The sequence below is a fragment of the Bacidia gigantensis genome, assembly GCF_019456465.1.
Source record: "Bacidia gigantensis strain McMullin 20006 chromosome Unknown contig_49, whole genome shotgun sequence".
NCBI classification, from domain to species: Eukaryota; Fungi; Ascomycota; class Lecanoromycetes; order Lecanorales; family Ramalinaceae; genus Bacidia; species Bacidia gigantensis.
The window spans coordinates 1-272,884 of record NW_025408612.1 but is presented as its reverse complement, the minus strand read 5'-3'; the positions used below and the strand labels follow the sequence as shown (position 1 = coordinate 272,884).

Below are 272,884 nucleotides of genomic sequence, written 5' to 3'. Positions count from 1 at the left end.
GATGTGGGCAATAATTGCACTGCCATGATCTTGTATGCCTACAAAGAATACGAGGCGGATGGTAATTTCAGTGGAGCGCCCGATCAAGTGGATACATCAGATATCTATTCCCACACAACCATACGGACAAACCAAGAGTATCGCCGATACAGAATCAGATTGGGAAGAAGACATATCAGGCATACACTGAAAATTTTGCGTCCCTTCACATTTCTCATGCTGCTCATGAAAGATGGCCTAGGAACGAGAATGAAGCTCAAATCACGAGAGGTAGCGATGCAAGCCTTGAAAAGCCTTCATTATGACTCTTTTCGCCTCTGTCTCACGGAGATATTACCGTCATCTAGCGTGTTGCCCGTATCACAAAATCTCCACGCCAGAGCTCCAGATTGAAAACTCAACATACGATGAGAGCTGGATCCGTCTTTGGTATTAAAGCTTTGAACAATGAAGCCGAATCTCACTTTTCGGCCAGATTCCAGCTGGACACTTCGTCGCTAGCGGCCAGTGATTCCTTTGCTAGTACACAATTTGACAAGCCTAAGTGCCTCACCAGATTGTCTTTGTCATTCAAAAGACAAACTACCTTTGAACACCAACGCCGATGAAAATCACACTTTGCAATACTGCTTAGCCTGGTCATGAGAAGCCTCTGGCTTTATCCGAAAAGATAATCTAAATACGCAAATATTCGGGTGAAGTTTGTCAGAGGCAAACCGTATTGATAGCATGAAATTGACTGGCGAAGGTTTGCTATACCTTGGATTTCCTACATTGTGCCTGCTTGCTGTGCTCAGAAAGCCCGTGAATGGTCAGAGCAAGGGGAAAGACTAACAAGACCTAGCAACAAAATTATCATGCCTTTGAGCCATGTTTGCGGCGAAGGCATCCTCATTGCCCCTCATGAGCTACTCATCAGTAGTGGTTACCAGGTTGCCTTACAATACCTTCGATTTGGAGGTTTATAAAGTCCAGTTGTCCATCCTTCTATTCTGCTTCTTCTAACCACTTACATTCACACACTTTTGGACGAGTTCACTTGTTCGACCCTTTCAACGCCCTAGACCAGCTTCTCTGGTGTTCTCTTAATTTGACGATGCCGTAAGTCTCTAAAGTTCCAACGAAACAGCCAACGGTTACAAGCGATGCTGACGGTTCATAGTCATCGACGTCGCCATCAGAATCATGCATCATCCCGTGATCATCGCGAGCACTCTCAAGACCGGGATTATTCCAGGTCCAGACATCAGCCACCGGCACGTTTTGGGCGTAGGGACGACAATCAATCCGAGCCATACGGCAATCTTCGTCGCCCGCAACATACTTCAAACCGACACTTCTATCCTACGCCATTCGACACTTGGGCTAATGCAACTGATACGCACGAAAGATTTCGCGTAGGGGAAGGCGGGCCCACAATCGTCTTGACGAGATACTATGTGCCCGCAGAAACAGCTGGGAATCAATGGGAAGATGACCTGGTTAGAGAAATGGATAGGACCAGCTTGTACGGAACATCTTCAGGAAACAACTATGGCTCGTCAAGTGGAAGGCAATTGAGGAACGCGGATAGCAGGTTGGGGCCAAGGACGGATGGCCAAGCAAGAAGCAGGCACGCTGGGCGCGGATATGGAAACAGCACTTCGCCGGTCACGTATGGCAGTGTCGGTCAAAGACTCCATGGGCGTCAATCCAGAGATGAAGGCAGATCACCTTACATATCAAATAGCCGACACGATGGATCCCAACCTCATCGTCGTCGTCGCTAGTGCGTCTACGTCACTCCTTGCATTATGAGTAGGACTAGCTTGTCGATAGAAAAGGGGCTAGATCTAGGGCTTTTAATTTCTTGGCAGCACGCGTTCCTGCGCGGTGTGAGTTCCACTTTACACCACTCGTTCCAGAAACACGCTGCTCCTCATTGCTCTGTGTTTACCAATCCAACTTCCTCAATACGTGCACGTAACCCTAGTCCATTCTAATTGATTCGATCATGGGCGACCGAAGTACCAACCCGACTCAAGGCGGCGTCGACCCCGCCACAAACCCTCCTAAGGGCAAGGGCAAAGCAGACCCACAGGACGTGAGCATGGGCGAGGAGGAAGATAGCACCTCAGACGAGGAGACCGGCGCTGAAGATGATGTATGCTTACCTCCCCTATCCTATCATCTATCATCGATTATCCCTTCTTGAAGTCCATCGCATCTCGCCCCATGCCCCACTTCCCACTTTTCAAAATTCGTTGCTGACCCTGGTACTGGCGCGACATAGGCACCCGAACAGCGTGAGTTCTTCCTCGCATGATTATTGCTCAACGCACTTTATGCACCTTCTCTGTCGTCGCGTAGCAAAAAATCAATTCATGGCGAGCCCTCAATTCCCCCTCCAGCTACTTCCTCATGACCGAGTTTGTTGCATTGCAGCAGTCGCTAAATGATCAATCCGATCTTACAGTAGAAGAGGAAGATGACGACAACATGGAAGAGATCGACACGAGCAACATCCGCCCTTCTCGTACGCGAGGAAAACAGATCGATTGGCGCCAGGCAGCCGAGAAAAACAAGGACGATCTCGGAGACGAGGATGAGGACGAGGACGATGATGACTTCGAGGGAGGAGAGGAGGATGAGGAGATGGCTGGTTGATCGGGAAACAACAGCATCTAAGGCGAAGAATCGGGGAAGAAAGGGCGGCTATGTGTCACTGTGAATATGTTATGCGACGGTCTTGATACAGGCTCATGGGCACGGGAGGTGGTATGAAAAGTCAAATCTTGAAATGCATGCATCTTGTGCCACGGGGACAATTGGGAGGGTGTGGGATCCATTAGGGTAGAGAGCAGTACATCATCAATCTAACAAATTACGATCTGAGGAGGCAAGTATAGAACACTCTTACAGTCATAAAGACTTCATGACTTGGGTCTCGATCTCGTTCATTTGCTTACGCTGCCCTGCAACGAACCGTTGCTGACCAATTGGCACTAGCGTGGACTTGCCTCAATATTTTAAATCACCACCAGACTCGTGCTCCATCCCACCGCTAAAATAGCCTAACAAGAGATGTTCTTTCTCTTCCAAGATACCTTAACATACCATAATGCCGAGCGCACATTCGTTCGCTCACTTAACATAGTGACATCAAACTACGCTCTCAATGACAACAGAATCCACCCGAACACTTGTTTGCTCTCAAAGTCGCGACTTCCCACAAGTGCCAGCTTCTCCCACTTCCTCTTGATCTCTCAATCTCTGACCTGGCAGCAGGACGTTAAAAGGCTCCTCCTTCAGCTGCTGACGATTTGACTCAGACTTTCACTACGTGGGAAAATCTCGATACCTCAGACAACGCTTTTCCGGATGATTTCACACAATACTGTTGGGGTTTAAGCGAAGAAACACTGAATGACACCTTTCTGAAATGATCCTCGCGATTAGGCTCGAATTGTTGAGGAACAACCCCAAACTCAACCGGAGCTACAAAGAAACCCTGCGATATTTTGATTAAGCAGCGCCTGCTCCGCTTAAGTCTCGATATGGCCCACCACCTATTGATCTCCAGACCCACCGTTGGTCAGGTAGCGGAAAGCTGCTGGACTCCGTCCCTTAGTCCTTGGAATAGCCATGGTATGTTCCTCAGTTCCTTGCATGTATGAGCGTCTAACTTGACCTCCGGTCCGTAGGGTATACGATACAACGAAGACGAGCCTGTTGTACAGCCACAGAAAAGCTGGAAAGCCAGTCCAATGGGCTCTCGACAGCACCAAGCCGATCTCTATCACCACTCCAGGGCAAGACCAGAAGTAATTGTGACGGCGTTCTAAAGCTTTGAACACACAAGAGCCCTCGGTAAACCAACGAAATTGGTTCCAAGCTCAGAGAATGAAAGAAAACGGGATGGTGTTTGATAGGAATGCTCCAACGAAAGATGCTTAATTTGCCATGCTTGCCTAAGCTCAGTCAAGGTATACTCTAGGACTGCCAGAAATTTTGCCTCCTGACAAAGTGGTTCATGGTGGAACTCGGCTGCAATTCCGTGCATTGCACACAAATCGTGACCTTGAATACCTCGTTGACAAAATTGAAATGTGGAAGCAAGACGTTCTGCGCTCCCTTGGACCAAATGATGTGACGGCTCAAAAGTCTATTTCTATTCAACAATATACATAGAAGACAAAGTCTAGATACGACAACATCGCCAAACTCATCCCTCGCCCTCAGCACGTTCTCTTCTCGTACACCGATTCCCCCACCACAGTCGCCAAAGCTCTCCTCACCCATCCAGCGCCTTCCACGTCTCGCTTGGCGCAGATCTCATAATCACCACCACCTCTATTAGTTGCGGCTAGAAACAGACAATGTCAGCAATGCGTTCCCTCGTACATCAGCACAAACTCGATCTAACCCACCTACGAAGGGTTTCCCATTCTTATACGTGGTCTTCTCCTTTTCCTCGGGCGTTGACCCTGCTTGGGCTTGCTGCAGACTACTGCCGGGCGTGATATGATCTGGATCCTGAATATCTGTGGTGGAGCCGGTGGAGCCGGTGCGGTAAATTGATGAAGTGTCTGGGCCTGTGTCGGCTACGTTCGCACGAGCGAGGAGGGAGGCGGCCTTAGTGTCTGGGTTCGGCATCGGAATGGCGTGGGTGAGGAGGATGCTGAGGGATGTTGTAAGGATGATGGCTTTGATTTGGTTAGTATGTGCTTGTTGTCGTCGAGGGAGAGTACTGTGAAGGTCTGAGGGCTATACGTACCGAATTGCATGATGGCTAACCCGGAGTTTGTAGAGGAAGTATGTGTGTACTCAAAACTTTTGATCTTGAGAAGTGAGGATAGAGTGGGTTGAAAGTGGTGAAGATGATGATCATCATCAATGACGGTAATGTCTTTGCTAACTCTTCTGGAGGGGATTGTTCGATGAATGGATGCCGATCTCAACCAGTCACAACCACCTCTTATATACAGACTTCCGACGAATACGTTTCAGTGTTCATTCGCTCGCCAACCTCACCGTCTATCGCGTACGAAATCTCTGAGTTCACGTCATTTATCACTCAAGCTTATCGACCCTCCCACCACGGAGCCGCACTTGCGAGAGATTTTGCCACCTGACGAGGAAGCGTCAGCAGACGGCGAACTCTAAAGCCTCAACTTGTGGCGGGGGCGCCGGCAACGACCCTGGCGGCAAACCTACCTTGCTCTCTGAGAGGTATCTGATATGGCGGATTTCCTGTCTGGGCAAGGTGGGCATCAAACGAAACATGCGAATTGCCGAGATAGGGGAAGTGATATCATTAGTGTTTCAAGAACCATTCTCATCATCATCATCATCATTACTCCCCGGCTGCTCCTCAATTACTGGAACACAACGATCAAGACCACCAAGATATCTCCTCAATGACCTTTGGTCCCCGCTTCACGGGACGCCATTGGTGAAGTGACTGTCGTTCCCGAAGTTCGCACGCTCGAACGTCAATCCAAAGTACTCGTGGCAAATGGAGAATTCGGAATTGCGGGGACGGCTGAGGCGGAATCAAGCTTCATCACAAGCCAGAGGCAAAACGATAGATAAGGCGGGCCGCCCCTTTCCAGCCCTGTCCATGTTGTTTCACGGGCTCTAGGGGTAGGGATTGGGGATGAGATTGGTGCGGCTATAGAATGTCGGTGCGTTAGGGCTGGTGAGCGTGCCGTCTGATATGATAGCCGGGGAATTTGGATCCTTTGCCGGATGCGAAAATTTGTTTGAATCTGGAGTGTTGCGCGATGGGAGTCTGTCTTTGAGGTATTTGAGCATTGAGAGGGGGAGGGGGAGTAGGGTTTTCATGGGGTGGAAATCAGACGTGTGAGGTGGAGAGAAACTTCACACCTACCCGCGGGAAAATTCAACCACTCGAGTGACTGAAAACATCTTGTGCAATCTTAGAGAAGTAGTCAGGCTTGAGGATGAGATGTAGATATCTGGCTCGACATTGATATTTCTTGGAAGATCATGGTATGTATTCGTGAGAATATGTCTGTGTATGCATAAATTTCCAAGAAAATGCAATTCGACCATTGTTCTTCCAGATAAGCAACCAAAAACCTTTGATATCTCTATCGATCAACCTTGGTAGCCGTAGAGTATTTTGGAAGCTCCTGCCAAAAGCACGCATGCCCCCAGCTTCTGCCAATCCAGCGAACTTTGAGCCATAGGGAATATGCAAAGACGCGATGCTAAAGAATTTCTGCTACTATGGCTAGGTTTTCAGTCGTGTGGTAGAATGAGCATTTTACGTGCATTTTTCTGCGTGATGGGGAGACAAGGTGACATGTGCGAAAGAGTTGCGGCTTGAAAGGGTGAAGGAGAGGGTTGAGAAGATGCTCTTCTGATGAACGCATCTAGGAGATTGCGTAGGGAAGGGCTACCTCGTTCTTACTGAATCCTAGAGGCCGTGGACTTGTAGCCACCCATTACCTCAAACTCGGGACTCGCTTTGCATGAGACGCCAGCTGGGACTTACCACTACTCTCTGAAGAACCAGCCTCAATTCCTCTCAGCAGCAATTCTTTCCTCCGCCAGAGCTTCCCGCCTCGAGTTGCTTTCCGGATCCAAATACGGCCTCTCCCCCACCCCCACAACCCTATGCCCCCTGCGCTCCCCATACCCCTCATAATCCGGCGTAGCAGCATGATAAACACTCCTATTATCCCATATCGCCAAATCACCCACCTCCCTCCACTTATGCCGCACCTGCAAATCATGATTCTCCACCACCAGTCTCAAAAACCAGTCCAACAAGCCCTTGGACTCATCCGCAGTCAGCTCGTTGATGTGCGATACGTGGTGACCGACTGCGAACACGGATTTCCAGCCCGTGACGGGGTTCGTGCGGATGACGGGGTGCGTGGCCTCGAGGGATGTGCCGGTGTTGAGGGGGCTGCCCCGCGGGCCCGGGTGGAGGGAGAAGTTTTGCGTCGAGGCGGCTTTGTGGAAGAGTGGTTGGGCATAGGTGGCCGTTAGGCCTTCGAGGAATTTTTGGTATGGGGGGGAGATGCGGTCGAAGAGCTCGTAGCCGGATGCCCAGAGCGTGTCTGGAGGGATAGTCAGTGGGGTTTTTGGTTTGGTTGCAGGGCAAGGGGGCAAGGAGGGGAGAATGTGGACGTTACCTCCGCCAGTCTTGGGAAGCTCAGTCAAGCGGAGCGCGGAGAAATCGGAGGGGGCCTGCTCAAATGTGATGTCTGAATGCCATTGATCTTTGAGACTTTGTTTCCTGGTCCTCGGATCGAGCGCTGAGCCGGGGTATGTGGACTTGGCGGCCAGGGAGGAAATCACGCTGATTTCATCATCTTTCGAGCTGTGTTCACGACCAGAATTTGAGACCGGGTGGATGTGCAGGCCTGAGGTGCTTGGCTTGCCTGAGAGTTCTCCTAGACGCTGAATTAATTGCTTTTGGAGGTCGTCGGTCAGGTTATTTTGAGCGCGGAAAAAGACAACGCCGCGCTGGGATACTGTATAGATATGTTGGCGTGGAAATGCTATGGTTTTCCTCGTGGGGGTCGAGGGCCGGACCTACCGGTGATGGCCAGATCCCGTATCAAGTCGTCCGAATTCGGCGATTTGAGCCATGCGGTGATGTCCACGTCTTTGAATTCACGGCCAATCACGGGAGTCACATCAAAGTACTCAAAGTCTTCCAGAACTCCCTTGAACTTCAGAGGCTCCTTGGACTGAGTATGCTCGGATGGCACCCTTTGATTTCCCTCTGTCTCCTTCGTGGTGTGACCGTTGACCGCAGTTTTTGAGTTGTCGGCGATTGCTGCTCCAGACACGTACCCATTATCAAGTTGTGGTGCCATGATCTCGCGACAAGACTGTAGAAGAAGCTTCGTGAAGTAGAGACCCAAGGTGAGAGGAATTTATACGATTATTTGATAGTTTGTAGAGATCGAGCAATCAGCAAATTGGCAAAGCGTAGATTAATGGCGGACTTTCCTTCATAGTCTGTAGACTGGCGCGATACATTAGTGTATGGCGTGCTTTTTTCCTGGACCTGAACCTGGACCTAGTTGGAGGAACATGGTAGATCACGATGGTGGGGCATATTCACGTGTGCTTACTCAGCTACTGACCAGAGATCAGGCTGGCTTTGGGTACCAAATGGGATGATGAGAATTGCCATAGAGTAATTAGCCTACCTTGACTGATTGTTGAAGAGGGATTCTACCGCTGGATATGCCAACTGTCATCGGCTATTCTCCTTAAACGATTGACAAAGGAAGCATACCCATCATTAACATTCGTACTTCCCTGACAGGAAGATTGTGTTCAGCGTCCGTGTATCAAAGCGCTTTCTCATGAACCCGGCGAATTTATCTTGAGCATGCTTAGTCTACACATAGGATAGACTGGGTACGCAGGCAGTGCAGGTGTATCATTGTAACTTTGTAAATTTCGCTTTCAAGTATGGACGTCCGATATGCGAGTTTTACTGGTTTCCCCCGTATCTGACAGCTGTCTTGATATCGTCTGCTATCTTCTCTGCCAGTGCATCTGTGTTAAGTTCGTCAGCTTTGAATAATCCGAGTTCACGATTGAAATTATAAAGATTGGTGATGCGCAGGCCCCGTTTTTTCACGCGACTCCCACGAACTCCAACTCGCCATGTAGTATTTCTCCACGAACTGCGAGCGAATGTCGCTCCTCGCAGTAGAAAATGGGCAACTGAAGAAGAGAAGACTTACAAATAGTAGCCATAGGATGCCCTGGCGGCAAGAACGGAAATGCACTCGCGTCCACCACTCTCAATCCTCGCACACCCATTACCCTACACCTCGAATCTACCACCGCCATCTTATCACTCTCCTTCCCCATCTTATTCGTCGCACTAGCATGAAATACAGCCCCAAAACTCCTCCTCACCGTTTCCAGAATCTCCTCATCGCTTTCCCCACCAACGCCTGGCACCCCACCTCCGCCAACAGTCTTACCGGGAAACGCCTCGTCACCAATGACTATTTCCTGCATCACAGGAGTTGCAAAGGCGGCACGTGCACGCTTGTAGGCGGCGATGGCAACGGCTTGATCAGTCGGGTGAGTCAGCCAGTTGGGGTTTATGAGCGGCTGGTCAGCAGTGTCAGGGGAGGAGATGGAAACGTTGCCGCGGGAGAGGGGGGCGACTAGGGCGGCGGCTAGGGTGACATATTGATTCGTGTCATGAGGGGCGCCGGTCACGAAATTCTCCTGGAGGCCTAGTCGAGGGGGGTGTAAGTGGTATGTTCATCTAGAGTTGCAGAGAGGGAATATAAGTTCATATAACGAACCGAAATAAGCACCGATGGCTAAATATTCGAGCTCAGGCCAGTCATCTGGGAATTGAGATAGATCGGAGAGGGCAGACGCAGGGAGGGATGAGCGAGAAGATGGGGGCAATTTTTCCCATGCTAGAAAGTCGGAGCCGGGGTTTGAAAGGATGCCGGATTGTGTGGCAGCAAATTCTTTCATTGCTGCGTCTAAGTAAGAGGTTTGCCCGAGGGAGGAATCTGTGATGAGATTGACGGAGTAAGATGGTCCGAAGAGGACGTGATCCTACGACAGTCATCTATGTTTTAGAGGATATGGAATAGAGCCAACGAACCCACATGTTTTGACCGACTCCTGGACGGTCCGCAATGATAGGTATATCGAATTGATCTAAAATGGCTTTAGGGCCCACACCAGATACCATGAGTAATTGTGGTGACTGGAACACTCCTGCAGATAAAATGACCTCCTTCTTCGCTGACAAGGTGATAGTATCTGAGGTTTGGTTTCCGCCTGCGACTTGGATCCCTACTGCAGTTTTACCTTCGAAGACTACCTTCTTAGCCAGTGTGTGCGTATACACTACTAAGTTGGATCGACCCTTCGTAGGCTGAAGAAACGCTGTTTCCGACGATTCCCGTAGACCCGTGGTAGAATTGATCGTCGCCACATTGTAGGCTGAGCCAAGAAGCGAGCCACTCGTGAAGCCCTTGGTGGGCTTGATGCCAATAGCTTCTAGACCTTGCTGGATCCACGATGAGAATGAAACGGCGTAGCTAGGGAATGTGATGTCAAGGGGTTGCCCCCAGCTCCAAGAAAGGTATCATCGTAGTCTGGCGTTGCATTCAATCCTCGTTTCTCATTCTTTGGAGGGGTGAAATTGAGCGACTTTTCGAAGTATGGAAGAAGATTTTCGAAAGTATAGCTTGGATCGCCGACCTCCTCGGCCCAAGCTTGGTATGAAGAAATGGTACCTCGCTGGTAAGCCATGTAATTACGGGCGGTGCAGCCGCCTAGGGTCTTCCCTCTAGCATAATGGATGATTTCGTTATGGGCTCCCTATGTGCATTTAGTCATCCTCAAACACAGATTCAAGATCACATACAGCCTGTGGAACAGTGGTGAATCCCCAGTCAACGTTTGGATTGGTATCTTTTGGATCCTTGCCAGCCCATAGAATGGCATTTGCCGGAACCGAAAGCTGTGAACCACTGCCCACCGAGTCTTCGTAAAAGCCTCCAGCTTCTATGACGGCGACCCGAAATAGAGAGTTCTCAGAAAGTCTTGCGGCAAGTGTCAAGCCAGCATTTCCCCCACCAACTATAATGTAGTCAAAACTGGTATCGCTTCCATTGAGGCCTTTGCTGCCGTCTGTTACGGTCCTGCGCCGCAGCGACGCCGAGGAAAGGCAGGTTGAAATTGAAAGTAAGACCACCAAGGAGAAGACATGGCGAATCATGGAGCTCAAACACGAATTGAATTTCGAAAAGAACGGGGTTATGTTCCGCAATTGTCGCGGTCGTTAGAGGAGCGAGATGAAATGGACAGTGCAATGCACATTGAGGCTCCCGGATCCAGGTACATATTTCATTGCATTTCCCACGTGCAACTCGCATTCATGCAGGTTATGAACCCGCGAAACAGTGGGATGACGACAAGCGCTGACCTGCAGGCCTTAGGGTCTGTCACTGGGTCGCAAATGGGAACGAGCAAGCCAGTGAAGGGAAAGTTCCTCAGTGGCTAGATTACTGAATCATAGCAATTGCCAACCGGCGCGTGGGTTGGCGGTCAGTCCTGAATGCAAAGAGCCGCAAGAGGCATCGATCCCCCCAGTTAGCGAGTCACTAAAGAGTCACTAGACCTGTAGAGGAAGGGTGCTATCAGCTAGGTGTGGGCTCCATAGAGCCACCCTGATCCGGCGCGACGGTAGTTGAGCTTGTTATCCCAATGGTTGCACTGTTTGATGGAGGTATGCGCATGCGAGGTGGACCCTCGCATGATGTTCGATGTTTGAAGATGAAGATCAATGTTGACAGATAGCTTACATAACATGGCATAACATTGCATAAAATTGTGCAAGTGTACCTCGCCGTGGAGCGGCGCCTATTTCCACCGACATCTACATCGAGAGGCGATGAACATGTTAGACATCGATGCAACATGGCAGACGGGTCTAGTCCACCGTCAGGAATCTTCTGCAAGGTCTTAAATAACCTGGACTCTCGATTGCCAGGAGCATGAGGACGAACGCCTATCGGCGTTGCCTACTTTTTCTCGGCGACTACTTTTCTGGTACTTTCGGGTACATTCCAAGTCCCACAGTTTCTTACATAAGATGAAGATGCTTATGCGCCGCTAATGCAGTGACTATGGTCTGCATGAAGAAAGATCAAAAGGCTTAGGCACGGATCTCAGTACCTGAGGTCGCCTTCGAGTGTTCTGTGGCCCACGTTAGTCCAGTGGTTTGGGCGCTCCTTCCTTGACGAGCATGTGCTTCCTTCAGCGCTTCGTGAGAGCGCTTGAACGCATTTACTGCATTTAGTGCCTGTTTGTTCTTGCACTTTATCTCACTCCGTACCAATATCGGAAAAGTCGCAATGGAAGGCCTGAAACTAGAGTCTCTTACATCTAAGAGTGCCTTTGGCGGCCTCGCAATCGTTTGCTTGCTCATTTGGTACATCTCTCGTCTTCTCTATAATGTCTACTTCCATCCACTTGCCCACTTTCCTGGGCCAAAGTTGGCTGGCGCAACGCGGTGGTATGAAGCGTACTTTGACCTTTGCGTTGGCCCTGGTGGCCAGTACTGGAGGGAGATTGACCGAATGCATGAGAAATACGGTTGGCTTACCTTACGAAGCGGCTTTCTAGACAGACTCGCTGAGAGCCATACGTGAATAGGACCAGTTGTGCGCATCGCTCCCAATGAGCTGCACATCAAAGATGGTCAAGACATTGCCTAAGGAGCCGGCACAATGCTAACTGTTCTAGTCAACTTCCACGAGACTCTCTACGCAATGGGGGTCAAAAGAAACAAGGTGCCTTACATGATTGATATATTCGGGACAAACCTCGCCATATTCGGCACCGAGCAGCATGATCTGCATCGTACGAGGAGAGCTGCACTCAATCCGTTCTTCTCAAAACGATCCGTCGCCGGGCTCGAGTCTATCATTCAATCAAAAGTGCGTCGCATGTGTGATCTGCTCAGCGACTATGAGGCCAGTGGAAAGGTACTGAAGGTGCAGCACGCTCTTACGGCCACTATCGTCGACATCACAAGTGAATATTGTACGTTCGGCCTACAGAAACTCCGCGTCCCAGGTAATACTTCCTTTTCGAATATGATTTCTAACGGATACAGCATTTGGAAAATGCGCGGCTGCCCTCGATGAACCTGATTTTGGTCCGGACTGGGATCAGATGATGCGAGGAGTCTCAGAGGTAGTCCCACTTGCTCGCTCTTTTCCGGGCATTGTCCAAGTAGCCCAAGGAATACCGATTCGTCTTGTGGAGCTTGCGAATCCTGTGCTCGCAGCATATTCACGTTTTGAGCAGGTCAGTCTGGCCTCATCATAAAGCTTGTAGCATGTTCTCCCTCCTTTGTACTCAAACATTCGATACGATAGGCTCAAATTGACCTTGAATGTAGCTTGTTCGGGTCCAAGTTGTAGAAATTTTCAATCGATACCGGTTATCCGACGCTGAGTTCGACAACGTCTCCACGAATTCAACATCGCTAGAGAGCAGGGACAAAAAGCCTGATACTTCGACACGCTCCATCTTCCACGAAATCCTGAACTCATCCTTGCCAGAGCATGAAAAGACAGTCGATCGTATGACACAAGAAGCTCTGAGTGTTATCGCCGCTGCTAGCGAGACTACTTCTTCGGTCCTAAGTACGACTATCTTCCACATCCTCGCGAACCCCAACATCTACGCCCGCTTAAAGCAGGAACTCAAAGACGTCATCCCAGACGCAAAAGAACTCAGCGACTGGCGCACGTTAGAAGCTCTACCGTACCTAGTAAGCCCGCCTTCCGCCCCCCCTCCCCCCATTCAGTCAATCCAGCATCGCTCATGTTATCACAGACAGCAACAATAAAAGAAGGCCTCCGCATCACCGTCTCCATCTGCTCCCGGCTTCCCCTATCCTCTCCCGACAAGCCCCTCATGTACACCACCCCTTCCAGCTCCTCTTTTACAGCCACCTCACCAACCTCGCCCCAGAAAACCTACACAATCCCACCAGGCACCTACGTCGGCATGACGCCCACCGACCTCCTCCACAACCCCGACATCTACCCCTCGCCAAAAACATTCTGTCCAGACCGCTGGCTCGCCACAACCCCATCCCACCCTTCCCACCCACTGAGAACAAATCCTAAACTCATGGATGCAGCATTCCGGCCCTTCAACGCCGGGCCAAGGATGTGTATAGGGCTGAACCTTGCGTACGCGAATATGTACCATATCCTCGCCGCGCTGATGAGGAGGTGGGAGCTGGAGTTATATGAGACGGAGAGGGAGAGGGATGTCGATTTTGTGAGGGATCAGTTTGTGAGTAAACCTGGGAAGAATGGCAAGGGGGTCAGGGTGAGAGTTGTGGGGGAGAGGGCGTAGGGGTGGGGTGAGGGAGGAGGGGAGTGGGGATGGAGAGGACTGGGGAAGTAGAGGACTGGGGGAGGACGGGGGATACAAGCAGAACTTAGGCTGCCCTGTCCGAAAGGAGTGGTGTCTTTCTTACTCCCAGTTGCGACGCGAGTAGACTGAGACGATTACACGCGTGTCAGGAGTTCTGGAATCATTAAGAGTGGAAGCCGGCTCTTGTTTACCCCTATTTGAAAGTTTCTTGGGTAGCACTTTTGCCAGGAACCTCCAGATTTAACCAAAATAACTTTATTATCTGATCATTTACTGATTGACATGTGAGAAGATCTCTCTCTATTTCAATCACGTACCAATCACTCCTCAATCTCATCTTTAGAGCATGTTATCACGACTCAAATGAACGCCAAATCCACAGCGCCTCGCCAATCAGCAAAACCCAATTGACGCGCGAAGACCCAGTTGATATCAAAGCAAGACAGCCGCCGCTATGAAGCACAAACGATCCTCCATCACCATCATCCTCATGACTCTGCTACCACAGGATGCGAAGGCGACCTCCGTATTTGCACATCCTTCTGGACTCTTATCCCCGGCGAGCCCCTCAGCGCCTCCGTATCCTCCACCCCTAGGCTCATTTCCCTCTCATCCACCTCTTCATCAATAAGCGTCGGCGCCTGCTCCCCACCCCCAGCTTTCGACGCCGCCGTAGTATGATTCCCGTACACATTCTGCAACGGATACTCACTATCACTGATATTGCTGAACTGGCGCGGATTCTTCGGGTAGGAGAGGTATTGGCTGGAGGAGGAGGTGGTGGCTGTGGCCTTGGAGGATTTTATCGAGGACCGTACGCGGCCCAGGCAGCTGCTTATTGTCGGCCCGAGCGTGGGACCGCATGCTACCATCGCTGCCAAGCTGGGTTCGAGGACGGACCAGATCCAGCAGTCGACTGCGTCCCAGGTGTAGTCTTTGGTTGTGTTTAGTTGTACGAGGTAGATTATGCGGAGGATGGCGACTATGATGTCGCTGGGGGATGTTAGGGTGGGTCATTGGGATGGGATTTTGGTGGGGGAGGGGGGAAAGGGGAGACTCACAGGGTTCCCAAAGCGAAGACGAAACTCAGCCCGATCTTGTTTGTGGTACTGGTGTGTAATTTCCAGATCATGGGTAAGGGGAGACACATGATTGAGAAGTCGCCCACAATGTCGAGCGCAGCAATTGCGATGTAGGCTGGGATGCGATCACCGCAATGACCTTTCAGCATTGGATTCCAGTTCTTTGCAAAGGGGCGACACATGCATGCGCCGATGAGGATGGTCATTAGCATCCAGCAGACTTGGTAGCCTAGAACGATGCTGGCTGCGAGGCATGTCAGCATTCTTCTATGAGTGGAAGAGATTTTGGTAGTACCGCAGATCTTGAATCTTCTTGTGAAGAAGATCCGTATTAGCAGGAGGACGATCGATATCTTGATGAGTCCCAGTGATGTTCCGAATGAAAACTGAAGGGCCGAGAGAGTCTTGTATAAGTCCACGGCATTTTGTGGCTTTAGTGAAGCTTCGTGGTGCCCTACACCTCCGAGGTATACCGCTATCAAATGTGAGCACTTTGCTCTTTAGCTCTTTTCACGCGACATACAAGCTAGGATAATGGCAGTGTGTCCCCAAACGGGCAACTATTCAGATGGTCAGTGTGTGGTCAGGATCAACTCCTCGTCTGAATCATTACATACCAACGCCGCCAGGATGAACCAGTCATCAGCGCCATAAACGCTTTTGGTGAGCTTCCTCGAACCAAATCGAGCCGCTACAGCGAAGGTCGCAAGCACGGGGAAGATCCAGGACACTACGACAATCGCAGTCGAGCCAGTATTATTCGCCGGCACATAATCTCGTGAGACAAGCATCGCGCAGGTGTTGACATTGGCAGGTGAAGCACTTCATTCATCGCTGGAAGCACATACGAACTTCTCAGCTGAAGACACAAAGTCTCCGCGTTCTTTGCGACAACGCAATTAAGCATCATCTAGTCAGCACACCACGGCACTTCAGATGTAATAATGCGCGAAGCTTGTAGCGGCTGGTCGTGCTGCAGGATTACCACCGTGGGCCAAGAGATCGGAAAGCGGACCTAGGGAAGGTACATACCTTGTACCACCACCAGAGTAAGCGATCTGCAAGAGGTGGCCAGTGAGCATCAGCCAGGGCGGCACTATGCATCCGAATGCAGGAAGTAGCCGAGGACGGTGCATGATGTCTGGTCCTTCGGTGCTTGGCCGCACGCTAATGATGCGAGTAAGAATGGTGTGGAGAAGAGTGGTAGCCCGGCTGGCGTGTAAGGGACTTGCAGCTGCATGTCTTGTGTCTTGTTACAGCGCTGCATGGGCAGTGCTATTATTGAGGTGATTTTTGGACCGACGGAAAGACTTGCTGCCTATGGCACGCGGTCTCATCGCCATAGCAGCTGTCATACTCCATATACTCTGGCGTAAACTGTCAAAGCGGGATTCATGTCTTCGTGCCGCGCCCCATCCCATCCCATCCCTTTCCGGTGTCAGTCCGGTGTCAGAAGCAAGCCACATGTGGGATACCTAGCCTTCCTAGCTCGCCGCCTTTACCTTCTCCGTCTTACGCCGGGCCTGTTGCAGGTCATCTGTCGATCTTTGTATCTCATTGATTATTGCAGGAGACAACAGGGTCATGTCTAAATTTAGGACTGCCCCGCCATCGCCGATATTAGCTGCAGGTATTTTGAAGGCCGACGCTCTACGCGGTAGCCCTCTTCAGAACAGCCTGGGCATACTAAAACTCTGTTTAAATGCGCTGAAAAGATAATATGATCATTAGCTTTCTGATCAGGGTTTGAATGAGTAACAGACCTTGGGACGGGGGCCCCTCGGGCGCGCGTTGCTAAATGCCAAGCTTTTGCAGCTCGGGACGGAGAAACTTTTTTCCAACGATAGGAACCTGCGATTGACGGAGAAAGGTTTTCTCCGGACCGATGTGCAGGAAAGATAGACATTGAGCCATCGAGCTGTGGTTCACTATGCGCCTGATCAATACAAACTCGTTAGAGCTCGAAGAGTTCTTTGATAGCAAGATTCCCGAGTATGCAATATTGTCCCATCGATGGGGCCAGAAAGAGATATCGTTCAAGGAATTCCGAAAGGACAAGACACCAGATGACGCAGGTAAATCGAAAATCATCCGATGCTGTGCGTTGGCAAGGACGCGTTCGATCTCATGGGTCTGGATAGACACCTGTTGTATTGATAAGAGAAGCAGTGCTGAGCTGTCTGAGGCCATCAACTCTATGTATCGCTGGTATCAGAATGCGAAGGAGTGTTATATCTACCTTTCTGACGTTGTATTGCCTGGGAAGTGCCTACCGTCAAGCAATGATGCGTCGTATCAGCAATTCCACGAGTCGTTCAGACAGTCCCTATGGTTTACACGAGGCTGGACCCTTCAGGAGCTTTTGGCACCTCGCAAAAGCTTCTTTTTCGACTCTGATTGGGAAATCATCAGCAGTCAAGAGGATCTTGTCAGTGATATTGCCGAAGCGACGGGGATCTCTCGTGAGGATCTTGAATCCGCTGATCTCAAGAGTGCAAGTATTGCACGAAGAATGTACTGGGCCTCGAAAAGAGAAACGAGTAGGGCAGAAGACATGGCTTATTGCCTACTTGGTATCTTCGACATCAATATGCCACTATTGTACGGTGAAGGAATTGAGAAAGCCTTCAGGCGGCTTCAATTAGAGATCATCAAAGACTCGGATGACGAATCAATATTCGCTTGGTCAACAAAAACAAGGAATACAAGCATTCTCGCGCCTGACCCGGGCTGCTTCATCAATTCCAGGGACATTGTCTCATTTTCAAATTACAGGGCTAATATCGGCAGACCATTCTCAATGACGAACAGAGGGCTGGAAATGAACGTGCCAGTGGAATATCTTTGGGAACATCCTACATTATTCGGTAATGCGCTCTTCCTGAACTGCGGAAAGCTTCCTCCCAACGGCGTCACAGGAGAAACATTCCTTGTCAGCATCCGTATTATATTCGATAGTCAAGTTTTCTCCGGAAATAGTCTATGTTGTCGCCGAGCCAACTCGAACAATTTAGAATTTCAAAGCCCACCGGAAACAACGTTTGAACTTTTCCAGAAAAGAAAACACCTAACCATTTACGTGTGCGAACATTCAGGAAATTTCGATTATTTCTTGACGAACAAGGCAATACGCCAAATGGCAGAGGAACAGAAGTAGCGAGGACGAGAAACTATCCGAAACCTCCATTCGGATATTGACGTAACATCATCAGGTATGCAACAAACGATGCGGATCATGCGTGAACCCATGCCGCAGGTCATCTAACAAGCAGCAACGTGCATCGAGAAGCGAAGCCTCAGGCCATAACGAGTATGTCATTCCTTTCCGGTGTCACAAACAAGCCACCGGTGAAATATGTAGCTCGAGGCCTCATATCATTCGGGTCCAACTCGGCGTCTGTTGCAGGCCAACTGCAGATCGAGTGGATAATTATCTTCATATCTCTCTTGATTGATTGACTATGTTTCAAGGACATTTGGTCGAGTGAAACAACGGCAAGGTTATTTCGCTCGTTTTCAGCTCGCGTCTGAGAGTTGTTCGCAGAATGTGAGCTAGGGGGCCACGGTGCTAGGTTTGTCTCTATCATCACTTCTCCCTTCCGCTTCTTCTCTCGTCTACCTACAATTTGCTGCTTTCTTCTGCGACGATCACAGCCTCGAGCTTACATGAGTTGCAACGCCTCCAAAGCAGCTCTGCAGCCTCATCGCAGCGATTAACGGTACATGACGCAAAAGACTCACACGAGCCTTGATGACAAAGGAAGGGTATAGGTTGCAGCCAAAGCCATCCCCTCACTCGTACTTGGTTGAGAGCGGTTGGATGCTGGAGGTCCTGGCATGGATCTTAGCAGTAGCCGCCCTCGTAATACACTGGTCAACGTTTTGACCACAATCGCCATCGTCGCCCTTATCTTCCCGGTAGCCTCGAGTATCGCTCAAATGAGATAGATATGGCTAGCAAAAGGTCAAGCCCCTGTTACGGACATTGAAAGCTTTGATTCCAGGCCGATCGACAACTATGCAATGCTTTGGGGGCGTCCGACCATGTGAGTGCTATGTCGCACAAGTCAATCTTGGTTGCTGTTATTGACTCTCCTTGCGCTCCGTGCACATTTTGCAGCTCTCCATAAGTTTTGATCATATTTTTTTAGTCCCAATACTGAGGCAACTCTCGATTTGTCTGGGTCTGTTGCGATGACAACGGTATACAATTGCGACCCTATCAGGACAGCGCACCTGTACGTATCATACGTTTCACACCAAATGAATTGTCCTGACTTTCATGTCAGAATGTTAGCTCTCCACCCAAGAAGACCCAGAGTAGGTTCAGAAAACAGATGCCTCCAATGATTCAAATGCTTACCCCATGCAAGCGGCAATCACCTCTGCTATAACCGAAGCTCCTGTCGATCCTTCGGATGTGAAAGCGACTGTTCATCCGGTGACTGTACATTTCCAATTTGCGAATCGATGGGCATCTGCTCGAGAATAGACGACTTCACTTCAACGATCAAAATGGAACGTCATGACCAAGACATTGGTCGTGAAAATACAGGTTCATACTCCGTCGCTGACCACAAGAAAACCACTACCTGGCGCCTAGATAATCTTACGGAAGCAGGGAAGTTTTGTTTGTGGGTAGGTGCCAGTGACATGTTAATGGATGGACCCCATTGTCCTGATCTCATTTCATTGGACATATGTAATGCGATTAACATCCCGGATCTACAGGCCTTCACCTGGCTTGGTCCCCGACACAAGAACCACACCACAAAATTTGTAGAGACGAGTGGAGCGGCCGCTTTGACATGAAAAACAATGCAAAAGGACATTGGCGATAATCCAAGCTCGGCCATCTCGACTTTGCGTGGAGGAAAAGAGTACTAGATCAGCCAGCATTCTTTGACTGCATTTCTGACATGCTTTTCCCTAGAGATACTCCACGCAGACAGTCAAGTATTGACTTCGTAGACTCTCTAAATCTATAATGTGAATATGTGTCTCTCAGGTTCCCATCTGAATTTAGCTACCCCGCAGTCGTCACGACTAGCTGCATATGAATTTCGGAGGCCGACAATTCGCGGGGTAGCTTCCATTACTTTTTTGTCTCTTTCACACTTGCTTAAGAATTAGTCAAGGCATCACTAGAAGGCACACTACGTCTTCGCGACATGGCTGACTACCTCATCATCGGCGGTGGCCTAGCAGGCTGCGTACTCGCCTCACGACTCAAGGAATATGAGCCAGCTTTGAAGATTATCATTATTGAGACTGGTCCAGATGCAACGGAGAACCCGCTCATCACAGAGCCCATGGGCACGATGCAATTACATAACAGCCCATTTGAGTACAACTACAAGACCGTGCCACAGGAACATTATGATGGAAGGGAAGTCTTCCAAGCGGGCGGAAAGCTACTCAGCGGTTCTTCTGCTGTCAACTACGCTGCTTGGACTCGGGGCGATCGTGCTGACTACGATCTGTGGGCCAAACTTGTTCAAGACAAGCGGTGGAGCTACGATGGGCTCCTTCCATACTTCCGAAGGACAGAATCTCACCATGACTCCAACGTTGATCCACACCAACATGGCTTCTCAGGACCCATACACTCTACACCTGCACTAGACCGCACGTACCCTCTGACTGCTCAGTTGAAAGCTGCCTATGCTACTATCGGCGTCAAGCCAATACCAGACCACAACGGTGGAGACAATAAAGGCATGGCCCCACATATCGAGAATTGGTTCAAAGGCAAAAGGCAGCCAGCAGGAAAGGCCTACAATCTTAGCGGCATCGAAGTCCAAACAAACAAGACTGTCAAAAGAATCACCCTTTCACCTTCTTCAAACAACAGACCCAAAGCTACGTCTGTCGAGCTCGATAACGGCGAAACTCTTACCGCGTCCAAAGAGATCATCCTCTCATGCGGCGCCCTTCACACCCCTCAACTCCTCATGCTCTCAGGCATTGGTCCTTCCGACGAACTAGCCAAGCATAACATCTCTTGCCTCGTTTCTTCCCCTCATGTCGGCAAGAACCTCACGGACCACAGCTCCCTGACCCAATTCTACCGCATCAATCACCCAGAACGAGGTCTCTGCGCCCCAAATCCCGCGTTCAACCACCCCTCCTTCATCGAAGGATTTCCGACCGATTATATCATCGCCGAATCAACACCCACGCCCCTAATAAAAGCGGCCCTCGCCACCGACCTTAACGTTCCCGAGACCGAGATAAGCGACACCCATTCACACATCTCACCCCCTCGCTCGCATTACGAAATCCTCCCTATGTACGCACCAACCGAAGTGCCCCTCACAAACATGGGCATCCCCTTCGACGGCTCTATCATCAGCATTGGCATCCTCAACCTCCTCCCCACCTCTCGCGGCTCTATAACTCTTCCCCCTCCTTCCAACCCCGATGAAGCCCACGCAATCACGACCCCGCCTCTCATCGATCCAAATTACTATGCCACAGCCACCGATCGCGCAATACTTCGCTCCGCAATCCGCCGTAACATCTCCGCTTTCGAATTGTTGATGCAGGGCGATGATCCTGTGGTGGAGGCTGAGGTGCCGCCTCCAGGCTTTCCACAGCTGACTTCGAAGAGTACGGACGAGGAGATCGATGCAAGGGTTAGAAGGTGCGCGGGGACGTTCTACCATGTTAGTGGGAGCTGTAGTATGGGCAGCGGAGGGGGTGAAGGAGGAGGTGGAAGGGTGGAAGGGGTGGTGGACTCCGAATGTAGAGTCCTTGGGGTGGACGGGCTCAGGGTCGTGGATGCGAGCGTCATCCCGACCCCGATTAGCGCGCACTATATGGTGGCTGTATATGCCCTGGCGGAGCAGATGGCAGATATAATTGCTGGCAGAGCTTGATGTATATCCCAGAGGCGGCCATGGTGATGAAGAGTATGGATGGGAAAAGAGAAGAAATGCCTAGCTTTTGAGGGCAAGAGCGATTGATACAAGACTAAAGGGGATCAAGGGAGGACATAGCGAGGAGGGAGAAGATGCATGGGAAACTAGAGATATGCCTTGCTGGATATAGCAAGCTTTGACTCGGGGTAACGACGTTCTTCGGCCAGTAGATACGGCTAGCATCCAAGCTCTGATCTAGCAGAAGCACAATACAACTACTTGAAAGTAAGGACACGGATACCAATGATCGTTCATGTTCGGAGGCCCTCCACATTATCGGACGCTGTCGACCGCTAATTTCGAACTCGGTTTCTCTCTTAAAGCCAACATTCTTGGGACTGACTAATTAGAGTAATTAAAAACCTTACAGTCTCGGCTGGATCCATTCCGTTGCCCACAAGGCTGACGATGAGAGGAATCATGATGCTACTCGGGAGAGACCGGTAATCTTCCAGGGAGAAACCCTGACTGTAGATGCCCTATAGCTCAAGGACGCCTTGGATCTGATCAGAGATCTCTGCGTTCACCCGTAAGTCTTGGTCATGGCTCAGGATGAAGCACAGCGATCCCTCTGGAGGAGATCAGATCAGTGAGAAGATTGGATGATACTCCAGTTGCGATGGCAGCCTCGACATATGAGCACGCCACGGATATGAATCAACCTGCGAGTGCAGCAGACGTGACGGCTCAAGTCACGAACCAACAGACTAATTCGCCAGCTCCTAGCCCGCCAAAGTCGACACAATCTCTTCTAACTCGCGCGAGATCAGTCGTATGGCTTACTAATTTGAGCTTCGTGTTACTCGGTGTCCTCATCGCATACATTTATGGCAAAATTGCTCAACGACAGGGCGATAGAAGCTTGAAAGCTGTGCTATATGGTGATTGTATCGATCATGCTGTACGTCTTCTCCCTCTCATTAAAGGATAGACTGGAGCTTGGCTGCGCAGAGAATAGACCGTTGACAGCCTTATCAAGATATTCTGGGTAATACAACCACATGCAAAGAGCTTCTTGCTAAAGGCTTCGACTCTCTTCAACGACGTGATGTGTCTGGGCATCATAAAGAAGCCTTGAACACGAATCCAGGTGAAGATCCAGTCGAAATAATCTATATGATTGCTGAATCGATGAGAACAGCTTGGCACACCTTTCTCATCAAATGGGTTCATCGACCAACCGCCCGTTTTCTTGACCAATTAGTCAGATTATTGCATGTCGTGTCTAGTTGGTCATCGAGCACCTCTCTTCTTCAATCAAGTGCTGTTGTTAGTGGATCAGTGGCCATCCTGGCCAAGTTTACCTATCTACTCATTTTCACTACATATTTGGCTATTGCCACCACTTTCATGCTCTATATTATTACGATCTTAACCACTTCCCTCGTAGTGATATGGACTTATTGGTGTTAAGGGCTTAGCACATATCGCAATCTCTTATATATAAATGTAAATACGCTTTAAAAGGGGAGGATTAATATACAGCGTTGCTTACGAGCTATTAAAGAGTGTTTTCCTGCTAAGATAGAGTTTCTCTCCTATCTTTATTGTCTCCATCGCATGGGGCCTTAGATAGCTGCAAACTAAGTAGACTTCTGACACATACTTTAAGTTTACAGCACGGTCCTCAAGCTTGATGAAGGAAAGTTACCTTTATCAAATAGTGCTTTGCTACAATGTATCTCAAATGATCTGTCATAGGCAATATTTTACTAGTAATGCTTCAAAGCAGCATGAACTCAAGACAAACAAGACACTCATTCCTCGAACCTGCCTGACTCATCGTTTGGACCGCGATAGCGTTAACAGGAAGAGGGAATCGATCATTTGGGGTCAATGATCGAGAAGGTGTGACACAGCTGAGCGGTAACATCATGACCAAACGCCACACACCACGAAAGCGATGACGTGGAGTAATCCATGATCTGCAATATAATTGCGATTGCTGCAGTGGATTTAGATTACAACTGGCCGAAATTGTCTAGGTGAAGATCAAAGGTTTGGTAGTGAGTGCAATCGATGCACAAGAATTTGACACACTGTTATAGGTGAAGAACTTGCCCAGTGATTTGATATCGCCTATGCTCTGTGAGCAGCTCGACACCAGATAAGTGCCAGAAAAGAGGCCCGATGATAGATGCTATGGCCCGAATGACTTCTAAAGGATTCTCGTACGCCTTGATTTATAAACTTTGAATATTGCGAAAATCTCACTTTCAATGGGAATAGAGCACGAGACGTTGTTGAATGAAAAGAAGGCCTTCAACAGATTTGAGGCATTTTCCTTCCCACGTCAAGTTAAACCAGACGAAAAAGCCTCCAATGCATCGAAAGGCATCCCGCAAGTTCAAGTTCTGGGCCATCTTGCAAGTCAAGCAAGCACAGTCTGCCCTCAAGTAGTGAAGAGACTGGCCGAAACATACTGCGAGTGAGATGGTTCTAGCTCTCAAATCACGCCTGTATTTCTAATTTTGGTATTCCAGAGCTGGAACCAGAAACCGAGGTTAACCTAGCGAGGACTATTGCATTGATCGTATCGTGGATGTTGGTGGAGTAGGGCTGTTGACGAATTAGAGTCACTAACCCTGACTCAAGACGCCCCATCGACCATCTAGCCACCACGCCTAACTACTTCTGTCCCACCACCAAGCCACGTTCTGTATAACCTCGTGTCTTACCCGATAGAGCATAGATCCCACAAGTCACCAACCTTATAGTCCAGCCTTCAAAAGTCTAGATTAAGCCACAAATATCACCTTCACATACCACCCTTACAACAAAGCAATGCTACCTCGCCGTCCGTCCGTCCCTCGCCATCGCTCCCATATAACCCTCGCTCCTGCCCCCCATCCCCTCCTCCCCCTTTCCTTCCCTCCCACAACCACCACCTACCACTTTCCCCCATCGCCCCCAATTATCGTCCACACAAACGCAAACGCACACAACCTAAGAACAAAAAAATCCATGTCTCTCACACTCCTCCGCCTTACCCCGCTCCTCCTCTCAACCTCCACCCTCACATTCGGCCTAACGCACGACATCTTCTTCCGCGCCTTCACCTCCCCTTTCCCCTCCTCCCTCGCCTCCCCCTCCTCCCCCCACTCATCCACTATCACCACCCACATAAACACCATCCTACCCCCCTGGACCGCCATCTACATATCGCGCGCCGTCTGGTACATCTTCACAATCTACCCACTCACGCTCCTTTCCGCGATATTAAACATCTACTCCACCAACTCCACCAACTCCACCAACGAAGAAAGGAAGACGTTTTGGATCGGGGCGGCGTGCACATTAGGACATTTCGCGTTCGCGAAGAAGGCGGTGGGGCTGTTGGTGGCGATTAGGGACGGTGGGGAGGATGAGCGGAAGGGGGAGGGAATGCGAGGGAGGATTTGCGCAGTTGGGTCAGGTTGAATGTGTGGAGGACTTGCACGGTGGATTTGGTGGCGTGGGTGTGTTATTTGGTTGGTGCGCTGGGGGGGTGGTAGGGGGGAGGGAAAGGGGGTTGGAGGAATGGAAGGATGGAGGAAAAAGGGATGGGGCTTGAGAGTGGGAAAGGGGAAGTCGTTGTGTGGGCGAGGTCGGCTATTTTGGTATTGTGTTACAAATTGATTGATCGTTTGGTCTGTCCGTATTTTGAAGCTGGTGTGAACATTTCTGAGGGCTTGTGATGCTGTCTTGATTTCGAGTTGGGATTTATTGTGTTGAGTCATCCGGTTGTCTTACGCGTCTAGTGTTGGCTGATGTTAGCGTTTTCGCTTTGCCACTGTAACTTTATATTATATTTCTTTTTACTTATTAGGGGCTGACTCAATGTCTATCTACTCGGGTATCGATTCCAATCTACTGACTTCCTTCCATCTGCATTTGAAACTCAATGCTACTCTCTATCCTAATATCGCTTTGAACCGACTCAATAGCCGGTCATCATAGGCACTTCTCTCATACCCCAAATTTGTGTTTCATCGTAGCGTCTCCCGTGGAAACTATAAACAAGAGGAGGATACATGTAGGATTCATGTACTTCTTGTGGTGAAGCGGGATGAAAGGCACCATAACTATGAGATTGCGGACGTGGTTGGGAGTTCTGTACATCCTGTGATGGAGCGGGATGAAAGGCACCTGGCTGCTGTTCATTGAACTAGTATGTCAACAATGTCAACCGGAATTTCAGGTCAATTTGTCAATCTTACCGGGCCATATATATGTGACATGTTATTCAGAGTCCGTCTTTGCTCCTCTGTCGTAGTAGTCATACAGGGACTCACGTACTCTACCTGCGTTTTCCACTCCTGGCACTCCGAATAATATTCTTGGTTGAAGTATTGAGGACATGGTGCCGGGCGCATTTGTTCGTAGCTCGACGTAGGAGGGTCGCCAATGGTCTGCGGCCGCTCTCTGTCATTCGCAGCCGCATAGCCCGGCCATGAAGTATGCTGACTATTGACACATGGGGCTGTACATGGTATATATGGGTCAAATGGTGCAGATGACAGAGACAGTGTAGATGCTTGACATGGTGGGAATGTTGCAGGTTGAATAGATGGCGAGCATCTTGGAGATCGTGCGTGTTGCGGCTCACCTGGAAGTGAAGCCGATTGCGATCGACTGTTTCTGGATCGCAAATTCTTGGGCCGTACTGGCGGACTTGAAGCTGGATCCAACAGATATGACTGCCTTTCAGCAGATACGGGATCTGCGCCAGGGACGAATTGTGCTGTAGATGCTTTGCGCTCCTGGTGGACCTCCATATCTCCGCTGTGATATGGCTCTGTCACATCCATACTCTTCTCTTCAATCACTGTCTCTGATGTCGGGGATGAGCCAACGTTCGAGCTCCTCGAACGACTAGTTTTCTCAAGATCATTACTTTCCCCCTCTCGGGACCCAGATTCCTTCATGTCCAGAATCCGGGATGTTATCACCACGAGCGAAAGGAGGAGCAAGCAAAAGATGAGACTGAAATCAAGGACCAGGTCAAGAAGTGATGATACATCGTCTGTATTTCTAGTGAGTATCGGGTTGTGGCAGACGACCAGCCAGGTATACGAGACATATGCGGCGACAATGGAGAGTATTAGGAAGACCTTCGCCAAAAGATTGCTCCAGTCCATGTTGGAGACAGGGTACTCGGATCTAGTCAACTTTGATAATGTCGTCGAGGAGCTTCAAGGGAGATATTGGCCATGAGTGTGAAAGAGAAAATGAACGAATCAGAGCAAGAATTTAAATACAGAAGCAGTGTGTGAGTGGAGTTCTCGGGTCGAAGTTCCGAGAACTTTCTCGAATCATGAAAATAGAATTTGTGTAAGTTCTGGCTTGAGAGGCTGATCGCGTCACCTTCACATGAGAAGCCATTTCCAAGCGGCCTTGCCTGAATGTCTTGTTGATCTATTACAGATTTGAAAAATTACTTCCTTCGAGTGTATATGTCGGAGTCCTTGAATGGCCCTCTTTAGGAGAATAGAGGCAGAACTAGAAATGGAACGCACATCGTCCCACGAATAAATCTTGATAGTTGTGTCCAAGTACAACAAAGCCTATGACCCAATTGAACTCAATATGAAGTCATCTGCTCTTGTAGTCATTTGCATGCCACATTGCTTGAACAATTCGATGCTTTCAGAAAAGAACCAGGAACGTGGAAGGTGTAAAACCCCTTTTTTCAACACTGCCACACTTTAAAGACCTGGTAGCGCCACAACCTAATTCTTGTCTTTTAGCCACAGAACAAATTTCCAAGAAGTGTGCGCAAGCTCATATAGAGTTGGGTTTTATCATATAATAGATTGATTGTCTAGCAAGCTGTCTAGATACACAGCGTGGAAGCAGAGGGGGATGCCAAGCCGGTTAGGGCTGCGCTAGGCTCAATTGGGTGATCCGACTGATTGGAGCTCCTAGAGGCCATGCTAACAAGAAGTATCCTTTACTCAACGCAAGGCAGGGATTGATGTACCAAGCTCTACACCTCATGGAAGACCCCAAACACCAACAGCAATGATGAACGAATACACTACAGCGCCCTCATAACACCTCTCTCCCTGTCCTAACCAAGACAACCTCACCTCAACCGGTACAATGGCATCAAAGTAAACCTCCCCATCCCTTCCTCAAGAGCACAAAAGCAGCATCACTGACAGACACCTCCTCAACAGCCGCTTCGGCACCTCAACCCTCCACCAACGCGACCCCCGCTCCGCCCTCTTCGACTCCTACACCGGCGACCGCAACCGCACGACCAGCGCCTCACCAGCCGCACGCCCAGGCAGCGGAACAAGCTATGGCTACCAAGCGCAAGGCAGCGGGATGCAGAGTGGATCAGCGGGGATGGGAGGCTACAGGGCAGCTACGCCGAATTCGAAGTATGTGGTATCCCCCGCTCCCTTGGCTAAGAGGGGAGGCGCTTCTGTTCCTGCAAGACCCACACCGTCGCGGTTTGGCCAGGATCAAAGCCAAAGTATGCAAAGAGGAATTAAGCTGACACTATCATGGTGACGCAGAGGCCAATACTCCGACTCAACGCTCTCGTCGCTCGAAGACCAAAACGACGCCGAACTGGCGGGCATATCCGGCAAAGTGAAAATGCTGAAGGAACTCACGGTCGCGATCGGCGATGAGATCAAATCGTCCTCGTCGCTGGCGGATAGTATGAATGATCGATTTGATAATACGAGGGTGAGGTTGAAGGGGACGATGAATCGCATGTTGAGGATGGCGGATCGGACGGGGATTCCGTGGCGGTATTGGGCGCTGTTCTTTTTGGCGGTTGGGGGGTTTTTTTGTTGGGTCTGGTTGTTTTAGGGGGAAGGGGAGGGTGGATAGGGGGAGGAGGGGAAGAGTGAAGGGTGGGAAAAGGGACGGAAGGGAAGGGAAGGGGAGGGGTGGAATGGGAGTGGGAATGGGAAGATGATGACTTGCATAGCGGTATGGCGTTTTCGGAAGATGATAGAGTAATGGAAAGGATCTAAGGTCTGGTCACGTCTTTATCGAGAAGGTATAGAAGGTTTCAGGGAGGTACACATACATCGTGGCGCAAGAAAGGATTCAAGTCATTGACATGGCGAGCCGGTCGTTGCGTCTCCTAACAGCCATAGTAGGAGGACCATGCATGGGAACGCTTTGCAAAGAAGCAACACCGTATACGGGCATGGTTGCTGAGCATAGTGAGCCCAAGCATCAGGTACAGCCACATAGTTATCCTGATTCAAGTTCCCGGGGTATCATGCAATTCTCAACTTTCATAACTCATGTCCGCCTTCAAATACCTGCAGACACACCACTCAATTCTCCCTCCCCCGTCCTCGTCGCCCACTCCCTCTCCTCCGCCCTCCACTCCCCCTCACACCCACACTGCCTTCACTAACCACCCTCTCGACCCTCTCAACCGCCGCATCCCCCAACGGACTACTCCCAAAAACACTCTCCCCCAAAAAGCTCCCGCCACCCGTAGTAAAACTGGCACTCAGACTCCCCCGTCCCTGCAACACGTCATGCACCACGTTGCCAGCCTGCCCACTCGGTGTCCTGAACTGCGCCTGCTGTAGTCCCCTCAACCCGCCCCGTCCAGTCCCCGCTCTCTGCCCATTCGCACCCTGCCCCTGCGCGACCCAACTGACTTCCTCCTCGCTCTCATCCTCGAGCGACGTATCGGTGTGTTCGTAGCTCCCACTCTGTGCGTCTGGGACATCATCATCTAGATCGGCCCCAGCCCCTGCCTCTTCCGCTCCCCCAAACCCAGCCCCGACGCCATAACCTATGACCCCGGCCATAGCATCCCCTGCAGGTGTACCCATCGCTCCCGGCGTGCGCGGTGGTATCCTCATTCTCGGCCTTTGCGCCCCTTGTTGTCCTCCTAGCGTTATTACCCTCTGAGCACCACCCACGGCAGCCGCAGGCTGAGTAGCAACAGCATCAACAGCATCAACAGCATCAACAGCATAATCGCCCTCCCCCTCATCCCCACCAAAAATCTGCTCTCCAAACAACAACCCCCTCCCCTCTCACTATCAGTATCAGGTTCCAAATCGCTATCACTCCACAACCCCCTCTCGCTCCCCCTTCCCCATCCCCATCCCCGTCCTCCCCCTCGTCCTCATCACTAAGATCCCCATCCATCCCCAGCCCCACCCCGTCCCCCAATCCATCAGCATCCGCGTCCGGCACATCCTCATCCAAATCCCCCTCCATCCCATCCATCCCCTCCTCCCCATCTCCCTCAACAACTTCCAACCCCTCCATCATCCCCTCCTCCTCCATCGCCAACCGTGCCTCTTCGCGCGCGCGCAGCGCTTCAGCTTCTTCCCTCTCCATCCTCTCGTCTTCGAAGCCCTGCAGGGTTTTGCTCACGCCGGGCGGGCGCAGCCAGCCGGCGCCGAAACGGCGGATGTTTTGTTTGCGGAGGAGGAGGAGGCGCTCGTCGTGGTGGAGGGTTGGGTAGAGAGGGGGTTGGGAGGGAGGGGCGTGGTGGTGGTGGTGGTGGTGGTGGGGATGGGAGGGGTGAGAAGGGTGGGAAGGGTGATTGACGTGGGCGCCATGGTGGTGGTGAGGGTGAGAGGGGTGGCCGGTGTTGTTGGCGCCTTGGGTTGTGAATGCTGGCGTGTGGGAGAGAGGGTTTTGGTTGTGGGGGGTTGTGAAGGGGAGGGTGTGAGGCTGAAGAGGGTGGTTTAGTTAGGGAGAGGCGGGAAAGCGAATTGAAGGCTTACGAGAGGTGGCTGTAGGGTGGGTAGGGACAGCATTGTGATGGTGTGAAAAATCAGTCTCGGAAGAGAAGATGGTTGTCAGTTTCGACGCTGTTTCTGTTTACAATATCAATATTTGCTCCCTCGATGCCCGGCGGTCCAAAACCCCATTCACCCAAAAAGGGGCGAGTGATATTCATCAAGGGATTGAGACGCTACGAAGTGAGAATCGCCGTCCAGATCTGACGAGTCAGGCGTGTTAACCGAAATCCGGCAAATTGTATCTATAGCACCAAGTCATATACCCATATACACACAATCATCACGCTACATAAGCCCATTGTAGGATGTCGTGATCTCATGAGACTCCAGCCGCCCCGCCCTCCATCTATCAAAACAGCCCCGTACTATACCCCCTCCTCCCGATCCACAAGTCTGCGTACTGTAGCCCTCTCAAATTAGCACCACCGCAACCCTACCTAATCTTCCTCCTCTTCGGTGGACTCGCCACGCCCCCAACCCCTCCATCTCCATCATCATCCTCAACAGTAGCTACGGTATTCGGGCTCGTGGCATTACTACTTCCTACCTCATCGACCCTCAATCCGCTATCACCCTCCCCCTCCCCCTTCCCGTCTCCAACCCCATCACCAGCCTGAGGATCCGTCTGATCCCCAAACCCCTGATTCGAGAAGCCACCATCACCGCCTTGGCCGTTGAGATCGTCTCCGAAATTGAAATCGCCGAAATCGATGTTATCGCCACCATTGCCCTCTCCATTCTCATTCTGTCCGAAGTAGCTGTCGGTGTTGAAGATATTGTCGAGATCTAGCAGGTCCTGGTTTGGCGGGATAGAATAATCGCCCGGAGCGCCGGTATAGTCAATTCCGGGTATTGAGCCGCTCGGGCTTAGCGGAGTCAGTGTATTGGAGAGGGTGTTAATGTTGTTACCTTGTTCGCGGATGATCTGACCTAGCTGGTCGAGGTTGTTGCTCGTTTGGTCAAATTGGGCCTGCGAGGCCATAGGGGTGGAGGTTGTGGGGTAGGCGAGGGCGTTAGAATTTGGGGAATTGGATTCGTTGCCCATGAGTTGGAGCATGTCTAGTCTTCTGTCAGGGGAGAGTGGCGTGTTGCCTTGTGAGTTCTGGAGATGCGAGAGTGCTTCGGAGAAGTCCATTGGCGAGCTGGGGGAAAAGGCGTTGTTCTTCGCGTTAGCGTTGTTGAGCATTGACATGATGTCTGCTTGCGGTATTTGTTGCTGCTGTTGTTGATTGTTGTCGGACTGAGGTTTGATACGAGGGGATGAACTCCCAGAGCGGTCAGAGAGTTCTTGGACGGCGGGAGAATGGAGGGTTTGATCTTTCCTTGGGTAATCGTTGTAGGTCCGCATCTGTCGGTTGTACTGTTTCACCATGTCATCGACGCCCTTCTTGATCTTGCCGTCAGACGGAGTTTGTGCTGAGGCTTGCGGAGTTTTGCCATCCCCTAGAAGCAAAGGCGCTCTTCGAAATGGTCTTGGCGTACTGTTCTCCCCATGTTCTCGTACGTCACCCATATCAACGACATTGCCGCGATTCTGGTCATTAGAGGGTATTGAGCCTGGGAACATGTCGCCCAGCCCGCCCTGCTCTCCATTGAGATTCTTGCTGTAGACGGTCGCGAGGAAGGTCAGAATAGCATTGATAGAATTATCATGTTTCTCGTGTAGGTCATGAAAAGCTTTGGCCTGTCCGTACAAGGCTTGATGCTCTCTCCGAACGTCCAGAAGCATTTGCGATATTCGATTTTGGTTTGTCCGAATGGTCTGCAACTCCCTCTGAACACTTGCCAGCTGATCTTGGGGGAGGCCAGTAGGCTGATTCGATCCCATGGTTAACAAATTTTGCCTTCCGCCTCGAAGATCGTCAAAAGTGTCGAGGTTACCTGTAAAGGGACTGTGATCGCGTCCAAATGTCTCATCAATCTCTTCATCATATTCTTCGCTTCTTGACTTGTTCCCCTTTGTCCCTCCTTTCGGCCCTTGATTCTTGGGTTTCTGGATCAACCACAGCAGATTAGGCCGGCCTCGCTTGAAGTATGGATTTGAGTATTCACTCGGGTTCTTATTCTTCCTCTCGCTCGCCCTCATTGAATTGTCTGATAGTCCAACCTTCTTATGAAAGCCGTACATATTCAGCTGCCTAACGAATGAGGCATAATTGTTGTGTTTGAACATCTCGGGTATCATGACTCTTGCGAATTCGTCCTCATCTATTACTATGAAGGAGTCTCCACTTTCTGACCATCGAATGAGTTCGGTATTTCGTGACTCGTCCAGAAAGCTGTTAACATTAGAGGTGTAGTAGTCGGCAGAGGAGTGAATAATTACCTGCTCAATTTCTGAACGAATGGTGGGATTTGCTTTCGCTTTGACTCCGCATCCTTCTTCGCAGCAAGTGCTCTTTGGTCTAGGTCATCAGACTGCATCCCATTCATCTTTGTACCTTGCCCTGATTGCTCCGACACCTGCCATGACCCATTTCCCGCATTTGTGTAATTCGGTATTGGTATCACAGGTTGATTCGGTGTTCTTCGGGTAAGCTGATTTGTAGAGTTCGATGTCTGCATGGGTTGCATTTGAGTGTTGACTTCGGTACTCTGATTGTTGAAGTACTGGGGATCCGTGTAGGTGCCGTCTGTGGCATCCTGTCCTTGCCATCCATATGACAGATCTTGCACGGAAGGCACATTCAAGGACTGACTTTCTGGCTTTGGTTGCGGAGATGTACCTGGTGCTGGGCGTTTACGCGTCCGGACCTCCACCCCCATATTCTGGACGCCTTGTGAGAAGCAGCAATGCGCGATCGTCAGTGTCTTTCTCTTATTTCCAATCTGTTGAATGTAGCCCGGCAATTTCCCCACTCTTTTGATCAGAATGAAGGCGCTGGTAGCAGATGCACTCCAAGAGTCTAGTAATTTTATACTCCCTCCAAATTAGCTGCTTGCGAAAGGTTGTGTCGAGAAGGCAAGTGACGAGGCTGTCTGCGAAAGAATCAAGAAAAGGTCCTACGGCGGGGTATTTGCACAGCCGTGTTTGAGCCTCGAGAAGGGCTTGTTTTGAATAACTTGAGGCACCGATTGTTCACTGAGACAAGGTCCCGTGGGCGCCTGCATGAAAGCCCGGATGTTTGTGAGGTAGCTATTGATTGTGGTGCATGGGTTCGGGGTGACAGGGATGTTGGACCGCTGGGCTGTGCGGGCCGTTCCAATGCACTGTGAGTCGTGGGATCACTGTTTCTATATGGACCAGGGATTGAAGTTATATCGATCATCGAAGGGATCAGGCTTTCCAGTGGTGCCTGTGGAGAAGAGCTTGATAGTAGATATCATGGAAATTCAGCCCTACGTGCAAAGCTTGGCATTAGACACTAACTCCGAAGGTAGCAACTACAACTGCCACAGTGAGGTAAGGTCACTACCTTAGAGGCAACACAATATCAATCCTTGGCAACCTTTTCCCACTCCTACTTGATATACTCTGAGAGTGGCAGGAAGCCAATGAATATTCTAGGGGAGCTGTCCTCTACTTCAATGTCAAGATATCCATTAACCTTGCAGTACGTTGAATTCGTTGATTTTTCAATAGGATCAGTAACAGGACTAGATATCTTCCGTTCTTCTAGGCCCGATGGTCACTCCTTCACTCAAAAGTGGCCAATCTACCTTTCTTCTTCCATAGGAAATGAAGACATCTAGTGGAGTTTTCCCTATGTTAGACTTAGTATTTACGTCGTATCCACCCTCTAATAGCGCCGAGATCATAGTCGTATATCCCTTGACTGCTGCTTTGTGCAAGGCTGTTTCGCCTTTATTATCCTTCGCATCTGTATCGCATCCACCCTCAAGCAGCAAGCAGATGATGGTCTTATCTTTACCCCCAAAGCTGCTATATGTAAGGCTGTTTTGCCCTTCTTGTCCTTTGCATTTATATCACATCCACCCTCCAGCAGCAAGCGGATTCTGGTCTCATCTGTACCCCCACAAGCTGCTTCGTGTAAGGCTGTCTGGCCCCATTTGTCCTTTGCATTTATATCGCATCCACCCTCTAGCAGCGCCGAGATCATATTCGTATATCCTTTGGCTGCTGCTTTGTGCAAGGCAGTTTCGCCCCACTTGTTCTTTGCGTTCACATCAGCTCCGTTTTGTATTAGGACTCTGACGACACTATTCGACCCTGACAGAGCTGCACGGTATAATGCTGTCTCTCCGATGTAATCTTTAAAATCAATGTTTGCTCCATGTTTTAAAAGAAGCAGTACCATTGCTTCACTTCCCACCCATGACGCAGCCAGAAGGAGCGCCTCGTTTTTGGTATCTTTCTTAAAGTAACGAGCTTTTTCTAGTATGCATTGCATACTTTCTTTATTGCCCGTCCAAGCCGACATCTCTAACGCTGTCGACTCTACTCCTCCATCATTATTTATGATATTAATGTCTGCCCCCTTTTCAAGTAGCAATCGAATGATGTCTTGATGTCCTCCTCTTATCGCTAATCCTAGAGCTGTTCGGCCCTGTCCATCTTTTTTGTCGAGGTACAGTCGTTTCAGCTTTTCGGCGAGACTTTTTGGATAAAGTAACCTCTGTACTAATGGTGTAATACCGCACCAAGACGCAAAATGAAGTACTGTGCATGATTCTAGGGGCATGTCGAAAAAGGAAAAAGCAGGTGGGTCGTAAGTCCGAGCCCATGCCTCTCGCATTGGAGATCTCTTTTGATAAAAGGGGAGTGACATGTCAAAAATGCTCTCCGAGCTGGATAAAAACCTCGCGTGATCGGGATAGTGGCAAACAGCATATGAAAGGAATGGGAACTCCTTTCGTCGATCCTTGTCCATGTCGTTGTAGAGGGAAATAGGACCTTCTGCAAGAGCACCTTCTTGCGGGTAGTGAAAATATCTTCTCGCAACCTCAACGTTCGCGGCCTCTTTCTTCACCCGGAAAAATTCTAATTCGGGATTTGCATCGCAAGCTTCGCGTAACAGGTAGTCTTTGGCAGACTGGTGAATGAGACCAACTTTCTCTCCCTCAATCGTCAAGAAATATCCGCAGTATGATATCTGGTCCTTTATGAAGTCGTCACGATCGACGTAGGCTGAAGGCTTGGTCGGATAGTCGATTGCAGCCATTAGCTCGTACATAGTCAGCGGACGTACAGCCATAACAACCCAACGTAACATTTCAGCAACCATATCTCTTCTGCTGTTTTCGGTCTGAAGGAGGATCCGGGCGTATAGTTCATCAAGTTTTGATGGTATTTGGTTTAGAGCAGCCTCGACTTCGCTCGCTCTGTATCTCATCAATTCTCGTGCGACAATACCTACCCATAAGAATGTTCCTTGTGCGCGATTTCGAAAGACTTTCTTCACATAGGTAGTCAGGGTCTCCGAGTACCGCTTAAGTCTAGCGAGCTCGTTTATTTTCGCCTCGATGAATTGTTCAATATCTCCAGCAACTTCCTTTTCAGCGTCGGGATCTAAGCTTATACGAGGACGTTCTGACAGTATCTCGGGTATGATTCCTGGTAGATCTCGACTAACGAGGAAGAACTTGAAGTTGAAGATAGGTTGATCATCAATCATTTCAGAGCACAATGTCACAAAGCTTCGGAGAAGAGCTTCTACGGAGGTTACATCGCATTCATCGAGACCGTCTAAAATACAATATGTCGATCCAATAACAGGGTCAGAGATCATGTTTTTGAAAATTCTCCAAAGTGAATCAAATGCTGGGTTTGCAAATAAGGACTCTCTCTGTGTTTCGTAGCTCGGTAGGATATACTTAAAGAGTTTAGAGTTGGACTTCAACAACTGGAATATTAGGCCTCGAAGTACGGTAACGGCCGTTCTACGCTTTTCGTCCTTGTTATCGCAGAAATACTGAAGAAACATACTGTTGTCGAGAGATTCGGCCTTTCGTTCGAGCTCTTCCGCGAGGTAAATCGATAGCATTGTTTTGCCTTTCCCGGGGCCACCAGAGAGCCACAGCAGCTGAGAAGAGGTACGGAGCCAGGACGCATATAAGTTATGAGACTTGATCCATTCACACGTTCCTTTTACTCGTTTACCCTTCTCTCGGACAAGCTGGTCTCTATCGTATTGAGGATCGGTCAAGAAAAGGGCATTCATACAAGCGGCAGGTACGTCCTCCTTAGGGCCTGCCGAAACGTATGGTCAGTACAACGCGGGAATCAAAGGTTGAGAAGACCATTCTGTACAGACAACAGTGCGAGAAGCGCATAATGACGAATAATACAATATTTGAGATGTCGCTCAGTATGAAAATCTTTTTGGACGATGAATTAGTATATTTTAGTAGAGAGTTCAGCTGAGCACCCTCTCGACCTATTGCAAGCCTTGCAACAGGCAGCTTGTCCAACATCAGCACATCAAGTGATGAACTTCTGCTACTTTGTGGTTTGTGAAAGCAGTACAGACAGTATTGAAATCTGCGTAATTTGCAGCGTTGTGCGACAACGAAAGACTCAATCCGTACCAAAATGCATATCTCCGCTACCAGTGATATACTGCCGCGGATTTCCTTGGGCAATCTGTGTTCCTTGAGCATTATACTGGGTACCAGACCCACGGTTTATATTCACAAAACCCCTCTCTTCAAAGAGACTATCTGGGACGGAAGGAGGAGTTGGCGATATCTGTTGAATAGCCTCTGCAATGGCCTTCTGTTGGGATAACGTGGCGGTCTGTATACCTCGTTCGCAGACCAAGAGTTGTGTATCCTCCAGTATTCCCTTCATCAAGGTCTCCACCTCATTGCCTTTTCCATACGCTTTGACTGCCATGTAATATCTTTTCAGGTCCGGGGTCCCTTCCCTGGGTATGGCCTTTTGAAACAAGTTTCTCAGCCTTTCGGCCTTCTCTTCGCAAACTTTGGCGACATCTCTTACTCCTCGACAAGAATCTTCATCAACTTCATCGCTTCCAATGTTCTCTTTCACTGAGCTCAGAATGTTCTCGACAATCGGTAGCCGGCTTGCGACCTCGCGGAAGGCTTCGGGGAGGCCATGGGATTCCTTTGCGGTGCTGTAGATTTTCTGGGCTGCATCCACAATGGCAACGATAGATGAAACGACTCCGAGTACTGCGATGGCTTCCGCCCCCGACATTGTGTGGGTGGAAGAGGATGGAGGGGGCCTTGCGCATGGGGAGGTTTTGGAAACTCCGCAGCAGGGCTCTCACCACCACTGTAGCAACGGAGAGAGCACAGCGCTCACCCCGCGCTCGACTACATAGCGGCGATCGTCCTAAGCCTAGACAGAAAGGGTGTAGTGGGGATCCAGCTGTTGCAGCCTTGCAGGTAGGTATTTGGTGTCTTGGCATCGAGATCCCGACAGCTTCAAGACTAGATTCCTGGCCTTCTTGATGCCTGTTAACGTAAACGACCAGTAACAGAGATGTAAAATGGCAAGGGAATTTTCACGTTAGAGATAGGTGGCCAAATATTGCCCACATACATCCTTCCCATCCCCTCTCTACTTCTGATCCCAAGCCCTCCCTCCGCCTCCCATCCTAGCCATCTTCTTCGCCTTCATTTCCTCCTTGATCCCTTTCGATTTCTCTCGCGGATCTATTACCACCAGATCATCTTCCTGCTTCTTCTTCCAGCTTAAGTCCTTCCCCATTCGATCCTTTTCAAAGCTCAGCGCGTGCGACATCCACCCATCCCCTAAATCATCGTCCTCCGCGTCGCCGGAATGCTCGTCCCATGATTTGCAGGATTCGCAGTTGGCAATGAAGTGGAGGTCGCAGAGCGCTGCCTCCTCGGCGTTTTCACCGTCGGTATCTCTGCTGTTGGCTAATTTGGTGTCTGTATGCCCGTTGCTAGCGTTTGGAACGTCGTTGACCTCTGCATCAGCGCTTTCGAGCTTCGACCTGAAAGTAATCAGGAGATCCAGCGTCTGCTTCACCCCCTTGTCGCCCTGTTTTCGCTTTTTGCCGCGGACGGCGGTAGCGGGGATCATCTGCTCTAGCGCAGACTTCGGCTTCGCGTCATTCGTGGAAGCAGTCTGTACGTTACGCTTCATCGAGTTCTTCAGCTCTGCAATTTGCGCATTAGTCTTGTCGAGAAGGGTGGTCATCCGTTCCACTGCCTCGGGAGAGGTTGACACGGATCTTGATGGCTCTTCATCTTGAGGGAGCGGTAGCTGAACTTCGGGTTTTGCTTTCTTTGGTGGAGGTGGAGATGGCGAAGCTGATGACCGCCGTCTCTTTTTCTTTTCTGGCTTACGAGTTGTGCTGTTCAAGTGGCCATTTGATGCATCTTCAGCCCTCTCGTCCGCCTTCGATGTAGTCGTAGCTCCCTTGGCACCATCTTCTACATCAATCAGTCTCGGGTTCCCTTTCTCTTTCCTCACCATAACCTCTACCCCTCCCTCTTCGTCCCCAAAGCTCAGAAGTTGCTTTCCGCCCTTCTTCTTCGCCTTCTTTTTCTCGCCTTCTTTCCTCTCCTCCTTCGCGACCTCCACCCTTTTCACATCCCTCCGCACCATATCCTCAAATGGATTCACCAGTATCTCAGCCCCTGTGACCCTAGTCGGATACATAGGCCTCTCCAACCCCTCCTGCACCTCTGCCTCTGCCATCTTCAGTAAATTGAAAATAGTGTCCCCTACCAGTCTTCCGAACATCGTGTTTCGGCCTTCTAATTGCCTACATTCGTCTCCCAGACTCAGAAAGAAGTGGCTTCCATTTGTGTTTGGCCGCCCTTCGTTTGCCATACCCAGCAGTCCTCTCCTGTTCCATTTCAAGCGCGAGTGAAATTCATCTTCGAACCCTTTGCCCTTCTCGTAGATGCTTTCCCCACCTTCCCCTGTACCGGTAGGATCACCACCCTGAAGTATGAAGTTGGGTAAGAGTCGGTGGAAAATTGTGTCGTCGTAGTAACCATTGAGGCAATGTTGAAGGAAGTTTCGGGACGCGAGGGGGCATTGTTTCGCGAATAATTCGAGGAGGAGATCACCTGAGGTGGTGAGGAGGAGGACCTTGGCCGTTGGTGGCGGCTCAATGTTGTAGGTACTTGCCATGACGTGCGATAGATACCATAAAAGAGGGTGGAGAGGATGATAAAAGCTGGAGGAGTTGTGCAATGCCAAGAAAGCACAATTGTGCAGTATACTAGCGCCACCCTCTAGGGGCCATCATAGAAGGGTACGCCCCGGAGCGTACCCTATTCTATTCGAAGTAAGCCTTATCTCCGGCGCTGAGAATCAATAGCCATATATTTGCAGTGTTCTGTTCATGTCTTCGATGGCGAACAGTGTGAGATTAGAGAGACAACTTCAAGCAACCCGTTTCTTTGCTTAAAACTTCTCCTTCTACATTGGGCATATACGCGCAAAATTGAGACGGGGCGCCTAGGCAGTGAGGACTGTTACATGACCTGTTGGAGAATGGAAGACCATAATTCTCCAGACAGGTGGCAAAAGGCAAAGGAATCTCTGCACCTCGACAAAAATCGAAGGACGAGAATATTCTATGGGCGTTGTAGGTGACCTAGTCACAATTCAGTGGTGTCGTCCAGAAGCGATTATGACCTAAAAATTTGGGGGCTCTGGGAGCCTTAGCTACTGCATGATCTCAAGCTTTGGGTTTGAGAGGCGACCAGGAAGTCGCATTGTACGCCAAATCACTCAGAAGGAGGATTATCTAAAGGTCGTGCAAAATATCCCCCGCAAAGTCTTCGGCCTTTCGTAAGGATCATTGTTTTCAGTCGGTACTTCAGGAGCAGATCTACCAGGAAGCTTACCAGTCTGGGCAGAGATCATCGAATGCTGTTGTGGGGAGGCTCGGTGTGGCTGTTTCTCTGCAAGAACATTTGTAGATGGTGACCACCATCATGCAGACCCCGCTTCACTACTCAAGGTCTAGAGGAACACATTTGCCGCTTTATTGACTATCCACCACTTTCGGTATGCCTTTCTACCTTGGTATATTCAAAGCACGGCGGAAATGCTATGTTCGACCCTACATTCCTACGCTGATTGACTCACAGCGTCACAAATTACCTATCGCAGAAGCATGGACTCGAAATTCTCAGAAACAAGTGCCTCGAGGTTCCTCCCTTGGATTTTTGTAGCCTTTGTCGCCGCGTATATTTTGAACACCCTCTATCAAGCCTACGCAACACCACTACGAGACATACCAGGACCATGGCTTGCGAAATTAACTCGTTTCTGGCTCTTCAACGCCAACATCCAGCGTAATTTCCATTCGACGAATGTGAATCTGCACCGAACCTATGGGCCGATAGTCAGAATAGCGCCAAATGAGTACAGCGTAGATGATCCAGAAGCAGCACAGGTTCTTTACAGGTCGAGGGACACGCCTCCTAAGATGAGTTTCTACATCTGAATGTCTGGGCAACCTGCTGAATTGTTAGAACTCGCCATGGTATTTAGGATTTGCGAACCCCACAGCAGAACAACATGTGTTCACAATACAAGACGTCAAGCACCACGCCGCTAGGCTTCGGCAAGTCAAGAACCTCTTCCAGCTCGGGGCCTTGATGAAGTTCGAGAATCACGTAGATCGCATGATGAATGTATTTCTGAATCAATTGGAGACTTTCGCGAAGCAAGACCAGTCTTTCGACCTCGCTGAATGGTTTAATCTATTCTCATTTGATACGATTGGTGCCATGACGGTGATTGCTTTCCCAGAAGATCGTATCACCGGAGAATATCTGGCTGACACCCCTCAAGTTTGGCAAACCGTTTGGAGTACTCGAAGAAGGCGGCGACATTAACGATATTATTTCTAACATAGCTATGGTATCGCGCTACGGGGCTTCACTTGGAGTGTTTCATGAGTTCTACCCATTGATATATCGTGTCCTGCAACTCTTCGCACCCAAAAAGATCGTAGGGATAGCCTTCGTCGAACAATTCACAACCGAAGTCACCGAAGAATGGAAACAACAGTCAGAGAAGGATCGATTAATCCACGACGAAAACCAAACAGGCGAAGACTCCACCGTGATCGACATTCTTGGCTCCTTACTCGCGAAGCACAGCAAATCGCCAGAGACATTCAGCGTCGCTGACGCTCGATATCACGTCATTCCCAACATTCTCGCCGGCGGACACACTACGGCGATCTCTTTTGCTGCTACTATGCATTGTCTGATGAAAGATCCGAGGGTTTTGAGTAAGCTCCGGGAAGCTTTAGGGGATCTGACGAGAGACCAGGAGAGTGGCCACTACTCTTTGAAGCAGACACAGGACTGCACATATCTGCAGGCTGTCATTAAGGAGTCATTGAGGTTGTTCCCAGCTATTGGAAACCCTCTCGCCCGAATGGCTCCAAAAGGCGGATTGACTATCCTGGGCAGATATTTCCCGGAAGGCGTAAGTGATCCTCATTGATGGTAATTTCGAGAAAGAGGTATTAGTGCTAAAAATTCCAAGACAATCCTAGGCATCAATCCCTGGGTCGCTCACATCAACCCCTCGGTCTTCGGTGCCGACGCGCAGACCTTCCGACCAGAAAGATGGCTAGAGAGCCAGGAGAACGCCGACCATATGGAACAATACATGTTGACTGTGAGTAGTCCCTCCACCCCCCCACATCCCTTGCCCCCTTCCCCTCCCCAACCACTCCTTACCCATCCACCTTCCTAACCCACAACCAACCACCTCACCACCCCAAAAAGCCTACACCCGCTAACCCATCCCACCTCACCTCTAGTTCGGCAAAGGACCCCGCTCCTGCCTCGGCAGACACATCTCGCTGATGGAACTGTACAAGCTAGTAGCAGAAATGGTGATGCGGTTCGATTTCTCATTTGCAGATCCCGGACGCGATTGGACCGTGCATAGCGATTGGTTCGTTATACAGTCGGATTTCCAAGTTAAGGTGAGGGCGAGGAAGAGTGAATGAATGAATGTCGCGCTTGATGTTATGAGTTATGGATTTGAATGGAGTAGTCTGTTCGTGTTATGTGGTGCCGTGAGTGATGTCGGTCGAAGGGTTTGCAATTTATGGATTTGTAAATGTTGGGCGTGCAAAGATGAGCACCACCTTATCATTCGTTCTCCTGATCTACTCGAGGTCTGCATTCCTTGAATCATCAACGAGCTTAGATACATATACCTACTTACCACGTATAACAAGGCTATGCCTACCTGCTCCATCCATCCATTTTAACCGAGTCCCCCAGATGCGATGCCCGGCGCTCGGCGTTAGCGGAGCTAAATGAGGAAATGAGAGAGCGACTAAAGGTGCTCTGAGTGGTGGGAGTCAACGCTGTACATATTTCTGGCTGTATGCTAAGACAAAGATGGAAATCAAGGGCAGAATCCATATCGACGTTCGGCTATGAATTTTGCGATACAACACGCTAAATGGAACAAGCAAGAAGTGAAAGACGCAATCGAAGAAAGAGCAAGCACATGATTATGATATTGCATTCTTGTTGATGACTATCTAATTGTTTCGATCATTTGACGTGATTGCATAAACACGCCTCTATGCTCCATGAACCTGTAACGCTGTATCCGGCGCGGTAGCCTCTCTTTTGGTTCATGGTTCATAGATGTATCCTCATCATCTTGCGCACATATTGATGTAAAGCCATTCGTAGGCGAGTGCTAATCGGAAAAGTGGTTGCGAAGAAGGAAGCATTAGTGATTTAGTCAACTTCTTCAACAGTTGGGCCATCGTCGTGAGTAGCGCCACCAGGGGCACCACCGGGCATTCCACCGCCCATGCCACCGGGCATGCCACCCATTCCACCAGGCATACCAGGCATACCACCGGGCATACCGCCCTCACCACCTGCACCGCCGTACATCTTGACCATGATGGGGTTTGCCACACCCTCGAGAGTCTTCTGTTGTCCTTCGTATTCGTCAACGGTGGCAGTCTGGTTGTTATCAAGCCACTCGACAGTCTTGTCGATCTCAGACTTAAGAGTCTCCTTCTCCTCGGCTGACAGCTTCTCGTCAACCTTGGAATCGTTGATAGTGTTGCGTAGTGAGTAGGCGTATGACTCGAGACCGTTCTTGGCTGAGATACGCTTAGACTCTGCCTCATCTTCTTCCTTGTACTTCTCAGCCTCAGACAACATGCGCTCGATGTCCTCTTTTGAAAGGCGGCCCTTGTCGTTAGTGATAACGATCTTGTTGGTCTTGCCAGTGCCCTTCTCGAGAGCGGAGACGTTCATGATGCCATTGGCATCAAGATCGAAGGTGACCTCAATTTGTGGGACACCTCGAGGCGCAGGTGGGATGCCAGACAGCTCGAATTTGCCGAGCAGGTTGTTGTCCTTCGTACGAGCACGCTCGCCCTCAAAGACTTGAATGAGCACACCAGGTTGGTTGTCGGAGAATGTGGAGAAGACTTCTGACTTCTTAGTAGGGATTGTTGTGTTGCGCTTGATGAGAGCAGTCATGACACCGCCGGCAGTCTCAATACCGAGGGAAAGTGGCGAAACATCGAGGAGGAGGATCTCGTTAGTGGACTTGGATGATTGATCACCAGAGAGAATAGCAGCTTGTACGGCAGCACCGTAGGCGACGGCTTCGTCGGGATTGATTGATTTGTTGGGCTCCTTGCCATTAAAGAAGTCGGAGACGAGTTTTTGGATCTTGGGGATACGTGTGGAGCCACCGACCAATACAATCTCGTGTACGGAGGATTTGTCGACCTTGGCATCACGGAGAACACGCTCGACAGGGTCCATCGTAGATCGGAAGAGATCCTGGCAAAGCTCTTCGAAGCGAGCACGTGTGATGGATGTGTAGAAGTCAACACCTTCGTAGAGAGAGTCGATTTCGATAGAAGTTTGTGCGGATGAAGAGAGGGTACGCTTAGCACGTTCGCAAGCAGTTCGGAGACGTCGGAGAGCACGGTTGTTGGATGAGAGGTCTTTCTTGTGCTTGCGCTTGAATTCGTTGACGAAGTGGTTGACTAAGCGGTTGTCAAAGTCCTCCCCACCCAAATGTGTATCTCCTGCCGTGCTCTTGACCTCGAATATACCCTCTTCAATGGTGAGAAGCGAGACATCGAATGTACCACCTCCGAGATCGAAGATCAACACATTGCGTTCTCCCTCGGTCTTCTTGTCTAGGCCGTAGGCAATTGCAGCCGCTGTTGGTTCGTTGATGATACGAAGGACGTTCAATCCGGCGATCAAGCCGGCGTCTTTGGTAGCTTGGCGTTGCGAGTCATTGAAGTATGCTGGGACTGTGACGACAGCGTTGTTGACTGTACCACCAAGGTAGCTCTCAGCGGTTTCTCGCATCTTCGTCAGAATCATCGACGAGATCTCTTCTGGTGTGAAACTCTTCTCCTCGCCCTTGAATTCGACCTGGACGACGGGCTTTCCACCCTTGTCAATGATCTTAAATGGAAAATGCTTCATATCGGCCTGGACCTCTTGATCTGCGAATTTTCGTCCGATGAGGCGTTTGGCGTCGAAAACAGTGTTTGTAGGATTCATGGCGACTTGATTCTTTGCTGAGTCGCCTATCAGACGCTCGGTGTCTGTAAATGCGACGAATGATGGGGTTGTTCGGTTGCCTTGGTCATTGGCAATAATTTCCTTTGGAATGTTAGCATCCTGTCAAGATTTGGCGGAGGAGGTTCGAGTCACTCACAATTCGATCATCGCGAAAGATTCCAACGCACGAATAGGTCGTGCCCAAATCGATCCTACAAGCAATCAGTAATAGTTCAAAGGAGACTGGACCATTTTCACTCACCCGACTGCCTTGCTCATGATTGCGGTTGATTCGAGGCTTGCCGCTGCTCTGTATTAGATGGGATGAGAGTGACGTGCGACAAGTGTGCACAATTGATGGCAGAGAGAAAAGGGAGATAGAAGTTTGTGTGAGTTTGTTGAGTTACGAAAGAGGGAAGGAAGAGGAAGGGCGATCGACTTTTGAGTGTAAAAAATGTGGAGGAACAGAAGCTTCTCGAAAGCACCACAAGGCTCTGGTGGCCTTGGCGCCAAGACTGGTTGGGCGGCGACCAATAAGAAGAGAACTGACTGACGACACGCACTAGTCAAGCGAGCCATTAGACCAGCCTGCCGCATTCGATATTTGATGGTTTTGATTGAGTGTGTCAATCTTGACAAAGTGTGAAATCGTGCATCTCGGCACCCTGTTGCTCGTGATCTCCAGGGGATAGGTCTCATCTCCAAGTCGCGACAGCCATTGTACCATATGTCCCACGGCAGGATGCATTATCTTGGCGAGCGCAAAAGAAATCCCATTGGTTATACTTTATGGCATGACGCATGAAGACTTCTTCGCCATAGTGAGGAGATTGATCATTATGCTTGGGGGAGATTTAATGTAGCCTCATGAGGAAGTCTTGCGAAGACAGGGTGGTTCGAAATCAGATGATTCAATGCTGGACGAGCCTTTCTGGTCTCGCAGATACCGAAGTCTGGCCACCGCCATCTAAGGCGTATGTCGTGGTGATAATAACGTTGCCATCTCCAAACTTATTACGTGAGGTGAGGAAGTCAGTCCTCCAAGACACGAGACTGATCCAGCAGACGGTGGGATTTCCGGTGGAAGCTCGAAGAGCATGACTTTTGCGACGAAGTCTTCAAGAATAGGTAGGCATTTGATGAGCGGCTTTTTTTCTGAGAAGAATCAAGTGCGTTCTCTGTGACCCTCGTTCATGTGCACGAAAGATAGAGCCTTGAAATGATAGGGATGGATAGACGACTGGTCCGGCGAATGTCGTACGCCGTCAAGATCAGACTCTTCATGTCACATTTTTAATATCGAGATTGATGTCGAAGACATTTACTGACGTTAAAGCTGCCGACGAGGGCTTGTTACTAGGAAATCGTTTGGGGGGTTCGACGTGGCAGTGTTATACGAAAGTGCTTACTGCGCACGTAATCTCGCCGAACAAGGGTACCATATCACACAAGCAGATACAGTGAGAGAGTGAAAGGGGTGTACTTACGTGGAAGAATCGGAGGTAGTGATTGTGTTGATGAAAGCAGAGATGAAAACGGGCAGAATAACATTTTGAAACTCGGCAAGACAAACAGTAGCCAATGACACTTCCATTGCAATCTACTTTGTTACAAATAACAAACGAATGTACCTCATGTACCAATTATCATCCATCGATCGCAGTTTCAATTACAGGTCAGAATCATTGGCAGGAGCAATGATATGGGCTGCGACTCATAATGTGGAGGATGCCAGAGACAATCGATAGCTGGTACTGAAATTATCAATAACACCTCTCTTGCAACTGATTGACGTATACTGACAAGAGAAGGAGATGCAGGCTTTTAGAATAAGGCAGACTGCGGTTCGCCAAAGGGGGTTCGCCAAAGGGGGTTCGCCAAAGGGGGTTCGCCAAAGGGGTGACAAACCATCTTCACAACTGCTAGCCTTCGATACGACCAGCGACAAACATTACGATGGCTCGTTCCGATAGGCGTAATTACTCAAAGAGAAAAAGCCTGGCTAGGCGTCAGGGGAGAAAGAATCCTCAGAGGCGGCTGCGTGGTGACGCAGGTACGCTTGAGGCCATTGCTTACGAATTAATACATATTCCGAAGCAAGCAGAATGTAAGGCTCGTAGAAGAGGGCAGTTTCGAAATAGTCATTTGGTCGATGAGCCACATTCATCGACGCTAAGTCCTCGATACGAACGTCAATGAAGACTATGATGGTCGTTTCCGACAGGTGCAATTGCTGGAGAAGAGAACTTGACAACCAAACCTCTCATAGCAGACGGCGTCATCGGGATTATTCCTACTACTCCGAGTGAAGAGTCTTGGAGAAACTGTCATGCTACCCAGCCCAACTAACACTATGCGCCCTGAGATGCTATCAGTCACTTAAATCAACCCGTCCTAAAGAGCTGACCAGATACCACCAGATTTCCACCCTCTGCAGCCTAAGCTGGAGCCGTCACTCAACGACATCTCCTTCAGAGAATCAGGTACGAAACGCCCTGGCAGATCGACAGTCTATCTATCAAATTGAACGAAGGCTAGTAACTGGGCCACAGATATCTAACCGTTGAACATCGCTGCGATCATCATCGCGTCTGAACGCCGAAGAAGTACGGAATGTCAAAGAAAGGAGCATCAAGAAAAAAGCACCAGAACTCTCTCACCTCAAGAGCGATGTCAGTCAGCAAGGCCATACAAATCGGATGAAGTGCCCAACCTGCCCGCGCCTTCAATGATCTGGCAATGTTGTCGCTATTACTCTCTCTCCCCTTGCTCGCCTCCTCCACCTGGACCTTACTTGGGCATGCCCTTAGTAGTCAGGCTCTCACCCCGCCTCCCCGCCTCCTCGCCCCCCCCTGTCCCATCTCATCAATCGCGCGTTCACTCAGTCCCCACGGTCTTACGGGCTTGAAGCGGCAGTAATAACCCTCGTCCACCTCTAGCCTTCTTCTCGCACACACAAACTCTCTCTCTCCGTCTCCAACCCGGTTTGAAACATACATCATGACTTGACACAGCAGCAAAGGGGCTCTGGCGATGACAACGCACCTTTACCTTCCTATTGCAATTCTTCTTCTCCTTCTCCGCCATGGTGGCGGCGGCGGTACGGGCTCTTACTTCCTCTTCTGGGCAAAAGCAGGAGATACTCATGTAAGACTGGGGCCTGAAAAGTTACTATATCTACAAGCAGCGACAGCATACTCGCACTCTCAGCACACCTTGATAATAGTAATGACAAAGTAACACACCCCCATACTATTCCGAACACTATAAAGCTGCTATGCGAGCATTTGATTTTGCGCGTAACTAATCCACAGTCCGAATCGAAGATATCTATGCCCATGCCCATGCCCATGCCATCCCATCTCTCCATCCTCATCATGCACACCCATCCCCCCTGTTCATCATCTCTTGCCCAACAATACCTCGATCTCCTATAATCCGGGGGTATATCAACATCGACCCATATCAAAACCTCCATCCTTCATCCTTCCCCCCGCCCCAGCCCCAGCATCCCCTTTCGCCCCAACAGACGTCTCACCCTCCCCTTCCTCTCCCTCCCGTCCCTCTTTTCCCTCCCTCCCCTCTTCCACCATCCCACCCCCTGCCCCTCCACCTTCACCGCCCACAACGCGTCCAAAAACCTTAACAACGCCATCCCCGCCTCCACTAACGACCCACCGTCCATCCAAGCTCCAAACAACGGCACAAACGCCCTCACCGCGCATGAGACGATGGGTATTGACTTCCTGTGTGCAGGAGCGTTTCTCGAGACTCCAGAAGCGGATGGCGGCGTCGTGGCCGGCGGAGACGAGTTCGGTTGCGGAGGGGTTGAGGAAGAGGGAGGCGATTGGGGAGGGGTGCGCTAGCATTGTGTAGGTGCATTGGCCTGTGGTAGAGTAGGGTGTTAGCGGATGAGAAGGGAGAGGTGGGGGGGCGGAATCTAAAGGAAGGGAGAAAGATAGGGTGGGAAAGGGGGAGAGGGGGAAAGGGGAGGTGGGGACGACATACCGCTGTTAGCGTCAAAGAAGCTGATGTATCGGTCTTCATGACCACTGATGATTGTGCCCTCAGCGCCATTGCTACTGCTCCCTGTCGGACCAGGCGGCACGCTCTTGTCCTCGGACCTTTCGTGCGAGTCCATGCCCATTGTAGTCGTGGCAGCGATAGCGTTGACGCCCGATGCAGAAGTACCAGTATATGACTCCTGGCTTGCCATCCCAACGATCTCTTCTCCTGTTCTGGTGTCGTAGACAAGGACGGCAGCATCAGTGAATGAGGCGACGAAGGTTTCGCCAGTTGGTGAGAGGGGACATATACAGGTCGGAGCAGGGTTGTCGATTCGGGGTTCTATTCTGTGGACGAGAGAGTAGTGAAAGGGTTTTGATGCGGTGGAGGCGTTAGGTTGAGGTGATGAAGGGAAGTTGGATCCAGAAGAGACTGAGTTTGCTCGACGACTTCCGCCTGTGCCTCTTCGTGATCCAGTATGAGGTGAGGCGACGGTAGGTGGTGAACTGACGGCCCAGACGAGAATCGTGCCATCTGCAGCACCAGATGCTATGATAGTCCTGTCCATGCCGCCGTGATGGGCTGCTTGATCGCTACCTAGTATGGAGCCAGATGTGCCTGGTAATACACACATAGTCCAGACTGCGTCCGTATGACCATCGAGAGTGGCTTTTGGATCTACTCTCCCTCGTTCCCAAACACGGACTGTAGCATCTTGACCACCAGAGAAGACCCAGCCGTCGCCTTGGGCACGACCGCCATTCGAGAAGGGTTGATAGACTGGCGATGCAGCAAGACAGAGCACCGCACCAGTATGACCTCGGTGCGTTTGATCGCATTTGAGGTCTAGATCATCTCCTTTAGGCGTAGTACTTCCTGCTATCCATCTCTTGACAACACCATCATCTCCTGCTGTACATAATTCAGGTGCAGAAGGGCTGCCACCTCCTGTAAAGATGATAGAGCGGACGACATCAAGATGTCCTCGCAGGGCGAATCGTACTTTGAACTGGCCAGGATCGCCTCTCAAGCTTCCTGTGTGCGAGGTTGAGATCTCCCTGAGCTCATGAGACCCATCACTCTGCCTCCTTCGCGTCAAGGACGTCTTTCTTCGATGCGAATCTGGGCCTCGCCCTGGTGACTTCATGGCTATGTTCGTAGCGTTCGGGAAAGCATCTGTGTCAGGTCGAAGGGATTGGGGGTGAGGAGAAGGTTCTTGTTCATTCAAGAGTCGTTCTGAAGCGTCATCGAAGTTCCAACCATCGGTCTCTGCTATATGTGGCTCACTATGGATACGAGTAGATTCCTCATCTCGAGATTGCCGTCCATAGTTATTGTAGGCCTTCTCTCCCTCATCTGCTTGTGCATCACCACTAGACTTCATTTGGCTTGGTCTCTCTATCACAAACGATCCCCTTTCCTGCTGTGGTCGGTTAGGTGGATTCCTGGACATAAATGGTGGTTCCTCGGGAGCTTGTTGTGAGCCCCTTGATAGATGTGAGCTCCGTGATAAAGGTGGTACGTCATTGACTTTGGGTACAGGTGGAGGTTGGTGATTTGGTAAAGGTGAAGGGCCGAGAGATCCGACATTGCTGTGTTGCTTTTGTCGTTGCTGCGCATACACGTCTTCAAGCGAAACATCATGACTTTGTTGGTGATTCGGGAATTGATTGTTCTGCAGTAATTGCTCCTCCTCGACATATTGTTGATGTGAACCTGTAGTGGAAAAAACATGATAGGCGAATTCCTCGATACATTTCCCCATGTAGACCCTAGATCTTTCTCGTTCCGCTTCATGCTTCAAGCCTTGTGATGCAAGATCTTCACCCTCTGGGCTAAGGAGGCGGACTGGTGACTTGGAGTTGTGTGCTTGGATGAATGTCAGCAGAGCTCTCGAACGAATCTTGGTACTCACATTTACGACTTGGGCTTGACTTTGCGCTGCCCTTTGCCTCTAAGCCATCGGTCCTGCCATTCTCCTGCTCCTGTGGTTTCGCAGTCTTTTCTCGACTTTTCTTCAGCGCATTCTCAAGCATCCGAATATGCTTGTCCATGGACTCGCGAAGCTTTTTATTGGTTCTGAGGTCCCCTTCAAGCTTCCCTATTCGTGCTTTCATTTCCGCCCTTTCTATTTCCCAAGCATTCCGTTCCCGTTCATGCTTGTGCCATTCTATCTGCAGAAATCTCATCACACCTGAAGACATCGTCGCTGTCAGTAATTACTCGATAGGGAGATGTCCCGTCTGTGAGGGCTCTGTTTGCGCCTCGTCCCAGAGTGAAGTGTTGGCGACCCACCTTGTAGTGTATATTCCGTTCCTTGCGGCTGACCGCCATTTCCAACCGCATCGCTGCTGCCGGCCGCGCTACCTCCACTTCCGGGGCCCATACCAATGGAGTTTTGCCATGCCATGGATCAACTGCCCCAGCTGCTCCCCGCGGTCACCGTGTCAAGCACGAAATACTACGCATCAACATTCACACCAGCACGAGAGGAAAGATCTGTTCTATTGGCTAGACGTTTCAGTCGCTCAAGGTCGCGCTGAAGGGGGGGAAAGGGTCATGTGACGGCGTGGAAGGGGAGGGTTGTTGGTGTCAGATTGAGCTTTGAGGGCAGCACTTCGGGAGGGATTCGAGGATTGCGGCCAAGACAAGTGTCACAACATGAGCTCGAGATCGATGAGCATACGTGACGGTGTCAAACGGGTAGAGACAGATGCTTCACGCAGCATCAGTCGTTTTCCCTGCCAAAATTAGGGTGATTTTAGCACAGTCCTGTCCGAATGGTGTGATCTTGATGTCCTCTCAGTATCAATTTATGTCAGTGAGAGCGTATTTATGTAGCGATCATCTCGATAGAATATAATCAATCATTATGTCCACATCCTTTTTCCTATTCCTAGCACGTAACACTTGGTAGCGACCTGTCAATATCCTGGCTATCCCATTCAATGAAGTTCATCTTCTCAGCAGAGAGCCTTTGGAAGTATTTCAAGGCTATAGCGGCTGTTGACGGAGCTGGTAACGCTCAGAGACCTCTCTCACATTCCGCCCATCCATATCCTCATCCCTCAAAACTCCAACTCTTCAACCTCCATCCCACACTCTATACAAGTCTTCACGCCCACACCCTCATCACCATCCACCGGCCGTCCCCAAACATGTTCATGCTTTCCCCCACCCCCGACCACCTCCCCAAACCCTTTCCCCTTTCCCCCTTCCCCTTTAAGCCCCCTCCTCCACGCTTCCGTCCTCGTCTTCTTCTTCAACTCCCTCAACCGCTCCCTAAAAACCTTCTCCTTCCTCCTCTTCTTCTCCCCCTCCCGTTTCGCAAACTCCTCATCCAACCTCTCCCCACTACCCCACTTCTTCTCACTAAATGCATAATCCTCGACCTGACACCTCAAGAACAGCATCATAGGATGGAAAGAGTGTTTATGCGGATTCGGGCGCTCGAGCCAGGGGAGTAGCTCCTCATCTTTCAGCTCCGGGTCAGTGAGGAGGTAGTCTTCGCGCGCTTCGGTTTTTGTGAGGAGGGAATATTTGTCGGGATACTTTTCTTTGCAGGCATTGCAGACGGGGAGGCGGAAGACGTCGAGCCATTTCCAGTCGATCTCCATGGTGGAGCATTCTCTGCATTTTTGGGATTCGTCGCCGGCTTTGAGGACTGACAGTCCGGGCTCGAAGGGGCCGGTTTTCTGATCTCGTAGTTTGCGGAGGAGTTGGTGGCGCTCCCACTCTTTCATGGTCATGTGTGCAGGTTTTTCGTCCATGGAAGGTGTGTGCAGGGCTTTATTGTGAGGGTCGTCTTCAGCGGTCATGAATCCGCCTTTAGTGTCTGTCATCTTGGAGAAATCGTATTCAATGTAGTTCTTTGCCAGGGTACGGGAGGGTTGAATGTCGTCGAGAGGACGGTTGGGTTTGCCTGGGGCGCCATCTTTGGTGACAGGCGTCGCGTTACGGGCATCACGGACTGTAGAAGGGAGATTCGAAGGAGTGATTGCAGAATAGGGGCGCTTCTGTCCTGCTGCGATGTTGCTGCTGCCAGAGCGTTTGAGTGAAGGTGGACCATTCTGTCTTGAGGCTTCGGACTGTTCGCGAAGGGCTTTGGCTTTGAGGCGATTGATTTCCTAGGGAGATGTTAGAGCTTGAGTCAAGCAAATGGGCTTGGCCAGACAATACGATTTGCTTAACTTGCTCTGGTGTCAGTGGTGATCTGGGCAGAACGCCGGGCTTTTTGACAGCGGCGGGCGGCGTTGAAGGTCGTCCTGACATATTCACGGCATGCACCATTCAGGTGAATATGGATAGGGAACAGCTGGGTGAATGATGAACGGAGGGAGCACTCACGTTCAGATTATACGTGTTGTAAATGATTTAGTATGAATCACAAATGCTGCAAGTCCACAGATACACTTTACGTCATCCGCACGTGAATAACGCGACAAAGGCGCTCGAAGAAATCTGCATGAATCCAGCGAATAAGATCTATCTACACTTGAAATCTAGTAGACAAGCTCTTCTGTGCACAACATCCCCTTGAAAACTCCATCGCCTTGAAATTACTCCTCTTTCACACCTCCGCTCCCAGCCCGTTCAGCCTGCTCAATGCTTTTCTTATCGCTCTTCACATCCGGCGCACCACCCATCGCAGCCGCCAATCCTCCACCAGACTTCCATGGCCTCTTCAAGTCACCGATAGCTGGAGAGCCAAAAAGATGGATCTTTGCCAGATTTCCTTCAAATGCGCCCTTCAAGGGAATAATTGATTGGATGAGGAGAGGGTTGGTGAATTTGAAGTAGAGATGCATGACACCCATCATGCCGACACCCATGAGCTGCGATTTGAAAGCTGATCGCAGCTGTTGTAGATCGTAGGAGTGCACCGTCGTAGTGACAAGCTTAGGCTCTTCCGAGGAGCCCATGGGAGGTGGTTCGACGTATTTGATGGTTGTGAGGTCTGCGGATGGTTCTTGTCAGCGGCTGTTCACTAAGGTGGCTTCGCCGAGTGGGCGCATACCTTTCTTTTTATTGATCTTGCTTTGTATGTACAGGTAGATTGAGATAATGACCACGTTGGTGAAAATGTACAGTGCTCGCACGCCCATGAGGACTTGGGGATCGTCGAAAGGTATTTTCTTGGACACTTGCATCATCCCTAGGATGATCACTAGGTTCGTGCTGGGAGCTATTAGCAATGCTGTTCACAGTACGTTGCTATCCTGCAGCCTGAGCGGATTGGCTGGACATTTTGCGCTTTACTTACACCTGAGGACTGAGAGCCGCTGCCATTTTGGAAGTCGAGAAGATGGGAGGTGAGCGATAGATGTGAGGGACTCCTGAGCTAGTTTCTGATCTGTAAGCGACGAGAAGCTGATATCAGGTAGAGCTTGTTATTTGGTCTTCGTTCAGCGCACAGGAAAATTAGCTGTCCAATTCTCCTTCGAAAGGACGCTAGTCTATTTCAAGACTGGTGCAAGCCAAGAGTCTTGGCATGACTTTCCCCCACGATTTGATCAGACACAATTTCGGAGGCCTACAATATGGGGTTGAGACAATGTACGCAGGCCATGAACGGAACTACTCGCTTGACGGAAATTCTCCAATGCGCTTTTGACGCTTGCGATTCCCATGCTCACTAGTCTTACTGCAGTGTAGAAAGTCAATCTGATGTCATTTGCTGATGCTGCCGAAAAAGGAGAGCACACGAGTTGTTTTTACCTATCCGCTCTGCGACACTGACTCATGTGTTGAGGGTGTGAGGTTATTTGCTGATCCTCTGCTTGGTATATGAGAGCCGGGTGATGCCTTGCTGAATTGAACGGCGTCCGCTGTCAACCCGTCCTTGCCAATATGCTATTCGCTGCGCTTGCTGCATTGCTCTTCCTCCCATCTCTTCTCATAGCTCAAGACCTCACTCCTTCCATCAACATCCTCAACACCACATCAGAGTCCTTCTCAAACACCAGCGATGTCGGCGCAGCCCAAGACCGTATCTTAATCTGCAATCCGCCCGGCATCGATAAACCATGGCTCAGCAAGGTCGATTGCACGAATGCTCTGATGACTATGCGCCAGTCAGAAGGCATTATCGATTTCATAGGCAATCCCTACGGATATACCAAAGGCCGCTGCACTGTGGCGATAAGTATAGATCATGGTACCAAAGAGAGATCGTCTTGGCTGGCAGTTCATATGGCTGCCACCCAGTTGATGGTGAGCTGTACGGACAATAATGGTGTATTGTTTGGTGGCGGCATTAAGACGGGCCCGAGTGGCAGGATCAAGATTGAGGTTTATAGATCAGTCCCTAGAGTCACGGGAGACACGGAGTAACGGTGAAGTGCTGAATGTGGTTTATGAGAGATGCCGGACGAAGTATCCAAAACCTTTGCCGGCTCTTGGGTGGGAAAGCTGGGTGCTGAATGTTCGTATAACGATCATGTGAGGCAGGTCTTGTGAATGTAAGCCTTTTCATCCGGCTGTTGCTTCTCAAAATATCAATTTCGAAGGGTGCTTTCGCGTTTCGCCATGGTGTCATTAGACCCCTCTTCCTCGTACACCAAACTCATGGCTTCCATCTGCGAGTCACGCCACCACAGTTGCTGGCCGCTTCAGCTCATTAAATAACTCTCATCTAAAGTCACCGACATCTCAAGAGTGCGAGAAGACCGTTCTCTACGGACTTCCCGAAATAGACGTCTTTTGCACGCTTTTTCCTTCCTTAAACTGCTTTCAGCTCATGAATAAAGCTTTCAAAAGGGTCGAGATTCGTCGTGCAGATTTTTTGTTTTTTTAAACTTCGAAGTTGGCGGTTTTGATGAAGGTTTTTGCAAAGGGCGAGAGAAAGATTGTAGCCAATCAGAGTGAAGCCAGACTGATAAAAATGGTCACCCAGTAAAGTCATCCAGATACCATTATCTATTGTATGCCTGGCAAGAACCAGATCATACCCTGCTATGGTAATTGTGGCGCATTGCAGTGTCCTCACCGAAGATCTAGTTCACTCTATGAGAGTTTTCATTGGAGACCTGTATGGCGGTAAAGGCTTGTGATCGGTCACTAGCGTGCTTTTTGAGGTATCACAGCTAGTTGGTACCGTACTCTCCAGGCTGCCATGACGTGGCCTTGGTGTAGCACAACCTCAATATGAAGTCGTACATATTAGTATCTCTTAGTATTTAAGTTGCAGCTTATCTCCTCAGGTAATTCTTCATACAAGCAATCTACAAACAGTCAGCATATCAAGCAGCAGACAGTGCAAGCAATCGAAATAAGTGAAGGAGGTCCGCTTACTAGGCTTATTCTCAGCAGAGCGGTCTTGATGCTAACTATCTGTATCAGTAATACTCGTCGCCACTGTCAGTAGCAGCGTGTACATTTTTTAGCAACAGTCAGTGTTTAAGATTAGCCTTGACAAAGTAGATATCTCTACAGCATTGCAACGCTTGGAGATGGCATCTCACTAACCTTGCATCCCTAGATCTGCCCCCAGCGAGGCCTCAAGATTGAAAATGCCCCTCGCAAATGATCGTCGAGCCTTCAAATATGTCATCCTATATGGCTATGACGATAACTTCAACCAGGGATTCAGCGAGGATCAGTTCTGGTCGTTCATGCGAGAGCAAAAGCTAGCTGAAGGAGGCTTCTCGGCAGGCACCGCGAGAGCGATGTTTAAAGACTGGTCGGATAATCATACGTATGATGATATCTTTAGGGAGGTTTATGAAATGAGCCCGTCAGAAGTTGAGAGCGCAAAGCCGCCCGAGTACCAGATCTCCCAGGAGTCTAGCTGGAAATAGGCTGTGCTATATGCCTATGCGTTCAAGCTGCCGAGACAAAAGGCTGCCGGGGTCGATGGGAGGCTTCCCAAGCCGCTATTTCTGATGCAAGAGGCTCGATATCTGAGTTCATATCCTGCGGGAGGTAATGCTGGATATTTGAAGGGTTTTAAGCGGGTTTTGCATACTTGTGTTTCTTTGATTATGGCTTAGCACGGAGTTAGTGGTCTTGAAATCGGTACTCTTTGCTGTCGGCAGCATAAATAAAGGGTCTAATAGATACCACTGAAGGCTAATGAAGGGAACACTATCTTTTAGTATGTAATTAGCAGGTGGATTAACATCAATGTGAGGCTGCAGCAGTACTTACGCCTCTCCCGTTGATAGAGAAATGACACTTTGCAAGCGTACTAAGTCTCTTCGTTTCTCAGAACTTCATAAACGTTCAAGTCTGCTGTCAATATAAAGGATTGAGGTTGACAGTCACGGGCTAAAGTTAGCCTTGCAGCGGAGAAGCAGGTACCCATGCTCGTCACTAGTCATTGAGGCAGGCGTCAAGTATGTTCTCGTTCTTGCGGGTGTCCGCCGAACGATAACGCTGCCATCCAACGAAAATGCATGTAAGGCAAGACATCGTCATTATTCTTCTCATTCTCGTTAATAATTGCGAAGTAACTCCTCACATTATTTTTCTTAAGCGTGCAAAGTCTTCTGGATGAGTATCCAGTCAGTGACTTGATATCATGGCATCGTGTGCAGGCTCAACCGTTCCCGAGGACTTGTCAGGCAGAACAGTAAGCATCGATTCGAGGTGCCGTATACTGAATTTACCTCCAGAGTTGAGGCGTATGATCTGGTCAGCCTGTATGGTCGTAGGGTTTGCCATACCGTACGCCACAGGGGTTGAGGCAACACTGGAGCAGCCTTATGTGACTCTATTCCGAGTATCGAAAGCCATTCACGAAGAAGCAAGACCTCTTCTAAAGCTCAATAAGTTCATTTTTCTCGAGACACCAGCTCTTCAGCAGTTCGTCTCAAGCCCACAGCGAGTTTCGCTCCTCCGCAGAGTCCACATCGAGTTATCTGACAAGGATTTCGATAAAGCGTCCTCCAAGATAGTCTGGTGCGAAAGCGAGGAGCAGTTGTTTGACGCCAGGTGTAACGACGAACCCGAAGATGAGAACCACCCGCTGCGTTTACGCCTCCTCCACCACAACGAGAAGAAGATATTAGAAGAGCTGTGGACTAGGAAATTAGTGATTCTTTTGGAGATGACGAAGAATTTAGAGATCGCCGTCGGCTTAGGAAATTGTCTATGCAGGAAGCGTTGCTGTAGCCTACGTACAGTGGCATTATGTGTTATGTGGAGACGTTTTGCTGCTGTGCAGAGAGGACACTCATTGAGCCAAGTGCGCTATGTCAACGACAACACCGAGGAGACAGCCCTTGTTTTAGATGAGGAATTTAATACAGATGTTGGCGTTGAGAGCGCTGATAGACCGTTTGATGTAACAGAGAAAACGCAGGATGGAGGTCCACGGTCACCACCAGATGCTGGTACGATCTTGGCATGGGAGAGCCTTCCTGAATGGCTCGTGGATATTAGAAAAGTGGTATTGGAGGATCACGGGCAATGGTGATTTTGCCGGGAGTGGTGGTGGTGAGGGGCAGCAAGAACGAAAAAAGGACGATGGCACCCAGTATAGCAGCACTTTTTCCACCTAGGAGTCTCACGTACTACAAGATTATATTGCGTCGTTCAACTGGGTGCGCGTTAGCACAAGTCGTCGGGATAGCACTACTTATACTGCTTATGGATCTCGTGTACCACGAGCGACTTTGCGTTGTATGGCTGCAGACGCAATATCACATATATCCATAACTTCAGTTTCTCCTCACCTTCATATCTCACAAGGCATCTGAGTCTTCTCTAAACTTTCCTCCATCGCCTTCAAGAACGCCCGCTCAATTCAACTCCCTCCTCGTGTTCCCACGTATCATAAGGTGTACCATCTGGTCTGCCTACCTATGTGTAGGCATCATAAAATGATCACACCGGCGGGCGGGAGCGGGTAGGATCAAGGAGTATCATGAGTGCGTACTAGGGTATTGCTTGTGCTACCTTCATAAATTTTGAGACCTGAAAGCTCAGGGCCTCAATGGTCTTAGACTCTTCTGTCTTCGGACATGAGATTTTGCAAAATACTTCAAACGGGTTGAAAACTTTGGAAGCTTTGCGGGACTCCGCATGAATGAGTCGATACCAACCGGTTGATAGGAGGATACTCTCACTGATAGACTGCTTATGCTTGATGCAGACGGGCCGATCGAGCTAGTCACCTCCACAACGCCCGTGGCAACATGGAAACATAGGCTTACCTATCCATGACCCACTGGCAATGGATTTGAGGGGAAATGCAGGTCTTTCTTTTGGGTCAAGGAGCCCGACGCTCTAGAACGTCATCAAAATCCCGTGACATCTTTTTTGAGATGATTTATTGGCCGTATTCTTGCAACCGAGGGTGTATGTAAGTACAGAAGAGGCTGTTAAGAGCAATGATGTTCCTCATTGATTGACCGAACTTTAGTGAGAGATCAGTCGACATGGTTGATCCTCTACTGAAGCTTCATAGACCGAGATCTAGAAAGATTGACGTCGAAGATCCATCGTTGAGGGAATCTAGGCTTGCTCGCTTCTCGAGAGCTACGATGCTATCCAACATGGTGGTCAAGTCGCGACGAAGGCATTGTCGATCAGGGATTCATGCTCGTTGGTGGTTGAATTGAATTAGCCTCGAATGACATCAATCTGACGAAGGGGAGTCGAGGATCTGCTATACTGTTAATTATGACGAGGAAAGATCAGATGACCTGCAGAAGAACCTTCTAGACTGAGATCGCCCAAGCTCGGTTCGGCATTCTTCGGTAGATCACTACGGTAAACAGTTGAGTGACTGTGTGCTAAACGTCTTTGCTAGCTCATCATCACTCAATTTGAGTCCTTCGCCTGTCATTGAGTTCACTTGTAGTAGATGGAAAGACCCATGAGGGTCTTGTATTTCGTCATGTCTCCTATCTTGTCTGTGAGTAAGCAGATTTGCCGGCGTGGTATACAATGGGCCAATTCCAGGTCCGGACGAGTGCCTGTCAGCCTCACCAGTGATGTGCCAAAAGTTTCGATCCTTTGAGCTGACGACCTTGGTGACATATGCCAAGCGTCTATCATGGCTAGTCGACTACGAGAAGCCGAAGAAAAGCAGCGACGGAACGTGGCCGTTCTTTCATACACAACCCACTAGTTACCCTGCCCTTGGTCACTCAGCACGTCCATGTGATGCAGCCTGTGTTACAGATGTGTGAGTGGTACGAAACGATAGCAACCCATCTCGAGCTGACCGAATGCTCTTGTCAGACTCTAGAGGGTTGTTGCACCCGGTAGGCGAAGCCCTCTGGAAAATCTGCCGATGCTCTAAGCTAGCCGTGGGCCTAATGGGCCGTAGGCTTTCTATGTTCTTGCAATCAAGTGACCATTATTGTCGCAAGAGTGAGCCAGAAGTAGGTCTGCTGACTAAATGTTGTGACTGCCAGGATGGCATGCGGAAACAATAATATCGCCGATAGGGCGTCCAAACCAAACTGTCCAGCACTAGTCAATATCTCACAAAGGGGCGCTTGCTGGCGCTCAATGGACGCAGGAAGCCTTCGACTATTTTCTATCCGGCTATCTTGTATCTCGGTACTTTCAGCGGCGAGAAGTAAGCTCTAGCGTTTCAGGAAAGTGGGATCAGCCGAAAGCAGTGGTTCGGAGAAATCCTAGAGAAGGCGGTGTGGCGGTGTGGCGGTCTAGGTTCGATTCTAAAAGAACAGATCTCACTTGCTTGAGGTCGAGATGGGCAAGGAAGTCTTCGATCGGCCAGCGCCGAACTTGACCAAGTCAGCCAGGAACACCAACATAAGAATTCGGATATCTCGAAAACTTGGAACTCGCTAGCAGGTTGTATGAGCTATAGGAACTTGACAGCGCGTGATGGAGAACATCGGGATGTCTGGCAGCTGTCACTCACTTGAACTTTGCGGCGGTAATGCACGATGGCGCTGTTGGCACATGTCACGTCTGACGTGACATTTATCGCTGTAGTGTAGAGTCAAAACCGTCTCATCTTGCCTGACAATGCCATGTAGGTGATCTCGTACGAGAAGGTGCCCTTGAGATCATCCGGCGGTTCTCCTCGGTTTATTCCACGAACAGTATTCCGATATGATTACCAACGGCCCCTGCCTCAAAAGATCCTAATTCACAAATCATTTCCTGGTCGTCCACACCCCATGCATGCTGCTTTCGGTGCTAAGACTCTTGATGGAGGGCAGCTTCCCTTTGTCATTGGGCTGACTGCTGATATGCTTGCTCATTAGAGTTCAATAGCTGTCGCCTTGGCACGCGAAGTAGGTTGCATAGGGTCGCAGATTAGCAAGAATTACAGTATCGCCGACTGCAGCGAATTTAGCATCCACAATTCAGCTAGTGAGATCCTTCAGCGCTAGCGAAACAAGTTGTCGACAGTGGATAGTTATCGTACGGTCGCTTTGTATGGATGCCCCTTTGCCGGACGAGATGTTCCGCCCACCAGTCACTTTTGAACCTAGATTGCTCAGGCCATTTTATCGCCTTTCGATGAAAAGGGGAGATATGCCAACCATGAAACTCGTCAATCTTACTCAGGGAAGATTGTCCTGTTGTCACTTTGCCTCGAAGTCCTTTATAGCTTACTCTTCCAGAAACTTGGCTAGGCACGAATTGACTGATCTTCTGGTCCTTGAAACTGTGAGTATAGCCATGCCATTCCAATTGCCCGTCTGACCGTGTTCCAGTCTCCAATTTTGGATCTCTCAATACTCAGAGGACAACCCTCATTGAACGAATATCGATCCTCATCTCGCCATGGTCTCCAGGACAGACGAAGTGCCTCCGAAAGCGTTGGAAGAGCTGTGTATTGTCAAGGTAAAGCCAAAAGATTTCGGCGAATACGACGACGAGAAGCTTGCCCTACTCTTCCGCAAGCAATTCCCAAGCACCTACGGGACCATGACGTCGAATGGCATCAAGAACTTTCGGAACAGTGTGGCGGCCTCTGGTGATTACAAAGAAATCTATACCAAGATGTCCGGTGAAAATGATCGGAAAGTGATCTTGGCGATGAAGAAAGAGATGGACAAATGGGTGAAGTAAAACAGCAAAGCCAGAAGAACGTTTGTCTTACTTGTGATGGCAACGGCAGAGATTCGTCCCTACAATCCACTGTCAGACTTGTGTACCTCATGAATAGGTCATGATACTGTTACATTTTGAATGTCATCGATCTTTCGCTCTCCATTTCGCGTGGCTCGAATCCATGTGCAGTGTTTGTCTGCTTTTGAAAGACTTGCGCAACCTGAACCGCGAATACAGATACCAATTGAATGATCGCTTTGAATTGAGCAAGTGGGCATGTGCGACTTGTTAAAGAAGGGTCACGGATCTTGCAGCAAGAGCAGTACTCAGTTTGCGCACGATCATCAAGAGTCTCGCTAACCTTGCAGCTAGACGCAGCAAGCTAAAGCAGGTAGCCGTTATGCTGGTATGCTGCAAAGTGTTGTTTGCTGTCCTTGTTTACCATCACCGGGTACGTGCATGGTCGGAAGTGGTGAAGACCAACAATGTTTGCCAGGAACAAAGAGGCCCAACCGCCCAGTGAACACCGTCATCCTCTCCAGTCATGTCACAATGGTAGGCATCCTAAAAGACGAATGGTGGTGCTCAGAGCCAGCGATTGACGAATTGACGCCGAGGATGGCAAGATTTGACCATGGACCTTCCAGGTAAGGCGAGAGCTTTGGCCTTTGCCTGGCAAGTGATGACTATTTGACAGCCGTCTTCTGACTTCGCCACTCGACATAAGGCGCATGATCTTGGTCTATTGCTTATTGAGCGAAGACGAGGATGAAATCATCGATCCTTGGCTGGACGTCTTTTTGGTATGCAGGAGTATGAACAGGGAAGCGGCCGGCGTTCTCTTCCCATATCTCTTCATAATTTGGGACGCACGCACGGCCATGAGACTTGCCAATTTATACCTTCCGGATGAACGGAACAAGAATATCTGCCAGAAGATCGTAGTACCTTTGAGGGGGGCGACTTCGATACAGAAGCGTCTCTCTCTGCGAAGGAGCTTGCTGATGAGGCGCTACTGGACGCCAGGCTCAGAGGCGAGCCCGAAGATGAGGAGAACCCCGCATGGTTTCGATATCATCACTTCTTCAGCAAGCACGAGTTGGTGAACCTCTGGACGCAGAAGCTGCTTATGGCATTTGAAAGATTTGCTCCATCCACTGTCGTTGTAGAACTCAAGGATGAGGAATGCACGTGTCCAAATACCTGCTGCAAATTCCGTGCATTGGCTGTTCTTTGCATCTGGAATGTTCTGAAAGCCGCGCCTTGCCGTGGCTACTATTGCGATCTGGTGCAAACAATACGAACTGCGGAGGAAGATGGCGGGATCGAGGTTCCCAGGAGAATCCACATATTCAAATCAACTAACGATGAGACTATCCCATGTCAGACGACGTTTGATGACCCGCCGATGTGGCTCCTGCATACTGCGGAAAAGGAAGTCGAGGATAATGGGGGTTTCTAGCAGTAAACATGTCATCGACACTCCATAGTGACCGATGTCGAGGGCGCCTTTTCGGATTTGATCGGACCAGTATGATTTGAACAACTTCACTCAATAACAAAGCGACGTGATAACGACACATTTTCGGCTTCTTTCGTTGGAGGACACGACCAACGGGGGCGTGAGGACTATTGAGCGTTGCATGCTCTCTCGGTATCGACAGAACAGTATATATTGAATTTGAATTATGTGGTACCATGAACATCGAGATGCCAGCATTTGACTGAATGATTAGTGATCACCCTATTAATCGTTAGGCCAAGTCTGTAGAGCCTAGAATGTCATTATCACCCCAAAAAAATTCCTCGGCCTCGTCCCTTGTCTCCAAAAGCTTTTAGACCCCCTGCTTAGGGGGAACTAGCGCCCTTATAGGGGCCTTCCAGGCTTCCCCCGCAGGGGGTCTATATTGGAAAGTCTAGGAATTCTATATTTTTAATTAGCAATACTAAGGCTATACTACAAGAAGGAAATATTAAAGTATAAAATATTGTTTTTTTAGGGTATAAGAAACTCATATTTTACGTTTACCCTAGAAATTATTAATAAAATTTTATTTAAATTTTAATTAATATTTAAATTTACTATTAATATAGTTTATAGATTTAATTTATAATATATATTATATAAGTTCTTTTTTTATTTCTATCTAAAAACTCAATAATATTTTAATAATATTTTAATAAAACTTTAAATAAATTATATATATTATTATAATAAGGTATTAAGTAAATAGAATTTATTTACTTATTTAAGTATTATATTAATATTTTACTTTTTACTATATTTATATCCTAGATAATTTATTAAGAAGTTTTACTTTTTATTATTTTATTTAAATATTATTAATATTCTTTTATGTTTGCTAATTATATTAATAAAAAGTATATTTAAAGTTATAAGTAAAAGAAATCTATTTTATAAATTCTAAATATTTAATTTAAATATTTTATTTTAGATTTAAGGCGCTTTTAAAAAATATATAACATTTTAATATAAAAATAGCTTTAATAATAAAAACCTTTTTTTAACTTATACTTGTAATAATTACTTTACTTAAATATACTATTAAATAGTAGCTTAATAACTTTAGAAATATTATAATTAAAAATTTTCTTAGATTTTTAAAGTTAAAAATTATAATACTATTATACTTAAACTTATAGATAACTTTTGTAAAACTATTTAAAATAAGCTTAAAAAGGAATTAAAACTATTATTATCTATTATTTTTATTATTACTAAAATATAATAAATTAATATTAAATTATTACTTTAGAAAATAATATAATATATAGAGCGATTAGTATTTATTTACTCTCCTTAACTTTTTAACCTTTTTTTATATAGATTTCTTCTACATTTATATTATAGATTTAAATAATAAAATACTAAATTAAAAGCAATAGTTCTTAAATGTTTTAGCTTAGTAATCTAGCTCTAATTTACTAATATTTAATAATAAATTCTATTTTTAAATAAATAAAACTTTATATTCTAAAAGTTATTTTTTATTACAAGTTTTTACTACTTAACTTTAACGTATTTAATAATAATAAAGTTTACTTTTTAATTTAATTATTAAATAACTATATTATTAATATATAGATAAATAATATTTTTTATAATAAACTTAATAAAACTATTATAAAAACCTATAAACTAGCTATTATAATTAGACTAATAACTATAACTAATATATTCTTATTATAAAAATATTTAAAAGTATAAATTATAGTTAATGTAATTTTATTATTTAAAAGTCCCTACCTTTAATATATTTTTCTCTTATAATATACTACTTATTTTTAATAGAAAAATCTTAGGAAACTAAAAAAGAAAGCAACTATAGAACTTAATAATAATAGTAATAAAAGTAGCAGTAAAAAGAGCAATAAGGAAAGCGAAAATATATAATTAAGTAACAATAACTATTTTATTTTAATTCTTTATTAATATTAATAATCTAATTAATAAATACTAGAAACACTTAAGTATTATATATTAAACTTTAGGTTAAAGTAGTAATTTTATAAAGGATATATTACTTAATTTACTACCCCCTTTAATAATAAAGCTAAGTAGTAGTAATAGAAGAATATCCCTAAGTTTTTTATTAAAAGATATATATAATAAAATAGAAATTAAACTTAATAATAATATAGACTAATTTAATTATAAAGACATTATAAATAATTAAGTTTTTAAAGATAATATAGCTAATAAACTAAAGAAAAAGTTTAAATATTTTATATATAGTCTAATTAAAAGCTAATAGCTTTTTTTCTAGCTATAAAGCTTAAATAAAATCTTTAATAATTAAATATTTTAATAAAAAATTAAAGCTTTAATTCTAAGTATTTTTTAAATAGTAGTACTAATCTTCTAATAAATAATATAAAGTATATTATAAAAATCTATAGACTAAATTAAATTAATATTAAATATTTAATATATAGCTATTCCTATATTTTTTAAAAAATAAAAGATAATTTAGGCTAATAATAAGCTATTTTATAAGCTTAAACAAGGTATAATTAATTTGCTATAGCTTTATATTAGCTAATTATATTTTAAACTATTATTAGTTATACTATTATTTGTTTCTACTATTAGATTATCCTCTTTTAGTAAGAATATCTTAAGTAATAGAATACTATATTAGCAAAAGTTCTAGCAGCAGTTTGCATAAATACTTATAAAAAGTATAAATAGTAGCTTTCGCTTTTAACTAATTATATATATAGGCTTAATGAAAAATTATAGAGTTTCAGTAAAGTAAACTTTTTTTCTTTATTTTAAAACCTTTATAACTCTTTTAATATTATATATATTTTAAAAAATTTAAAAAATTTAAAATCTATATTAAAAATAGTCCTAGTAAGTAATTTATTAAATATATATACCTTATATTAAATAGGGGTTTTTTATAAAGGTTTTATTTTTTTAATTTATAATTTGCGCATAGGCTACGCGTTGTTTGTATATAAAAGCAAATATATACTATTTATGCTTTTAGCTAGCTACCCGCATTTTTTATATAGGATACTGCCTAAAACTTTTTGCTAATATAAGTTAAGTATAAAGTAAATATTAATATATTAATATTAAGATAGTATTAATATATATTTAAAGGAAAAAGAAATATATATCTAATATTACTATACTTTAAATAAATAAACTAGAAAAATAAAAATTAAGGATAAACTTATACTAGTTATTATACTACTAAGTTTATTAAGTAAATAGAATTAGTAGTTTATTGCCTATGTTAATTAAAGTTTTAATATTTATTTATATCTAGTCTTTATATATAAAATGCTTATAAATAAAATATTACTAACTTTTAAAAAAGTTAAATTTATACCTATTAAAGCAACTTTTAAACTATTTAAAAGATAATCTAATCTTAATATTTCTAGCTAGTTAATAAAACTTAATAAGAATTTTAATTTATTTATTACTATTAGTTATAAGTTATTTAATATATAGCTATAGAAAAAGCTAAATATTTAGGTTATAGCTTAAAAGGTAAAAAGGCTAGTAACTAAAACCACTTTTTACTTTAGTTTAATTATATAAAATAAAGCTTATAAATTATAGAAAATTAAAACTAAAGCGCTAACTAAAATTAGAAAACTTTAAGAAATAGCAGCTATTAAGTATTTATTATAAGTATTATTTCTATTAAATACTATACTTTATTATAAATTAAATAATATTTTTATTATATTTTATAATATAAGATTTAAAAATTAAAATAATAAAGATTATCTTATATATAGTATATACTAGTTGAAAATTATATATTTTAATAGTATATATTATAGCTTATTTAACTAAAAAGTAAAGCCTAAAAATCTTATATTTTAAAAGTTCTATTAAGCTTAGAACTCTATATTAACTTTTATCTTTATACTTTGCAGTAAGAGCAGCTTATAGTTTAATAATAAAGTATTTATAAATTTATTAAAATTTTATAAAAAAAATATAAAAATAGTATTTCTTATAAAGTATAAAACTATAGTTAATTCTATAAAGAATTATTAAATAAGTAATATCTATAAAGTATTAATAAAAATATAGTTTAATAAGCTAAAAATAAATATTTTATTTTTAAAAAAAACTAGAACTAAAGTCTTTTAATATTAAATTAAAAATTTTAAAAAATATATAATAATTATTTTATTATATTTATAATATACTTTTTTTAGCTAAATATTAAATCTTTATTAATTATTTATAATATTTTTTAAATAGTTAAATAAAGGAATAAACAATATTAAAAAGTAATTTTAAAAATAACTTTCTTTTATAAAATAAACTAGAAGTTATTTTTAATAATACCCTTAAATTCTATATATTAAATAACTAGTTATAAGTTATAAAAAGCGGAAAAAAGCTAATATTTATATTATAGAATTCTTTATATACTATTTTATTTTATTAAATAAGCTTTAGTTATTAATATTTTATTAATTATAATTATAGTAGTAAAGCTACTTTATTCTCTATTAAAAGTATAATATACTAACTTTATAATAGTACTATAAATAGTAAAAGATCTATAGTATACTATATATTACCGATATTATTACTTAAAATAAAGTAAAGATTATAAAATATTTTTAAAAAAAGATAAATAATAAATATAACCCTCTAACTTACCTATATCTAATTAATAAAAGTCTTGAATATTAATTTTAATTTTACTAAAGCTATTATAGTTATTGCTATAAAGCTATATATTTAATTTAATTTAATTAAGCAACTAATTAAGTGTATCTACTATATTAAATAAATAAAAAAGTATTTTATAAAAGTCTTAATTTTAATAGAAAAGTTAAGTTAAAAGTTTAAAAATTCGCTAGACTAGCTTATAGCGAATATAATAAAAGTTTATAATAAATTTATTATTAATTATTTTAAAATAAATAAGCCTATCCTAGTAAATTAAATAAAATAAATTTTTATTAATTAATATATATAGTATATAAATTTTATAATAATAATATAACTTTCTAAAAAATAATAGAAATATTTTATTATTATATATATATAATTTATAAGCTTTTTTATTTAAATTAACTTAAAATTTATTTAAAATTTTATATACTTTATTAAATAATTATTTAAAATTTATTTAAAGTATTTTAAAATTATTTATTTAAAATTTATTAATTTCTAAATAATTTCTAATTAAAAATTATATATACTATTTAAAATTATCTACCTTTTAAGTAAGTTTTAGTTTAAATTTATTTATCTTTTAAGTAGATTTTAATAAATTAGCTTTAGTACTTTTTATTTAAATATAATTTATATATTAATAAGTTTTAGTAAGTATTTACTTTTATTAATAAATATTAAATAAATTATAATTATTATATTAGTATTACTATTATATTAATTTTATTAATTATATATATATTATTTATTTGTACTTAAAATACTATAATTATAATAGCGCTTAAGCTATTGTCTTTACTTTTAATACTGCTTCTATTTTTACAATTTATTTTTTATATATATTAGTTATTGCTCCTTTTAATATTACTTTTATCTTTATAACCTACTTTCTATATATAGCAGTTATTACTTCTTTTAATTATACTTTTATCTTTACCCTTTACTTTTTATTATAGATTTTCTATTTTTTTTTTAAATAGCTTTTCCTTTAACTTTTTTATTTATACTTATCTAAAGCGGAAGCAACTATAAGTATTTAGAAAAAATTAATAATAAAGGCTTTTTTCTTCTTAAAAAAAGCTTAAAAAATATATAAATTAATATAATTTATAGAGTAGTTATTAAGTTAGCTATTATAAACTTATAAATAGAAATATAAAATATATAATAAGTATAGAAATATATAAAAAAGTTTTAAATATTATATATACTTTCTAAAGAAGATAAAAAATATTAAATAGAGGAAAATCTTTAATAAAAATAAAATAAAATATATAATTTATTACTTTTAATAAATATTAACTTCCTAATATAGAGAAAAACTATTTAAACTTGCTTTTTAATATTTATTAAATTTATTAATAAGTTAATAAAACTTTTCTATAATTATAGAAGTTTCTATATTTATTAAGTTGGCTAATAATTAAAAAGAAGGGAGAACTAGTAGAATTTATACTTATATATATTACTTTAATTTAAATAATACTTTATTTAATATAATATAAGAAATATAATAATTTATTAAGATTATTTTGTTAAGAGTCTACTTAGGGGTGAAAACCAGCTCCCAAGGCCTAGGAAAGACAAGGAGAACTAAGATAGAGAACTAGCTCCATCTTGGGCGGAAACCCCACTTATATACCTAACAAATGTCGCTATGTGTTGACCTTCTAGTCTATATGTATTTACCCTTATGTGAGAGCAGTTTGCAACACTTGCCAAGCCCTTAACACCGCTATTTCTATGTAACTAGGAGGGACGTAATCTAGATTGTAATATATTTAGCTTATATTTTATAAATAGTAGTACTAAAAAGTAACTTATTAATATAATATCTTTTATTAAGTTTTATATATCTTATATAGTCTTATACAAAACTATAGCTAAGCTAAAAAATAAAGGTATATAATAAATTATATATTTCTCCTATAATATTTAAATAAATAAAGCTTATAATAATTTTAATTTTCTAAAATATTAAGTAGGAAAATAACTAAAAGATAAGAAAACTTTTATTTCTTTATTAGTAAAAAGTTTTAGGCAGCATCCTACATAAAAAGTGCGGGTAGCTAGCTAAAAGTATAAATAGTATATATCTACTTTTATGCGCAAATAACGCGCAGCTTGCGTGTAAATTATAAATTAAAAAAACAAAACCTTTATAAAAAACCCCTATTTAATATAAAGTATATATATTTAATAAATTTTTTATTAAAACTATTTTTAATATAGATTTCAAATCTTTTAAATTTTTTAAAATATATATAATATTAAAAAAGTTATAAAGGTTTTAAAATAAAGAAAAAAGGTTTATTTTACTGAAACTTTATAATTTTTTACTAAGCCTATGTATATAATTGGTTAAAAGCAGAAGCTACTATTTGCGCTTTTTATAAGTATTTATATAAACTACTACTAGAACTTTTACTAATATTTAATAAATAGTATTATTTTTAAAAGTACTTATATACTTAAATATAGTTTAAAATAGAGTTAGTAGTAACTAGCGCTCCTTTTATTACTTTTATAAATTTTATATAATATAACTATAAACTAGTATTTTTACTTAATAAGTTTTTAAAGAATAAATAATTATTATAATTAAAATTTAATAAAGTATAAGTATATTATTATTTTACTTATTTTATAATTAAAGCTAGTTTACTTACTTTAAATCGCGAACCTAGTATAAATAATAACCTTATTATATTTAAATTATATATAGTTTAGGGAAAGTTATATAAAAAGGTTTACTATTAGTTAGAATTTATAAAATATATAAATAAATAATTTCTTTAGCTAGAGGAAGAAAAAGCTTAAATATTAATAATAAAGTATTGTTTACTAGCTCCTATCTAGTAAAATAAGGGTATAAACAAAGGTACTATAACTATTATAAAGAATTATAAGTTATTTAATATAAAAAGGACTTTACTAATAATAAATAGAAAATAGACTTAATTTTATAATATAGTAATATTAAAACTATTTTTTATATCTAATCTATTTAAAAGATATAGAAGTAGATAGCGTAAGTACTATATAATTAGAAGAAATAGGTTATACTTATATTAAGCTTTAATATTTAAAATATAACCTTCTAAAGCTTATATAATATATCTACTTTAATAGTAGCTATTTAAATAAATAAATAATTTTATAATATGCTATAGATACTTAAAATAAATCTATTATTTAATTAAATAATTTTATAAAACTAGAAAAGCTTTTAATATACTTTTATTAAGCTTATATTTTAATAATCTTAATCTTTAGTTAAAGAATAAATATATAAGGGAAAAAGATACTTTTATTTTAAATAATAGTTAAAGTAGTATTATAGATATAGTTGCTAAATTATAATGATTTTAAAGCTTAAGTTTATATTATTATAGAAGTAACTTATTTTTTAAACTTAGTTAATTATTATAATTTAAAGCTATTAAATAAATATTAAACTAATTATTAATACTTTATTTACTATATAAATATTTATTCTATACTATATTTCATAATTAAGTAAGTAGATATTAAGTTATTATAATAAGCTATTATTAAAACTTATATACTTTTTTAAGCGAAAAGGGCAAAAGCTAATAATTATAGCTTAAAGTTAATATATTTAGTATAAATAATTAATAATAGTTTAGCGAAAAAAGGCTTTTAAAAAGCTATTCTATTAAATATACTTATTAATTTCTAAAGAGTAAAAAGGTTAATATTTAAAGTAAATTACTTAGTAGAGTTTTTTAATAATTTTATATTAACTATAAAAAAGAATTAGCTAAATTTATTAAAAAAAATTATATTTATAGCGCTATATATACTATAGTTAAAGCTAATATCAAAAATATATTAAGTTAACTATAAAAAGGGCTTTACTTTATTAAAAATATATTTAAAAATATTTAAATAATAGCTATTAATTTCTATAAAAAGGACTTTACTTAAAAAAAATAAAAAGTAATTTATAGCTTATATTATAATTAATCTTATTTAAGAAAACTATTAATAGCTAAATAATAATATTAATAAGTATAATAAATATATAGTAGTTAGAATAAGTTTTAAAAACAAACTAGAGCTTAATAATAACTTTAAAAAAACTAACTTTTAACTGACTTTAAATATTAATATTAATACTAAAATAGATAATTTTTTTACTAAAATCTTATAAAATAAAAACTTTTAAAAATTATTAAATATTGCTTATACTATAGTAAAAGGCTTTACTTTTAAGCGTAAAACCTTATTAATAATATATACTACTGCTAAGGGAATATATACTATTGCTAAGGGAGTAAAAGAAAATAGCTTAAAGCTTTAAGCTTTTAAAAGGATAATAAGGTAATTTATAGTTATTTAAAATAATAAAACAATACTACTTTACTTAAAAATAGGCTATGTAGCAGCTTCTTCTACTTTTTTAGCTTTTTTATTTACTTTTTTTTTAATATATATATATTTATTCCCTACTTTATATAAAGCTTTTTAATTAGCTAGTCTTTATTATTTATTATAATTATAATATTAATAGTTATTTTGCTATTAAACTCTTTTTTAATATATAGGTATTTAAGCGTAGATAAGTCTTTAGTAGCTTTGCTTAGTTTTAAAATACTATTATTAGTTATAATTGCTAATAAAATTTATATACTTTTTATTAGTTTTAAAAGTCCTTTTTTATTATTAATTAATATATAATAATAAAGTAATAAAATGCTTAAAAATAGTAAAAAAAACTTTAGTAAAGAATTATAATAATTTAGTAAATTTAAAGTAATTATTAATATTAACTTTTTATTATTAATAATATTATAATAAATAACTATTTTATTTTTAATCCTATAATTATTAAATATTATTAAATATTATAAAAACTAATTATAATATATAAATAATAAATAATTACTTATATATTATTATATTAGTAAGCTATTAATGGAAACTTTTAATAAATCTTTACTTATACTAAAAATAAACTCTAAGTTTTTTAAAAAAAAAAGATAGTACTAGCTTTCACTAGCTAAAAAGTAAAAGTTAAGCTATTGCTATCTCTATTTTTTAAGATAATACTACTTAAGCTAATCGCCTATTTATTAAAATAATAAAAAATAATAAAAAAAAAATTTATAAAATAAGGAAGACTAAGACTAGTAAAGAGAATAATAATAAGTATCTAGCTTTTATTATTGCTATATTTCCTATAGTAAAAGATATTATTTAATATTTATATTTAATATTCTACTTAACTATTATAACTATATTAAATATAATATAATATGCCTTAAGCTAAGTTATATAAGTAAGCTTTTTAACTTAATTATTATTATTTACTTACTATTTTATAAGATAAGATACTTTTATATATTAAATATAATATTATTAATAATTATTAGAAAAATAAAAATAGCTATTCTATAACTTTAAGTATTAGAAACTTAAATTTAAAGCTAATTTTAAAAAATAGAAGTATAAGTTTAAAGCTTTAAAATAGTTAATAATTATAGAAATAATTAGGAAAGAGACTAAGAAGCGCTATATAAAGTAGTTCTTAATAAAGTACTTTAATGTTTTTAAGCTTTTTACTATAATTTCAACCTTATTCCTTTCTTATAAATAACCTATAGTTTTATAAGAAAAAAAATAACTTTATATAAAGAATAAAATATTATTAAATAATATTAAAAGAAATAAAAATAGGCTTATAGTTTTAAAAGCTAGGAAGCTAGGTTTAAAGTAATAGTCTTATATTTAATAAACTTAATAATAGCTAGAGGATATTATAATCTCCTTTTTTATTTATAACTTTAAATATATTATATAATCCTTATATTATAAAATATAAATTATAATATAGGTTAGTAGCTTAATAACTTTATTTATATTAGCAACTTAGTTTAAATTATAGGCTTAGCTGCTATTAACCTTAATATTAATAGTTATTCATTATAAAGTTAAAACTCTAAAAAGTTTTTTTTATAAAAGCTTTACTTTAAATATAAAGTCTTCCTAACTAACTTATAGAAGCTAATAGTTTTTCTAGACTATATAATTGTTTTTTAGCTTTTTAGGAATTATATCTACTACTAATTACTCCTACTTTTATTCTTTGCTAGTTTTAGTTTATAAATTCTACTTATTTATCTCCTTATTACTAAGCTTTTAAAGCTTATAAAAGATACTTTAAAGATCTTTACTATATATATTATATAAAGTCTACCTTTAATAATGTTCTTTAATATTTATTATAGTTATAAGCTAGGAGGCTTCTTAGCTAATTTAATCTTTAACTTTATTAAGTATAATTAAATAGCTATTAATTAGTATTTTTTTTCTTTAATTAATATTTAAGCTTCTTTATTATATTAATAAAAAAGCTAATTCTAAAGATATTTATAAAGAATATATTTGACTTTTATTTCTGCTATTAATAGATAAAATTTAAATATTAAGCCTAAATTATAAAAGAAATAGTATTTTTTAAACTAAGCTATATCTTTACTTTTATATATTTTATTTCTTTAAAGCTTATATAGAAAAAAGTATTTATATTTATTATTATTAAAGATTTTAATAAAGTTTAAGTTTATTTAATTCTTTTATTTTATATTTTTAGCTAATTAAGTATTATTACTATTTTTTAGAAGGGTTTATAATTATATTAAAATATTTAAACCGCTTCCTTTAGTTTTTTATTCTAAGTTATTTTATAGCTTAGCGCCTACTATTTAATATAAGCTAGCTTAGGATAATTGCTTATTTATATTAATATTTATAAAATTGTTTATAATTTAGAAGAAGCTTTTTTTAATACTAGTATTATTTTTTTATATTACTTTATTTATATATTAGTAAAGTAAATTAAAATCTTTTAGTATATTATAATTAATAATATTTATAATATCTAGATTATTAGCCTTTAGCCTATACTTTTCTATAATAATAAAGATTTAAATACTAGATAACTTAGCTAGATTACTATAATTATTAAGTTTTTTAAACTTAAATAAGATTTTTATTTTATTAAAGTCTATTATAAATATAAAGTATAACTAGATCTAATTTTTTACTATAAGTAAATAATAAAATTTTAAAAGCTATTTTAAATATATTAATAAAATAAATTACCTAACTTTTAAGATAGTTTAAAAATAAAATATAATTTTAAAATATTAAATTAACTTAGAAATAAGATTTGTATTAATAAAAAAATACTATAAATCTTTAAAGCTATTTATCTTCTTTTAAGTAAATATTATATAAATTATAATCTTTAAATAGTTACTTAGTATTTAAATAATTAGGTCTAAAAAGTTAAAATTTACTACCTTTTTTATTAATACTTCTATTATAGGTTAGAGGGTAGTAATTATAGCTAAGTATAATACTTAATTTAGAATATTTTAAATAAAAATCTATTTAATTTCTAATATAATAAACTTTATTAATTATAAATAAGTAAAGTTAGCTATAGAAAAATTCAAATTTAATTATATTTTTATAAAATTTCTTTATAAAAATTAACTTTAGTTTAATAAATATTAATTTAAGTTAGCTTATATTTTAGCTATAGTATTAATAAATATAATTTTTATTTAAAAATTAAATAGATTCTATATAGCTATTATAATATCGACTAAGCTTATAATTACTAAAAATTTAAATAAAATCTATATAAAATTTATATAAAATTATAGTTAAATTTTATTAAAATTTATATAGATTCCTATTTACTATTTAAACCTTTATTAAGATTTTAGGTAGTTTTTTATTAGATATTAAATAAAAATTAAAAGTTATTAAAGTATTAATATATAAAAAATAATTATAAACTATATATAAAATACTTAGTAATAATTATATATTATAATATATATATATAAATATTATTATTATATATTATAGCTTAAGTGCCTAGGATTCTATTTATAGCTACTATTGCTTAATATTATATAATTTTTAATAATATAATAACTAATATTATATAAGGATAATTAAAATAAAATAAAAAAATAGCTTAAAAAATTAAGCTTTTATTAATACTTATTTTTATAATTAATATTATTAATTCTTTTTAGTATATTATTTACTAAATTATATTAACTTAAATAGGTTTTCTTATAAATTTAAATAATTTTTTTATATAAAAGGCTATATTAGATTTAATTATATCTTATGTTATAGGCAGCTATAGATTTATAAAAACTAAAAGCCTATAAATAATTTCCTCCTATATATTCTTTATAACTTATACTTTTATTTTAACTAACTTTTTTATTAGCTAGAATATTATTAGAAGAAGCTTAATACTTATTTCTAAGTATTTTATATTATTTAATATGTTATTTAATCGCTAGGAGCTATTTATATTATTATTTAAAAAACTAAAATAATATTTATCTTTATAATTATATCTAATATATTATTATTAATATTTAAGCTTTTACCACTTTTCTATATAATAATAAAATAATATATTTAATATTCTTCCTTTATATATAAATACTATTTAGTTAAAGTTCATAAAAGAGGAAAAAAAGCCCTAAAGCTATATATATTATTAATATTATTTATAAATATAAAGGAGGATATAAGGGTTTAAATAAGCTAAAAAAGAAGCTAAAATTAGTTAATTACATATATTAAAGTAAGGATATAAAAGTATATTATTAAAAACTTAATATTCTAAAAATTCAATATAAACTACGTATTTAAGTACTTATTTTATAGTCTTTTAAGCTTTTTTTAGTCTTATTATTATATACTAAAAAAGTTATTAATATAAAGCTAAAAATTTAAAAATATAGACTTTCCAGAGCAGGCGTATTATTATAAAAAGCCACGAAGCGAACTAAGCTTTTTATAGCCTGGTCCCCGCGCTAGCTTGCCTAGCCTGGGGACTAGCACGCCTTAGGAGGCAACTCGTCCCCGAGGAGAAAAGAAACGCGGACTTAAGCGGACATAACAGAAGAGCCTCAGCCCTATCAAATCCTCAATTCCCTTCAGCTCACAACCATCACCATCAAAAAAACCCCGCCCTAAACCCCTCACGAAAATGCACCTCACCAACCCCCTTCTCCTCCTCCTCCTCCCCGCCTTCACAACCGCCCTCTCCCTAACATTCACCCTCCCCCCGCAACTCTCCCTCACAGGCGGCACAACGGCCTCCCTCATCTCCCACTCGCACCCCACGATCTCCGTCCCTCTAACCCGTCGGAACACCTTCGAATTCTTCTCTATCACCTTCCCTCCATCCATCTCTTTCCCATCCTCTGGGTCTAGCACCGGCGGGGAGGGAGGGCAAGGACAGAAGCAAACCCTCTACCTGCACATCCATTCCCCAACCTACGACATCGCAACCTACGCCCTCGCCCCAGCTATCGTGACGGATGGGGTGGTGAAGGAGGTGGAAGTCTACAGGACAGGTGCCGGTGGGGTGAGGGTTGCGGAGGGTGTGAGGGTCAGTGATGGCGGTGTGGTGGAGGCGAGGGTGTTGAGGGTTAGGGAGGTTTATCAGGATCGGGAAGGCTGTGAGTGGTTCCTTTTCCTTTTCTTTTGTTGGGTAAAAGGGGTAGCAGGAGCAAGGGGAGAAGAATGTGGTGAAAAGTGCTGACAAAAACCCAGTCAATCCGATGACGCTACTGAAGAACCCAATGGTACTGATCGGAGTTGTGGGATTGGCCGTCGTTATGGGCATGCCGTATTTGATGGAGAATAGTACGTTTTGCCCTTCCTCTACCCTTTCTCACCTTCGCCTACCTTTTCTCCACCCTTCTCTCCCCCATACCCGAAACCCTTTTCCCCCGTTCCATCGCCAAATAGGAATCACCACTAACACAACCTCCTTCCGCACAGTGGACCCCGAAACCCGCCGCGAATTCGAAGAAGCCTCAAAAAAGTCCGTGCTCACGGGCGGCGCGTCAAAGCCGAATCCGCTGCAAGATTTCGATATGGCTGCATGGATGGCGGGGACGCAGAAGAAGACTACTACGTCGTCTGAGGTGGGGGTGGGGAGTAGTGGTGGTGGTGGGGAAGGGACAGGAACAGGTGGTGGAAGTGGGGGTGGGACGAGGAGGAGGGGCTGATATATGTAGCAGGGTGGGAGGGGGAAGTGGAGGGTAGTGGAAGATTGAGGAAATAGGGGTGGGTTGGGAGAAGGGAAGGTATAGGATCAGGTGGAAGACGGGAGGAAAGTGCCCGGCCCGGTCTGCAAGGGATGGTGAAGCGTATGAAGTAGGCATGAACTTGGAGGTGATACACTATCCTAACTCTGCCATCTCTATCTACAACAGCGCAAACGCGACGCAGGGCATATATATCAACCAACAACACTGCCTTTTATGCCTTCTCCACCAATCACATTCCCTCACGAATATTTATTCGCCTACCAAGCATAACCCCCCTCATCCTCCCACCCATCTTCCCCATTCCAATCCTCATCCCCACTCAACTCCTCATCCAGAAAATCACTCTCGTGCAACTGCTCTTCCGTAGGGCGTAGATTATCGATCATAACGTCCACGACGTCGCACATGCCTTGTACGACCATCTCCTCTTCGCCGTCTGTGCCCTCCTTGTCATTGTTCATGCCAGCTGCGGAGATGGAGAGGGAACGGCCACCTGGTGTCTTGGTGCTTAAACGACGAGGCATCAAGGTTACTGTATCGTCCTCTAGAGCGGAGTCTTCGTCGGAGGAATCGTTCGGGTTGCGTCGTCGGCGGCGACGACGGCGGCGTTGGGAGTCGTTGGGAAAACTGGATTTGAGGGAAGATTTTGAGGAAGAGGTCTCGTTGTAGTCTTTTGGAGTTTTTGCGCGTCTGCTGCGTCGGATGTTTGATTTGCTTGCAAGTGGAGCGTCACTATCGCTTTCTCCGACAACTTCCGCTGCTCGTGGGTTGGTAACCGGGACCTGCACGCTCTGTAGTTTTATCTCCACAAGGCTCTTGCTCTCCTTTCGATTCGTTGGTCTTTCCTGCCTCTTCCATGCTTTGAAAGCGAGAATTGATTTGAAGTGAGGGTTGGGAGGTGGTGAAGAGCGTAAGAAGACGTGTCTGAGTCTTTGAGTCCATTTGTCGCGGAATGCGATGCGTTCCCGCCAGCCACTCTCGTCAAGACTTGCTTTAATACGGATCTCTCGTAAGTCTGCAAGGTCGGAGGCCGCGGAGACTAGACTGTCAAAGAATGTCCTCGCAACAGATGTCTGCCATTTGCGAAGGTGATAGAGCTCAAGACGTTGCAGCGAGCGGGGCCAAGTAGGAAGATCAGAAGGGGAGAGGAGAGCACGGAACTGTGGTTCGGTATCTGATACGGTGGCGTAGGCGCTGTAGAAGATGAGATCCATCGTGAGAGCTTCAAGTTTGGGACAGGCGACAGCGAGATGATTTAGCCAGGCGAGATTAAGGCGGCGGTTGTGGTTGAGCACTAGTTTGGTGAGATGATCACCTTTGGATTGAAGGAAGAACCCCAATGATGCAGCTTCAACCCCACAATCTACCAGCTCAAGGCTTGTGAGATTGTTGGGCAGCCTGGCCAGAGGCATCGTCTCCAATATAGGCGAGCTCTTGAATGACAGGGATCGCAGTGAAGGCAAGGCCTGTAGCGACATTGGGAGAACATCTCGTGTGTACTCTTTCCCGCCGTCACCATCACCATTGTCGCGACTGATGTCGTCGTAGTTGACAAATGTAAGATTGCGTATGGTTTGAAAGGCGGGAAGTGGATGGGTTTCTCGGAGCAGCTTGTGATATGATTCAAGGCGGACCATGTTGGCATTCCATATCCACTCTTGTAATTTGAACTCAGCATTGCTAAGCATATCTGGCATGTATTCGGGGTATGCAACATTGGCGACTCGTTTGTGGGCATACAGCTGATACCATTTTGGGTTGTCGGATAGCAAATGAGTGCCTATGCCGCGTAGCTGAGGTGTTATACGCAGTAAACGAGCGAGATCAAAAGGATCTAAACTGTCCGATTTCCGGCCAAGAATATCTCTTGCTTCGAAATCCAAATACTTGATCTTCGCTCTGTAATTCATGGATGAAGCAACGTTCTGCGCCTCTAGTCGCTCAACCAGTTCGCGTACTCGGTTAGGTGGAGAAAGCGGTGGAGAGGCGTATAGTACTGAAAGGGCAGGCTCTGCACATGCCTTGCAGGTTCGTGCCATTTGCGTGAGCCAGACGACGTTGAAGGTAGGTGAGAAGTCTTCATTTATCAGAGGGCGTGATGCATAATCAAAGATCATCTCGAGAATGTGGTAAGGTAGGGTTGACCATAACATTGCTTTGCCTGTCAAATGGATGTCATATTCCTTCTTCTTCATCACTGGTTCCTTTGCTTTCCCCTTACCCTTGTCAGCACCGAATTGCCGTAACTTGGGTCGTTTTGACCGGGTGGATCGTTGTGGTGTTGAGGCTGCTTTGCGTTTACGCTTTATCTCCTTTTTTATAGACTGGTTCGTGCTTTCAAGCTCGGCGTATGTCGTTCCCGGTGAGACTGGTGAGGAAAAATGCTCAACAGCTCCCTGACTAAAACCTTCCATTGGGTCGTCTCCAGGTTCCGTGTACACAACCCGTTTCCGGGAGCTTCGAGGAGGGGTTGGCGGTGCGGGTGAGAAGGGTGTTCGAGAATAGTCGTCATCGTCAAATTCAGGATCAGAAGCTGGCTCGATATATGAGGTGTGCTTTCGAGCGCTGCGGGCTTTTGGGATGTGGTTGGTCTTAGGTGGTGGCGTCGCCTGCCGACGAAGTCGCATCGTCGGTGCCATAATGGGATTCAAAGAGCGTTAAAGGAGGTTCAGATGTTTTCGGCACATCTGGTCCTCCGCCGTGTCCGTAGCGTGAAGCTGGACTGTACAAGCGTTGAGGAATCTCATTATAGAGAGTCTGAGAGTAAAGACTCACGCACATTTCCGGCGCTAAGATAAGCTAATCAGATCGGAGATACGCTATCGGCACAAGGCCATTCTGACGCGACATCAATTACTGACATGACGAGCATACAACTTCGTCGAGGTAAACTCTTGGACATCCTCGTGAAGACGTCTCATTCGTCATGTCTTATTCTGCGGGACTGAAGATGAGTGACATCTATTGTTCTTTGTTTAATCTCTACGCGGGGGATATTGTGGACACTTCACCTCTGCAAGCTCACTCGTTGGCTAATCATTGTCTGGTCCCATCAACGATGGACTGCATTGAAGATTTCTCCATCACGTCTCGATCTCGACTAAGTATCATCCTCGCCGCTTGCGACATCTCATTCTCCCCCGGCTTCTAGGCTTTGCATGGTGCTAAGATCCGTGTTTCGTCTTGCCCTGATAATGACAAAGCTCTCCATGCACGAAAGGCATCAATGCTCCTTGAAAACCAATTGCAACCTCAATATCTCGGATTGCTGTGTATTTGATTCGATTCCTACCTCAGATGTGATTCTTGAGGTCCGATTCAGGGCTCCGGAAGTCTTGCCCCAAAGTTGCCCCCCGCTGTCGGGGTCGTCAATTCTAGACTTGCAACTGCTCCAAAGGGGAAGCGGAATCTCGTCAACGCACGCGACGGTGATGTCACATCGACCAAATGGTTTGGCTATTGATGAAAAAGGGTAACGCCTCGCGGAGTCGGTGAAGATTGCGCCGAGTGCCTTGATTTGAAGTGTCTACTTATAGATCGCTACGTTTCTTTCCTTTTCTACTTCTTCCACCAGCTCTAGTCACTCTCTAAAGATCCCTCTCTTCGCCTGCAAGAGTCGTCTGAGCTTATCCTACAAATCGTCCCTCGTTGAAAGCCTCTGGCTACCTTCGTCACTCTCTGCTTGTGTACGAGTACAACTCAAAATGCTATTCACTACCGCTGCCTTCACGCAGCTTCTGCTCACATTTGCTCCTGTTACACTTGCACAACTGCAAAATGATCTTGTCGCTTCACTTCAACCTCGTGCAATCACGCCACCAAACCGCTACCGACTCAGAACGAGCGTCACGCATGGCGGTGATCCAAGCAAACATGGGCTCTATGTCTCTGGCTACCATACTGGTACGAGAAACAAAAACTTCCAATTTTGCAAAAACACCATCTTGTCTTTTGTGTCTCTCCATTTAGCAAGTCCAACTGTCTGCTTTTCCGCTTGAACCTAATGGATCCGCTGTGCGTATTCCCGACTGATACAATCTTATAGGAGCTGGCCTCAACGACGCTGTCTTGACTGAAGGAACGGGCTCAATTGGGTTCCTGAATGACACCTACCAACAGTTTGACTTCAACACAACATTCCCTTGGTCCTTCAACCTAATCAGTGCGAGCAATTACGGAGCTTGGGAAGACGTTCAGCTCAACGTGGGTCAAGACACACCCGGCTTTTTCTTCAACGAGACTGGCCTACAGTGGAGTGCAAATGCCGCATTTGATCCCAACAACACCAGCCCAGCTACAGATGAGTTCGGTGGCTGGCTTGGTAAGTCAGATGCTGTGATACCTGATGAACCGCTAACAGATGTTTAGCTTGCGACTGGTATCATGGTGTGCCTCAACTCTTCTGGAAGTTCTCCTACGCCGACCCCCCAATCCCATGCAGTTGTGCCACGGTACAATTGTACCCGGAGGCTGTGGTAGCTGCCATCAGCAATCCAGTCCGCAGCGCTCCATCGGCAGACTGGTTCCGAGCAAAGCACACAGAGAAGCCTGAAGAGACAACCAAAGCTACACCTACAGTGAGAGGTGCCTCTGAGGCTCCGGAATACACCTCCACTGAAAGGTCCTTCCAGGCCGACTGGTTCAAAGTGAAGCGTGCTAAATCATCCATCCACACTCCAAAGCCAACAACTACAAAGGCGTCATTCAAGGCAGATTGGTTCAAAGAGAGACGCGCCAAATCCACCTCCCAGCCACCTAAATCGACACCTACAAAGCCATCATTTAAAGCAGACTGGTTCAAGCAGAAACGTTTCCAGAAGCGTGCCCAGCAACCCGATATCGAAATCAAACCTCTCGTTGCAAAACCATCCAAAGTCCCCTCAAGCGAACCCACAAAGAAGCCATCCACCTTCGGCACCGACTGGTTCAAGCTCAAGCGTGCCGTCGAAGCCAAAGAGACCACCAAAGCTACCCCAACGCCAAAGCCTACGAAAGTGGCACCGACGACCAATTGGTTCATCAAGCGTGCCGTTGAAGGCGAAGGAACTACCACAGCTACATCAAAGCCAAAGCCTACGACAAATTGGTTCATCAAGCGCGCCGAAGATCTACTCCATTGAACTTCTGCTGTGACAGATAGCAAGGACTCACCTGAGGGTAACTGGTAATTTGCAACAATTGTTTCTGAACGACGGCCCCGGCATTCGGGAAACCTGATGTGATGAGGAAGAAGAGATTACGTGTATTGCTAGACTTTGCTCACGACATCACATCGCCACCATAGTGAGCTTTTGCTTGGACGTGAAAATGGCGAGGCGTTAACATGAATGTATGACAGCCTCGTAATGTTAGAGTCTTTTAGAGGTTACACATATCGATAAACACCATTTCACACCGCTGAGCCACCTTAGTCCTCCCTCCCTCTCATCCAAGTTTTCTTTCCTCCTTTCACCTTTCCATCTCATCTTGGCATCCCCATATCCCCCGTCAATGAAGAACCCCTCCTAACCTCCAAGCCAATCAGTGCCCCCCTACTCCCTCAGCTCTCCATCTCAAACCAACCTAACCCCCAGCTTTATCCTCCTCACTCCCAACCCCACACGCCCCATGCTTACCCTTATCCTCATCCTCACACTCACGACATCATGCACTAAGCGCTCCCATCCCTTGCCCGCAATCCCCGTCCTTCCTTACCCCCTCGTCGAGAACACGCAGCAATCACCCCAACCATTCCAGTCGCACCCATTCCGCAGAAGTGTTGAATGTAAAGGCTGAGAGTGGAGGAAGAGGGTGAGAGACAGTGCGGTGCAGTGCGGTGGGGAGATGTAGAACCGCTTTGGGGGAGAGAAGCTGAGGGGGAGAGAAGCTGAGGGGGAGAGAAGCTGAGGGGGAGAGAAGCTGAGGGGGAGAGAAGCTGAGGGGGAGAGAAGCTGAGGGGGAGAGAAGCTGAGGGGGGAGGGGTGATGGGGAGGTATTTGTGGGAGTGGAAAGGAAGGGTTGAGGGGTGGGTGGTCGAGGATGGAGGCGATAGAGGGGGAGGGGGTTTGAGGTTAGAAACGATTTGAGGTTTGAGGAATGACAGGGTTGAGGGGTGGGAGGAAGGGAGGAGAGGCAAGTAAGGGGCCGGGCTAGGGCGATAAAAGGGGTGGGTATTGAGTGGTGAGTCTGTGGGAGGCGGCGGGGATAGGATGGGTAAGAGCGAACAGACAGTGAATGAGGTAGGGGAGCTGGGTTCTGCGTAGAGGGATGCAGGAGCCGAGATGGGAGGTTGATGGGATAGATGCGGTGGAAACTAGGGTGGTGGTTGTTGGAGCGACCGAGCGGATTGATTGAGTACCTTGGCAGAGACGAATTGTAAGATCGAAACAAGGGGAAAAATTTGACGATGCCGTCCGACTTATGGGTGGCTCCTTTCTTTCATACCAATGCTCATGTACTCCGATCCTGCAAGCGCAATACTGCACACCATCGAACATCACATGCAAAACAACATCTGCATTTTCAAACACCCTCATGGCACATCCACTCCACATCTCCGTCACCGAATCGCCATGCAGCTAACGTCAGACACACCTGCTCCCTTGGTTCCAGAGGTTCCAATATCTGTTGCTGCAATTCGACCGGTAAGCGCTGGAAACCGCCGCGCAAGCGGGAACGTATGTTGGTAAATGGTCGGTGACTGTTATGAGTCTCAGCGGCGTGGAAGAAGCTGTTTGGTGGGGAGAGGCGGCTGAGAAGAGAGAAACGGACATCCTCGGGCAGGAGGTATGGATCGGGTTCGCGCTGGTTAGGTGGAGATTTTGTAGAGCGTGGGAGCGGTGGTGAGATTGGTGGTGGCGATGGTGGAGGGCGGGTAGAGTGGTGGGAGCTAGAGGCCGATGGACTGCGCTGAATTGGCGGAGGTCGTTGATTGGATGTCTCACGGGCGACAGTGTTACCTTTTCCCAAGTCGTTCGAAGCATCGCCGCTTGCGTCCCGAGGAATATTGCTGGTGTGATCCTGCCTAGTCTCATTGGTAGGTCGTGGGAGATGGCTGGGGTGAAGGCCTTTCGCATGCTCCCAGCTATCAAAAAACCCAGACCTTGGCCAAAGCAGAATGAGCTTTAGCTGGTGCGTCGAGAGATGCGGTGCGATGCCGTGATGACGGAGAAGATGCCATAATCCTGCTAGTATTGAAGGATAAGATTCCAGTGGTAGCCGCGCAAGGATGTTGAGCAGAAGCTCAGCCGGTAGTTGGTAAATGGGGAGCGATCGGAGACTGAGGAAGCCAAGCGAAGCTGAGAGCCGAGCTTCGGCGTGTTCATCAGCTGAGTTTGGATTTCTGTACTGAATCGAAGATAGTGGTTGGTTCGTCATCATCAGAGTTTTCAAGCTTTGAAATGGAGTGAAGTTGATGGGAGATGGCTTGTGAGAGAGGCCAGGCGATGAGGGCGATGGCGATGAGATAGATGGCTGTTGGGCCAAGAGAGCGTGGGAAGACGTTGAGAATGTATGGATCGAGAGCTATCTGCGTTAGTATTGCCGGTTGAAAGGGCAGCCAAGCGTACTGATCTCAGCCCTCACGTCTGGTACATGTTGCATCAAAGTCGCGTTCGGAGTAAAGTAATCAGCTGCTGCCTGAATGCGTAGAAAAATCACGGAAGTCGGGCCGAGTCGGGTGTGCAAGTCTTTGATGGTGGATTGCTGCTGTGGTGAAGAAGATAAAAATTGCTCTGAAAGAGTCTCGAGAGAAGTGAGAAGGGACTGCTCATCAAGAGCCTCCGAAGTCGTAAATGTATCAAGATTGAAAGAAGTTGGTTGCTTGAGAGACTCAGTGTATGTCGCGGACAAGGGAGTAACGCAACGAAGCAATGCATTTCAAAGAAGATATTACACACCGTGGCTGCCCAAGAGATACGGACTTCGTAGCGTTGATGCGCAGTAAGCCGGTCAAGAACAAACCAGGCTTCGCTGCCTTGCGGCCAAGAGGGAGAAGGAAATGATGCTGGAAGTGATAGCCGAATCGACGGCAACGATGGCGTCAAGCTCAACAGCGTGAGATAATCCAGACGAGATGGTATGGTTGGAGACAGAGGAGCAGGCGCGAGAAATATAGCTTTCTCTACATTTGCCCAAGTCGGCAGAATGAAGATGCTGAGAATGAGCAGCAGGATATCGAATTGCACCATTATCAGGTCACATGAAGCTTAGGCCACTTTTCCATGAGTATCCGCATCATGTATACAACGTCAACCACCATTATGTTCTCACGAGCATCCCCGACGAACCTTCTTACAGTGTAAAGTGCAACTTGAGGGTGTCTGGATGAATCAGCCCTAGCTCTAACCACTTTGGGATATTTAGCGTACCACAATGTTGACATCGCGCCTGCAGCGTCAACACATTGACCCCCTTCAAAGCCTGCATCTGCCCTCACGACTAGCACTCAACCCTTTATTGCAAGGTCAAGTTGCAACTATCCGCATCTTGAAGCCATTATATCCGAAAGCAGAAGCGTCTCGACACCATGAGAGAGGTCATTAGTTTGAACGGTACGTCTTTCAAGAGACGCGCTTTCCCTGAGTGTGAAGCATGCCATGAGCGACTGTACCTGTTGCTAATCCAATACCTGTCATAGTGGGCCAAGCTGGCTGCCAAATTGCCAATTCTTGCTGGGAGGTACGCTTGATAACTTGAAATTGGTCTGGAGGGGCATCTGAAGCTAATGAATTGCAACAGCTCTACTGCTTGGAGCACGGAATCCAGGTACGGAAGCCTTGTGGGCCTGCATCACGATCTTAAGAATACCAGTGAAGGACTATACTGACAGACGTTGTTGTTTTAGCCGGATGGCTTTCTCACAGAGGAACGTAAGGAGCAAGATCCCGATCAGGGCTTTAGCACATTCTTCTCCGAGACTGGTACGCTCAAACCCCCCATGTATCAGCGCAATTCTGACATCCAATTGTTAGGCAATGGAAAATACGTCCCACGAACCATCTACTGCGATCTTGAGCCCAATGTCGTCGACGAAGTCCGCACCGGCACTTACCGCTCTCTCTTCCATCCTGAACAGATGATCACCGGAAAGGAAGATGCCTCAAACAACTATGCACGAGGCCATTACACCGTCGGGAAGGAGTTGATTGATCAAGTGTTGGACAAAGTCCGCCGTGTTGCAGACAATTGCTCGGGTCTACAGGGGTTCTTGGTCTTCCACTCATTTGGTGGGGGTACTGGATCAGGCTTCGGTGCTCTTCTTATGGAGCGTCTCTCTGTCGATTATGGCAAGAAGTGCAAGCTCGAGTTTTGCGTCTACCCCGCTCCTCAGGTCGCAACGTCGGTCGTCGAGCCATACAACTCTATCCTGACCACACATACAACCCTCGAGCACTCTGACTGCAGTTTCATGGTCGACAATGAGGCTATCTATGATATCTGCCGTCGCAATTTGACGATCGAGCGCCCCAACTATGAGAACCTAAACCGCTTGATTGCGCAGGGTAAGCGTTGCAAATCTCAACCCATCCTCATGCTGACCACGTCAAGTCGTCTCGTCCATCACTGCCTCTCTCCGCTTCGACGGCTCTCTCAACGTTGATCTGAATGAGTTCCAGACTAATCTGGTTCCATATCCACGTATCCACTTCCCACTCGTCGCCTACTCGCCAGTCGTATCTGCCGCCAAGGCTTCACATGAAGCTAACTCTGTGGCTGAGATTTCAAGCTCCTGCTTCGAGCCTCACAATCAGATGGTAAAATGCGATCCTCGCAACGGCAAATACATGGCGACTTGCCTCCTCTACCGCGGCGACGTTGTACCCAAGGAGGTCCATGGTGCTGTCGCCACTCTCAAGACTAAGCGCACCATCCAATTCGTCGACTGGTGCCCTACAGGGTTCAAGATTGGAATTTGCTATCAACCCCCTCAGATGGTCCCTAACGGTGACCTTGCTAAAGTCAACCGCGCTGTGTATGTCATAGCTCTCCTGATCTGCGATCTGCCCTATTTCATAGCTAACATACTTACAGCTGCATGTTGTCCAATACTACTGCTATCGCCGAGGCCTGGTCGGCACTCTCTCATAAATTCGATCTCATGTACTCCAAGCGCGCCTTCGTCCACTGGTATGTTGGTGAGGGTATGGAGGAGGGTGAATTCTCCGAAGCTCGTGAAGACTTGGCTGCCCTTGAGCGCGACTACGAGGAGGTTGCTACGGACTCAGCAGAGGGCGAGGAGGGCGCTGAAGCGGAATACTAAATACCCAGCTTGTGTTCTGGTCCTACCAGATTGCTTTGCTTGGACCGGGCAATTTATTTTCTTCACAGCGACTAGATCTTTGTAGGACATGCAAGTGTCTGGAACAAGATGAGCGCAGATGAATCACGAAGCGTTGAAGCGGCTGAAGGCGAGTAGTACTAGTATCTTAGATTGACAAGCAATTCTGTTATTAAGGGTTCAAGAGTTTCCGCTGCTGATCAATGCGCTATGACTCGCCAGTCAAAGAGCGTCAATTGAAATGAGTGTACGTTCACAGGGCTGCTGAATCCCTATTTCGCAGCTTTTCAGCCGTCTTGCAGATTAGTCAGCGACCGTGGATTAAATGCCAAGACTCAAGACTGGCCGACAGCTTCCAGAGGTTGGGGGCGAACATAATCCTGTGAAGACGCATGAAGTTGCACAAGTATGATGCATTCAATTAGAGCGAGGTGGCCATGTAGCTTTGATACAGCTTAATTACTAAGGAGGTCCAAGTCTACTTTCGGAGCTATTGAAGCATATTCGGTATTCGTCATGGCTGACATCGAGGGAACGACTCAGTCCCGTATGTTTATACAGGAGAACACTCCATCTATACTCAAGGGAAGCTTCTGACCGTTACAGATCCCAACCTACAACTCTCTCCAGACGAGCGCCGATTCTTCGGCCAGCTCTTCGCCCAAGCGGACGCTGACAAACTTGGCGTTGTTACCGGCGAACGAGCTGTGTCGTTCTTTGAAAAGACGAGACTGTCTTCAGATGTCCTTGGAGAGATATGGCAGATCGCGGACACTGAAAATAGGGGATTACTTACGCCCTCTGGATTTGGGATGGTATTGCGATTAATTGGATATGCTCAGGCGGGACGAACTGTCAACCAGGAGTTGGCATTCAAGCGTAAGAGCGCAGGACCTGTACATCAGATACTGTGACAAGGCTGAAAAACTCTATGTATAGCAGGTGGACCACTTCCAAGGTTTGATGGCATAACGACTCCGGGACCGCTGCCCTCGGCTGCGGCCCCACTGCAACAGCAAAACAGCGGAGCGATACGCGTCCCACCTTTAACAGTAGATCGAGTCGCGCAGTATACATCACTTTTTGAGGAATCAGGCGCGCAAAATGGAGTCCTTCCTGGTACGTGTGTCGCAGGCTTGATGATTCCAGGGGGCTAAATTCTTTCACAGGGGAGACTGCAAAATCAATCTTTGAAAGAGCACAACTTCCAAATGAAACACTGGGGAGAATATGGGCCTTGGCGGATACTGAGCAAAAGGGAGCCTTGGGCCTGACAGAATTCATAATTGCCATGCACCTCCTCGCCTCAATGAAGAATGGCTCAATGCGCGCTCTGCCTCAAGTTCTGCCCGTCGGTCTTTATGAAGCTGCTGCGAGAAGAGGAGGTCCACCACCCGGTGCACGATCTCGACCTACATCAAATGAGGCAGTCTCAGCTATACCTAGACAATTCAGTGGGGGGTTTGCACCTCCTCAGAAGACAGGCACTGGAGAACCATGGCTGGTCAACCCACAAGACAAGGCTCAATTTGACTCAATATTTGCGACCGTCGATACTCAGAATCGTGGCTTCATTACTGGCGAGCAGGCCGTTGGATTCTTTGGCAACGCAAGATTACCAGAAGAAGCTTTGGCACAGATTTGGGACTTGGCAGACATTAATTCGGAGGGGCAGCTGAACAGGGATGAGTTCGCAGTTGCAATGTATCTCATTCGGCAACAAAGAAGCAAGACCACAGGTCGTGATGTCCTACCACAGCAGCTGCCGCCCCAACTCATACCGCCTAATATGCGAAGGCAACCAGTTGCTCCTCAACAGCCCACCGCTCCTGCCTTCGATAATGCTGCAAACGTTACAAAACCTAAGTCGGCCTCTGACGATCTATTCGGCTTAGATGTGCTGCCCTCTCCAGCTCCGGCCGCTCCGATACAAGCAAGAAGCACGGGTGACTCCAGTGCATACGCTACACCCCCAAGGAACCAGGGTTCACCTGCTCCGACCTCTGCGCAGTCCTCTCATTTCAGGCCCTTCATACCCTCATCCACGTTTGGTCAATCGATAATACCCCAACAACCTACTACGACAGGTACTACTAGCCCTGCCGCGACAAGATCTGTTCCAGCGACACAGCAGCCGTCAGCTATGGATGACCTCCTCGGCGATAATGATCCAGAAGTCAGTAAAAAGTTGACCACGGAGACGTCTGATCTCGCGAATTTGTCCAACCAAGTCGGTCAATTGACCGGTCAAATGCAGGAGATCAAGAGCAAGGGTGTGAATACACAGCAAGATCTAGGCCAAGCTCAAAATCAAAAGAGACAATTTGAGACTCGACTCTCTGAGCTACGGGCTGCATATGAGCAGGAAGTGCGTGAGGTCCGGGCGCTGGAAGAACGCCTCAGAGAATCAAGAGAGGGAACCAGGAAGCTGCAGTCCGATTATCACATGATTGGTGGTACGCATGAAGACCTCAAGAATCAGCATCGGCAAGTCAGTGAGGCGCTGGTTGCCGATCAAAATGAGAACGCTGGTCTCAAGGAGAGGATCAGAGCAGCCAGCGCCGAGATTGAGCAGCTGAAGCCGCAACTGGAAAAGATACGCTCGGACGCCAGGCATCAAAAAGGTCTTGTCGCCATCAATAAAAAACAGCTGGCTACCCATGAAGCCGAACGTGAGAAAATCAAGGCGGAGGCAGAAGTAGCAAAAGAAGAGCACGCACAAGCTACTAGGGAAGCTGAACAGAGCCAACGCAGTCTCGATACTGCCTCGCAAGCAAAAGCTCCACCACCCGCAACCAGTCCGCCAGTGGTGGGTAGTCCTACGCCATCAACAGCCGCTAGCATGAATCCATTCTTTCGAAGACCTTCAAATCCACCTCCGGCAGAAAGAGGTCCAATCGCTTCACCTTTCACGCCACAAGCCGCTTCTTCCCCTTTCGTACCACCGAGTGTATCTTCACCTAATCATAATGCCTTCGACAGCTTTTTTGGGCCTCCTGCTGTCTCTTCAACTCCACCGCCTCCTACGTCATTCAAGAGTGACTCTCCAAGCGCAGCTACACGGACAGTCGACAGTGGCCTGACATCAACACCGCCAGCTTCTTCGGTCACCTCTAATACGACCGACTCCCCAGCCACTGCTAGTGAGCCACCTGCACCTCCTCAGTCGAGACAAATTACGTCCAGTTTCCTCCCTCTTCGTCCCAACCTTGAAGACTCAGCATCGGAAAGCTCTTCAGTGAAAGTCATTCCACCAGCTAGCCGTGCAGGCGAAAGATCTGAAACTCCGACATATGATCAATCGGAAGCTACCATTCCAGAGTCGCCGCTGCAGCATTTCCAAGATCTCGCGTCAAAGCCTCCACAATCTGATCGCGCTCAATTGACTCCACCGTCGTCGCAACAAACGCCCGAAATCCCCGCCCAAGAAGTAGTTGCTCCACATGTTCCTGCTCAAGTCAATCCTCTACCTACTCCTCATGATGTCCCGGGTGCGTTCCCAGGAGATGAGACTCCTTCAGAGCGAACTCAGCCTAGTCCGTTTATACCATCTGTCGGCCCCTATGGTGGCTCGGGACTTGATCCTCGCGTAGATGCGATCCCTGAAGTCGAGTCAACTCGGCAGGCGCCCCATCTTCAACCTGGTATCGCAGATCCATTTGGCAGGTCCAGTACACCGACATCTGCAAAGGATGACTTCGATAATGCTTTCAGCGGTTTCTCGTCGAACAAGGGCAAGAAACCGGAACAGCACAATGGTGCTATTACTGGCGATCCATTCGCACCTTCAGCTCCTCAACAGCCTTCTGAATTCCCTCCCATTAAGGAGCTCAATGCGGATGACGAAAGTGACAGTGATAGCGATAAGGGGTTCGATGATGACTTTACGACTAGGTCTGCTAAAAAAACTAAGGAGTCAGGACCAAATGACGCTCTCCAAGGCCAAGGAGGCTTGGTAAGCGAGAAGGATTTCGCGCCGCCGCGACTGCCTTTCAATATTTCAGATTCCCCATTGCCTACTCCAGGAGCTCAACAATCTCCTCCAACGTATGACCAGATTGTTGGCCCAGCGGACGCCAAAGTCAGTGATCGAAAAGGTTCAAACCAATTTCCAGCAGAATACTCGGGCTTGCTCCCTTCACGAGATGATCCGACATCGCCTCCTCTATCAATGTCGCCACCAGAAGAGAAATCTAACCTCATCTCATCTACCGGTATCGATCGAGGTCTGAACTTCTTCCCTGATGAATCCACTTCAAGACCTACTGAGGGTCCTCTCACAACCCAACGCTCCCCAATGTCACCCGGCGCAACCATGAACGCTCCTTACGCATATACTCATACCTCACCCGACACGTCTCAACCTCCCACACTTCCAGCCAAAATCCCACCAACCCCAAAAGACGACTTCGATGACTTCGAAGACCTGACGCCTGCGCAAGAAGAAGACGAAAAAGGTGACGACACCATCAACTTCGGCCGCTCAACCACCGACCCAGATTTCAATCCTATCTTCGACTCGCCATCCACCTCACACCATGCACCAGGACAGAGTCAAAGCAGCAGCCAGTTCCCGCATTCAACTACCGACTCCGTCAACGACTTCGCCTCCACGACCGCCGCTCCAGGACAGCAGAAACAGCCCGTCTCAGTAAGTCACGACTGGGACGCCATCTTCGCCGGCCTGGACGCGCCCTCCTCTTCCTCTGCGCAGCAGAATAACACAGACGATATCTTCGCCCCGTCCAGCGCGCCCAATGGGACGCAACACCCATCCTCGATTCCACCACCACAGACGAGACTGGGAGCTGAGACGGCCGCGGCGTCGTCGGCGGGAGGGTTTGCTGGAGCACCATCAAATGGAGCAGAATTGCGTAAGACTAAATCCCCGGCGTCTGTGTCGGCGCCGGTAGAGGTCAGTGGCGAGGATGACGATCCAATCTTGAAGAGGCTGATTGGGATGGGGTTTCCACGGGCGCAAAGCTTGAAGGCGTTGGAGAAGTATGATTGTGAGTCTTCCTTTCACTGAGAGAGCACGTTATGCGAGGCTGTGTTGAAAGAGAGGGGCTAACGGTTGTGGTAGATAATATTGATAAAGCTGCTGAGTATTTACTCGCTACTAGTGGTAAGTAAGTGAGTAAGGTGCTGGTGGTGTTCGATGGGGATGGGGCTGCCGATGAATAGAAGCTGGCGGGGAAGCGGTAGGGTTTGGGGTCGAGGCTGCGGTGAGAAGGTGTTTATAGTTGGCATTACCAAGGGCCGGGCGGGGGTCAGTATATGAATATTTCGTTGTTCTTGTCATATTTGAAGCGCGCGGTGGTGTTATTGTTAAAAATTCCGGCCGTGGAAGTCATTCGCTACCTTAGCTGAGAAATAGTTTGGTGGATTGATAATGTAATGCTATGCTTTTTATGTCACCACCACCATCACGTATCGCTGCCTTACCTTTACTTGTCTTGCCTTCGTAGGAACGCTCGAGGGGGGGGTTTCGATTCAACACTTTATGTTCATAGACAGGTACAACGACAAAAGGAATGAATGAAGCATCACCGGTCGCTCTCTGCTCGTAATTTCAATTCCAATTCCAATTCCATGCACGAACATACATACATACAAGCAAGGCTATACACTAAGAATAAACTAATACTAAACTGGGTAAAACGACTGGTATATCTCGCTCAAAGCCACCAAAGGAATCGCCTGCGCAACTGTGAATAAGCATGAGCAATAGCAATGACCAAAGTTTTCTTTTCCTCCCACGGGGCCTAATGGATGGATGCTGAATTTTCGTCTGTTTCCTTCGTGATTTAATAAGCTGCTTTCACGTTGATGATGCGCTTTGTACAATCCCCACCCCTCCCTCCTCCCCCCTTCTCCCTCTCTCATCCCCACTACCTACCTGCACTTCCCATCTACACACCCACGGTTGCGCACGATTCCTACGCCGCAGGAACAGCCATCCCCTTCATCCGATCCGGCTTCCCCATGATCTCATAGGGCGCTCTCTGCACGATGCCGCCCGTCTTCGGCAGCATGGTGGCTGATTGCATCAGGTAGGAGTCTACGTCGCGGGCGGCTTGGCGACCTTCGTTGATGCCCCTGTTATGGAGACGGTTAGCACTCGTTCGTATGAATGTGGGGTTTGAGATTCGGGGATGGAAGAATGGGGTAAGTTTGGAGGATGGAAAGGAGAGGGACGGGGAGGGAGGGACATACCAAACGATCAAACTCTGCCCCCGTCTACAATCCCCCGCCGCAAAGACTCCAGGAAGATTAGTAGCGTACTGTCCCGCCGCCCCGCCAGTCTTCACATTCTTCCTCGCATCCCGCTCAACCTGCTCCCCTAGCACGCGCTCCTCGGGCCCAAGGAAGCCCATCGACAACAGCACCAGTTGCGCGGGGAAGAACTGCTCGCTTCCCTCTACGGTCTTCATGTCCCACCCGCCCGTCACGGATTTAGTCCAGGAGACGCGGTGGGTGTTCACGCCTGCTACTTTGCCTTTCGCATCACCATCCCCACCATCTTCAGTGACGAAATCTTTGGACATGACGCAGTATTCGCGCGGGTCGCTTCCCATATGCGTCTTCACTTCCACATGGCCGTAATCGACGCGGTAGATACGCGGCCATTGCGGCCAAGGGTTATCATTGCCCCGACTAGGAGGCGGTTGGGGGAGGAGTTCGAAATTAGTGACGGAACGAGCGCCGTGTCGGACAGAGGTGCCAATGCAATCATTACCTGTATCCCCACCGCCAATGACGATCACGTCTTTATCCTTCGCGGAAATGTACGCGCCATCCCCCAGCTCGGAATCGAGCAGCGATTTCGTGTTCGCGTGCAGGAATTCCATCGCGAAATGGATGCCTTCGAGCTCGCGGCCTGGGATCTTAAGATCGCGCGCGACCGTTGCGCCTGTGGCGAGGACGACAGCGTCGGAGCTCGCACGGAGGCTGTCGAGCGTTGTGTCGTGGCTGGGCCCGACGGGATGCGAGGGACGGAAGGTGACGCCCTCGTCCGCCATGAGATCCACGCGCCGCTGCACGATCGTCTTGTCGAGTTTCATGTTCGGGATGCCGTACATGAGCAGCCCGCCGATGCGGTCGGAGCGCTCGTAGACGGTCACGGTATGCCCTGCTTTATTGAGCTGGTCAGCGGCCGCAAGGCCAGCGGGGCCAGAACCGATGATTGCGACTGTTTTGCCCGTGCGGTGGACGGGGGTTGCGGCACCATCCAGCCCATGTCGAAGCCGCGGTCGATGATGGCGCATTCGATGCTTTTGATGCCGACGGGGTCTTCGTTTATGCCGAGCACGCAGGCGCCTTCGCAGGGTGCGGGGCAGACTCGGCCGGTGAATTCGGGGAAGTTGTTTGTCATGAGGAGCCGGTTGAGGGCGTCTTGCCATTGATTTTGGAAGACGAGCTCGTTCCATTTCGGAATGATGTTGGAGATCGGGCAGCCGGTGTCGGATTGGCAGAAGGGGACTCCGCAGTCCATGCAGCGGGCGGCTTGGTATTTGAGGCCGTCTTCGTCCAGACGAGAAGAGAGTTCTTTCCAGTCGCGTGTACGCGTCTCGGGTTTGCGGTACTTCTCGCTGCGTCGTTGGTATTTCATGAAGCCTTTGGTTTTGTCAAGGACAAGAGCGGAGCGTTTCTTCTCCGCTTTACCGTCGGTCACAGACTCTTCAATGTCGAGCATCTCTTTCTTCTTCTGCTGCTCTTCTCTTGCGTGCACCTCGTTTCTGGATGCTTCGTGATTGGTACGCACGGCATTGCCAGGCAGGATTGGTAGGGGATATTCAGCCTTCTTCGCGGCTTCTGCTTTTGCTTGCTCTTCCAGCATAACGCGCTTGTAGTCTGTTGGAAGAATTTTGACGAGTCGTGGGAGTGCACGGTTGAAGTCAAGGAGTACACGAGCAGCAAGCTCAGAGCCAGTGTAGTGATGATGATCTTCGATCAATCCACGTACGAATGCGATCTCGGATGGATCCTCGATACCAGATATCTCCACCATCTCAGTATTCACCTTGGACTCAAAGTCTTGGTTCATATCTAGGACATATGCAATTCCACCAGACATACCAGCTGCGAAATTGCGCCCGGTACTACCCAGGACGAGAACTCTGCCACCCGTCATGTACTCACAACCATGGTCACCGATGCCTTCGACAACAGCGGTTGCGCCAGAGTTTCTGACGGCGAATCGCTCGGCAGCAACACCACGGAAGTAGCAGTATCCGCCAGTCGCTCCGTACAGGCAAACGTTTCCGATGATGATGTTCTCTTCGGCCTTGAAGACAGCCGATCGAGGAGGGTAGATGATGAGTCGTCCACCTGACAATCCTTTGCCGACATAGTCGTTTGAGTCACCTTCTAGCTCTAGCGTAACACCGCTTGCGAGGAAGGCTCCAAAAGATTGACCTGCAGATCCCTTGATGTTTGCATGGATTGTATCTTGGGGCAAGCCAGCCTCTCCATATCTTCTACTGATCTGGTAGGACAGGGTTGCTCCCAGCGCACGGTCAGTGTTGACGATATCGCACTCGATCCGGCACGGCAATCCCTTCTCTAATGCCAGTTCTGATTCTGCAATAAGCTTGTTGTCAAGTCTGACGTGGAGCTTGTGATCTTGCTTGCGAACATTGTATGTAGCTACACCAGGCCGCAATTGATGAGCAGGTGTCAGGATAAGGCCAAGGTCTAGGTTCTCCGTCTTGGGTGTTCGGAGATCTTCTCGCATCTTCAAGCACTCGACATGACCGACCATCTCGTTGACAGATCTGAAACCAAGCTTGGCCATGATAGCACGGAGTTCGTTCGATATGTAATAGAAGAAATTGATGACATGCTCAGGTGTACCCTTGAACTTCGCTCGAAGGGCTTTGTCTTGAGAAGCGATGCCGACAGGGCAGGTATTCAAATGGCATTTTCGCATCATGATACAACCCATGGCGATGAGTGGCGCCGTGGCAAAACCAAACTCTTCTGCACCAAGTAAGCAAGCGATAGCCACATCACGACCTGTCCTTAGCTGCCCATCAGTCTGGACGATGATGCGACCTCTGAGATCATTCAGTACTAGAGTTTGATGTGTCTCAGCAAGTCCAAGCTCCCATGGCAGCCCAGCATACTTGATACCAGTCCATCGTGAAGCACCTGTCCCGCCATCGTGACCTGAGATGAGAAGATGATCAGCCTTCGCCTTTGCCACACCAGACGATACTATGCCGACACCAGTTTCGGAGACAAGCTTGACGGAGATTCTTGCGCGAGGATTCGAGCACTTCAAATCGTAGATCAATTGTTTCAGATCCTCAATAGAGTAGATGTCGTGATGGGGTGGCGGCGAGATCAAGCCAACACCAGCCGTAGAATGTCTCGTCCTGGCGATGGGGCCAGAGACTTTATGACCCGGCAATTCACCACCTTCTCCAGGCTTAGCTCCTTGTGCCATCTTGATCTGCAGCTCGTCTGAGTCGGCGAGGTAGTTGGAAGTGACACCGAAGCGACCAGACGCTACTTGCTTGATGGCTGATCTCATGGTATCGCCATTCTCAAGAACCTGACTGCGCTCTGGGTCTTCGCCTCCTTCACCTGTGTTCGATTTGCCGCCAAGCCTGTTCATGGCCACTGCAAGTGTGGAGTGAGATTCCATAGAGATTGATCCGTAGGACATGGCACCAGTAGCGAATCGCCGGACGATCTCCGTCCAAGGCTCGACTTGGTCGATCGGCACCGGCGGTTTCTGCTCGAAATCAAAGTCGAGCATGCCTCGTAGAGTACAATTTTTGATCTGCTCATACTCGGATACAGAGTAAGCTTCGTACGACTTGTCATTCTTACTGCGAACGGCGTCTTGAATGTTGGCGATGGCGACTGGATCGTTCACATGAGGCTCGCCGCCGTCTCTCCAATGGTATTCTCCAGATTCTGCTAGACCTGGAATATTGGAGATCTCGCGGCTTGGGAATCCTTTCTCGTGGAAAGCAAAAGCATCTTGAGCGATGAGCTCGAATGTCATGCCACTGACACGGGTTGCTGTACCAGTAAAGCAACGGTCGACAACGCTGCTGTCGATACCGAGTGCTTCATAGATTTGAGCGCCTTTATAGCTCTGAAGTGTAGAGATCCCCATCTTGCTCATGACTTTCAGAATACCCCCATCGCATGAGTGTTTATAATTCTCGATGAGCTGGTCATCCGTGATGTCCTTTCTAATGAGACCCTCGCGATTCAGCTTGAGGATACATTCCAAGGCCAAGTACGGGCAGATACCATCGGCACCGTAGCCAACGAGCACACACATGTGGTGAACTTCTCGGGCTTCTGCGGTTTCGACCAGGATAGCAGCTTGTGATCGCCACTTGTTGCGAACCATGTGATGGTGTACCATGCCCGTCGCGAGCAAGGCGGAGACTGGAACACGGTCTACGTTCGTCTTTCGGTCGGACAAGACGAGTATCTTGTCACCATTCTCGATGCCTTCCGTAACCTCCTCGCTGATTCGATCCATTGCATCCAAATAGCCCTGAATTCCTTGACTCTTTGGGAATGTAATGTCGATAATCTTCACTGTCCACTCCCTGTGCAAGGTCGATATCTTCATCAAAGCGTTAAAGTTTTCGATCGATAGGACAGGTGATGGAAGCATCAGTCGATGGCATTGTGAAGGATTCATCTCAAGTAAGTTGCCCTGAGGGCCAACATAACATTCCAATGACATGACGATAGCTTCTCGAATAGGATCGATGGGAGGGTTGGTGACTTGGGCAAAGAGTTGGCGGAAATACTCATACAAGAGACGAGGTTGCTGCGCAAGACAGGCAAGTGGTGCATCATTACCCATTGAGCCTAAAGCTTCCTTGGAATCGGCAGCCATAGGACCCAAGAGCAGGCTAACTTGTTCGAAGGAATACCCAAATGCTTTCAGCATGGTATCTTCTTGAACTCGGGTATCATTCAATTTCAGAGTTAGGTCATGTCCTTGCTCTTCGAGTGAGCTACGAACACTTGGAAGTTCAATGAGCTCCTTCTGCAGCCATGATCTAAAGTCTTGCCTGCTAGCGACATTGTGCTTTAGTTCTGCATCGTCAATGATTCTTCCTGCCACTGTATCAACCAACAACATCTTTCCTGGCTGTAGTCTTCCTTTCTGCACAACCCTATCTGGCTGTATTGCGATTGTACCAACTTCTGACGCACATACGATACGGTCGTCGTCTGTCACGTAGTATCTGCATGGACGTAGGCCGTTTCGATCAAGATTCGCACCGCAGTATCTTCCATCGGCGAATGTGAACAAGGCAGGGCCGTCCCATGGTTCCATCAAACATGCCGCCCATTCGTAGAATGCCGTCTTCTCTGGGTCCATCGCTGCGTTATCTTGCCAAGCTTCCGGGATCATGAGCATGACTGCTTCAGGGAGGGAGAGGACACCATTGATGGTGAGGAGTTCGAGAACGTTGTCAAATGCTGCTGAGTCGGATCCGCCGTCTTCGACAATTGGATAGAGGGAGTCTAGATCTTCGCCGAAGAAAGCAGACTTCATGACGCCTTCTCTTGCTCGCATCCAGTTCTTGTTGCCTCGCAAAGTATTGATCTCGCCTGACCCTGTTAACTGGGGATTGGGGTAATGTATGAGAAGACTAACCATTGTGTGCCGCCCACCTCAACGGCTGCGCTCGATCCCAGCTAGGGAATGTATTTGTCGAGAAACGTGAATGCACCAGGGCAAAATGTCCCTCGTAGTCTACCGAGACCAAGTCATGGTAGTATTGGTAAACCTGCACCGGGGAAAGCTGTCCCTTGTACACGATGTTCTTGTTGCTCAGAGAGCACAGATAGAACCAATTGTGCAACCCAATCGTGTGCGTCGCTCTCTTTCTCAACACGAAAAGCTGTCTCTCGAAATGTATGTCTGGAAATTGGTCAGGGTCGGTGAGCTCTGGGCTCTTTCCGTCACCGTAGGCGCTTCTGAGGACCACAAACGGCTGCAGTATCAATGGCTCTCTGCTGAGCGCCGCTGGTCCGAGCAAGCTTGTGTCTCTTGGCACCTCCCGCCATCCCAATACTCTTAAGCCAAGATTCTCCGCAATGTCTTCGAATTTGTCTGTAGACTCTTTCAAAATCTCGGTGTCTGGCTTGAAAAACAGGTTTCCAGCTGCATATTGGCCTTGAGGGGGAGGTCGAAGCCAGTCTCGCGGGCAAAGTTCTTGATGAAGAATCTATGAGGGATGGAGGTCATGACACCTGCTCCGTCACCGTCGCGAGCATCGGAGCCCACGGCTCCTCGGTGGGTCATGTTACATAGTAGGTTTTTTGCTAGGCATGGAATCAATTGAAGTTCTCTTCAGGGGACGTAGGGTGGCGCACCATCGCTGATGATCTTGTGGCTCGCCTTGCCCTTGATGTGGCTGCCAGAGGTTAGTCGACGTGTAGGAGGGTATGTGTCGAGACTCACGCTGCGAAGCCCACACCGCAGGCATCTTTCTCGTACTCAGGGTCGTAGAGCCCCTGCTTGACAGGCAGAGCCCCGGCCCATGACCGGTTCTCTGGAGTTTCGTTGTATTCGTATGCGGTGTAGGGTGTTTCTTCTTCCTCAATCTGGGGTCCGTAGGTTTGCTCCAGGATACTGCCCATTCTAGGGGCGGATCGTGGACTCGGTTGCGCTTGATTGTTTGATAGGATTGCCTGAATTGATTGAGATTGTACGTATGTATTGAGCAGGACGATACTGGCGCCCTTGTTCGCAGTTGCTGACACTGATCACTTCAGAAGTTGCCAATGTTTGAGGTGATGTGTAGTGGGTGAAGGCGAAAAGAATTCTAAGAGCGGATCGACTGAAGCGAGGGGACAAATTGTTACTATAGGCACGCTTTAATTGGTCCAATTCAAAATAAAAAGTAAACTCCGGCAGGCCGCGGTCTGCCAGCACCTGCTCCGATAAGGCCAGCAGCAACGAATCATACACTCTTGGAGGGGTCTTTACGATATCCGAACAGTACATGAAGCCTTAATTTACAGCGTCTAAGCTAGAGCCCGCAGCAGTATGTGGGGCTTGCGGGGTGCATGATGTCTTTTCCTTTTACGGTCATTCTACTGATCGCGATATCGACCTCTTTCTTCGCCTAGGACGGGTCATACTGCCAATTTCGAGGGCCAGGACAGCTGTCCTCATCCTTCCTTAGGAGTTTCGTGTCTCACCGTTGGACATGTAGTTCTATTATGCAGCGCTTCTTAAGCTTTCTTCCTCCCTAGTGCATTTTCATGGCCCAGCAACCGTTTTAGGTGGTGCGCCTACCCAACTCTTGTTGCAAGAAGTGGTCGCATATTGGGCGCTTTCGGGCTTCTCTTCGATCTCCTCCGAGTAACATCGCCGATTCCGCCTTATTAATGTTGTTTGCACTCTATCACGGTGGGAAAGGCCGTTGAGGTTGTTGTGGGCCTGTGGCCGCGACTTGAAGGGACGAGGCAGAGCGTGGATGTCTCCGGTCAGGTAATACTAATAATTCACACTCGCTGCGTGGTGTGGGGGAGGGGCGCATCGAGGCCCGATTTCGGCCGGCACGCTTTGGCCCTGCGCGGCTCCCTGACGGAGACGCTAACAGGTGCGTCATGCGGGACTCTTTACCTAGATCTGCTTCATTGCTCTATGTCGCTAACATCATTCTGCATGATCAACTTCTTGGCTTCTGCGTTTTAGAAGTGATTCAAAGGCGACGTCATGCAATGTCCTCTCCCGAAAGACTTCGACGAAGGACATAGAAGCCTTAACAAGGTTGCTTGCCGAAGCCCTAGGCTAATGCACTTTCCAGTTACCTACTTCAACAGCCAAGGCTTCTAGACGTTGGATTCCATACTTGCACAACAGAACTTCAAATTGTTACGCGTCGAGGAGCTACCAGATAATTCTCATGATCTCTCCATTCAAAAGAAAGGAACGTGAACTTAGAGATCCGTCAACATGAGGCCAGCACCCATACCCTCCTAGAGTTGACTCCGTCGGCAAGAGGATGAGGGGACTCTTCCGGGAGATTTCAATGAATTGGAGAAGATTGACAAGGGGCAAAGACTGGTGGTCTTTGATAAGCTTGCGTAATGTGTTGCATCTGTCTAAGCAAGGCGTTGGTGGTGTACCGAATAATATGCTGTAAAGAGTAGATGACATATAGATTACCCTACACTCTTGTCGCAACAGCTAAACCGCCTGGGGATGATCTCAACGCTCTGAGCGCCGGTCTTTGTCGGGACCTTGTGAGCGCTACGAGGGCAGACCAGAACTGTCAAACGTCTGCGATGGATGTGAAAAGTCTTACGCATTTACGAAAAGCGTTTGGACCTGTGAAATCTGCGATGGCATCGAGTTTCACGACGCACGTTTGGCGGATCTCAAGAATGGAACTATTGGGCCGTTGGTGTGTAACGAGGAGCATGAACGGCTCCTTCTCCCGTCATAGCATGACGAATGGAAGGACACAGGCTCCGGAAAGGTGCGTGTTGGAGGTGAGTACCGGGATGGCAAGCGCATAGGGGGAGAATCATGGAAGTGAGTCAGAAGTTTGATACGATCAAAGAAGATTGGGGGATTGAAAGGTCCAGCGCCAATCGAAGAGTCGGAAGAAGACTCTGATTAAGAACGGCGTTGCCGGACTGAATCTTGCTGGCGAGGCAAGGTAAGAAGATATAGGTGAAAGGTTATGGGGAAGATCATTGACCTTGTACCTTATAGAGATTGGGAAATATTGATGAGGTATACAATATCATGGAATTCCCAAGGGTCGATGAGTCTACTGCCAACCCTAAATGGCTGGAAGCCAGGGTAGAAAGTGCCCTGATTTCTTCCTTTATAAATAGGTTTAGCGTCAGGGCTCAGCGGGCCTCCTTAAACGAAGAATCATCTCCAAGGCCATTTACTTTTGGCGCCTGAAGATGTCGCGCGTTCAGGAGCTCCCTGATGATTTTGACGAAACCCTGAACTTGGCGCAAGGAGACAAGGAGGCAGCACACCGTCCAAATGAGGGTAGCAACAACACCGCCCACGAGGGGCAGCTCCCCGCCCTTCCACGGGAAGACGACTCCATGCGTTCGCATACTGCGGACGATGTCATCAAGACGATGAAGAGATCACCTCTCTTCATGACATCTCTCGACGACGCAGGCGAAGATGGTATGCTTTCCCCAATCACATCACTCCAAGAGCGTTGTTAATCTGAGTACGCAGGTTAGGCGAAGAAAACCTTGAGCTCGAAGCCATCCGCGCCCTGCAATACGAGGGCACCCCAGCAGAAAACGCCCTCAGCTTCAAAGAGCAAGGCAACGAGATGGTGAAAGAGAAGCGATGGACCGACGCCAAAGAATTCTACACAAAGGCAATCGCCGTGCTCTCCAAGAGAATCGGGTCGCATGAGGGAGAAAGCGGCGCAAACCCCGAACGAGATCACATGCAAGAGAAAGACTTGGACGAAGCATGCCACGTGAATCGAGCTCTCTGCAACCTTGAACTCAAGAATTACCGCTCCACGACCATCGACTGCGCCTCCGCCCTCCGTCTGAATATCAATAACGTTAAGGCGTACTACCGCTCCGCTTCTGCTCTCCTCGCGCTCGACAAAATCGAAGAAGCAGCCGACGCCTGTCAGCGCGGCAGAGCCATCGACGCCTCGAACAAGCCTCTGACACAACTTTCAGATAAGATCACAGAACGGGCTTCGTTCCTAGCAGCGCAAAAGGCCAAGAGGGAGCAGGAAGTCCAAGACGCGCAGAAGAAGGCGCTCATGCTGAATACAGCACTCAAAGCGCGCAATATACGCGTGGAAACGACATCCCAAGCCCCGAATTTAGAAGACGCAACGATCCATCTCGCGCCAGACCCTCTCTCGCCGACGAGCGCCCTCCACTTCCCCGTCCTCCTGCTCTATCCTATCCACTCGCAATCGGACTTTATCAAGGCGTTCGCGGAGACGGAGACGGTGGCGCAGCATCTACAGTATATCCTCCCCCTGCCGTGGGATAAGGAAGGTGAATATACAGTGGGCGGGGTGGAGGTGTATGTGGAGACTGCAAAGGGGGGTTGAGTAAAGTTGGGAAGAAAACAGCACTGCTTAATATCCTCACGAAAGCAGACGTGGAGATTGTGGATGAGCTGGTGAAGATAAACATCGTGCCGGGCAAGCAGGTGGAGGGTTGGATTGAGAGCTTGAAGGCACGGAAGGGTAAATGAGATATGAAATCATCTGCTCGTCATTGAGTTTTCTATGATAACCCAACATACACCTGATTCATATCCCTGGCATTCAGTGCTCGATTCAACACCAAAGGCTTGAGCACTGTGGTGACTGCGACACGGAGAGCACCCCCAGAACCACCCCACTCCAAACCCAACGATCTCAAAATTCCACCATGTCCTCCCCCTACCTCTCGGCCTCACTCCACCGCCGCAACACTCACATTTCCCCCCGTCCCCGCCCCCGCCCCCAGCTCTTTCCCCTCAACCAACTCCTCCCCCTCCCCCTCCCCCGCCCCCTCTCCACCAACACCATTATACATATGCCCCCACCAAACCAACGCAGTCGCCATCCTCCCGGCGCCCTCATTCCCCTCAACCCCGATCCGTCCAATCACAACCTCCAGAGTCCTATACTCCGCCCCCTCCCCCTCCCCCTCCCCTTCCCCCGCGCCCTCTCGCACAAACCTCCACATCTCCGCCCCCACCACCTCAGCCGCCGCTCTCGCATCCCCCCACGTCGGCCTCTCCCCTGTACCAGGCGGGGTGGTGGGAAGCACCATCCGCCACTGCCACGCCCGCTCTCCCACGTTGAAATACCAGTTCACGCCAATACGCGCCGAGGCGGAGGTGAGGGCGATTTGGCTGTCGAGGGCGGCGAGGAGGGAGGTTATGAAGGCGGGGAAGCCTAAGGTTGGGTTCCAAACGGGTAGGTGTGGGGAGGTGGAGCCGGTGAGGAGGAGGTGCGTTGATGTGGTGGGGTTGTTGGTGCGGTAGGTTGTTGCTGTGTCGATGTTGTTGGGGTTAGCGGAAGGGGTGGAGGGGGTGGAGGGGACGGGAGCGGGCAGGGGTGAGGGTGGGGAGGCTGGTGAGGGGATGCTGAGGGCGAGGGGGAGGAGAGAGAGGAGGGTGAAGAGGGAGGGTTTCATGGTTTAGGATGATTGAGGAGAGAGAGGGGTCGGTGTGGAGAAATGGTTGTTTATGAGCTGGGGAGGAATAGTGGGAGGTAAAGGTCTTGTTTGAGGTTATTAAGCCACATACTCGGTGTGTGGATTGGGAGGCTAATTTTGAAGTATTTGCAGCTTGAATAGGCGTGAAGCGATAATTTCATCGACTCGGCGTATTTGCGCAAGACATGGGGTGTCTAAGGCGCGTCTGCTACCAAATATAAAATGAAACACAAGTCGTTCCGGGCTATCTTGAGATGATTGGGAATCACTCGCAATCAATATGACCTCTTCTCGTGAGAATGTATTTTTTGATCGTTGAATATACTCAATTGGGTTTTTAATAATTTGGATGTAAAGAGAGAACTTCTTAAATTGTGGCATAGTAAAAAGCTGCCTTCTCTTCCACGCTTTCAATTGCGAGATATGACCCCATAATTTGTACTAATTAATTTATAATATTCTTGAGAAATATTTTCGCTAAGAGAAACCTCCTTCAGCAATGGCATATTGGACAGCTGCCTTATCTCTTTTCATTCAATTTATGACAAGTTAAGTCATAAGAGTAGCCTTTATTGAACCGACTTACCGAATCTTGCATTTAGCTGAGAACAGTTTCTCAAGGCGTGTAATTGAAAAGAGGAACCCTCTTACGGGACTGCGTTGTAGAATTGTATGTTCTCCCGTTCATCAGAAATATAAAAACTGGTCATGAGATTGTTCCACCCTTGAAACGACTTCTCTTTGTCTTCTGTGCTTTTTGCATCCGTCTCCCAAATCTGTCTTCGTGAAGAGAAACTCTTTCGTAGGGTGGCGTAGAGGAATAGGTTGTGCTGAACTTACTTTTCGCCACTTGGATTCGATCGCTTTGTACGACACTGTAAGCCGGTAGTATGAAGTTTCGGTATATAGTAGCCTCTCACTTAATACGCTTTGACGCTATGGTCTTTTGATGTTGTTCTAAGTCCCTATGCGCCACTTTTGAAGTCTCCTTACGGACTCGCTTTCCGTACACTCTCCGGCATCACAATCTGTTTGTACTTTCTACCTCCACCCTTGCGCTTAACGATCGCGATACGTCGTGTGGGCAAGCCCCGCCGCTCAGCGAAAAGATCGTCAGCAGATTTGGCGTCATCGCCTAGTGCTGGGCTCTCGAAACTTTCTGCCACAATTGCTTGAGTGCACAGTCGTGCTTGTGCGTCATTGACCCCCTCGCCATAACGGACTGCTATTACTGCTGATATCATGAGAATTGTAGCGATCGTCGCGTAGATTGTGTCCAGGACAATGAGAGCTATGAAAGGTGCTCGTGGTATACGAGTTACCTGGATGGTTTTTCTTTGGAAGCTTTCAGTTGGAGATCTTGATTCAAGTATGCCAACCGTACGTGAGAGTAAAGCGTGATCATAAGTTTTTGCCACTGAAGCAGCAATGTCTTCCGCCTTTTCCGCTGTGGCGATGGCCGCCGAAAGGGATTCTATGAATCGGCTTAATATTGGGTAATCGTATCTTCTACTTGTCAAGTTGTTCTCTGCTTCGGGAACTGGAGCCATGGACGCCCAAAATGGTATTGCGGCAGTGGCGTTGAGCTCTAGCCAAATGTCATTTTTAATCATGCCATCTTCCATGATGTACTCCTATGATAGTCAGAGGGTGTCTCGTGAGCCCAGAACGGGATGATGGATGATGGATGACATACTACACTCGACAACGCTGTCGAACAAGAGACCGCACATGACACCGTACTGACGTCGTTAGATGGTACCAAACCTTGGGTCACAGGCATTGTCAGATTCCTCGTCCTTGGTGTATTCCATGCTTTAGAATCTGTGGACCGCTCATCCCTGACCGATGTCTCTAGCATCGCGAGTACTGTCCTGTTTGTCACTAACTCACCATCTGCACCGAAGACCATTGTCCACCACAGGTGGGGACCGTTTTGTTCGACGCCTATTGCTGGGATCAAAGCCTCCCTAGAAGGCCTACGATAGAACTGCTGCATGTACGTCTGTCCTGTCTGACGAACTATCTCTGTAAAGTTTCCGGCAAACCCCAAACCTACCCCATCATTCGCGCAATCGAACATTATGTGAGGGGAGGAAAATACATGTTGATCGTGGACATAGTCTGACGCCATGTGAAAGTTGCATAGGTGAGTGATGACTTGGCAAGTGGTGAAAGATCCGAAGCTGACGGCTCCAAAGTCTAGTCCAGGCGGCGGATAAGCCGGTAAAATAATTGATCCTCGGAGTGTATCATGAATGTTGTTTGTCACGGATGTGCCAGTCCAGAGTTTGGCGGCTTCTGTTGCGTTCGCGTACCTTGTCCTATTCCCATTATTGGTTGTCTCTATGTAACACTGGAACTGTGACTCATTCAAAGCCTGGAATCCTTTATCAAGTGATAATTGCTGGCAAGCCGGTGTCAATCCCCGTCCTGGTTGAAAACTTGGAATAATCGCAGAAGCTCTAGAGGTGTATTGGACGGTCAACATTGTCTATGTAGTGTCACTGAGATTAATCTATGTATAAATGTGAGACGTCATACAAAATTGAGCCAAATGTCCACAGCAGAAATGGAAATTCTTCAGCTGTTAGTATTGACCGCAAATTCAAGACATGGGAAGACTTACATGATCACAACAACTGTCATCAACAATACCATAGATCTTCGAAGAGCGGGGACTATGGCGATCCTTTTTTGATTTGAACTTGACACGTATTGCGCAAAAGACCACAAAGCAATGACACTGCCGTTTAGAACCCGGAAGAGTAACTCCAGCTGATATGGCGACGCTAAATTTGCTACATTGTTGACGTCTGAATTCCGACTATAGGTCAAAGCTGTAGAGTACGACATTAGAAACATCACGGCCGGAAGCATCAAAGTAGCTAGCGTTGTAGAAAAGGATGCCATAAACATCAACTGAGTTGCGGGTATTCTTGAGTAAAGAGCGGTCCCCAGCGAGATATTCCTTGTATTATCTGTCGAGTACCATGCGCTTCGTGTTTTGGGTGGCCCGCTACTCTTTACCTCGACCATGAAAGCTAGCGCAACTATCAAGATTGGGAACGTCGCGAGAATCCATGCTGTCGCAATGTGGAGATATCCATACTTCATCTTTTCTACCCACGGGACACAGGATTGTTCCAGGCTCTGAGCCGGAGGTCTTGTGGGCTGCCTGGGTGTTAGAATTCCATTTGGAGAGTTCCTCGTCTGCTGCCAAGTCTCCGTGTCCAGTGGCCTTCTCAAGCCGGTCCTTCGTTCTTTTTGTTCCTGTGCCATGAGTATATGGTAGATATGAGCTTACGGTTCTGATGTTAATGATAAAAAAATGCGACAACAGCAACAGAGGCAACCTGGAATAAGGAACGAAAAGGAGATCGAAGTCATGAGTATCTGGCACGGCCATGATCCCAGCCTTTGAATACCTGCCTGATAATATGTATTCATGAGGCAGTGCCATATGCATCCATTACCAAGAGGTCCACACATTCTGCAGCATTGTGCATACAGGTTGAGGCACGGGCGACGATGGGAAATGACCGCGCGTAGCAGGCACAGAACATAACCACTTTGCTGCAGGAAACCGTGCAAGCTTGCTGTTCTCCTGAAGACACATGACAGCGTCCGAAGACGAGAGTGCAGGAAGCATTGAATGAAAGGACGCAAAGAAATTGGGCTTCTGAATGATATCCACGGATTTTCCCTGTGCGCTAAGCCAAGATGAGATTAGCACCGGAATTTACTTATTCCGCTCTACGGCTGCTCTCATTGGTTGCTTCACTTTTCTTGCTTATGTTGCCTATTCTGCAATGTTGTATCTCAAGATTTCTATCCTATGTCTTGAGCATTTAGACGTCTTGGTAATGCCGTTACTAGATAGCATCCACGGGGATCTATCCTTGATGCCTCAGTCCCGGCACGTGCTTCAATTATCGAAGATAACAGGTTCCATTACGTTTGATTTGGGCTGCGGCGATTCTTTTCGTTTATCTAGGTCTTGACAAATGGATTGACGTATCCGTGAAGCTCACAAGATGTCTGCGGGGCCCGGCGGATCCGCTCTGGTGCCTGCGGGCTCCCTTTCGACAATTGGACCTAGCTTTCAACAGCAAGGAACGCTTGATTGGGTATCCCTTGGGCAGACGCAATTTTCTGCCTCTATTGCCATTCTCGGGCGCCTATCTGCTGCTGGTATTGAACCTTTGACTGTCGGGGTTGGTCAAGCGGTATGCTCTAGAGTTCCATTGGGCATACATGGCGAGAAGACGCTGAGCGAGGCAATGTCTTCTTTGAAGGCAGTTTCAAGCTTTGGAGAACTGATTTGGTTCGGCGTGGGAATAAGTCATATTTTGAGAACTCTCGTCCAGACCTCGCAAGGCGCTTCTCTGGTGGCACTCTGCGCCGCTTTGAGCGAAGGCTACGATATACCTGCTTCTGCTGCCGTCCTCTATGAGATGGCTAAAAGGCTAGGAGCACCGAGGGACTTAAGTCCCTCCTTCGATCAATGGAAAGCTGTGGTAAAAGTCTCTTCATGTGTTCTTTGCCACACGAAATTCGGTATCTGCTGTGATCAAATGTCAAGGCTTTCTGGGTATAGCTTAGATGAAATCAACTCAAGCAGTAGGGGCCACCCACAAGATTTGGCCGAGATCATCATACGGATGGGTGACGTCGCTTCCAACAAGGCTCTTGCCATATCCATAGTCGGTGGTGTCAGCTGCAGCTGGGTCGCCGTTTTTGCAGACTTCGTACTTGGACTGCGGGTTACTGTGAAAGATATTCATGGACGAAGGGTGTACAGAAATTTTGACAAAACTTTCGCTAGTGCACAGATCGAAGTTGAGTTCAAAAGAGATATTCCCCAAGATAGCGTCACATGCGCAGGTCATAGCTTTGTTCTCCGCGATGGAGAATCCTTCATCGACCGCTATGTTGCTTTTAAGGAAACGGTGGAAAACGGTCCACTATTTGGTAGTAGAGTCGAATGGCACAGTATGTTTCGAGACACCTTCGATGTGACGATAGAGAATCTTTTTATGCCGTTCCATGCTATACGTTCTGGAGGGCCAGCGTATCCTGGGAAAGAACAAACCCAAAAAGATTTTGTGAAATTCTTTACTGCTGGAGCTGCTCTCTACGTATACCACAGCTCCGAGAAATCACGATATTGCAGTGTTCACGACTTTGTTATAAGTGCCGTTGAGCACATCTCTGAGCTTATACCCTCAAAAATCGATTTATTGGAAGCTGCAAGATGTCATGACCAAGGCTCACAAAATGAATATGCGATTGTAAAAGTACTTGATGATGTACATGCTCGTCTTGAGTCAAGTTGTCATTGTGAAGAACACTCATTATGTACTCCTGACACCGGTCCGCGATACCATTATTGCCAATCTAAAATAGCGGCCACTGCTTTGGTCTTGAGCTATATACTTGGTCAATTGAGCCTCTTTGTATCTCTGACTCCAACCAGAATTGGTATAATTCAACTATACAAGCGAATGAAAAATTTTAGATGGACCAACCTTTCCTCGAGGTGGGACAGACTTTCAAATATGAACGAATCTTTTGGAAAGTTTTTAACTCTGTACTCCTGTATGTCACTTTTCTCTCGTCAACCATCATCAAATTCTATGTATGAGAACGTTGCAGCAATAAGTGATGGGAAAATCTACTGCTACATCGACACAATCTGGGAACTGTCTGATCGGCTGGAGACAGCCTCCGTTATTCACATTGGAGCCGGGTCTATTCAGGCCGGTCAACGTCTCTACGGCGAGGTTTACGATGGATCGGGTGCTTTACTAGAAGATTGTTGTACTTACGAGGTAGAACATATTCAAAATGTGGAAACCAGTCTTGACAAGGTCCAATCTCTACTGGGAGAAGACACCACTTCTTCGGACATAAAAGTGGAAGCGGTCGTAGAGGAGAACATTCGCCTTGAATTTTATTATCGACTGATCTCGAAACGAGGGACAACCCGAATTTATCCCAGATCGTTTGTCTCAGATTTTCTTGAGCCTGCTGTAGAGGGTTACGACTTAGGACCATGCAAGAGGTTCTACGAACCCAGGCTTTCTGAGACCAGCAATCAAACCCAGGATTACAACCCGAAGTCATGCTACAATACGTCAGTATTGTACGGTGAAGGCACCGTACCAAAGCGTCGAGACTCAGATCCACGTATTCAAATACGTCCTCACCACGGCAATACACTTGGCCGCTGTGCTGCTTTGGTAAACTCACATAAGCCTGTAATCTTGATAAACAGCAAAGAAGATCTCCTCAGATACATGATGGCACTTTGTGATGAGGGAAAGCGATATCGGCAGGACATGTTTTGGACGTTACTATGATTCAAAGCGGAATTTGTCGCTTCCTAGCATTCGCTAATTCGTAATGGTCCCGAGGTGCAAGACTGAGCGTTGAGACTAGTCCGCCGAAGTAAATGATTCTCAGGTGTGTTAGGTCACAAATATGCCAGGTGTGAGATCGACTTATCAGGACCCAGGTGTAAGATGAAATCTCTTCTGCACTGGAACTCACCAATCTTCTACAAGATGAGAGCCCCGCTTGGCAAGCATTCGTTTTCCTTTAGTGCTATCACCTGGAAATCACTCTACATTGGTGCGGTAACTGTTAAAGCTTGGATCCTAAAAACCATTTCCATAGTATAACTCATATCAGAGAAGACATCAACCGAACTATGGATGAGTCATCTACACTTACCATATGTTTGTGTAAAGAACCTCAAAAGACCCCTCTGCTTTACACATTTGCCACCATGTGCCCTACACTTAACAAGATCACTGACACCTAAAAGGTCTTTGGATGAGGCCCACGTGGCAAATGCCAATCATCATCGCCAATATTGGGTGTTTGACGATAACAATGAGTTACGCTAGCAGCACTCGAATTGATCAGGTACTTTGTGCCTCTGATTTTGAGAGACTTCTAGTTTTACATTTTTATTGTTTGCGATCTTGCTGTCTTCAGCATCTATCTAACGTACTTCCCCTAATCCTCCTGGCTGCTAGTTGCTGATTCGTGGATTGACGACCAAAAGCCCGAGAGCGTGCCAAACAACCGTCAAGCTTAATTCATAGGATCTGAGGAACTCTCGCTTGTCTGCCACTGACAGAGACAAATTTATCCCAAGCGTCACTAAAGTTCACATCGTGTGAGCGCACAATGTAGCGCCTTTGTGGCCAGACATACAACGACGAACACCACCGCCCCGGGCAATATGCAAGAGGTCATCATAAATATGACTTGTCCAAACTATGTAGGCCCACATAATCGCGGAAGTTGATCTATGAGTGCTTATTCTAAAATCACATGCTACTCCCAAGTTGGCATGGGCTCGCTGTTGTAGGAGCTGAGAAGATGTACGTACAACACCGTTTTGATAGGGCGTTCCCAAGCCCACATTGGGACTGAAAACACCTTCTAAACAGCAATTTCAAGCGAGACTTTCTTGAGCAGCAACTCGACCACTGTCTCAATCTCCGACGCTGGCATATCTTCCTTCTGGTAGAGGAGCTGAAGGCTAATTTCTGCTCTTTGTCGGTCGGAGAAAGCTTGTCGGAGCCTCAAGACATATCTACGAGGGCCGAAATAACAAGCCAGTCCCCGCTTCGCGGACTGAATTCATCAGACAAATAGCGTCGCTTGCTCCTCCGAACAGCGAACTCAACGGCGTCGCGAGTTGATACAAGATCGTTCTCACTGTCTGCTTGACACAAATCTGGTTGCCAGATGCGCACCCATGCAGGAGAGCGTGTGAGCGGCCTCGAGGTAACGGTTGGGGTCCCTCATCACTGTGGCCCTAGCAATTATTCAGATCCGTAGTGCTGATTGGCATCCTATCTCCCCACTTTTGGAGAGAATTGCGCAGAGGGCGGCGGTCAACGTAACGTTTTGTTACCTCGTCTTCAGTTGGGGCGGGACGGGGCGGGTCTCCGTGGATCACGATCGAATATCGCGAACGCATCGACGCCACTGCTTTTCTCATTGCTAGACATTTGGTTGTGATGGATGTTTGGTGAAATTGTAAAAATCTTGATGTTGAGAAGAGTGGGAATCAAGTCTAGCTTGGAAATGGTAATGGTAATGGTCACTTGTTTCTCCGTAAGATCAGACTGTACCAGCGTCGTGCAATTTTCGCGTTCCACGGTCATGATGCGGCCGCTCATCCAACTCACGAACTCGTTGGCGAGCGTTTGGTCAGGCTTCAGGCCTGCCCCTTACCTTTGTCTGCTCCCCATCCCAAGTCCTTGTCTGCCCGTCTGCTCTGAAATCTTATTGGGCTAGCTCTCATTTCCGGTCGAAGTCTGCGACATGGATATACTTCGTCAACTCCCCAATGCTTTCTTAGTGCGCTTTGATCTACCCCAAGAGCGACTCCGACGTGTCGGCGACGAGGGACGCTTCTCCAGGCACCTTCTGGAAATCCCCCTCAAGGCTGTACATTGCCATTTGCTTGCAGAGCCTCGTAAACAAGGACCTCGGTGGCTTCAGGTCATGGTAGTTGGCAGCTTCGTAAAGGAACGTCTCGACAGGCGGGTGTTTTGTGCTTTCATGGCAGGCGCGTTGCAAGCAGCCCTTCTAGTTGTGGATCCAATTTTAGATTCTTGAATGTAATTCTTTTATGTGTAAAATTCAAAGGCCATTCAGGAAAACAGTCTCCCCGCCGTCGAAAAGTATCCAACTCGCTTGATCGAGTGATTATTGATGATTGCTGGACGTGGTTGGAAACTACTGCAGGAGAGCGTCAACGATCTCGGTATGGCGCGCAACGTTACCTGCTCCGACGCTGGAGCCATCGTCTTCGGGGCTCATCGGTTGGTACATGCTGTATCTATCAAGAAACTTGGCACGCGAAGTTTCTAGGGTTAATTTCTGTGGGGAAAGCACCCTGTCCTTAGCAACGACGTTGTCCAGCAAGTCGCAGAACTATATAAGTTTCTCGGCCTTGCGGATTACCAACGGACAGGTACGAGAGTCGTGATTGCAAGGTGAGGAGAGTGGGGAAGAGCTCTTCTCCCAGTTTGATGTTGATGGCATATCGGTGAAGAAGTGAGAGAGATCTGTTATCAGCATCAGTAAGTGTGTCCATCATATTACGAGATGGTCGTTGAATAAATCCTGAAAACACTTTGCTTCTCCGGACTTAGTATTGTCAAAATACAATTTAAGAGTAGCGGGCTCCTGGTGAGGGTTTGCTTGTTTGGCTTCCTTTTTTACCTGCTAGGCTGCGTTTGGCGCTGTCGGTATACAGCATTATACCCCTAATTATAATGCCTAAAATTTTTAACTTAAGATTATTAGTTATCATAGTAATGACAAGCGAAGAAGTAAGAAGGCTGACTAATTGCTAGTCTTTAGGATATGAGTAGCAATGAGAAATAGCATCCTATCCGATAGCAGTTCTTGGATAGTAAGATAGTAAGGCAGGCTCTCGTCAGCTTAGGGGCTCATCAGCCTGTACATGCTGTATTCCCCAAAGACTTAGCGAACGTACTTTCCAGGCGCAAATGCTCTAGGGGAGCACCCTGTGCTTAGCGAGTAGTACAAAAAGGTTGTCTAGCAACTCGCAAAAGTCCATAAATTCCTCTGACTCACGGATCGCCAGTGAATAGGTAAGTAGTAATAGTGATGTATTTCAACCTAAGATTCTCGGTTATTATCGCAGTAACGAGGATAGGAGTAAGAAGGCTTGCTAATTATTAGTCCTCGGGGCGTGAGTGGCAAGGAGAACCAGCATCCCGTCCGAAAGTATTCGTTGGATGGTAAGAATTTTAGCTATTCTTACTCTCTGGTATTCTTAAAGCTTTAAGCTTAGTTCTTTGTCTGATGATCAGGCAGGCTCTTCAAAGCTTTTCATAGTGTTTAAAGTGCGTCTCTTGCTCCAGCGTCTCACTATCTGGTGCATTCGTGGAATCTTCATATATGTGAGCGGCCACAAATACGTAAATTACATTGGAATGTTTCTGGGGTTAGATGCCGATAAGCCGCTCGTTCACACGGGCCGGTATCTAGCCACTTACTTTATCGGCTCCTAGAGTAGGTTATCACGCCTCTTCGCTGTCGGCTGCCCAGAAGAATCTTTGAAGCTTGAAGAGCCTGATCCTGTAGGCGATATCGAGTGGAGTCGAAACTTGTGGACCAGACCACCGAGGATTTCAGGGTCGATTCCTTGGACTGTGTTGCTTAGTGGACTTGTCTCTGCCTCCTTGCGACGCATCCAATCTTCAGCGAAAATGGATTTATGGAGCTGGTTTTTGTGCAACCTAGTTTGTTGAACAGCAGGCATACTTGCTTGACGGATGTATACACAAGAATGTTGGTGGAAAGATCAAGAAGTAAAGTTGGTGTGACGCGTCAGGATGTAAGAACGGGAATTTGCGGTGTGGTTAAATTAACATCGTTTTCGCTCCATTTTGAGTACAAATGGCCACGTCTTCCATACGCTGGCGGTATATCAGGGCCTCCACACGGTCACGGAATTCTTCCACAAACTATACTCATCAGCGCTGGCCGTACGCTGGCGCCAGATACTCACAGGGAGGCAGCAGCCCTGATCCCGGCGTCCAGCATTGTATCTCCCACACACGCCAATGCCACGCTTGCAGCTGGCGCCGTTCCCATTGAGGCACGCGGTGCAGCAGAGATTGGTGCAGTCTGTCTCTGTCAAACTTGCGCTGGCGCTGAGCTCGCGGTCACTTACTGTGGTATGGGCGGACGGGCCCTGAAGCTTTGAGCACATGTCCCTACTGAAACAGTCGTGCCCAGATCATTGTCAATCAATCTGCAGTCAGTGACTGGTTCCATTTCGCTTCAACTATCGCAATACTTCCAGTATCCAGATTGGTTTCGCACCAAAGGACGTAAGTCTTCAGCTGCTTTCATCTTTCTCACGACTTGGCGTGGATGTAAAGCTGTCTTTGTCTTTTCAGCCTCTGCCTAATGAGACGGCTCGTAATTCGCCATGGGAATTGGCGAAAGTATCAACGGTCGACGAGAGAAAATATTCCGCTTGCGTTCATGAAGTTTAAGCGAGCATTGCGACATAGAATCAGCTGTTCCTCGTATGTTGACCATTTGATGCCGAGGAGGATCGATGGGAGGATGTCAGAATCCCTTTTCTTGTAGAGATTTGCTTAACCTACACGACGACCGTCAACGATTCTGGTCTCGTTTGGTGGAAATGCTGGGTCGTGCATGATATCCCGCATTTCTCGAGGCAGATGCAAGAAAAGAGGAGGTTGTGCTGCGCGGCCGCAGTATGAAAGAAAAGATCTTACTCACAGCTATGGCTGTTATCGAAAAATATGAAGGAACTCTTGCTCTTTATTGCTTTCAAACAACGGTGAGAAGACCAATAGGTAAGTAAGGATTGATATGACAGCTTTGTACCAAGGTTCACAGTGGATTGTCAGTCGTCTTCTCCCTCTAACAAGTCATCATTCGTGCCCATGATATTTCTGAACCGTCACACCTGCCTACCAAAACGTCCAAGTCGAGAAGTGGAGTAAAGTCAGCGACTTACATCATCCATTAAACTAAGAACACGAACAAGGGAGAGCTTATTTGTGCGATGAATGGGGGAGTTTTAGGGAGAAAAATCTCTCAGGTGCAATGTGAACTTATCTAGTCGAGGTCACGATTGAGAGGATAGTGACCCAAGAAGCCCTCAGAAGTTCAGTCGTAAGTATCATGCGGGGTTAGTGTAGGGAGCGATATCCCTCAAAGAGCTACTTATGCACCCAAATATTAGACCACGAGAAGGGCTTGTGGCTAAATGTACTCGAAGACTCGCTTGTCTTGAGTGATTTTCGGGGCCCAACTGGTTGGGCATATTGATGTAAATATGAATTAATGATCAAAAAAAAATCCGTCGGATTTTTGTAAGAGGTCGAAATCTTCAATCTGTTTGGAGTGTGATTTTAACCATCACAATCCACTGTCATTCTTGGTGGCTATGGAACTATGTCTCTAGTCAACGGCTTGTGATCCTGTAGAATATCCAATCTGGAAGCAGTATCATTAACCTAGACCATTCCCGTATCTGACTTAAATCCCAATATCATAAGACTTCAGTCTGGATCTAGATACGAGATTGTATGTTTCATCCAATATATCATGTGACGATCAAGTCTAAGATCTCAATGAGCAAATGGATAAAATGCTATGTTCAACGATTTTCTTAGCCGCTAACAGGTGTGCAGTCCTGCTTTTTGGGTAATGCACCGTGCCAAATGCTTTCTGAACCTGCCCAGTTCCATCAGATATTGAACGACAGGGCTCTGGGGATGTAGCTTACCTCTGCCAACGATATTTTGCACCTTGTGCTAAGCCCGGATCGTCTTGCATGAACGCCCGTGGAATGAAGCTCGTGAGCTGCTTTTCGCGAAGCTAATGAGCAGCAAGAATTTCTGTAGCATAATGTGTCCTAGTGGTAGGGAAAATGCTGATACTAGATTGAGTTTCTGGGATGAGCTCCTGTTGCAGCGGGTCTGGAAGGCAAGTATGAGCGGCCTGGACTGCTCAACTGCTCCACTTGATTAATTCAGCGATGCCTCCAAGTCTTGACATGCAGCAATATCTGCCATCCCCTGCGAGTAACCTGTCCGCCGCTCTCAGGTAAACCGAAGTTGGTTGGACCATAGACTTTTGAAGAGATGGTGAAAGAGGTAGAAGTCAGAGATGAACCATTCACCATTAGAATTAGATGTTTCGCCTCGCGGGGTTGTTTGGGCTTTAAGCGCGAGTTCAATTCTTTTCTTCCCTCACGAAGTGATTTTGAGAAAAGGTCCTTGCTCTTTGAAAGAGCATTCTTGACTAGAATTTTCTGTGGGACTGAAGAGGTTAGCAGGGGAGTGAAAGCCTATGATTATATCTTTAGAGACCCAATCGAAGATACTGCAAGATAGCCTAAATCCTCGTATGTATATATGCACACGGAGAGTACGGAAGAATAAGGCAGTTGAACCGTCTTTGCAAAGATATAAGTCTCCTGTGGGGTTCTTCAAGAACTTGGAACAAGATCATTGGTAGATGTGGAGAGCGATAGTCTTTTTACATGTAATAGCCATTCAAAGATTTCTTTGTCCTTAAGGTTTGGACTGTCAGGTAAGCTTTCGCAGAATGTAAACCTCTTCTGTGCATGTTGATTCAGTGTAATTAGCATCTCCCGGAGCGTGGCTATCTCAATTCCTGATTTGTGCTTTTGCCAGGTCTCAATACAGCTTTGTCCTGCCTAAACACGCTGGTCGGAATCAGTTGCTCAGAATATCAAGCAAACCCCGCCGAACGACTGAGACATTTGCTTGTTCAATCATCTCCGGAGGCAACTATCACATTTTAGAACAGCATGCGTGACAGGCTTATCAGTAAATGGGAGTAAGGATGATCTCAATCTTTAGTATGGACATTTTCGTCTATCGCTGGGTTGTAAGGATATCGAGTGTATCACATTGATAAATAGATTATATATGCACGGAAAGATGGCATAAGAAGCCGCGTGCCGTTTGGGTCTCGTCACGACAAGGAGTGATCGCTAAGCTGCGACTAAAACGAGCAGGTAGAAGCAAAATTTGCTGATTCGATCTACTAGTCAACAACTGCTGCATAGAGTTCGCAATGGCAGCCGATATGTTCAGTGTGGTACTGTATTTCCCAGGTGCAGACTGGAGAAATTTCATTTTGGCAGGGTTGGCACAAGATTGCACAAAGGACACCTGGACTTTCCTGCTTGTCCAATTGCTGTTGAACACTCGCTTCGCAACAGTGTTGCAACATTCATCGATATTGCCCTGTGTGTCTTCAACAAGCAAACAGCTTTGTCGGATTGCGTCCTGCAAGCTTTCGCCTTGAGGTCGTCTAGTAATTGGAATCGTAAGTGATACTTCACGGTGTCAAGGGTAAGACAATGAGCGATACGTTTTGCTCGAACTACTTGAATCATTTCTCATGCTGTTATGAACGTCTTGAATGACTCTCGAATAGAGACTCAACGCTTATTATAAGCAATCTGAACTTTGTGATTTCTTCCGCGTTGGGCGTATTGCATGTTGTGCAATGAGGATGGCTTATGCTGGGTTTGATATTTGTAAATTCCCTGAGAATAAGACCGCTTCAATTGCTGAACTGACGTTGATCTTTGAACTCATGCTGCCACTTCGACGTCGACTTCAGGAGTCGATGTGTGTATCGATCTATTTCCTGGGAGATTATAAGGACCTACTTGATCGGATTTGGACGACTTAGTGAGAAGAAAAGAATAGAGACACACTCTTCTTTACTTGATCCTCCCTGTACCTCCCTTAGTTCGCAGACCAGCTCATCGAAGGAATCTTATGCAATGATTCTTGAACCAACGCGCCTTGCATCGTGCAGGTGAGGATTCAGGCTTGAACTTCTAAGGTTGCTCAGGAATTTCTATAAACCCATTCGATTGAAGGCTTGAGCGATTTGTGCAGTATAGAATCATGTGATTTGACTTGTTCAGGTTGGCAGCTTTAGGTTCCCCTGGCTTGACCTCTGACCCCCCAATGATTAGACGCTTGACTGCAAAGAAAGTCAAATGGCAGCTGAAACATATGACGGACAAAATTTCTTTTGGTGACGTCAAATATCCGCGGTCACACGGTCCAGAAGAGATCGGAGATTCTGACTTTGCCTTGGAAGTCTCCAGTCCGAAGCATATATAGCAAGCAACAGATATTCCCATTCGACGAGAGTCTTCTGAAATCAAGATCTGCTGGCTGGACAAAACCCTTTCTTTGATCTTATATTCATCAACAAGATCGTTGAGCTGCTTTGAGATACTGTCCTGCTCTCCCACTGCCGTTTGGCTCGCATGTAAGAAGGTTTGGAGCTGAGTGTCATTAGGAAACGCGCAGCCATATGTGCACCAGTCAGCCAAGTAGCCAAGTTGAGAAACGCTACCTCCGTAGACGACATAGATATCGCAGCCAAGTCCCGCAAGGCAGCGTAGTCCGATTGAGCGGATGGGTATATAGCGGACCAAGGAAGTCTGATGCAGAATGATCGGCAAATGAATGGCCTTCTTGACCAAGTCAAAGAAGATAGCCGCCCATTCGTCGAAGAACGGTCGGAAATACCTATCAATCAAATCGGCAGTGGATGTTTCATGTCTCCAAACCTGTCCAAAATCCAGACAGCAGAGTCGTTAGTGGACTCTGGTATCTTGTAGATAGGTTCCTATCGTCAATTTTCGCCGGCGGCAACCCAGTAAAATATTTCATGGTGTACGGACGAGTAGTCTAACACTTTCAGGGGATGTATAGCAAATTCAATACTAGGCTGGAGTGAAGAGGGAATTGTGCTCCAAATACTAATGGGGCCGATTGATTCTCTCCCACACCGTTCATTTGGAGACATTCTTGGTGCGCCTGTCGCATCGCTTGGAGCAGTTGAAAGGGGCATAGAATTGGTATGGTGAAATAACATCCTGGCTGGACACAGCGTTTGTGTACCTGTCAAGTCTCGAAGGCTAGAAGTAGTCCTCGAAGAAAATCGTGGAAAAGGGCATATTGCTGCTTTGGGTCAATATGATAGGAATTGTAAAGCCTGGTATCTTGTAAGTGGGTCATCCTTTTCTCTAGAACCTGTTTAGAAATAGGTCGCAGAACAGGGAGGCGGAATGGATGGTGTCTTCGTTCTGGTCGTCCAGCATAGGATGTCTTTTGCTGCTACATTGCTTCAATGCTTTGCACTGCATATCACCGACTTGACGTGAGCGCTTGAAGTCTTAAGCTTGTGAGTTTACTGAATTAAAATACCGCCTCGTCATTAGTCAACCCGCATAGGACGTGGTTCTTCATTTTCTGAGAGTTCTACCGTGCATCGTCCCAAGTTACGTTTTGTCGGTCACAAAGCGAAGTCCGGCACAACGGTGGCTCTCATTGGCGGTATGATGAACCCGTATATCTTGTCCCAAATCTCTCGGGGCGATGTCATAAGGTTTTCCGCCATTGTTTCTGCTTACTTGTTACCGACAGGTATTTCTCATATGAAGGCCATATTGTAATTGCCAAAGCTGGGGGTGGACTTGACTCAAGCACACGGCCTCTGAAATGGAAATAAACTTTGAGTGTCCGGAAACGGGTTGCTCGAGTCCACCTAAAGGCTTCAATCGGTGGTCGAGCAGTCCAGAGACCTTTCTGCGTTTGGCTGACATCAAATGATGGGATCCATCATATCTATTCTCTGCTGGGATATGGCGAAAATCTCAGACATCCAGCCATCCAATGCCGACCTCCCATATTTGAATCCCATACGGTGAAATCTTGTCCCGACTCGGGTAACGATAGCCGACTGGCTTGTAGCCGTGTTCATAAATGGAGTAGTCCGTAACAATATGTCGGATAGTACTGTCACCACTGTCGTACCTGGGAAAGATCGCCCCAACTTCTCAAAAGTCCACGACCTGACAATAGCTGACCAACGAAGTCGGCGAGTTGTCTTCCCAGCCCACCGTTGTTGATAGGTGTAGTCATATATAGAGGTGATGCAAATGCCTCCCTATATGCCTTTGTAGAGTACCATTGGAAGACAACGTTGAGGCTATCTGCGTTACGTCGGCGCATTTCCAGTTGGGCGCCATAGCAGATAACTTGAACTCATTCGCTAGCATTCGATAGCGGCTGTCCATTCTTTGCAAGCCAGTTGTGCGAATACAATAGCAACGGTATGACGCCCCATTTCAGTCTCTGCAGCTCATGACAGTCAACGCTGGGGAAGAGACTCTAGGAGCGGACTTCAGGTGTTTTCCGCTTATTGGTAGAGTCCACGGGTTGCGCTCAGGCCAATCCTTTGACATTATATCGGGAGACTTCTGGATTCTTTCCTCTACATTGACATTTGAGTGGCTTTTGGTCATGATATCAAAGTAAGCATAAATAAGTAGACGCGAACCTTCCAAGGGGCGTAGTGAACATCTCTTTCGCAACTTATCTGTATGGTGAACTTCTTTCCGTCATTGGAGATGCAGGTACTTGGAAGAAGAATGCAGCGGCGTTCATGAAAGTGAGATGAGTATTCTGGCAGAGCACGCGCAGACCTTCGTAGTACATGTCATTGTTTGCCAACAGGATGGACGACGCCATGCGCCATTTCTTTCGCGCCGTCATCTTCACGCTGGTCCCACGTTGCGCGATAACTTCGGCTTGATTAGGTGGCATCTAGACGGCGTAGATCTTGTCTTGGACTTCTCCGGGCAAGTCCAAGAACCGGAACTTTCCCACTGTCAAGGGCGGCGCTGAGATGTTGTCGCGTAGCCTTGGTTCGTCGGAAAGAGCGACTTTTGTATGACCTTGCTCCTGACGCCGGCCAAACGGACAAGGTGTGCGAAGATACGCTCGTTGTCACACTGTATCTTCAGGAAAGATGTCGCATTTTTTGACCCAAGACCAACTACGACGTCTTTTTCCGGTTTGACAGACAGCAAAGCCAAGGGTTGCTCAGAGTTAAATCTTGAGGCTTCCTTAGTCTGGTATCGGATGTCCTATTGTTATTGCCTAGCAGCAAACCTGCACTTGTCGAGCCCATTTGGATCGACAGGACGTGCATCTTCTGTCATCCTAGACTTTTGACTTCACGAAAAGGTTTCGGACAAGGGAGAGAAATATTGCCATCTACGACCTCGCGGGTAACGTGTCATATCGCTGTTGATGAAAGTTGGCGTATTCTGAACCTAGGATAACCTGGTGTGGCGCTTCATGCAGTCAGTCCTCCCTGATCTCCCAAGAGAATGATTCGACCGCCTTGAAGCACCTCTGCTAATGAGTCAGACATGATTATGAGAGACCCGTGGACCATTCATATCTAGTGAACAGTCCACAACATAGATAACATGTTCATGTGCCACCCACCGTGATCACTCCAATTAAGCCGCAGCGTGACGAGGAGCGACAAAGACTTCACGAGGACCAGGCTCCAGGTTGCTAGGTCACAAGATCATCTATTGCTTATACGGGTCAGGGCATGATGAATACCTTCGTAGACATTGATGACTCCTATGCTGGAAGAACGATGAATGTGGCCGACGATGCCCGGCATCTCACGTACTGAAGGCCAGTCAATAGATGCTGAAGCAACATAGTCGTACCTGGTGTTGTTACGGGTCTGCTAGATGAGTCTAAGCAATTCCTATCGTCTGAGACCCCATTGAATGCGACGTCTCGCCTTCATGTACCGCGAGTTAGTACTTATTTCATTGTTATCTCCATCGGTGCGTAGGGGTCATCAAGGGTGTATGCGAGTGGTAGCCTTGTTGTCCAGGCATGTCCATACTCGCTGCGTGGAGACATAGCAACCAGCATGGGAGCAGCCGCTTGCTCAAGCTCCAACCAGTGTATGTTTTCGATACCGTGGTCGTGAACTTCACGCTCTGGGAGTTGTACCTTGACACTCCGGCAGGGCCACAGAGAGTAATGCTTCGACACGTGCTCTTAATACTAAGGTATCAGTTTGCACAATGCAGGCGACTGGTGGATATAATTAGTTTGGAATGTAGTGTTCATCTGAGAAACTTCAGGAATACCCGAAGACCTTGGAATTCGGGGTTATTGGAACTGTCTAGGGTGAATGTAGTCACTCTGTACTCAACAAGGTCATAGTGCTGAAAGTTGATGCGTAGAATATCTCGCGAAGGTCCAAACTTCAACGAAGTAAAAGATAGTGTACAGACGTATCTTCCACAAAGCGATACATCCCACCATTTATTTGCGGTTCTTCGGTTGGAACACATCTCTGCCCATCGTTGCTTGGTACGCTAAGCTTCAGTCTTCATACCCAGGGTTGGTAGAAACTCTTCTATCAGGATCGTGCTCGGAATTTCTGTCGATGTGACGGCTGAATTCGTTGTCCCAAATGGAGAGCAAGCCTGGGGGGGGGCCGTACCTGGGTAGCGATAATTTGCTCTGTATTATGAACACGAAAGATCAAGGACAAGATCGAGGGCAAGATCAAAGATTGTTTCCCCGTCCTTCGTGCAATTGCCGAGTACTTCTCTTAGCTAGTGGCGAGCTGATTTTGAGATATATATTTATAACAAGATGAAAGAAAGCATCAAAGACCCATCAAGCGCGGTCTCGACTAAGAACCTCCTTGCACAACAAATCATAACACCTCCATCGGGTGGAGCAGAACCTTAGTCGTGAAACGGAACGGCGTGCCAATAGATTTTGGATCATGTCCACAGACAGGCACATGGCTTGCATCTTCGTGCTCCATGATTATGGAGCAACAAGATTGCAAAATCCAGAGCCACATTCCGCTTTCGACCATTCGATTCTCCCCCACGAGTTGAGCACAGAAACAACGACAATAAGTCCATTTTTAGTAGATGATCCAAATACGTTTGGAGCAATTGCGTCATGAGAGCGTCGTTTAGTCACAGGAGTCCCATTTTTTGGTGCTCGTAGTAAGCTAGTATCCAGTCCTCAAAACACAGGCGACCACTATGGTAGAAAGCAAGTCCAGTTTTGCTACTACAAGGGACACCATTGCTCTCCCACGTCCCGTACGTAGAATGACGAACAAGTGCTGCATGTAAAGACCTACTACTAATGGCCCGCAATCGACGTATTTCATCCTGACTAAAGAATTGTTGTGTTAGAAACCGTATTTCTGTACCTGGCAAGGTCCCGTCGCTGTATACTTGTACCCAGTAGGGTTCAAGCATGGACTTGTGGTGTTAACAGCTACTTGTAGGGTGGAAAGCCTCCTTGGTAGCGAATCATTCAAATCGGTGAGGACAATGCTGTTTGGAGTGTGCTGCTATAGTGCATCTCCAGTGCACGGCCTCGCTGGTTTGAGGAGTAAGATATGAAAAAGTTCATGAAAGCTCACACCAATGGCAAGGTAATTCACGCTCATACAGCAATCACGGCCGTCAGCGTGAAACAAAATTAAGTGCGGCGGTATAGAGCGATACCTGTCTCGTTGTAGATTTGTTTATTCACGTGCGGGAAACCCATAGTAGACCATCTGGATGTATGGATCCCTCGGCCATCTGAACCCGGTACAACATGCCGAAAATTGGTTTGAGAACCGTCAATGATTTGATCTGAAGGCCGCCTACAGCGAGCAAGATTCAAAAGTCCGTATCTAGGACATGGCAAGGGATAGGGAAAGGTGTGCCTTCTTTCCGTGCCGAGTTTCCTTCGCTGGACCCGAAGAGACGGCACACAAGCAGGGTGACATTGCCTTTACTTTCTCTGGTCGTGGGTGGACTTTTGCTTCTGCAATAGCACTTCTGAAGGCGTGTGAGTAGACCTCTATTGACATGTTCGCCATTCCTCAGCCAGTCACGATGTTCTGCTAACCGCGGACACGGGACAGTTCTTGTGAGTAGTGTCGAAATGTACTCCCTTCGATGTCGTCGTCACGATCAAGACTCACTTCCATTCCTTAGGCTGCCTCTCTCTCTCCATGACACCTATGTCCAGGGCTTATCCCTTTGCTCTCGAGTCTGCTTCTGTACCTCAGAGCACTTCTTCTGAAGCTCCAACAATAGAATGCTCGGAAGTAATACACCTCAATTGATGTAACTTCTTCGTATGAATGATTTAAGGTCAGCGCTGCACGCTGAATAAATTCTGCGTCGATTGCCTCAAGTCCGTTGTTTCCAGAATATGTTCCACATCGACTGGCATATGAACAAGGGCGTCTCCAGACCCGACAGTTGTACCACTTGACAGCATTGCTGGCGAGCAACATCAACCCGCCCTCTGTAGGGCCTCGAACAATAGCCTTGGCTCTACACCAATCTTGTTCCCGCCGTTGGTAGTCGTTCGAGACCAGGTGATAAATCTCCACCACTTTAGCGACGAAAATCATTGACACTGAGACGATCTTCAATTACTGCTGAGTCGCGTTGGAAGTGTAATCCAACCTTCAATTTCAGAATTGGCAATCTGATTCCACTGTCATCGAGAATGAGTTGAGTTTTGAATCGCGAAGGGCCCTCATAGTGGATGTTGATGGAATATTTTCTGCATTGTTGACTTCTTCGGCCAAACCTGGGTCTAGGATGCTTCGAAAGTCTGAGCATAAAAGAGTGGTTAAGTTAGATTGCATTCCATGTGCCACTTGGTGGAGAATTTGGGTGGCTGCTTTAGATTCACACGCCCAACGTAGGATGTACTGCTGCTTCTGCTTGCTGAAGAACCGGACTCTTCGGCAAGGTGTTCATAATAGGTCAGGAAGACCGATGTGACATCTTCTCGGCTCCAAGGTTTCAAGACGGAGGCGAAGCGAATCATATCCTTCGCATAACTGAAGACGAAGGGACTAGATCACATACCGACTCCTCCTCCCCATCCTGGAGATGGATTGTCTCCCGACACTGGAATGACCGCTCATCCCCCTCGTCCAGCATCTCCCTCTCCAACTCCGCCAACCTTTCGTCCTTCTGACTGCTCGCGGCAGCCCTTTTCTTCGAAGTGGCGTCAGTGCGCCCGTGGTTCCTGCACCAATGCTTCAGGTGGTGGATGATATCATCCGCCCGGTGCTGCGTAAATGGGGTCTGTTTAGTCTTTGAATCTAAGCAGAATCTATCGTCGCCTTTTGTGTCGTTATCATACCACTTGGAAGAAAGCCGCCTGAGGCAGCCACATGAGCTTCCTAAGACCAAGCCAATGAATCAGTCATCGAGTTTTTTTGCCAAAGGCAAAATGGTAGAGCTGGCATTCCTCCACTTGGTGAGAGTGAGGCTGTGGATGATGAATGGATCCAGAACACAACATTGGAGAAGACCACCCACGACCCCGACATGGATCCATCGCGAGGACCCAGCCTCCCTTCTCGGTGCAGAGGCGACTGCCCGTTGGACAAATCAGAAACCAGAGTCATTGCGTCGTAATTCGCCTCTACTCCGCACGAAGGACATCGGCACGTCAGCAGAGGCAATATCATCGTCTTCGAGTATGTCGTCTCATCCTCTTCTGCTGGTGCAACGGTTCCCATAGGACCTGTTGATAGAGATGTTATTGTGGCTCCAGGGGAGAGCAGCGATGATGGTGCAGAACTGGGTCTAACAGGACTCGATAAATGTACTGCTGTATCGGGTTCTAGACCATCTAGCTAAAGCCAGGCCATACTCGTGTGCTTCCTCCTGCTGTCTTTGCTGTCGCTATTGATGCTACTACTACTGCCGCTGCATCCAACTGTCACCGTAGTTGCTGTTTCTGCTACTGCTGTCGTCGCTGTCCACGATGTAGCTTCTGCGGCGGAATTCTTGAAGACATGTACGCCGTCTTGATCTCCACATAGATCGCCAGATGTAGCGTGAGTTTTAGAGTGTAAACCATTTCCCACGCCTCGGAAGCACATTAGATGATGTCTGTTTCTACATAGATAGCGAGATGTAAGGAGTCCTCTATGGACTGTCCCTTGACGAAGTGTTAGTGGATCTGGCGACGGAGCCCGGCGGGAGAATGTGACTCTTGTAGGTGGTGGAATCAGTAACGTCCATAAGACGTTTAGTAGTCGCCGATGAATAATGCTTTCGAATTCTACAGAGAATGTGTTCCATAAAAGCGATGTATCCACCAGGGTCTGTCACGCTTGACAGTGTTCAGGGTTGAAAGCAAAGCAAAGCTTTTCATCGTCGTCAAAGCACCAGAAAGCCATCAGTGGTCCCTAAGATTATGGTCTGCAATATTATACCTTCGATAGACGATAGTATTGCCGTACTATGAAGAAACTCATCGAAAGGTTGTCCGGGAGGAGGGCAAGCAACTGGATTGTGAACTTTTCTCCATCTCATCCCCTCGAGACTTGGGCCGCAGAGGGATTATCTTGCCCGTCTCGAAGCAGTGACGACAAGAACGATAGTTCCAGCAGTCCAAGGACACCAGAGCTGGACTACTTTTGGTTCTGAAGTTCGCCATCCGAGGAGCAAACAGCATTATCTCCCCCTCACCCAGAAACCCATGGCATACATGGCAAAATTCGTTAACCAAGGAAGTCAGACAAAACACCTTAGACCTCTCAACAAAGGAAGATATTCTCAGAGAAGAGAAGGACGGAGGATGAGGCGAAAGGCGCCCCACATCTGCGAGCAAGGAGTCATCTGGGCCAGCCAACGAACCCAAAATCTCAAACGATGTTCTCGAAGTCTCAGACAGGAAGCGGAAGAAAGAGAGCATAGGCGAGAGTGTGCCGATCTCGAGAACAAGTCAAACGAGTGAGAGAGGAAAAGATACCACCTCCCTCTGTATCAAGTAGGTGGCGTGAGCTCTCCTCACGACCAAGACAGAAGAGTACATGTAGCTTTTCTCTGTCGGTGAGGAAGCTACATGCCCACCTCGGCAGACAACGTGAGGGGAAACCATGAGCAGGGCTGGGTTAGTGACGGTGATACGAGTGGTATGTCCACGCAAGAAGGCGAGGAGGAAGGACCTAGGCGCCTTATACGGTTGTTGTGCATTGCCAGCTAGAGGAGGCAGGGGTGGTGAGGGATATATATTTATATATGAGTACTACTCATCAGGCTCACTGCCTGCGAGCTGACCAGTACAGGAAATAAGGAAGAAAAGAAAGGAATGGAGGGAGAAGGAAGCAACTTATATACCCCACACTACCCAGCCCCCTTCTTTTCACAAAAGCGTCACGCGAGATGGTGAAAGAGTGAGACAGTGAAATCCGGGGGCCGGGGAAAGGTGAAGAAAGCGAGACGTGAAGCATAACATTCGTGAAAGAGTCCGAGACATGAGGACGTGCGCGCCTTGAATATAGTAGGGTAGGGGTGATGAATACAGACCCACACCAGATGGTCATCGCGAGTCACTCGTCTTCGCCGCCGCCACCGCCGCCGCCATCACGCTGCGTGGTAAAGTATCACCCCCACTTCTTTCACTCGATTCGTATCCGCTACGCTTTCACACCATCTTCACTCCCACTACTTCCCCCATTTGCATTCACCGGCTCACCCTTCCTCTTTTTCACAACCCTCAGCCCCGCCATCAACAACACCAACGCTTCCAGCCCCAGGATAACAGCCAGTGTGACCATAGCGCCGATAACGCCAGCGACGGGCTTGCTGACCCCTCCACTCCCACCCCCACTCTTGTCTTGCGCAGCGGGAGGAGGTGCAGTGCTAGCGCAAACACTCGTGCTATTCCCACAAGCTTGACACCAATCCTTCTGATCCCCAACCGCGAACTTACTCATGCCTGCTGCGAAATCCGTCCACGCTATTTCTGGCGCCGCGCCCTTATTGCCAAATAGCGGGTAGGCGACAGGATCATAGTCGTTAGATGTAGTCCCATTATGGAACAAAAACCTGACTTGCACGTCTTTTGTATCTATCGCCGCACTGCCGGTTGGTGGCGTAGCGGTGGTGAAGAGCTCGAATATCATAGCGGACGCGTAGTCGGGTATGCCGTAGAAATCGGGTTCAACGGCAGGCAAGGCGGCGAGGGAGAAGAAGGAGAGGAAGGAGGCGTAGGCGCCGAATTGGATGGTGAGTTTGGGCGCTTTTTGGGGGGTTGCGAGGGTGGCGTTGAGGGCTTGGAGGATTTCGGCGGCGAGGACGGCGCCGGAGATGGCGCGGATGGGGTCCGAGGTGTTGGCTGCGAGGGCGTATTCGTGAGTGTCGGCTAGAGTGCGGATTTGGGTTAGGGTGGAAGGGGTGAGGAGGGAGGAGGAGGGGATGGTGGCGTTGTGGATGCTGGCGACGTTGAGGATGTCGAAGACTGGGGCCGTTAGTGGGGTGGGGTAGGGAGGAGTGGTGTGGGGGGCTTACTGGAGTATGCATTCTTAAAGGTCATGTCATTCGCGCCGAGTATCCCGTTGACTGTTGGTGTGAGGTTCTTGTAGAAATCTGTTGTGCTGTTCAACAGGCTCTTGTATTCGGCAGAGCTGAAGTAGTTGTCTGAGCTCACGATTGCGTTTGCGCAATTGCTGGATCCTTGGAGCCATGCAGAATTCTCACTGCCAGCCCCGCTTGCGGCCACTTGGACTGGAATCAATTGATATCCATTCAAAGGTGCACCAATTATAGTCTTGTTCGCCAGCGTCTCTTGCCCAAGTTTTGGTCCCACTCCCGGATACAGACCCTGTAGAAAGCCCTGGGCGGAGTTCTGGAGGACATTGTCGACGGGGGCAGACACTGCAAGCTGTGAGAGCTTCACGATGTCGGCGTTGATGCCCTGGATCTTGTGAGAAGCGGTGGATGAGACATAGCGCTGCCTGTAGTATGTTCCTGAGTCGTACACTTCGCTGTAGCCGAGATCGGTCAAGTTTGCAGGTGGAGTAGCCTTTGGAGTTCTATCGCCATGGCGATGGAAGATGGCAACTCCGAGGACGGTTTCGGCAGCGGAGGAGAGGGAGGTCAGAGAGACGAGAAGGAGGATGTGTTGGAGCTGCATCATGTCATGTCAATGTGAGGCCAGTAATGTCAATGAGATACATATGAAGGACAACGCATTGCTATATGGCATCTCGGCCGTGGAAATGGGCGTTATCGTACCCCACATTGATTGTCTCATTGGTGTGCTACTAGGAGCCGTCTCGTGCAGGCAGCGCCAAATATAGGGCTCCCAAATATAGGCGGTAGGTCCCGATGGAGGTCTGAATGCTGAGCATTGGTCGCGCAATAGCTCGACGAGGAGAGTAACAAGATATCACGCATTGGAATGAAGGTCGAAGTTGCACAGGAGGAGGTAGAAGCCTGGGGGAGGGAGAGCAGCACGACATTTCTGACCAATGAGACGTTTTTGCCAGAATGATGTACTCGTAGGCCGTTGTCTTGGCATATATCTCTCTCTCGGAAAAGTAGACAGCATCGTATGTCCTTGTCTTGTTTGTCGGTGGCGTTACTAGAATTACCAACGGGTTTGATGTGAAGTACCCGCGATCGCATTGAAGACAATGCTATTGTTACAGATCCGTGGTGCGAGAGCCGTACGGGCTGAAAATTAGCATGTTCGATTTATGCAGTGCATAAATCTTGCATAAACATCGCTCCTTCCTGTTTGGGATTCCGGGGCTGGAAACCCCGTTCTCTGCGTCGTCCTGTCTTCCCATCACTGTCGTTGAGTCCCTCAACATGTCAACATCTTCCAACGCTCAACTTGTAGTCGTCAAAGACTGGTAATTGTGTCTGTCATGCAGGCAGGCTTCCGCTCCAAACCAACGATTGATTTCCCTGGAATGGTTGCATCTTTCGGAAATCCGCCATTCTTCGCTATTTTTATAGATGGATAAAGGCTGGACCCATGACCCTTCGGAGACCGCGAGAAAAGTACTTCCGAACGTCGAGACGACTACTTCTGTGATACAACCGCAGGTAGCTAGAAATCGCCTTCTATCGCTGCTTAATTTGGCATACTTCAAGCTATTGGAAGGATGACATTGCTTCCTGAAAATTTGTCTAGAATGAACATTTAAAGACTTCCCCCAGTAGCTTCAGCCATTCACTGGTAAATGAGCTCATCTGTGGCTAGCCCTCGATGATCGCCTTATCGCCACTTCGATGGCTATCATCCGGGCTAAGAGCAATTGCGAGTTTCTTGTGATGTCTCCTGCCGGAGGATATTTACCAGCGTTATTCAACATGTGGTCTTCCATGCTCTGTTGGCACCTGGATATCTCAAATCCACGCTCGACCGATGTGATCCCATTCCAACGTTTGTGCATCTTTCTGGTCGGCCCGCGTCTAATGTGAGATGCTGATGGAGTCTGTGCCCGTCAAATCGGGCACTGCTTTGAACGCGATCATACTTTGACGTACGCTGTGATGACTCATAGTAGCAGAGAGGATGTTCGAATGCCTGAGAAAAGAAACGGCAGTGATATTTACGGTTTCGGCGTGTGCAGCAGGCTCAACGTGGAGAGTCCCTGCGTCAATCAATTAGCTCCATTATGTCCTCCATTTTATACGGCAACAACCAGCTTGCCTTTTGAAATTTGGGTGTCTTCGATCATACTCGCTCTCTCATCTTTGACGAGTTTATACTGCACGCTCAGCAAAAGTGAGGCCTTTTACGGAATCCCAGCGCTAAGATCTCCCTGATTCATTATATACGACCAAATTCGGAAAGCGACGCTGCCCCCAATGCGCTTCACGCACTAATTCACGCAGAAGCGCTGTCTGAAATTCAACACTCCCATCATTTCACAATGCAAAGAAAAAGTAACAACGGGATCTCGATTGCAGACTTTCAATCAATACAAGCTTGTCTCACTTGTTGGCCACTTTGAATTATCACTTATCACGAGTTCATGAAAATGATTACGCGCGGTCAATCAAAATATCTCCTACACCATAGATCCTGCAGTCACGGTTACACTCCACAGAGGTCTGGACAACTTGAGAACACATCGAGATGGCCGCCTGAAATAACGAGTCTTCCGCGTACAAACTCCAAACCTGCTTGAAGGCTGCCTTATTCCGGAGGTCAATCTTCATATAACAAAAGTCAATCGGGAATCTCGCTTTCGATCTTGGAACTCGGTCGAAAAAGGCACGAATTGTCCCTGTTGAGCGAAATTGCCACATGTTGCTCCACTCTTTGCCCCCACGTCCCAAAAGCCAATTTCAACTCTGTCATCTGACGATGCCATTGACCATCACGATGTTGTTATGCGGCTCAAAAGTATTTACAGTGCTCTGGCTCGGTATGTGCCGACGCCGGCAACTAGGGACTGGCAGATTCCGTATTGCCGCATAGCCTTGGAATATGAGACTGCAGGTTTGGGCCGGGCATGACTCATGCAGCAGGTCTGTTTCACTGGATCAGCTTCACATCTCGAACATGCTCTGGCTCTCGAGACTTGCCGCGATTGGTCTATTTACGGGGCAGAGTCATCATTTGCGCCCACATGCGTGAATGACGAGGCTTGTTCTTGGCAGGATCGACACCAAGGCCAGGCTCAGCCTGAATGTGCTGCTCTCTCCCTCCCTATGACGGAATATGTACTCACATGACAATGGCTTTGTCACATTGCGGACTACTCTGATTGTCAGAGATGCCCTAGGTCCACATGACCGACTCCTTACGATGCGTGAATAATATTTCCCAACAATCCATCCAAAACAAAGAGCAGCCTGGCCAGCGGCTCCGTGTTTACTGATCGATACACATGGTATCCACCAAAATTGAGTGCGTTCAAGGACCAAGTCCAGACTTTTCCAGACTCCACTGCCCAGGATTGCTTGGACAGCGTAGATCATTGCCAAACAGGTCGCCACCTACATAACGCTCTGATTGGGTGCTTGTCTCAGCCTGCAGCAAGCGCCGCTATGGTGCGCATGAACATCGGTCAAACGATCGGTGAAACCGAAACACAGGCAGAAGACGCAAATGATGCGATTTGTACGTCATTTGAACTTCCATGACGATCGGAAGCCCTACAGTGGATTAAGCATCGGAGAAATTACGGGGCTGAAATTGGCTGTGGTCAGGGCAGGGGGCGCTCGTATGTACGCGTCCGAGGTATGTTCTGCATACGATAGTCCTCCAAATCACGCAAAGTGGCGAGTCCGGATAGTGCACAGTCTCACAGTCGGATGCTCGCATACGAATAGGAAGAAATCGGAGCGGAATGCGCGGTGAGTCCGGTTGGTGAGAAGGATACCGACATCTCAACCGCTTATGGAACGAGAATGACTTGAGGCTATACCGACATTCTCACACAAAGTGGTATGATCAGCCCAACATGATACAGCTGAAAGGGTAGCAGGGTCCTGTCACGGGTCAAGACCTTGGCTTACGAGCCCTGAACGCGTCAACTGGTCATGCGTCATCTTCACACTCACCGATTTAGCAATATGACGAGGGCTTCGACCTCGGCCACTACTGGAAGGCTGCATGGCAGCTGAAGTGCCCGCTCTGGTGTGGGGGATCGGGGAAGATCCGTGGGGCAAGCGCCAAAGGCGGCAGTCAGCTAAGACATCACCCACGATCATTCAATGAGCTCATCGATGATGTAGCCACAGGCGTTTCAGCCTGCAGTTGTTCAGCAGCTGGCATCCTGCCTGCTTCTGTAAGCGCTCGCCAAACCCACCCTCGATCGCGCCTGCGAATATGCGTGTGACACAAATCACCATCCTTCAGCCAGTGAGGTTCTGCATTTCCCATTTCCTCGTGTTTTTAGCTGGCTCTGGACTTTTATAGTCGTGATTTCTACCCTTGCCTGCTCTCTGAGCCGCCTTTTGCCTCCAAGACTCAGCCCAAAACCCTTTTTCCATAAGCAGCCAATGTTCCTTTCTGATGATATCTTCGGTTGCCTCTCCGAAATACGCCCGCCAGGCGATTGTCAACGATTTGGTGGGAAATTTTCCGTGGGATTTCGTTCGTTTTGGTAAACTCAGGAAAATGTAACCACGATGCTACGTTTGGGGGACGGTGGATCCTTCCCCCAACATGGGGCCTGCTCACATGGTGAATCTGGCTCTGCTCAAACCCAATCTCTGCCTTCGGATCGAGATCGTATACTCGTTCCTTGTACTGCTTCTGTGCTCTCGTACTGTCCTCGAATCGTTGTTGTCCAGGAAAGAACTCTCACTAGCTTTTCAAAATCTATTTCCATGATTTCTATTGAGCTTCATGCAATTACGTATGCCAACGCGGATGTGGTGCATGATGCAACATTCCCTTCAAAGCGGTCTAGCGGATCTACAGATAGCTCCCGTGTTTATGATTTCCAAGCCTTGCCTCACCTGACGAGGGATGATTATTATGTGCATATGGCTTCCCTTGCATGTTTTAGTGCGGGTCAGCAGAGTCAGGGATTCTTCCTAAAGCGTGGAGCATGCAGCTCTCCCCGCTTGTAACCCTTCCCGCCCACATGTTCGATCTCGCCTGTCTGCCGTTTGCCATCTGCTTGTATATAATACTTGGTACCTCCCCCTTCTTCTAGACCCCATTCCGATCTGTTCAAGTCACTAAGTACTCTTTCCAAACTCTGCTACTGGTCAATGAACAAACTATCAAACGTTTTACTATCTATCAACTGTGCAAAGCCATAGCAATACCGCCCCGACAACATCAAGCCATCACCTCGCCGTCATGCGTCGTCTTTCTCTCATCGCCCTCACGCTATCAACGATACTGGAACCAGCAGCCAGTCTACCAGTCTCTGCACCAGAACCAGATGACAAGGTACATCCCCATCTCATGCACCCCACACCTCCACCTTCCCAATACATCTGCACTCCACCTCTCCCCCTTCCCCTTCCCCTTCCCCTTCCTTTCCCTCAACCATCACCCCTCTTTCACACCCTCCCCTCCTCTAACGACCCGCCACTAACCACCCCTCCAGCTAAAACTCCAAATAAAACGCGACATAGCCTGCTCCTGCCCATCGCCCTCCAACAACCCCGCCAACAACGCCGGAGACTGGTACTGCGGCGACTCACGCCTAGGAACCTACCACATCCCCGACTCCCTGCCGCGCGCCATCTTCACCGAATACTACCGCTTCGGCAACGTCGCCCCCACCGACTTCTTCACAAAATTCTACAACGACCAAACCCAAACCTGGATCGGCGGCGTCAACCCCATGTTCCAAGCGCACGCTTCCGGCGCCTCCTTCAACGCCGTGCCCACCCTCATCACCCCCGACGGCGCCTATCAGCACATCGACGGCTTCGGCGCCGACGGCGCCACCTACGCCTTTCTGAACGGCACCCCCTACGCGCACCGCAGCGTTGCCCCCAGCAGGGTCGTGCCGGATAATTACCAGCATTTTACGGTAATGAAGGCGTTTTGGGCGAGTGTGGGGAGAGTGCCCCCGTGGTTCGGCCAGCCGGGAGGTGGACTGGGGTTTTTTTTGCAGGATGGGAGTACGTGGGGGGATTTGGTCCGCAATGGCACTGTGGCTAATACCACGGATGTGCAGAATGGGGGGATGAGCAGTCCGAATGTTTGTTGATGACTTGGCGTCATTGTGGGTGACGACGACGACGGCTTTCTGGACACACATACTTTTTGGAGGGCCGTCGATGTGCGTGCTGGAACGTGGAGTTGGGGCGTGAATCGTCACCCCCCGCTCGATCTCGGACGCATCCGATGCACGCACGTCGGAGAATTGCGATCGAGAAGGATTGCGGGCTTGCTGCGCCTACGCAGGTCGGCACAGCTTTTGTCTGAGCTTTGTGTTCAGCATATACCCGCGGATTGGCGCGCGTGCTGGGATGATGTCGCACATTGTCTCTGATGCTTTTCCTTTATTCAAGCAGGGCGTTTTTTCTGAGTTTGGAAATGTTTGGGACTGTAATAGTCGGTTTTGGGGGTTTCGTTCTGAGTCAGCCGGTTGTTGTTGTTTGAGGGGGGGGTTTTGAAGACAAGGCTTGGAGAAAAACATAGACGGGGCGGGGGCGGCTATGGCACTTCTGGAGAGGCTTTGTACAATATGCCTACGCTCGCGGGACGACACCACCATTATAGATAGACGATAGATGAGAAAGGGGGAATGATGCATAGCGATGGACTGTGTAGATAGCGAGATTTGCGAAGGCGCTTTGGTGTTTGTTGAATTGAATGAAATGTAAATACTATACTTTGCCAGATCGAAACTTGATAACTCACTCTTTCCTTCCTTCTTCTTCTCTTCCTTGAAGTCTAGTGTCAAATCTCCTGATTCTTCTTCTCTTTCGCACAGCATTGGTCCCTTGAGGAACCGCCTTTGGCATCCGCGATTTGAGCGAAATAGTCGAGCTAGGCGCCACTGGGACCGTATCGCAGTATTTTCTAAGAGAGAATGATTGGAAGGCATACGCGTAACTCAACTCTTGCGATTCATACTTTGAGAGCCAGAGCAGCTGAACGAGAAAGTTAGTATCGACTCCACTTTGCTTGTGAACAGGCGTTGATTTGACATCGAAAGATTCTTGAGCTGTTTCCGATTCATGTCGGCTCTACGAGGAATACGTGTTGACATCGTCGATTGTGAGAACGGGGAAAAGGCCGATGGACGCTCGTTGAACTCAGTTGAGATCAATGCCCAATTATGATCGCTGAAGACACTCATGATAGCTGTGGTGGGGCTGGCCTCTAGGTGTAACCGATCTCAAACATTCAGATTGCAATGCGAGATGCCTAATATCCATAAGCAGCTTCTCAGTAGTATCTAGTGTCCGAACGTTCCCTCCCAAAGACTCCGACTGACCGGTCCGGCCATCAATCAACGCCTTTCCAATATCGTCTATCGACTGCTCCACAATCCAAGGGCCTCCCATCTCGCCGTTGCCGATTCTTCCTCCTTGATGCCCTTCGAATTGCATGACTTCTTATTCTTTGGGGCGAAAAAGGACGGATCCGAGGGCTGAGATAGAACAGATGACTGTTCGGCCTTGGATGGGTTCAAGGTGGGTGCTCTCTTGCGCTTGAAAGCTGTAGAAGAAGGTGGAGATGGTGACATCATTTTCGAGGAGAGACGGTCACGAAGGGCTCGGATATCAATTCCATCCTCAGTCTTGAGTGGAGGCGGTGCTCTCAAGGGAGTACTATGTCTAGAGGTCAGCTTTCTTCTTTGACAACATCGGCGCTGCCAGCTCTTTCTACAGACCTGAGCGGTGCAAATATCTGCGATGAGCTTGGTGAGTGCTCCGAGGCAAGATTGGCGAGCTTGATCTTCACATCGGCCGCACTCACCAACGTGCCGGTGGCGTTTGAGATGTTGCTCGCCACAAAGCGGTAGAACGCAGGCGATGATAAGTCGGCTGCATCGTTAAAGAAGACTATTTCCAGGAGCTTATCCTGCAGTGTGGGCGTCCACAACACCCTAACATTTGTTGACATGGTTGAGTTGGAAGTGCTAGTGAATACGGAATATTTTAGGAGTGAATATAGCTGGCTCCAGCGACTATTGTATAATTGTAAAGAGATAAAAGAGGCGTGTTTGTGAGGTAAACATTACCATGTCGTCGCCGCGTCAATTAGACTAGACCCAAATGGGTCACTTTTTGGTATTTGCTATAAATTTTGCGCCCTGCACCAAACTTACTATGTCATATTTAGCCTACTCTACCTCCGATACAGCCTTGTATTGTCTGGTATCGACCTTTAGTCACATCTGAAGACAGCTCTTGCTATGTAAGCGAAGCGAGCACTTTGGCTTTGCAGAGACTCGATTCTGGCAAATAATGCCAACACTCCACGAGCCACGTATACCTGCTGTCCTTTACTTGAGAGTCTGACGCCGTTTCAGACATGCTATGGCTATATTTCAGCGCGCCATCGGAAGTAAGAGCAAGAGAAAACAATGTTGATGTTCGCTAGGGGCTCTGCAACGAGTACAACATCCGTGGTAGACGGCCTGATCTACCATTGCAGCCTTTCGTAATTTCGCTGATCTGATCACAGGACAGCATGAGCTGAGCTAGTCGCGCAGTTTCAGCATTACCTCAACCTCAAGTCATTGATCTCTCCTAAAAATATTTCACGCAAGCTAGAAGCGGGCTTTCTCCAAGATCCCGATTGACCTCATATCCTCATGACCATACCTTTAAGCTCAGACTCCGATTATACACGTATTTAAAAAGAAAGTGGGGCCGATGTTTTAGACGGCGGGCAACCGCAAAATATCCCGCCTGCTTTCAGACAAGCTTTCCGGTACGTCCTCGTCCTCGATCTAAGCGTACAGAGCCTACAGACGACAGACTTCGTGATGAGGTCTTTGACCGATCTGCAGACCAATAAGAGCGTCGTCAGGCCATCTTTTAGGCGTTGAAGCATCAGCTTCGTATATTCTCTCGATCGAAGTCGTTGTCATGCCGACGTAAGAACATGCGGCCCTTACCACTTGCGAGGTGCCATTAAACATGGACTTGGTATGATTGTTGCATTGAGGGATTTCAGTCAACCTACTCGTCCATTATCCCGCTTTTAAGGTCATCCCTATACGCTCATGACTTCTTCTTTATCTCGTAGCATTGGTCCAATGACGTGCGACGGGCAGCAATCAGCTGAGTTGCTGGATCATCTGCCATGTATTCTTCATGTAAGATCCAAAGGGTACCTGACACAGGCCATCGAAGCTGAAAAATCCTAGAAATTGTATCATAGCTCTGCGAGGTTATCGCCGAAGCCCTTCGCTCTTGAAAATTTGCCTCGTGAGTCATCAAAGCAATTGGTCACATGACGCGACCTTCTCTCTCTGTAGTGAAATGCTTGGAGTAGGCTGCAACTAAGCTTGAGATAACGAGTCTGCAGAATTCTCCAATAATTATGAGTGGTGCTGTACGGCGCTACTCCAAGATCGTCCATCCAAGGATCCCGCCCATGTGTCGCCCCCACAATCTAATGGTAACCGATACTGTTTTGTACATCGGCCAGATTAATCATGCTGGTCCATAGCAAGTCAGAGTCGCGAGGTTCAATGCTATACTAAGTGAGGATTCAGTGCCTGCGAGTATGCCACACTTCAAAGTCTCAAGGAATACTCGTTAAGGGCGTGATAGCTACATTGCCACATGAATAATCTATCACATATCCAACATACCGTTGGCGGAGTCTCGGCAAAAGGAGTGTTGCTCGTTTCCGGCGTAGCTCCCCACTTGTTTGCCGATATCCTTGTTGTCGCCGTTTCGGTGAGAGGCAAGCAATTCGAGAACATCGCTTTTAGAACAATGTATCACACCGACTTCTTCTCCATGACTTGATGTAGAGCTTCCTGAGCGTCCCAGTCCTCATTCTCAAGATTATCCTCAGCTTCATCGATCCATAACTTCCATGCCTCGGCGCTGGGGAGCAGGCCGTCACGTACCCATGTCGTTGAGCCTGCGAGATACATGGCCCTCCACAATGCATCAGTATAGGTTGCCGCCTGTATAGACGACACTATCGAAACCGTGAAAGCACTCATGTCCCAAGCGAGGACGTCCGGCACGGCAGTCATGAGCCAGTATGCAACATTCAAAACGGCATAGCAGAAGCCGATGGCCGCTTGCATAGTCCAACTGCAGTTTGCGAAAAGGACAACAGCCGCCATAATCATGAGCCCGCCGGCAGCCCCACCAAAGGCTTGAGATGATCGGCTTCCCAGCTCATAGTTGGCGATTTCAGCCGCGAAATAGAGGCGGCGACCGATGTGTTCGGGGCATGAGACCACAATGAAAGATCCAGCTCGGATCTGGATCACGATTTTATCCTCGGCTGCCCGACGACGGGCACGTCTTCCGTTGTCACTCAATGACCATAAAGATGCGTATCCTAGGGCAGAAGTGGCAAAGCAAGCCAAGAGCAAGGCAATGAGTGCTACCCCATCGTGAATGATGATAGACCAGATGATCAAACCGATGGACAACAAGCAGCTGATCATGGCAAGGACATTTAGAGGCGCAAGTGTGAGGTACGTGATTGGATGATCCACCTTTCCGTCTGAAATACGCACCTCCTGCACGCAGTATGCCGGACAACGCTCGATATTATGGATGAGGTTTGCCGCAAAGTTCAGACCTTCTCGCTTTCCCCCAGACCTTGTGCCAAAGACCTTGACGTCTTCAATGTATGGCAATGTCTTCGGTCTCCGTTCTCGAAGCAAGGCTTGTGGAGCAGGAAGTAGGCGAGGGAGCAGGCATACTTTGGATGCTGTGATTGTTTGTGCATGGATCTTGATGTTGCTTTCGCCGAGTACAGCGAGAATTGAGACGATCTCGAGTTTCCAGGACTCGCGAGAGCTGGGGAAGTTGAAGCTCCACATTCTTGAACCAGCTGCACATTTTCTGAAGGAATTCACGGCTGTTGTACGGCTGGTTCTTTAGCTAACCCCTTTGTAATGTTGATGGACCTGGCAGCAAGGGTTGATGAGGACAGGGATTATGAACCTCAGCCCGATCGAATTCAGCTTGGCTTGGCATGACGTCAGGCATCATGAACGCGAGGCATCTTCCGCTAAAAGCTTGAGGTGAAGGAAGAAAACAGCTTCACATCATAGGTTGCTGAACAGCGCCGGCAGCAGTTGAGGCGACCTAATCTGATGAACGCCGTTCTCGACATTGAAGAAAGTGCTCCGTGCCTGCATTGATACTCCCAATCCACGAAGCCCACAGCACTGGGTATGGCAATCTTGTAGCATAGACCTATGCTAGTATATGCAACTATTTTCTCTCTTGAGTCATTGCGACCTTCGCTTTAAGTGTCTGACCCATACAATATCTCACACACCCCACCAACAGGCACATCCATAACAGCATCCGTCCCCTCATTCCAGATGCTCTTCCAATCCATCTCATCCGGTGAGCTCAGCGTGATATGTGTTCTCTTGCCAGTCGCTCTCCTATTCTGCATTTTCCCCTTCCCATCCACCACGGCAATACTCGCCGCCTCATCCACAATATTTCCGATACTGTTCATCGGCAAGGTCAGGTATCCCGTGTTGTAGCTTGCGAGCGCGACATAAATGTATATGATCGTCATGACGAGGAAGGCGGGGATGGCGAGGGACCACCATCTGTCAGGGTAGTAGGAGACTCTGATGTATCCTTTGAGGACCGCTTCGGGGAGGTAGGACCAGGCGAGGTAGAGGACTGTGAAACGCGTGAGCCGTGATCACTACTTGAGTATTGCGGGAATATGAATGGAACGTACGGAATACAAAAAAAGACATGATGTAGACGAGGAAGCCGTAGTATTCGTATGTCGGCACCTTGGGGTGCGCGCGCGGAAGGTCCGTTATGCGCGCTGATTTTACCACAGCCGACTCTGTGTCCCCAGGCGTCTCGACGTCGGACACTTCCGGTGAAGAATGGCGAGAAGTAGTCGTGGAGAAGGAGGGTCGGAGGAGGGAGGTCAATGAGGGAGATGGTGGCAAGGGCGTGGGTGGCCGATTGTAGAATGGGGGCGCGAAGGTGTTGGACATCAGCAGTGACGAGCTGGAGTGGTGGAATATGGCGCTCTTTGATAGCGGAGGGCCTTCTGGCTCAGAGTCTGAGCCAGTGGCTTCGGAAGAGCTACCAGCTGGCTCGATGGAGAGTGGGGCGTCATCGTCGTCGGCCATGTTTGATGATGCCGCGGAGGAGCTGATGAATTGGTCTTGCTCCAGTGTGGGGGTTTCGGAGTCTGATGTTTCTTCATCAGGAAGCTCGAAGTTTTGGGTCGGAGTCGACCCATCGAGACCTCTGCTTGGAGCCATCGCGCTTTCCTGTGGAATGTATTTGATGTTGTTGGGGCTTGAATTCTGCCGTGGTTCTAAGCTAGTTCTAGAACTAGCTCATACCCTACCCGGCAGTCGGATTTATCGAACACTAAGCCCTATTTCTCGATGTTATTCACTCAACTCACTGTGTAATCTTGTGTGCACGGGTCTGAAAGTCTGATGCGAATCTTCCAAAGAGACTTATTAGCTATCTGACTAAGTCCATTCTGTCTGCTTTTACTTTAATATAAGTTATTGATATTAACAATGTGGACAATATCGTTCTTCGCCAACTCTTCCCTTCGTTAATTCGTTTCTACGTCTAAAGTACTCGAGTCAAAAGGACATAAATCTGTCCAAAATATATTTTCAACAGGACATCGGCTTCGTCTGAGCGTCTCCACTGATCGCCTCCCCCATTTCGTACCGGGCATCCATCTGAATTGGTCCGATTATTTCTCGCTTTGCAGCTGTACCGGCATATCTCACGGATCTTGAAGATTCCGATGAACCCTTGTCTCCCCAAAAGATAGGATCTTCATCTTTGCCCCAGTCGTCAATTAGTTCGGTCAGAGATCGTAAGTGGCCCCACGCAGCAGGCTGAGGTCCCTTTGGCTTCCGAAATGTGAGAATGGTGGTAAAAATGGCTAGATATCCCAGAAAGAACGCTAATATGAATAGAGAGAGATATTGCAAATAAAGGCCGGCCACTGCTGGCAATGCTGCCGATGATCCCGCTTCTCCAAACGCCCAATGAATTGCACCTTTCAACACGAAGAGTGTGACCGTGTCCCAGCTTTTACAAGCTCCAACAATGGCGTTGGAATCTATACGAGCGCCCTTCTTCGTTGTGGCACGTCTCCAGGCTTTCTCATCGCGAGTACAATTAACCACCAGCTCTACACAGTGCAATCCCAGTGTGAACGGTATTTGTACCAGAAACACCAATAATATGACGAAGAAATGAAAGCGATTTCCCGATACGTGTTTATCGCCATTAATAATATACGTCGTTCGATGACCATTGTTTTTGGACTGGGCGATCGTAACGCTAACATCAGTTCCAGAAGCCTCAGATACGAATTGAGCGATGAATGCCCACAACAATGCCGCGCCCGCTAAAATCCAAATGTATATGACGATCTTGATACTGGCAGATCTTGCCCTCCAAAGTCCCCTCTGCTTCTTTTCTGGATTGAGGGCCAACCATGTTCCGACCACTCTTGAAGACCTGCCATCTTGGGGTCCCATGTGACTTTTATCGCCGGAATAGCTGAGACGCTTATAAATGAGAGCATTGTTTAGAGAGTTCGAACTCCACGTTACTATCCTTGGCTTTGTGGTCATATATGCCCAGGTAGCGATGGAAGTCTGGCCGATCAGCGCAATTGAGAGCACAGAAAGCGCCACAAGGTTGACATAAGATTGTTTCTTATCGTAAGACATCACTGGATCACGTATATAGGAATCTTGAAATATCCTTGCAGCAGTGGCGTACGACAAGGTCATGAAGATGGCGTACGCCAAATTTGAGAGCCAGTCATTCGCTCTGGAAGATTTTGTTCTTGTGAATAGACGTAAGTTTGTATTGTATTTGAGCTGGCCTTCGTGGAAGAGTGCCCAACGAAGCGTTGTTGTATGAATGAGACCAACACATTCATTACATAAAGTAATAAAGAAGGTGAAGATCAAAGGAACGATTGTCTCGTAAGCTGCGCTTTTGTTCGAAGTGACAGCCTCTCCGGTAAGTCTAGGTGCACTGGCCGACTCTTTACCTGGTTGTTGATAAAGAACTATCACCGCGATAATGCAACCTAATGAGACTAGCCATGAGCAGCCCAACCCTATTAAGCAGACTTTGCGAGTCGTCAAGCCTTTGTCATAGGATCGAAGTGTCTTAGGTGACTCTACAGAGGAGACACTTTGAACCTGGACATGCTCAATGGGGCCCAGTGGAAGCGGCTTGTCAACAAAGATATTGTCACTCGCTCGGGCATGGATTTTGCCATGCGCCATCCATGGATTAGCCATTAGCACTTGTGCGACCTAATTTCGAAGGATTTTGCGATTGAAGGCATGGGAAATTGTGCGAACATTGCCAGAAGCCAGAAGTCTACGTTTAAGCTGGAGCCTGCGGGTCGCATATATACACTCTAACGTGGGAGCGGCGCGGAAAATTCATCCATGTCTCAGATGATCAAACACATCGCAGGGACCGAGGGGGCTGTGCTCAACCGCGCCGAGTATGTGTCAAAAGGAGCCTCGCGAGAAGCCCCATTCATGGCTGAAGAGACTTTGGAAAGCGTTCTTGGCAGTACTCCAGGCATCGCGTGGATGAGATACTCGTAAAGGGAGACCGTCCCATGAATGGTAGAAACATTGCTTGAATCTGCCACTCGCCACGTATCAACAAGCAAGCAGGTCAGCATACGACACGGTGTTACCATACACTGCCATGATGGCAGATGTCATTATAGCATCGGAAATTGGTATGGGACGCAAAATCATCGATGCTCAAAGACCTCGTCGACCCTAAGCAAATCATCGAAAAAGCTGCATGACATGCTTTCATGGTGTCGAGATGAAAGTGGCGAATACGGGAGAATTGCACTGCAAGTCCTAACACATTTATCACATCTCAAATGACCCAAGTGCGCGGATTACTCAGCATGTATTGGCTGACCCATCGACACTCAGGCCAAAGTGTCGTAGAGCGCCACCTAATCAGACTTCAACTCTGCTCCTCGGTACCTTGGACTTTCAAGTACACCCTTTGCACGCCGGACATAGCACCGCGACGTCTTCTTCGCTCGAACACAACGAATCTCCCCCTCAATATGCCTGGCACAAGTAACATTCGCGATTGGGATCTCATCATCACGTAAGCATGCAGTTCCACTTCAATCTCCTGCTGCTGAAAATCTCAAAGGTGCAACATCTGGTTCGCAGACGCCGAAAACGAGATTCTCAAGCTATGGAGAACGCGGTCGTATCCAGCCATGGAAGTCTTCGTGAGTTCGCCAATCACATCTTACAGCGACCCCTGAACATGTTCAATTTACAGAAACCCTATCCCCATGGCGCAGACTTGAAGATGCACCAGAAAGGCCTGTTCATCCGTCTTCAGGAACGATATCGTGCCAGGGACGTCTTCGAGGACGTGCACAAGGGCGTTTGGTGAGATTTCAAAGGGTGGGGTGGCGTCGAGGTGAGGGTAGCTGACGACGTGTAGTTTTGCTGAAATCGATGGGGAGAAATATGACATGTTTGAGTGCCATCGGCTTTCGTTCTATGAGGCGACGACGGATGATTTGATGGTGACCTAGGACTGTAGTCGGATTGAGAAGCCTCGGGAAGGGGACGATAGGAATAAGATGCTGTGCTCACGTCTCCATTACGTACGCTTTACAATGGTGACGTAGACACTGGAGAGTATGAATCACCTTTAGGCTCGTTGTTCGTCCCATTGCTATTCAGTGTGCTGGCAACAATCTGAATGAAATTGCATTACAGCCCATGCACCTACCGAATCTGACAGGTTATCGAGCACTTGCGCGAAACGGCCCAACTTGGATTCCTGTTTCCAGGATACGATAGAATGCTCTGGTTGGTGACTATACCTGCGGCCTAGCAGGCTGAGCATTTGAGGCAAATCCCTAGAGTGCTCACATCAACTCAACTACTGTCTTTGGATGTGGGTCTGATGCACGTCTTGAAGCCTCTTTGTTGAGAATCTTGTCTTTTGTCCAATGTGAGTTTCGAAGAGCAGATGTGATACGCGAGTGGAAACATTGCCACTACTTGGCTTTTCAGACTACGGTCGAGTCAGGGGTGTTTGTGGGTTTGCAACGCGCGGTTTCTATGCATGAGCAAGCGTTTTCGTCAGGTGGGGAGTCTGTGGTGTCCAGTAAGGGTTGGGAGTGGTATTTGTGATGGGGAATGGGAAACGGAGGCCAATGCGCTGCTTGAGAATGCTTGCTCTATATATTCGTTCATTTCCCTGACGTTTACTATTGTTATCCTTCTTCTTTCATCTCCATATTTCTCATTTCCGGATTTACAGATAACCTCTTTGCATTTTCTCAATACCCAGCTTTGGCTTTGGATTCAATCTAGCTACAATGGACTTCACAAGTCAACCCTACCGAGGCTCCAGCCGCCAGATCGATGAAAAAGACGGGCCCCCGAAGATCAAGATCTTTGATGCCGATATCGCATATCAAAAATTCACGTGGGATGGACGTGACCCTCGCCATCTTGTCGCAATGTTTGGGATCGATCTCGTTTTATCAATAGCCATGCGCTGAAAGCTTAATAGTTATAAGCCTGCCGACCTAACGATGGAAGAATTCGTAGGTTGGTGGTACAAAAAGGTCTCGCCGCGACTTCAAAATGGAAAACATTCGCTTTACATCGTTGCCATGGATCAACTGGTGAGAATAGTGTTTCGCGTTGCGTAAACGATTTACTGACCGGGGAAAAGCATCATAATGGAAAGAATGTGCCCGCTGTCGCTATCAAGTGCACAGCTACTGAAAAATCTGTGGATCTTGATAAGTACTTTGCTGAATTGAGGGAACGACAGAAGGCGCATAACGTGTAAGTGGACGCCTCAAAATCTGTGGAGAGGTACTGATCGTACATCTAGGCGCATGGCACCCATTAAAGACCTTGGGATTTATCTAGGCCCCCGGCGTGAAGGAGGCTATGTCAAAGTAAATTACGACAAAGAAATGAAGACGCCAGGTAGGTTAGCCTAAACTTGGAATCTATTTGACGTCTAACAAAGATCTTCCAGAGGCGATTACGTATGGCGGCTGACCTCCCAATGATGTCTTGAATCGAGGTCCGCGAATGATCGATAGAGGTCGAAAGGGGAGTGAGTGCCTTGGATAGTAAAGATTCAGCTCGATGGAAAATCATGCATAGAAGTCGAGATTTTCTTGACATGCACAGCTCTTCAGCATCACGGACAAATTTTTCTTGGGAACTTGGGTGGACTTAGATGGCCAACAACTAATAATTAATCAATAGAACATTTGCATGAGTTTTACATGCCAGACCTGCACCGACTCTCATGAAGCTGCGACTACCCTTCTTCAGAGTCTTTTTTAGTTGCGAATATTCCCTTTTTGTTGTTGTAAAGTTGCGACTACGCTTCCATAGCTCTTACTGAGATGCAAATATCCTACCTTTCTTTCTGTAATTGTGCAATCACCTTCTCTTAAATCCTATAAATATCCAACTGCCCTCACTCAACTCAAGTCTTGCAGAAATTCATGCTTTCGTAGTATTGGCGGAGTATCCAGAAACATGTAGATGTTTAGGAATTTGACGGTACGTTTCTTTTGGAGTGCACTATGGCGGGACATCCAAAGTAATAGCTCCTTCATCTAGAGAGGAGGCTGATGATACACGGACAATTCAGACTGTCAGAGACACATACGAGACAACAAACTTTGAACCAATAGCTTCAATGTTCAAGTTAATTCGGCGAGTACGTCGCACAACAGCTGCGCGGGTAGCAGGTTCAGATTTACTTGCGGAAAGCTCTCCACCTCATTGGCCTTCGACTTCAGGTTGCGGCGGGCATTAAGGCTTAGCAGATATCTAATCATTGCATCCTCTTCAATACTTGGTTGTACATGTCCGACACCAACTGAGTACTGCTGTGTCGTTCCGTGTCGTGAGGTCGGTAGCCAATGCTTACTGCGTGCGACACAAGTTGTACAACAATACGAAATGTTGCCACACATCCATCCTGGGCTATCTCCGAACGTACTGTGTCACCTCATTAGTCTGCCTATAAATACTGTACATGCGCATGAATGAAGTTCCTCTCCATCTTCAATCTATCAGATACCTCGATCTTGAAGTCGGTCGTGCAGCAAAGATGGTCCAACTAAAGCAACAATTCCAGGGCTATGAGTCCGTTGAGAATTCCAATAAAGATAAGAAGCCTTGCTTCGAAGTTGAAGCTGTTGAAGTGGAAGGAGCGCGTTTTATTCAGGATGAATCTCGTCTTCGACATCTGATCATAACGTGAGCTGCCAGTATTTTCATCTCGCGAAGATAAATGCTAACGATGCAGCTACAAACCCGCCAACTTCGATGCAGGTACCTTTATGAATTGGTGGAATCGTCGTCTTGTCAAGGAAGCACATGATGGTCCATTCCATATGGTTGCTCTAGACGTGCTCGTAAGTTGGCAACACCCAGAGAAACTACTTGTGGAAAGAGCTAAACTGACCTCATAGTTCTACAACGGAGAAGAATTACATGCCTTTGCAGTCCAACTAGAAATGGAGTCGTATGCGCCACAGGTGATCAACGTATTCAATCGGCTGGGCGACGAGTAAGCTGTTAATAAGGACGCTATTGAAACATCACTGACCTTAAGATAGAGGCAAGAAACCTTTTGGAACCCTGACGTATACTGAGATCCCACAAAAAGGTGAAGGGCATATTGAAATCACGCCGGCTCGCAGTTCGACCTTACCTAGTGAGTCAGATAATTACTCTCTATTTCTCGGATAGTCTGATTCTAATCACGTAAGATAGGAGTGGAATTTGTCCCACAAGGGAAGAAGCAGTAGGCCTTTCGGGAATCGAACTGAGGTTTAAGACGTCAAGATATGAATAGCGAGGGCTGGTGATGTACATGTCAAATGCAAGATATGAGATGCCCTCGGACCCGCCCGTCCGGTATCCAGTACTATTTGCATACAATTCAGTTGGTACAGGAATTGGAAACATTCCCCACTTGCATGCTGCAACAGTGAAACTGGAAGAATACTCCCCTCTTCAAGGAGCGCATGCTTTATTGTATCACGTCGCCTTCTTGACCCATATATGCTCAGGCGCTGCACACTTCAAGCCATAATTGAACTTCGATCTATCAAACACATAGCCTCAATTTTGACATCGATTTCACAAAAATGAAGGACCATCTGATCAACTACTTCAAAGGTCGCGATACTATTGAGAAGCATACTGCCGTCGATGAATCTAGAGTCAAGCCTCCCCCGTCGAAATCGAAGGAAAGAGATTCACACGTGCAGAGCCCGACCCTCGACATCTTGTCATAACGTCTGCTGCCAATAGGCCATCTTGAGAGGGCATGCGCTAACAATTGCGAAGCTACCAACCAGCTACCATTAAGGTAGAAGAATTCGTGGCATGGTGGAAGGAAAATCTCGTTGTGGGAGCGAGTAAGATTGGTGGTCCGTGGCACATGACTGCTTTGGATCAGCTTGTAAGCTGGCAGCATCAGGAGAGATCGTTTGCGGCGGAGAGTCCCGCTGACTTCGAAGGTCCATCATGGAGAAGAACTTCCCGCCGTCGCTGTGAAATTAAAAAATGAACTGCATGTATTACATGTCGCGACGGAGGTTAACAAGCTGAGCCACACGTGCGACAACATCTCATATAGTACTTCAAAAATGCTGACTCGTTGACAGACGTAAAGCACCTTTCGAAGAGATCGTTTGTACGCGGGTCCCCTTCGAGGGAAAAGAGCATGTCGAAGTGACGTTGACAGGCGAAGATGGAATGCCCAGTATGCCTGATTAGTGCTCGATATATTGCGATTTTCAAGGTCTCTAATCAAGTGTTTTTAGGAGCCATATTTGCCTGTGCCACAGAAAAGGATGATAGCAGAAAGAAGAAACGGTTTTGGATGTCTGGAAAGTCGCATTGAAGTCTGAGGCGTCAGAACATATTTCATCTGTGTTGATCATGCGCATTTAGCATGCATGATATGAGATAGACTCGAACCTGCCTGTTCGATATTCACGGGCTTCTGATGGGAAGGTTAGATAGAAGTTCGAAGGCCTCAAGAAGCATATGGTGGATTCTTTAATTGAGACAAGAAGCTTATTGGCCCGTCAAATCTCTTCCTGGGGATGCAATCCTTGAATTCCATATCGACTTTGCACGAGTAGCACGAAGAATATCCAAGAGGGCAATAGTCTAGAGTTTGATCTCAGCGTGAGATGAACCTCAAAACCGCTGGCCTGGTCCTTCCGGCCTCAAATGCGAATTGAATAGCAGCATGATAGACCAATATCACCTCTGTGATACGTTACGCCTCTCACGCACTTCAATTCCTTTCGCACATGTCTCGTTTAAAACAGTGTATCAGTGCTGTAGACCGATGGCTTGTCCATCGTTCGCGGCCTGTCCGACACTGGAGTTTGAAACGTCTGAATTTCAGGCCACACAAATCCAGGTCGCACAACCAGCGTCCTACTGATCAAACAATACATGCAAATATAAAGGACATGCCTATTCCATACTCCCTTTCATATTCTTTAGCTCTCCTCCTTCTCCTATAGCTCTTCAATCCATTGCTCGTCCACTTTCACTGTCAATAATCCAACTAGCTTGAAGCCATGGCAGCCTCAGGCGCCACCGTGCCTAATAAACACCACGTCAAAACTTTCAGCAGTCCGGAGTTCGATGGGTTTTTCATGTCCGTCCCTTCTTACCCATCTATCACTCCTTCTCCACACTCATCCCCTTCTCAGGTTCACGCTCAAGTCTCGCGATCCCGCCGACTACCCCCAGCCAGCCGATTACCATTTTAACCAACGAGTCAACGCAATCCTGGGCACCAGGCCAGAACGGACGGTGTGCCTTCTCCCTTCCCTCCTTCACCTCCCATCAAACGTTGCCCCCCCTGCCCTCCTGGCTTCTCTTTGAGTCCTGCTAATACCTCCACCCTCAGAAGCAACTCGTGACCCGCGGCCCCCCTCACATGTACCTTGCCGACGGAGAGCGGCAGAAATTACCAATACTCGCCTTCCGCGTACCCAAGCGATCTACCATGTCGACGATCGACGAAGACCTAGCGCGCATAGAGGGGGCCCGGCAATGGTACCAAGGGCAGGACAAGGAAAGATGGGGGAGAGTATCGTTCGCGCGTATACCGGAGGGGGGATCTGTCGAGATCTTCTTCACTAATGATGTGGGGGACAAGAGTAAGGGAATTGAGAATTGGATGCCTGGTAAGTACAGTCGATGGAGGCTGAGAGGAGCAAGTGCGCTAATGGGTTTAATCGAAAGAATGGTTTACGCGACCAGCTGCGCCGTCGACGGCCAGGCAATGAGGTCGATGATACTACGAGAGGTGAACGGAGGAGGATATAGCTTTAGACCGTGGCGTGCGAACTTGTCGGCCTGGATGCCTGATGATTGCATAGTCTCTTCCAAAAAGATTGTGTGAAAGTGGCTCGCGTGCGGTCAATGGCATTCTCTAGGTTTGCCCCCGTGGGTTCTTGTGTAGGCTTCTGTGTTGTAGACGTTATGCGAAATCTGGGGAGAGCGGGGAAAGTTCCAAGCATGGTTGAGAATAAGATCGTTTGCCAACTGTATGCAGGCTGTGGAATTGTGTATCCTACTTATCAAGAATATCAAATCATGGAAATCTGATCTTTCAAATCGGTCTTCCAGAGGCCATACCCGTTTGATGCAGTACTTTGGCGGAGCATGATCCTTAGAGACAGGGCTCTCTGCCGGGAAGAGAGCGTGTTATACATTGTTTGCTTCGAAAGTCGTTGAAAGTCACCCATGTGCAGGAGCTGTTCTTCCTCACGTCCCATTCATGCACGTCATCCGCGCTACCGAGTAGGATGCTGAAAATCCAATCTTGTGGTGTATGAAGTAGTAGTCAGGTCGAGGACATGCTACGAGAGACGCGCGTAGTCAGCCACGATTCAACCCCCTGGCCACATGCCACCCGCACACATGCATACTACCCCTAGCGTAGCCAAAAGTTCCAGCTTAGACGCACCAGATGGTATCGCACCCCAGAAACCCAGCTTACAAAGCTCCCCACCACCACTACCGTCAGAAATCTCACATTCCATTCCTAACGTACTAGAAGGCGCAATGGAAGCATACGCCCCCCCTGTCTGTCGTCCCACCCAAACCTTGCCATCAAACCCTATCCACGCGGCCGTCCCATCCCGCATCGCTAGAGTAACCTCGCGCATTGCTGACCCTTCCTAAGTAAAGTTAGTCTCACCGCCATCACCACGCCCCCCTCCCCCTCCCTCCCCCAACCACCACTCCACCATAAGCTAAGATAAGCAGCCCGTGGCCCCCTCCCCCCCCTTTACTGCCCACTCCCATCAATCCCACTCCTACTTAAAGCACGAGCGGGTGGCTTCCCCTAGCCCTTCCTCCCTAGCCCCCGGAAAGACCCGCTGTCATCTCACCCCCTCCCTCCTCCAAACTCGTCTGACACCCCCACCAGCCCATCTAGTACCCAAGGTCCGATACCTGACATTCGCATCGCATGTATCGTACCACGCAAGCGTCAGGCTTACCTCAGCTTTTCGAATTTAGTTGCAGGAGCCAAGAAAGCTGACGTGCGGATTCCGTTGGGGGACGCCATGATGATCTTGGCGTGTCGGAATTTCCACTCCCACCACAAAGGTTCCGATACTCTGGGACTGGAGTGTCATGGAGGAGATGGGAGAAGGCGCATTGATGGGTACGGCGTGGATGTTCGAAGGATGAGAAGGGGCAAGGGGGAAGAGGGAAGGTGGGGGGGCAGAGTTTTACCCGTATGGGCGGAGTAGAGGGGAGTAGAGATAGAGTTGGGAAACGGTCGCCCAGGGGTGGCCTGCAAGCTGGGGACGAGGCCGCGGGAGCGCCCGTGGGCAAGCCCTAAGGGTAGAGATTTAGGGCGAGGGCTTAGGGCACTCTCCCGGGGACCATGATCGGGAATGCGTGGCCTGTCTGGAATATGCGCATCTGTGATGTGACATTCAATGTCTTCGCTCGCCCCTCAAAGGCTCGGGGAACCCTTTCAGGCAATCTGAGTGTTGGCTCTGTCGTCGGGAAGGCTTTGTCGGCATTCATAGCATGGGCTTCGTTGATAGAATTAGTCGCAGTGTTGGATTTGGTCGGGGAAATTGATTCGCGGGAGTGGTCGATTTTGACTAAACGGGAATGATTACACATGCATTGGGGTATGAAGAGTGTGAGAGGTGACTTGACGGGTAGGAGAAAAGAGTAGTGTGGCTTTGAGGTAGGTCAGAAGTAGAGAGAACACCGTTGAGACGTGCATTTTTGGCTTTGCCGAAGAAGATTCAGGGGTTATGATGCATGGTGGCGAGATTAAGGGTGTGAAAGTTAGTCAGCATTCACAAGCGTAGACAGAGCTCGAAGGGTAAATGGACACATATTGTTGAATTTGCTGTGAAGCTAATTGTAGTCGTGTCTGTCTATGGTGAATGTCGTGCGTTACTCATGTCGTGCCGTCGAATGATGGGACTTTTCGTAAGATATCATATCCAGTTTGAAGAACGAGGGTGTCATATGCGATCAGTTGTGAAGTCGTAAGTTTCCTAGGAATATCAGAAAGCGTGCGAGACGAGGGCCGGAGACTGCTGGTCACCCGCACGCGCTTATGAGGCCCACGTCAGTCACGCTCGTCCTTTGGCAGACGTCTTTGACCGTGCGAGACAGTTCTTCTCTCAGCCACATCCGTAACATCGTGAAGAGATTCTTCGAGGCGTTGTCTTCGTAGGTTTCGGATAGTCGGCCTAGGCAGTCAATCATCGGTCTGACCTTTTTGAGGTTGCTAAGGATAAGCAGTCGGCGAATCGGGCCCTGCACTTCGTCGTCGGGCACGAACTTGCCAACACGCACAGGCTCGGCGGATAGCTTCGAGAGGATTGCTGGATTAATCGTCTCCATATTCTCGTGATCCCAGGGGCGCTTCCGATAGGGCGAGTTTACACCCGTGCTTGATTGACTACTCATGGGCGTAGTAGTACCAGACGGGTGAGGAAAGAGAGGATCCACTGGAAGATACGGGTCTAAATCCCCTGACTTCGAACACGCTCGGCGGTGCCAGGCAAGAATCTTGGTGATGATAGACCCTAAAAGCATCGCCATGTCTGGTTTCCTGGCGCAAGTGCATTGCAGCATCTCAAAAATCCGCGTGATAGCTCGCTGATTGACCCTCAAGATTTCATCAAGAGTTCCGGCTTGCAGATCATGATCATCGGTCCAAGCATAGGCGTATGGATTGGTAAAGCTTTCGCTAGAAATACCTGCACCTGTACAAGTTTCGAGAGCTGTCATTGTGTCCCAGGCGATTGCAGCACAACTATTCGGTCCTTGGCCACAAGCAGGATGTTGAGGATATGGTAACACATCTCTGGAAGGCGCTGAGTCGGGTGGAGATGAGCTCATCGGTGTATCCGGGGCATCGTTCATGTCAAAATCGAAAGTATTTGAGAATTCCGAAGATATCGTTGGTGAATTCCCCCAGAAGACACGTACGAAGGGTCAAAGTTGGACATTGAAGGCGTCATGGATTCTACTGCATCCGAAATCATATACGAAGGCGGTTCATATTCCGAGTACGTTGGCGCAAAAGGTGCCGACGACTGATCAGCGTGCTTCGAAGCCTCGGAGGTCTGCGGCGAAGCGTCAAGCCAATCTTGCCCAAAATGCACACTGATGTCGATGTTTTGTGCCGAAACATCGCCCAAGTCAGTCACTGATCGTTGAAGATCCAAGTACGATTCCTTGAGCATCGAAGAGTAGGATTCCTGTCGTTCACCCAGCCGTGGAATTTGAGCGCTTGTTCGCCGTTCCTGTCCAGGCAGAGAAGACGTAGATTGCTGGGGCTTCTTACGTTGGGGTCTCCCATGTCGGAGAGAAACGCCGTACACGCATTTGAGCTGCATTGAAGTACAGCGCTCGCAAGCGGGACGTTCTTTACTACATTTGACCTTTGCCATGCCACAAGAGTCACATGAAAGGCGAAGATTCGGTGGCTTCGCAGTAGACTTGCCTGCAGTCTCCGCTCGTGGAATGTAGGTCGACATGATGGGGCGGAGTATTCGAAGTCTGGTATCGACAATTAGGTGGACAGGACAAGATATGGTATGGGTTGTCTGATGAAGCTTAAGGATGCGATGTCAATGTCTGAGGATTTCAAATCGCTTCACTTATCAGTGACCGCTGGCATTGATTGATGAGGTGAGAGTACTGGAGCTAAGATGACAGGCCGAAGGATTACGGACGGGAACGATCGGTGGTGTCGTCGGAAAGAGTAGTTTCCGGAGTAAGCACAGAGCTTGGCCATTGCGAAGCGAAACTCATAAATCTCTCCTGCAGTCATCGGCAAAATTTATGAGAATTGTGAACATTCCCATTCTCAGCATCTTTCAGTCCACATGACGATGGACAGCATTTGTAGAGACCGGTTGGGAAGATTTGGGCACTTCTTCGGTGATTTAATTCGCCGACGTTGTATTGCCGGTGTCAACGGTCAAGTAGCCGATATGGGAGGCCGACAAGCCTGAGTCCTGTAGCTCGTTTCACCATAATTCCTGCGAGCACAATAAACTTGCGAAGATTAGTGCATTAGACCCAGTACATTGCGTGGTCAAGTTGGTGGCCTCATTGCTCTCTGTAAGTAAGATCATACGACTAATCCGACCTCAGGTTCCAAAATCCAGCCACCAGTCAGAAGGAGATCCTTGCGACCAGGGTCCATCCTGCATGGCATGTCTTACCTAGCTAGGCGGGGTATGGAGCTGATTTCATAAGCTGAATAATCGAGCCAATCAATAAATACCACCCATCCATCCAAGGGAGCCGCTTGTAAGGCACAATTGACCTTGGGGTTTCCCTCGCGTGGCCTCCCGCGCCGCAACGAACTGTGATCTACTCCTTAGACCCTGGCCTTAGCCACAAACCGTAGTAGAGATTCCAGGTACTGCCTAGCATCGGGCAGGAAAGCGGCAGCTAGATGACGCAGGAATGCTATAAGCTGCGCCCACATCAAATGCTGATGCAAAGCCATGCTCAGCTAAGCATCGCGTCAGTCACTTCCTTGTCATAGGTCAGACAGGATTACCGAAAAGAGACTCGGGAATCGCCTTTTTTACCATTCAAGATGAAGGCGTAGTGTGCGTGTACAATGATGTACACGCATGCCACTTGCGTTTGGGTCATCTTCCAAGTTGCTGTTCATTCAAACTCAACCACCGTGGAATCATCGAGGGGAACGGCTGCAAGCTGAAGAGACTGCAATCTTAAATGGACCGCGCGTTCTTCATTAATTAATCCAAGTCTTTTATCGGCTACGCTGATTAAACGACCTGATCTAATTTGGCCTTGAAGCAAACCTAAGGATTGAGCGCTATTGCCAAACCAAGCTATCAGGCGCAAGAAAAGCTCCAATCCTAACGAGATTGGCACATGGCGTTCCTGAAATTAGCGGACACATGGCGGTGGGAAGGCCCGCAGTAGGATCTTAATGTGTGACTCTCGCTGTATGAACTAGACAGACCCGATTTAGTATCAGAAGGCAGAAGCACAGTAGCTTTGCGGTATTAGATTGTTCCGCTCAATTCTGCTGCAGGGGCTGCAAGGCAAGGTACTAAATTATCGGCTCAGTGCTAGACACAGAAAATGAAAGCTTGTATATTCATTACTTCATCATTCGCCATTCTGCGTGAGCACTTTCGACGAATCTTTAAGCATGGGAGTTTGTAAAGTCCATCTCTTCGGCCTGGTACCGTAGACACAAGACAGTACCACCAGCCACATTGCAGTGTCAATGTGATGAGATCATGGTCCAATTGTTCAAGCCTCGTACGTAGTCGTTTAGTCTTCCCGACCTCTTGCCCTTCAAGCCTTGCATAATGTTCCGCGGCGGTTGATCTATAAGAGGGATGGGAGTGCAAGACAATCGTTTCATCGAAGCCCATAAGGGAGTGCAACTCACTGTTTGTACCTTAGAGACAGGGGTGGACGCTGTTGTCTCGGGCAGAGGAAGCGCAGCAGTCGTCCATGTAGGGTCCTGCACGACGAGGGAACCCTGGCCTGGAGCTGGCCTGGAGCTCTCATCTGCCTCGAGCCTTCATATCTGTCTCGACTCTTCCTATACCGGTCTCAGTCCTGAGATCGTAAAGCTTGCCATTGACCGCGATAGGGAGGAAGAGCGGCTCTTGCAATTTCCCACAGACCATCCGTAGTCCTACTCTTGGACATTTCATGCGTGAGGTGTAGGAGTGTCGCAAGCAAGCCTAGAAGCACTGATTCACAGGATGAACAGCACTGCGTACCTCCTCCTCCATGGAAGCTGTCATTCCAATGTTGCAAAGGTTCAAGCTGGAAGCCTGAGATCGCCGAAATCTCCACGCCAAGACTTTGCCAAGAAGTCTTATGTAAGCGCTTGGCACCTCTTGTCGATCGGCTTGGTGGGCTTAAAATCACACAACTACCTATGTCCACCCCATAACCTGACAGTACGAGTCTTACGTACATGTGGGTTCATTGAGTACCTGATGAAAGTCACCGAGAAAGTGGCCGAGCTCCTGTAGTGCTGACAGGCGTCCGACAACGGGGAAGTGAAGTACTTAGATTCAGACACTGCTAGACTTGGAAACGTCCCTCTAGCACAAAGCGATTGAACCTTGAGCGCAAATTCAACCCTTCGAACCATAATTAGACGCCTCTTCTTTCGTGATCGAACATGGTACGCCCAGCGACCTCAGTACTGCTACAAGGAGTCCCCCAGACAGCTACGCAAACTCTTTTCCTCTTTCCGGATGGAGCAGGCTCAGCCTCAGCTTATATCAAGCTTCCGAAGATCCGTCCAGATCTTGCGGTTGTCGGTCTCAATTGTCCTTTCGTACGACACCCGGAGGAGATGACATGTACACTGGATGAACTGGTCGGCTCCTACCTGAACGAAATCCGCAGGCGCAAGCCAAGCGGCCCCTACAACTTTGGTGGCTGGTCAGCAGGGGGCAGTCTAGCCTTCAAAGCAGCGTCAGAGCTCATATCGCAAGGTGACGAAGTCTCCAGCTTGACTCTGCTTGATAGCCCGGCGCCACAGAAGTTGGGAAAGCTGCCGCAGCGCTTCTTAGACCACCTGCGTGAAGCTGGAGTTTTTCAAAGCGGCGTCCCGGGTGGACCAACCAAAGAGATGCCTAAAACACTCATGCCTCATTTCAATGGCACCATGGAAATCATGGCTGGCTATCGTCCCAAGCCTCTTCCTGAGGGCAAGTCACCCAAGACTACTATCATTTATGCAACCGATTCAGCTCTGAAGGGAGACAAGGCATTTGCTTCGCAACCTGGTGATCCGGATGACATGAAGTTTTTGACCGAGAACAAGACCGATCTCTCCGCTACTGCGTGGAAAGAACTGGTCCCTGGTGTAGAAGTCAAGGTAGAGAGGGCAGAGGGGGCAGATCATTTCAGTCTGATGGTCTGTAAATCGCATGAGGTCGGTGTGTGGCCATTGCTAATATTTACTTAGAATGATATGACATATACCCAACAAATTGCTATCATTCTCAACACCGCGACGATGAAGGAGGAACCATAGTCTTGTGTGAAAAGAAGCTGTATTCGCCCGCTCCAAGTTTTTCGCACAAATCATACATAACAGCCACCAAAACACGATTTTGGACTTTGATTGGAGACTCCGTGAGCCTTTCGGCACACGAAATGTCTTTGATAGCCGCGAAATTTCAAGTTGCATCAAGATATCATCAACTTGAGAATCTAACTTAGATGGGAGTATTACGGAATTACCAATCAAAGCAAAGCAGCTACGCCGCTCCGAACGGCAATACAACCAGATGCGGGCTACACAATCCCGTGAGTTGAAGCGCCGTAAGGTACCTTTTTTGAGTGAAATCCAACAGACTCCCTCTGCTAATCACTTTTCGAATGATCGAATTTCAGTGCTATTTTCCGCATTACGAGAGTTGAGACTTATCCAGGTCCAGACATTTCATGAAACAATATTGTTTTCAAGCAAATAATCACGACTTCTTCTGGTTGCATCACAGTTCCCATTGCGGACAGTTGCCACGGTAGCACGTTCCAAAAGATGCTTCAACCGAGTTCTGTGGACTCCTAAATAATCGCCTGCAAATGGCACTAAAGAAGACTTCCTGTGTTCCGGTTCTCAGCATCCCTTTCATTTTTCGTCATTTAAGGTGCCGTGGATGCCAACTTACTGCAGCATACCACTGATAATTCGTCGCACTCTTCAATGTTCCACCCTCCAGACCTTGCACATTGAAGGGCTCCAATCTCAGGATTGTATGCGCCATGATTGGGCCAAGAAGTGGGTCAAAGTTGTTTAAGAGATAATGTTGCCAGAACTCGACACCGAGGTGGTCGTAAATTTTTCCAGTTCCAGGTCTGCAAAATTCAGCTTCAAGCCCAAATGATCTTAAAGTCGACAGAGAAGCTGCAATTACTTACAGGCCTTCTGCGACCCAGGGCAGATGACTACCACCATCAATCTTCGCTTTTTGCCAACATCAGCGAAATTGAATGCTTACAACATTTCGTGCAGCATAATCATCGGCCCAAATGTCATCTGCTCGCTCACTGTCGTTCCAAGCGCCCCACAACTTGGCCTTCTCACATTTCCTATTCCTCCGATTCCCAGATTCTCGAAAAAAAAATCGCAAAAAACTATCCACATTCCGCCTCCCCTCTTCCATCGCCTTTCGTCAAAGAATGCTGTGATGCCTTTGATCATCCCACAAGTACCTTCGGGATCATCCGCGGTTATAATGACGTTGGAAAATGAAGGAGAGCCGTTGATAAAGTCGCCGCCTATGATATTGTCGAAAACATGATTCACAGCAGTCCGCGATGTTGGGGGAAAGTAGTTAGCGAAGATGTGGGCTCGGCGCCGTTCTAGAAGGCTGGTATCATTGAGAACGTAGCCGGCTATGTCGATGGCGGAATGGAAGAGGGACGAGAGGAGCTGACGACGAGATTCGTCGTCACTTTGAAAGCTCACTCCGGAACCGGCACTAGGTGGATAGCTGGTCAAGATCTTCCCTTCAGTCCAGATAGCTGGGTCGAGGAGGCAGGCTTACAGTCCGCTTTCCACCTCATATGCAGCAGATACTGATACGCAAAGCAATGTAAGACCAAGCCACACTTTCCAGGACCGCATCTCTCTCGTAAGTGGGCGAGAAGCAAGTTTATTTGCCAAATCTTTCAAGGTCACAATACCAAGAGTCACGCATAAGGCCAAAGCATTTACAGTTTTCGCGACATTATGATGCGCCAAGAAGGTTCAAGACCAATTGACACTGACACCGCCACTAAGGCCTTGCCAAAGTAAGACATTGACGCTGTTTGTGAGCACCGATCAATTAGTCCTATGGCTCGTCAAGCTCAACGAGGACTCTCCGTAGCCGTCCGGTACTACGCGTCATTGACTCTAGATCAGGCCTCTTTTACACAGCCACAGGCTACGGATTGCAACACACTCATCTATGCTCCACTATTCACTCTCAAAGGGGTATGTTTCACTATCAATAATGTCGTGCACAAATCTACTTACGAAGATCTATCATTGGTGGTTTTAAATGAATGGAGACTCGCAGCTCCGCCCAACGGGTGCAGCTCCTCAATATCAAAAGGCTTGATGAAATCCCTGTCATCTCATTGAAGATGAGTCGTCTGTGTACCAACCCAGGGGGTTCAAAGGAGGTGATGCCCTCTGGTTTGGCTCTTCCGATCGCTCCCTCCTTCTTTGTTGGATGGTCATGCCCCTCGTTCGCGCGCGAATGAGGGTTGAAAGGTCAATCGACGCCCTTTCACAGCGCAAATCGTTCATCATCTCCTCGGTCCTTCATTTCATTTGAGAAAATAAAGAGATTGAGTAAGCAGAGGACGGAACATGTGTGGTCAAGAAGATGCGTAGCTGAGGTACATACATAATGATAGGAGGGGTCTGTGGCGCAGAGGTGTGCAGGATTGTCAGCGCCGATCATGCAGGCTTATGAATGTCCCCGCATCTACATGACAACTGTCACGCAACCTTATTGGATTGCGATTCGGTCAAATTCAGGCAGCCATTACTTCGCGTCTCGTTCAGATTCAGGCAAGTATTGACATTGAAGTACTTTGCATTCCTTTGCCTGAATTTCTCAAGGTTAGCTCACTACCGCCCCAACGAGTATCACTCCCGCAGAATTGCAGACGGCCTCACCTCGGCAGCACCAGCATTCTGAGTTGATCTTCTGACATGCATAACAGAGTCCACATTCTCTGCCCAAGCCTTGGAGCGAACGAGAGGGGTTTGCCAATCGATGAGCTCTTTCTGATTTTGTAGCGACAGCAAACGTAAGAATGTTCGATAGCTTGAGAGTCAATTTGAAGCAGGTATGCTCGGAACTCTTCCACGCCGGCAACTTCCACTAAAGACCTGCAAGCTCCTCCACTAGGTTACTCAGGTGGATATGCCCAGAATAGGATACCGTCCTTTCCGGCGACTCATTGATTCGAAGGAAATGCAAAGACTACTCGGATCCGCAAGCCACTACAGACAGTCTGCCTATCGTTGAGCTTGACGCAATGTAGGAACTTCGTCAAAGACAGATACATACAAACCTTGAATCTTCGGACATGGTCGCCTGCGCACTCGACGGCGCTGCAATCCGGTCTTTCACCGAACATTTGGCCGATGATTGGGTATAAAAGTGGGCTCAACAAGTCTGTCCTTCATTATTCTTTACACTTCACTGCTCTCGCACTCTTCAAATCCTTTCTCCTCATCACAATCATCAACTTCCAACACCAAACTCTCTTTGTCTTCATCAAAATGCACGTGCAAGTACTCTCATACGCTTTTGGCTTGCTGGGTACTTTCCATCTTGTTGCAACTCATTGTGTTCCCCCTCAAGTTTACCAAGACAATTCTAATCCACATGACGACCTATATGCGATTGAGGATGCTGTTGGTCAATCAGTCCTTGTGGGATCGCAGAAAGGACAACAGAACACTCTTCTTGCTGGCAACAGGATGATAAACGAGTCCAAGCTTGTCGATGCAGTCAGAAGTCAATATCTGGCTAAGTATCCATCCGAGATGAAAGCCTCGCAGCATCTCGTTCACGTCACGGGTACCCAGCAAAACCGAATCAATTACGGCTGGGGCGACGCCAGAATGATCGACATCCAATTCCCTCTAATGGGTACTTGCAAACCCAAGGTTTCCAAGAGTAAAGAAGTTGCCGAAGGCATCTATTGCGGCCAAGAGGCTGGATGCCAGGTCACTCGACAAGTCACCCTTACCGATGGCTACGAAAGCACTCTTGGTTTCGGCATCAGCACTACTATCAGTGCAGAAACGGACATTGTGTTCGTCAAAGCTTCCATCGCAACGACGTATGAATTCTCCTACGAATATAAATGGTCACACAGCGAGTCGTCCACGAATTCGTACACTTTCAACCTGCTCAAAGGCGAATATTGCACCCCGAGCATGGTTCATCTGAATCTCGAGTGCGATGTCGCGTCCGACATTGTCTTTTATGACACCACCTGGGACGACGGCCCCGAGAATATGTGGTTAGAGGAGAACAACCACCGGATGGGCGGACCTTACCAATACGGGCAATGGTGCCGGACAATGCACCTCAAAGAAGACATTCTCAAGCAAGACAAATACTTCGACGCCGTGCTGAAGGAGGATCCCCCCAGAGGAAAAGCATGGTTGCGCCCTTCGAGCGAGCTCAATAAATACAAGAAGAATAGCAATGACAAAGACATCCACGATGACGAGGTTGTGATACGCAGAGGTGAAAGGGGCCGTGGTGGTGACTTCAGCCAGGTCTTTGTCTGTAAGAGATATCTGCCTTCAACGCAGCGAGAAAAGACGGATGTCCCTGTTCATGGGAGTTCGAACAAGCTTCTAGGCTTTATTGGCTGCATTTGAAGATTAGGGCCTTAATTATCGCCTTTGAGTGTGCTGGAACGATTGTCGAGGAATGCTCGGTCCTGTAAACCCAAAAAAGTCACTGGCTGGATGGTGTGTTGGATGGGGCACTAGGAATGGTGAAGATGCGAGGTGAGACTGCAAAGGACGCCACAAGGAGGTTCTAGGCCTGATTTCAAATTTGGAAGCGAAGAACATGCATACAATCTTTTCCGTGCTCTGTGCCAATCTTGATTGATGAAACGTATGATGACGGCAGTAAACAATGTACTACCCCCTGAGGCAAAGAAGTCAAGACGTTTGCCTCGTTTGGAGCATGCCTCTCTAAGATCAATGCTCACGTGTAGAGCTGAGTAATTAATATCTGCACTCCCAACTTGCAACTCGCCTACCATACATATCTCTGGCCGCTTCTTTATAGGTGAGCCCATCTGAAAACCCATACACGACATGCGTATGACAATGCAGTAAGGACAAAGAGCACTCAAATCGCGTCGTCCTCTTCGCCCACACGATCAAGCATTGCAAAACAACTCGCACCTTTCCAACTTCAGCACACCATCGTGCTCGCAGAAGACGAAGCGACTTACCACCAGTAGTAACACACCATGCCCTCCTCATTCGCATAATCCCCGTAGCCGCAATCAGTCGCGTTCCAAGCCCGTTTGTCCTGGCCATTGATCCTATCCCGTCAGCCTGTCTGCCTTTCCCTCCTCCCCATTCCTCCCCTCCTACCGCTGCCTCCATCCCCTATTTACACATCTCCCCAGACCCCATCTCCCCAAACACCGTAGAAAACAAAAAAAAAAGCCGCTTGTGGAGGAAACATACCTAAACCACGGATCCGCAGGCACCCCCGAATAATCCCCCTAAACGTCACGCTCACGTCCCCATAGACTTCCACCGCCATCACCATCGTGACGTTTTGCCCGCATGGCTCCCCTCCTGCCCCTTCTGCCCCTTCCCCTCCTACCCCTCCCCCTCCCCCCTCCCCCTTGCCCTTCCCCTACCCCTTTCCCTTTTACTAAAGGAAACCCCTCCCGCCCCTCCCCATCAAAATACACCACCGCGCACGCGCTGCCGCGTAATTGTCGCGCATCCAGTAGTGGGGTTGGATCAGGGATGTAAGAAGCTGGTAAGGGGAAGGGCGGGAAGCAGATGCGTGTTCGGAGAGTACAGGGGGGCGGAGGGGGATGTTGGGCGAGGGACTGGGGGAGGGATCGGGGAAGGGGGAGGGGGAGGGGCAGGGGGAGGGGGGGGGGAAGGGGGCGAAGTATGATGTTTGTGAGATGGATGGTAGAGGGGAAGGGAGGGCGGGGGCGGGGGAGAAGGAGGGGAAGGAGGGGGTTTGCGCTGTGCTGAGGAAAGGGTTAGGGGGGAGGAGGAGGAGGAGAAGTAGGAGGAGGAGGTGTGGGATTAGTTGGAGAGGGCGCATTTCAAGGGGGAAGGGGGAGGTTGTGGTGAGCGGCCCGGGAGAGACGAGGGAGGGAGGAAGTGGGTGTAGATTCGTGGTGTAGAGGGGAGGGGGAGAGGGCGTGGTGGAGTATTGCGCGGTGGGGTATATGGGCTGTGCAATCAGTGGAGATGCGCATTTCGCGTCGAGAATCAGATTGTGGAGATAGTGGAGTCCCGACTTATGTCTGTGCTGTGTTTGCTTCGGGGGGTTTCATTGTCGCTTGGATGTCTGCGTCGCTTGCGCGGTGGGGCTTCCTTTGAACAAGGTATGCAGAGTCGTGGAATTTGTCCGAGAAGGTGGGGAAGAGGGTGTTATTTAATGTTCAGCGGCTGACTTGGATTGAGGATGCGAAGGGGATGGTTGAGTTGGCAAAAGATGTGGGGAGGAGAAAAAAGATTTAGTCGCGCAGGGTGATAGAGGTAACGCTTGTTGCATTAGATACTCCCTGGGAAGACATCCCGAGTATGCCTTTGTTGATTAAAGGACTAAGAGAGATATTGGATAGCGAGAGAGAAGATAGCTCAGGTCAGGGAGATTGAAAGGAGAAACTAGAAAATAAAATTTATTCCTATGGCAGAAGACAATTAAGAAATAAATTTTTAATGTACAGATTTTCCCAACAGTTAAAGAGGCGATGAGAATAACATGTTGGACTGCGCAAGAGAACATGAGAAGGCGGGGAAAAGGACGAAATTAGTGGAAATGGCACTTGGAGATTAGAGTTCATGGATTGCAGACTTATTGGCAAATGAAACAAAGTCTGAGAAGGTGGGTTGGATTACGCGGAACTCGAAAGTGCCAGAAAGACAAACGCCTTCGTTTTGGAGGGGCACTTGTCGAGAGTGGCAATAGCTGGGTTAGTGCTGAGCATTTGCAGGCTCCGAAAAGCAGTAAAGTGTAGATGTTTGTCACTAGCTACTCAATCGTATCGTTTTTTGCCTCTCCAGATGTTGCTATTGACGGCTTCTCTTCCACGTTACCGGGGGAAATGGTAGCACTTGAACCCAGTAAGGAGCTCCAGTCTTACTTCTAGGGCAAGCGCGTCGTGTTGAAAAGGCGATTCCCAGTGTCAATAGTGCGGGTACCGACAAAGCTGGTATCAGAGGTCCGTAGTGCAACCAAGTTGACATCTGCATACTTTCCAATGTCTTTATTAAGTGTGCCGTCCTTGATGCATTTGGCTTGGACAGTACCAGCCACGATGAAGACACGGATGGTAGCGTGAAGCGTGCGGACATGTTCGACAAACTCTTTGACTGACCTGCCGGAGTGGACAACAGAGTCTACGAGGATGACTGTGGATTGGCCCCTCAAGTGATGGAGCTTCAGATCGTCGGGGGCTTTGGCGTGGACGAACATGGCGAGAGGGAAAGCATCACTGACACCAAAAGCCATGGGTTCACCTCCCCTCATCATGGCTACGATTGTTGTGCGTTCCTCGTGAAGCAATTGACAGCCTTTGACTTCGTTGCCCTGAACGTGCTTGATCGTACGCTCCTCCATGCCAATTTCAGTGGTGAGATGTTCAACCGCTAAGTAGAATCCAGCGCGACGATGCGCTTCCCTAAGATTGTTGCCAGCGATTGTTGAGTCACGCATAGCTGATGCTAGCAATTGTGAGGCACCCAACTTTTCTTTGTCGGCAAGAATGATTTTTAGAAATCTTCCAGTCTCTGTTTTCTGAGCTTCCATGATAGACGCGACGGAGTCTGTGCCAATAAGATTGATAAGAGGAAGCTTGTTCGTATCCAGTCGTGGAGGAGCATCTTTCGGCAGCAAGACCTGCCATGCGCGAAGACCAAGGTCGTAGGCCTCAGAGAGCTTTCCGTCCATACTTGCGCTCCTAGAATGCTTGTCACCAACAACTATGACAGCCTGGTGTGCTTTCTTTAGCATTTTGATGTCTACTGGACTGTCCCCAAAAGCCCAGACACAGATCGAATGATGCTCTCGAAGATATGTGGTTAGTTTACCCTTGATCTTAGGGGTGATGATCAATGTATCAGCAAGTCGACCTCCACCGATGACTTTGACTCCGTCATGAACGCCGTGGGCTTTGAGGACCAATTGCCAAACACGAAGGAGACCACTGGTGACGATCATTGCGCCAACGGCGGGATTGTCCTCCACGGATTTCAATAGCTTGACAAAGTCTGGGTACATGGTCACCTTCTTGGCGACCTCTTCACAGATATTTTCGTATTCCTCGTCATTCGCTGTCTCTTCGTAGAGCAACAATGCTTGGCAAAAGGCTATATATGAGTACTCCAATAGACTGCTGAAGAGCGTAGTCAAAGCGTTGCTCTCGCCGACCAAGTTCGAGGATTCTGAGACCGCTTTCCAGAACATTTTCCCCGTGTCTTGGGCAGTCATAGTCTTGTCGGCATCCATAACGAGCATGATCTTTGGGTGAGGATCCTTCTGAAAACATGTGCCGTCGACCGCCTTTTGAACATTCAATTCATTCCGCGTTTTGTCTTGGTCGCGGAAGTGGATGAGCAATTTTTTGATGTTCAAAATTGGTTCGGGAGCCGAAGGGATGGTTGTGAATAAGATACCATGATTGCGGCAAAGATGACGCATGGCTTTCTTCTCAAACTCTTGCCAGTCTTCGAGTTGCTTCTCTGTCAAGTTCTCACGGGTTTTCTTACTATCCTTTCGGCGACGCTCCGCAACTTCATTTGCAGGAACATCGAGGTAGAGGATATGCGTGTATGTAGCGAGGTCTTTGTTGGTGTAAATTGGAACTGGGGCCTCTTCTTTCTTAGACCAAAGGGCGTAGTGCCCAGCAACAACGGCAATTTGATTTGTGGGTGTGCACTTCCCTTCCACTTTACCGATGGCTTTCTCACGGAAGAAGACTTTGTTTTTCTCAGTCTGGGCATCGAAAGTCTCAAAGTTGTCACTAAAAACGTCTTTGATGGCCTTTGACCCATCGTGAAAGGCGAATGCATGCTCCCCCAGATTCTCTTTCAACTGGTACAACAACGTCGTCTTCCCACAACCCGAGACGCCGTAGAGACCGATAAAGGGCCGTTGGTCACCAGCAAGTTTGGCCTTTGCATGGTCTTTCTCTGAAAGGCCTGTGGTAGGAGGCTCCAAACATGATCCTGCCATCTCGTTGGTGTTTTGATTGTCAGAGAGATCACTCAGTGCTATTAATGAAGAGCTATTGGGGTTGAACTGAAAGCTTCGGCTAGGCTTGATGTTGTCAAATGCTTTCGAAAGCTTCCAAGAAATTAAAAATGTGAGGTGATCGAGTGAATGAAGTGGTCAAGTAAATCAAGTGTTCGAGTGAATAAAGTGATCGAGTGAATGTTCTTCTCAAGGTTATGCTTTTTATTGGGTCACAGAGACATCTTGCGTCAGTGGCATCGGCAGCAGCAGGGGTGAAGTAAGTGCGATCTGCATGGGCCCGAATGAGCGGTCGGAAAGTCCCACCTTCTTCGAGCCAAGCAAATTCCAGTCTGCTCATGTAGTTTTTGACCATGAAATCTGGCAGAAGTAGAGCCAGTTTTACTTGTCGGTAGTTGGAGATCGCGAGAATTGGACTGGATAGATGCCGTCCAGAAGAATGGACCAAACTATCCCTCGATCAGGGAAGCAAAGGCCACACCCTTCGTAACCTCCGACCAACCTTTCCAAACTTCACCGGATCAAGGCCATGACGCAACGCCACCTCTCCAAGTTTGTGGTCCTTCCAGGGATTGATGACCTCACACACGCCCCTCCAATACGGGCTCCTGCACATCAAAGCAGCCACCCGATAGAACCCCCAACGCATCGTATACTTTACCAACATATATGCAATGGGCAAACCATGCCGTCCAAGATCAGAAGTTGGCAACTTCCGAACTGGGAATCCATCATACTGTGCTCTGATAGTAGCAAACAATACGTCCGAAGTTTCACTTAGCCTCTTTAACGCATTTGGCGCGTTGCGGTGTTCCAGCAGCTCCTCGCGCAGGCGGTCACGGTACCACGACGGCGGTGATTGGTGTGAGAGACTGAGCATGCGGTGCCAACGTGAAAGAACGTGGTTGCCTATTCCCCGCATGGCTGTAGATGTGGAGTTATGCAGGGATAGTGGAGTACGGAAGCTGGCATACTAGCTCATTGACACTCTGGATTGAATGACAACGTCTCGGGGCAGCGAGGCTGGCTTGTGGCAAGTTAGGGTTGACCTTCTAGGAGGTAGAGTATCAAATCGAAGTGGAAGTAATTTCCAAAGCAAGAATCGAGTAGTATGATGGATGAGACAACACATGTTGAGGAGAGCGGACAGCTGTAGATATGTGGCAAACAAAGCGGCTGCCCGATTGAGATTTAAGATACAGCTAGTGTATAGTACGACTAGCGTATCTGGACTAGTACATTACATGACGTCACTCCACGCTGACTAAGGATTGGCTTGGCTCGCCGAGTCTTGGCACTGTTGACCGAGGGCATTTTCATCATGCAAGACTGGGCGCCTTATACGAGATTACATCTGCCAGCTCCATGGACTCATCTCGACGACAAACGATGCATTAACGTAAGACTCGACCACATTGATCAAGGAAAGAGTGCCTTCAACTAATTCAATCCATCCATAAGAAGCAATCGGAGCTCATGCATATCTTCCGGTCGCGTTCCTTCTCTCAATTTCTGACATACACAATGAACTATAACCTCTAAGGTAAATTTTGTTGTTTCGAAATATCTATGCTCATCCAATGGTGGGGAACGACTTTACCGAGCAACAAGGACGCACCCTACAAAGCCAGCGAGGCGCTGACGCGGGATCTCTGAGAGGCAATATGATCCCGCGAGGATAGTCTCCAATCAGCAGACCGTTCGACCCTACTTGTCTGGAGCTGCTAAGGTTCTGTTGAAAGTAAATGAGGGTGCTCACATTCTGCAACGCCAACAGGTTTTGTCCTTTCCATTCCGCCAGCCAGGACTCAGCATCAGCATGCTCCCAGTCCCGTAGATCGAGGGACCCAGAGATTTGAAGTGCGGTAGATCATCTAGGTGTCGCCTGATTCCGAGACACATTTTGCACTGCGTGGAATATCGCTGCCTATGGGTAGCTGCACCAACAGCGGAATGATGTTTCAGTTTACGCGCATGTCACCGGACTTCTGATGCATCGTACAACATCATGGCATAAATCATCTCAAAAGTTTAATGCTGTGCAGATAGACTTATGAGTCTCAAAATAGCCTTTCATAATTACAGCCACGCCTGCATGAAATGCCATCCCTGGCGAATACCAACAAAGTCTCTTCAACATTGCGTCAACAGCCCGGTATATGAGGCTTTTGGACGCAGCAGGCAGTTTCAGCCCACTGTTCAAATATCTCACATATATCAAACATCATGGTCCCGACCGTGAACAGGAACAGCTTAAGCAAATACGCCAGCCATACATACGACAGAAATGAATCGCTCTCCGTCGTCATTCCTGCACACGATATTGCTGTTCTTGAGATGCTGCTTCGCAGATGATGTCAGTACTTCTGTGCTCTATCCCCATCATCTCTCGCTCAGAAAAGAGTAGTTTATGCAATGCAGCTCGAGGGCGGTGATACCGAACGTGCCAGGCGCAGGGTATCGAGACCTAAGCATTCCCACTGCAATCAACTCACTAGTTCAGCTCTGCGGGGATTTTAGCAACGGTTTGGGCATATTCTGCTATACAGACGAGGGACCATTAGCGGTGTTCACACCCCTACCAGCACTTTTCGATACTGCACAGCATTCATATCTCAGGAAATCATGTGCCACTAACTGCTGGTGTACCCGTCGTCGGAGGGAAGACGATGTCGTTCGGTCGTCCGGAGTGGTGATAGCACCAGTCGGTCCCGGCTTCTATGTTCAGAATGCCAACGGCTTCTATCTTCTGGACATCGATGGTGACCCGGGGCAAAGCTCGGTCAACAACGCAGCTGGAGGAAACGATGGAGGTCACGCCTCAACTGATGATGACACGGCGTGGGAAGGGAGCATTCAAGACGATCTGGGCGAGGTTGGTGGAGCCTCTGATTTGACTAACTCGCAGCCCAGCTGGCTTTCGGAAGGTTTTGGAGAACCTCGTGGCAACCCATCGTATTTAAGCCTTTCAAGTATTCCTAGCCATCTAGATGATGACCAAGATGACTTTGGCAGCATTGCTACTACCATCGATACGGAGTCCGATGGTTTTGCTTCGGCGATTATGAACCCCACACAAGACGCCCTGTATGCTGATCCGACTTGGGATGAAGGGGTCATCTGCTCCGTAGATCTCTTCGGGAATCCTTCTGCAGATGACTGTCGAGCAGCCATAGAATCACTGGATGCAGCTTTACCACATGGCTTGCTAGAGCCGCGTTGGTATCGCAACCAGCAATTTGCGGAACAATTCGTCAGTTCTCTTGAAGCGCCGGTCATAAAACTACCGTGGAGTAAGACTGTTGGTAAGGACTTTAGCTTTGTCGAACAGCTTCAGAACTCGATTGAAGAAGTTAGGTACTTGCGTCTTCGCGATTCGAATGATCCCTTTTCGATCCGTCAGCGACTCGGAGAACTTTGATTACATCGAAGCTCGAGCGAATGCCATCAATAAGAAGTGTGTCTCAGGTGGAGGCACCGGAGGCTGGGCGAGGGCAGGTAAAGCTTCTCTGAACCCACTCCATCCCTGACCATCGGTCAATTGAGCTAACATCGCAGGCACGACAAAACAAGCCATCGCCATATACCTCTTTGGCCCCAGATCAACCATGGCCGAGCGTCTCAACATCGACCAAACATGCGGCATCAACTACGCCGGCGTCACCGAATGCCAATATGAATCCAACGACAAGGAGAACGTTAACCCAAGCACGCCGCCCGCAATCCCTGACCCAAATGCAGTCGCCAAACCAATAGCAAGCCAATGCAGCGGCACATGCGCCGGAGCTTGCGGAGAAGGCTGCCAGTGCGCCTACGCCGACCTCGACATTTTCAATCAACGCCACGTAGCGAGCGACATACCCTTTTCCGCCACCTGGGGCACCTTCGCGTGCCAAGCTCTAACATACGCCGCGGTGGGCGCATCATCGTATGCGAAACTCGGCACAGCGTGCTCATCTGGCCGCTGTCTCCTCGAAGCTAATGGCTCGGTGGCTGTGGCGAATGCTAGTGGCACGCTCCCACCGCTGCCGGATGCGTACAGTAGCTCGCCTTTGACGTGCGCGTGTAATTGCACGTATGCTAGCCATGGCTGTTGTTTTGCCAATCCGGTGTACGAGGATCGGTTTCAGAAGGCGAATGTTACGATTCTGGGGCCTGCTGGTACGTGCTGTGATCATAAGACTGGGATCTGGGTGCCGAATGGGGTCGTGGGTCAGGATCTGGCGAAAGATCCCGCTTGTGTTGCGGCGGCGGGTGCTTCGTCGGTGGTGGCGGTGCAAAGTACGTCGCGCAGTGTGAGTAGTACTGCTGTTAGGGTGACTGGCAGCGCGGGGACTGGTTCGGGAGGTAGTGGTCGAAGATTTAGATCATAAGAGACTCCTTCCGCTGCCCCTACAACCTACTTGCTCTCATCCCTTCTCAGTCTCAAAAGGCTCATGCGCTTGTACCGTCGTTATCCTCACTTCTACTACCCCTCTTATACTCTTCGGAAGGTTTTTCTGCTTGGTATGCAAATCCGAGTCTTTTGGTTTTGGGCGGGCTTTAGGCAGCAACGATTCTTGGCACCCGGCAGAAATGGCACCTACTACAAAACAGGTTTCAACACAGATATGTCTCTACCAGGCCAGCAAACGACCAGTCGCGAAGAGTCCATTCCGAGTCGCGAAGGCCATGCATAAAGGTCTGTTGCATATCAGGAAGGCGCGCGTCATGGCTCTCCCGAAGGACAAACACCTGAGAGCGAATCCAACGCTATTTAGTAGTGCGTCTGAGAACCATGGAGTTTATGGCGGCTACCGTGATTCATTGGGTACAAAATCTGAGTAATCATATCCGGGCAAAGCGACAACCCGTGAGCCTGGATTGTCTCACTCTGTAAGGCATATTCTAGGCAGATGCATAGCGCCGTCACAGCTCTTGACTCTTCGCACCGCCTTGTTTGAGATTCGACTTTCCTTGATAACAAGTCATCCCACAAGTCCTGCTATTAAATTTAGCTTGAAATTACCCCTTGGATTTGTACGCGATCTATGTGATTTGTAAATATAAGAGAACATACCTCAAGCTCTGGCGACAAACTGCTTCATTCATTGCCTTGCACAGACGAGATACGAGCTGCAAAGGGTTTTAGCGATCGCGTTTCAACTATCGACGTGTTGGAGCCCGTAGACCATTTGGCCAGATCGGATTAAGCTCAGGGAAAGAGATGCGCTGAGCTGAGAGACTGGAATCATTTGTTTCCTATTGCCAAACTCGATGACGCTTCTCATTTAGCCAGTCGATCATTCTTGCCGGGCATCTCAGATTCAAGAAATAATAAGTATGCCTCAGTCAGATCGGACTAGTGACAAGCAAATACGTGAGAAATTAGACATCGGTTCGATAATTAGTGCCGTGGAGCAGCAGTTGAAGACTTATCCAGAGCACGAATATTGCGATGGAAGCTGCACCGGCCAGCAAATTCTGAACAAGCTGTCACTTTCAGGTGAACCGGGAGGTACCATGTCGCGAAAAACCCAGCCAAGGATTGTACCAACTGGAAGAGTTTGTCAGGATGGAACATGGCTTGAGCAACAAAACCGTACTCCCTTCGAATATAGTGCGCTTGGATCTGGGGATGCTGTCATACGACTTGTGCGTATCAAGCATGCTTATTTTCCAAAAGACATTATTGAGTGTGATATGAAAAATGTCGATCTGAACACAAATCCTGGCTTTGCAGCTCTCTCTTACTATTGGGGTCCACGTGTTTTCAATTGCCAGATGATTTGTAACGGAAAATTGATGGCGATCACTGCGACATTAAATGCAGCACTCAAGAGGGTTCGTAATGATTTCTACTCCAATTATTTCACGATGTTCGTCGACAACTTTGGCGCAAATGAACACCTCATCTGGGTGGATGCTTTGTGCATCAATCAGAATGATGAAGTAGAGCGCGACAGCCAAGTAAGACTCATGCGCCGAATCTATAGTCAAGCGACAGTGGTTCACGTAGACCTGGGTCATACGGACCTAAGTCGTTCAAACAGATCAGAATGGTTTCAGGGTTACGATCTTCTCAAGAGGCTGGCTTCAGCCGCCAAAGATATCGTACCAACTTCAAGGCGTGAATCAGAGGATCTGTATAGCAGATTTGGAATTTATCCTACACATCCTGCCTGGGTTACTTACCTTGACATTTTCGCAATGCCCTGGTTTCAGAGAACATGGACGGTGCAAGATGTCGTCTTAGCGAAAAACGCCATGGTCCGCTTTGGGGACTTCACGTTCTCATGGTCCTTACTTTCTCAATCTTTTAAGATGTTGGAGCACCTCGAATTTGATGTGAAAAGCAAGGAGGTCGTGCGCGGGTTTGAACACTTAAAGATCCTGGAAAGATTGATCGACGTGCCAAAGCACGATTCAAGCGGCATGAATCTCCTCTCACTTTTGCAGCTGACCACTGATTTCTCTGTTTCGGATCCAAAGGACAAAATACACGCCTTGTTGGGCCTTGCTGGAGTGAACGATCAATTGAATGGGCCGCATTTTACGGCTGACTATAGCATGTCGACCGAAGCCTTGTATCTGAGATGCGGAATATACTTCGTTAGGACAAATTGCGCAGACCAGATGCTACCTTTTGCGGGCCTACAGCATAGAAGTTCACAGCTTAGAGAGATTCCTTCATGGGTGCCGGATTGGTCTTCCCAGTCCAATGTTCATTGTTCTCCACCAGTAGCAGACCTTCGACCAACGGCGTACACTGCTACACCAGGGACAAAACTCCATGCTAGGTTGAAAATAGCCTCATCCTCACCGAAGTTCCGGTCTAACATCCTCGTCATGAAGAGGAAAATTGTAGACCGACTTGCTTTTGTAAGCGAAACCTTGTGCCTGGACAATCGACTGAAGACGCCTAACGATCTAGAGGCCATGATCTTCCTCCACTGGCATCAAACTGCTGAACGGCAGACGTTCCTCCATTATGATAAGTCTTCTCCCAGACAGATATACACCGATATTCTCGAATCATTCATCTGCACCTTGCTCATGGATTCTGTCGATGAAAGTCCACAGATGACCGAGATCCGAAATCTCAAGACCACATACAGCTTCGCCATGAGCGCTCTCCAAGGAATTGCCCGAGATAACAGTAAGATCAGCCTCAGTTATCTAGAACCAAAGAATGAACGGGACACCCTTCTGCGTCGAATGCTCGAGGCATGCTCGGGCCGTAAGGTTGCGGTGACCCAGCGCGGTCTCATCGGACTAGTTCCCAGATGCACCAAGCTCGGAGATCAAGTCAACCTATTCCACGGCGTATCCGTGCCATTTATTACAAGAGACTCGGAGAGATCGCTGACTATTGAAGGTCACACTGGAAGACCCGTGGAGTTGGTGGGAGACGCATATATCCATGGACTTATGCGAGGTGAAGCGATGGGTCTCGGAGGTAATAGCGACGAGGAAGATGTCTGGATATGCTGATCCCTCGTCATCTCAAGAATCGATGACGGACTTTTTTTTAAAATTGACTGGCTAGACAGAGCCCGTTTGTTCATCTCAGACGTGATACTATTCTCAGGGGGCACAAGTCCCTCCCGCGCTCTCTCAGATCCATCAAGCTCGAGATGCTGCGCTACAGATCGTGCATACCTTCTGATTACGTCGTGACCTAGGCACTACACTACTACGTCCGAAAACCGCAACCGGGCTTTATCTCACCAGGTGCCGGATTGGGCAGTACGTGAGCATGACGATGTGATGTGTGTTTCGATGGGGAATTGGGCACATGTATGCTTTCGCCTGGGGACTGCCATTGCAACTCGAGTGACTCTACATCTGATGAAACGCTACAGCATGCCGCGGGATTATCGAATCCTTCTTCTAGAACGGCTGTCTACGGATGAGCCAAATTACATGAGCGGTCTGGATTAGCGCTTTGACGAGCGTTGGGTGAAATGGCTTCACGAGTAATGAACGCCAGTGCAGCTTGCATGTGCAACTATTCTGCCCAATCTAAGAGTATTGTGTCGTTGGGTGGCCTCCAGGTTGGCTGGAATCTTTTCCGGAAAAGACGGATGGTGTGACCATATCAATATGTTTGTGCGACAATTCGAGCTTATGAGCACCGATACTCTAAACGTATCTTACACATGATGGCAATGAAGGGCTGGCACCATCTCTGCTCCGTCATTTGCCATTCTCAATGTAGGTTTGTAATTTGGCGAGCTGCTTGCCATGAGTGCATCTCGAGGTATGTTGCTGAGGATTGACCGTATAAATGAAGAGTCGACAGTGCGTATAACATCGAAGTTGATGGCATAAGGAAAGCCATGCAAAACAAGTCCCTGGCGCACCTAAGACTGTCACCTCTTCCACCTGCTTTTGAGGATGCTATGCATAGACTGGCAGATGTGTTACCAATGAACCGTATCGGAATCTGTACTCCTTTGCTTGTGCTGTGTTCTCAAACGCATGCACGTTGTCAAACTGGTGGAAGTATTGCTTAATTCCGGAAACTTCAATGTTGTGCCCGATCGCTTGGTAGGAACAAGTAGTCCCCTGACCATAGTCCGAAGATCACTGTTCGGCACGACTCTCAAGATTATTCAGAAAGAGTCCATAATCCTTTATTGGTGCCTTATAAATGATGTAAATGCTGAAGTCTCCCGCTTCCAAGCTCGGATGCCAAGATCAAGCTAGTCTTTCCCGATCGGTCTGATACCTTAGCACGGCCAAACTAGTCAATCCGAGCCAAATCTTTCTGGGCTTTAGTCTATCTTAGCGCTGGTCAAGAGTCCAATGTATAAGGTTGGACCGTACTAGCTTACAATAGTTGAGAGTGCCAAGAGTGGCGGCTGCCTAGAAGACCAATAAACTCAGATAGTGGGGGCTTGTCAAGCTTCGAAGAGCGCTCTCATCTGACAACCAAAGTTGGAGTCGTGAGCTCAGAGATGCCTTCAGCCAAAGATCGCTTGTACATTGCGCTCTACGCACGTGGTGGGCATGGCAATTAAGACACGTATGTTGTCCAATTCTTTCCACCTGTGGCTAGTATTGAGTAAGCCGCAGCTACCACTGGGCCATGATCATAGGCCCCAAGGTCGAAACGAAGGATGCCCTCGGCATGCGCTTACATGCCAAGAACCGACTCGGCCCAGAAGGCAATGCGGTGTGGGAATTCGAGTAGGTTGACATCACTCTACTTCCTACTTAAATGCTCCTTGTGCGTGTCGTGGTAAGGAAGATTGAGGACAAGAAGCGTGTGCTTCGAATATTAAATGAGGTGCCCATTGTGCAGAATGATGCCAATTTCAACTGTCGAGTGTGGGTCATGTTGGCCTTGAAAGCATTGCAGGGAGATGCGAAGGCGCTGGGTAATTCAAAGTTGGATTGGGATGTTGTGAGGGAGGCTGCCTTGGAGTACGTTCGGAAGAAGAAAGGTCAGAATCGGTGACAGGCGGGCTCGAACACGTATAATCCGGACAAGGTTCCTGCCTTCGATTTGTTGGAGGAAAAAGAGACAATCTCGTGAATAGCTATCGTCGGGTGCCTTGGGATCAGATCAGGCCAAGGGTCGCAATAGCGGCGACCGTGAATGTTCTTTTTCTTTATATGGGGCCCCAGTACTCAAGCCGAATCAGGTCCATTTCCCGAGCCTCAGATAGCGGCTCGAGGAAGTTGTCAATGTAATCACTCCACCAGAAGTTTCTCGGGTTTGCATACCGAGCAGAGGTGTACTCCCAGTAGGCGGGATACCACCCGGCGGTCTCCCAATCCACGATGCCTACAACTTTATCGCCTTTGACCATGATGTTCAAGGTGCTCAGATCGCCATGCGTAAATTGTAAGGGCCAATCTGTTGACCTGTGCCAATCGATGAATCGCTGCACATCGGGGATTCCACATGTGTCAAGCCCAGATCTGAGCCACCTGTGAAATTCGCTGACCCCGCTCTTGAAGGGACCAAAGTAAATTGTCGGGCAAAAAGGCATGCGCCCATCATAGATAGGTCCACCATTCACATTCTCACATCCTACACCTTCCACTGGCTTTAGGCTATGCAGATTCCGAATCATGAGCTTCAGCTGATGGAAGATTTTGGCTTTCGATTCCTCGGACAGTTTTGGCCAGCATTTGTGTAACATCTCGCCATCAATTCTTTCCATGACTGAGTAAATGAGATGTTTCCGACGAAACGCCGCATAAATCTTGGGCACAGGGATCGTTGTGTTCTTGGCAATAAATTGGATCGTGTTTGCTTCCGCTACACCATGCTTGATGCAAATACCGCCAGGTAGAAACAGCACCCCTTGCTTTCGCCAGCGAGTCGACAGCTTTAGCAGTAGCTTGCTACCGCACAATTTGGTGATCACCAGCGTTGAGGCGCGGCGGACAAAGGTGGCGTTGATAGGTTCGCTGCCTGCGCGCCGAATGTCGTTCTCGCGCGCAATCGCGCGCTTTTCCTGCTCCTCAGTGATCATACTTTGCACATGACATGAATCTAATCTGGAGCACTGATGAAGATCATGATTGTACTCGCCAGTGTACAGTCTGGATCTACTGGAGGAAATCGATACTGACAGGGAAAGTTCGAAGAGTTGCCAAGGCTCTAGTAAATCTCGATTAGCGGCTCAACGATGATCCGGTCTCCGGGCAATGACGTCATCCCCAAAACAACCCAAGACAGAATGAAGGTAAACAACTTCTTACTAGTCACTTCTTCTGCCACATCAAGCCTGTGCACTCTAGCATTGCCACCATCATGATGACTTACCACTATTAGCATAGTCTTCATCTCTTGCCACCCCAGAAGCCCACCACGTACAGGTCATTAGTGGGTCGGTTTTGAACTCAATCCAAGGCCTCATTTCCTTCCCATAAACAACGGTGCTCATCCCTGGCCAGCCAATCCAGATGGATGTTTCCTAGAGTTTTGGAGCTAAATTGATTAGTAACCCTATCAGTCACCCACTGTCAACAATAATAATCTCCTATGCGTCCGCTAGTATCGAGCGATATTCGCGCTGACCTCGTCTCTAATGGCCCTGTACTATTGATCGATGTCTCATCCTTACCGATTCCCAGGTTCATCTCGCACCTAAACTACGGAAACTTGATCAGCAAACTTCCATTGGAGATATGGAGACAGATCATAGATGAACATGCCAAACTCATCCATCCCAAATACTGGTGTGTTCGTCCCAAGGCCATTCAAGAATCCCAGCACGGGAAAACGCTGTTTTGCCAAGGCGTTACTTTCAATCTCGACTTAGCAGATCAATTCTCTGTGGCCGATGCTGAGGACTTCCTGACTTCAACCGTGGGTTTTCAGCAAGGTCGCAATGATCAAATCAATGAAATTGGCAACTTGAAAAATGATGCGCCCCCGCGTTCTCCAGATCGGAACGATTACACTGATGAAGCTTCAGACAGCGAGGATGGAACGTTCGAAGCTGAGGACACAAAGGATCGCTATTGTATCTTCATGCCTAACGAAGAGGGCCCGATGGTCCTGCCCTTTCGACCGAGTAACTACGCTGACATCACCGTCCCTGACTGGATTGCCTTCTGCGACAACGGTGACTGCTGGGTCTGCGAAGGGGAGCGCAGAATGTGTCCTGGCTGCACGGGTGGCAAGTATCAGAAATTTGATTGCTTTGGAAGCTGCGGGAGCGGGCTGGCCTGTCCCTTATGTATTGGTATGCAGTTTGCTTGGGACGACAAGGATTTTTTAGAAACATACAACCACCCTTATGCGCCACCGAAGAAGGAATTAGTGGCGCGCTTTGCAAGACTCAATAGACGACTGGAGGAGTTTGGCTATGGACGATGGGAACCAGATATGGCTTCTCTGAAGGACTTGAAGGATGCAGGTGAGACATGGGTGAAAGAATACAAATAGAGCGAGAAAATGGGGTGTGAACCAATTAGCTTGGCAGCTCAAGCCTTGTAGATGAAAGCCAGGCTCGGAAGTTGAGTGGCTACTCTTGAGGGGCAAGTCCAAACTTCATTACCGAGTATACGTTACCACTGATTGCCAGATACTACTTCAAGCCTAGTGCTCTTAATAAAAATGTCTCCTCTCCCCCTGCGTCTCTGCTCTTATATAGTCATTGGCCTGATTTCTGTACACCCCTCTTTCATTTTTATAGAGAATTCTGCGATTGATGCGAGCTTGCGTCCGGGAAACCTTCATTTGAAGCTCAAATCTCGCGGCTTTTCAGTCTTAATGAACTGCAGGTGAACTTCGTTAATAGCCCGCAAAATCCTGCGGCTTCATGAAAAGGACTTCCAAGATAGACCAAGACTATTCGGCTTCATTAGCATCTCCAAGACGAGCGAGACTCATGCCAGCTTACAGACTCAGATTTTTCGCCCCCAGACCTTACCTGGCCCAGTGAAAGGATAGCAAGGGCCAAAATTCACTCCCGGATTTCTCTGCCATAAAACGACCATGAGATGTTATAGATTTGTCAGGGCAAAGAAGACGCCAAGCCCTTATTCAATTCACAGATATCTAAGCTATCAAAGCATAACTCAATCATGCACATCGGCTAGTGCCACATGTGGCAGAGCGATCACGCACAAAGAAAGCGCCCCGTATCGGCAAATGCACACCGCCACCGCCAATGTAAAAACCCCACTCGGCTCTTGGAAAGATGGCAAACAACCAAAACCAAATAGTCTGGTCGCTGACGATCAAACCTACTTCCGCCATTCAGCGCCGTCTTGGCGAGTCTACGCGAGATATCGAAACAAAGAAAATAAAGAGCCAGGATTTCGCCTGGAAAATACTCACTCATCATTTACCCGAGCGCCAAAACAACAGCCACAGCACATGCAAACAGCCTCAAGCCTTCAAATCTAGGAAAACATCATCCACCATGAAAGTTCCAGCAGCCCTCGCCTCCATTCTCCTCAAAACCGCTGCGCTTTCCTTACCATCTCTCACCCTACGCATGATCCCCCGCTACTTCCATCTTCTCAGACCTGTCTTGCTAGCGCGCACACACCCTTTCCCATTCCTAAACCCCTAACCCATTTCCCCTCCCCAGTCCTGTCACATCTCTACCTCCACAGCACCTTACGCGCACCTCTTCCCCAGCAACTGCTCCCACACCGCCACCATCACGCCCTCCCCACCCTCCAATTATTCCATCCAACCCGCAGCAAACCCGCAGCAGCCCCGTCGGTGCAGACGATACCTATCCCTAGGCCTGCGTTTAGAAGCCCGATCAGGTTTGCATTGAGGGGGGGGTGGTTCCGATACGGGTGGAAAGGTGGGGGTTTGATGGGTTTGGTGCGTTGAGGGAGCTGGGGAGTTGAGGGAGATGGGGAGTTGGGGGAAGGAGCGGAGGAAAGAGCGGGTGAAACGGGGTTGGTGACGTGTGGAGGAATAAGGAGCGGGAGGGGAGGGGGAGGGGCGGATTATGAGGGGTTTTGGGAAGCGATGCGAGAGTGGAAAGGGCAGATGAAGAAGATGAGATAGTCGTGATAATAGACGGTTAGTTGTCACGCCTTACTGACCAACATGTTTATCTTGTTGATCAAATTGTTAGGTTGGTGAATTCATTGACTAATCAGTTATCCGCTTGTCTGGTTTGTCAAACCACTGCTGCTTTTCATACAGCAGCAGCTGTTCTGGGCATTTTTACCTATTTAGTCTCTAAAGGGGTTCACCGTTGATATACTCCGATTAGCTCTTGCATCAATATTCACAGGCTGAACTCATCGTCGAAGCCTAAGGGTCATATAGCGATACCAAGTCTCGGGAGGGTAGGGGTCAGTATACTCTCAGACTAGAAAGCATAATGTATGAACTTGGGTGTACAAAATCGGCACGATCCAGTTAGTGAATTGAAGGCTTCTTTCTTAAGAGGGACCTTTAGTGATCAGACCTGACTAATGAATCAATCAATCAGAAAGACATTCTGTATGGCTGAGTACGTATTGAGGTCCCTTCACCTTTCGCAGATATTACAATACTGTATCCGAGGAGGCCTGTGCGATCGTCTGAGTCTCCGTCATGGCGTGTTCGCTCACTTGTTGCGATGCAGCTTTTGAGACGTTTACACTCTTTTCGTTTTTCTGATTGGACCGCAATTGTGTTACCGTGAATGATGGCACCCATGGCGACGGCATTCCTCTCTACGCTCGAAGTCTACGGCATCAAAGTGCGAAATTTGGGGGCTTTAAATGTCGGGTAGGTCAAAGACCCGTCGTCGCAATATCTCGCTTAGAGCACTTTTCTTGAAATGACTGTCTTTCTGTGATGTTCGGGCCTAGTCCGATGCGCGCATTGCGCTTCTTGTAGGGCTTGTATAATAATGATCAAGGCGAAATCCGTCGAAAATAGAATTCTTCCTTTCACATTCTCCTGATCTCATGTATGAAGCAAAGCGCTCGGACAAATGGTCGTAGGGTGTATCTACATTAGTTCAATACTCCAATAGCGCGTGGGCACTATTTGAGTAAACTTAGATGGCGATATTGGCGACCTTATGATCGGATCTAGTCCGGCTCATTGCGACGCATTTGAGTTTTTTGATAACAATCATTTGGTACCAATATTTCTGCTCATTATTACTCTACTCTTCTTGTGTTGTGTCTCCGAGAAAGTGTCACTATGCATTTTCAAATCACAACATCTTGGCTACTCGCTTTTGTCCTGTTTCTAGACTTCGGAAGCTGTGGGGATGCTGTGTGGTTGGTATTTGCAGAACCGCCACCACCATCGAAAGGACAGCAACAATTTGATACCGAAATAACAAATTCCTTACAAAAGATTCTAGACTCGTCACAAGTACTTGCCATCCACTCACAGTGGCTGGCCAAAGTCGCATTTTGGAGGATAGAGGCTACGGAAGATGAAGCCGAAGCGGCGCGCAGGATTCCGGGAGTAAGTAATTACACTGTAATTGCAGACTTGAGTCTGAATACGGGCGAAGATTGAGACCGTCGAGAGAAGCTCGCCGCTCGAGGCTGATGACGACGATGAGGGAGGCTTCGTGCCTAGCAGCAGCTCGCCGTCCGGCAATGTGACAAATTTCGATACATCCGAGCTGGATTTCAATCTTGATCCCATTGACCTTCGACTTCTTTCATGGCCGCCAAACAAAGATGTTCCCAGAGCAGATCTCATCCCTCCATACAAATTCAACCCTCGTTCTAGTCGGGATCCGGCTAACATATATGTGATTGACATGGGAGTCAATGTCGGCAATGAGGTATTTCCCTACTGTCAAAACGATTCGGATAGTAAATGATTATTCCAGGACTTCAGTCATCTCGCTACACGATCAGAGGATTGGATCTACACAGCAGGTATTGATCACAGTGAGACAGACAGCAGTGCGAAGGGACACGGCACATGCGTTGCATCCAAGGCCTTAGGCTCAATCAACGGCATTTTCAAGAGCTCATCGCTGGTACCTGTGAAAATATCATATCAAACAGCTGATCTTTCCGAAGCTCTCGTGACACTTCTGGACAGAATTTACCATTCGTCTGACCAGGCAAGGGCAGTGATAGTGTTGTCGCTCACACACCCAGTATCTTATGATCGCGGAACAACAATACCCACCAGAACATGGAGAGAGATTGATTTACATTTTATGGACCTAATGACTAGCCTCGAAATCAATATTGTTTTGGCAGCCGGTAATCACGCAGACCGTAGTGCCTCCGTTGATACTTTTCCAGCACGGCTACCGAATTCCGGAGGACTTTTCATCACGGCGGGAGCAGCTACGCAAGAAGGCAATAGGGAACTCAGCTCCCAATTTCTTCCCAACGAACCATGGGCCATAGGCGAAAAAGTCGCTTGTGCAGGGTTACCGGGTCAGCCGCAGACTGTCATCAAAAGTGGCACCTCCTTTGCAGCCCCAGCTGTAAGTGAGGTTAGGTCGATCGAAAATCATTTGGAGATGCTGACTATTTCAGGTCGCTGGTCTCATAGCTTACTTTATATCCAATGGAAATCTCTGGCCTGGTTTTAGCAAAGATATATTATTCGTACAACAGACTAAAAAATATATCACAGAGGTTGCCTCGAGAAAATACAGTCCAGTCACTGACCAAAGCCTCCCTGTCATTTGGAATCTGGAAGACTCGTCGATATCGAATGTCGCTAATCAAAGCAGCCCGCTTGAAAGTGTAGTGAGACAGCCGGCAGATCTCACATCATGAATACAAGTTCCGCTGCGACTTATGTTTGGGAACGTGGTAAGGAAGAAGCAGGAGTTCCCCAGTCGATATCTCCATTGGGACCTAGCCCGGGCATTGTAAAAATTCCAAAAAAACGGATTGACTTCACTTCAAAAGATCACCAGATTCCAAGCTTTTTCCTCCTCCATTGATGACTCTTGAAGGGATTTGATGGCCTTTCCATACATCAAATCTGGGATGCAGCAAGGACCGACGATTCTCACCTGCAGTGCATTCTCTTCATCTGGAGAATCTTCCTCTCGGAGACTATCTTCTGCAACTTCTTCGGACTCGCAAGGTCTGAGAACGAACGGAAGCTTGCCTCCCCTCAAGATTACTAGCAAATCTCCATCTTGTGCCGATGAAGGAACGAGACATAAGCGCGCTGACTCAGTGATACATAGACGTCGTAAGTCACGCGAGGCGTCGAATGGGTATGTGTATTGGTCGAGACTTTCTTGATCTCGAATGCTCATTAAATCATGAGAATTCTGGACAGTCGAGTTTAGGGTGTCTCGGATCCTATCTACAGAGTATCCCACGACAGTCAATTTAACGTACTCGGATACATTCTGAGCTACAGCTTTGGTGAATCCTGCAGCGGCATATTTGCAGCCAAAGTAGTCCCAGCAATCTTTGAGCTTAGCATGGGAAGTCGGCACACGCCAATCGGGAACCCATGACGGCAGGTCCTCCGAGTTCTGGTCTCGGTGAGTGTTGAGAATACATAGTATGTCTAGATTACGGTCTCGGTTGATAATGTACTTTGTGACTTCCTGATAGACTTGAGAGACCGTCTTTTCGTAGTCAATTTCGATACATGGTACAGTATTTGTGGCAGAATCATCTGCTGTTTCCGTTGGTGTTCCCGCCATGTTGAGGACTGAATACACTTTATCCCTTGGGTCCATCGCATCAAACTCCCGTCCGACCATAAGCAAGTCCACAAGGCCACCAGCATGATAGTACCAGACACTTCTAATGTGCCCAAATGGGTTTATAACTGCCTGTCCGTATACCCAGCCCCGCTGCAGGAATTCGAGCGGAGCTTGGCTTCTTGCGAACTCTTCCCCGACTGTTTTAGAGTCCTGCTTCTGTATAAAGTTCCTGACGCTAGGTAACCTTGCTGCACAGCGCTTCAGAGCATACCATGACATTTCATCATCACCACAACGGACCTCAATCTTCTTCGCCACCGCGACTTCTTGTCGAATCCAGCTTCGTCGAAAGTACGACCGTCGATACAAAGCGACGAGAGCCCTATAAATACTCTCCAGTCTGTCATAGCAGGTCACATTGTGCTGTCGGAGTAGAACTCTCTGCCGATCTCTGCGTCTGTCAAACATTTTGAGAAAATCTACAGCCATCCCGCTCTCCTCGTCCGCCTTCCCGAGCCAAACAACGACTCGATGAGCAGATCTGTAAACATCATGCATACGACGAACTTGACTGTTTCTCTCTGGGATGTTCTCTTGATCTATACACAAGGCATCTACCCAGAGATAGCGGTATCCGTCGGAGGGCCGTAGATGGATGAGTGCCGAATGGAGATTCTTAGTGATGAATAAACGCTTTGTTTCGCATCGGATTGAGTATGGACGCTCAGAAGATCCCCAGGTATACGACAAGGCTTCATACTGCCCTCTATATATGCTCTCGTTGTTTTCACGTCCAAAGTCTTCTCTTGGGCCAAAGGTCATGGGCAGTAGCTTCCCCACCAAAGGTGATTTGTCATTGGCACCTTTGAGAACCAGTATGCGTGTCTGGCTTGGAGAGATCCTGGCATAAGTGTACGTCTCAAGCCGTGGGTCATGCTCATCAAGTGCATTCTCATTGTCTGTTGCACTGGCGACAATCCCAGACTTACCCTCTAGCCGAAGTGGGCAGTCTGGATCACAGCGTTGATTCTGAGGTGATGCTTCGTAATTTGTGACAGATATATCAGAGACGGACGATACGGATGACGATCGCTCGATATCTTTCAATTCATCAACAAACTCTCCTTGGGCCATCGAGAATGCCTTCATCTGGCGCTTGGTCTCCTTTCGTGCCTTTTTTGCGAGCTCCTCGTGGTTTTCCATCGTCAGATCCCCAGCGTTTGTCAATTGACTCTCTGGGCGTAATTCTGGCCCATCATTGTCGTAGTCTATATCGAAATTGCCGTGCATATCAAGTGCAACAGAATCGCCTTTAGGCCATCGACCCGTGCGTCTCAGGTTTGCGTAAAACCTTTCGTCCAGGTCCTCTCTAGTTATTGAAATGTTTGAGGATTTTGCGAGTAATTTCCCTTGCGGTCGTTGTAGACTGGTAGCAGTTGAGGCTAAAGGCGCCTCGTTGTACTCGGTGTGCCTAGAGTCTCCCATGATCTCACTACTTTGCTCCTCCTCGGCTAATCCCCGTCCATGCCTTTTCTGGGGCTCTTTTGGTGGGCTTGGGGAGAGACGGAAGACTTGTCGATCCTGGAGGAAAACATAGGCGAATTTCCCGCTCACAGGCCCTCCAATTACCCCTTCTTGTAACCATCGCATTCTGCCGTCGACCATGACGCCTTTACGAGGCCACTGTCGATCATCATCACTTCCGACATCTGGATGATCCTGGCGAGCTTCTGCGTTACTAGACATTCAGAATTCGAATATTAACTAGTGAGAGACAAAAAAAAGCCCTCTTCTTTGGTTAGTGATTGCGAATGGACAGTTCAGATCAAAGGAAAGATAAAATGCGGGGTTGGAAAGCGTTTGCAAATGCCAACACTTGATGCCCGGCTTTGACCTCGGCATTGGACCATCACATCCTTCTTTTTTATGACGCAAAAATGTAAGGTCAGTAGTCTCTTTTGTGTTCCCAGTAGACGTTCGTCCCAGGGTCGGGACTCCATATACTGAGTAGAATATTTCAATTGTTGATAAAAGCAATATAGTTGACCGAACTCATCTGCGCTCTCAAAAACCACGGAAACAGATGCTAATATGCAGTCAATGTATCAGAGAGTCAAAAGAGAAGGAGCATTTAAAGAATTCTAAATCGAACTACTTCAAAGCATTCAATTTTACCTACGTAGCCTGCTTTTTCCACTCCCTTTTCAGACCCATGATTCAAGTGATTGCACGCAGGCTTGAGCTTTACCGCAATAACATATAACTGTTTTATTCAAGTTTCATTTTAGCTAGTGTGGTGTGAAAAGATGATGGACAAAATAGCGGGGACTTTATGCTTCTACCAAATTTCCTGTAGAATTATTAAGCTATCGCGCATTCTATTCTTTGCCAAGGTGGGCCTCCTTGGGAAAGACACCTTAGTTGTGGCCAAATGTCACTGTGTCATCCGCAGCCAAGCTACATTCGAAGAGTCAATCGCTGATGTAGGCGACCGGATCAACAACCTGCAACCCATTGTGCCGGTGATACTATTTTGTGAAGAAACTCTTCAGAGCATTCATGTCATCACCATTTTTTCTCCTATGCTGAATCTTCCTCAAGACACGGATTTGTGACTGTGTCGCTCCCTTATATTTGGCAGTCATGATTCAGACCCTGGGCTTCTGCAGTAAGCCAATCAATTCATTCATATGAATCCTTGATATCGCAGAAGTGAAGACCAACCTATGTATTCGGAACATAGGTATCGTTAGTGACCAAAGGGAGACAGATCTGATCGACTCTAAAACGTAAAGCATTCCGCCAAATTACGCAAAAAGCGAAGGATGTTTATCAACTCACTTGCACCGCACTTCCCACCCCACTCAGACCTCCTGATCCCAGATCCTGGCTCCCCAGCGTCCCCAACGGCATCGACGCCGCACCAAACCCCAACCCATCAAACTCCCCTGGCCCACTCCCCAACAAAGCCCTCACACTAATCCCCCCCACCGGCACGCCAAGCGACCCAATATCGACACCATTCCTCCCCCCTCTGCCTGCACATCCCTCGTGACAGGCACAGCTATCGTCTCGCCTTCCAAACTCGTCTCATCCCTTACAACCGTCAAATTAACCACCTCAACGCTCCTCGTGTATTTCTCCCACGACCTGCCCCCCACCCCAGCCGAGCCATCCTTCCCCTCGAACGCGAAATCCTGCCTGTGGCTGCCAAAACTGTAGGATTGGTCGTCGGCGTCGGTGTCGAAGTACTTCCCTTCGCCGGACTGCGTAATCGTCCAGGACGCAGTCATGTCGGCGGGCGCAGTTGCGTTGATGGGGCTAAGTTGGACTTCTTGCGTGCTGGTGTCGAGCGGCATCAGGGCCGGACTGTCGAGGTTGAAATTCTGGATGCCGTTGGGGAAGACGGAGGGCCCGGTTATGGAGAGGGAGAGCCCGCTGGAGACGCTGCCGGAGAGAGAGAGGCTGCCGGCTGACGGCTTGGACCAGGTTGTGTTGACGCTGAGCGGGTAGGTGTATTCTCGGGAATATCCGGATTTGGAGGTGTCGTTGCCCTTGGTGGACTGGGTGATGGCTTGTGTGCGGCCTTCGTCGGTTAAAGAGCCGGCGTTATGGAAGGAGAGGTCTTGCGCCCAGGAGCCGCTGGACGAGCTTATGCTGAGGGAGCGGGAGACTTCGATGCTGTAAGTCAAAGACTCAGGGTCGCCTGTGGAGGTGGTGGATTTCGAGGATGAGACTTCGATCCTGGGGTTTTCTGCCTGTATCGAGGGGGGCTCTGGTTGAGAGATGGTGGGGCCGTCGCTGTTGAAGAGGAAGATGGTTCCGCTGATAACCCACCATCCTTCGACCGTGTCAGAGAGTGTCGCATTGCCTTTTCCGTCGTCATTCAGTCCGACGATCTTGATCTGGAACTCATGATCTTTACCATCGGAGAGATAACCCAGCCACGGCGTGACATCGATCTCATGTTGCTTGAGATCATAAGTGCCTATTTGGACGACGGGCTGCCAAATGCCCGGCACTAGGCCACCAGTAAAAATGTATGGAAAGGGCCACGAGACACCAGCCAATTTCCCGTCAATGAGCAATTGTACTTCGCGAAATGGCGAGTAGCGAACAAGGCTATCACCTGTCCGCCTCTTGAAAGTGTCGGCGTCTGAGGTGAGGACAGCATTGTACCAGAATTCTTCCCTTTGCTGCCCGCAAGCTGATAGAGACACGACAGCTTTATTGTACTTAGATTTGAACGAGTAAGTCACCTTCGCGACATCACTTGGTACTGAGAAGGCACTTCCCTCGTCTTTCCCAGAGTTTCCTCTGGAAATTGGTAGGATTTCATCTGCGACCTGACGATTTTGGGGTACGGTAAAGAATGTAGCAGTGAGGGTTGTAATCAAGGGTCCAGTATATGGACCTCTGACAATGTTTGGCATGTCAAAAATCAGCTTCTGCTCCTGCTTCCAGAGGGTATTATATTGGTCCATTTCCTTCACGTAAGTCCAGATTATGCCATCCGGGGTAGGTTCCGAGGTTGTTGTCCTGAAGACTTCTATATCACCCAGGTACATAATACCCATTCTATCAAATTGTTCGCCCTTCACCCTCACGGTGAAATTCATGGTCACCCGGTTGAACGCGCAAGGTGGGGGTTTGTAAGTACCTAAATTGTTTAGGAGAGTCAGGGTATAGGAGCACACGCTTATGCTGACCGACGAAAGGGAAACCATATGTGTTCTCAAACACCTTCTCCATGAGGGTCATAGTATGTACACAACCATATTTACCCTCTTCCTTTGGTGTGAAGACAGGCTCGTAGATTTGAAAGTTGACGAGTGGATCCGAAGATTGAGTCAAATTGTTCAGAGTACTGTTCACAAGGCTCAATCCTGAAAAGGCAGCTTCAATATAGGTAGGAAGAGACAGGATGTAAGTGACAACTGCGAAGCAACTGATAATGCTAAGCCTTGAAAACATGTCGAATAGATGAGAAGCTCAAAGACAGCTCGTGGATAGCCTACTGTGCATATATAGCCCATGAGAGCAGCACAAGCAGCGACAGCGCCAACATGGCGGAGCGGGTTGATGTCTCCGGGAGATCTGAGACTTTCTGCCGGCGCATGAGTTGGTGGACCGTTAGCTTGCGCAGAGCCAGCAAACGCTCCCTCCGCGCTTCCCCTCCCTCCCATCAATAAGCTGCAATGTCTCTAAAAACTCTGGTGGTCGCAGACGGTGCCAAAAAAAGATCGAAAGCCTTGTTGAGGTTCAGCCTGCGGCTCTCACGATTTATTTCCGAGCCGCGACCACCATGACCGAAAGTTCCAAGGCTGACTCGACGGGAGGCATCTCAGCTTTACTTTAAATTCTCCCACAGAAACTATCATCGTATACAAGGTTCTCATAGACCTGACTAAGATGGAAGGAAAATGAAATGGGCAGCTATTTTAACGCACTGCAAGTGCACTTCAGTACACTTCTACTAATTTATGCACGCTCTACGAAGGGTGATCAGATCTTGCGCAGCTGAACGTGAAGTCGCACGATCTGTCAGCTGGTAAATGCATGGCTTCTGTTGTTGGGAGCAGAATCAAGACCAAACCGAAAACTCGCGGCTCAAGACCAACGAGAGTCAGGCTTCAAGGTTGCAACCAGCGCCGCAGTGAAAACTCGCCATGATAGCAAGTACAAATTACCGAGAGCAATGGGTTGAGAGCATATCGAGGTTGTGCGAGAACCGCTAAGCAAAGACCTGGGAGCTTCTCATATCGCGTCTCGCCAAACGAGAAACGGAATGCATTACCACAAAGATATCATTCAGACACCCACCTGGCAATAGAATTATCATCGTATCCAAGCAAGTACGAAGGGACGAAGAGGAGACAGGACAAGATAAGGGTACGAATATAGGACTCTGAGGCCCCACCCACTACTATTGCAAGCCATTATCTAACAAAGGTACCACGACCTACCTACCACCCACAATCAACTCGGCAGCGCCTCGGGCGCCGTAAACGACCGTTTCTGCTGCAAAAGCCCCTGCACCACCGTATACGGCGCGTCCTCAAACACAGGCTTTGTCTCCGGCGCCACGACATCCATAACATTGAACGCCGTGCCCGCAGCTGAGCCCATATCGTATGGCTGCAACCACGCTCAATCAATCTCCCAGCCCCACTGACGGGATGGGAACGGTGCCATTGGAGGCAGGCGCGGTGGCGGCGTCATCGAGGCGATAGTCTGCCGCTACCTCTTTCAGATTGTCGAAGGGGGCAACGTCTTGGGGGATGAGGAAGGGGCCCATTTTGAAGAATGCAGAGATGGATTTGAGACCGGCGTCGATTGTCCAGGCGGGCAGTTTGAGTTGCTTCATCGGTAGGAGAGAGGTTGTGAGGGAGATGGGCGTGAAGGGGTCGATTATGCCGGCGAAGACGCGCGTGTTGCGCATGCGTTCTTGCGCGAAGTTCGTGGCGTGCGGGTCCGGGTAGAAGGGGGAGATGGTGGGCATGGAGCGGGAGGGACCGTTGGGGATCGGTTCGTCGAGGATGGAGCGGGTGTGGTAGGTGTAGTAGTCGCTGTAGTTGATGAGGACGCCTTTGTCGACGCTCGGGGCCGCGGTGAATAGGCCGTATAGCCCGTCGTAGATGTTGTCTTTGTCGCCGATTTTGAGGCCGAAGTTGTAGCTGGTGAGGTAGTCGCTTGCAATGCGGCCGATTTGGCGTTGGTTTGCTGTGCTTCTGTCTTCTGCCATCGGGTTGGCGAGTTCGAGGTTTATGCCGAAGACGGTGAGTGCGAGTGGGCGTCCGAGGATGCGGAGCATGGACTCGGCGTAGCTTGTCGGGTTGGCTTGGGTGGTTTCTGTTGTTTCTGTGATGGAGCGGAAGAATCCTGCCAGGTATCCCTGGTCGGCGAATTTGGTTAGGAGGCCCTTGAGAACCGGGTCGATTGTGTTGTAGAGTACTGTGTCCACCGCAAAGGGACGAGTCATTGGATTTTGACTTGCGACGCCAAATTCTCGCACAAAGCGGCCTGTACTTGTGGTTAGCCACAATAATTACAAGGTTCTTCGATTGACGCACCGTCTGGCGTGAAGACTTGCACGCTGACATTTGCCGGATTGATAACAAGCCAGCCTCGTATTGGGTTCTCCCACTCGTCTAGCTGCCGCCATGTCGAAGGGATATCCTCCTTGAGAAACGAGGCGTTTATACGTGCATCCTGATTGATACTTGGTGGAAGCTGACCAAAGTTGCATTTAGTGTCTGTACGAGGTAGAACGATCTTTGCTGTGCCATCAACATTCTGATCTACGGAGTAGAAATCACCAAGACAGGGGAACAGAGGCGTTGCTGTTGGTCCAATAGGTCTCGCCGCGTTAGAAAGATCCGTATACGGTTGGACTCCTCGGACAATTTGTCCAAATTTGTCGATGATGTTCAGCTTTGTGAATCGGAATTGCCCGTGTGTACATGCTTTGAATGGTGATCTTTGAGCAGGGATGTCAATTAGAGAGGCAAAGGGGGTTTTCGATGTGTGTCCTTGATGTTTCGTTTTGTTAGTAACATGACTCGATGCACAATTCGGTAAACAGATTCACAAAATCAATGGTTGATCACGTAAATGCTGGGCGGTCTGACTAGTCAAGATAAGAACATACCTGCCATTAGCATAATATCAGCCTTCCCAACGAAGCCAATCTCTGCTCCTACTGTCAATGCGTCGTCTGTAGGTACGAGGCCATATTGTTGAGTCCATTGCAAAGGATTGACATGCATGCCTTGCATTTGGGTCAGCAATTGGTCCGTAAAGCCGACCATTGGAGCCGATGAGAAATCCAATGCCCTGGCGCCCGCTAGTAAGGCAGCTTTATCGTTGGCACTTAGAGAGATTTCATCCGGATTGAGTTTCGCAAATACTCGATTCAGTCTCGTTTCTAAAGCTGACCCAGCTTATGGAAGAATGGGGCAACGACCTTTCAAAATTCGATAGCTGTTCTGAATGAGTACACTCGCAGGATCTGCTTCTGCTTTAAGAGAATAGCCAATTCTAGCTTCTGAGCCCTGAGGAACAAATTCCCAACTCTCGAACGGAACATGGTAATACTCGACCTCCCGTTCGACGAACAATGGGAACCATCCATTCTTCCATACGCCAGCGTCGTGTATGGTGTCTCCATTGTGATAATAATTGGAATTCGTGCCGAGAACTGCCCACTGGTCGTCACGCAGCAGGCCTTCACCCATAGCGCTAGTCATCGCTGAGCTCAGGACCGTGGGTATCTTTCCACCAAACAGCAAATCATTCGTAAATGGTGACCAAGCAGGAAACCCCGATGATGGTGGCGGGTTGATTGAAGCTTGGGGATTTGGTCGGACCTTCAGATCCTGGTCCCAATCCGCTGGCCACTGCGAGGATAAGCCTGCAATGAGGAGTGTAGGATCATGCTGCATGTAAAAAAGGACTTTCAGTCCCGACCTGTAGATTACCAAGCTGAGCCTTCTTGGCGGCTATCTGTGTTTGAAGGTCAGTAATCAAGCCTAGACCGGCTCCAGATCCACGATCAACTTCGTCGTATATGTTGCGAATCCTTTGGAGAAAGCCTGTCGTTATTGTAGACATACCGGTTTGGTATCGTGCATTGAGTTCATCTGTACCGTAACTGTTCCTATCGGCCATGTACATCCACCAAGTAGCGAATAGCTCGCCCTTGAGGTAGTCTTGCTCTCGAAGAACAGCATTCTGATGCACTTGGAGAGCATTCAAATCCCTCAAACCTTGCGCCTGAGCATCTGTAGGGACCGTGGGTTGAGCATCGTTCGGCAGGCCATCAGGCGCTTTAAAATGCCACGTCGATCCTCCCGTATGGGGTACAAAGTTGTCCGTCGACAGCATGTCCTTGGCCATCAATTGAGAGTCAACGGTATCGTTGTTGTTGAACACTAATGTCTGAAGCTTCAAGAGATCTGTTCTGATTTGGTCAATCGTGACATTACCCGTATCGGTGGTCGATCTGAGCCAGCCGAATTTTGCGTCAATAGGATTCGTACCCACGGCGACGGGATGTGTGCTTGTGAACATTTGCTGAATCTGGTCGCCAGGGTATACGAAGGTCGTCGGAAGTGAGCTAAACCAACGATCAGCTTGAGAGTCTAGATCTCGTTAAAGTCCTATAGATGCACGCAGTGTAGACAAGGGGAGAGGCTGCTTCAAGGCCATTCCTTTGACCCTTTTTGTGTACTCAATTCAGGCCGAATATCAGGCAGATCACGAGCGATTCATTAACATTTCAAAATAATCCTACTAACGTCGAGCTTACCACCAGCTGCCCAATGTAGAGATCGAAAGGAATCGTTCCAGCGCTCGTGAGTGCTAGGAAGGCTCATGCGCAATGATCAAACAAGAAGAGAAATGGTAGATTCACTCACCCTTCGCCAGGGGACTGGGTCCACGCAACATCACATAGCGTTCCGTGGACCAAGGTTCGCATATTCTAGGTGGCTCGGCCAGCCTGAGTTGCCAGCCAAGTTGCATCGGCATTGCTAATTTGGCCGTTCAGATCGAGACCACATCGATTCAGACGATCCTGAAATGTCTGATCCGAGACATAAGTAGGGTTTAAATAGAGCGGATCGTTTTCTTCTGGGACGTGATAACCAAGAACGGTATAGGAAATATTGGCCTGGGTGATGTACGCTAGACTACCATCGCTCAATGTCACGTGGAGATCGTCACGAAAAGAAAACACGGAGGTGTTGAGAGGTTGGTAATCCGCGAAATATGGGTTTGCTGAGTTAGATACAGTTACGCTGGTGGTGGTATTTGGATCCGGAGTATTGTCGTTGCCAGTCCACTGGTTGTATCCTTGACTGAATCCGACATACTTATGTCCCTGCTGGTCTGGTCTGAGATTGTGGTCTAGGAGCGGCGAAGACCAATATTCAACATCTCCGGACGCCGGAATATCTGCTAAATCCCGTTTCCGATTCTGTTTGCCAGTCATGTTCAGTGTACAGGCATACAACCGGGCTTCGAAGGCTGCTCGGTGGAAGCCGTGTGGGGAAGTTCGTGACTTACGGCATGTACAACGAACATACTGCGAATCGAAGGACCGTCGCCAGCGACTTGGTTGAAAAGGCTGCCAGGCGCCTGAATCTCTGCATCTCCGGAGCGAACCATGACTCTCTGCGCAAAAGGACCACTCGGAAATGCTCTCACGGTTCGCATGATGATCCAGCGCTCAGGAACCGACCGAAATATCGGATTGCCGACGTCGTTACTAGTGTAAGTTGCGTCGGACATGCTGTAGCCTCCATACTTTCGAGCGTCATTTGTGGCAGCAACGCTCTCCGCCGCACTGGAACCAGCGATCCCCACGCGGTAGAAGCGTGGCAAGGTCCAGTGAAGCATCCTGCGAAGATTGTTCAGACCCTGCAGAGTTCTTCCCCTCCAGCTGACTTACACTCCTTGTCTCTGATTCAATTGACGAAGGGGGTCCGCACAGCCCATGTAGGGTGCATCACGGTGGTGTTCAAAGATGTCATGTTGGAGGGGTCCATCATCGAGACCTAAGCTATCGTAGTTGGGAGTGCTGATGGGTCCGAAGTAAGCTCGGTTCCGAGGATCTACATTGGAGACCCTCCTGGGATCGTAATTGAGATAGGCATCTATTTTCATAGGCACCCATATCGCATTACGATCTGCCGCCATGCTGGAGACGAAGAGAATGATGTAAGTCCGTCGAAGGGGAGGAAGACGTCGACGGTATGGACGATCGAGGCACTCAATATCATCTCCGGCAAATTGAACAACTCGAGATATGTTGCAGCCGAAGCAAAGGGTGTCCCGAGCTGCCGCCAACTAGGACGACGAGCTAGCTTTGAGCGTCAACGTTGAGATGCTTGTGAACTCCGAGTCGACTCCTGGCCATTGCCGCGCTAGAAGCATCTGGCCTTCTGGTGGCTTTCAGCTAGAGAGCCACTCGACTGCGAATGGGTTTCCCGGCGTGGCATCAAAGGCATCTGATGCGATCTACTCTGAAGGCGGGATGGGGCGGGCTGGCGGCAGTCGGTACGAGATGCCATGAAGTGTTGGACCAGTCTCGACGGAGAGACTCCTGCATGAGACTGAGCTGGATCGGGCAGGAATGATGCTCCGATGCGGCTGGGAAGATGCAGATGCCGTAGACGCCGTGAACGCGGGGCTGCCAAGCCTTTCCATACGATGCTAATCTAGCGTGCTATCTTAGAGCGGTATTTTACGGCGGGACGACGCATGCCCTCCACTGTGCCACCTTACCCCATTGGGCAGGTGGGCTTGGCCAGACGGGGGGCTTGGCACGGCGGCATCGCAATTCCCTGCTTTCTGCCCCTTGCTATTCACCATCACGGGAGAACCCCGTCACTCTGCGCCGTGAGTACCGCATCGTAAGCTTTTTAATATTGCACCATGGGGACTACTGGGAACTCGTGTCTCTCAGATGCAACAATGCTCGCAAATCTACATTTGCGGCACCGCTGATTGTGGAGGAAGACAAAGGCTCTGAAAGGGGCAAATATCTCAACCCCCTCGAGCATGGCCTGCCTGACTCTCGCGGCGGCGCGATGTCCTCGCCGAAACCGGCGCAGGCGAAAACAGACCCGAAAGCCAAAGCCGACCCGAACGTGAAACCGACGACGGCGAAGGTGACTTCGGCGCAGCCGGACACAACGCTGCAAACGGAAAATGCGGACTTGAAAAAGCAGATTGCCCTGCTTGCCGACGCAGTCCGCAAATTTCGTAGTTCTTCGCCTTGACCGGGCCATGAATGGCCCGTCTGGGAAGCCTGCGGCTAACCGTCCTGCGGACGCAGAGGCGACTTCGGATGCTTCCTGTAAATCTACGAAGAAACAACCCCCCCCCCCTAGCGTTCTCCCCCAAAGAAAGAGACCCCACAGAGGGAGGCGAGCCTTTTTACCAAAGGCCCCCCCCCCCCCTAACGCGCTAACGAGCTAACGAGCAGCGCAAGCGTCCGTCAGGAAGACGAACTCGTGTGACCGCGCAACGGGGGGGAAGGATTTTTTTTATATTAAAAATTCACCCCCCGGGGACCGCAGGATAACGCGCCCTCTCTTCTCTCTACACACCACCCAAAACAAAAAACATATCACACCCCCCACCCAAAACATCGGGTTATCTTTTTCCTGTCAAAGAAAAAAAGAAATACCAAAAAATAATAATTTTAACCCCCCATCCCCTGGAAAACCAAAATATATCCTAAAACGGGCAACTGGCGGGCTTTGTCGCCGCGCAGCACACCGCATGGAACCGACGGGTTCTCCTCTGGCATCTGTACGTCATGCCTCCTTTTCGCAAACGGCGGGTGGGAACCCAGATGCTGCAAGCGCTAGAGGTCTTTGCGCGCTCGGTAACGGCCCGTTGTTTGTGGCTGGAAACGCAGAATGTCAATTATCCAGCCATCGCATTTTACCGAGCAGCCGGTTTTACGTTCTGCGGTTTTGATTCGAGCCTCTACGATCCCCAACGCCTCGCGTCGGAAGAGGTGGCTTTGTTTTTCGCCCGCTCGGTAGGCGTCGCAAGTGATCCGTAACTGCCTGCCGGTTTATATCCACAGACTGCGCCCGTTCCGAAACAGCCTTCCACCGCCATTTACTTGTGTGCCCAAATTTTTGTAAAAGGATTATCACCATATCAGAAACACTCGCTTTTCTAAAATGTTTTTAACCATGAATTGACAACTTATAATATTTGCAGTATTAACATAATATGCTTGTTGTGACAATTATCACATTCCCTACGCGTCAACAATCACATACATATCGCATGATACTTTTGCCAGGCGTGGTAAAATTTATAAGTGTACATCGCCCAACTAAATGCGCTTAAAACTGTCATGCGACAACAAACTCTGGAGGTTTTACTAACAGAGGAATGGTCATGCAGTAATCTTGAGCAGCCATTAAGGGCGGTTGTCAGAATGTTTTTTCGACTGCGCCTTTCCCTGATAAACGCGCAGGGAGCGGGCAAGCCGATCCTGTCGAACCCGTCTTTCAGAAAAGGAGTTTCTCTATGAAAAACACAAACGATCTGCTGGCAAAGACACCATGCGATCAAGTGTCCCTCGCTTTCAGGCTGCGCGCCTGCCAAACACGCTTCCTTTGCAGCGTATTGCTGCTCACATCCGTGTTTCTGCTGCCCGGCCTGATTTCGGGCAGACCCGCTTTCGGCACCGAAGTGGCGCCGATGACCATCGAAGAAACCATCCACGACGCGGGAGCCATTTTCGTCGGAACTGTGCAGAGCGAACAGACTCACTGGGGCAACGCTTCCCACCGCTGGATGTACACCGAGTATACGTTCAATGTCGAAGAGGCTCCCCTGTCCGACGGCGTCGTCCAAAAGGGCGGTCAGGTGACTATCTCTTACTGGGGTGGCACGATTGGAAACCAGACGCAGCGCATCGCAGACGTAGAAATTCCTAAAGTGGGTCAGCGCTACGTGATCATGCTGCGCCCGGACTGGCAGACGCCCGGCTACACGCCCATCGTTGGCCTGCACCTGGGACAGTTCCAGGTGCAGGTAGACGCGCAGAGCAAAGCGCAGTACGTCACGGAATCGGATGGCAGGCCGCTTTTCACGGCGGCGCAGGCCCCGCAGATGCTGCGCCAGCGCGACATCGGCAACAAAGAGGCGACGCCGAGAGTAACGCTCGCCAACTTCACACAGTGGATTCGCGCCAATCTCGCCCGCATCAAGGCGATGCCCGGAAAACCAATGCCCCAGGCCGATCCCAAAGACCCGCGCGTGATGAAAACCTTCTCGAAAACACCCGAAGCGGAAACAACCGCCCTCGACCCGGCGAGCGAAATTTTTGGCGAACCGATTTCCGAACCGCAAACGCCGCCTCAGAACGATCAGGCGCGCATTCCAACGGTCACGAAAAACCAGATCGAAAGCAAACCGACCCGCGAACCCGTTTCCGTGTCGCGAGCCGACCAGATGGGGCCGAAGCCGTTCTACGTCACCTACGGCTATACAGACCCGCCGATTGTCGTCAATTCCTTCCCGCACAACTGGTATTGGTATCCCGAAGATCAATACCAGATGTCGAAGTGGAACTACTACTCCAACGATCTTTTTCGTGTCTACACGAACCCGACCGGCAACTTTGCCTGGGGTAACGGACGCTTCGACCTCGACGGCTGGCCCGACAATGCGACGATGCAGAGCCAGTACGGCTATACCTGGGGTTCCAATACGCTAGGGATTACGTTCGCCAATTCCAACGGAGGTCACTTCAGCGAAGCGGACATCGCCCTCAACCCGGCATTCTCGTGGACGCTGGATGACGAATGGTGCTGGGCAAGCGGGCCTGCTCAGTCGTTCCGCGCCACGATGCTGCATGAACTCGGACATATGTTCGGCCTGGATCACGACTTCAACTATTTATCCATTATGAACTACGCGCCGTCGGCGTTCCGCGCCTACGCCATTCCTTACGCCGACGACGCGGAAGGCGCCCGCGCGCTTTATCCCGGACGGGCTATCGGGCGCAGCGATCTGGCTATCTACCTGTTTTACTCCGTAGGCTACCAGAATTGGACTGACGCCAACTATCCCAGTTCAGTGGATGCGGGCGCGTACATGAACATCAACCACTTCCACATCGAGAACACTGGAACGGCCACGATCAACAACCCATCCATTCAGTGGTATCTGACGACGTCGCTCAATTACAGCGACCCCTACTACTATCTGGGAACCACCAACTACAACGGCTCGATTGCGCGCTTCAGCTACTGGGACCCGAACTCACTCAGTCTCAACCTCAGCGTGCCGACGTACGTGCCGGGCGGCAACTACTATCTGAACGCCTACATTCCGAACGACGACGGCGCTTCCAACTTCCCGTTCGCCAACAATTACGGATGGAGCCGCTTCCAGATTACAGTCCAGCCTGCGCCGACGCTCTCCAGCATTACGCCGACTTCAGTATACGCCGGATTGAGCAGCTTCTATCTGGACGTGTATGGAACGAACTTCCAGCCGGGCGCTGCAATTCTGTGGAACGGCTCTTACCGCGGCACCACGTATCTCTCGTCTACGCATCTCTATGCCTACATCTCGGATAGCGACATTGCGAACGAGGGCAGCGTCAGCATCAGCGTCCAGAATCCCAGCGGCGTCACGACGGGAACAGCAACATTGACGATCTACGCGCCTGTTCTCGACTCCATCAGCCCGGATTCGGCGCTTACGGGCAGTCAGACTTTCACGATGGACGTCTACGGAGCAGGATTTGACTCCTCTGCGGTTGTCAACATCGGCTCCTTCCTGTACCTGCCGCTGCCTACGACTTACCTCTCTTCGACGCACCTCCAGGCGACGGTAGATGCGGCATGGGTGGCTGCGCCCGGTTCCTGGGAGATATTCGTGTCGAACCCCAGCGGAGCCTCTACGAACGTGGCTGACCTTTACGTAGACGACCCCTCGGTGGGCGGGACGCTGACTCTGCAAGGCATTGCTTCTGGCGCAGTGGCGCAGAATATCTCGTTCGAGTTCCGCCCGACGGATGGCAGTGACCCCTTTACCAAAACGGCGTCCGTCGCTCCTGACGGAAACTTCTCACTCGGATCGGTTCCGGCAAAAGAGTACACGGTTCACGTCAAAGGCGCAAAGTACCTCGCTTCCAACGTCACCATCAACATGATTGGGGAAAACGCTTCTCTGAATGCGTCGCTGGCGCCGGGCGACGCCAACAACGATAACGCCTGCGATACCATTGACTTTGGAATTCTGGTTGGAGCCTATGGCGGTGACGCAAGCATCGTCGGCAGCGGCTACGATGCGAATTGCGACTTTAACGGCGACGGATTGGTAGACGTCACTGATTTTAGCCTGTTCGTCGGCAGTTACGGCGAAAACGGCGACAACTAAGGCGACGGAAGCCGCAAAATAAGCGAAAGGAGTACCCTGCAATCAGCCTCTTCACAGTCAATATTTGATAGTGAAGAGGCTTTTTGATAAACCCCTCTTTCCAATGCGTCTTCTATGCCCCACCCGGCGCGTTGAAACGCTCGGTTGTAATACAGCCTATCACAGGTAAGCCGCGCCCCGTGATAAAGGGCCGTAAGAGGTTTTAAGCGCTGAGAGCAAAAACTGAATAGTCGCGGCGGGAGCAGAATCCAGAAGGATTATGGGCCAAACGCGGCGAACAGAATCCCTGTGTAAATTTTCATGGGAAGTCGAAAAGGGACGCGGAATTTGAGACGGCTCACTCTCAACCTGCGCCGCGATTAGCGACTGGAGTCAGGCGTATTCTCAACGAGGAGACAGCGGGCAATATGCTCTCAGGCAAACACTATCGAATAACGCTGTTCGCGGCCCTGGCGCTCTGCGGCCTACTGCTCGGTTTCGCTGCGTTCGGACAGGGTGAAAATCGCCTGCTGATAAAGCCGGATTTCGTCCGCGATATTCAGCCGATTTTCAAGGCGCGTTGCTATGCCTGCCATGCTGGAACGCAAAAGCAGGGCGGGCTTCGCCTCGACACAAGAGCCTTCGCAATGCAGGGTGGCGCAGGCGGCAGGGCGTTCGCACCGGGGAGCAGCGTAAAAAGTCTGATGCTGACGCGCCTCACCGGGCAAGACGGCAAGCCACGAATGCCGCTGGGCTTCGCGCCGCTTTCAGAAAAGCAGACCGCTCTTATTCGCGCCTGGGTTGATGCGGGCGCAGCGTGGCCGGAGTCGGGCCTTGTCAGCAGGCATTGGGCCTATATCCCCCCTTCGCGACCCGCAGTCCCGAAGGTCAAAAACACGGCGTGGGTACGTAATCCCATTGACGTCTTCACGCTGGCCCGGATGGAACGCGTTGGGTTACAGCCGTCGCCGGAAGCCGACAAAATTACGCTGCTGCGCCGTGTTACCCTGGACCTGACCGGACTGCCTCCCACACCGCAGGAGGTAGACGCCTTCCTCGCCGACCGCTCCCCGACCGCCTATGAGAAGGTGGTTACCCGACTGCTGAACAGCCCGCATTATGGCGAACGCATGGCGCTGCCCTGGCTCGATGCGGCCCGTTACGCCGACAGCAATGGCTTTCAGCAGGACGGCGACACTTATCAGTATGTCTGGCGGGACTGGGTGACCCGCGCCCTCAATGCCAATATGCCCTTCAGCCAGTTCACCATCCTGCAGCTCGCGGGCGATCTGCTGCCCAACGCTACGCCTGACCAGCAACTCGCCACCGCATTCAACCGCTGCCATATGCTCAACGGCGAGGGCGGAGCCATTCCCGAAGAGCAGCGTCATGTCATCTTGTTCGACCGTGTGGATGTGACAGCAACGGTCTGGCTCGGCGCGACGATGGCCTGCGCACAGTGCCACGACCATAAATACGACCCGATCACGCAGCGCGACTACTACTCCTTCATGGCCTTTTTCAACAACGCGCCGGAGAGCGGGACGCCGCCGGGCGGAGGGCAGTACCGCATCGCCGATCCCTGGATATTCGTCGGCAGCGAGGCGGAAACCGCGAAACTCAAGGCGTTTGAAGCGCAGGTCGTCACGGCGCAGGACGAGACCGGAAACTACGAGCGCGAACACGAGGCCGAAATACAGAGCGCGCAGGCCCTCTGGGAGGCTGATAGCCTGAAAAATAACAGCGCTATCCTCCGGTTCAGAAGGCTGGAACGCCGTCGGCCCATTCCCCGCAGAGAGTTTCGATGCCGCCTACGACACCGCCTTTGAGGCGGAAAAACAGGTTGATCTGGCAAAAACCTATCTCGACGGTAAACTGAAATGGGTTGCGCATCCCGAATGGGAGGATGGCAAACCCTATGTTCTGAACGGCGAGAATACGGCGACTTACCTCACGCGCATCCTTCATTCCGACCGCGAAACGCTGCTCACGCTTTCGCTTGGCAGCGACGATGCCATCAAGGTCTGGCTGAACGGCGAATCCGCGCTGGCCAACAAGGTAACGCGGGCCGTTGCGCCGGATCAGGAACGGGTAACGGTTCGTCTGCATTCCGGCGAAAATTGCCTGCTGATAAAGATTGTGAACGGCGGTGGGATCGGCGGGTTCTATTTCAAGGCCGTTGGGGCCGGATTACCGGAGAACGTGCTTGCCATCATGAAAACCCGGCCTGAAATGCGCTCCGAAGGGGCAGCGAAACAACTGCGGGCCTACTTTCTTGCCAACGCGCCGCCCGCCGCGTTCAAGGCCCTGCGGGAGAAGCAGAAATTGCTGGAAATAGAGCGCGACAACTACCGCGTGACCCTGCCGAAGGTGATGGTCATGTCGGACGCCATGCCGCGCAAAACGCACCTTTTGCAGCGCGGCAACTATGAGATGACAGGGGAAGAGACGCCGCCTGCCACGCCCGCCTTCCTGCCGCCGATGCCGCAGGGCGCGCCCCGAAATCGGCTTGGCCTCGCGCAGTGGCTGATGCGCCCCGATAACCCGCTCACGGCGCGGGTGCAGGTCAACCGCTACTGGCAACTGTTTTTCGGCGTAGGACTGGTGAAAACGTCGGAAAATATGGGGACGCAGAGCGACCCACCGACCCACCCGCTGCTGCTTGACTGGCTTGCGGCGGAGTTCCGAGAAAGCGGCTGGAACGTCAAACGGATGCACCGCCTGATAGTGACAAGCGCTACCTATCGGCAGAGTTCTAAAGTCACTCCATCGCTACTTTTGCGCGATCCGGAAAACCGCCTGCTGGCGCGGGGAGCGCGGTTCCGTTTGCCCTCGCTTCTGCTGCGCGACGTCGCGCTGGCGGCAAGCGGTCTGCTTGACCGGCGCATCGGGGGCAAACCTGTCTATCCCTATCAGCCGAAAGACATCTGGGACGGCCTTTCGATCACCAAAGAGCGCGACTTCACGTATCCTCAATCCACAGGGAGCGACCTCTACCGCCGCAGCCTCTACACTTTCTGGCGGCGCACCGTCGCGCCTTCTAATATGTTTGATGCCTCGGTGCGCAATACGTGCAAAGTGCGGCTGACCGCGACGAGCACGCCTCTCCATGCGCTGACTACGCTGAACGATGTGACCTGGGTGGAAGCGGGCCGGGCTCTGGCGCAGCGCGTGATGCGGGAGGCAGGTTCCGACCCGAATACGCGCCTTACGGAGGCGTTTCGGCGCGTCTGCGCGCGGCGTCCTGCGGCGGACGAAATTCAGAATTTTGCGCCGCAGCCTGAACCGCGCTCTTGCTGTATATCGCGCTGATCCTGCCGCTGCCAGCGCCTATCTCAAAGCGGGCGACAGTCCGCGTGACGCCGCGCTCGACCCGGTGGAACACGCCGCCTATGCCAGCGTTTGCCTCGCCATTTTCAATCTCGACGAGGCCCTGACCCGCGAATAGCAGGAGGACTGCCATGAACCCGGAATTTGAACACGCTATGCATCTCACCCGTCGTCAGTTTTTTGGAAGCGCCGCCACCAGTGTTGGGATTGCCGCGCTGGCGGGTCTGTTGCAGCAGGAAGGTTTCGCCGCCGAAACGAAAACAGCGTCGAATATGCCGCCGTTGCCCGGTCTGCCGCACTTTGCGCCGAAAGCGAAGCGGGTTATTGTGCTCTGGCAGGGCGGCGCGCCATCCCATGTAGACTTGTTCGACTACAAACCTGGCTTGTTCGAGAAGCGCGGACAGCAGGTTCCCGATTCTGTGCGGGCCGGAGCGCGGCTCTCTACGATGACCGCAGGACAGAAAAACCACCCGGTTCTGCCGCCAATCAAGCCATTCAAGCAGTACGGCAAATCCGGGATGTGGCTTTCTGAGATGCTGCCCCACATTGGTTCCATTGCTGACGACATCTGTCTTGTCAAGACGATGCGCACTGACTCGGTCAACCACGCGCCCGGCGTCGCCTTCTTCCTTACCGGCAGTCAGACCCCGGGGCGACCGAGCATGGGCGCATGGGCGACCTATGGATTAGGCAGCATCGCCAGCGACCTGCCCGCCTTCTGCGTGATGACTTCGACCGACGTAGGCCGGACGTGCGGACAACTTTTCTACGACTACTACTGGGGCAGCGGGTTCCTGCCTTCTGAAGTATCAGGGCGTCCGCTTCCGAGGTGAGGGTGATCCGGTTTTATATCTGGCGAATCCCGACGGAATGCCGGATAAACTGCGGCGCGGCGCGCTCGACGATATTGCGGAACTTAACAAACGTCGGCTTGCCGAGTACGGCGACCCGGAAATAGAGACGCGCATCACGCAGTACGAGATGGCTTACAGGATGCAGACCAGCGTTCCGGAACTACTGGACATTTCAGAAAGAGCCGCCGCATATCCTCGAAATGTACGGGCCGGATGTTCAGCGCAAAGGCTCTTACGCTCGCAACTGCCTGCTGGCGCGTCGGCTGATCGAGCGCGGCGTCCGTTTCGTGCAGTTGATGCACTCCGGCTGGGATCAGCACAGCAACCTCAGCACTCAGTTGGAAGCGCAGTGCCGCGATACCGATCAGCCCTCCGCCGCGCTGGTTGCCGACCTGAAACAGCGCGGCCTGCTCGACGATACAATAGTACTCTGGGGCGGCGAGTTCGGGCGCACTGTCTTCGTGCAGGGTGACATCAACAATCCGAGTGGACATGGGCGCGATCATCTTGGCTCCTGTTACAGTATGTGGCTGGCCGGAGGGGGCTTCAAGGGCGGAATGACTTACGGTGAAACCGATGACTACTGCTACAACGTCGCGAAAGACCCGGTTCACATTCATGATTTGCAGGCCACCCTCCTGCGCCAGTTGGGAATTGACCACACCCGGCTGACCTATCGTTATCAGGGCCGCGATTTCCGCCTGACCGATGTTTTCGGCAGCGTCGTGAAACCGCTGATTGCCTGAGCGCATAGGAAATCGTTCAGAAGCAAAAACGAAATGGCCCTGCCCATTCCCTCAGTAAGGGAGGAGTTTCCTGCCGCGTTGCCAAATAAAAACGGCATGACCAAAAGCGCTCTGCCCCAAAGAGATCATGGCTTCCTAACGCGTCTTGCGCTGCGCGGAATCCTGGTGGCTTGTGCGTCGGTTGGAAGCGGCGGGGCCATCCCATCAAGCCCCCGTCCAAAGGCCGCTCAAACGAAGGAAGCATTGTCGAATGACAAGCCATGACCCCGTCAACGCCGCCGCGCCGATTTTGTCGCTGCAGGAGGTGAGCAAAAGTTTCGGGCGGCAGGACATTCTGCGTAGCCTGAGCGTTGAGGTGCAGGAAGGGAAGGTCATCGCGATTATCGGGCCGAGTGGGAACGGCAAGTCTACCCTGTTGCGCTGTATCAACGGCCTTGAAACGCCACTTCCGACAGGGTTCTGTAGCGCGGACAGGAAGTAAATGCCGCAACGCTGAATCGAGTTCGCCATGAAATCGGCATGGTCTTCCAGCGCTTCAATCTTTTTCTCATCTAACCGCCCTGCAGAATGTCATGCTGGCTCCGCGTAAGACGCGGGGCGTTCCGGACTCGCAGGCGGCAGAAAGGTTGGCGCTGCTGGAGCAGGCGCATCTGGAGGCGAAGGCGCACAGTCTTCCCGGTGAATTGTCGGGGGGCAGCAACGCGTAGCGATTGCGCGCTGGCCTTGAACCCGGCGGCGCTTTTGTTTGATGAGCCGACTTCCGCGTTTCTGGATGGGGGCGTCATCGTTGAGGAAGGCGCGCCGGAGCCGATACTCGAGCAGCCGAAAGAGGAGCGCACCCGCGCTTTTCTCGCTCGTGTCCTGAACCGTTAAGCATTCCAGACGAAAAAAGACAATCGAGAGGCAAACCATGCAAAGATTGCTATTCCTGTTCGCTCTACTCTTCCTGTTCTGTGTCAGCCCGATGGCCGTCTGCCCCGCGCCACGCCTGCAGACCGGACAAAATAACGCCTCGATTTTGATTACAGGCGGCGCTCTGATTGACGGGACGGGCGCGAAGCGACGGCAGGAGGATATAAGAATTGTCGCGGGCAAAATCGCCGCGATTGGCAAACTGAAGCCGGAACCGGGTGAGCGGGTTATCCACGCGAAGGGGCTGATTGTTGCGCCCGGATTTATTGATGCCCATAGCCACGCGGATGGCGGCCTGCTGGAAGACCCCGACGCCGAAACGCAAATCCGTCAGGGTATTACCACCTCCGTTGTCGGGCAGGACGGCAGTTCGCACTTTCCCTGCAGACCTGGTTCGACGCGGTGACCGCAAAAGGCGTGGCGCTCAACATTGCCAGTTTCGTGGGGCATGGCACGATGCGCGAGCAGGCGATGGGAGCCGATTTCAGGAAACCCGCGACCCCCGAACAAATCGCCCGAATGAGAACGCTGGTCGCCCAGGAGATGGAGTCGGGAGCACTCGGCCTTTCTTCCGGTCTTGAATATGTGCCGGGCCGCTATTCCAACACGGAAGAATTAATCGCCTGCGCTCAAGTGGCGGGCAAATACGACGGCATTTACATCAGCCATGTCCGCAATGAAGATAATCAGGCGCTAGACTCGTTCCGCGAACTGATCCGCATTGCCGACGAGGGTCACTTGCCCGCGCAGATTTCGCATATCAAGCTCGGCTCCGCGTCGGTCTGGGGACAATCGAAGACCGTTTTGCAAATGATGGCGGACGCTCGCAAGCGCGGTCTGGACGTTACGGCGGACGTTTACCCCTATCTATACTGGCAGTCTACTATCGTCGTCCTTATCGCGACGGAGGAATGGGATAACCGGGCGTTGTGGACGAAAGGGCTGGCGGATGTGGGCGGCGCAGACCATGTTCTGTTGAGCAGCTACACGCCAAAACCGGAATGGGCTGGAAGAACCATCGCGCAAATCGCCGCGCAGACGCAGCAAGACCCGGTAACGATTATTCAGGAAATTGTCCGCAACACGCATGGCCCGGAGGCGAAGGGTAAAGAGGGCGTGATCGTGACGGCGATGGCGGAGCCGGATTTAGAAACGTTTATTGCGTCGCCCTTCATTATGTTTTGCAGCGATGGCGGGCTGCGTGGAACCCATCCGCGTGGCGCCGGTTCCTTCCCCCGTGTGTTGAGCCGCTATGTTCGCGAACGAAAAACGCTCACGCTGGAAGCCGCAATCCACAAAATGACCGGCCTGACCGCGCAGCGTATGGGCCTGACGGATCGCGGCGTCCTTGCCCCGGGAAAAGCGGCGGACATTGTTCTCTTCGATGCCGCCAGGATTCAGGATACTGCCACAACAGCGCATCCGACAGCGGCTCCGCTGGGGATTCCAACGGTGTTTGTCAATGGCGTTCCCGCTCTGGAAAACGGTCAGATTACTGGCGCGCGCCCCGGAATGATTCTCAAGCGGCGTGGATTAGGACACGAAAATAGAAGTGGACGCGAATAGCGACGGATTGTATTTACCGAAAACTAAAGTTAATCATCCCGAACTTTACAGGGAAGCCGCTCCGCGCCACAGTAGTTCCGCATAGGAGGAAGCGGTCTATTCCGACCGGCAAAAATCAATGTAACTCTCGCCTTTGTTGTTCGTGTCTCCCATCGAGTATGGAAACGGGATGGTAGGGCAGAACAAACTCTTTTTTACGGCCCCCGAACAATATCCAATACCGACTCTGGGGTCTACGTCCGTATGCGACCACTTTGCATGACCGTCAAAATAAGCAAGATTGACGCCCTGCGTGTGCGCAATAGAAGGGCAATCGTTCGGCGCAAAGAAGAAGCCATCGTTAAACGTGTATTGCTCGTCTATCAGCAGCACGAACTGCGAGGGACGCTGGGCATAGGAGTCGGGCATGAATCCTGCGGCTGCGTTGGCGGAATAACTCTGCATTTTCTGCGGTAGCGGGTCTGAAGGGCAGAGAAATATCTGCGCGTTTTTTACGTAGGGATAGATTACGCCGTATTTAGGGCCAGTATTCTGCCACGATTTCGTAAGCGGGTTGGTGGTCGGGTTGAACAGGTTATGGTCGTTCGCTTCGACATTAAAACAAGGGATCCACTGCGCGTTGGCATCGAAATTCACCGGGTTAGGCGTCGCCTGTAGCGCCTGATGCGCATTTGGAACAGACGCCAGATAGGGTGGATAGGCAGTTGGATTGGAGAACCAATCGGGCTGCCCGGCGCTGCAATGATAGTCGTGCGCCGGGCCGGGTTGGCGTCCGTCGTAGTCCTGACGGTACGTTGCCATTGCAAGGGTTAACTGCTTCATATTGCTGAGGCAGGCGGTTTGTCGGGCCTTCTCGCGGGCCTGCGCGAACACGGGGAAAAGGATGGCGGCGAGTATTGCGATAATGGCGATAACCACAAGCAACTCGATTAACGTAAACGCTTTTCGGTTCATAAAATCTCCTCGTTCAGAGTGCGCTCCGGGTGGAACGCTTCCGGCGGTTCAAGGAGTTGACGCGACGCGGCACAATGTCCGCTCGCATCGGCGTTGATACGGCGCAACCACTTCTGCAAATGATTTTTGCAAATACTGGAAACAACGATATGTCGTTAAATTGGTGTTTAACATTACATTGTAGCCCATGATTGCCACAAACGTCAATAGCCTGAGGAGGCAATCACAGCAAAAAATCGCTAAATTTGCCGCTTATGCTTCAGAAGTGGCATTTTGCGCAGACGCGGAATTCCCGCGCGATTTACGCGCTGCAAAATGCAGGCAAAAAGAACATAGAGGGAAGACGTATGGGGAATCTCAGCGGGCAAACGGCAATTATAACGGGCGGTTCGCGGGGCATCGGGGCAACCATTGCAAAACGATTAGCAGCGGACGGCGCGAACATTGCGGTGAATTTTAGTCGGAACGCGGAGGCCGCCGCGCAGATCGTGGCGGAGATCGAACGGGCGGGCGGATCGGCAGAAGCGGTGCAGGGCAATTTGAGCGACCCGGCGCAGATCGAACGTTGCTTTGCGGAAACTCAGGCAACCTTTGGCCGTCTCGACATTCTGGTCAATAACGCAGGCTTAGCGGAATATCGCCCGCTGGCAGACTCCGACGCCGCGTTTTACGATGCGATTTTCGCTGTCAATGTGCGCGGAGCCTTGCTTTGCTGCCGGGAAGCGGCGCGATACTTCGGCAAATCGGGCGGGCGCATTATCAATATCAGCAGCAGCCTGACCGAATCCCCTACACCCAATGCCTGCGTTTATGCGGCAAGCAAAGCGGCGCTGGAAAGCTTGACCGCGTTTTTAGGGGCGGAACTCGGCTCCAAAAACATACTGGTCAATGCGGTGTCGCCTGGAGTGACGCGCACCGAGATGCTGGCGCAAGTCCTGTCACCAGCCATGCAGACGGATTTAATTGCCCGAACGCCGCTCGGCAGGCTGGGCGAAACCGGTGACATTGCGGACGTTGTGGCGTTTCTCGCCTCCGACGCCGCCCGGTGGATTACAGGGCAGGTTCTGGTCGCGAACGGCGGGCTGCGCTAACCGGGCGGGTTACAGCGAAACAAGGCCGCGTCTGGCCCCGGATGTCACCGCTTCGGTGCGGCTCGACGCGCCGAGTTTCGCCAGTATAGAAGCAACATGAAATTTCACGGTGTGCTGGCTGATGTTCAGCCGCGCCGCAATTTGCTTGTTCGGCAGCCCGTGCGTCATCTGCTGCAAGACTTCCCGTTCACGAGCGGTCAATGTTTCATCAGGCGGCAGAATTTCCGCGTCGGCAAGCGGAAACGCGCTTCCGGGCAACAGGCTGAAACTTCGGTCCACGGCGATTAGCCCCGCGCCCGCTGCCCGGATCGCGCCCAGAATTTCGATGCGGTCGGCTTCCTTGCGAAGATAGGCCCATCCCGGCAGAACCGCGTCTGCCATCAGTTGGTATTCGCTGTGGTCTTCGCCGAGCAGCACAAGCGCCGCGCCTTCGCCGGAAAGCGCCTCGATCACGCGAAGCGCGTCCGCTGGAGACGTGTCACACAGGACGACTTCCGGCGCGGACTCGATCAAAAGCCGCTCCATCTCCGCGCTGCCGTTCGCTTCTCCAACAATTTCGCAGTCATCCGCGTCCACCAGCATCGCCCGCAGTCCTGCCCGCACGGACGCCCAGCCCGCCACAATCAAAATACGCAAAGCGCCCTCCGGGGAAGGGAAAAGGGCTGTGGGGGAAGCGAATGCGCCTGCTCGCGTACAGTTCGCGCAAACTCAAAGCGAATCCTGCGCTGGCCTCAGTCCTGGCCCTCAGCCCTTTTTCCTAGTTTTCGGTTCCTAACGTCACGGCCAGCGTGAGCAGAACGCCGCCGCGCAGCAGGTTCAGGGCGATTTCCTGCCCCGCGTGATGCTGCCGCAGCTGCGAACGAAGGCTGTCCACATCCGTGATTTGCTGCCCGCTCACGCTCAGCAGCGTATCGCCGAGCAGTAAGCCACCCTGTTCCGCCGGACTTTTCTGCTCAACCTGCACGATCAGCAGACCGCGATCTTGCGTGAGAGGAAGCGATTCGATGAGGTGCGCAGGCAGGGCCGCCGCCTGTGTCCGAACACCCAGATAGCCCCGCGGCATCTTGCCGTGCGCCAGCAGCCCTTCCACGACGTGCCGCACAATAGAAACGCCGAGCGAAACGCCTTTGCCGCGTCCGAACATCAGATTGTTTAGACCGATGACCTGCCCCGCGACATTGACCAGCGGCCCGCCGGAAAATCCGGGATAAAAGACGGCGTCGGTATGCAGCACGGTTTCAGGGCCGCCTTCGCTTTGCGAGTCCAGCCTTGCGCTGACGATTCCAAAAGTGGCCTGCAAGCCGGAGTTGCCCGGACGGCCTAATGCCAGCGCGAATTGCCCGATTTTTGCCGCGTCGTCCGCCGCGACTTCCGCAGGGGGCAGGCCGGTCGCCGCCACACGCAGCGCCGCAATATCGGTGTCCGGGTCGCGGCCTATCAGCGTCGCGGCGAGGCGCGTTCCATTATGCAATTCAATGAAGACCTCCTCGTCGCGCTCTACGCCGTGCGATGTCGTAACGATAATTCCATCTGCCGACCAGATGATTCCCGTCGCCGTCAGGCGCGTCCCGTCGTCCACTCGCACAACGGACGCTCCTACTCTCTCTGTAATACTCACCAGTTCCGCTGAAAGGCCCGCCAGCAGGCCGTTTGTTTCGTTTGTCATTGTATTCCGGTTTCCTTAATCTTTGCGCGGCTTTCGTTTGTTTGCTATCTTCGCTATTCGGCGCGAAGGGGCGGAAAGCCTGCGGTTTTTCGCTTTATTGTTTCGCTGCAAGATTAGGATACTTTGTTTCCGCAGTCCGCGTATCGGTCATTAGAGCAGGGAGGCCCGCCGCTCTTACGGTCAGGCATCGGGATATTTCGTTTAGAATCGCCCGCGCTTCCTATGCGGGAGCGCAAAGATAAACAGGGTTTTGTCTGCAAAGGGATATACGCAGGCGCGGCCCTTGTTGACAGACAGCGGCGCTTTCTCGTATTATTAAAGACGGCGCAAAACGCTATAGATAAGGAAGGAATCAAAATCATGTTTCCGGTTTTGAAAATGAACCGTATGTTAATTTCGCGGAAGAGGCCCCGCGCCGCAAAATGAAAGAGGCGCTGGAGCTTGTTCGCCGACAGTTGGGCCGCTCGTATCCCCTTATCATCGGCGGCGAACAAATTGAAACCAGAGGGCGCGTGGAGCTTCGTAATCCTGCGAACCGCGATGAAGTTCTCGGCTCGGTAGCAAGTGGCGAACCCGCTCATGCGGAACAGGCCATCGCCGCCGCGCAAAAAGCGTTTTCCTCCTGGTCGCAGGTTCCCGCCGAAGTTCGCGCTCGCTATCTTGTAAAGGTCGCCGCGCTGCTGCGCCGACGAATTTACGAGTTTTCGGCGTGGATGGTCGTCGAGGCCAGCAAAACGTGGCTGGAAGCGTATGCGGACGCGGCAGAAGCGGTGGACTTTCTGGAATTTTATGCCCGTGAAGCCGTGAAGTTCGGCGCCCCGCATCCGACCACACCCTATCCCGGAGAAGAAAACGAGGTACGTTATCTGCCGCTCGGCGTGGGCGCAATTATTTCGCCCTGGAATTTTCCGCTGGCGATTATGGCGGGTATGACGGTGGCAGCGGTCGTTACGGGCAACACGGTCGTGGTCAAACCGGCGGAACAGACGCCGATTATTGCGGCCAAATTCTTTGAATTACTGGAAGAAGCGAGCCTGCCGCCCGGAGTCGCAAACCTGATTTTCGGCGATGGCGAAACGGTCGGCGAAACGCTGACGGGCAGCTCTGCCGTCCGGTTCATCTCGTTTACGGGCAGCCGGGATGTGGGGCTGCATATCTATCGCAAAGCGGCGCAGACCCCGCCCGGTCAAAAATGGCTAAAAAAGTCGTTCTGGAAATGGGCGGCAAGGATGCGATACTCGTGGATGCGGGCGTAGACCCGGATGTTGCGGCGGAAGGAATTGTCGCCGCGGCGTTTGGGTTTCAGGGGCAAAAATGCTCCGCTTGTTCCCGTTTGATTGTGCATCAGGACAATTATGACGCGGTGCTGGAAAAAGTGGTTTCCCGCGCTTCGCAATTGACGCTTGGCGATCCCGCCGATAATGCCAACGCGCTCGGCGCTGTAATTGACGCGGACGCTTACCGCAAAATTCATTCTTATATCGAAATCGGGCGTGGTGAGGGGCGCGTCGTTCTTGGCGGCGAACAAAGGCCGGAAAACAGCCCGAACGGTTATTTCATTCGGCCTGTGGTTGTCGCGGACGTGGAATCGAAAGCCCGCATCGCGCAGGAAGAGATTTTCGGCCCCGTCCTCGCCATGATTAAGGCCCGCGATTTTGACCACGCCCTTGCCATCGCTAACGACACCGATTACGCGCTGACAGGCAGCTGCTATTCCAACAATCGCGCGCATCTGGAACGCGCCCGCCACGAATTCCATGTCGGCAATCTGTACCTGAATCGCAAATGCACCGGAGCTCTGGTAGACGTGCAGCCGTTCGGCGGCTTCAATCTCAGTGGGACGGACAGCAAGGCGGGCGGGCGCGATTATCTACTGCATTTCCTGCAGGCGAAGTCCATTACGGAACGCTGGTAAGTTCGCAAAATCCACGCTCGCAGCGGCAAAACTCGTGTTCCAATAACTGGATATCCTCCTGCCAATAGGACGCTGGATAGGATGAAGAAGCGGCGGACAGATGCCATTTCGGGCCGTTATAGCGCCAACATCGGGCCATTTTGCGCTTGACAGGATCACTCGATTTCGCTATACTTCGGACAGTTCGAACCATCTTGCAATGACTGCAAAATCCACAACGACGCGCAAAGCCTGGCACTGATAACCATGAATACCATTGAACAAAACCTCCGCCTCGCAGAAAGTGTTTCCCTATCGCCCGCGCCGAATGATGCGGGGGTATTTCTGCGATTCGCGGCGGAAAAAGCCGCTTCCCGCCACGTTTTCCCTGTCGGCGAACTGATGGGAATTGTTCGCTATACCGCCCTGCGCCGTTATGAGCCGTTCTGGATGAAGGCTGTTTCGGGAACGCGAGGCGGCGACGTTCCGATGGAAACGCAGTTCCTGCTCGCGGAAACCGAAAGCGGCGGATGCCTCCTGCTCGTTCCCCTGATTGACGGCGTGTTCCGCGCCTGCTTGCAGGGAACCGGGGAAAACACGCTGGAAATCGTGGCGGAAACCGGCGACCCGGCGACGGTGGGAACGGAACTTGTAGGACTATATGCCGCGTCAGGCGCAGACCCGTATGCGCTGATGGCGCAGGCCGCGCCGATTGTTCTGACGCAAATGCAAACCGGGCGACTCCGAACGGAAAAAGCGTTGCCTGCCTTTGCTGACAAGTTCGGCTGGTGTACCTGGGACGCTTTTTATCAGGATGTCACGGGGGAGAACGTCCGCGAAGGGCTGGAAAGTTTTCGCGTGGGCGGCGTAGAACCGAAACTTCTGATTTTAGATGATGGCTGGCAGTCGGTCAAACCATTCCCGAACGGCGAAAAGCGGCTGACTGCGTTTCAGGGGCAAAAAAAAAATTCCCCGGCCCCCCCCCCCTGTGGCCCCAAAGGCAAAAGGGGAATATAAAATTGAAACGTTCCTCGTCTGGCACGCGCTGCACGGCTATTGGGGTGGAGTGGATGGCGACAGCCTGCCCGGTTACGGCGTTCAGAACATTGCCCGTCAGTATTCACCCGCCATCAATCATTACGCGCCTTCGTTGCTGGGGCGGGGTGGGGAAAGGGGGGGGGGGGGGGGGGGGGGGGCGTTTCCTCCCCCTTTTTTCGGGGATCCACCCCCCCCCCGCGCGGCGGGGGCAGAGAGGGGTTAGGTTGTTTAATACGGGGGGGGGTTTTTAAAATTATGCAAAATCGGTTACGAAGCAGGCAAAGGCAGGGCGGGTTGTAGAATAGGGAAGCATCTTCTTTTTTGGAGGCTTCTTATGGCGACCGAAGAACCGGTTTCACCTTCCCGCGAAGAACAAATTCAGCGCTTGCTTGGCGCGTACGAAACGCATCTGCGAAAAACATTGCCGACTACGCCGCAAACGCTGGAACAAATCGAGCGAACCGCCCAGGATATCGGCGAGGAAGTCAAGCAGGAGATACAAAAAGAAGTCGCCGACGCGCAAGGGGTGGGGTCTAGCAGCAAGCAGACCGTTTGCGCCTGCGGAAAGAAAGCCCGCTGCATCGGCCTGTACGGGCGGCAGATCGTCACCCGGCATGGCGTTCTGTCGCTTAGGCGGGCGTACTATCACTGCCGCGCCTGCGGCAAGGGGTTTTGCCCCCTCGACCGGCAGTTGCAGATGGGGAGCGGGCAATGCAGCGTCACCGTTGCCGCCCTGCTGGCCCGCTTCGCGGCGTATTTGCCTTTTGAGACGGCGGCCCGCGAACTGGAACTCGTCTGCGGCATCCGCCTGTCCGCCGCGACCCTAAGACGGCAGGCCGAAGCGGTCGGAGAACATCTTGCCCGTGAGTGGCAGCAAAAGGAAGCGCGGTTGTGGGCGCAGCCCGAACGCGAAGCGTCCGCCCGCCCGCGTCAGTTGCATCTGACGTGCGACGGGGTAATGGTTCACGTCGGCGGGACATGGCGGGAAGCGAAAATTGGGTGCGCGTATGAACGAGCGGAAGACAAAGCGGGCGTGAAGAACGCGACGTATTACGCGACGCTCTTGCCTTCACAGCCTTTTGGCAAGCGGTTGCGAACGCTGGGGCATGAAGCGGGAGCGGAGAACTGCGGCAAGGTGGGGTTTGTGGCGGACGGAGCGGAGTGGATTTGGCAGGAGGCGGGCAAGTATTACCCGCAGCGGGCGCAGATACTGGACTTCTACCACGCCTGCCAGCATTTAGGGAACGTGGCCTCGGCGTGGCATGGAGAAGGAAGCCAGCAAAGCGCGGAGTGGCTTGAGACGCAGAAGGAAGACTTGCTTGCCAACCGCGCCGAGCGGGTACTCAAAACGATAGAAGACTGGCAGCCGACGACGCAGTCTCAGGCAGAAGTGCAGCGCAAAGAAGGCGCCTATCTGCGGACGCATCTGCGGCGGATGCGCTATGAGACCTTTGCCCAATCGGGCTACCATATCGGCAGCGGAGTGGCGGAAGCGAGTTGTAAGAATGTCGTTCAGGCGCGTTTCAAGCAAGCGGGGATGCGTTGGAGCGAAAGCGGCGCCGAAGCGATGTTGCATCTGCGAACCGCGTGGTGCAACACCCAGCAGGCCGACTTAATGCAGGCGGCGCGGGGCGCAATGGGATTTGCATAATCTTGAAGCGCACCCCTAATCAAGCGGGGGGGGGGGGGGGGGGTGGGGGGGGGGGGGGGGGGGGGGTTTGGGGGGGGGGGGTTATCACGGAGGGGGGGGGGTTCCCGCCAACGCGGTTTAATGGGAATCTGATTAATTTTTTGTGGTGGGCCAGCGAAATGCTGTACGGGGCGCTGAACTCGAACCTGACTCGCACATCCACCGACTTCTGGCCTGATCGCCCGGAGTCGCATGGCGAACATCTGTACGTCAACGCGCAGGTCTCGGCGTGGTTCGGCGCATTTATTCATCCCGACTGGGATATGTTCCAGTCCGCGCATCCTGTGGGCGCGTACCATGCGGCGGGCCGCGCTGTGGGCGGCTGTCCTATCTATGTTTCCGATAAACCGGGCAAGCACGATTTTGATCTGTTGCGAAAACTTGTCCTGCCCGATGGCGGCGTTCTGCGCTGTGAAGGGCCCGGCCGACCAACTCGCGACTGCCTGTTTTGCGATCCAACGCAGGAACCCGTTCTGCTTAAAATCTTCAATCATAATCTCTGCAATGGGGTTCTGGGCGTGTTCAATGCGCGGTATGGCGGGAAGGAAACGCCAGGCGAACCGATTACGGGCGCGGTTCGCCCAGCCGACGTGGAAGGGTTGCAGGGTCTGGAATTCGTAGTTTACGCGCATCATGCGAACGAACTGCGAACACTGGCGCGAAATGAAGCGTGGGATATTACGCTGCCGGAATTAAACGCGGAAATTTTCACAGTGGTTCCGCTTGTCGGCGGCGTGGCCCCAATTGGATTGTCGGATAAATTTAACAGCGGCGGAGCGATTGTCCGCGCCGGGTTCGATCTGGATGCGCCGGAACGCTATACGCTGACGGTGCGAGGCGGCGGAAACCTGCTGCTCTGGTGCGAAACGCGGCCTGTTTCGGTCGCCGTTGACCGCGACTGGGCGGCCTTTCATTACGAGGAAACCACGCGCCGTCTGGAAATTTCGCTCCCGGAAGCCAGAGAATTCAGCGTGATCCTGCGATTCTGAAGCGTCACAGTGAACATTTTGTCCGGAAGAAATGTTTGACTGGACGCATTTTTTCTTGACAAAATGGCGTCATTCTGCCATAATCAATGTTGTGTGATAAACATTGATCGTGTCCGCCGACATGGCACAGTGGTAGCGCAGCTCACTCGTAATGAGCAGGTCCTCGGTTCAGAATCCGAGTGTCGGCTTTCCTCTGTTTACTTCCTGACCGGGTTTGCCCTGCTCTTCCTGCGGTCTTCCCCCGGGCCACCCTCTTCCGCGCCCGCTTCCTGCATCAATTTTGCGCGGAAAGCGAAGTCTCGACGAAACGGCGCAGCCCGGTGGTATACTCCTCGACGCGCAGAACTCCTTCAGGAAAAGCCGCGTTTTGCCACAGATAATTCGCAAGCCATTCCTCGCAAATGGCTTGCCAGAAACGATCTCCTCCCGGCATCTGTTCGCGGTCGGTGTGCGCCTTAACCAGTTCAACAAACACTACCGGCAACGCCACCCTGCACGTTTGCTCCGCGCCAAGCGGATCGCGCACCGTAAATGGCTGCTGAAATCCGCCGCCCATTTTCTGTCCCGCATCAGCCTGAAACGTGATACGGTAGCCATTAATCGTCGTAGAGCCGAACGTTATTCCGCTGGGAGACGCTGCCACCGGGGGTTCCAGAACGGCTTCGACCGCGCCACGCAGTGTTTCCAGCGTGAACGGCTTGCGGAGGAAATCGGTCGCGCCGGATTTCATCGCTTCTACCGCTAGATCAATCGTGCCAAACGCGGTTGCCATGATAATCCTGGCTTTTGGAGCGTGTCCGCGCATCTGTCGCAGAACGTCCAGCCCCTCCATTCCCGGCATCCGCTGGTCCAGCAGCACCAGGTCCCACCCGCCGCCAAGACCAAATTTTTCCAGAGCTTCCGGGCCATCCGCTGCCGTTTCGACCGTATGCCCGCTATGCTGCAATGCCAGCCGCACGGTCATGCGAATATTCGCTTCATCATCCACAACAAGAATATGCGCCATGATCCTCTTTTCCTTTCGTGCCTGTTGCGCCTGCCTTCTGATGAAGGGTAACTATCACCGAAAGTTGCGACCGGCCGTCCTTGCGGACGGAAATGCGGTGATAGAATGTTTTATCCCTGCAGGCGATTGGCGGAACGTCTATAGCCGCGCCTTTTGTAGGGCTGACAAGGCTAACTTGTTATTCCGCAACCGGAAGCGCGAACGCGAAGCGACTGCCCCGATTCAATTCGCTTTCCGCCGTAATCACGCTGTCATGCGCCCTGATTATGTTCTGCACAATGGACAGCCCGAGTCCCGCCCCGCCTCGCGTGGCTCCGGGAACCTGCATAAACCGCTCAAAAATGCGTGGTAGGTATTCCGGCGGAATGCCCGCTCCAGTATCCCGCACCGAAAATTCTACCGCGTTTCCTATCTTTTTCCCTGCGATAATCACCTGTCCGCCCGACTCAGTGTGGCGTATTGCGTTGTTAAGCAGATTCAGCAGAACACGCTGAATCTGGCTGCGGTCGGCGCGGACGGCGGGCAGGTCGGCTCCCGCATCAAGCGTTAATCGAATGTCTTTCGCCTCGGCCTGCGAACGGGCGGCCTCGAAGGATTCTTCCGCAAGCTGCGCCGCCGGAACCGGGGCGAAGCGCGGAAGCGTCATGCCCGCTTCCAGCCGTGTAATGTCCAGCAGGTCACGCATCATGCGTTCCAGGCGCTCCAAATCCTCCCGCTGCGCCGCCACGAGTTCCTTTTGATCCGCGTTTAGTTCGCCGACCGCTCCCTCCTGCATCAACTGCACAGAAAGCAATAGCGACGTCACAGGAGTTCGCAATTCGTGCGATGCGACGCCGATGAATTCCGTTTTTAAGCGATCCAATTCGCGCAGGTGCGTGATGTCTTCCAGCACGGCGACCGCGCCAAGCAAAGCGCCATCTTCATCGCGCATTGGGCTGGCCCGCAGACGATACGAGCGCTGCGTTCCGGCATGGCTGCGGGTCAGCAGACCGGCTTCATCTTCGGCGGCGGAAACGCGCTCCTGCGAAATGGCCCGCTCCACCGCTTCGGTCAGGCGCGGCTCGTTCATTTGCGCGACAGCGTGGCCCCGCGAGGATTGGGCCGGGCCGAACAAACCTTCCGCAGCCGGGTTCAAATGCACGATTTTTCCTTCCGCGTCTGTTACCACTACGGGGTCGTACAGGCTTTCCAGCGCCGCGTCCGACATCCGCTCCGCTCGCTTCAAGCGTTCCGCCTCCTGTTGCCGGGCTTCCCGCAGTTTTTCAGTCATATCGTTGAAGGAAGCCGCCAGAGCGCCGATTTCATCAGAGCGGTTCAGCAGAATCTGCTGATTCAGATGCCCGAAGCCGATTTCCTCTGCCTGCCGCGCCAGCGAACGCAGGGGAGTCAGCGCGGCCCGCGTGGCCCAGACCGCGAACAAAATCGCCAGACCGAAAGCGCCCGCTGTGACCGCTTCGCCAACGCGGGAAGCCCGCCACGCTTCGTTTTTAGCCTGCTCATTGGCGCGGAGTATCGCCTCCTGATTCAGATTCAGCACATCCTGCGCCCGCTGCTTGATCCGCTTGAAATCGGGTTCCAGAACAGAAAAATAGTACGTTCGCGCCTGCGCGTTCGGCATTGGCGGATTGGCGTAAAGCAAGGCCTCGATTTTCTTCCGATAATTTGTAAAACGCCTGCCGATGTCGTTCGCAATGTCCTGCTCGCCCGGTTCCGTGATATTGTTCGATTCGATTTGATAAGCTCTCTGAAACAGCGGCCAGTTTGCCTGATACTGCGCCCGCGCCTTTTCGGTCTGGCCCGCGAGGAAAAACGTCGCGGCGCTGTCCTGCCGCTCCAGCGTGTCCTTCATATTCTGCGCCGCGATCACGCTCTTGTAATTGTCCCTCAAAATGCGGTCAATCGAGCGGCCCAGTCGAAAAAAGTTAATCACGCCGCCTGTCATTCCAATCAGCATCAGCAGCGCCAGCGCCAGATGGCTTATCAGCAATTGCGCGCGCAAATTACGCATACTTTTTATCCTGTTCTACTTCAACCACTCTTTGATCTTTTTGTCACCTCTTGAACGCGCTATGCATCGGGTCTATCGGGCGCGGCGTCACAATCAACAAAAAACGGAGGACGAAGATCGCGCCGCGCATTCAGAACGGAAAAGGTTCCAAATGCGCAGTTATGAACTTCGGCCTCCGTTCGAACTGGCGGGTTCTGCGTCCCCCCTGTCTCAAGACTGCCGTTCGCTATGCGCTTGCGATGTTTTCCGATCCACTTTATCGTCGGCGTCGAAAATCGAATTTATATTCAGGCGTCGCGCCGGGACGCGGGCCTATACGGCCCTTACAAATCCTGACGCACAATCTGTTTTTCCAAGTCTGAGGCCAGCACAAAAACCTCAATCTGCTCCGCCGCTTCCACATTGACATCGCTGTAACTGCGAACCACCGCGACGCCCGAAATGGAAGCGACCGCGTTTTCTATCTCCGCATGATTAATGCTGCGCAGCTCCTGACGGGCGCTGCGAATCAGCCTGCGCCCCTCTTCGGAAACCGCGAGACGGGCTTCAGTCGGCGTAAAAATTCCCGAACAGCGAGCCAGAATCAACTCGCCGATAAGGTGGACGCGAACGTCGCCGGGGCCGCGCCCCTGCTGCTCCCGCTGGAACTTCACCACCGCGTTGGCGATTTCAGCCTCGATTGTTCCCCTTGTTGGTCGCGTCACATCGTCGCCCTGAAAATAAAAAAGCCAGCATCGCTTTCTCTCCTTGCCGTATAGAAGACACGGGGAATCTGAAAGGATGCCGACACAAAATCGTTGAACCGTTTCTACGGCCCCTCCACTCACTCCACCAGAAAACACATTACATTCGATATACCACAGAGCAAATTAAAATGCAAGGAAAATGTGAAAAATTGTCTGAACTGTGATTTGAGGCATGGATTATGAGGAGACGGCGCCATCTGTCTCGCGCTCAGGCGCACGGGCGAACTCTTTGAGAATGGGCTTTTGCTCAGCGGGACTTGGAATGCCCCCTAAAATTTAGTGAACTGCTAACATAGACTTGCAACTTTGGGCTTTGTTTGGGTAAACTCTCTGGCATGAGCCAACATATTACCCTGCATCTTAACGACACCCAGCGAGCGCATCTGACCAGCCTGCTCCGTTCTGGCAACGCGCCCGCCCGAACCCAAACCAAAGTCCGCCTGCTGCTTCTGACCGACCGCAGCGAGGGACAGCAACATACGGACGAATGCATCGCCCAAACGCTAGGCATCAGTCGCGCCACCATTATTCGCACCCGACGCCGTTTTGCCCAAGAAGGGGCCAACGCCGCCCTCTATGATAAAGCCCGTCCCGGCAAAACGCCAAAAATCACCGGCGAAGTCGAAGCGTATTTAACCACGCTCGCCTGCTCTGCCCCGCCCGAAGGCCGCGCCCGCTGGACGCTGCGCCTGCTGGCGAAAAAACGGTGGAGTTAGGCCTGGTGGAAAGTCTCTCTAACGTCGCGGTCTACAAGCGGCTAAAAAAAACAAACGCAAACCTTGGCAGGTGAAATCCTGGTGCATTCCCAAAGCGGACGCTCGCTTTGTCGCCAAAATGGAAGACGCGCTTTCGGTGTATACGCGGCCTTATAATAAGGAACAACCCGTCGTCTGCCTGGACGAAAAAACCAAAGAACTTCACGCCACGCCGCGTGGTCGGATTGCCCCGCAACCCGAAAAGCCCGCCCGCGAAGACTACGAATACAAGCGCAACGGCACGCGCAATTTGTTCCTTGCGGTTGAACCGTTGCGCGGGTGGCGCAAAGTGCGGGTGACACAGCGGCGAACCGCGCTGGACTTTGCCGAGCAACTACGGCAGTTGGTCGAGGAAGATTATCCCCACGCCAAGCAGATTGTTTTGCTCACAGATAACCTCAACACCCATACGCCCGCCTGTCTGTATGAGGCGTTTGCTCCGGCGCAGGCGCGAACCATTGCCGCCAAACTGGAGTGGCATTATACGCCCGAACATGGCAGTTGGCTGAACATGGCAGAATGTGAACTGTCGGTCTTGGGCAAACAGTGCCTGAACCGGCGCATTGCCGACGCCGACACGCTGGAGCGCGAAGCGGCAGCGTGGGAACGCGAGCGTAACGCGCAGAATGTTACGATTGAGTTTGTCGGGGAGAAGCCGAAAAGGAAATCTATCGGGCTTCGCTCCCTTTGTAAAACTTGTGTTCTGCGGGAAAAGCCCCGCGCAAAACAAAAAAAACCGCCTGCCCGCCGTTTTTCACGCGCTTTGGAGACAAATACGCCTGCCATCGACCTATCCCACCGTCAGCGAGTGTAAACGCCGCAGATTATACGCCAGACAAACCAGACACCATTCGCCCGTGACCGAAAGAAGCCCGCGCAGCGAAAATTGACGAAAGCCCATCACGGCCTTGATCTGACCGAACACCGGTTCAATCGTGCCTTTACGCCGCCGATAAATCGCTTTGCCTGCCGCTGTTGTCAGTTTGTACGCCATCTTTTCACGCAGACTGGCGTTCTCGGTTGGCGGCTGTCCCGCTTCCGCGAAATGCGCTTTCCAGCCGACGTTGTGCGCCGTCCGTCCGGTGGCGATATATGGTTCAATCCCGGCGGCTTCTAAAATCGTTACGTTCGTTTCGCTGAAATAGCCCGTTCCCCCGTGTCCAGAGCCGCCGCGCCCGGCCTGCCAAGTTCTTGGGAGATTGTCTTTAAGGTGGGAGCGACTTCGCCCTGATCGTTGGCATGGTTTGAGAGCGAACCGCCCACAATCAGTAGGGCCGCGTGATCTACGACTGCCTGCGCGTTGTATTGCTGGCTGAACCCGCCGTCCCGACTGTTTTTCATGATGCGGCTGTCGGGGTCGGTGAAGTTGTATTGGTCGCCGTCCTGGGGAGTCGCAGAGGGCGGCGCAGGCGGTTTGCCGCGCGGCTTCTTGCCCGTCTGGTCTTCCTTGGCGGCGCGTTCCTGCATCTTGGCGTCGTAGTCGGCCTGCTCGAACGCCGCTTTTTCGGCGGCGCGAGCCAACAGCAGGGTTTTCGCTTCGGCAAGGCGCTTGAGACGCTCTTGGCGGCGGGCGATTTCGTAGGGCGCGTCCAAGCCTTCAGGAACGGTTCGCAGATCGGCGGTTTCGGCAAGGGCGAAAAGTTCGGCGACTTCCGCCTGAAGTTTCGCTTCGATTTCGAGGAGGCGTTTATAGGAGACGGCCTTACTTTTGGAAGCGGCGGCGTGGAGTTTGGTTCCGTCGAGGCTAATGTTGCCGAGTTTGAGGAGGCCCGTCGCCTGCGCCAGCGACAGAATTTGCACGAAGAGGCCGCTGAGTTCGGGCAAGAAGGTCTTGCGAAAGGCGGCGATAGTGTCATGGTCCGGGGAGAGATTGCCCGCAAGATAGCGGAAGGCGGCGGTTTCTCTGGTTCCCTGTTCGATTTTGCGGGAAGAGAAAACGCCGGTGGCGTAGGCGTAGAAGAGCAGGCCCAACAGGATTTCAGGGGCGTAAGGTTGTCCGCCGCGCTTGCCATAGTGGGCGTACAGGGGCTCCAGGTCAAGTTGGGCCACGATGTCTACGATGAAGCGAGCGAGGTGGTCTTCGGGCAAGCACTCTTCCAGGCGGACGCTGGTTTTGAGGGTCGCCTCGTAATCGACGGTTCGGAATTGTCTACTCATGTTTCTATTGTGACACATTCTACGAGGCCAGAAGACGTTCTCGCCGACAGACCTGCTACCTTTTTGCTTTTTCATTTTTTTTTTTATAAAAAAAAGAAGAAAAAAGACCTCCTCCCACACACCCCCCCCGCCGGCCCCGCCGAGCGGGGGAGGGAGAAAAAGAGGAGTGCAATAACTAAAAATGCAACCCCCCCCCCCCCCCCCGCCCCCCCCCCCCCCCCCCCCCCTTCCCCCCCGGGGGGCAACCACGGGGCCCCCCCCCCGGGAAATTTTTATTTCCCCGCCGCCGCCAGTATTTCCCCCCTTTTTTTTTTAGGTGTATGCGGGTTTTCCCCACGCCCCCGATTTTGCCCGCCAAACGAACGGCACAAGTCCCACTATCGGCATCGTCAATGGCGGCTTCGTGAACGATACCCTTTATTCTTACAACAGCAGCGCGATCAACGTCAGCGGCGGCAGTGTGAACCTTCTGGAAGCCTTCAACAGTAGCGCCATCAACCTCAGCAGCGGCTCCGTGCTGCGTATTGATTCCTACAACAATAGCACAATCAACATCAGCGGCGGCATTTTGAGTTCTGGTCTGTATGGCTACAATGACACCACGGTAAGCGTCAGCGGCGGCATCATAGGCAGTCTTACTCTGACCGATAACGGCGTCCTCAACTTTTTCGGCACGGGCTTCAGTTCTTCGTATCAGGGGGATCATAGCGGTCAGTTTGTGTACGACGTGACTGGCACACTCGCGTCGGGTGACAAACTCAACACTGTTATCTTTCTTGATGACACGTCACAAGCCCGCTTCACGTTTAATGCGCCTGCTGTTGTCCCGGAATCCAGCAGTATGGCGCTGTTCGGCGGGATAGTGACGGTGGGCGTGGGAATTCTTCGCCGCAAACGCCGCAAATAGGCTTTCGCGCTGAAAATCCCCCGCGTCACGATAGGATGCGGGGGACTTTTTACGTTCTGATGAGAGTGAAGCCTCAAGTTTCGCCCCGTTTCCGCCAATAATTTCTCTGTCAACGCGCCGGATAGAAGGGCTTCCCGCCACCGCTATTTCCCTGACGCCATCTTAGTCTCCCGTGACGCGGAATACGTCTCCCGTGACAAAAGCGACTTATTTCATCGCGCAAAATATGTCGCTTTCCGCGCCGGAGACGAATTTCATCAGGAAAAATACGTCGCCTGCAATCGAAGCGACGTATTTCCTGAGGCAAGGGACGAAGACGGCGGGGCGGGAGACGAAGACCTTCCCGGCATTTTTCAGGAGATGAGACCAATGCCAGACGATTATCTGCCGAAAGGCAAGACCCAGCTGCAAGCGTGGCTGACCAACTTCGGCACAGTCGCGGGGGCGCAAGCGGTTCCGCTGGGCCTTCTGCCCGCCGATTTGTCCGCGCTCGGAGCCGCGCAGGGGACCTTCAACGGATCGGTCGCAGGCGTGAAGACCGCAAAGGCCGCGCTGAAGTCCGCCACGCAGACGGAACTGACCGCCACCAAAACGGTCAATACTACGGTGCGCGGCATCGTGCGCCGCATTCAAGCGAACCCGGCGGTCACGCCCACGCAGAAAGCGTCGCTCGGCATCAATCCGCGCAGCGCCGCCAAAAATCACGCGCCGCCCGTGACGCCGACGGGCCTCACAGCGGAAGGTTTCAGCACGGGCGTCAATGCGCTGAAATGGGACCGCGCCGGCAACAAGTCCAACACGATTTTCGTGATACAGGCGCAGATTGGCGCATCTTTGGATTGGGTAGAAGTCGGCTCGAAGAACGCCACAAAATTCGATCATGTCGGGCAGACTCCCGGCGTGAAAGTGGCGTACCGCGTCCTTGCCACTCGCGCAGGAATGGCAAGCGTCCCGTCTCCCTCCGTCACGCTCTACGGCGCTTCGACCGGCGTTGTCCTAACGCTGGCAAAGGCCGCCTGAGTCGGAACGCATGGCGGCCAGCGAAAAGCGCGAGACGCTTACGGCCTGAAACGCGCCTCACCCTGTCTCGTTTTGATGCGAAGGCGAGAACAATACAGCAAGTTAAACCCCGCCGCCGATAATCTTCCACTCACTGCCCGCCTGCGCGGGCAGTTTTTTTGCCTGTGGCGGCAGGTAAATGGTGAAACGCAAGCCTACGGCATGGTCTGGTCATCTGTAGTTAAGACAGCAAGGATTTGAACTCCAGGAAAATTTGCGAGCCGCGTATGCGCGCCCGTTTTTCATTTTATTTTCATGTTGCCATGTTATTATAATTTTGTCAGAACTGGCCGGGACGACCTCTTCTGCCCCCGACCGTTCCGGCAATTCTGACGATTTTCAATGCACTTCGGATGAACGAACATCCAGTATAAGGGAGTAAGGCACATGAAGAAGACGTTTTTTCTGCTCGCGGCGCTGCTTGCGCTTGGCACGACCTCAATGGCGCTGGCTCAGCGCGGGCCAGGAGGCGGAGGCCCCGGCGGTGGCGGGCCGGGAGGCGGTGGGCATAACAACCCGTCCGAGATAGGCGGCGCGGTTTCCAACCTTGCGGTGGATGGCAGTTCCTTCACGCTCACAGGGCCACGCGGCGAAACGGTCACAGTAGACGTTACCAGCGCGACCACAATCAAAAACGCCAGCGACGGCAGCACTGCTACGCTCGCCAATGGCGAAGACGTTTTTATCGCGGGAAAATTCGACAAGACAGACAAAGTTTTGACCGCGACCGCGATTGTCGTAGATGATCATAAGCCGCAGCCACATGGCTACTTTGGCTCCGTAACCAGCCTTGCAGCGGACGGCAGTTCCTTCACGCTTACAGGACCGCGCAAGGAAACGTTGGCCGTTACGGTGAGCAGCGCCACGCCCATTACCAATTACAGCGATGGCAGCGTCGCAATTCTGGCCGATGGCGAAAACGTTCTCGTGACCGGCACATTGGATACGACCGGCAAAACGCTGGCGGCAGCCTCCATTGTGGTGGACGACCGCAAGCCGCCCACGCAGTTGCAACTGGCGGCGGGAACCATCCTCAGCCTCGAAGCGAAGAATGAAACCTTCCTCTTGACCGTTGCGAAGGCCAACTTCAAGCCAACCGGAATCACGATCAACGTTGTCACCACAGCAACGACAGCCTATGGCGGCCCAAAAGGGAAGCTCATGTTCGCCGACCTGAAAGCGGGCGCAAAAGTGCAAATCGCCGGTACATTCGACGCGGCCTCGCAAACTTTGACCGCCACGCGAATCGAAATCGTAAAGTAGGCGAGGAGATATTGGGGGTTAGTGGAAAACCTGAACCCTAAGATATTCCCGACGCAAATGAAAGGCCCTGCGCTCCCTTAAAAGCGCAGGGCATTGCATTACGACAGTAAGGTTTCACCTTACGCCCCTGTAGGGCACAGCGTATTATTGCCGCTGTCATACTTTGGCTTACAAACCAATATTCACAGGCGGCAGCAAGGCATTCGCGGCGGTCAGCAGGGCATACGGGCGTTCGTCGGGTGAGGTCAGTTGCGTCAGCGCGGTCAGGTCATGGGGTTGTGGGCCGCTTGTCATCCAGTCTCGGACGTTCTCATTAACGGCAAATTGGCGTAATTGGCCCGTAGGCAGATGGCGGACGGTTTGCAGGGCCGCTTCTAAATCGCCTGCCTCGCTTTGGGCTTCGGCGATGTCCAGCAGTTGCACTTCCCATTCGTTTTCGGCGCTGAGGCGGGTTCCTGTGTAGGGTTCAGTGGGCGGCAGATGCCAGTTGCCTTGCTTGCCAGGCTTCATTACGCGAACAATCTGCTCCACCGCCGCAAGAAGCAGGGTTCGCGCTTCTACTTCCCGGCCCACTGTGTTGAGCAGTCTGGCGGCGTCTCGCTGCGCATAAGTTTTCGCCAGTCCCGGTGGCATTTTCGCTATCAGCGGCAGCGCTTGCCTCACCGTGAGACGCGCCGGGATACGGAGGTTTAGAAGCGGCCTGCTTTTGCGCAATACTCAGCAACACACTGGCTTTGCCGCCGTCATCAGGCGCCAGCGCGAGGCGCTGCTGTTTTTGAAGGTCATCGGTGTCAGCCTTCCCCTGCCAGACGAGATGCAGCAACAAGTCGCGGCGGGCGGTTTCGTCCGTCAGAGCGGAAACTATCGGCGCGAGGCGGTCTGTCATGCCGCTACGGTTCAAGTGGTACGCCAGTGTAAACAGCGCATCGTTCCGCTGCTGCGCCTCTTTGATTTTCAGCACGTTCTGCAACGCGCCGTCTGCGTCTCCGGCTTCCGCCTGACAGTTAGCAAGGTCTGACCGCCACGTTTCCCAACCGGAGTCCAGCGGCGCGACAGCGGCGGCGGCAACGGTTTGAGCCAGCAACGCGGTCACTTCCGGCTTCGCGTCAAGGAGAGTCAGAGCTGCCATGATTTGTAGATTGACCGGAATCCGTTCGCGAACGTCGGCGATACCCAGCGCCACTTTTGCCGCCTTGCCCAGCGTGTCCTTTGCGTTCTTATCGCCCCGCTTCGCCTGCCATTCGCCCCATGCCATCAGCATCTCGGCCCGGCTTTTCGATTCCGGGAGGGTTTCGATAAGGGGCAGGATGCGACCCGTTTGCCCCAGCGCGGCGTAGGCGTCCGCAAGATTAATGAGGCGCCGTACGCGGTCTTGCGCAGACTGCAAACCAGCAATAAGAGGCTCGAGTCGCGGCAAGACTTCTTTCAGGCAGGCTGTGTCTTTTGCTCTGGCGGCCTGAAGCGCAATATCCTGATACGCCTGAAGTCTATATACGTCGTCCGATAGATGATCCGCCACTGCCATTACGATTCGCCACTCGCCCATTGAAAGCAATGCTGTGGCGAGCCCATGAAACGGCGATGGCGCATACGCATAAGCGGTTTCCAGCGGGATTACCACCAACTGCGCAAGATTTTGCAAGATTTTTGTCGCCTGAGGGTTCTTGCGGTCGCGCAGTCGTTCGCCAACGAGTAAGAACAGGGTCGCTTCCCCTTTTCCGAGCCGTCGCGCCGCCACCGCTTTTGCGCCCGCCGCATTACCGCTCCACGCCCGCAGCGTCACAGCATAGCGGGCGGTCTCTCGCCGTTTCCCTTCGTCCTTTATCCCGGCAGCGAGCGCTTCCGCTTGCGCAGCAAGGGCAGGAGTGGCCTCGGTTTTCGCCTGCTTCCAAAGCAATTGGACGGCATATAGTCGGGCGTTATCGCGCTGCTGGCTGTCGCTGGAAACGTCGGCGAGGCGCAGCAGGTCGGGAACATTCTCTGACCACTGGAATTCGCTCAGCAACATTCCAAATGCATCATGACGTGGTTTCCCCTCCGGCAAGGTTATAGCAAATTGCAGCGCTTCCTGCCGATTGGCGACGGACTGGCGGTTCTGCCCCTTTGCCGTCTGCATTTGCGCCAGTCCCAGCAGCGCCTGCAACCGATTGAGCGGGTCGCCGGTCAGATCAGCAGTTTGCAAAGCCCCAGCCTTATCGCCCGCCTGCGCCTGCCCCCAGAGAACACTATAAAGCGCCTGCGAAACGCGTTCAGGCTTTGGAAATCGTCTGGCAGTCGTAATGGCATCGTCGAAATAATGCAGTTTCGCCTGTTCCAATTCAATCTGCTGTAATGCCCATTCCGTTGGCGTCGAGATATCATCGGCAGGGGCAACGGCGGCATTACTTGCGACCGTTGCTGGCGATGGAGCGGCGCTTTCGGAAAGTTGACGCAGTAGCGCCTTTGCTTCCGTCGCGCGATTTTGATGGGCCAGCCAGCGGGCGCGTTCTAACGCCGAATGCATGCGGTCGTATTCGGTGGCAATAGCGGGCGCGATGCTGTCAATCGCTGTGAAGGTCTCGTCCATGCCGTTCCAATCCTCAGCGCGTTCCTGCGCGTCCACTATTCTCAAAGAGCAGACTGCGCCGCGCCTGCAAGTCCGCAACGCCCGCCGCGCTTTCCCGCGCCTCAATCAGAAGGCGGGCGATTTCGGACGGATTAAGCGCTGACTTTGGCGGAGGCTGCGCGCAGCCCACCTGACACGAGAGTGCCAGCAACAGCAGACAAGTCAAGCAAATTTTTTCGGCGTAACGCATGGCTAGGCGGTTCCTTTCGCGCCGCATAATAGAAGGCTTCTCTTTTAGACGAAGCGAACCCAAAGCGCGTTACGAGAACAAAGGCTTTTCTATATGATACCGTGTGAATAGCACAATCGCTGAAACTGGATACCGGGTATTGCGAATACACGGCAGGAAATGGGCGTCCTACGGACGCGGCGTTTCTCTGTTAGAACTCGTTCGTATCGAACCAAACTCTGAGAGTCGAAAAAGCCTTTTGCATCTGCAGGACGCTCATTATCAAAATTCAGCGTGAACTGCTTTTTGACAATTTTTTGGATACGCGGATTGTTCGCTTATGAACGTGGCGCAGGTCGCCGACAGAAGACATGATCGTCCGATTTCAGTTTTAGTTTCTCAGTGCGCGTCTATTTCGATACGGTCTCCCGCAAACAGCGGACGCGGTGTGTCCAATGTGATGAGCAATGTGTTTGTGGCGGGTTCCGGTGTCAGGTGGAACCCAAGCGACTCCTGTCGGACGCTGACGTGAACGGTGGTTGGAGAAAGATCAGCGCGGGGCGGGGCGGGAACCCGCAGCGCCGCAATGAGAAGTTGTCCATTCGCCTGTGTTTTGCGATCTGAACCGGACGGCGCGGAAACGACAAGGCGATCAAGCCGAAAGGTCGTCAGTCCGCCGTGCGCTGTCGGCCTGTACTCCATCCGTCCCTGAAACGTCGTTCTGAAAATCGGCGCTACGAGACTGCGCCACGTTCCAGGCAGATTTGGGTTCAGCGTCATTTGCGCAGTCTTCGGGTCATAGACGAAGCCGGTCAGCGCGTCCAGAATTTGCCATGCCCCCGCCTGCGCCAGCGAGGGAACGGAATTTTGTTTTGCCGCCGCGACGTTTCCGGGCGACGCTTCCAGCCTTACCCAGGGCGATAATCCCGCCGCATCCCGCGCTGCGTCTCGCATTGTCAGCGCCGCAAGCCCCGCTTCAGGCTTATTCTGCGCGATCTGACCAGCGATGTCGGCATAAGCGGCAAACGCATCGGACGCGGGAGGCGAAACGTTCGACTTGGCGGACGTTGGGTTCGGAGTGTCAAGCGAATACTCCGTGTCTATCGTCCCGCCTGTTCGTTGATTTTGCAGATTCGGGAAGAACGCGGACAGCAGAGACTCGGCAGCGCCTGCCTGCTTCGTGTTTGGTGACAACGGGCCGAAAATTCCGCCTGAAAACCATGCGAATTTATCGTCTGCTGTATGAAGCGTATTCGTCTGCAATGGCGTCACGCTGTTGATAAGGTCGCGAACCAGCGGGCGCGGCAAGTTGGAGAACGTCAGCGATTCCTGCCATTCCAGCGTCAGGGCCAGCAGACTACGCCAGTTTTCCAGCAGGTCGCGGGCGGCTTTCGGCGCATCGGCCCACCGAGCCGAATCGTAACGGCGGTAGTCCACGCCCGACTGCGTATAATAGCGCGGCGTCCGCCATGCAACCGAAAATGGTATTTCCGCGAAATCATTGGGCCGCAGGGTCAGCCGCACCGAAATCACGCCCGCCGGATGCGCTTTGCCCTCCGCGCCAATCGGCGCGTTTCCTGCCACATCGCCCGACCGCGCAAATCCGTCCCACCATCCCGGTTTTGCTTCCAGCGCGTTCCATCCCGCCAGCGTCACGGTGGCGTCTTTGCGGGATGGCAGGCACAGAAGCGCTATCTCGCCGGTGGCGTTGTCACGCAGGCGTTCCGCAGGAGAAGTTCCCTTTGTCAATTCGGGGCCGGTAAATCGCAGCCCGAAAAATCCATTCGCGGAAGGAAGCGCATAAATAGCATCTCCGGTTCGGTCCCGAAAAGGTTCCCTGCCCCGCCGTGCCTCCAACGCCCAAAACGTTTTCCCACGACAGGGCCACGCTAATCTCAATAGTATCCGTGGAGCGGTTACGAAATTGAAACACAAATGCGGCGGCAGGAAAAGAAGAGTTCCGTATATCGAATGGAACCAACGGTGAGAAGGCCCGCAGTGATACACTGACCGGCGAAGCGGCATCGGGATAATCCAGCAGCGCAAGCGGCGGCCTGCCGTCGAAATCCAGCGCGGCAACGGTCGGCAGGCCATAGGGTGAAGTCAGCGCAAGAACGCGGCTCTGCGTTCGCCCTCCGCTCCGAGTCCACAGCGCCGCGAAACAGCCGTTCAGGTCGCCGGTCGGCTGCTGAAAGTTATTGGTGAGGGCAGCGGCAGAAATACCGCCGTCCGTTTGCATCTGAAACGTTCCTGCGCCAATCCCGCCAAGCGGCAGCCCGCCATGCAGTCGCCGCGAATGGATTACTCCCGTTTCCATTTCAACAGCAGGCGCGGGTTCTTGCGCGAGCGTGGCGCAATGCAGCAGACAGAGCAGCGGCAGGAAACATCGCGCGTTCGTACTAATCGAATTTTTAATCCAGGGGTTGTTATTTTTCACACGATGTGTTTCGGCGTGAGAATGAAAAAACCCTGCGTCTCCGTGAAGTGAGAGGCTCTGGCTGTCAGACAATAATGACAAAATATTTACAATTTTTGACTAGATAGGAAGGAAAGCCGCATACCGACGGATAATACTGCCCCTGCGAGAAACGCGCCTGTCGCAGATGACTGCGAAAGGCCTCGTTCTGTGCGAAATCATCTCTGAAACACTTATCTCAGGAGAACACGAATCCCATGAAGAAACTGATTGCCCCGCTCAGCGCTATTGCGCTCCTTCTCAGCATCGGCGTCCCGACCCTGGCCCAGACAACCAGCGCCAGCGCAGTGAAATCCGTCCTCGTTGGTCAGGGCGCAACGACCACCAAGAAAACCACCGGGAAGATGGCCAAAGGCAAAATGGCTAAAGGCAAGATGGCCAAAGGCAAAATGGCTAAAGGCAAAATGGCCAAAGGCAAGATGGCTAAAGGCAAAATGGCTAAAGGCAAAATGTCCGGCAGCACACCCAAGTAAGAGCGGCTCTGCGTCGCCGTTTTGTCGCTTCGGCCCTGCCGAAACGCGAACGCCCCGAAAACTTTGCCGAAGTTTTCGGGGCATCATTTATTATCGCGCGCATTGCGATGGGTTCAGGGCAGGACGGGCGGCTTGAAGGCCGCGAGTTCTTCAGGCGTGGAGGGCGGCGTGACTTTCCCCGCCTTAACCATCTGCGCCAGCAAATCCAACTTCTTTATCACATCCGGCGCAATGTCGTTTTTCGTGTACTTGAAGTCGGTCAGTCCGACGCCATCGGCCTTCAGGTCGAAGATATGCGGCCCCGGCTGAAATTGTCCCGCCTGCGTCTGTTTGATCGTGTCGTAGACCGCGACATCCAGCCGCTTGACCATGCTGGTAAGCACGCGACCGGGAGCCACATCGTCCTGATTAGAATCCACGCCAATCGCGTAGTAGCCCGATCCTTTTTCCTTCGCCGCATTGATAACGCCGAGTCCGCTTTTCCCCGCCGCCTGAAAAATCACATCGGCTCCGCTTGCAAACTGCTGATCCGCCTGACTTTTGCCCGCGTTCACATCTTCCCAGTTGCCCGTATAAGTCGCTAGAACCTTTGCGTTCGCGGCAGCGGTTTTCGCGCCCGCCGTATAGCCCGTCAGAAACTTTTCAATAAGAGGAATATCTAAGCCGCCGACAAATCCCAGAACTTTGGTTTTGCTGACCGACGCTGCGAGATACCCGGCGAGAAACGCCCCCTGTTCTTCCTTGAACGAAAGCGAGGAGCAGTTGGGCGCATCCGGGGCGGGCGCGTCAATCAAAACGAATTTCGTTTGCGGGAACAGTTTCGCCGTGTTTTCCAGCGCGTCATGCAGTTTATAGCCGACCGCGAAAATAGGATTGAAACCTGCGGACGCCAATTGATTAAGGTTGGTTTCGTAATCGGCGGTAGTCGCGGTTGGCAGGTACTTCAGAACCGGCATCCAGTCCCAGTTCCGTTTTCGCGCGTTCCAGGCCGGCCCGCGCCGCCGCATTAAAAGATTTATCGTCCGGCCCGCCCACGTCCAGCACCATGCCGACTTTCAGGGCTTTTGCGCTCGGCGTTCCGTTCGCTGGAACGCCTGTTGCTGTTCCATTTGGAAACATCGGATTTGCCGTTTCCGACTTGCCAATACATCCATTCAGCAGCAGCCCTGTCAAAATCAACCCCAGACCTGCCGCGCTTGTTCGCCGTCCGTTCACGGAACCTCCTCCGGGAGAAATCAGAAGACAGGAAATAGAAGAAAATGCTCTATTAGCAAACTACAATTACGCTTGCATTGGAAGGAAGACCTTGCAGGCGCGAATGGCCCCTCTGTTTTCTGTCCCCTGATTGCTACTCCCTGCCTACTTTTTCATTTTATGAATCGCTTCACCGCGAACGTCCATTGCCGCTTCGCCCAGCGCTTCGGAAAGCGTGGGATGCGCGTGGATATTGGTCATCAATTCTTCCACAGTGGCTTCCAGCTTAATCGCCATCACCGCTTCGTGAATCAGTTCTGTCGCATACGGCCCGATAATATGAACGCCGAGCAGTTCGCCATACTTATGTTCGGAAATCACTTTCACGAAACCGTCCTGCTCGTTCAGGGCCATAGCGCGTCCCAACGGGCGGAACGGGAAGCGCCCCGTCATCACGTCGTAGCCCTGCGCCCGCGCTTCTTCTTCCGTAAGGCCGACGGAGGCCACTTCGGGCGAAGTGTAGATCGGGGCGGGAACGGCCCGATAGTCCATTTTCGTTTCATGGCCCATCGCGTTTTCCGCCGCCACAATCCCCATGTGCGACGCCAGATGCGCCAGCAATTGTTTGCCGACGACATCGCCAATCGCATAAATGTTGCTGACGCTGGTCTGCAAATAGTCGTTGACTTCTACGCCCCGCTTGTGCAGTTGAACGCCGACTTTTTCCAGCCCCAGCCCCTCGAAGAACGCTTTGCGTCCCGCGCCAACCAGAACCACTTCGGCCTCAATGGTTTTCGTTTCCTCACCGACCTGCACCGTAACGATTCGTGTCGCGCCCTTGTGCTCTACTCCAACCACTTTGGCCCCGACATGGAACCGGATGCCCGTCCGCGATAAGAGTTTACGTAGTTCTTTCGATATCTCCGCATCGCCTGTAGGCAGAACTTCCGGCGCGATTTCGATTACGTCCACTTCTGCCCCAAGGTTGCGGAACACGTAGGAGAATTCCAGGCCGACCGCGCCCGCGCCGATAATTACCATAGTTTTCGGGCAGGCGGTAGAGGCAACCGCCTCGTCGCTGGTCCAAATTCCATTGCTGCTGATGCCGCGCGGATCATCGGGATTGCGCTCCACGCCCGGAATAGGCGGCATCACGGGAACGGAACCGGTCGCCAGAATCACTTTGTCCGTCGTAAAACGCTCGGTTTGGCCGTCCGGCAGGCAGACTTCCACTGTATGCGCGTCCACTAGCCGCGCCGTGCCGACAATCGAGCGGACATGATTGCTTTTCAGAAGAGCCTGTACGCCGCCGCGCAAATTCGTCACAACTTTCTGCTTGCGCTCCATCATTTTGCCGAAATCAAAACTAATTTCGCCGCCGACTATAACGCCCATCGTGGCGGCGGATTTCACATGGTGCAGACGCTCCACGCTTGCAATCATGGTTTTGGTCGGGATACAGCCCCAGTTCAGGCACGTCCCGCCCCATTCGCTCGCCTCTTTTTCGATGCAGACCGTTCGCGCGCCCAGCTGCGCGGCGCGAATGGCGGCAACGTAGCCGCCGGGGCCGGAACCGATTACCACCACATCGTTATCAAATTCTCCCGTAGGGGACATTTCCGTTTGCTCCTCAATGCGCGGGGCTAACAGGCGGCCCAGCGCTCTATCTATTTCCGCGTCGTCGGGCAGGGTCTCAGCGCGGCCCAGGCGGACTTCCGGCAGGGGTGGCTCGGCGACGGCGGCCTTTTCGTTTTCATTTTCCATACAGCGTTTGTCTTCATCCTCGCCCGCCGGAAAGGAACGGGCGCAGCAAAATTTGGCGTGGCAGGACGGGCTTGCGCTTTCCTGCCAATCGCAACGCAGTATAGCATATTGCCGCTTGCCGTTGCAACCCGATTTGACCTTTGCGCGCAGGCGCAGGGAGACTCAGCGTAACCTGTATTCCCATACGAAATGGGCGGCGCAATCTGCGCCGCTCGTTCTATACAGCCTTCCTCATATATTGCCTCCAACGGTTTCACGCAACTACTAACGTTTGTCGAAAGACGCAGGGCTGCTGCCAGGCGCGTTGAGTTCGCTGTCCGTTATGAGCGGATTAATTTCTGTGGCGATCTGGGTTTCTGCTCTTTTATGTTTGTGCCCGTCGCTTAATCGTGGATTAAACATCAGAAGGCGATGCGCCAATCCGTCCACGCCGATATACAAATCTATTTTGCGCAAAGTAAGTTTAGGATTGGCTTTTTTGTCTTCGATACGGACATCAATTTCAAGAACACGATAAGAGGCGCCACGCCACGCTTCCCTGCCTCTGTCGAAATAAGTCAGCGTAGTTTGCTGCCCATAGGTAGAATAGCGTTTCCCGGACATACTTTGCGCAAAAAAGTGATCCGGCGCGAAGAACAAAACAGCAAGAATAAAATCGGGATATATCAAGTTAAACATCTCGGCAGCAACTTCGGGATGCGTGAGAGCGGCGGCGTTCGTATAGATATCAGCCTCCCCCGTTTGTGTCCGGGGCTTCGCGCTGGTCTTCCCGTCGTCATTGGCAGGATGGCTGAAAGCGTTTGTCGAATGAAGGAAACCGGGTCGCTTTAATTTTATTTTGGCGACAGCGTGATAAGAACCGGGTTTTTCCGGGTCTTCCGTGACAAGCGTGGCGGAAAGTGTTTTCATGCTTCTATACTTCGCGGCGACCGCTTTAAGCAATCTGCCGTCCGCCTCATCTGCCTTCGCCGGAACTTCGCAGCAAAGCGCTGCGAGAACCGCGCCTGCTGTCAGTCCGATTTTGTGTTGAAATCTCATTCCATCTGCTCTTTCTTGTCCACTGACCTATCCGCTGACGAATACCGCCCTTGCGCGAACTTACTTTGTCACCCGATAATAGTCTCCGCCGCAATCCCCATAATGTTTTCGAGACGCCACGCTGGTCTTCCTGCCTCTCAAAAGAAAACAAACGTGGCAATGATTTTACCGCACAAGAAAGCGCTGCGTCGCCGCAGAAAATCTTTTCGGGAACGGCGACGGGAAAGATAGCGCCGCAGTTAATGCCCGCGTCGCCGACGATAAATCGTTCGCCGCTGGCGATAGATCGTTCGTCACCGCAGAAAATCTTTTCGTCATTGGCGATAGTTCCGTTTTCGCGGCTCGCGGCCAGCCAAAATCCGAGGGAGTGCGCAAAAGGAAATTTTACGGTTGCCAACGCTGAAAGCCGACGAGCGCAGTGTCCACCCCTGTGTTATTTCGACCGCAAACGGCGGGAGCGGAGGGACCGTGAACGGCGCGGCTGTGCTATACTTTAAGCACAATGAACGAACGCGACTTTGTGCAGAAAAAAGAGAAGATTGGGAGCGGCTTGCCGTCCTGACCCAAAAAGCCAATGGCCGCCGGGGACTTCGCTCTCTGTCCCGCGAAGAATTACTGGCGCTGGGGCCGCTATACCGGCGTGTGGCGTCCGATCTGGCGCAGGCGCGAGCCAGAGCAGTCAGCCCCGACCTGACACTGCATCTCAACGCAATCGTTGGGCAGGCCCACGCCCTGTTGTATTCGGCGCAGGCGAAGTCGTCGCCCGGTCGCGCTGTGCAGAATTTTTATATGACCGAATTCCCGATGCTGCTGCAGCGCTACCGCCGCTACTTTTTCGCCGCCATTGCAATCTCTATCCTCGGCGCCGTTTTCGCCTACTGGGTTGTCATCACGCAGCCGGACAAGACAGGGATATTCATTCCGGAGCAGTTCAAATCGTCGCTGGACGCCTGGAAAAGCGGCAAGATCGCCGACGACGCCCACGCCGAATTTTCCGCGCAATTGATGACGCACAATCTCCTGGTAGGTGTTCTGGCTTCCACGACGGGCGTTGCGGGCGGCGTTCCCACTGTCGGAATTTTGTTCAACAACGGCACAACGCTGGGCGCGTTCTCCGCCGTAATGACGCAGGCGCATCAGCACGCCCATTTCTGGCCCGGCATCCTGCCGCACGGCATCGCGGAACTGACGGCGATTTTCATTTGCGGAGGCGCAGGCTTATTGTTCGGTGTTGCCCTTCTGCTGCCGCGCCCGTATTCCCGCGCCGACGCCCTCCGCATCTACGGCATGGACGCCATCAAACTCACGCTTGGAACAATTCCCCTGTTCATCTTTGCAGGCGTAATCGAAGGAATGTTCTCGCACCTTGCTATTCCTCCCGCCGCGCGTTATGCGTTCGCTGGCGTCAACGGCGTTCTGTGGTATCTGTACCTGTTTCTTCCGCGCCGCGCCCTGGAAAACACTCCGTCTGCCGATACCGCCGAAAATGCGCGGAACTTGCCATCGACCTGACGCGTATCACGCAGGAGTAAAGAACAGAAAGAACACAGAAAACAAAATTGAGCCGTTCAAACTTGCAGGGCTTTTCCTTACCAATACAGGATAGTACAGGCGTGAGAAGTTTGCTAATCGGGCCTCTTCTTTTATTTTCTGTTTTCTGATTTCTTCCAATGGAGCCGGAACTTGACTGACTCGAATGCAGCGGAACGTTCGCCCCGTGAAACTCTGGCGACGCTTCGCGCCCAATACCCCGATTCGCCGTTTCTGGCGCTGGGACAAACCGTTTTCTGGGACGAGCCAGTGAAGGCCGCGTTGCGCCTTCTCCTCGACGAATCGGGGCTTGGCGGTCATATGACCGTAGGCGTTCACGATACCGATTATTTCGCTAAAGCGCAGATTCGGCGCGGTGAACAGGGCCGTTTTGCTCTGCTTGCGCATAACGATGGCAGCACACGCGATCTATGGTCGGCGGCAGGCGAAATCTCCACGCTGTTTGGCAGCGAGACGTTTCCCCGGCGGCAGGACTACGCCCGCTATGGCGCGGCTTTTGAGCGCGTCGCAAAGTCAAGCGGCAAACTGCGGCAGGAGTTCCTCGATGAAATGACCGAAGCGTGGGGATGGCGTGGGTTAGTTTACACCGGCTCGCGAGACATTATTGTAAATCAATTGCCCTTACGCGAAGTCGGCGATGGTATTATGCAAATGCTGGACTGGGGCTTTGCGAACGCCGTTCAGCAAATCGTTCCCGGCTGTTGTCAGGACGAGGCGCGCCGCGTTGCCGACGATATCATGGGCTGGTGTCAGGGCTACCGCGCCGCAAACCCCGACCGCACCCTTTCCGACCTGTATCAATTCCTGCTCCCGAAATTCTACGAACTGCTGCTTGGTCACGCGCCGACCGATATTTCCGTAGACTGCACCGCCAATTTGCTCCGTCTTACACCTGAAACCGCGGCTTTGCCCCGTTTCCGCTTCGTAGAAGCATTCCTGAATCCGCAGACCCGCGACATCGCTATTCAAGCCTACAACGATTCTCTGGACGGCGCGGAGATATATACCCTAGACAAATTCGGCGCAGGAGCCTTACCCTTTGACTTGATTCTGCCGGAGCATGGGCGCGGAACCCTGCGCGTCACACCGCGCGTCTTGTTTGTGGAAACGCGGCAGCCTGTGGCGATTGCCTTGAAGCGACCGATAGAGACCGTCGCGGAACTGGCGGAAGTTCTCTATCGCAAGTTCGGCGATTCTGTTACGCTGGTCGGCAAAGCGGTCACGCTGGTTTCCATGCTGGCGCAGGAATTCATTTTCGTGTTCAGTGAAGAGGGTTCCCTGTATGTCAGCCGAACGCGGCAGATGAACAATGCGCTGGCAAAAGCGGGCGTTCCGCTGGATATGCGGCCTATTTTGCGGATGCGCTACGATACCTGGGACGCGCTTGCCGTTTCCGAAACCACCTTGCGACCCGCCGCGCACCTCGCCGCAACGTTCGACCAGCCCACATTGCCCGCATCTGAATTCGCCGCAACGTGGCGCCATGTCGTGGCGGAACAGCGGGCTTTGTGTGAACGCCTCGCAGAACTGAAGAAGCCGCTCGACCTTATGGCATTCCTACAGGAGCGCGAACCGGATGGAAACTGGGCCGCGCAAATCCGAGCGTACCACGACGCGCAGGATTGCCTGCTCACGCTGCGCGAGGACGCCGCTGCATTGCAGGCGCAAGTCAACGCCTATTACGTTCGCCTGCGTACGCTTGGAGCACTCCGACAAAGCGTTCAGACAGCGAAGGGGCAACACCATCGCAGCATGACGGAATGGACGCCGGAACAGGAAGCCACACGGGAAGCCTTTACGCGGCGCGAACGCGAAATCGCCCGCGAAAAGCGCGGCATCTGCGCAAATGTTGTGGCATTGAAAGCGCAACGGTGGAACATTGAGCGCGGCGCGGAAGCCGTAGAATGTCGCAGTCGCCGCAGCGGTATAGCGGACCAAGCGGAATCCGCCCGGATGCGTCTGATTCGTAACGCCCTGCTCACAACCGAAGGACTAACGCACACCGCGCACCGCCCTTCTGCATGGTGGTTCCCTCTCGCGGACACAAGCGGCGCATGGTTCCGCCGCCTCGTAGACACAACGGAACTCTACACGGAACCCCTCCTCGATTAACCGCAACTCGCGCCATTCGCCATCGGCCCCGCGCGTTTGCCTGTATCTCGGCGGCGCGGCGTTTACGGAATGAGATCGGAACATTCCGCGCAGATATAATCCAGAACACCAAGCAGCCGGGGCAGATCGTTGAGGCCGTATTCCGCTGTTTCCAGCGTTTCGCCCGATTGCGCTATTCGGTAAAATTGCCACAACTGCCCATTGCTGACAATGCCGAAAACGTCTGTTTTAATTCCCTTGTTCTGATTATTCCATTAACAGGCCAGCATCTCAGCAAGGCATGGCGTCTGCACCTGCTCAAAGTCGTTGCGTTTCGCCTCCACCACGCACAGCAGCGGCGTGTCCAGATAAGCGCGTATCGGCGCAAAGAGATAATCGGCGCGGCCCATGAGATCACCGGATTCAAGCGGGATGTCTTTCCAGATTCGCAGGCGCGGATGACCGGGAACAATTTCAGTGAACACCGCATCAATCAGCAGCAGTTTCGCCGCCTCGCTTCCCCGCAAATCGAAGGCTTCTTTCCTGCGCAAATCTTCCAGCAGATGGGCGCTTGGCGGGCGCGGCGGCGCGTCCGGCGTCCAGAAACACAGGTTTTCCTGCCCCGATATCTGCATCACTTCTTGCAGCGTCAAACTGGTATTATGCAAAATCGGTTACGAAGCAGGCAAAGGCAGGGCGGGTTGTAGAATAGGGAAGCATCTTCTTTTTTGGAGGCTTCTTATGGCGACCGAAGAACCGGTTTCACCTTCCCGCGAAGAACAAATTCAGCGCTTGCTTGGCGCGTACGAAACGCATCTGCGAAAAACATTGCCGACTACGCCGCAAACGCTGGAACAAATCGAGCGAACCGCCCAGGATATCGGCGAGGAAGTCAAGCAGGAGATACAAAAAGAAGTCGCCGACGCGCAAGGGGTGGGGTCTAGCAGCAAGCAGACCGTTTGCGCCTGCGGAAAGAAAGCCCGCTGCATCGGCCTGTACGGGCGGCAGATCGTCACCCGGCATGGCGTTCTGTCGCTTAGGCGGGCGTACTATCACTGCCGCGCCTGCGGCAAGGGTTTTGCCCCCTCGACCGGCAGTTGCAGATGGGGAGCGGGCAATGCAGCGTCACCGTTGCCGCCCTGCTGGCCCGCTTCGCGGCGTATTTGCCTTTTGAGACGGCGGCCCGCGAACTGGAACTCGTCTGCGGCATCCGCCTGTCCGCCGCGACCCTAAGACGGCAGGCCGAAGCGGTCGGAGAACATCTTGCCCGTGAGTGGCAGCAAAAGGAAGCGCGGTTGTGGGCGCAGCCCGAACGCGAAGCGTCCGCCCGCCCGCGTCAGTTGCATCTGACGTGCGACGGGGTAATGGTTCACGTCGGCGGGACATGGCGGGAAGCGAAAATTGGGTGCGCGTATGAACGAGCGGAAGACAAAGCGGGCGTGAAGAACGCGACGTATTACGCGACGCTCTTGCCTTCACAGCCTTTTGGCAAGCGGTTGCGAACGCTGGGGCATGAAGCGGGAGCGGAGAACTGCGGCAAGGTGGGGTTTGTGGCGGACGGAGCGGAGTGGATTTGGCAGGAGGCGGGCAAGTATTACCCGCAGCGGGCGCAGATACTGGACTTCTACCACGCCTGCCAGCATTTAGGGAACGTGGCCTCGGCGTGGCATGGAGAAGGAAGCCAGCAAAGCGCGGAGTGGCTTGAGACGCAGAAGGAAGACTTGCTTGCCAACCGCGCCGAGCGGGTACTCAAAACGATAGAAGACTGGCAGCCGACGACGCAGTCTCAGGCAGAAGTGCAGCGCAAAGAAGGCGCCTATCTGCGGACGCATCTGCGGCGGATGCGCTATGAGACCTTTGCCCAATCGGGCTACCATATCGGCAGCGGAGTGGCGGAAGCGAGTTGTAAGAATGTCGTTCAGGCGCGTTTCAAGCAAGCGGGGATGCGTTGGAGCGAAAGCGGCGCCGAAGCGATGTTGCATCTGCGAACCGCGTGGTGCAACACCCAGCAGGCCGACTTAATGCAGGCGGCGCGGGGCGCAATGGGATTTGCATAATCTTGAAGCGCACCCTTCCCCCTCCCCCCCCAGGAAAGGGGCCCGTTTTTTTCAAAACTACGCGGAGACGCGCCACACAGAACATTTCTCTTTCACAGTTCCTGAGTATCGAGCCCAAACAAACGGTGTCTTTACCCCCGCGCCGCATTTTCGAGAGGAACCGCCGGAATGAACCCTATCCGTTTACAAAACACACTCCGAACGCTTCCCGCGCTACGCTGTCTGCGCCGCAATCCCGACCATAGCGTTCCCGTCGCTCTGCTCACGCTCTATCTCGGCGTCTGGCTGATTGCCCCGAGCCACAAACCACAGATCAAACTAGCCCCGCTCCCGCCGCCCATGATTGCCGTTATGCCTGCGCCGCCTGTCGTCGGGCTGGAACCAGAAGAACAACCTGACAACTACCAACTTGTCAGAACGTTGCGCTTGCGCGAAGGCAAGGACGTATGGCAATTGGAAAAATGGCAGGCTTTGCCCTATTCCAACAGAATAGACTGCCTCAAGATTTACTGCAACGGGCATCTTATCCGCGAAGCCGACGCAAGCGATGTTGCGGGGAATGGATTCCTCTTTGGGAAAATGCCGTTCGCCTCCCGCTACCCCATCTTCGCTATCATTGGGGGCGGCGATATGGGGAACGGGGCCATGAAGCGGTTCTATACGTTGCGGCAGGGCAAAATAATTCTCATGCTCGAAATGCCCTATTGCGCTGGCGGGCCAATCCTGCGCGATTGTGACGGCGATGGCAGACCGGAATGGGCCTTCGATGATTACGACTGGTACGAGTACATGAACAATGGCCCGGAGCGTCTGATGGTTTACAAACAGCAGACGGACGGCGCATTGAAACTGTTGAAGAAACTACCAAATCCGCACCATCGCCATTTGCCCGATACTGTCCATTGGCTAAATGACAAATCGTGAGACGCAGATAGCCACGCTCCAATAGGGCAAATTGCATTCCGCAGCATGGCTTCTTTGAAAAACCGAAAGGCAGAGCCGGCATGAACCCAACCCGCTCCCAAATTACGCAACAACCGCTTTCCACTCTGCGCTGGCTGCGCCACAACCCGCAGCACAGTCTTCCTGTTGCTATGTTTGCGCTCTATCTCGGCGTCTGGCTAATCGTCCCGCGCCATAAAGCGCAATCCGTTCCCGTACCGCTCCCACCGCCCATGATTGCCACTACGTCTGTGGCATCCAATCAGCAGGCAAAAAAACAGAGGTTTGTCCCAACTGAATCAGACATAGAATGGCAGTCATCCGTTGCCGTTGCAACCCAATTAGGGGTGCGTGATAAGTATGGAGAATTAGGAGAATACGACGCGAGATTTTTCGTAATCGCTCCAAATGGAGAGAAGACGGAACGTAAAATTCATGTCAAAAACGACCACTTTGGATATGTCACCTTTCCCGATGACTTCCCAACCTACTTTGACGAGGAAGGGATTTACAAATGGTATTGCAAGGTCAACGGTAAGCGGGTCGTAAGTGGAAAGTTTGAGTACGGTCGTCTAAAAAACGGGGCACTATTCGTTACTGTTCTGGATTCCGAATAGCATAACGGATGCGCTCGTGTCGCTGCGTTGTGGGTTCGTTCTTACCATCATGTGGGCAGGAACCAGAAGCGGGTTTACTCTACTCGCGCCGCGCTGATGCGTTCAAGACAATCCGCGATAGCCTGCATTGTATTGGGAGATTTCGTCAGGGCGAACCGCTGAAAACGCCTCATCTCCCGTTTCAATGCGGCGGAAGCGACAGGGAATCTTTCACCGTAAGAATCATAATGGGGATGAGAGCGCGCAAGTTCTTCCTGCGCGTCATGCAGCGCGTCCACCAATTGCCTGCGAACGCGGTTCCGGTTGCGCTGCGGTTTTCGATAATCGCGCAATGTTCTGGCGAGCGCCTGCTCACACGCGATTCGCGCCGACTGATAAGGAGAAAAATCCCAGGTTCCGCTGCCATTTACCGACTGCCACCAATCCCAATAATAAGCCAGCCAATCATACAGTTCCTTGCTAGTTTGTCCCCATTGCCGCCGCGTGAAACGAGAACAGGAACGTAATCGGCGCAAATTCACCTGATGCTGACAATCCCCATAGCGCGGCAGCGCGTCGTAGTGAAATCCGCCATGCGCCGTAAAATAATCGTACCACTGATCGGGCGTCATTTTTAATATGAATGCGGCAGGCCGTTTCAGCGGGTCGCGCCTGTTTGCGCGACAAGGCGACAGCGTGAACAGCAGCAGTAAAGAAACAACACACAGCCGACGGATACGCATGGAGAGCAACCCTCTCACCCAAAAGCGAAAAAAGAACTACGTCGGCAAAGTTGCCTTGAGAAGCTTAATTTAGTCAGTCAAGCGGACATATAAACCGGCCAAGCGAACATTTGGCTTGCTCTGGCGTGAGATTGTCAATACGCCCTTCATTAGCGCAATTATGTTCGAGTGTCTGGTTGGGAAGAGGGCGCAAGGCAACTTTGCCGACGTACAAAAAGAAAACAAGCAGGCTCTGACTCGGCTCCTGCTATTCGTAATAGTTGTAGCGCACAAAATCGGTAATGGCCCGCATTGTATTAGGCGATTTTCGCAAAGCAAATTTCCACAGGCGGCGGTCTGCTTCCTTCATATTCGCAATGACCTTGTGTTCATCCTCACGCTCAATTTTATAATTCGATAGGTCGCGCTGGATGCTCTGCAAAGCGCGGCGCAGACGATGGAGGTTTGTTCGACGTTTTGTCTGCGCTCGCGTATAGCCGACTAAGACTTCGGATAACGCCCGCTCGCACTCCGCGTAGGCCGTCCTCTGCACCCGGTAGAACTCAGACCCCATACCATCCCTCAGATAAATCCAGTCAAGATAAGCGTCTTGCCACTTGCGGAGCAGGCCCGCCGTTTGCCCCCATGCCTGTTGGGTGGCGCGGGGCATCTGTCGCAAGCGGCGCGCGTTCACAGTTTTTTGACACACTTCATAGTAAGGCTCAATCTCTTTGTAGAATACATCGCGCCTGTAGCAATAGTTTTGCCACTGGCTTAAACTCATTTTCGTCACGAATGTAGGCGGCAGTTTCAGCGGGTCGCGCCGGTTTGCGCGGCAGACCGACAGCGCGAACAATGGCAGCAAAAGAATAAATAACAAACGGCACAAACGCATGGCAATAAAAGTTCTCCCGCTGACAAGATACCAGAAAGTTGCGCACTTTTCAATCGCAACAAGCGGACCGCACAGCAAGTGCCATTCACCGTGCTTGCCCCTCATATTGCCCTCAGAAAAAATTATCACACGGGTATTACGCGGCAGGAAACTCCTTCCGTTTTCGTGAAATGAGTGTGAAGCCGCGCAGGATATCTCAGCGAAACCAAACGGCATCTTGAGCCACGCACAAAAGTTGGAGAGGAACATTGGAATGACGCAGAAATGCTCACGAAACATACTGCCAACGCTTTCCTCGTTGCGCTGCCTGCGACGCAACTCTCAGCACAGCATCCCTACTGCCATGCTCGTTCTATATCTTAGCGTCTGGCTGATTGCGCCGCGACAGAAGCCGTATACTGTTGCTGCGCCGCTCCCGCCGCCTGGCCCTGCGGCTGCGCCCGTACCATCCATAAAGTTGGGCGTTCCCGCATTTGTTCGCGCATTAGGCATGAGGCCGGGAATAAGTACGGAAAGGGATTTAGAGCGTCAAATAGGCGCGGGAGAAGTCTGCGTCGGAGGACACTCCAATAGCGGACGTTACTGGTCTTTCGCGAATGGTCTCGACTTTAAGGCTGATGGATTCGATAGGGCGGCAGGCAGAAGCTTGTTCTTGGATATACTTGTGTTCGAGGATTGGAACGGGTCGCTTGGCGATACGCCCGAACTGGCCAAATATGGGTTTGGCGTGTGGGGGAAACTGTGCGTTGGCATGAACAAGGACGAATGTTTGCGCCTCCTGCCAAGCGATATGCCGCCGCCTGTCATCACGCAGGATGAAATCACATGGACGCAACAGGGGCTGTCCCGGCGAAACGCGAAACCGGTCATGTTCGATTATGAAGCTACGTTGCACTTTTCCGGCGAAAAACTGGAATACCTCCGGCTATGCTATGATGCTCTTACACCCTGAAACGCAATGGGATCAAAAGGCGCATCAAACATGACACCGAAACGCTTCCGAAACACACCGCAAATGCCCAATGAAAGCGGCAGGCAATCGAATGCCGCGCTTGCCGTTCTGCGCTGGCTGCGCCGCAATCCAGAACACAGCGTCCCCGTTGCTATGCTCACGCTCTATCTCGGCGTCTGGCTGACTGTTCCGCACCACAAATTGCATACTGTTCCTGCGCTTCCGCCGCCTGTCCTTGTTGTTACGCCTGCCCCACCTGTCGCCCCGCCGGAACCAGTAAAGGCGCAATCAGGCGAACGGCTGGACGCAGCGCGGTTCGTTTCAGTAGGAAATGACCAATGGCGGATTGAGATATGGAAGGCTGGCGAAGAGTTAGGCGTTGAAGATTATATCAACTTCTATCGCAATGGGCATCTTGTTCGCCAGGTAAACGCCGAAACGCTGGGGGGCACGACGCTGGGCTTCGGCGAAGCGAAGTTCGCCACCCGTTTTCCCGTTCTCGTCATTCAAGTTGAACCTACGTGCGGAACGCCTACCATCACACAGATTTACACGATTCGGCGCAGAAAATTGATAGATATGGGGCAAATCGGAGCACTCAACGGCGGGCCGATCTTCCATGATTATGATGGCGACGGCAAGCCGGAATGGGTCTTCGATGACTATGACTGGTACACGTATTACGGCAAGGCCCCCAAGCATTTTCTGATTTACAAAGAACGGGCTGATGGTACGCTGACGCTATGGAAACGCCTGCCCAACAAAAAGGGACAACGCCTTCCGTCCAATATCGATCAGGAAAATTGGGACACATAAGCGAATATGAAAACATTCCAATATTGCCTTTATCTTGGAACCTGCGGACTGGCAGCGTGTCTGCTTGCGGCTACTGTCCGTGTCGAGCATGACGCGGCAACGCCTGCGAGACAAGGCTGCGGATGCGCGGATGAGACGCTGCAATCTGTGGCGTGGCGGCAGGACAAAGCGCCGAATGTAAACGGCGTTCTAAACTTACAGGGCGATATAGCCCGCATCCACGATCCTGCCATCACGAGAGAAGGCAATGTTTACTACACGTTCTCGACCGGGCCGGGAATCCGCGTGACGACCTCCAGCGATAAATTGACCTGGAAGCGGCAGGGCCAGGTCTTCGCGAAGCCGCCGGATTGGACGCAGGCTACGATACCCGGCTCCAATGCTGCCTTCTGGGCCCCGGATATCTCCTATTGGCGCGGCAAGTGGCATCTGTACTATGCGGTCTCTACCTTCGGGAGCAACCATTCCGCGATTGGGCTGGCAACCAATACCACGCTGAATCCGGCAAAGGCGAATTATCAGTGGAAGGACGAGGGCGCGGTCATTGTCTCGAAGCGAGGCGACGGCTGGAACGCGATTGACCCAAACCTTATCGTGGACGCGAAGAAGCGCGTCTGGCTGACATTCGGCAGTTTCTGGGGCGGCATCAAGATGGTCGAACTAAACCCGAAGACCGGTATACCCGACAAGCCGGACGCGCCGCCGATTTCGCTTGCCGCCCGCCCGGAGCCAGGCGCGGGACACGGCGCAATCGAGGCCCCGTTCCTGATACGCCACGCGAAGTATTACTATCTGTTCGTGTCGTTTGACTTCTGCTGTCGGGGCGCAAAAAGCACCTATAATGTTCGGGTGGGCCGCTCTGCCGCTATTACCGGGCCATATAAGGACAAGACCGGAAAGGCGATGCGGGACGGCGGCGGGACGCTGGTTGTGGCGGGCAACGGACGCTGGCGCGGCACGGGGCATAACGCCGTGCTTCAGGAGAAAAACGCCGACTGGCTGGTGTATCACGCTTACGACGCGGAAGACGGAGGCGTCTCTAAACTGCGAATCGAGCGAATGGCGTGGGATGCGGATGGCTGGCCGCTGGCGCTGAGCATGACCGCGCCCCAAACGCGGTAGATCGGACGCCCCGCGTACGGAAATGCGATTGCGGGTTGTCCCGGTCGCAGACAGGTTGGCGGAACGCCCCATAGACGGGTTGTTCACATCCCGGTCAGGCTCCGCTCATGCAGAGGAAGAAACAAGATAACCCTCCCCTTGCGAGGGGAGGGTTGGGAGGGGGCTTGCGAGCACAGTCAGGCGGAGCGGCTTACCGCGCCGCAGTCCACGACGAATCTACCCGGTAGCGCGTCATGGCCTTCACCCGCCTGGCTGTGTTCACGCCCAGGTCTTTCTCGTAAACGACGCCCTTTGCGCTGACCAGAAACGTCTTTACGCCCGTGACCCGGTACTCCGCAGGATAGGCCGCCAGCGCCACGCCGCCAGCGCCGTTCACACCGCCGGGGGCCGCGCAGAAATAATAGCCGTTGCGCAGCGTTTTGCCGTTCGCCGCCAGCGTCGCCCGCCCCCGCGCATATGCCTTGGCCTCGCGCATCGCGTTCATTTCGTTCGCGCCAATGTTCCGGCACGCCATCTCTTCCATGCCCGCGTCCGTGTCGAAGTACCAGCCGTTTTTGGCGGCCATCAGCGGCACGGGAAACGGCCAGTTCTCCGCGCCGACATACAGCAAGACCCTGCCGTCCGGCTCCTTCACAAGCCGGTGCATTTCCCGGTACTTCGTCAGAAAACGCTCCCGGTCGCGCCCGTCCTGAAGCCCGTCATCGGATGCGAGCAACGCCGTTCTGGTTCCGAAAAGCGACTTCAGCGCCTGCTTATCCTGGTTCTGAAGGGCCATCACAAGCGCGTGACCGGCCTGCGCTGTGGTCGCAAAAACTCTCTGGTTCGGCTGCTGCGCCGAAGCCGACGCCGCGCAAAACGTTCCCGGAAAAACCGTCAGCGCCGCCGCAAACCGCAACGCTTCGCCCATCGTGAATCGCTTCCTCGTCATGGATTTTCCCTCCTGTGGGTTCTGATGTCCGGTAAGTTGGAGCGGCATTATCTGCGCCCTCCGCCATGCGATCCGCCGCCTACGCCGCCGTGAAAACCGCCGCCCGCGCCGCCGCCTACCCTGCCATGAAATCCGCCGCTAACACCGCCCGCGCTGCCCCGATAGCCTCCGCTGACGCCGCCGCCCAGACTGACGTGGCCCCGCGTGGAGTAGCTCTGCGTCACGCCGCCATGATTATAGCCACTGAACGCGCTGGAATGACTGCCGTAGTTGAAATGCGGCGCCGTATATGGTCTTATACCCGCATAACCCGCGCCGCCGGGCCGGTACCCGCCGTAATGGTTAAACGTCGTATTGTTTCTGAACAAACGTGTTATGCCGTATGTACGTGTTACTGCGGTTGATGTACGTGTTATGGTTGTAAATAATCGTGTTGTGATGCCAGTCCGCGCCCCAGTGATTCCAGCCCCATCCGAACCCCAAAAACGCGCCCACGCCGAACCCGATGCCAAAGGAGATGCCAGGCCGGTTAACGTAAAGCCCGCCATAGGGATACCAGCCGGGGTACACAGGAATAGCATAGCCGTAGGCAAGCCAGGGATCGTAGGTCGGTACGTACACGACCTGCGGGTTCGCCGGTTCAATGATAATCGTCTGCCCCTGCGTCGTCACTTTTTCCTGCGCGTTGCTTTTCAAACTGCCCGATTTCTCGGCCTTCTTCCGCAAGTCCTGCACGGCGTTCAAAACGTCCTGCGGCTGATTGACATAAGCGTCGCCCAGTGAGGAAGTCCACGACAGGTTCGAGTCAAGGTTCGCCAGCACGTCGGGAAACTGCGTCAGCGCCCGGACGCTGGGATCCCAGCTCTGCCGGTTGACTTCCTGCGCCAGTTGTTCGCCCTTAAGGTCAGAATGGTCTTTCAGCCAGCGATTAGCCTGCACAATCTGCGCGGGATACAGCGAGGCGGCGAGTATCTGCCCCACCAGCGCATCCGGGTACAGCGCTATCGGGGCGACCAGTTGCCGCATCTGCTCCTTTGTTTGGGTGGCGGGGCGATCCGGTGAAATCGCATAGCTATCGGGCGGCTGCGCCCGCGTTCCCGGCGCGATGCCCGCCGTCAGTAACCCGCAAAGCAGCAAGGCTCCGCGTCTCTTTAAGTCTTTCATCTCTATTCTCCTGATCAGCGAGGCGACGCTTCCGCGCCGCGCAACGGATGTTCCTGCGTCTGCTGCGTCCTGCGCCCTGCGTCTCGCTGCTGATGATCTCAGCGCGTTTTGTGGGAAAGGCCCGCGAACCGCGCTTCTTTCTTTGCGCCTTCTTTGCGCGCGCTTTGTTCGCTCTGCGTTTTCTCTCTGCTTTCGCGATGCTGACTATTGTTGTCAGTGTACTTTTCTATACGTAATATCGCGCGAGATTGTGCCGGGAACTTTCGCTGCGCCGCTGCCCAATCCCCCCGATCCCCTTCCCTGATTCGTCAGAGCGCAGCAAATAGCGCCCCTGCAGGGTGCGACGCAAATTTAGGGCAAATGGGTTTTGTTGTCGAAATAGGGGCTATCTTTCCTTTTGGAGCCTGCCCTGTCCACCGAACCCGACCGTGACGCCCTGATCGAAGAACTCGTCCGCCAGTATCGAAAACAACTTGACAAGCAACTTCCTGACGCCGACCAGACGCTCGACCAGAGCGAAGACATCGCCGGACAAGTCGGGCGCAATGTCAGCGAAGCCGTCCAAAAGCGGCTGACCGAAAAACAAACGAAAACGCCGCCCGCGAAACGGCAGGCGTGCGCTTGCGGTGGCGCGGCCCGCTATAAAGGAAAGCAGCCGCGCCAAATGGTGACCCTGCACGGCGTGGTGGTTGTCCGTCGCGCCGTGTATCCCCCCCCCCCCCGCGAGAAGAAAAAAAAAATATAAAGGGGGGCAAAAAAAAAAAACCCCCTTTATGGTTAAAGAAAAAAGGGAAATTCTTTTTGCCCCCCACCCAAACATTCTACCTTGACAAACTACTGCGCCGCCTGCAAGAAAAATGTCATTCCTGCCGATGTCCTCCTGCATTTGGACAGCGGCAGTTCTACCACGCAGGTGCGGGCCAAAGCCGCCTACCTGAGCGCCCTGCTTCCCTTTGCTCAGGCTGCAAACGCGCTGGAGCGTCTGGCGAACGTCACGGTAAGCGCCGACACCGTAGAGCGCATGGCCCTTGCGGTCGGTTCCGCGCTGGGGGAGCAACAGCAAAAGGACGTTGTGGCCCATCACCATGACCGTCTGCCCGAACCAGAAGGAAAAGCCCGGCGGCGCCTGTACATCGGCATGGACGGCGTGTTTGTTTCGCTGCGCGAGGGCTGGAAGAAAGACGGCAGCGCGGGAACTTGACGTGCCGGTACGGCGAGTGCAAGGTCGGCGTGGTCTACGAACCAGCCCAGGATAAGAACGGCAAAGACACGCAAGTCCTCGCCCGCGCTTACGTGGCGACCTTGCAAAACGCCCAAGCGTTCGGCCCGCTGCTCGGCACAGCGGCCCACCAACAGGGCCAGCCTCGCTGTCGGGATGTGGTGGCAATCGGTGACGGCGCGGCATGGATATGGCAGATTGCTGCCAAGCAGTTCACAGGAGCCACGCAGATTGTGGACTTTTTCCACGCTTGCCAGCATCTGACGAATGTGGCGGACGCGCGTTTTGGTGTGGGCAGCGCGGAGAGCCAGAGTTGGCAGAAGGCGCGTCGGGCCGATTTGCTGTGCGACAAGGTAGAAAACGTTCTCCTTGAGATCAAGGCATGGCAGCCGCGCAGCGAAGGGAAGCGCAAGTTGCGGCAGACGGAGTACACTTATTTTTATAGCAATGCGGCGCGGATGCGTTAGAAGACCTTTTCGGAGGCGGGCTACCACATTGGCAGCGGCGTGGTGGAAGCCAGTTGCAAGCAGATCGTTACGCAGCGGATGAAGTTGGCAGGAATGCACTGGCGGCAAGAGACTGCCGAAGCGATTTTGACGCTTCGTGCCGCGCAGTTAGCGTCACAGCCACCGGACTTAAGGGCGTTCTGCGGAATGGCGAACTAATCTGCCCTAAATTTGCAACGCACCCCCTCATGATAACAAAAGAGGAAAAATCCTAAAAAAGCGAATAGTCTAACAAATTTTGATCCTTTCCGTATCTAAATTCTCTGGGCAATTTCACTTCAGGCCCAAGTTGCCTGGCACGATGTCGGCGACATTCTCTGCGCCGGTGGAACCAAAGTCGCTGCGGTCGGCCTTCCTTTTCGTAGAGGGGCTGGTCGCAAGCCATTCCTCTGGTAGTTTTCAACTGTGGGCCGAATGTGTCCGGTAGTGAAATCATTGAAACGAGGTATGCGATATGAGGCAACAAAACCTTTCGAGAAGACAGGCGCTTACCCTGATGGCGGCGGCAATTGCTGTCACCACGGACGCTCCGCTGGGGGCGGCAGAAGCAGGGCCGCCCAATCCTCTAACGCTCTGGTACGAAAAGCCGGCGAAAACCGCGATGGGGGAGGGGCTTCCTATCGGTAATGGCCGTATGGGCGGTATGATCTTCGGCGGGACGGCGCAGGAGCGCATTCAGTTCAATGAAGACAGCCTCTGGACGGGTGACGAGAACCCCACCGGCGATTACGGCACAATGGGCAGCTACCAGGCGTTCGGCGATGCGCATCTGTCGCTGCCGGGACATGAAACGCCGACGGCGTACCGGCGCTCTCTCAATCTGCATGAGGCGCTGGCCCAGGTTACCTACCAAGTGGGTGGCGTGACCTACCGGCGCGACTATTTTGCCAGCCACCCCGATCAGATACTGGTTGTGCGTCTGACCGCTGACAGGCCGGGCGCATACACCGGCACGGTTAATTTGACCGATATGCACAGCGGGAACATCACGATAGATGGCCCGCAAATTATCAGTCAGGGCGCGCTGCCCAATGGCCTCCAATACGAGGCGCAGCTGCGCGTTCTCCATGAGGACGGCGCCGTCCAGGTGAGCGACGGTAAACTGGCCTTTGCCAATTGCAGTAGCCTCACCCTGCTGCTGGCCTGCGGCACCAATTATGTCATGGAATATCACCAAGGCTGGCATGGCGCAAATCCGCATGAGCGGGTCTCCCGGCAGATTAAGCAGGCGGCAGCAAAACCCTACCCGGCGCTGAAATCGGCCCATGTCAAAGATTATCAATCGCTCTTTGAGCGCGTCACGCTGCGCTTAGGCGCGACGCCCGCCACCCGTCGAGCATTGCCGACGGATCAGCGCAAAGGGCTGGATACAGGCGATGACCCGGAATTGGAAGCCCTTTTTTTCAATATGGTCGCTATCTGCTGATTTCCTGCTCCCGCCCCGGTGCGCTTCCGGCGAACTTGCAGGGGCTGTGGAACGACAGCAACAACCAGGCATGGAACTGCGATTACCACGCCAACATCAATATCCAGATGAACTACTGGCCGGCAGAGGTAACCCATCTTGCGGAGTGCCATCTGCCGTTTCTAAATCTCATCACCAGCCAACTCGAACCCTGGCGCAAGGCTACCCAGGCGACGCCGGAGTACAAATTGGCCTCTGGCGCGCCAGTTCGGGGCTGGGCGCTTCGCACCTCGCACAATATCTTCGGCGGCATGGGCTGGAACTGGGACAAGACGGCTAATGCCTGGTACTGCCGTCATCTGTGGGAGCATTACGCCTATAGCGGCGATAAGCCATATCTCCAGGCGGTCGCCTATCCTATTCTCAAAGAGACCTGCGAATTTTGGGAAGACCATCTGAAAACCTTGCCCGATGGCCGCCTTGTCGTGCCGAACGGCTGGTCGCCCGAACATGGCCCCACCGAGGATGGCGTCAGCTACAATCAGGAGATCGTGTGGGATCTCTTCCATAACTACGTTCAGGCGGCGGACGCGCTGGGGGTGGACAAACCGTACCGTGACACGGTTGCGGCTATGAAAGAGGCGCTGGCGATCCCCAAAATCGGACGCTGGGGGCAATTGCAGGAGTGGATGGAAGACAAGGATGATCCCAACGACCATCACCGGCACACCTCGCACCTGTACGCGGTGTATCCCGGTCAGCAGATCAACCTCGTCAAAACGCCCGAACTCGCTTCGGCGGCGAAGAAATCGTTACTGGCGCGTGGCGATACGGGCGATGCGCGCGAATGGTCTTTTGCCTGGCGCACCGCGCTCTTCGCGCGCCTGCGCGATGGCGACAATGCCCACCGTCAGCTTCTGCATTTGCTGACGACCGACGCGACGCTCCCCAACCTCATTGGCAACCACCCGCCGCAGCAATGGGATGGCAATTTCGGTATTACGGCTGGTATTACCGAACTCCTGCTGCAGAGTCACGAAGGAGAGATCGCCCTCCTACCTGCCTTGCCAACGGCATGGCAGACAGGCAGCGTCACCGGTCTGCGCGCACGGGGAGGCTTCACGGTGGACATGAGGTGGTCAGCAGGCCATCTCGCTTCGGCAGTGATTCACAGCGCAACCGGGACGGCGTGCCGTGTGCGTCATGGCAGCAAGGTGGTTGAATTTGCGCTCAAGCCGGGAGCGAAAGCCCATTTGGATGCCGATTTGCAAAAATCGTAGCGCCTGTCTGTTGGAGGTTGGACCGCTTGGTTTGGCCGAAACGCGCAGAGGCTGCGGTCGCGTTTTGAGAGCGATACCTCCGGCAACGGCTTTCCCACCACCCCGTTCGCCACGGTGGTCAAAGCCATAGGAATCGCCAGCGCGGGCAAAAACCTCTACATCAAGCAGGGCAATTATGGAGCGGACAAGCGCCGCATCATCAAAGCCCTGCGGCTCATTAACTGGCTCAATGCCGGACAGACGCACATCGGAAAACCCTGATGTTGGCAGGGCAGGGGGAGAACGAGCGTATTCTACACCTCTGATACTGAGACACAAGCCCCCTCGACTCTGTCCGAGGCTGAAACTCGTGAGACGGCTATATCGTGCGCAGAGAGACGAAAAGAGTCAGTTTGGCACAAAAGAGGTAATCTTTTATGGCGCCATAGTCACGCATAAGTCGCTCTTTGTAGAAACTCAATAGGACGGCTGAGAGAGGCCGGGAATGTGGGACTTACTATGTTTTCCGCTATTTTGATCGCTCGGTATCTATGAACGAGCGGTCTTTATTTTATATTTCACACCAGCCAAACTCCGAAACCCGCTCCGAAATACATACCGCTCACTCGATTTCAACGAGCAGATATGTCGGGGGATGCAGAACCCCTGTAAACTCCCACATTCCTCACGCTGATAATCGCTTGAAAATAGTTTTCCGCTTTGTCCGACCGCCGCTTAGTATCTCCGTAGAGGCACAAAGTCGCCTCTTGTTCTGAGGCGCCTTCAAAACTTAACAGTTGCCGGTTCTGCGGGAGAAACGTCCCGGAGGTAAAACTGTTTGCGTCGGCGGTACACTGTCCCTGCTGAAAACCGTTCTCCACTTATGGATGGGGAGCGGTCACTCGTCAACTCAACCGGCAACATAACCGATGCTGCGCGCATCGCCCGAGAAAGGATCACACAAATGAACAAGTACTTGATTGGCGCGGTCGCCTTGTGTCTGCTCGCAGGCGCCTCCTTAAACCTGCCACAGTCGGCGGCACAGACCGAAAAGCCTAAACCGAACGAGTCGGCGGCGCAGGTATGTTTCGCAAGGCTGAAGAAGCTTGCCGGAGATTGGACGCATCAGGAGGACAAGTCCGGCAAGGAGAGGGTCACGCTACGGTATAAAGTGATATCCGGAGGCAGCGCCGTCGAAGAGGAGATGCTGCCGGGCTCGCCGGAAGGAATGACCTCCATCTACCATCTCGACAACGGCAACCTGGTTATGACCCACTACTGTAGTCTAGGCAATCAGCCCCATTTGAGGGCCACGAAGGCCAGCACAGCGTCCAAAATGGAGTTCGAGTGCGGCGGCGGCGGCGGCAACATGAAATCCGAAAATGACCTGCACATTCACCACCTCGTGTTCACATTTCTATCGGAAGACCATTTCACACAAGAGTGGTCCGCCAATAAGGATGGCAAGCAGGTCGGCTCAGCCGATAAGTTCGAGGCATATCGCAAGGCCCCGAAGTGAGTATATGGGTGATGAGGTAATGAAGTGACACCAGAGTTTTTTGTCGGCGCTCGAACATGGGCTGGAGTTAGCGCCTCATCACCCCATCAAACGATATCCACCCACCTACGCTCCTTACTCGCAGGGATCACCGCGTCTATTGCCTGCTGAGCGCGCCAATAGAACGACACCATCGCTTCGGTCACGCAGTTGATCGGACGCGCAGCCAAACTACAACAGGATCGTAAAGATTAGAAAGGATTACAACGATGGATAGCCTGATTGCTTCCTGTAAAGAGAGCGCAGTGCAGGGGATGGAGTATTTCTTGAGGAACTTTTCCTTCGTACCGGACGACAAGTTAACCTGGACGCCGACGCCAACGGCGAAGTCTGCAATCCGGATTGCCGCTCATACCGCTCTTTACGCCGGAAGATTCGCTCGCATGATCAAGGAACGAAAACTTCCGTCGAGTGACAACTTACTGGAGTGGTTGGCGCAAAGGAACGCGGAAGAAGCCGCAATAACGAGCCGCACAGAGATGGAAAGTATATTCCGGAAGGGTACCGAGGAGGTTATTGCGGCATTGGATTCCGTTCCGCCGGAAGCGATCAGAACTTCCCTAGAGAGCGGATTGGGATGGTCACTGCCTATGACCGACCTGATGAATATGCCTGGGTGGCATGCCACGCTTCATGCTGGGCAGATCGATTACCTCCAAACATGCTGGGGCGATCAGGAAGTGTATGTTTGATGGGCTGAGTGGGGGATGAGGTGGTGAAGTAATGACGAGATTTCACCGATTGCAGCCCGCCGCAGGCATTGATGAAGAGACCGAAATCCACTACGTCCACCCAATTGTCTCCGCTAGCGTCCCTGCCCGCAACCGTCGCGGTGGGGACGAATTCAAAGGCTCCGAGGTCGGCTTTGGCTCCCTGAGGGCAGACGACGCCGCGCTGGTCGATGGCGGCGAAGTCCACGTCGGGCGTCTCGGCAGCCACATCGGGCGCGGGCCTGCCAGATCAGGAGCGCCATCGTTCACATCACTGCCGCCCGTTCTCGCTTCGGTGTCCAACGTGGCGGTCGTCCGGCCATTCCTTCACTGCATCGGCAACTGTGTGTAACAATAGACCGATCAAGTCTGCGGGTACCTGTTTGTTTTCGTCGTGATCCGTGTTGAATAGCACGGCCCACGTCAGGCCATCATGTCGGCGTATGAGCAACGCGGATGTGCCGTCGAACAAACCATCGTCAGAATAGAGTGAGACAGAATCCCGTACCAAAAATAGTGTAGATTTCCTAAAGGGCGAGAAAGCAACCCACTCATGTCTGACCTGAATATCCGAATGCTTCCTGACCCGCACGTCAGCCAACCCGCCAGCCGAAGACGCTTCACCGTCGCGGATAAACTTCGCATCTTACGCGAAGCCGACCAGTGCACCGAGCGCGGACAACTCGGAGCCATCCTGCGCCGCGAGGCCATCTACTCTTCCACTCTCGCTTCCTTTCTGAAAGCAGTACGAAGAGGGAAAACTCGTCGCCCAAAATGACCCGCGCCAAAAGCAGAAGCGAAAAGAGCGAGCCGCCCAAAGGCAGCAGGAGGCGCGAACTCTGCAAGCCTTGCAGTTGGAGAACCAGAAACTCAAAGCCTTGGTCGAACTCCAAAAAAAACTTTCCGACCTGATGAACCTCACCCTGCCGACCGAATAGCGCTCACGCAGATTGAGGAAGCAGCGCGGCTCACCGGCATTGCGCGGGCCTGTCAGTCCGTCGCAATGAGCCGGGCGACCTTCTATCGCAAGCGAAACGGCGGTCAGTTGGCTTTGGGACTGCGGACAAGTTCCCCGTCCCAAAGCCTGACCCCGGCGGAAAAAGCGGAGTTGCTGGCCCACCTGCACTCGGAGCGCTTTTTGGATCGCTCGGTGCGCCAAGTCTACGCCGCGCTGCTGGACGAGGGCTGCTACCTGGGTTCGATCTCGACGATGTACCGTCTGTTGCGCGAGAATAAGCAAGTTGCCGAAAGGAGGCGGCAATCGCGCCATCAAAAACATACCCGCCCCGTGCTTCTCGCCACCGCGCCCAATCAGGTGTGGACGTGGGACATCACCAAACTGCGCGGTTCCGCCAAAGGGCAGGGCTACCGCTTGTATGTGGTACTCGCTATTTTCAGTCGCTGCGTCGTGGGCTGGCTGGTTGCCGCGCGGGAGTGTCAGCATCTGGCCGCGCAACTGATCGAAACGGCCTGCCAAAGACATGGCATCTCGCGCGATGCGCTCACCCTTCATGCGGATCGGGGCGGGCCGATGGTTTCCAAAACGGTTTCGGAGTTGCTGTGTGAGTTGGGCGTAGCCCGTTCGCATTCGCGTGCGCACGTCTCCAACGACAACCCGTTTTCCGAGGCGCAGTTCAAGACGGTCAAGTATGCGCCGCAGTTTCCCGGTCATTTCGATAGTATTGAGGAAGCGCGCGGGTTTTGCGCGGATTTCCTGACCTTCTATAACACGCGGCAGTACCACACGGGCATCGCGCTCTTGACGCCAGAAATGGTTCACTTGGGACAAGCCGCCGCCGTTCAGCAAGCGCGGCAGGAGACCTTAGATCAGGCGTATGCTAAAAAGCCGGGTCGTTTCTCCAGAGGAGCGCCCAACGTCGTGTCGCTGCACGAGCAAGTATGTATCAATCGGGTCGAACCGCAGACAGCGGGGACTGACCTGAAAACTACATAAAAAGAATTTCATCTTTTTGTCTCAAAACACTTGACACATTTCCCCCCTCCCCCCAAGCGTTCTCAACCTTTTTAGGGTTGCTCTAAGTTTTTTGACGAAACCCCCGGGGGGAGAAAATTTTTTTTTTTTTTTTTTTTTTTTTATAAACCCCGGGTGTTATCTTCGATGATACGACGGAGTACACAATAGCCGAAATTAGAGTAAGATTCTTTGCTGCCCGGATCAAAATCGAGTTGGCGGCCCATCATGTAACGGATGATTTTCTTCCCCCGCGGCGGCTTTTCTATCTGCTCCCCCCCCAGCCCCCCCCCCGGGAAAATTGCCCCCCCCCCCCCCCCCCCTTTACTTTTTTCTTCCCCCCGGCGTTTTCATTTTCGCCCCCCGCCCAGCCCCCCCGGGCGGAAAAATGGGTTCGACCCCCCCCGCGCGATCAAACCCGCCCGTGTGGCAAAGCAATTGATGGACGGTGATCTGCGCCAGTCGCGGATCAACCTTTGCGTTCCCTTCCAGAAAAGGCTTGATATCAAGAAGTGTAAATGGATGGTCGCTCAGCTTGAGTTTGCCGCGCTCAACGAGTTGCATGATAGCCGCTGAAGTAAATGGCTTGCTGATGCTGGCGATGCGGAACAACGAATCCGGCTGAACCGGCTCGCGAGCTTCCTTGTCGGCGTATCCAAACCCGCGTGCATAGATCAATTTGCCACGCCCGGGGGGGGGGGCGGCGGGCCCCGGGGTTTTTGTGTTCTCTGATTTGAAAATACCGAATGTTAGCCGCTTTGCGTCTACATTTCGGTTCTCGGCGTAGCCGTTTTCATGCGATAGGGTGCGCCTCGCGCATGGGAGGCTAAGAAGCGTTCGCAGGAGATCATCGAACCCGGATAAGGATGGAACCACCTTACCAGTGATTGGAATATCGGCCGTCTCCCCAGCGATTGCACGGCTTGGGATGGTAGACGCTAGGGCCATGACGGCAGCTGTTTGGCCTGCGGACTTAAGGAAATAGCGACGGTTGAATTGTTGTCCCGTTTGGTGTGGCATGGAAATACTCCTTGATTGATGTTCTTACGTTTCCAAAAAAATAAAAATTTTTTTATTTTTTTCGCCCTGTTTTTTTTCTCACCAGGTTTTTTTTTTTTACAAAATTTTCCCCCCCACCAGTTTCGATGTTGTTGTGTGGGTTTCCCTCGGCCACAAAAATGAGAGAGGGGGGTGGGCCTACCGTTTTTTAGAACCCCTACCCACAAGAGTCCTTTCTGGCAGGAAAGGATAGGCTTTCGCCCCAAAATAGTGGATATTGCTCAGTATAGTGGCCCAAGAAATTTAGACATTAGATATTCCGATGAATAACGGGCGCTCCGTAAAAAACGCTATATGTACCGGCAATAAATGCTTGTTCGCCACTGTAAATCGCGTAGACAAACTATTCATCGGAATATCTATTAACAATCTTGTTTTTACGTTACAATAATTACGAGTAGGTCGCTCGTTTTGGAAAATCAATAGGGCGGCTGAGATAGGCCGGGAATGTGGGACTTACTATGTTTTCCGCTCTTGATGGGCCGCTCGGCCGTTATGACCGAGCGGTTTTTCCTTGTCCTCATCACCTTCACTGCAAAGCGTACGGAACCGCATAAGGCGGATATCACCTGCAGAAGCCTTTATAGCAAGAGTTTAAACAACGATACATCGGAACGGTCCCAGAGCGACCATGATAGCCTGTTCCAGCGACATTGCGCGTCCCTTCTCCCGGGCGGCGGTAAAGAGGGTCTCCCCCAACGCCTCCCGCGCCGCAGCGCACTCAGCCTTCTGTTTCTCGCGGTCGTTCGGCGGCAGTGGCGAACCGATGGACTCGCGCAGTGAGGACGCCGCGCCCCATAATTGAGCCGCGCGTTCGACCCGCGTCTCTTTAAGGGCGAGGGAGGCAAACAGTTCAAAGAGGTAGATGATGTTATATCTGTCCTCTAACTCCCAGAGTATGGCAAGGCTCTCGTCATACAGAGAACGGGCTAAAGCGTGGTCGCCCTCTTTCTGAATCATCGCCCCCAGGCTGCCAAGGAGGTGAGCAATACTATACCTATCTCCTAACTCCTGCATTATTTCCAGACTCTCGCTATATAGAGCCCGCGCCGAAGCCGTATCATCGAGAGAGCTGGCAACGCCCCCCAGATTGCTGAGGGTGATGGCGATTCACTGCCTGTCTCCCAACTCCCGCCTTATCGCTAAACTCTCCTCATGCAGCACTCGCGCGGCGGCATAGTCGCCCTGATAATTGGCGATATTCGCCAAGTTGCCGAGCGCGTTCGCGATCCCCTGCCTGTCTCCCAGCCCCCGCCGTATCTCCAGGCTCTCGTCATACAGAGAACGCGCGGCGGCATAGTCAGACTGAAGCCAGGCCATGCTCCCCGCGCCAGAGAGCGTATCGGCGCGCGCTATGGTGCGAACCTGCGCCCCCGGATGCGACAGAAGAGACTTCAGCCAGACGCGCCCCTCGCCCGGATACCCGCGCACTTTCCAGAACCACTGCAAGGCAGCGCCGAACCGCAGTCCCTTTTCCCCTCCCTTCGGATCATGGAGACAGCGCGTCAGCGCCGCCCGCAGATTATCCTGCTCCTCCGCCAGAACCGACAGCCAGCGCGTCTGCGCCGCGCTCGTCTGATGCCGACGGCTCTCCTCGGCCCATTGCAGGAAGAAATCACGATGCCGATTGCGCAGCGCCTCCGTCTCTCCCGCTTCTGCCAGACGTTCCGCCCCGTACTGCCGCATTGACTCCAGCAAACGATAACGCGCTGTACCCTCCTCAGGCTCCTCGAACACCACCAGCGACTTCTCCACCAGATGCGTCAGCGCGTTCAGAACCTTCTTATTTCGGATGTTAAGTTTTGGATTCTGGACTTGCGCCGGAACGTCTGGCAATCCAAAACCTACAACACAAAGTCCGAAATCACAAACAGCCTCCGCCGCTTCCAGATTCCAGCTACCGGCAAAGACGGAGAGGCGGCGGAACAGGAGACGCTCTTCTTCGCTCAGCAGGTCATGGCTCCAGTCTATGGTCGCCTGCAAGGTGCGCTGACGGGGCAAAGCCGCCCGACTGCCTCCTGTCAACAGTTGAAAGCGGTCCTCCAGACGGGTGACGATCTGCGCCGCCGAGAGCGCCTTGACGCGAGCGGCAGCCATCTCTAGCGCCAACGGGATTCCGTCCAGACGGTGGCATATCTGCGCAACCAGTTCCGCGTTGCGGCGAGTCAGTCGAAACGCGGAACTGGATTGCCTCGCCCGCTCCACGAATAGCCGCGCCGCCTCGTACTCCAGCAGCGAGGAGGCGGATTTCTCTACGTTGGCCTCTCCTCGCGGAGGCAGCGAGAGCGCCGGGACAGGGTAGAGATGCTCGCCCGTCAGTCCCAATGCCTCGCGGCTGGTTGCCAGAACCCGCAGACCGGGACAGGCGGACAGCAGGCGGTGTATCAGAGAGGCGCACGGCTCCAATAGATGCTCACAGTTGTCCATGATCAGCAGCAGGGCTTGCGAGGCGAGCGTCTGCTCCAGTGTCTCCTCCGGCGTTCTGGACGGTTCCTCTCGCAGGCCCAGCGCCCGTAAAATAGTCTGCGTTAGCAGCGCAGGATCGCTCAACGGAGCCAGGTCTATAAACCACACGCCCCCGGAAAACCGCCCGATCACCCGCTCTGCTACTGCAATGGAGAGCCGTGTCTTGCCCACGCCGCCTGTTCCCGTCAGCGTAACCAGACGGCGCTTACCTAGCCAGCCACCCACTTCGTCTCGCTCCTGCTCCCGCCCGATCAAGTCCGAGAGGGGAACCGGCAGGCGGCGCGGCGGCCCGGCGGGCGAGGGCGAGGGCGCCGACAGGACGATGGGGTGGGGCTCGCGCGCGAGCAGACTTCGATAGAGAGCGTCGGTTTCTGGAGCGGGGTCGGCGTTGAGGTCGCGGCGCAATAGAAGGCGCAGGCCGCGATAAACTTGCGTCATCGCGGCTTGATCTCCGCAATCGGCGAGCGCCCGCATCAGAGCGCAACAGGCGCTCTCCCGGTAGAGGTCTGTGGCGAGGAGCAGCCGCAGCCAGTGAACGGCGGCAGCGGGTTGACCGTCGGCAGTCGCGCGGGTTGACAGGATTTCCAGCGCGGTTAGATACGCCTGCTCACGCGCCTCACGCTCCGGGAGAATCCACGCCTCCTGGCAGTCGGGCAGGAGGGGGCCGCGGTAGAGCGCAACCGCCTTTTCAAGTCCAGAGGGGTTTGCTTTCGTCCCTTCGCTCGTCTCTTTCCTCCCTTCTTGAAGGGCGTTGTCGAAGGCGACGACATCCGCAAACGCTCCTTCGAGGTTCAGGCGAATCGCGCGCGGGGTCGGGGCCAGCAGGCGAGCGGCCTCCGCTCCCAACGCCTTGCGCAGACTGGAGAGGCTCTTACGCAGGTAGAAAAGCGCCTGACTCTCCTCATTGTCGGGCCAGAGGGTAGTCGCCAGCCAGTCACGGGAGGTGTCGCGGGAGTGCCGGAGGACGAGCAGCGCCAGCAGCCACTGTTCGCGACGATAAGGCAGAGGCGGCAGCGGTTCGCCGTTTATGAGGACATCGAAACCTCCCAGCAGGCGAAGTTCTACAGCGCATTGTGTTGGGTTTTCCTGTATGAGCGCCATGGGGACTTTCTACCGAATCAAGAACAGAGCGGAATAGAGAGATCATTCGCGACAATTGTGCGTTTCTCCTGCTATTTAGGTACGGGTTTGGGTACGCCTGCCTGCGATACTAAACAGTATCCCTTGCGCATCCTGCGCCAGAAATCGCTCCGAACTCCTGAAAGGAGGAAGCATGAAACCCATCTTGCGTTCCTGTATTATGATGTTCCTGTTACTGTTGCCGGGAATGCGCCCCGCCTGCGCGCAGCAGACTGTCATCACCCCGGCAGACGAGGTAAACCGTATCGTTTATGTCGCCAACGCCATAGACCGGACGGATATGACCCAGACGCCGGAACGGGCGGCTATTGCCGTTTTTATTATCAAACTCTATTCGGTTGACAATCCCTTGCCCAGCGAAGTTCCCTATTGTCCCAATCCCAGTCCCAACAACAACCCGAACTTCCCGTCCGGCACGGCGCTGCGCCTGATCGCGCAGGCGCAGGCGAAGTATGACCGGCTGTACCGGGTCGGAGGTGATCTGAAGTTCGCGCTGCAACCCTACGATGTCGCCGCCGCGATGCTTGGACTTCTGTCCGAACAGACCGGCAATCCGGTGGCAAACACCATCACCATTGAAGCCCTCAATTTCCAGACCTGCGTGGGTCAGCGCGTCAACGACAACCAGCCCGCCTATCTGCAGCAAAGCGACTATCTCGGAGGCGGCCGCGTGGCGGGGGCTTTTCGCAGTACCGCAGCCTCGTCTTCGAAAAGATGTTCAACCTTGCGCGACAGAACCCCCGCGTGGCGTCGGTCGTGGACGCCTTCTTCGGCCCGCTTTTCCAGTGCAGCGTACTCGACAATACTTTTACGTTGCTCAACAAAAATCCGGTTCTGCGCGACAGCCAGAACTTCGCGCCGTTTGTCAGCCTGATACAGACGGACGGGAGCATTGTTGTCCCGGTAACCCTGGTCAACAATCGCCCCACCTACCCCGCCTACGCCACCGCAGCCTGGCCTTCAACCAGCGGATGAACAGCGTGACGACGACGGCCCTGAACACGCTTGCCACCATCACCGCGATCCAGAAGACCAACTATGCGGCCTACTATTTTAACCCCGACCCCAGCGTTCGGGCGAGCATTGCTGCTATGGATGCTGTCAACACCCCCAAACTTCAGAGGGCCCAGGCGGCGGCCTACGCCTTGCCGCTCTCCATTCATCGCGATCCGAAATTTGTCGCTTATCAGCAGACCGTCGCCGTCTTGAATGCGACCGCCGAGGCCGCTTTCTTGGGTGGGACGCTTTGCAAGACGTGCAACGTCCTGAATCCCATTGACGCCATCGGAAGCGCGTTCGATGTCGTCGGACACGGCGCTCTGCTTGCCGCCCGCTCTTTGGATGTTCTCGCCACCTTCGGCGTATTTGGCGCCTCGGATGACGAGGTTATCATAGATGGAATCAATCAGTTGAGCGATCAGCTGAACAAATTTCAGGTTCAGATCAATGGACGCCTCGACATCATAGACGGCAAACTCAATACCATTTACACGACGATGAACGCGCAGTTCGGCGAGGTCAAAGATTACCTGGTTAACATCAACACGAATATAGTCGAGGTGCAGAATCAAGTTCGCGGGGTGCAGTTGCAGCTCAACACGGTCGAGTCCGACATCTACCGGCTGTCTGAGTTTATCTATAACTTCTCCAACGATTCGCAGCGCAACAGCACGGGACTGATTAGCTCCCTCGACGAGATAGACGGCATTTCGCGCAATGGCAGCGCCATTGATATCAACGAATATTCACGGCTGTATGGCATCGTGAAGAGTTACGCCCTTGTCAACAGCAAACAGACGGCGGAAGTAAGCGACTGGAACACCGGCAATCGTATCTACTCCGATTCTGCGCTGATTAACGAGCTGTCGCTGGGGCCCTTCCCGGAATGGAATATCAATTACATTCTGGAGTTCGCCCGCCGCAAATGGGAATTAACGCTCGGCCCGGCAAGCGGCGTCGCAAACCCTCGCGCCTGGGCGATGAGCGTTACGTCCATGATGCGCCTCGCGGCGGCAAAGCCCGACTTCTTTGCGCAGACGACCCTCAACGACGCCGCCAGCGCCGGGGACGGATTTTACGGAGCGCGCAGCGTAGGCAACGACATCCGGCAGGCCGTTGCCGATTGCGCCGTTCGATACAACCCCGCCACCTCGCACTACGAGAAAAGCCTGCTGTTCCGCAATCTGATGGATTTCCAGCAGACAAAGGCGACCGCGCTGAACGCCGCAATCACGGCTGTCGAAACTGCCGCCGGGGGAACGCTGGCGAATCAGGTGGCAGCGGTGCGAACGCAGTGGAACGCGCAGACCCCGACCGCGCAGGGAGCCGTTCTGCAAAACGCCGTCAAAGAGTTCGATGGTTCGCGCCGCCTGCTGGAAAAGTTCACGGAACTGGCGCTTTCCCGCTCTGTGGCGCAAAACACTTTCCTGTCCGGTTTTCTCTACAGCCCGCAGCGTCTGCCCGACCCGCTTGTCGTCAATAATCCCGCAGAGACCAATCCGGCAACGGCGCAGTCGCTCTATGGCAAGTACAACGGCGGAAGCGCCAATCCCAAAGATACGTTCAACACGCTTCAGTCCCAGCGCTGGATGGCAACCGATACCCTCCTCCAGTCCCTGCTCGATTTCACTGTCGCCAACACCACTAGTGACAACCCGGTCGGAGAGCCGCTGGCGGAGGTGGAAAACCTAATCCAGCGCTTCGGCTTCTTCACGCTCTCGCGCATCGCGGGAAGGGTGCAGCCTAAACCCGGTCAGGGCCAGTTCATTCCCGGCGAACCGATCTATATCACCTTCCGCAGCCGAACCTTTAGCCAGCCCACGCTCACGATTACGACGACGCTGGACAGCAACAACGCTTTCCTGATCGCCGTGCCTGCGGACGCCTACGACGTGCTGATCCGCACCGCTAAGTACCTTCAAAAAGGCGTTTACAATGTGGATGCCCGTAACGGAGGCATTGCGCTCAGCACCGGGCGCATTGACGTGCAGCTGACGGTCGGCGAGATTTACTTCGATAACCGCATTGACACTCGCGACCTCATTGCGCTGCGCAACGCCTGGATGAGTACGCCTGCCAGTCCGAACTGGAACCCGCTCGCCGACCTCAACAGCGATGGCGTCGTCAATCAGGCCGATCTCAACCTGCTTCGCTCTCCCGGCGTCTGGGGACAGGTCGGAGACCAGTAGATTAAGTGCCTCACCCCGCTCCTTCCCTCCTTGGAGAGAAGGAGCGGGAAAACACGAAAGGAAGAACTCTTGATGAACTTATATCGAACAGCCCTTCACGGAATAATAACGGGACTGCTGGCGTTTGTTCCGGTCGTATCGGGGGCGTAATCGCTCTTTCTCACCCCGCCGCACGAGCATATTGCCAACCGACCTTATAACGGAGTGGAAATGCTGACCATCAGTCTGGTGGTGGACGGCGGCATCGCCTCCTCCGTCGCTTGGGGACGACGATTACTTTAACAGATACCAGCACGCTCCAGTTTGCGCAAAACTTCGGGGGCACGGGCAAGCCGTTTCTGTCTACGACCCCGTTTTTCGATACCGACTTGAGCGATTCGTATAACGCCAACAGCGGAACCCTCTCGCTCAACTTTGCCAACTTCACGCCGGGCGCGACGCTGGGTAACAATGGCCCGGTCACGCTGGGGCAGTTCCAGGTGCTGGTGCTGAAAGAACCCAACTACCCCAGCGACGCCTCTTTTGGCGGTCGCATCACGCTGAATCCCACACTCGATGCGCCGCCCTTCGGCAGCGGAGTGTTCGATGAACTGGGCAACAACCTGATACTGGGCGCCTATGGCGCGACCATCACCTCCCGCCCGCCGACCCCCGAACCAGCCGCCTGGCTGACAATGGGGAGCGGGATCGGGATGGGACTGCTCTGGCTACGCCGTCGCCGATCCAACGGATGAAGGGTCGAATAGACAGACAGGGAAGTCTGTCCCGCAGTTTACTGACTATTGGCTATTCTTCGGGTGTTGAAGCGCCCGAAACCCGCAGAAAGGAACGCAAACCATGCGCCGTTTTCTACTTACCATTACTCTCCTCTGCCTACTATACGGTCAGGGCTTGCCTGCAAACGCGCAGGCAGTCGCCCCCCGCCCTGCTGAATTTTCAGGGACGCCTCGCCAAACCCGACGGGACGCCCGTCGCCGACGGCAGCTACTCTATCCAGTTCAGCCTCTACAACGCCGTGACGGGCGGCGCGCTGCGCTGGCAGCAGACCATCAACCCGGCAGCCGTCCGCAACGGATCGTTCGCGGCGCAGTTGAATGTCGGCGCGAACTTCCAAAACGGCGCCACGGCGGCGACCCTGTTTAATGGCAGCCTCTGGCTGGAGATCAAGGTCGGAACGGACGGGGCGCTCGCGCCCCGGCAGCAGCTGGCGAGCGTGGCCTACGCTCTGAAAGCCGGAAGCGTGCCGGACGGCAGCATTACCGCCGCGAAACTCGCTCCCGGCGTCGGCGGCGCGAACGGCGCGGCGGGCGGCGACCTGACTGGAACCTACCCGAACCCGCTTCTGGCAACCCTGACTTCCAGCCTGTACAAAGTCTCTGGAACGCTGTTGTCCGCGCTTCAAGGCGGCGTCGCGGGGGTGGATGTCGCGCAGACCGCCATCACGGCGCAGAATCAGGACGAAGCGTGGCAGTCGTTCACCCCGACTCAGAGCGGCAGCCTGACGGCGCTCGATCTTTATATAGGCACCACAACCGGGATAAACAAGACGATTCCGCTGACAATCTATTCGGGCGAAGGCACGACAGGCGGCGTCCTACGGCAGGTTTCGGTGACGATAACGCCGCCTATGGGCTTTCAGAACCTCACGATTTCGCCTCCCGTCGCGCTGACCGGCGGGCAGAAATACACCTACTATATCGGGCGCAGTTCCAGCCTTCAGTTCGGTTATGCCAGCAGCGATCCCTATTCGGGCGGCACGTCCGACATCGGCGCGCCCATAGATTACGCCTTCCGCACGTACATGAACACCGGGGCGAGCGGGCGCGTGAATGTCAATGGCGATTTCACAACTAGCGGTTTTCTGGGCATCGGCGGCAGTAAAGTCCTCGAATTCGGCTTTGGCGTCGCGGGCAAAGAGCCGAACGCGGGCAAGATCGGCTATCAGGCGTTCACGGTGGACGCGCTCGATATCTTCGGCGCGGGGCCAGACACTACGAGCCGCAAGATCAAGTTTTGGAATGAAGGCGGCGCGGCCTTTACCGGCCCGATTCAGGCGGCAGCCGGAAGCGAGCTGTTTTTCGCGGACAACGGGCAGATTCGCAGTTTTGACAACAACCATCGGATTATATTCAACCGGGCCGGGAATCAAATGGAGATGCGAGAGTTCGGCGATCTACTCTTCTCGCCCGGCGCGACGGTGAAGGTGATAATGCAGGCAGGCGGCAACGTCGGCATCGGCACGATCACTCCGGGGGCGAAACTGGATGTCAACGGGAACATCAACAGCGCGAACGCCATCACGGCGAATTCTATCACCGCCAGCACGATCACCGCAACCGGCGCCCTTAACGCCGGTTCCATCACCTCCGGTTCGCTCAGCGTTTCGGGCGGCATCACTGCCGGGGGGCCGTGACCTATGGAAATGTTGTCACGGTCTCCAACAGCGGGGCGGATGGAGCGATAGGCGCGGCGGCGACGGTGGACGCGACCTCCACTATCCTGATCAATCAAACTGCGGCGTTTCGCTCGCTGACTCTTCCCAACCCCACCAATACCACGCCGGGGCGGACGGTGCGCATCGTAAACACGGGGAGCGCGAAATTCCAGGTTCAATCGGCGGTTCTCATCGCGCCTCAAATGTCAATGTCGTTCCTCTGGACGGGCAGCGCCTGGGTTCCCGATACAAACCAGAAGCGGGTGCTGACCGGCACGGTAACTATCGGAGATATAGGAGCAACATCGACTGGTTCTTTGCCATTCACAGGCGATTTCCAGAGCGTAACTTCTAACCACGTTACGACGCATATCACACTGGGATGGGGTTTGCCCAACTACGCTGTGGTGGTATCCGCTTTTACCACGGATGGAAACAACTTCAATGACACAGCCGGTATGAAATATCCGATAACCGGCAACGCCACCTCCGCGGCTTTCGACCTCTACATAGCCGAGAATTACGGTGTCCAGACTCTGCTCGTAAAGATCATGGTCATCGAACTGTAACAAGAGCGATTCAAGGAACGGCTTCGATCTCACTATCGGTTTTATCGAAGCCGTTCTGGTTCTGCGCGGCGGCTTTGACTGGCAGCGCGATCTTACGGGGATAAACGTCGCGAGGACAAACAATCCGCGATACAAAAAAGTTGATCCTTACCTTGTAGACATCACCCATAGGTCATCCGCCTCAGAAACTCAATAGGTCGGCTCAGGTAGGCCGGGAATGTGGGGCTTATTATGTTTTCCGCTCTATGTATACTAATGTCTGCTTAAAAATCAAGGTCTACTTGATGCCATATATCAGGCAGGCCTTGATTAGTTCGTGGCACGCACTTTCCCCTCGCAAGTAAAAATGATAGGCCGCAGGATCATCAGGTTCTGCGGCCTGTTGTTCTTTGCTTCCAAGTTTCCGAAGCGTAATTTGCTGCTGGTATCGAACCAGTTTGTCTGCTGGGCCGTTTTGCGTATCCAGCCAACGATAAATGACTTTTCGAAAGGCCTGAAAAGCGGGGCAAAGGTCATTATGCTGCAAAGAGTACGAAACCTATGGGAACAAGCGGCTATAATTTAGACAGAGCGGGTGGCAGGCATCACCCTCCATGGCTTGGGGCGAGAACCCGGAATCGGCGTGGCAAAGAGGAAGCGGGGGCGAGCGTAAAGCCGCGAAGAGCGCGAGCTAAAGCAAAGTGAAACATGAGAAAGGTTCCTTTCAGGCAAGCGCAGCTGGCGCAGGATCGGGTTGAATGGGCAATGCGGAAGCGTCTGGATGCCTCATAGATGTCTCTTGCAATAAATATTACAAGGGTGATAAAAAACTAAAATTAAGCCAAGTATTTTTTTCGTAAAGTGCTCGGAATTCTCGCCTCATCCCCGCTACGCTCATTGCTGGAAGAAAAATTTATTTCCCTCTCTCAGATCTGAAATGAAATCGCTCCGCCTCCGTCCCAACATCATCGCCCTGTCAAGTGGCGGCGGGCCTCACTGTGCAGAACGCCATTGCGCGTCAGACCGTCTATCCACAATGCGGCGGCGCAGAGGGGCAACCGCGCCGCCAGATGCCGCCGTGTTTCAGGGTGTCGCGGAGACGTTCGCGGGTTCCTGTAGCGTGTTTGGAAGGTCGGGCATATAGCGTGGGGCGGCGTTCCACAACGCGATAACCGGCGTTTCGACGTGGTGCAGGCCGTAGCCGAGGATACTGAGCGACGCGGTGCCGAGTGGGAAATGTTGCGCCACCATCAAAGGCAGACCAATCCAACGCGCCGCCAGAACGCCCCCGAAATGACCGTGCGAGAAGAGCGCGATATTTCCTTCCAGACTGCGCAGGCGAGCGATAAGCCGGTCGGCGCGGTCAGATACCTGCGCGGGCGATTCCCCGCGTGGACTGCCATCCCGAAACAAGTCCCAATGCGGCTGCTCCCGGAGTATATCCGCCGTTATCCGCCCCTCGTAATCGCCGTAATCCCATTCCGCCAAATCCGGTTCGATTGTGGCAGCGCTGTCGGGCAGGGCCAATGCCCGCGTTCGCTGGGCCCGCTGCCGGGGACTGACCAGTATCGAATCAAAGGGAATATCGCGCAGGAGACTTATCAGCGCCCGCGCCTCGTCCTCGCCTTTCGCAGTTAATGGGATGTCCGCAAGGCCGGTGTGCTGCCCGGTAAGCGACCACGCCGTCTCGCCATGCCGGACAAGGTAAAGGCGCAGGAGTCGCGTCTTCGGCTGTCCCGCCGCATTACCCGCGTCCAGCGTTCTCGATAGAGCCGCTGTATTTTGCGCGTCCATTAGAAATTTATCCCCTTCCCATTGCGAATTTTGGCCCAATCTTCGCCGCGTTCGACAAGACAACATTCCGGCGCGATGCGTTTGTCCCGCCCCTGCAGTTTCAGAAAGGCCCTGCGAATTTTAGATTCGGCAGGCGGCTCGCTGCGTCCT

At 50.4% G+C, this 272,884-nt stretch overlaps 81 protein-coding genes and 1 non-coding gene across 82 annotated transcripts; 42 read left to right on the top strand and 40 right to left on the bottom strand.

The window, feature by feature from the left end:
• Positions 1–1,993: 1,993 nt before the first annotated feature.
• On the top strand, positions 1,994–2,646 carry KY384_000145 (uncharacterized protein; the record flags this gene model as incomplete). The annotated part of the gene is made up of 2 exons (XM_044808682.1): positions 1,994–2,143; positions 2,350–2,646. The coding sequence occupies 2 exons, from the start codon at positions 1,994–1,996 to the stop codon at positions 2,644–2,646; spliced, it is 447 nt and encodes a 148-aa protein (XP_044665435.1).
• A 1,627-nt stretch (positions 2,647–4,273) lies between these two features.
• KY384_000144 (uncharacterized protein) lies at positions 4,274–4,766 on the bottom strand (the record flags this gene model as incomplete). Its single annotated transcript, XM_044808681.1, has 3 exons — positions 4,274–4,345; positions 4,396–4,685; positions 4,757–4,766. 3 exons carry the CDS (start codon positions 4,764–4,766, stop codon positions 4,274–4,276), a joined length of 372 nt encoding a protein of 123 aa, XP_044665434.1.
• Positions 4,767–6,525: 1,759 nt separating this feature from the next.
• Positions 6,526–7,838, bottom strand: KY384_000143 (uncharacterized protein; the record flags this gene model as incomplete). Its single annotated transcript, XM_044808680.1, has 2 exons — positions 6,526–7,490; positions 7,556–7,838. The coding sequence occupies 2 exons, from the start codon at positions 7,836–7,838 to the stop codon at positions 6,526–6,528; spliced, it is 1,248 nt and encodes a 415-aa protein (XP_044665433.1).
• A 629-nt stretch (positions 7,839–8,467) lies between these two features.
• On the bottom strand, positions 8,468–11,280 carry KY384_000142 (uncharacterized protein; the record flags this gene model as incomplete). Its single annotated transcript, XM_044808679.1, has 7 exons — positions 8,468–8,532; positions 8,724–9,230; positions 9,303–9,567; positions 9,617–10,000; positions 10,024–10,341; positions 10,388–10,664; positions 11,192–11,280. 7 exons carry the CDS (start codon positions 11,278–11,280, stop codon positions 8,468–8,470), a joined length of 1,905 nt encoding a protein of 634 aa, XP_044665432.1.
• A 599-nt stretch (positions 11,281–11,879) lies between these two features.
• On the top strand, positions 11,880–13,902 carry KY384_000141 (uncharacterized protein; the record flags this gene model as incomplete). The annotated part of the gene is made up of 5 exons (XM_044808678.1): positions 11,880–12,120; positions 12,271–12,570; positions 12,644–12,837; positions 12,932–13,306; positions 13,372–13,902. 5 exons carry the CDS (start codon positions 11,880–11,882, stop codon positions 13,900–13,902), a joined length of 1,641 nt encoding a protein of 546 aa, XP_044665431.1.
• Positions 13,903–14,411: 509 nt separating this feature from the next.
• KY384_000140 (uncharacterized protein) lies at positions 14,412–15,796 on the bottom strand (the record flags this gene model as incomplete). The annotated part of the gene is made up of 4 exons (XM_044808677.1): positions 14,412–14,916; positions 14,985–15,249; positions 15,529–15,565; positions 15,623–15,796. The coding sequence occupies 4 exons, from the start codon at positions 15,794–15,796 to the stop codon at positions 14,412–14,414; spliced, it is 981 nt and encodes a 326-aa protein (XP_044665430.1).
• A 1,139-nt stretch (positions 15,797–16,935) lies between these two features.
• KY384_000139 (uncharacterized protein) lies at positions 16,936–18,162 on the top strand (the record flags this gene model as incomplete). Its single annotated transcript, XM_044808676.1, has 1 exon — positions 16,936–18,162. The coding sequence occupies one exon, from the start codon at positions 16,936–16,938 to the stop codon at positions 18,160–18,162; it is 1,227 nt and encodes a 408-aa protein (XP_044665429.1).
• Positions 18,163–20,176: 2,014 nt separating this feature from the next.
• On the top strand, positions 20,177–21,886 carry KY384_000138 (uncharacterized protein; the record flags this gene model as incomplete). Its single annotated transcript, XM_044808675.1, has 1 exon — positions 20,177–21,886. One exon carries the CDS (start codon positions 20,177–20,179, stop codon positions 21,884–21,886), a length of 1,710 nt encoding a protein of 569 aa, XP_044665428.1.
• A 661-nt stretch (positions 21,887–22,547) lies between these two features.
• KY384_000137 (uncharacterized protein) lies at positions 22,548–23,132 on the top strand (the record flags this gene model as incomplete). Its single annotated transcript, XM_044808674.1, has 2 exons — positions 22,548–22,829; positions 23,070–23,132. The coding sequence occupies 2 exons, from the start codon at positions 22,548–22,550 to the stop codon at positions 23,130–23,132; spliced, it is 345 nt and encodes a 114-aa protein (XP_044665427.1).
• A 2,744-nt stretch (positions 23,133–25,876) lies between these two features.
• KY384_000136 (uncharacterized protein) lies at positions 25,877–26,835 on the bottom strand (the record flags this gene model as incomplete). The annotated part of the gene is made up of 2 exons (XM_044808673.1): positions 25,877–26,056; positions 26,128–26,835. 2 exons carry the CDS (start codon positions 26,833–26,835, stop codon positions 25,877–25,879), a joined length of 888 nt encoding a protein of 295 aa, XP_044665426.1.
• A 4,252-nt stretch (positions 26,836–31,087) lies between these two features.
• On the bottom strand, positions 31,088–33,420 carry KY384_000135 (uncharacterized protein; the record flags this gene model as incomplete). The annotated part of the gene is made up of 2 exons (XM_044808672.1): positions 31,088–32,933; positions 32,981–33,420. 2 exons carry the CDS (start codon positions 33,418–33,420, stop codon positions 31,088–31,090), a joined length of 2,286 nt encoding a protein of 761 aa, XP_044665425.1.
• A 695-nt stretch (positions 33,421–34,115) lies between these two features.
• On the bottom strand, positions 34,116–37,774 carry KY384_000134 (uncharacterized protein; the record flags this gene model as incomplete). Its single annotated transcript, XM_044808671.1, has 3 exons — positions 34,116–34,202; positions 34,527–36,805; positions 37,237–37,774. The coding sequence occupies 3 exons, from the start codon at positions 37,772–37,774 to the stop codon at positions 34,116–34,118; spliced, it is 2,904 nt and encodes a 967-aa protein (XP_044665424.1).
• Positions 37,775–38,140: 366 nt separating this feature from the next.
• Positions 38,141–39,691, bottom strand: KY384_000133 (uncharacterized protein; the record flags this gene model as incomplete). Its single annotated transcript, XM_044808670.1, has 1 exon — positions 38,141–39,691. The coding sequence occupies one exon, from the start codon at positions 39,689–39,691 to the stop codon at positions 38,141–38,143; it is 1,551 nt and encodes a 516-aa protein (XP_044665423.1).
• A 994-nt stretch (positions 39,692–40,685) lies between these two features.
• On the top strand, positions 40,686–42,286 carry KY384_000132 (uncharacterized protein; the record flags this gene model as incomplete). The annotated part of the gene is made up of 4 exons (XM_044808669.1): positions 40,686–40,967; positions 41,047–41,310; positions 41,369–42,013; positions 42,074–42,286. The coding sequence occupies 4 exons, from the start codon at positions 40,686–40,688 to the stop codon at positions 42,284–42,286; spliced, it is 1,404 nt and encodes a 467-aa protein (XP_044665422.1).
• Positions 42,287–43,296: 1,010 nt separating this feature from the next.
• On the bottom strand, positions 43,297–45,387 carry KY384_000131 (uncharacterized protein; the record flags this gene model as incomplete). The annotated part of the gene is made up of 3 exons (XM_044808668.1): positions 43,297–45,210; positions 45,266–45,320; positions 45,371–45,387. 3 exons carry the CDS (start codon positions 45,385–45,387, stop codon positions 43,297–43,299), a joined length of 1,986 nt encoding a protein of 661 aa, XP_044665421.1.
• A 2,996-nt stretch (positions 45,388–48,383) lies between these two features.
• KY384_000130 (uncharacterized protein) lies at positions 48,384–51,317 on the bottom strand (the record flags this gene model as incomplete). Its single annotated transcript, XM_044808667.1, has 4 exons — positions 48,384–48,411; positions 48,787–48,994; positions 49,117–50,982; positions 51,029–51,317. The coding sequence occupies 4 exons, from the start codon at positions 51,315–51,317 to the stop codon at positions 48,384–48,386; spliced, it is 2,391 nt and encodes a 796-aa protein (XP_044665420.1).
• An 864-nt stretch (positions 51,318–52,181) lies between these two features.
• On the bottom strand, positions 52,182–53,385 carry KY384_000129 (uncharacterized protein; the record flags this gene model as incomplete). The annotated part of the gene is made up of 2 exons (XM_044808666.1): positions 52,182–53,240; positions 53,293–53,385. The coding sequence occupies 2 exons, from the start codon at positions 53,383–53,385 to the stop codon at positions 52,182–52,184; spliced, it is 1,152 nt and encodes a 383-aa protein (XP_044665419.1).
• Positions 53,386–53,672: 287 nt separating this feature from the next.
• KY384_000128 (uncharacterized protein) lies at positions 53,673–54,402 on the bottom strand (the record flags this gene model as incomplete). The annotated part of the gene is made up of 3 exons (XM_044808665.1): positions 53,673–54,070; positions 54,131–54,291; positions 54,377–54,402. 3 exons carry the CDS (start codon positions 54,400–54,402, stop codon positions 53,673–53,675), a joined length of 585 nt encoding a protein of 194 aa, XP_044665418.1.
• A 2,222-nt stretch (positions 54,403–56,624) lies between these two features.
• KY384_000127 (uncharacterized protein) lies at positions 56,625–56,912 on the top strand (the record flags this gene model as incomplete). Its single annotated transcript, XM_044808664.1, is given in 2 exon segments — positions 56,625–56,809; positions 56,828–56,912. 2 exon segments carry the CDS (start codon positions 56,625–56,627, stop codon positions 56,910–56,912), a joined length of 270 nt encoding a protein of 89 aa, XP_044665417.1.
• A 4,918-nt stretch (positions 56,913–61,830) lies between these two features.
• Positions 61,831–63,562, top strand: KY384_000126 (uncharacterized protein; the record flags this gene model as incomplete). The annotated part of the gene is made up of 3 exons (XM_044808663.1): positions 61,831–62,109; positions 62,473–62,506; positions 63,036–63,562. 3 exons carry the CDS (start codon positions 61,831–61,833, stop codon positions 63,560–63,562), a joined length of 840 nt encoding a protein of 279 aa, XP_044665416.1.
• A 15,112-nt stretch (positions 63,563–78,674) lies between these two features.
• On the bottom strand, positions 78,675–81,056 carry KY384_000125 (uncharacterized protein; the record flags this gene model as incomplete). Its single annotated transcript, XM_044808662.1, has 1 exon — positions 78,675–81,056. The coding sequence occupies one exon, from the start codon at positions 81,054–81,056 to the stop codon at positions 78,675–78,677; it is 2,382 nt and encodes a 793-aa protein (XP_044665415.1).
• A 1,065-nt stretch (positions 81,057–82,121) lies between these two features.
• Positions 82,122–83,537, top strand: KY384_000124 (uncharacterized protein; the record flags this gene model as incomplete). Its single annotated transcript, XM_044808661.1, has 3 exons — positions 82,122–82,320; positions 82,463–82,738; positions 82,786–83,537. 3 exons carry the CDS (start codon positions 82,122–82,124, stop codon positions 83,535–83,537), a joined length of 1,227 nt encoding a protein of 408 aa, XP_044665414.1.
• A 3,386-nt stretch (positions 83,538–86,923) lies between these two features.
• On the top strand, positions 86,924–88,657 carry KY384_000123 (uncharacterized protein; the record flags this gene model as incomplete). The annotated part of the gene is made up of 7 exons (XM_044808660.1): positions 86,924–86,948; positions 87,035–87,075; positions 87,136–87,162; positions 87,242–87,317; positions 87,369–87,899; positions 87,946–88,369; positions 88,429–88,657. The coding sequence occupies 7 exons, from the start codon at positions 86,924–86,926 to the stop codon at positions 88,655–88,657; spliced, it is 1,353 nt and encodes a 450-aa protein (XP_044665413.1).
• Positions 88,658–89,191: 534 nt separating this feature from the next.
• On the top strand, positions 89,192–93,808 carry KY384_000122 (uncharacterized protein; the record flags this gene model as incomplete). The annotated part of the gene is made up of 5 exons (XM_044808659.1): positions 89,192–89,222; positions 89,282–89,554; positions 89,615–89,794; positions 89,845–93,684; positions 93,759–93,808. 5 exons carry the CDS (start codon positions 89,192–89,194, stop codon positions 93,806–93,808), a joined length of 4,374 nt encoding a protein of 1,457 aa, XP_044665412.1.
• Positions 93,809–94,614: 806 nt separating this feature from the next.
• GLT1 (glutamate synthase [NADH]) lies at positions 94,615–101,311 on the bottom strand (the record flags this gene model as incomplete). Its single annotated transcript, XM_044808658.1, has 6 exons — positions 94,615–95,949; positions 96,018–100,276; positions 100,323–100,769; positions 100,823–100,993; positions 101,045–101,085; positions 101,133–101,311. The coding sequence occupies 6 exons, from the start codon at positions 101,309–101,311 to the stop codon at positions 94,615–94,617; spliced, it is 6,432 nt and encodes a 2,143-aa protein (XP_044665411.1).
• Positions 101,312–103,600: 2,289 nt separating this feature from the next.
• KY384_000120 (uncharacterized protein) lies at positions 103,601–104,745 on the top strand (the record flags this gene model as incomplete). Its single annotated transcript, XM_044808657.1, has 2 exons — positions 103,601–103,838; positions 103,898–104,745. The coding sequence occupies 2 exons, from the start codon at positions 103,601–103,603 to the stop codon at positions 104,743–104,745; spliced, it is 1,086 nt and encodes a 361-aa protein (XP_044665410.1).
• A 1,805-nt stretch (positions 104,746–106,550) lies between these two features.
• On the bottom strand, positions 106,551–107,843 carry KY384_000119 (uncharacterized protein; the record flags this gene model as incomplete). Its single annotated transcript, XM_044808656.1, has 3 exons — positions 106,551–106,719; positions 106,838–107,478; positions 107,607–107,843. The coding sequence occupies 3 exons, from the start codon at positions 107,841–107,843 to the stop codon at positions 106,551–106,553; spliced, it is 1,047 nt and encodes a 348-aa protein (XP_044665409.1).
• A 2,038-nt stretch (positions 107,844–109,881) lies between these two features.
• On the top strand, positions 109,882–112,209 carry KY384_000118 (uncharacterized protein; the record flags this gene model as incomplete). The annotated part of the gene is made up of 1 exon (XM_044808655.1): positions 109,882–112,209. The coding sequence occupies one exon, from the start codon at positions 109,882–109,884 to the stop codon at positions 112,207–112,209; it is 2,328 nt and encodes a 775-aa protein (XP_044665408.1).
• Positions 112,210–129,760: 17,551 nt separating this feature from the next.
• Positions 129,761–131,259, bottom strand: KY384_000117 (uncharacterized protein; the record flags this gene model as incomplete). Its single annotated transcript, XM_044808654.1, has 2 exons — positions 129,761–130,584; positions 130,635–131,259. The coding sequence occupies 2 exons, from the start codon at positions 131,257–131,259 to the stop codon at positions 129,761–129,763; spliced, it is 1,449 nt and encodes a 482-aa protein (XP_044665407.1).
• Positions 131,260–136,255: 4,996 nt separating this feature from the next.
• Positions 136,256–136,582, bottom strand: KY384_000116 (uncharacterized protein; the record flags this gene model as incomplete). The annotated part of the gene is made up of 1 exon (XM_044808653.1): positions 136,256–136,582. One exon carries the CDS (start codon positions 136,580–136,582, stop codon positions 136,256–136,258), a length of 327 nt encoding a protein of 108 aa, XP_044665406.1.
• A 1,458-nt stretch (positions 136,583–138,040) lies between these two features.
• Positions 138,041–138,636, bottom strand: KY384_000115 (uncharacterized protein; the record flags this gene model as incomplete). Its single annotated transcript, XM_044808652.1, has 2 exons — positions 138,041–138,341; positions 138,404–138,636. 2 exons carry the CDS (start codon positions 138,634–138,636, stop codon positions 138,041–138,043), a joined length of 534 nt encoding a protein of 177 aa, XP_044665405.1.
• Positions 138,637–140,470: 1,834 nt separating this feature from the next.
• On the bottom strand, positions 140,471–142,969 carry KY384_000114 (uncharacterized protein; the record flags this gene model as incomplete). The annotated part of the gene is made up of 3 exons (XM_044808651.1): positions 140,471–141,515; positions 141,983–142,364; positions 142,426–142,969. The coding sequence occupies 3 exons, from the start codon at positions 142,967–142,969 to the stop codon at positions 140,471–140,473; spliced, it is 1,971 nt and encodes a 656-aa protein (XP_044665404.1).
• Positions 142,970–143,341: 372 nt separating this feature from the next.
• On the bottom strand, positions 143,342–144,481 carry KY384_000113 (uncharacterized protein; the record flags this gene model as incomplete). The annotated part of the gene is made up of 1 exon (XM_044808650.1): positions 143,342–144,481. One exon carries the CDS (start codon positions 144,479–144,481, stop codon positions 143,342–143,344), a length of 1,140 nt encoding a protein of 379 aa, XP_044665403.1.
• A 1,328-nt stretch (positions 144,482–145,809) lies between these two features.
• KY384_000112 (uncharacterized protein) lies at positions 145,810–146,905 on the top strand (the record flags this gene model as incomplete). Its single annotated transcript, XM_044808649.1, has 2 exons — positions 145,810–145,853; positions 146,635–146,905. 2 exons carry the CDS (start codon positions 145,810–145,812, stop codon positions 146,903–146,905), a joined length of 315 nt encoding a protein of 104 aa, XP_044665402.1.
• Positions 146,906–147,093: 188 nt separating this feature from the next.
• Positions 147,094–147,575, top strand: KY384_000111 (uncharacterized protein; the record flags this gene model as incomplete). Its single annotated transcript, XM_044808648.1, has 3 exons — positions 147,094–147,239; positions 147,291–147,405; positions 147,456–147,575. 3 exons carry the CDS (start codon positions 147,094–147,096, stop codon positions 147,573–147,575), a joined length of 381 nt encoding a protein of 126 aa, XP_044665401.1.
• Positions 147,576–148,865: 1,290 nt separating this feature from the next.
• KY384_000110 (uncharacterized protein) lies at positions 148,866–149,331 on the top strand (the record flags this gene model as incomplete). Its single annotated transcript, XM_044808647.1, has 3 exons — positions 148,866–149,014; positions 149,064–149,172; positions 149,230–149,331. The coding sequence occupies 3 exons, from the start codon at positions 148,866–148,868 to the stop codon at positions 149,329–149,331; spliced, it is 360 nt and encodes a 119-aa protein (XP_044665400.1).
• Positions 149,332–154,375: 5,044 nt separating this feature from the next.
• KY384_000109 (uncharacterized protein) lies at positions 154,376–155,206 on the bottom strand (the record flags this gene model as incomplete). The annotated part of the gene is made up of 1 exon (XM_044808646.1): positions 154,376–155,206. The coding sequence occupies one exon, from the start codon at positions 155,204–155,206 to the stop codon at positions 154,376–154,378; it is 831 nt and encodes a 276-aa protein (XP_044665399.1).
• A 3,277-nt stretch (positions 155,207–158,483) lies between these two features.
• KY384_000108 (uncharacterized protein) lies at positions 158,484–159,278 on the top strand (the record flags this gene model as incomplete). Its single annotated transcript, XM_044808645.1, has 1 exon — positions 158,484–159,278. The coding sequence occupies one exon, from the start codon at positions 158,484–158,486 to the stop codon at positions 159,276–159,278; it is 795 nt and encodes a 264-aa protein (XP_044665398.1).
• A 3,324-nt stretch (positions 159,279–162,602) lies between these two features.
• On the top strand, positions 162,603–163,718 carry KY384_000107 (uncharacterized protein; the record flags this gene model as incomplete). Its single annotated transcript, XM_044808644.1, has 1 exon — positions 162,603–163,718. One exon carries the CDS (start codon positions 162,603–162,605, stop codon positions 163,716–163,718), a length of 1,116 nt encoding a protein of 371 aa, XP_044665397.1.
• Positions 163,719–166,203: 2,485 nt separating this feature from the next.
• Positions 166,204–168,291, bottom strand: KY384_000106 (uncharacterized protein; the record flags this gene model as incomplete). The annotated part of the gene is made up of 1 exon (XM_044808643.1): positions 166,204–168,291. One exon carries the CDS (start codon positions 168,289–168,291, stop codon positions 166,204–166,206), a length of 2,088 nt encoding a protein of 695 aa, XP_044665396.1.
• A 2,428-nt stretch (positions 168,292–170,719) lies between these two features.
• Positions 170,720–173,136, top strand: KY384_000105 (uncharacterized protein; the record flags this gene model as incomplete). The annotated part of the gene is made up of 4 exons (XM_044808642.1): positions 170,720–171,666; positions 171,713–171,807; positions 171,868–172,647; positions 172,883–173,136. 4 exons carry the CDS (start codon positions 170,720–170,722, stop codon positions 173,134–173,136), a joined length of 2,076 nt encoding a protein of 691 aa, XP_044665395.1.
• Positions 173,137–173,631: 495 nt separating this feature from the next.
• On the top strand, positions 173,632–175,782 carry KY384_000104 (uncharacterized protein; the record flags this gene model as incomplete). Its single annotated transcript, XM_044808641.1, has 1 exon — positions 173,632–175,782. The coding sequence occupies one exon, from the start codon at positions 173,632–173,634 to the stop codon at positions 175,780–175,782; it is 2,151 nt and encodes a 716-aa protein (XP_044665394.1).
• A 2,126-nt stretch (positions 175,783–177,908) lies between these two features.
• KY384_000103 (uncharacterized protein) lies at positions 177,909–178,781 on the bottom strand (the record flags this gene model as incomplete). The annotated part of the gene is made up of 1 exon (XM_044808640.1): positions 177,909–178,781. The coding sequence occupies one exon, from the start codon at positions 178,779–178,781 to the stop codon at positions 177,909–177,911; it is 873 nt and encodes a 290-aa protein (XP_044665393.1).
• Positions 178,782–179,293: 512 nt separating this feature from the next.
• KY384_000102 (uncharacterized protein) lies at positions 179,294–180,202 on the top strand (the record flags this gene model as incomplete). The annotated part of the gene is made up of 1 exon (XM_044808639.1): positions 179,294–180,202. One exon carries the CDS (start codon positions 179,294–179,296, stop codon positions 180,200–180,202), a length of 909 nt encoding a protein of 302 aa, XP_044665392.1.
• Positions 180,203–182,926: 2,724 nt separating this feature from the next.
• KY384_000101 (uncharacterized protein) lies at positions 182,927–184,459 on the top strand (the record flags this gene model as incomplete). The annotated part of the gene is made up of 4 exons (XM_044808638.1): positions 182,927–183,199; positions 183,249–183,558; positions 183,853–184,190; positions 184,343–184,459. The coding sequence occupies 4 exons, from the start codon at positions 182,927–182,929 to the stop codon at positions 184,457–184,459; spliced, it is 1,038 nt and encodes a 345-aa protein (XP_044665391.1).
• Positions 184,460–184,616: 157 nt separating this feature from the next.
• On the bottom strand, positions 184,617–187,130 carry KY384_000100 (uncharacterized protein; the record flags this gene model as incomplete). Its single annotated transcript, XM_044808637.1, has 1 exon — positions 184,617–187,130. One exon carries the CDS (start codon positions 187,128–187,130, stop codon positions 184,617–184,619), a length of 2,514 nt encoding a protein of 837 aa, XP_044665390.1.
• A 1,226-nt stretch (positions 187,131–188,356) lies between these two features.
• KY384_000099 (uncharacterized protein) lies at positions 188,357–190,503 on the bottom strand (the record flags this gene model as incomplete). The annotated part of the gene is made up of 3 exons (XM_044808636.1): positions 188,357–190,044; positions 190,094–190,332; positions 190,403–190,503. The coding sequence occupies 3 exons, from the start codon at positions 190,501–190,503 to the stop codon at positions 188,357–188,359; spliced, it is 2,028 nt and encodes a 675-aa protein (XP_044665389.1).
• Positions 190,504–191,538: 1,035 nt separating this feature from the next.
• KY384_000098 (uncharacterized protein) lies at positions 191,539–194,456 on the bottom strand (the record flags this gene model as incomplete). The annotated part of the gene is made up of 5 exons (XM_044808635.1): positions 191,539–192,407; positions 192,458–192,916; positions 193,036–193,155; positions 193,351–193,839; positions 193,865–194,456. The coding sequence occupies 5 exons, from the start codon at positions 194,454–194,456 to the stop codon at positions 191,539–191,541; spliced, it is 2,529 nt and encodes an 842-aa protein (XP_044665388.1).
• Positions 194,457–194,868: 412 nt separating this feature from the next.
• Positions 194,869–196,085, bottom strand: KY384_000097 (uncharacterized protein; the record flags this gene model as incomplete). Its single annotated transcript, XM_044808634.1, has 3 exons — positions 194,869–195,363; positions 195,453–195,786; positions 195,838–196,085. The coding sequence occupies 3 exons, from the start codon at positions 196,083–196,085 to the stop codon at positions 194,869–194,871; spliced, it is 1,077 nt and encodes a 358-aa protein (XP_044665387.1).
• A 738-nt stretch (positions 196,086–196,823) lies between these two features.
• KY384_000096 (uncharacterized protein) lies at positions 196,824–197,170 on the top strand (the record flags this gene model as incomplete). Its single annotated transcript, XM_044808633.1, is given in 2 exon segments — positions 196,824–196,843; positions 196,855–197,170. The coding sequence occupies 2 exon segments, from the start codon at positions 196,824–196,826 to the stop codon at positions 197,168–197,170; spliced, it is 336 nt and encodes a 111-aa protein (XP_044665386.1).
• A 542-nt stretch (positions 197,171–197,712) lies between these two features.
• KY384_000095 (uncharacterized protein) lies at positions 197,713–206,220 on the top strand (the record flags this gene model as incomplete). The annotated part of the gene is made up of 6 exons (XM_044808632.1): positions 197,713–197,953; positions 198,391–201,251; positions 201,542–203,046; positions 203,090–204,350; positions 204,797–205,449; positions 205,620–206,220. 6 exons carry the CDS (start codon positions 197,713–197,715, stop codon positions 206,218–206,220), a joined length of 7,122 nt encoding a protein of 2,373 aa, XP_044665385.1.
• A 964-nt stretch (positions 206,221–207,184) lies between these two features.
• Positions 207,185–208,698, top strand: KY384_000094 (uncharacterized protein; the record flags this gene model as incomplete). The annotated part of the gene is made up of 2 exons (XM_044808631.1): positions 207,185–207,467; positions 207,494–208,698. The coding sequence occupies 2 exons, from the start codon at positions 207,185–207,187 to the stop codon at positions 208,696–208,698; spliced, it is 1,488 nt and encodes a 495-aa protein (XP_044665384.1).
• A 96-nt stretch (positions 208,699–208,794) lies between these two features.
• KY384_000093 (uncharacterized protein) lies at positions 208,795–209,520 on the bottom strand (the record flags this gene model as incomplete). Its single annotated transcript, XM_044808630.1, has 1 exon — positions 208,795–209,520. One exon carries the CDS (start codon positions 209,518–209,520, stop codon positions 208,795–208,797), a length of 726 nt encoding a protein of 241 aa, XP_044665383.1.
• Positions 209,521–209,906: 386 nt separating this feature from the next.
• Positions 209,907–210,743, top strand: KY384_000092 (uncharacterized protein; the record flags this gene model as incomplete). Its single annotated transcript, XM_044808629.1, has 1 exon — positions 209,907–210,743. One exon carries the CDS (start codon positions 209,907–209,909, stop codon positions 210,741–210,743), a length of 837 nt encoding a protein of 278 aa, XP_044665382.1.
• A 9-nt stretch (positions 210,744–210,752) lies between these two features.
• KY384_000091 (uncharacterized protein) lies at positions 210,753–211,325 on the bottom strand (the record flags this gene model as incomplete). Its single annotated transcript, XM_044808628.1, has 1 exon — positions 210,753–211,325. The coding sequence occupies one exon, from the start codon at positions 211,323–211,325 to the stop codon at positions 210,753–210,755; it is 573 nt and encodes a 190-aa protein (XP_044665381.1).
• Positions 211,326–211,500: 175 nt separating this feature from the next.
• On the bottom strand, positions 211,501–212,409 carry KY384_000090 (uncharacterized protein; the record flags this gene model as incomplete). Its single annotated transcript, XM_044808627.1, has 1 exon — positions 211,501–212,409. One exon carries the CDS (start codon positions 212,407–212,409, stop codon positions 211,501–211,503), a length of 909 nt encoding a protein of 302 aa, XP_044665380.1.
• A 422-nt stretch (positions 212,410–212,831) lies between these two features.
• Positions 212,832–214,324, top strand: KY384_000089 (uncharacterized protein; the record flags this gene model as incomplete). Its single annotated transcript, XM_044808626.1, has 2 exons — positions 212,832–213,488; positions 213,512–214,324. The coding sequence occupies 2 exons, from the start codon at positions 212,832–212,834 to the stop codon at positions 214,322–214,324; spliced, it is 1,470 nt and encodes a 489-aa protein (XP_044665379.1).
• A 246-nt stretch (positions 214,325–214,570) lies between these two features.
• Positions 214,571–218,020, top strand: KY384_000088 (uncharacterized protein; the record flags this gene model as incomplete). The annotated part of the gene is given in 3 exon segments (XM_044808625.1): positions 214,571–215,208; positions 215,669–216,840; positions 216,858–218,020. The coding sequence occupies 3 exon segments, from the start codon at positions 214,571–214,573 to the stop codon at positions 218,018–218,020; spliced, it is 2,973 nt and encodes a 990-aa protein (XP_044665378.1).
• Positions 218,021–218,135: 115 nt separating this feature from the next.
• On the top strand, positions 218,136–218,208 carry KY384_000087. The gene has a single exon. It is a non-coding gene; the product is annotated as a tRNA-Thr (tRNA).
• An 86-nt stretch (positions 218,209–218,294) lies between these two features.
• On the bottom strand, positions 218,295–219,026 carry KY384_000086 (uncharacterized protein; the record flags this gene model as incomplete). The annotated part of the gene is made up of 1 exon (XM_044808624.1): positions 218,295–219,026. One exon carries the CDS (start codon positions 219,024–219,026, stop codon positions 218,295–218,297), a length of 732 nt encoding a protein of 243 aa, XP_044665377.1.
• A 178-nt stretch (positions 219,027–219,204) lies between these two features.
• Positions 219,205–222,259, bottom strand: KY384_000085 (uncharacterized protein; the record flags this gene model as incomplete). The annotated part of the gene is made up of 4 exons (XM_044808623.1): positions 219,205–220,961; positions 221,372–221,747; positions 221,970–222,049; positions 222,133–222,259. 4 exons carry the CDS (start codon positions 222,257–222,259, stop codon positions 219,205–219,207), a joined length of 2,340 nt encoding a protein of 779 aa, XP_044665376.1.
• Positions 222,260–222,614: 355 nt separating this feature from the next.
• On the top strand, positions 222,615–223,349 carry KY384_000084 (uncharacterized protein; the record flags this gene model as incomplete). The annotated part of the gene is made up of 1 exon (XM_044808622.1): positions 222,615–223,349. One exon carries the CDS (start codon positions 222,615–222,617, stop codon positions 223,347–223,349), a length of 735 nt encoding a protein of 244 aa, XP_044665375.1.
• Positions 223,350–223,657: 308 nt separating this feature from the next.
• Positions 223,658–224,692, bottom strand: KY384_000083 (uncharacterized protein; the record flags this gene model as incomplete). Its single annotated transcript, XM_044808621.1, has 1 exon — positions 223,658–224,692. The coding sequence occupies one exon, from the start codon at positions 224,690–224,692 to the stop codon at positions 223,658–223,660; it is 1,035 nt and encodes a 344-aa protein (XP_044665374.1).
• A 392-nt stretch (positions 224,693–225,084) lies between these two features.
• Positions 225,085–226,619, top strand: KY384_000082 (uncharacterized protein; the record flags this gene model as incomplete). The annotated part of the gene is made up of 3 exons (XM_044808620.1): positions 225,085–225,095; positions 225,128–225,531; positions 225,766–226,619. 3 exons carry the CDS (start codon positions 225,085–225,087, stop codon positions 226,617–226,619), a joined length of 1,269 nt encoding a protein of 422 aa, XP_044665373.1.
• A 480-nt stretch (positions 226,620–227,099) lies between these two features.
• Positions 227,100–227,921, top strand: KY384_000081 (uncharacterized protein; the record flags this gene model as incomplete). The annotated part of the gene is made up of 1 exon (XM_044808619.1): positions 227,100–227,921. The coding sequence occupies one exon, from the start codon at positions 227,100–227,102 to the stop codon at positions 227,919–227,921; it is 822 nt and encodes a 273-aa protein (XP_044665372.1).
• A 168-nt stretch (positions 227,922–228,089) lies between these two features.
• Positions 228,090–233,012, bottom strand: KY384_000080 (uncharacterized protein; the record flags this gene model as incomplete). Its single annotated transcript, XM_044808618.1, has 4 exons — positions 228,090–228,559; positions 228,585–230,522; positions 231,139–232,546; positions 232,707–233,012. The coding sequence occupies 4 exons, from the start codon at positions 233,010–233,012 to the stop codon at positions 228,090–228,092; spliced, it is 4,122 nt and encodes a 1,373-aa protein (XP_044665371.1).
• A 745-nt stretch (positions 233,013–233,757) lies between these two features.
• KY384_000079 (uncharacterized protein) lies at positions 233,758–234,651 on the bottom strand (the record flags this gene model as incomplete). The annotated part of the gene is made up of 1 exon (XM_044808617.1): positions 233,758–234,651. The coding sequence occupies one exon, from the start codon at positions 234,649–234,651 to the stop codon at positions 233,758–233,760; it is 894 nt and encodes a 297-aa protein (XP_044665370.1).
• A 352-nt stretch (positions 234,652–235,003) lies between these two features.
• KY384_000078 (uncharacterized protein) lies at positions 235,004–237,511 on the bottom strand (the record flags this gene model as incomplete). The annotated part of the gene is made up of 2 exons (XM_044808616.1): positions 235,004–236,613; positions 236,872–237,511. 2 exons carry the CDS (start codon positions 237,509–237,511, stop codon positions 235,004–235,006), a joined length of 2,250 nt encoding a protein of 749 aa, XP_044665369.1.
• A 933-nt stretch (positions 237,512–238,444) lies between these two features.
• Positions 238,445–241,303, top strand: KY384_000077 (uncharacterized protein; the record flags this gene model as incomplete). Its single annotated transcript, XM_044808615.1, has 2 exons — positions 238,445–239,061; positions 239,317–241,303. The coding sequence occupies 2 exons, from the start codon at positions 238,445–238,447 to the stop codon at positions 241,301–241,303; spliced, it is 2,604 nt and encodes an 867-aa protein (XP_044665368.1).
• A 720-nt stretch (positions 241,304–242,023) lies between these two features.
• Positions 242,024–243,339, top strand: KY384_000076 (uncharacterized protein; the record flags this gene model as incomplete). Its single annotated transcript, XM_044808614.1, has 2 exons — positions 242,024–242,215; positions 242,323–243,339. The coding sequence occupies 2 exons, from the start codon at positions 242,024–242,026 to the stop codon at positions 243,337–243,339; spliced, it is 1,209 nt and encodes a 402-aa protein (XP_044665367.1).
• Positions 243,340–243,507: 168 nt separating this feature from the next.
• Positions 243,508–244,898, top strand: KY384_000075 (uncharacterized protein; the record flags this gene model as incomplete). Its single annotated transcript, XM_044808613.1, has 2 exons — positions 243,508–244,147; positions 244,333–244,898. 2 exons carry the CDS (start codon positions 243,508–243,510, stop codon positions 244,896–244,898), a joined length of 1,206 nt encoding a protein of 401 aa, XP_044665366.1.
• Positions 244,899–245,867: 969 nt separating this feature from the next.
• Positions 245,868–246,383, bottom strand: KY384_000074 (uncharacterized protein; the record flags this gene model as incomplete). Its single annotated transcript, XM_044808612.1, has 1 exon — positions 245,868–246,383. The coding sequence occupies one exon, from the start codon at positions 246,381–246,383 to the stop codon at positions 245,868–245,870; it is 516 nt and encodes a 171-aa protein (XP_044665365.1).
• Positions 246,384–246,837: 454 nt separating this feature from the next.
• KY384_000073 (uncharacterized protein) lies at positions 246,838–247,446 on the top strand (the record flags this gene model as incomplete). The annotated part of the gene is made up of 1 exon (XM_044808611.1): positions 246,838–247,446. One exon carries the CDS (start codon positions 246,838–246,840, stop codon positions 247,444–247,446), a length of 609 nt encoding a protein of 202 aa, XP_044665364.1.
• A 30-nt stretch (positions 247,447–247,476) lies between these two features.
• KY384_000072 (uncharacterized protein) lies at positions 247,477–249,384 on the top strand (the record flags this gene model as incomplete). The annotated part of the gene is made up of 2 exons (XM_044808610.1): positions 247,477–248,176; positions 248,318–249,384. The coding sequence occupies 2 exons, from the start codon at positions 247,477–247,479 to the stop codon at positions 249,382–249,384; spliced, it is 1,767 nt and encodes a 588-aa protein (XP_044665363.1).
• Positions 249,385–249,574: 190 nt separating this feature from the next.
• KY384_000071 (uncharacterized protein) lies at positions 249,575–251,476 on the bottom strand (the record flags this gene model as incomplete). The annotated part of the gene is made up of 3 exons (XM_044808609.1): positions 249,575–250,363; positions 250,432–250,672; positions 250,701–251,476. The coding sequence occupies 3 exons, from the start codon at positions 251,474–251,476 to the stop codon at positions 249,575–249,577; spliced, it is 1,806 nt and encodes a 601-aa protein (XP_044665362.1).
• A 197-nt stretch (positions 251,477–251,673) lies between these two features.
• KY384_000070 (uncharacterized protein) lies at positions 251,674–253,162 on the top strand (the record flags this gene model as incomplete). Its single annotated transcript, XM_044808608.1, has 4 exons — positions 251,674–251,694; positions 251,880–252,167; positions 252,390–252,623; positions 252,701–253,162. 4 exons carry the CDS (start codon positions 251,674–251,676, stop codon positions 253,160–253,162), a joined length of 1,005 nt encoding a protein of 334 aa, XP_044665361.1.
• Positions 253,163–253,697: 535 nt separating this feature from the next.
• On the top strand, positions 253,698–255,886 carry KY384_000069 (uncharacterized protein; the record flags this gene model as incomplete). Its single annotated transcript, XM_044808607.1, has 2 exons — positions 253,698–254,612; positions 254,669–255,886. The coding sequence occupies 2 exons, from the start codon at positions 253,698–253,700 to the stop codon at positions 255,884–255,886; spliced, it is 2,133 nt and encodes a 710-aa protein (XP_044665360.1).
• Positions 255,887–256,748: 862 nt separating this feature from the next.
• On the top strand, positions 256,749–257,384 carry KY384_000068 (uncharacterized protein; the record flags this gene model as incomplete). The annotated part of the gene is made up of 1 exon (XM_044808606.1): positions 256,749–257,384. One exon carries the CDS (start codon positions 256,749–256,751, stop codon positions 257,382–257,384), a length of 636 nt encoding a protein of 211 aa, XP_044665359.1.
• Positions 257,385–257,632: 248 nt separating this feature from the next.
• On the top strand, positions 257,633–258,115 carry KY384_000067 (uncharacterized protein; the record flags this gene model as incomplete). Its single annotated transcript, XM_044808605.1, has 1 exon — positions 257,633–258,115. The coding sequence occupies one exon, from the start codon at positions 257,633–257,635 to the stop codon at positions 258,113–258,115; it is 483 nt and encodes a 160-aa protein (XP_044665358.1).
• A 4,159-nt stretch (positions 258,116–262,274) lies between these two features.
• Positions 262,275–264,731, bottom strand: KY384_000066 (uncharacterized protein; the record flags this gene model as incomplete). The annotated part of the gene is made up of 1 exon (XM_044808604.1): positions 262,275–264,731. The coding sequence occupies one exon, from the start codon at positions 264,729–264,731 to the stop codon at positions 262,275–262,277; it is 2,457 nt and encodes an 818-aa protein (XP_044665357.1).
• A 199-nt stretch (positions 264,732–264,930) lies between these two features.
• On the top strand, positions 264,931–270,961 carry KY384_000065 (uncharacterized protein; the record flags this gene model as incomplete). Its single annotated transcript, XM_044808603.1, has 5 exons — positions 264,931–265,459; positions 265,506–267,954; positions 268,251–268,538; positions 268,868–270,327; positions 270,423–270,961. 5 exons carry the CDS (start codon positions 264,931–264,933, stop codon positions 270,959–270,961), a joined length of 5,265 nt encoding a protein of 1,754 aa, XP_044665356.1.
• Positions 270,962–271,238: 277 nt separating this feature from the next.
• On the bottom strand, positions 271,239–272,734 carry KY384_000064 (uncharacterized protein; the record flags this gene model as incomplete). The annotated part of the gene is made up of 2 exons (XM_044808602.1): positions 271,239–271,454; positions 272,312–272,734. 2 exons carry the CDS (start codon positions 272,732–272,734, stop codon positions 271,239–271,241), a joined length of 639 nt encoding a protein of 212 aa, XP_044665355.1.
• Between the last annotated feature and the right edge of the window lie 150 nt (positions 272,735–272,884).